At 44.7% G+C, this 263514-nt stretch overlaps 2 protein-coding genes across 11 annotated transcripts in view; one reads left to right on the top strand and one right to left on the bottom strand.

Moving 5' to 3' along the window:
- Nucleotides 1–16530, top strand: part of setd6 (SET domain containing 6, protein lysine methyltransferase) — a 70218-nt gene extending 53688 nt beyond the window's left edge. Inside the window, exons 7-9 of the mRNA XM_084317794.1 lie at nt 1–5; nt 6038–6174; nt 13199–16530. The exon at nt 1–5 is cut by the window's left edge and continues 176 nt beyond it. Of these exons, the coding sequence (XP_084173920.1) occupies nt 1–5; nt 6038–6174; nt 13199–13540 (484 nt within the window). The 3' untranslated portion in view covers nt 13541–16530. The remainder of the gene's footprint in view (nt 6–6037; nt 6175–13198) is intronic.
- Nucleotides 16531–20086: 3556 nt separating this feature from the next.
- On the bottom strand, nt 20087–180791 carry cnot1 (CCR4-NOT transcription complex, subunit 1; the record flags this gene model as incomplete). Of its 10 annotated transcripts, none has more annotated exons than XM_084316060.1 (49): nt 180678–180791; nt 178006–178302; nt 176888–176995; nt 172284–172382; nt 169536–169604; nt 166392–166446; nt 163750–163953; nt 156401–156569; nt 156147–156273; nt 146487–146597; nt 141772–141942; nt 138467–138594; nt 136503–136743; nt 132284–132403; nt 131014–131136; nt 130245–130396; nt 119056–119206; nt 117874–118087; nt 117097–117222; nt 105863–105987; nt 105231–105517; nt 105024–105102; nt 104284–104538; nt 98083–98223; nt 95627–95806; nt 93598–93714; nt 91006–91116; nt 90789–90866; nt 90055–90232; nt 88646–88797; nt 85222–85518; nt 84888–85028; nt 82651–82755; nt 77562–77681; nt 65793–65987; nt 63654–63796; nt 59665–59773; nt 58001–58170; nt 53353–53584; nt 49309–49557; nt 45653–45816; nt 42807–42924; nt 40353–40454; nt 39098–39271; nt 37898–38047; nt 33652–33832; nt 31890–32022; nt 21371–21505; nt 20087–20689 (listed from the first exon to the last, which is right to left on the bottom strand). In XM_084316060.1, exons 2-49 carry the CDS (start codon nt 178105–178107, stop codon nt 20611–20613), a joined length of 7170 nt encoding a protein of 2389 aa, XP_084172186.1. In that variant the 5' UTR covers nt 178108–178302; nt 180678–180791. The 10 variants fall into 10 exon arrangements, with proteins under 10 accessions (XP_084172186.1, XP_084172189.1, XP_084172182.1 ...); XM_084316063.1 differs by having other exon boundaries at nt 104296–104538; XM_084316056.1 differs by having other exon boundaries at nt 104284–104548; nt 105025–105102.
- Between the last annotated feature and the right edge of the window lie 82723 nt (nt 180792–263514).

Genomic DNA, 263514 nt, shown 5'->3' with positions numbered 1-263514 from the left:
GCAAGGTAACCCACTAGATTAAAGATCCTCAAGGTCGCCACTCAAGGTAACCCACTAGATTAAAGATCTACAAGGTCACCACTCAAGGTAACCCACTAGATTAAAGATCTACAAGGTCGCCACTCAAGGTAACCCACTAGATTAAAGATCTACAAGGACCCCACTCGAGGTAACCCACTAGATTAAAGATCTACAAGGTCGCCACTCAAGGTAACCCACTAGATTAAAGATCTACAAGGTCGCCACTCAAGGTAACCCACTAGATTAAAGATCTACAAGGACGCCACTCGAGGTAACCCACTAGATTAAAGATCGACAAGGACCCCACTCAAGGTAACCCACTAGATTAAAGATCTACAAGGTGACCACTCAAGGTAACCCACTAGATTAAAGATCTACAAGGTCGCCACTCAAGGTAACCCACTAGATTAAAGATCTACAAGGACCCCACTCGAGGTAACCCACTAGATTAAAGATCTACAAGGACCCCACTCAAGGTATCCCACTAGATTAAAGATCTACAAGGTCGCCACTCAAGGTAACCCACTAGATTAAAGATCTACAAGGTCGCCACTCAAGGTAACCCACTAGATTAAAGATCTACAAGGTCGCCACTCAAGGTAACCCACTAGATGAACAGTAATGTTAAAGATCAAATTATGCTCCACACTCTTCCCGGTGTCTAGATCTTCCAGACAGGGTTGTCCTCTGAGCCCTGGACTATTTGCGCTTTCCCTCTAACCATTAGCCCAATTCATTAGACAATCAGAAGAAATCGCCCCTATAATAATCAATAACTTACTTACTTACTTACTTATCCTCTTCGTCCCGGTTGGGGCATAAGGCCGCAATCATACACTCCCACTGAATCCTGTCTCGTGCTTTGGCCTGCGCTTCGTCCCAGGAAAGACCCATCTCCTTCAGATCCATCATCACTGTCCTTCGCCAGGTGTTCTTTGGTCTACCCCTCTTTCTCTTCCCAACTGGGGTCCATCTCAAGGCAACTTTGGGTAACCTTTCATTGGGCATCCTCAATACATGACAGAGCCATCTTAACCTCTGTCTCCTTATCTCAAGGGACATATGCAAGCTGCCTGTCTTCTTATAAAGTTCCTCATTCGAGATTCTATTTGGCCAAAAGATGTTGCAGATCCTACGTAAGCAGCTATTGTGGAAGACGTCAACCTTTCTCATATCCTGTTTTGTTACTCTCCAGCACTCAGAGCCATATAGCAGGACATACTTAACATTGCTGTTGTAGAGCCTGAGTTTGGTTTTAAGGCTATATTGTTTAGACTTCCAGATGTTGCGAAGTTGGCTGAAAGCACCTCTTGCTTTGTTGAGACGCGTCTTGATGTCTTTTCGCGTTCCACTTTCACTGCTTATGAGGCTTCCGAGGTATGTAAAGTCTTCTACACATTCCAACGCCTCTCCATCGATGGTGATTGGAGGTGCTGTTGGGGCATTGATGCACATCACCTGGGTCTTTTTCTGGTTGATGTAGAGACCAGTTCGCTTTGCATAATTGCTTAGCCGGTCAGACTTCTCCTGGAGGTGGCTACGAGTGGATGACATGACTGCCAGATCATCTGCAAAGTCAAGGTCTTCCATAAAGGAGAACAGGGTCCATTGGATTCCACGGGACGGTCTGATGTAGTTTGAGGCATAACCCAGTCGATGGTAATCAGGAACAGAATAGGGGAGAGGATGCAGCCTTGTCTTACTCCAGATTTAATGGGAAATTACTCTGTCAAGGTGTTATCAAGGATGACACTGCATTCAAAGTGTTCATAGAATTTTCCAATGATGTTGACCATTTTGGAAGGTATTCCATATGCCCTTAGGATCTTCCATAGGCTCTTGCGATGAATACTGTCAAATGCCTTCTTAAAATCGATAAAGTTAATATACAAGGGGGGGCGTTCCACTCAATACACTGTTCGATGATGTTGCGTAAGGTAAAGATCTGATCGATACAACCTCGACCTTTGCGAAATCCTGCCTGTTCCTCTCTTAGCTTGACATCTATGGCACTATCAAATCTCTTAAGAAGGATTCTGCAAAAGACTTTACTAGGGATGGACAGAAGTGTTATGCCTCGCCAGTTGTCACAGTTTTTCAGGTCACCTTTCTTAGGAAGCTTGCATATGAGGCCCTTGCTCCATTCCCTTGGCATGGCATTGTGCTCCCATATCTTGGCGAAGAGGTCGGTCAGCACCCTGGAGGCTGTGGTGATATCTGCTATCAACATTTCTGCATGTAGCATGTCGATTCCAGGGGCTTTTCCCCGCTTCATATCCTTGATTGCCGTTTGTACTTCAGCTTGGGAGGGAGGATTGGTGTTAATAGCGATGTCATCCAAAGGTTCTGGATCTGCAGGTTCTGGTCCATTGAGCACTTCTTCAAAGTGTTGAGCCCATCTTTCAGCTTGTTCCCTTTCAGTTGTTATCAGTTTACCTTGTTTATCCTTAACTAGTTTAGTGTAAATGTTCCTTGGACCGCTTAGCTGTTTAATGATCCTATACACTATACTGAGTTGTCCTTTAGCTGCAGCCGTCTCTGCTTCACTTGCCAGGTTCTCCACAAAGGCTCTCTTATCCCTTCGGGCTCCTCTTGACCTCTAAGTCTTTCACCTTGTACTCTTTCTTTGCACGTTCAGTTAGCCTGGGTGACTTTGCACTCAGCAGTTTGTCTTTGGCTTTCTTCCTTTCATCGATTTTTGTCCATGTCTGAGGTGTTATCCATTGTTTGTCTCCTTTCTTTCTAAAGCCTATGACACTCTCTGCTGTTTCTTTGTACACGTTTGCGATAATCAATAAGACACCACACAAAATTGACTTGTGGATGACTTATTCATTTTCATGGAAGATCCCTCCCAATCAGACTCAAAGTTACTTAATATAATCGATGACTTCGGTAAATTAACGTGCTTCAAGATTAATTGGCCAAAATCTGCTTGTCTTCCTCTTAGTGAGTTGGCCAAAGCGGTTCACCTACCGGCTGACATCCCCATAGTTGAACATTTTAAGTACTTGGGCATAGAGATCTTTCCCACACTGAATCAGACAACTACATTTAACTCCACAGGCACATATAATAAAATACAACAGGACCTGGATATAGTCGAGCCTTCCTAATTCATTACAGGCCCGAGCATCCATAATTAAAATGAACATACTACCTAGGATACTCAGCTCAATGCTTCCCCTTCCTCCTCCAATAGACCACTGGCGTAAGACTCAAACTACAGTATGATATCCAAATTAATTTGGAATAATAAACGCCAGAGAATCAAAAGAACTACCACTCAACGTAGGAAACAGGATGGGGGCTTGGCTTGGCAATCCCCGATTTTAAGTTATATTTCTGGTCCTTCTCGCTGAGGCCCCTGATAAACTGGCTGGACCCTGAAATTGCGGTGTCATGGCGCTCCTTAGAAGCAGCAGCGGTCTCACCACAAAGACTACAGGATTTAGTATATACTCCACTATTCCTATATCAAAAGGCCAGCTAAGATATGGACCAATTAGTGATGCACGATATATCGGCCGCCGATATGGCAATTTTTTTACACATCGGTATCGGCCCGATATCAAGATAGGGCCGATATTAAAAAAAAATAAAAATAGATTTTTTTTTTTATCTTTTTTTTTTCTTTTTACATGTTTTGGCCTTAAATAGTTTCAAAATATCAGTCATTTCTGAAAATAAGTTACAAAAGTAAAAAAATTATGCGTTTTGGAAAATAGCTCTTTATTTGATTATCATAAAAAAGTGTTTTCTATACAGAGATATCGACATCGGTAAATATCGGTATCGGCCAGAACAGTAATATTAATATCGGTTATCGGTATCGGCCACAATTTTCACATCGGTGCATCACTAGGACCAATCATATCCCACAAACATGGCGTAATGTTGAGAGGTCCTGTGCGGTTAAATGCCTGTGGCACCTCGACTCCAATTTTTCATAACCAGCAACTACTTGTTGGGCACAAACCGGTTAATATTCCTCAATGGGAGAGGAGGGGAAGATATATACGGTATATGAAAACGGTCTTCGAGCATTTCAGGACCTAAAGGAGTTTTATGATATATCTGCCGAATCAATCTTCCTTTACCTACAACTAAGGTCGGTGCTCAGGCGTTGCACCCACACCCTTTTATCAGGCTTATCGGTGACAGGACAACCACAAGAGGGTTTGTCTCAGCTTTTTATACACGTTTAATCAAATCCACATCTGAACATTTTACATTAGATACAGTCTGGCGAGGGTACATCCCAGAGTTAGACCCTGAGTTTGACTGGAGCGACGTTTGGACAAATGCTATATTAGCCTCCCACAACCCTAATCACCAACAAATTGTCCAATGCAAATGAAATAATAATAATAATGCAGGACCTCTTTAGGGGGTCTTTATTCGGCATGCAACGAACTGGACATGCAATTGGAGCGGCACACATGCATTGTCTTTTTCTCAGTCGCCAATGTGATAGAGTCTCTGCGCCTAACCCATCCCGTCGTCCTTCCCCCCATGGGCAGCCAGGAGCAGATAGGGGGTCGACGTGAGCCGCGCCCCGGGGACCAATCCAAGTGCTCCTGTCCGTCTTCGTCAAGGAGCCCCCAGCGTTAGCGATCTGTTGTTGTGTATGTTTTTTCCATTGGGTTTATCTTGGGGGGGGGACCCTTGCGAGCACGGGGAGAACATGCAAACTCCACACAGAAAGGTCTGGGAGATACCCCACCTGGGTACCTGGCATCATGGAAACCTGGTCCCCAAGCGGGAATCGAACCCTGGACCTTCTTGCTGTGAGGCGACCACTACACCACCGTGCCGCTATGTCCAATGTCCAAATGTCCAATGTCTAATGTCTTTTGTGTTGTTTGTGATGTCTTTATTATTTTTACTTGGTATTTTTATTTTGTATTTTGTATTATTAGTTAAGTCTTGATCTATAAGTATTTCTTATTGTCTTATCATTATTATTGTTATTGTTGTGTTATTATTATTATTGATGTTGATGTTGTGTTGTTGTTTGTTGAAATAGAAAATAAAAAAAATTGATAAAGAAAAGTAATGTCAATTTAAAGATCCTCCAGATGTATTTTAAATCCTTGGAAGAATTTTCTATATTGGGGCAGTCAGGTGGCGTAGCGGAGATTGCGCTCGTCACCAATGCAAGAGACTGCGGTCTCGACTCCCGGAGTCAGCATTGCTTGGGGCTTGGGCTGATCGCTATACTAACCCGTTTGGCTGGGTTAGGGGGAGGGCAAGTCATGGGTGGGAAACTGGCGTTGCTCAGCGGAGGCAGAACTTGATGAAGGCAGCGTGACCTCCCACGCGTTACACTTCACCAATGAGAGTCCTCGCTGCCAGCTGAAAAAAGAGTCACTGGCTGTCGCCGCGCGTGTCGGAGGAAGCGTGCGGATGACTTCAGGGTTCCCTTGTACCGACTGGTAGGAGAACATGCGCACAACAAACAGGTAGGGGAGGGGGGGAATTGGCACAACGACCAAATTGGGACGGGGAGAAAACAGAAAAAAACGGAGAAAGAGAGGATACAAAAATATATAAAAATAAAATTCTATATTGAAGAACAGTTTCTATAAATGTTTTATATAACAAGTTCAACAGACTGCAGCTCTGTCTGCAACTACAACTAGTTTGAAATGAGGAACAATGTGGGCAATATTCATCTCCCCTCCTTGTCTCTGTACACCTCTCCTCTCTCTCCTCTCCCCTCCTCTTGTCTCTGTACACCTCTCCTCTCTTTTCTTCTCTCCCCTCCATCCCTCCTCTCCTCCCCATGCCTCCTCCTCTCCTCCCCACCCTCCTTTCCCCTCTCCTCCCCCATCCTCCTCTCCCCTGCTCCACCCCTCCTTCTCTCCTCCTCCTCTTCCCTCCTCCTTTCCCCTCTTCCTCTCCTCTTCCCCTCCTCTCTCCTCCTCCTCTCCCCTCCTCCTCTCTCCCCTCCTCTCTCCTCCTCCTTTCCTCTCCTCTCCTCCTCTCTCCTCCTCCTCTCTCCTGACCCCAGGGATCCGGTCTGACTTGGACGGTCAGCTGAAGGCAGATATGTGGAAGACATTGTGTCAAACAGTTGGAGAGAAAGGAGTCTTCATCTTCAGTACGAAGGGCTGCTTGACAGAGACTGAGCTTCACACTTCACTGAAGGTAAACACTGATATACACCTCACTGAAGGTAAACACTAATATACACCTCACTGAAGGTAAACACTAATATACACCTCACTGAAGGTAAACACTAATATACACCTCACTGAAGGTAAACACTAATATACACCTCACTGAAGGTAAACACTAATATACACCTCACTGAAGGTAAACACTAATATACACCTCACTGAAGATAAACACTGATATACACCTCACTGAAGGTAAACACTGATATACACCTCACTGAAGGTAAACACTAATATACACCTCACTGAAGGTAAACACTGATATACACCTCACTGAAGGTAAACACTAATATACACCTCAGTGAAGATAAACACTAATATACACCTCACTGAAGGTAAACACTAATATACACCTCACTGAAGGTAAACACTTAAATACACCTCACTGAAGGTAACTAATATACACCTCACTGAAGGTAAACACTAATATACACCTCACTGAAGGTAAACACTAATATACACCTCACTGAAGGTAAACACTGATATACACCTCACTGAAGGTAAACACTAATATACACCTCACTGAAGGTAAATACTAATATACACCTCACTGAAGGTAAACACTGATATACACCTCACTGAAGGTAAACACTGATATACACCTCACTGAAGGTAAACACTGATATACACCTCACTGAAGATAAACACTAATATACACCTCACTGAAGGTAAACACTAATATACACCTCACTGAAGATAAACACTAATATACACCTCACTGAAGGAAACACTGATATACACCTCACTGAAGATAAACACTAATATACACCTCACTGAAGATAAACACTAATATACACCTCACTGAAGGTAAACACTGATATACACCTCACTGAAGGTAAACACTAATATACACCTCACTGAAGGTAAACACTAATATACACCTCACTGAAGGTAAACACTAATATACACCTCACTGAAGGTAAACACTAATATACACCTCACTGAAGATAAACACTAATATACACCTCACTGAAGGTAAACACTGATATACACCTCACTGAAGGTAAACACTGATATACACCTCACTGAAGGTAAACACTGATATACACCTCACTGAAGGTAAACACTAATATACACCTCACTGAAGGTAAACACTAATATACACCTCACTGAAGGTAAACACTGATATACACCTCACTGAAGGTAAACACTGATATACACCTCACTGAAGGTAAACACTGATATACACCTCACTGAAGGTAAACACTAATATACACCTCACTGAAGGTAAACACTGATATACACCTCACTGAAGGTAAACACTAATATACACCTCACTGAAGGTAAACACTAATATACACCTCACTGAAGGTAAACACTAATATACACCTCACTGAAGGTAACTAATATACACCTCACTGAAGGTAAACACTTATATACACCTCACTGAAGGTAACTAATATACACCTCACTGAAGGTAAACACTAATATACACCTCACTGAAGGTAAACACTAATATACACCTCACTGAAGGTAAACACTAATATACACCTCACTGAAGGTAAACACTGATATACACCTCACTGAAGGTAAACACTAATATACACCTCACTGAAGGTAAACACTGATATACACCTCACTGAAGGTAAACACTAATATACACCTCACTGAAGGTAAACACTAATATAATAATAATAATAATAATAATTCATTTAATTTATATAGCGCTTCTCAATAACCCGAAGTCGCTGACAGTAGTCGGGAGCAGGGGTACAAACAAAGAGACGAAAGCAAAGAAACAAAACAAAACAACAAAGAAACAAAAACAAAGGAACATGAGACCATGGGGGGAACGGGGGAGACAGCCTGATGGCACAAAAAAAAAGACTAGAGACATATCGATCAGGTTGGAGGGGAGGGGGGGGTTTAGGGGTGGGGGGGGTTGAAGGCAAGGGAGAACAGGTGGGTTTTGAGGCGAGCTTTGAAGGTGGAGAGTGTAGGGGAGTCTCTGATGGACTGGGGGAGGGAGTTCCAGAGTCGGGGTGCAGTGCGAGAGAAGGCCCGATCTCCGAAGTTTTTAAGCTTGGATGTCGGGACAGTGAGGGAGGCAGTGGAGGAGGACCGGAGGGAACGGGTTGGGCGGTAGGGGAGAAGGAGATCAGTCAGGTAGGGGGGGGCCAGGCTGTGGAGGGCTTTGAAGGTGAGGAGTAGTGTTTTGAAGTTAATGCGGTGTTTGATCGGGAGCCAGTGGAGGGAGTGGAGGACAGGAGTGATGTGTTCGCGGGACCGGGTGTTAGTGAGGAGGCGGGCGGCTGAATTTTGGACCATTTGCAATTTATGGAGGGAGCGGGAGGTGATACCAGTGAGGAGGGAGTTGCAGTAGTCCAGGCGGGAGGAGATGAAGGCGTGAATGAGGGATTCAGCAGCGGGGGGGGAGAGGCAGTGACGGATTTTTGCGATGTTGCGGAGGTGAAAGTAGGATGTTTTCACGATGGAGCGGACGTGGGGGTCAAGTGAGAGGGTGGGGTCAAGGAGGACACCAAGGTTGCGGACTAGGGGGGAGGGGGTGATGGTGGAGTCGTTGATGGTGAGTGTGATGGGTCCGGATCTGGTGAGGGTGGTTTTGGTGCCGATGATGAGGAGTTCAGTCTTGTCACTGTTGAGTTTGAGGAGGTTGTGGGTCATCCAAGTTTGGAGTTCGGTGATGCATGATTCGATGTGACTGAGGGGTGGGCTGTGGGGGGATTGTGTACTGATGTATATTTGGGTGTCGTCGGCGTAACAGTGGAAGTTGAGGTGGTATTTGCGAATGATGTGACCAAGGGGGAGAATGTAGCAGATGAAGAGCAGGGGGCCGAGGACTGAGCCTTGGGGGACCCCCTGTGTGACTGGGGAGGGGGGGGAGGTGTGGCCGGAGAGGGAGATGAATTGGTGTCTGTCAGTGAGGTAGGAGGAGAACCAGTCAAGTGCTGTGCCCTCAACACCCAGTTGGTGCAGCCTTTGGAGGAGGATGGAGTGACACACTGTGTCAAAGGCTGCACTGAGATCGAGTAGGATCAGGATGTTGAGGGCACCGGAGTCAGCGGAGATGAGGAGGTCATTGATGACCTTTACCAGTGCAGTTTCGGTGCTGTGAGCGGGACGGAAGCCAGACTGAAGGGGTTCATATAGGGTGTTGGACTGGAGATGGGAGTGGAGTTGGGAGGCAGCAATACGTTCCAGTGTTTTTGAGAAAAAAGGAAGATTGGATATGGGGCGGTAGTTGGAGAGGCTGGATGGGTCAAGAGTGGGTTTTTTGAGGACAGGGGTGACAGCGGCGAGTTTGTAGGGGGAGGGGACGTGGCCTAGGGATAGTGACTGGTTGAAAAGGGCGGTGAGGTGGGGGATGAGAGCAGGGAGGCAGGCTTTGGTGAGAGTAGTGGGTAGGGGGTCAAGGGAGCAGGTAGTGGTCTTGGAGGTAGTCATGAGGTCCATGATGAAGGAGGAGTCAACTGGGGCGAAGGCAGTAAAAGGGGTGGGAGGGATGGAGTCAGGTGGGGGAAAAATGTTGGTGGGGGGGGCAAGGGTGGGGGAATTGGCGATGCGGGCAGTCAGTGAGCTGTTGATTAAAGATACTTTGTTGTTGAAGAAGAGGAGAAACGAGTTGCAGAGGTCAGGGGAGGAGAGTGAGTTATTGTCCGGGGGTTGTAAGAGTTTCTTGACAGTGGAGAAGAGGGTCCGGGGGTTGCGGTTGCTGCTGTTGATGATGGTGGAGTAGTGGGCAGATTTGGCAGCTTGGAGTGCATCACGGTAGGAGGAGACGTGCTGTTTGTGGAGGTCGGCGTGGATGGTGAGGCGGGTTTTTTTATAGAGGCGTTCTAGTTGACGGCCGGTTTGCTTCATGGAGCGGAGTTCCGGAGTGTACCAGGGGGAGGAGGTGGTGAATGAGACAGTGATGGTTTTCAGGGGTGCCAGTGAGTCGAGGGAGTCAGAGAGAGTAGAGTTGAGGAGGAGGGCATAGTCGTCGGGGTTAGAGGGGGCGGAGTCAGGGGGAAAGGCAGAGGATATGGATTGAGACAGTGTGAGAGGGTCGATGGATTTTATGTTACGGAAAGAGATGGTGCGTTTGATGGAGTGGTGGGGTGGGGGAAGGGGAGCAGAGAAAAGGATGCAGTAGTGGTCAGAGAGTGGGAATGGGATGGGGTGAGGATTGGATATGGGTAGGGAGGCAGAGCAAACAAGGTCAAGTGTGTGGCCTTTGTTGTGGGTGGGGAAGTTGATGTGCTGGGTGAGGCTAAAACAGTCAAGGAGGGAGAGGAAGTCAGGAGTGAGGTTTGAGTTTGGTTGGTCAACATGGATGTTGAGGTCACCGGTAAGTAGGAGGCGGGTGGAGAGAGTGGAGGCTATGGTCAGGAGATCAGAAAGTTCAGTTAAGAAAGAGGGATGAGGCTTTGGAGGGCGGTAGAGGAGTAGTGCAGTGATAGAGTTGGGGAGGGAGAGGGCAAGGTATTCGAAGGATAGCATGGGAGGGAGGTTTAGGTGCAGTTCAGTGATGGATAGGGAGAGTTTGTGAAAAACGGCAAGACCCCCCCCTCGGCCAGAGAGGCGGGGCTTGGCGATGAAGCTGTAATTTGGGGGGGTAGCTTGGTTGAGGGAGTAGAAGTCCAAGGGCTGTTGCCAGGTTTCAGTGAGGAGGAGTAGGTCCAGGTTGTTGTCCAGTAGTAGTTCATAGATCAGAGGTGATTTGTTAGAGAGAGAACGGGTGTTGAGGAGAGCAAGGGAGATGGATGGGGGAGCAGGGAGGAAGGAGCGAAGGTTATCGAGGTTAGCGGTGCGGCGGGTGGGGGTGGCAGGGGGGCGAGAGGTAGTCCAGGAAGAGGGGATGTATGAGCCGTCAGGGAGGTGGAGAGACCGGTTTCGATTTAGGCGGGGGCCTCTGTGGAAGTTGCGACGGCGACAGTGAATGCCAGCGTTTCTGGCAGCAGTGGCAGTGGCAGCGGGGAGGCGGTAGTTGTTGTTGAGCGAGTGAAGATCAGCAGGAGTATATGAGAGGCGGCAGGGGGGTGGGGGGGGGCAGTGAAAAATGGGGGGAGGGGGGGTTGTGAGAATCCAAGGGGAAAACGGTAGGAGAAGCAGGAGTCCAAGTTGGGTATAGAATAGGAGCAGGAGTGGGTTAAAAGTTGGTAGTAGCTGGAGGGCGGAGAGTTGGAGTAGAATGTTGAGCGGATCACTCCGGGGCTGCAGCTGGACAAAGGGAGCACTTCAGAGTTGCAGCTGGATACTGGGAGAGAGAGTGTTATTGTTTTGGAGCAGCGTGTAGTAGCCGGCTCCAGACCAAGCCCGCGTAGCGGGCCGACCTGACCGCGCCATACCAGCAGCCAAGACCGAGAGGAGAGTGAGGGCAGTAGTATAGTATCGCCGACACTCACCCGAGGAGATGGGGAACCCGCAAACCAGCGCGAGGGAGTGGTGTCGCCCTCGCGGGAAGGGAGTAGTAGGATAGCACGGCCAGGCAGGCAGTGCCAGCAGCGGGTGGCTGGTTTAGCCGACAGCAGACAGCCAGCAGCAGATGGAGGGACACGCACAGGACCGGTCCGGAGGACAGGTAAGGTTTTGTCTGGGAGAAAAATGTGTCGATCCGGGAGTTTGTTTTCCAGTGGCAAGGTTTGTAGTCCAGTTTGAGATCCAGTGATGGTGGGAACGGTGAGAGTACAGTCGGCAGGTCCAGAGAGCAGGGGGGAAAGAGAGGACGTGAAATGTTTGTAGAGAGTCAGGACGGGCGCAGGAGAGGACGGGAGAGACAAGCAGCGTCGATGGTAGAAAACAAAATAACAAATAGAGTACAAGGAATGACGGGTAACAGGGCTGGGATACAGTTTAAACGGGTAAATAGAGATACGGACAGAAGCGGCAGTCACAGGTTAACGCCAGCAATGCTCTGGATCCGAGAAAAAACAAGAAAAACAGCTGAGTGACGCGGGACAGAAAATTGCGACTGATATATACACCTCACTGAAGGTAAACACTAATATACACCTCACTGAAGGTAAACACTGATATACACCTCACTGAAGGTAAACACTGATATACACCTCACTGAAGGTAAACACTGATATACACCTCACTGAAGGTAAACACTAATATACACCTCACTGAAGGTAAACACTGATATACACCTCACTGAAGGTAAACACTGATATACACCTCACTGAAGATAAACACTAATATACACCTCACTGAAGGTAAACACTAATATACACCTCACTGAAGGTAAACACTGATATACACCTCACTGAAGGTAAACACTGATATACACCTCACTGAAGGTAAACACTGATATACACCTCTCTCTCTCTGTCTTGCTCTCGCTCTCTCTCTCTGTCTCTCTCTCTCTGTCTCTCTCTGTCTCTCTCTCTCTGTCTGTCTCTCTCACTCTCTCTGTCTGTGTCTCTCTCGCTCTCACTCGCTCTCTCTGTCTGTGTCTCTCGCTCTCTGTCTTGCTCTCGCTCTCTCTCTGTCTCTCTGTCTGTGTCTCTCTCACTCTCTCGCTCTCACTCGCTCTCTCTCTCGCTCTCTCTCTCTGCGTCTCTCGCTCTCTGTCTTGCTCTCGCTCTCTCTCTGTATCTCTCTCTCTCTCTGTCTGTGTCTCTCTCGCTCTCACTCGCTCTCTCTCTCGCTCTCTCTGTGTCTCTCGCTCTCTGTCTTGCTCTCGCTCTCTCTCTGTCTCTCTCTGTCTGTGTCTCTCTCGCTCTCACTCGCTCTCTCTCTCGCTCTCTCTCTACGTCTCTCGCTCTCTGTCTTGCTCTCGCTCTCTCTCTGTCTCTCTCTCTCTGTCTGTGTCTCTCTCGCTCTCACTCGCTCTCTCTCTCGCTCTCTCTCTCTACGTCTCTCGCTCTCTGTCTTGCTCTCGCTCTCTCTCTGTCTCTCTCTCTCTGTCTGTCTCTCTCACTCTCTCTCTCTGTCTGTGTCTCTCTCTCTCTCGCTCTCTCTCTCTACGTCACTCGCTCTCTGTCTTGCTCTCGCTCTCTCTCTGTCTCTCTCTGTCTGTGTCTCTCTCGCTCTCACTCTCTCTGCAGATCCTTTGCATGTCCGCGGATGAGTTCCGTGACTTCAAAGAGAACGACGGCTGGGAGGAGGATGAGGAAGAGGAGGATGAGGAGGAGAGGATGTCCCAGGCCTTCTCCAGCGAGGGTCTCCCCAGCCTCCAGGCTCCGTGGCGTGGGCTGGTCCACGCGGCCGCACGCCTCACCCTGGCCTCCTACAGAGAGGGGGAGGGGACAACAGAGGACTGTGACCAGGCTTTGATGGAGAGCAAGGATGTAGTTGCAGGACTGAGCAGGCGCCAGCAGAGGGCGCTGCAGGTGCGCTACGGACAGAAGAGGATTCTATCCAGGCTGATGGCGCTCACCAAACCATAGGGTCTCTTCTGAACTCACGCACACTCTCCTTTAGGGGCAGAAATAAGTATCTAGGAATTATATGTTGACGAAACGTGGAATAAATATGATTTAAAGCAGACTTAACTTAATTAGAGACAGGTGGGTAGTTCTGTACTGAATGTGTCGTTTGGGAAGTGAAGTAGAATGATTTCTCAGCACGGAGAGGTTTGAGACCTGAGTTCATTCATGTTTTTTAATCTATAGTTCCTCATTAGTTTCTTGGTAGTTCATCTTTGTTGTGTTTGTGTTGTTGCTCCTTCCTCATTAGTTGTGTTTGTGTTGTTGTTCCTGGTGGAGCCACAACAGCATAGACCCATTCATGTAAAAATACACAACAGATATTAACTGTATCTCAATTACAAGCAATCTAGACAACATATCTCTGCTAAATCACATTTATCAATAAATAGAAATTAATAGATATAATCAAAACATGAATGGAATAAATCATGTTTGTCTTGAAAAATATAAATGAAACAAGGTGGAAGCAGACAGTGAAGGAACACAGTGAACCTTTTTGTAAAAAATTACCATATTTACCCGTTTTCACCTACAATTTACACACTTTGGGTCAATGATTGTTTGTTTGTTTTTGGTTTTTATAAATTTTCTGTTACCACTTCCAATTGGACAGCACCTTGCTTCCTTTTTTTGTATATGTTTTTTCCCCTGTTGTTACTATACACATATTCATTTATTCATCTACCCTTTTTATACAGCTTCTCTCCTTGTACAGTGTCCTTGAGTCTGAGAAAGACGCTTCTCTCTTCAAATCCAATTCATTATTATTATTATTAGGGATGTTCGATATTGGCTTTTTTACTGATATCCGATATACCGATATTGTCCAACTCTTAATTTCCGATACCGATATCAACCCGATATATGCGGGGTCCCCCCCCCCCCCCCCAAAACTGAATAATTTCAGGTAATTAACATTACTTATTACATGGCGTTTTCACAATCGCCAAAATGCTTGCTTGTGATTGGTCAATAGCGCGCGTCAGAGGTCCGTTATCACACGATAACGGACCTCTGCCAAGCAATAATGGCCGCTGTGCGCAGCTGTTCGCAATCAAGCCCACTACAACACTGTATCAGTGCTGCTCAGCATATGCACAGTTGCACTCAGTCATCAGTGCAATCAGACCACAGACCTGCCGACTGCCGATAATAATAATCACTTTATTTGGGCTGACAGAGCCACAGAACAACTACGTTTGCATTTGATCTCGTCTTGTCTCGTCGATGGTGTAAAATGAATTAGGTATATTGTTAGTAAGTTAGCCATGTAATAAGCGGGATAATGTATAGCTATACTCGATCATTGTCGCAAAATAATTGACCTTCACTGACGTTTAAAACACCTCGGCGCTGCGCCTCGGTATTTTAAACTCTGTCGGTCAATTATTTTGCGACAATGACCTCGTAGCTATACATTATCCCTTACATATCTCTTGTCGTGGAATTAACACATTATGCATACTTTTGACAATAAATAAAATAAGAATTTGTTACTTGCTTGCCTGAGTAAATAAAGGTTAAATAAATGTAAAAAATTTGAAAACAGATACCGATATTACATTTGAATGCCAATATCAGTAGGCCGATAATATCGGACATCCCTAATTATTATAATGAAAATGTTATTTTATATGTTCACAGAAAATGTGCCAAGGCCAACGAGTCTCAGAAAGAAAACATTTTAGTAAACATTGAAAACGGTTCCCACAGACCCAACACCACCAGGGTTAATTATTATCCTGCATTATTATTATTAACCATTATAACAAGCTCATATAGTTCCTTGGTACTTAATCATTATTCTGCCTCCTAAAGTGTCACAACCACACTGGCTCCCATACAGCAGATTCAACACAAGTTCTAATATGTTTTTTTATACTTTGTTGTCTAATAATATCATGCAGTAGAGTAGCAGCACTTGTTTCTGCTCGTGTCATATGTGCTTTTCTAAATAAAATCGCAACATGCTCAGCTGACTTCTTAAAAAAACGCCCCTAAACTACAAGGAAATGTAAGTTCTCGTTTTTGAAGCTTTGTCTCACGAACAATATTGATGCAAAACTGGTACAATATAGATGTAGTTGTGACTCGTCAACACAGTACCACAAATCACGTTGTCTGAATGTACCAAGCCATGCATCACATGTTGTCCGAATGTACCAAGCCATGCATCACATGTTGTCTGAATGTACCAAGCCATGCATCACATGTTGTCTGAATGTACCAAGCCATGCATCACAGGTTGTCTGAATGTACCAAGCCATGCATCACATGTTGTCTGAATGTACCAAGCCATGCATCACATGTTGTCTGAATGTACCAAGCCATGCATCACATGTTGTCTGAATGTACCAAGCCATGCATCACAGGTTGTCTGAATGTACCAAGCCATGCATCACAGGTTGTCTGAATGTACCAAGCCATGCATCACAGGTTGTCTGAATGTACCAAGCCATGCATCACATGTTGTCTGAATGTACCAAGCCATGCATCACATGTTGTCTGAATGTACCAAGCCATGCATCACATGTTGTCTGAATGTACCAAGCCATGCATCACAGGTTGTCTGAATGTACCAAGCCATGCATCACAGGTTGTCTGAATGTACCAAGCCATGCATCACATGTTGTCTGAATGTACCAAGCCATGCATCACATGTTGTCTGAATGTACCAAGCCATGCATCACATGTTGTCTGAATGGACACACTGCTTACTATTTTGTATACATTTCGATTTTACTGGTGATTCATGTTTTTAAATGTATTGATAAATGTCAGTAGAATGAACATTCTGAAGCCATGGAATGGTGTGAATACTTTGAACAGTAATGATGTTGTATTATTAATGATGTATTGGTTAATTGAGCCCTAGCCCTATTTTCTGAAAATCTGCCTAAAAATACATACCTAAGTAAATGGAAGATTGCTCCACTTCTATTCGCATGTTCTTGGTATCTAGGGACATCTATGGATCTCAGGGAATTGTGTCCGTTACTAGGCTTGAGTAAATTGTGATGAAACAAAAAATTATATAAATTATGATTTTTGCTTTGCATCTTTGACGGTGAATAACACCACCATGCTAGAAATGACCAGACATGAATGACTGCCACTGAGCTCGTTCAGCACCTCCTTGAGATCATGTGTACAAAAAACCTAAGCAAATTAATAAAAGGGAAGATGATTAAACTGAAGGTTTTGTAGATACAGTACTGAATTCTGCCATCCGGACACATGCAATTTGAAATATTATTATAGAATATCAGGCCTATAAATTACCTGAGAACAGTTAAAGGAACAGACCTGAGAACAGTTAAAGGAACAAACCTGAGAACAGTTAAAGGAACACGCCAACAACCATCTGCTCCAGTCAGATAAGAACATGGACACATATTTCCTCTGTGTATCCAGGCCAATTACCCTAATGTTAGTGTTTTTCTCTCGTCATCCTCTCTCCCACTGCTCCATTGTCACATCCATTGAGCCGTTCAGCCACTGTAGTGTGATGTGTGCCTGGTGCCAGTGTATGGCAGCCATTGAGCCTGCGTAGCCCAAGGCTGGGTGCTACCAGTGGTGGTGAAGGAGGCCATTTCCACCCTACATTGTGGGAAGCGCTTTGAGTGTCTAGAAAAGCTTTATATAAATGTAATGAATTTTTATTATTACATCTCCTGTTGTGTTTCATAACATATTTCAGATCAGATTTGCACTGGTAGTGTCTCAGCAGTCATGTGGTGGTGTGAGTCGCCACATCCCCGTTCAGAGAGAGAACCTACATCTGGCTCAACAGTCTGCAGACTCATCCAGCCGTGAGCAGAGATCTAGGCTGGTAAAGATATGCCTCCTAAAATGTCTAAACTAAAGTACAGATTACAGGCTTTCCGGTTTCGACAAAACAATTATAGAAACGTGTGAAGTGCAGGCGGTTAGGTGGTCGAGCGGAGATTGCGTTCGTCACCAGCCCCGGAGCTGTGAGCTTGGTTCGCCTGTTCGAATCCAGCTCACAGCTCCGGGGTTGTCACCAGCTTGGCTGGCCGTCTGCACTGATACAATTGGCTGTTATCAGAGGGTGGGAGAAGCTGGCGGGGTGGGTCCGGGTCGTTGTAAACAGCGACTCCTACAGTTCGGTCGGGGCGCCTGCTAAGCGCGGATTGGACGTGAGGGGGATAGTGTGGTCCTCCGACACGCTACGCCCTCTCAATGAGAATCCGCGCTGCCAGGTGAAAAGAAGCGGTGATTGGCTGGACGTGTGTCGGAGGAGGCACGTGGTAGCCTCCACTCTCCCAGATGATCTGACTGTGGGGGGTAAGTGCGCAGCGACCAGGAAGGGACTGGGAATTGGCATACGACTAACATTGGGATGGGAGAAAATCGGAGGAAAATGGAGGGGGAAAAAGACCAATAATAAAAAAAAAAAAAAAAAAACGTGTGAAGTGCACAATATTTCCTCGTTTAAGCCACTGCAACGCCTTTGCCTGAAGGATTTACTACATGACCAGGACGTTCTAGCTTGTTTGCCGACAGGATTCGGGAAAAGTTTGGTCCGTTCGGAGGCAGCTTCCAGGGGAACTGGAAGTACATACACCGGAAATTCAACCAGTGACACTTTCGGCAGTAGTTCTTAACCAGGCTTTATCTCACGGAGATACAACTGGGAACGAGGTTAGCAGAGATCTGAGCAGAGGAAGGTGTCCTTCATGTTCTAATGACACTGGAACGTCTGAGAGGAAGGTGTCCTTCATGTTCTAATGACACTGGAACGTCTGAGAGGAAGGTGTCCTTCATGTTCTAATGACACTGGAACGTCTGAGAGGAAGGTGTCCTTCATGTTCTAATGACACTGGAACGTCTGAGAGGAAGGTGTCCTTCATGTTCTAATGACACTGGAACGTCTGAGAGGAAGGTGTCCTTCATGTTCTAATGACACTGGAACGTCTGAGAGGAAGGTGTCCTTCATATTCTAATGACACTGGAACGTCTGAGAGGAAGGTGTCCTTCATGTTCTAATGACACTGGAACGTCTGAGAGGAAGGTGTCCTTCATGTTCTAATGACACTGGAACGTCTGAGAGGAAGGTGTCCTTCATGTTCTAATGACACTGGAACGTCTGAGAGGAAGGTGTCCTTCATGTTCTAATGACACTGGAACGTCTGAGAGGAAGGTGTCCTTCATGTTCTAATGACACTGGAACGTCTGAGAGGAAGGTGTCCTTCATGTTCTAATGACACTGGAACGTCTGAGAGGAAGGTGTCCTTCATGTTCTAATGACACTGGAACGTCTGAGAGGAAGGTGTCCTTCATGTTCTAATGACACTGGAACGTCTGAGAGGAAGGTGTCCTTCATATTCTAATGACACTGGAACGTCTGAGAGGAAGGTGTCCTTCATGTTCTAATGACACTGGAACGTCTGAGAGGAAGGTGTCCTTCATGTTCTAATGACACTGGAACGTCTGAGAGGAAGGTGTCCTTCATGTTCTAATGACACTGGAACGTCTGAGAGGAAGGTGTCCTTCATGTTCTAATGACACTGGAACGTCTGAGAGGAAGGTGTCCTTCATGTTCTAATGACACTGGAACGTCTGAGAGGAAGGTGTCCTTCATGTTCTAATGACACTGGAACGTCTGAGAGGAAGGTGTCCTTCATGTTCTAATGACACTGGAACGTCTGAGAGGAAGGTGTCCTTCATGTTCTAATGACACTGGAACGTCTGAGAGGAAGGTGTCCTTCATGTTCTAATGACACTGGAACGTCTGAGAGGAAGGTGTCCTTCATGTTCTAAGTGTAGCAAGTGCTTTGTGACGACCTTTACAGTTTAACTACTTCCAAGACATTAAGACACAGATTAAGCCTAGACTAAATACACCTCTGTGGTTTTAAGTTAGGCTAGCTGGTCCGTATCCGCTTCCATTTATTTGCAGCCTGATAGCTTCCTACGGATTGCAGAGGAAACTGGTATCATGTTCTTGTCCGACTCTGGAGAAGATGGTAAGCGCATTTCAGTTATTACTGAAATGTTTAAACACAACAATCTCCCTATATGCATTTTGAAGCCAAGACATTGTAAAAAAAAGATGGCGACGGGTGCAGTTCAACTTTTTAATGCGTTAACTACAGTATGCATACATACAGGAAATGAGTAGCAAGAACTAAAGGCAACTAGAAAGGACTACAAAATACAACACAGTGAACACACGGACCAATACATTTACAAAACATTCAAAATCCTTACAAAATGGTCTGTATTGGTCCTTCTGTTGTTGTTCCTGCAATTTGGATCTTTGTACAAATTTTCAAGATACGATTTGCCATCTTAAATTTTCCACAATTGTACAAGTGCCAGGGAGAGCCTCAGTTCGGAACGGACAGACCATCCAACTATTGTACCCCCCTCCCCCTCCTCTCGCGCCGCCGAACCCCACGCCAGAGGAGCAGACCCCCCCCTCCTCCTCCCACGCCGCCACCACACCCCCGAGGAGCAGACCCCCCCCCCCACCCTCTCTGCAAGACGAAGCTACATCTTTCCATTCAGAAAAAGAAAGAAAAAAGAATCAAAACAAAAAAACAGGCAGCTTTTCTTCAATCTTCTGCTTTTCTTCCATCCTCTAATTTAATTCGTCTTCTGAATGCAAAAAAAAATGTCAGTCATGAAAAATGCAAAAAAGCTGGGTCTTGTAGGAGGCGCCTGGGGCTTTGGTAGTGAAGGTGTCTCTCTTCTGGACAATGTTCACTCGTCTGCTCTGAATCTAACCCTCCCGTCTCGCTCCCTTTTTCTTTTGTCATTTTTTCAATATTTACATCGAAGCATCAAAAAAATTATATTAAACAGCATGTCCAAATAACATGGCTCTCCATATCCAGGCCCAAAACAAAACTCTTCAGATCCAGGAGCAGTAGTTCCTCATCTCAACATGGAGAACCAGATGTGTTGTCGCCAGTTCATCCAGTGCCAACAGAAAATCAGATGGTGGGGGCAGGAGGTGTGTGTGTATGGGGGGGGGGGCTCCAGGCTGACGGGGAGACAGACTAGCTGGCTCCAGTACCCTCCATCACCTGCTGGGCCTGCTTCTGACCCATGCAGCACTGAGCCACCGACTGGAACAGCCTGGGAGACGAGAGGGAGAGGGAGGAGAGAGGAGAGAGGGAGGAGAGATGAGGGAGGAGAGGAGAGGGAGGAGAGATGAGGGAGGAGAGAGATGAGAGAGATGAGGGAGGAGAGAGGGAGGAGAGATGAGGGAGGAGAGATGAGAGAGGGAGGAGAGAGAGATGAGGGAGAGAGAGATGAATCTTCTGAATCTCAGGGGCACAGTGCACAAAGTCATGGAGGACCTACTTCTCAATCTCAGGGGCACAGTGCACAAAGTCATGGAGGACCTACTTCTCAATCTCAGGGGCACAGTGCACAAAGTCATGGAGGACCTACTTCTCAATCTCAGGGGCACAGTGCACAAAGTCATGGAGGACCTACTTCTCAATCTCAGGGGGCACAGTGCACAAAGTCATGGAGGACCTACTTCTCAATCTCAGGGGGCACAGTGCACAAAGTCATGGAGGACCTACTTCTCAATCTCAGGGGCACAGTGCACAAAGTCATGGAGGACCTACTTCTCAATCTCAGGGGCACAGTGCACAAAGTCATGGAGGACCTACTTCTCAATCTCAGGGGCACAGTGCACAAAGTCATGGAGGACCTACTTCTCAATCTCGGGGGCACAGTGCACAAAGTCATGGAGGACCTACTTCTCAATCTCAGGGGGCACAGTGCACAAAGTCATGGAGGACCTACTTCTCAATCTCGGGGGCACAGTGCACAAAGTCATGGCTCCAGAACTTGAAGGCGGGGTTCTTGATGAGCTCGATGAAGGTGATGAGGAGTCCCCAGGGATGAGGCCGGTTCACGATCAGCCGCTCCAACAGAACCCTGGAAAACACAAACGCATCAGCCCACCTTCACTGTAGAGTCCCTCAATAGTTTAATTTCCGTTTTCTATAAATACAGATTGTTAATTTCAGAGGTAAAACGTCTCCCAACATGCATTTGAAGGCTACATACAGGAGAAAACAACATTAGAAATGTTGGACACCACTTCACCTGGCGATGAAGCAACATGTTACCATCCTGTACAGCAGGGCTTTGTCCTCGTGTGTGGACTACGAGCTCTACAGGTGTATCCAGTAATGACACACTGGACTACGAGCTCTACAGGTGTATCCAGTAATGACACGCTGGACTACGAGCTCTACAGGTGTATCCAGTAATGACACGCTGGACTACGAGCTCTACAGGTGTATCCAGTAATGACACGCTGGACTACGAGCTCTACAGGTGTATCCAGTAATGACACGCTGGACTACAAGCTCTACAGGTGTATCCAGTAATGACACGCTGGACTATGAGCTCTACAGGTGTATCCAGTAATAACACGCTGGACTATGAGCTCTACAGGTGTATCCAGTAATGACACGCTGGACTAGGAGCTCTACAGGTGTATCCAGTAATGACACGCTGGACTATGAGCTCTACAGGTGTATCCAGTAATGACACTGGACTACGAGCTCTACAGGTGTATCCAGTAATGACACTGGACTACGAGCTCTACAGGTGTATCCAGTAATGACACACTGGACTATGAGCTCTACAGGTGTATCCAGTAATGACACGCTGGACTACGAGCTCTACAGGTGTATCCAGTAATGACACACTGGACTACGAGCTCTACAGGTGTATCCAGTAATGACACGCTGGACTACGAGCTCTACAGGTGTATCCAGTAATGACACACTGGACTATGAGCTCTACAGGTGTATCCAGTAATGACACGCTGGACTATGAGCTCTACAGGTGTATCCAGTAATGACACACTGGACTATGAGCTCTACAGGTGTATCCAGTAATGACACGCTGGACTACGAGCTCTACAGGTGTATCCAGTAATGACACGCTGGACTATGAGCTCTACAGGCGTATCCAGTAATGACACGCTGGACTATGAGCTCTACAGGTGTATCCAGTAATGACACGCTGGACTATAAGCTCTACAGGTGTATCCAGTAATGACACGCTGGACTACGAGCTCTACAGATGTATCCAGTAATGACACACTGGACTATGAGCTCTACAGGTGTATCCAGTAATGACACACTGGACTATGAGCTCTACAGGTGTATCCAGTAATGACACTGGACTATGAGCTCTACAGGTGTATCCAGTAATGACACTGGACTACGAGCTCTACAGGTGTATCCAGTAATGACACACTGGATTACGAGCTCTACAGGTGTATCCAGTAATGACACGCTGGACTATGAGCTCTACAGGTGTATCCAGTAATGACACGCTGGACTACGAGCTCTACAGGTGTATCCAGTAATGACACTGGACTACGAGCTCTACAGGTGTATCCAGTAATGACACACTGGACTATGAGCTCTACAGGTGTATCCAGTAATGACACACTGGGCTATGAGCTCTACAGGTGTATCCAGTAATGACACGCTGGACTACGAGCTCTACAGGTGTATCCAGTAATGACACACTGGACTATGAGCTCTACAGGTGTATCCAGTAATGACACGCTGGACTATGAGCTCTACAGGTGTATCCAGTAATGACACACTGGGCTATGAGCTCTACAGGTGTATCCAGTAATGACACGCTGGACTACGAGCTCTACAGGTGTATCCAGTAATGACACGCTGGACTATGAGCTCTACAGGCGTATCCAGTAATGACACGCTGGACTATGAGCTCTACAGGTGTATCCAGTAATGACACGCTGGACTATAAGCTCTACAGGTGTATCCAGTAATGACACGCTGGACTACGAGCTCTACAGATGTATCCAGTAATGACACACTGGACTATGAGCTCTACAGGTGTATCCAGTAATGACACACTGGACTATGAGCTCTACAGGTGTATCCAGTAATGACACTGGACTATGAGCTCTACAGGTGTATCCAGTAATGACACTGGACTAAGAGCTCTACAGGTGTATCCAGTAATCACACTGGATTACGAGCTCTACAGGTGTATCCAGTAATGACACGCTGGACTATGAGCTCTACAGGTGTATCCAGTAATGACACGCTGGACTACGAGCTCTACAGGTGTATCCAGTAATGACACTGGACTATGAGCTCTACAGGTGTATCCAGTAATGACACGCTGGACTATGAGCTCTACAGGTGTATCCAGTAATGACACGCTGGACTACGAGCTCTACAGGTGTACCCAGTAATGACACGCTGGACTACGAGCTCTACAGGTGTATCCAGTAATGACACACTGGACTATGAGCTCTACAGGTGTATCCAGTAATGACACGCTGGACTATGAGCTCTACAGGTGTATCCAGTAATGACACGCTGGACCAGCGTTTCCGTTAGAACATATCGCTGCTGTCGGGACAAAACCTCATAACTCCAAAAACCCAACTTTTCAGCAGATGAAAAAAACTAACACAGATTTGAGGGTGAATAGAGTTAGGAGGTTTAGACAGATGATCGGTTTAATGCTTTCCCATTGTTTAAACTTTGTAAAACCCACACACACATATGGAGGATGATCTACTGAGTTGATTTATATAATAATAAAAAAATTCAAAAAATGGAGTTATGAGGTTTTGTCCCGACAGCAGCGATATGTGACTGGGCATGGGGGCGCGGGACTTGTTGAGGTAAGGTCCAATTTTTTTTTTTACATATTGTGAAAGTACAGATTCATACCTTAAAAATAAGCCATCACTTGAACATTTTGGTGGGATATTTTTCAAGCTACATCCTATGAATCATGGAGATATCAGTAAACGCATTCAGAGATGAATGGTCTTCGAACTTGTGGAGAGGTTCACACCTGTGATTTAATCAACTACAACCATACCCAGAATGCATTGTATTCCATGGCCCCCCTCTCTCTGGGGACATTAACACCTTGCATCAGGCTCTTTTGTTATGGCAATGACTCTGTCTTGTGGCAAGTTGTTGTGGCAGTTGAAGTATTTGCCTTGTAAGTCTAAAAGCTAAATTACTAAATGTAAATGTATTATAAGGAAAGGTTAACCTTCTGTAGTGTGGTAGTGAAAGGGTTAACCGTCTGTAGTGTGGTAGTGAAAGGTTTGTTGGAAGCCTCACATAAGCCATGTAATGTTGGGGGTCAAGGTATTGGCTGAAGGAAAGGCTACATCAATAAGCATTTAGATGTTTAGATTTAAAGGTTAACCTTCTGTAGTGTGGCAGTGAAAGGGTTAACCTTCTGTAGCTGTGAGAGAATTGTTGAATAGATACACAAATGTTCTAGAATGTTTGATTATGACATCATACTGTGACATCACAAATGTTTTCGGGCATTCATAACATTATTTTCTATGATGAATTGAAAATGGGGGATCCTGATGTAAACAAGATGAAAGTCTTTCTCTGGTCTGCATCCCCTTAACAATTGTGTGTATTGAGCTGTACTGTACCCATTCTGCAATCTGTTAATAAAGTTTTCAATCAATCAATCAAGTTAACCTTCTGTAGTGTGGCAGTGAAAGGGTTAACCTTCTGTAGTGTGGTAGTGAAAGGTTAACCTTCTGTAGTGTGGCAGTGAAAGGGTTAACCTTCTGTAGTGTGGCAGTGAAAGGGTTAACCTTCTGTAGTGTGGTAGTGAAAGGTTAACCTTCTGTTAACTCACTAAACCTCACAAACACCAGCAAGGAAAGGCTGCATCAAAATAACTGTTTTGTTTCGTAGCTGCGTTTCTGCCACTCTTCACAAGCAAAGAGACTGTTTCCATTCCGTGAAAACCCGCCCTACTCTGCTCTGATTCGCAGACTGTGGGTGGGGGGGGGGGAGAAACGCTGAATGTGATTGGATCAGAGTAGCCAGACAGACAGGCAGAGCAGCCAGCCGGACAGTGGAGCACTGAGAGAGAGGAAACAGCGGAGGATTTAACGAGGCGCGTTAATACAAATTTGTTTATCTGGCTTATTGCTGCGGATTCAAGCCAAGTTGCAATAATACAGTACAGCTCAATACACACAATTGTTAAGGGGATGCAGACCCAGAAAGACGTTTGTCTTGTCATCAAATGAATTGCCAGCGCGCGTTCGTCTACAACAACAACCAACGCGTCCTATAATAATAATAACTTGTTTGTTATTTTCTTTGAGTTTCCCTATTGAATGAATTTACTTCTTATACCATTAGGTTGCAATAAATTCACTCGAATTAAATTCGTTCGCTCATCAAATTCGTGACATTCTAAATGTGTTTTAATGTTGTTTAATTTAATGACAATACACCCGCGCGGACTCGCGTTTTTTTTTAATCTTTTTTATATGGACAGGACACTGCGTTTGTTGCGTTGCTATAACTTATAACATTAAGATAAAGTGTATAAACATTGTTCTTCTCCCTGCTAAGAAAGGAGAGCGTTTGGCTGTGTGTGTTTCAACACCTCTTAAGTACCTGTTAAGCTGACAGACCCACACCGTAAATCCCCTCACCTGTAGTTTTTCCACAGTATTGAGAGACAATACTGTCGAACTATATAACAATAATTACCTCATTTACAAGTTGTATTTAAGTTTGCAAATAAGAGCAAATAAGAGAACACATTATTGACATTTCAAAGATGTAAAAAAAAACAGATTTCGATTTTTTGAAGAGCAAGACAATTGTTCCTTTTCTGGCACTTGTTTCTCACCGGATCAAATCGGGTTTGGTCACGTCGAGTCACATATTCGTGCCGGTCTGGGTGTCCTGCAAGATTTCTATCCCCGGACATATTCAAGAAATTCCGGTCAGCCTGGTTTTCCTTTTTACCGGCTGAATGCCACCATCGGCGCCAATGTTAACGTTAATATAGCCTAATCTATGTTTTAAATTATGGCTATGTGTCTGTTTCAGAGCATTTAGAAAAGCCCCCGTTTTCAGATAAAAAACAGCTCATTCTGGAGCATTCTATGAAAATCGTCTTTTAGTGGAATATTCCACAACGTTGATATTCGTCGGCCTTTTTATGAATCGTTTTCAAATAAACACTAGATGATGAATATTATACGTGCACGCAAGCACATTCGGGCCGCGCACGGATAATCGCTCCGTTGATTTCCTCAGACTTTTACAGTGAAACCGAAAGAAGACATTTCACAAAACAGCTTATAACTTCATCAAACTTACTCTGATTATCCTAACACTGATAACATAGAGCATAGAGTCCTTACCTGACATCAGATGGTATCCAACTGGTATATTCCAATTCCTGATCACCATTAGAAAAAATCGATACGTGTATGGATCCAACGTGATACTGTAGAACTCCATGATCAGCGGGGATCTGAGGTTCCAGAATGAACTGTGGTAACCCCGGCTGGATCAGTGAACTGGAAAATGTGGATATAATGTCGCACCTCAGCCAGGAGAATTAAACTTTCCACTCGGGCCTGAACGCTCGACATTTCTGTTTCCGTTTTCTTTCACCATGGCATCAGCGGTCTCTGTGACTTCAAGTTCAGAAGACTCATCTTCGTTGTCATTATTATTAGACCTGCTTGTGCTTGGTTTCATGAAATATTTGTTAAGCTTAGCTTGTTTGGCCATCTCTCTCTCTCGCTCGTATACCTGTTTGTCGTTATGGTGGCCAGGCAGGCTCAAAAAAAGAAAGAAAAAAAGATTCACATCCGAGCGGCGCCATCCGCGCTTTATCAGAGTGAAGCAAATGTAATGATTGTTTCGTTCATCGCATAGGCTATTTAATTTTAGCCTATTTTAATACAATTCAAATAATAAAATTGTGCTTAGAGAAATTATTTTCACCGGACATTATGACCGGAGAGATTTAAATATTCGGACTTCAACATATTTTGCCGGTCAAATACCGGTAATTACCGGCTAACGGAAATGCTGCGCTGGACTACGAGCTCTACAGGTGTATCCAGTAATGACACTGGACTACGAGCTCTACAGGTGTATCCAGTAATGACACGCTGGACTATGAGCTCTACAGGTGTATCCAGTAATGACACTGGACTACGAGCTCTACAGGTGTATCCAGTAATGACACGCTGGACTATGAGCTCTACAGGTGTATCCAGTAATGACACACTGGACTATGAGCTCTACAGGTGTATCCAGTAATGACACGCTGGACTACGAGCTCTACAGGTGTATCCAGTAATGACACGCTGGACTATGAGCTCTACAGGTGTATCCAGTAATGACACGCTGGACTATGAGCTCTACAGGTGTATCCAGTAATGACACGCTGGACTATGAGCTCTACAGGTGTATCCAGTAATGACAGTAGAGCTCTGCCAACGACGAAAGGGCCTACCTGGAAGAGGTAGAGAACCTGTCACAGTGGTGTCAGGAGAACTGCCTCTCCCTGAACGTCAGCAAAACAAAAGAGATGATTGTGGACTTCAGGAGGTCGGGGGTCAAGGACTACAGCCCCCTCAGCATCGACGGGGCACCGGTTGAGAGAGTGAACAGTTTCAAGTACCTCGGAGCCCACATATCCGAGGATTTGACATGGACCACACACATTGACAGTGTTGTAACTTGTGAAGAAGGCACGACAACGCCTCTACTTCCTCAGGCGCCTAAGGAAGTTCCAAGTCAGTCAGAAGATCCTTAGGAACTTCTACTCATGTACAATAGAGAGCATCCTGACTGGCAACATCACCTCCTGGTTTGGGAATAGCACTGCACAAGACCGTAGCAGACTACAAAGAGTGACACGTTCAGCCGAACGCACAATTGGAGGGGGGCTTCCCACCCTCCAGAACATTTACAACAAGCGGTGCAAGGGGAAGGCTAAGAATTATTAAGGATTCGAGCCACCCGAACAACTGCCTCTTTGAACTGCTGCGGTCAGGCAAGCGATACCGGAGTCTTAAGGCGAGCACAGAAAGACTCAGAAGAAGCTTCTATCCCCAGGCCATCAGGCTGCTAAACGAACAATAAACACTATGCAACAACCATCAAATGCACACAGCACACACACCCACACACTCACTTAAACAAACAACACACTGCAGCACCCACTCTCCACACTTTAGATCACACAAACACACTTTATATTTATTGATAAAGGATTTGCACTACAACTCGTACACCTACTGTAAATTGTACCTAAATTGCACCTCATCCCATTTCTGCCTTGCACTATATAGTATTGTATATTAGTACACTGCACAGTATTGTATATTATATGGTAACTCAGTTACGTCTATTCTGCATCGAACATTGTACATATGTCTAAACTGAACACTGACCTCATTTTTTTTTTTACTTCTAATTTACATGCTATACTATGTTATTTTATTTCATACTTATCTTGTCTTGCACAGTCTCTGGAGCGTAACTGTAAGAAGCATTTTGTATAAAAGTATTCTGTACTTCTGTATGACAACTATTAAAGAAACTTGAACTTGAAACTACGAACTCTACAGGTGTATCCAGTAATGACACGCTGGACTACGAGCTCTACAGGTGTATCCAGTAATGACACGCTGGACTACGAGCTCTACAGGTGTATCCAGTAATGACGCTGGACTATGAGCTCTACAGGTGTATCCAGTAATGACACTGGACTACGAGCTCTACAGGTGTATCCAGTAATGACACTGGACTACGAGCTCTACAGGTGTATCCAGTAATGACACGCTGGACTACGAGCTCTACAGATGTATCCAGTAATGACACACTGGACTACGAGCTCTACAGGTGTATCCAGTAATGACACGCTGGACTACGAGCTCTACAGATGTATCCAGTAATTTCACACTGGACTACAAGCTCTACAGGTGTATCCAGTAATGACACGCTGGACTACGAGCTCTACAGGTGTATCCAGTAATGACACGCTGGACTACGATCTCTACAGGTGTATCCAGTAATGACACACTGGACTACAAGCTCTACAGGTGTATCCAGTAATGACACTGGACTACGAGCTCTACAGGTGTATCCAGTAATGACACACTGGACTACGAGCTCTACAGGTGTATCCAGTAATGACACGCTGGACTATGAGCTCTACAGGTGTATCCAGTAATGACACGCTGGACTACGAGCTCTACAGGTGTATCCAGTAATGACACTGGACTATGAGCTCTACAGGTGTATCCAGTAATGACACGCTGGACTACGAGCTCTACAGGCTTCGGTTAGCTGGCTAGCAGTAATAACTGGACTTTGGAGAAGTCTTTATTCGGCATGCAGTGACACACATGCGATGGGCGGCACACACAGGAACACACACGCATGCAATTTCTGTTGGGTCGCCGATGCGATCGAGTCTCTGCACTTGACCCATCCCGTCGTCCTTCCCCCCAAGCGCAGCCGGGAGCAGATGGGGGCTGCGGCGTGGGGCCGAGCCCAGGGACCAATCCAAGGGCTCCTGTCCGTCTTCGTCACGGACGCGACAGCGTTAGCGATCTGTTGTGCATGTTTTTCCATTGGGTTTATTTTATCGGAAGGGAAAACCCTTGCGAGCACGGGGAGAACATGCAAACTCCACACAGAAAGACCCGGGAGATACCCCACCTGGGAATCGAACCCTGGACCTTCTAGCTGTGAGGCGGCAGTGTTAACCACTACACCACCGTGCATGCATCAAGATCATATGATAACCAACAACATAGGGCTGGGCGATATGACGATATTATATAAATATCGGGTACAGTTCATTAACGATACACTTTAACGTATTGTGGATATCGTGATGTTTTGCCCAAGAGGATTGTGTCGCGTCAATCTGGTCCACACCCGTTCAAACTTTTGAACAACGCCGCCCCCACACAGACTACTGCATCAAAGTTACTAATTATTATTAACAAAGGCATTCGTTTTGTGGCATTAACGTTATATAGTTACACGTTCAATAACATTAGCGTATTTACCCAAACATAGCAACGTCCGATGACGACATAGATAGCAAGCGTTACTGTTCATATCTCAGCCCGTGCGGAGTTGTGCATGCCCATTCTGCGGTCTGTTAATAAAGTTTTCAATCAGACAGATGTATGGAAAGGCTTTTATTATAACATTCGTTGCAATAAAATCATTATGGCTTGTTTAGTCATGCTGCGGTGCGCTGGTAATCACTCGTCTGCCGCAGGGAGCTGTTGTTGTCGTTGAGCTGAGCTCAGCTCTCGTCAAAATCAATTGCGGAAGTAAAAAACGCATAGAGCTTGCCGATTGGTGCTAAGAACAGCAGGGCGGGTTCAATCGGTGTGACGTAATTGGCAGACTCGACTGTCAATCAAAATTATTCTGTTGCCGGCTGAATGATCGAATGAATGAAAACGTTATTAACGATTGCAGAATGGGTACAATACAGTACAGCTCAATACAACAACAGTGGACTGGGGGATGAAGACCAGAAAAAGACTTTCGGCTTTTTTACATAAGCGTCCTCCATTTTCAATTCATCAAAACATTTAGAGACATACAAATATACAGTAGTTTCATAAAAATGCTAAAATGCTGGGGAGCTCCGGTAGCTCACCACGTACCGCGAGTGCTATTTCAGCGCCGTGGACAACCGTGCTCGTCACGGATCTGGGGCTGAGCGCGTTCGAATCCCGGACGGCAGCCGTGCCTTTCCCAGAGTGTCTTCCCCCCCATCTGAACCCTTTCAGCCTGCTTCTGTCGGTCGAACTTGACCAAGTATGAATGCGATGAAAAAGCGATAAACGCTAAAAAGAACCAGCTGACTGGTCAAAGTTTAAAAAAAAAAAAAAAATGCTAAAATGCTATTTATTGATTGATTGATTGATTTAAAACTTTATTAACATATTGCAGAATGGGTACAGTACAGCTCAATACATACAATTGTTAAGGGGATGCAGACCAGAGAAAGTCTTTCGTCTTGTTTACATCAGGGTCCCCCATTTTCAATTAATCATATTTCATATCTAAATCATATAATATCTCGTTGCTAAATATATGCAATATATAATCTAATAATCCAATAATCTAAATCTAATATATAATATAAAAATGCTAAATGCATGGGTATTTTATTTAGTCTTTAATGTTAGCTTGCAAACTCAAATACTGTCTTGGTAAGCCTCATAATGAATTGTTTGGGGAAAAAAAGAAAAACATCGTGATGTGTATCGTGTATCGCCGAAAGGTCAGAAAATATCGTGATATCATATTTAGGCCATATCGCCCAGCCCTACAACAACATATCCTTTTTACCATATTGACCAGCAGTAAGTAGATGACTTACTTACTTGTTATCCATTCCATCCCCTAAAGACTCAAAGCAAAAAGTAGCACTGAGGTGCTCTTGAGCAAGGCGTTACCTGGTGATCTGCTCCTGTATAGCCTCAGTGTTGGCCTCGGCGAACAGGTAGAGCATGGTGCAGCTGAAGTAGTGGGTGTGGCTGTTGGGGTAGCGGAGCTGATTGGCTATTGCATTCAGGAACAGGTAGCGCCCTATAAAACAAACAAACAAAAACATGCACTGATGAATTTACTAGTTTCCAACTCGATATTTTTATTAGTATTAAAAACAGATATTTTATTTATTATTATTTAAACAACAAATGTATGTTTATTTTGCAGCAATTCTTTGTCGTTGCCGCCATCTTTAGTGTTACAGCCCCTCACACTCCAGTTCTCAGGCTGCAGCTGGTTTGAAAGCGAAAGTAAACAGGCTTCTCTGCTGGCTGTGGCTCCAGGGGAATTGAACAGTTCTGGCTCTGCTAGTTTCTTTTCTATCTTTTTGGCGCTTTTTTGGTGGACAAACTCGCACCGTGACTCGCGATTGGAGACTAGCTCTGCTAGCACACATAGCCTACTGTATAAATTAGAAAGCAAACAAAATAAATGAAAAATAAATCTCAATTTGGTCAGTATCGTCATTTGGACAAGCAAAGCCATAACTTTTTTTTGAGCATTTGTATTGCTTTATTGGACAGACAGAGGGGAAGGATGGGAGGAGATATTCTGCAAATGTGGCCGGGTCCGGGAGTGGAACCCGGGACGGCCGCGTTGCACTGAAGTCCACCCTGGCGCCCTGCAGAGCCATTACTTTAAGTTGCAAGAAAGACAAGTGTGTCCACTGTCTCTGGGTTTAAAGCCGCCCTGCTGCAGGTCACAATACAAATAATATATATATATAATAATAATAATAATAATTTAATTTGATTTATTATTTTAAATTATTATCGATTATTAAAATATATCACGATAATTATCGTTATATCGCCCAGCCCTAGTGTGATATGTAGCTAACCTAATCAAGTTAGTGTGATGTAGCTAACGGGGTACCGCTAGAAAATATTGTTGCATCTTCTGACATGACAATGGAGCCAAGTAAACACCTACAAGGATGGGACTTATAATTGACCAAACTAATTTCACCACACAGCACAAACGCCCACTAGCTGTGGGGCTTGCAGTGATATGCTCGTTGCAATCATCCTTATTGATCATCAACACTACTCCGAGAATGGCAATAAAAAGCATAATTTAGTTAATTTGTCTGAAACAGTCATGGAGCCATCGGCTTCATAACATGGGCAGTATTTTCTGTCCTCCGATAACCCATGATGCCCAGACAGTTGTTTGATAATAGCCAACCTGTTGGTTCTCCTGTTGATGGCTTTGGCTCACAAAGGGTCTGACTCGTTTGAAAAGCTCAACAAATATGATTTTTTTTTAAATATATATATAAATGTCACCAGTTTTCCAGTGTTGCCTACTTCACGCAACTAGTTAGTATTTTTTTATGGCAGCGCACAGTTTCGCTAGCTTTGTGTTACATTTGTCAATGTGAAAAAGTATTTTTACATTCAAAGAGCCTAAAAGTAGCCTTCTGTTATTTTGAGTCATCATCATCATCATCATCCTACAGACAGGAGTCAGTGGAGAAGTGAGACAGGTTGGTGTCCAGGTCTCACCCTCCGTGCCCAGGTCTCGCCCTCCGTGCCCAGGTCTCGCCCTCCGTGCCCAGGTCTTACCCTCTGTGTCCAGGTCTTACCCTCTGTGCCCAGGTCTTACCCTCTGTGCCCAGGTCTTACCCTCTGTGTCCAGATCTTACCCTCTGTGTCCAGGTCTTACCCTCTGTGTCCAGGTCCACCGCCAGGTTCTGGAAGATGTCCATGTGTGCGGAGTGCGTGATGGTGCTCATGGAAGGGGTGCTGCCCTTGTTGTGGATGTGAGCGATGGCCTGCGTTCCCACATACAGCACCAGAGCGTTGATCAGCTGGATGTTGTAGCGGTTACCCGGCTCGTTGGATACCTGCATGGACGGCAGAGAGGCAGGCATTAACCCTTGAGAGTCCAAACAGCTTTTTGCACCCGGGGGCGGAGAACAAAGGGATTTAGAATGTCTCCCAAATGCTCAGGAAGTCGCGCTTTTCAGAAATCTGTGCTTTGAGATGTTATATATACGTCTCCTTACTTGCTAAACTTAATACGACTTGTAAATATGTTTAATTCTTGCTAAATTGTATAGTTCTAATTATCCCTGTATTCATGGGAACTACAACGCGTCACGTACATGCACGCGTGCACACACAAACAGCGGCGTGTGCGGTTGATAGGTGTTAAATCACTGAGTGATACCAATACATTCCATACAAATCATTCAGAGCGAGAGGGGGGAGGGATAGTTTCTCACATTGTCGCCGTCTGTGAACTCACTGCTCTCTGAAAAGCTATCTCGGCATGGGGCTGCATATTAGTCCAACAAATCATATACCGTCTATAAGATCTATTTTCTGGTATTCCAAGTTTAGTCAGGATAATATAACCTGCATTATCATTCTTGAGAATACACTTTTCATTGACTGAACGTTATGAATTAAAAGTTTATTCTGGAGCATATGAGCAAATTCAGTAACTTTCTGAACTTGTAAGTTGCTTTGGATAAAAGAGTCAGCTAAATGACTAAATGTAAATGTACATATCCCTTATTAAAACAAATAACAGCCTGAAAAAACAATTCTACAATCGTTGTAGAATGGCTATAGCCAATTTTACGCATCGCTTAGCCTATATTTTACGCACTTTGTTTGCCACAAACAACGAGCTCCCATTGGCTGGTGCAGATTTCTGACAACGTGATTGGTTCAGATGCATCAAACCCAGGCGAAATGACAATATCCTCTGCTCGGCGGAGACAATACCGCTTGGTCCAAATTTGAAAAGGGGAAAACAATCCCAAACAATTTAGATTGAAAACTAATAATAAAAAAGATGCAATCGCTGCAATTCAAAGGTGAATGGACTGAAAAATATGCGTACATCCTCCCAGCACCAAACCAATGTGCCTAATATGCCAAGAAACGGTAGCTCGTGAGTGAGGTAATCACCATCCATTTTAAACCGGTTATTACCTAATGCCAACGTTAGCAGATAGACGCGAGACTGGTAACATTACAGCTTGGCGTTAGCCTAATGCTAACGTTAATGTTGTTATTGATTGATTGATGAGTCTGCATTTAATACAGAGGTGCTTCAGAGCGCTCACGGCGCGGCGTTTCCAATATTATACGGAAACAGCTGTTCTGCGAGGAAGTCACAGAAAGAGCTGTAGAGCGTCGCATAACTGGCGTCGATAAGGGGGGCGTAATAGGGTAGGGTCACGTGGGGTCAGTGGCCAATCAGAGCGCAAAACTCGAACGCAGAAACGAAGTTCTGTTGTAGAAGGCATTCACGCGGCCCAGCCTCACCCAGACTACCTCCAGCGGCCCCCAGGTAAATTGAGTTTGAGACCCCTGGTCCAGACCTATAATCATAAGTGATTGTTAGTCTGGGTGGTAATTTTATCTATTTTGAGTACTTAACACCCATTAGAGACAAAAGGAAAAAAAAAATAAGGGCAAAACATATTAGGCTTGTGGTCATTTTAATGTCAGATCAAATCGAAGGAGAACCTCATATTTTTCGAGGTTGCAAACTTTTCCCTCCCCCCTTGTAAGTCGCTTTGGATAAAAGCGTCAGCTAAATGACTAAATGTAATTGTACATATCCCTTACCTACTCTAGTTACAGTTCATTCAAGCAGGCTACAAGCCTATAATGTATTGATCACACTAACTACCCCCATTCACCCCTAATTGTTCCCTGATGTACATATTTATAGGGTACTTCAGTCTGTTATATTTGCCTTACAATAAATATACCGGTAGTTACAATATGGAATACCAACAATACTTCAGTCTGTGTGTGTGTGTGTCCAGTCATTGGAATAACAAAAGAACAACAGACTATAAACTGGGCCTTTGTTCCAGGTGTGAATTGGTCTAGTGACATTACATTGCATTCTGGGAAGGATTATTCGGTTTATCACCCCCCGGGTTGAATGCCCACTCACGAGAATATTCGTTTGTTCTCTTTTTTTTTTTTTTTTTTAGCAATCTGAAATCATATTTCATCAACCGAGTCTACCGTTGGAAATTCAGCTACCTCAGGCGCTCCGATGTGAAAAAAGCGCCCCCTATCGTCTCCCAGGTGGTAATTCACCCTTTTGGATTGAACTCAATGAAAATGGAGGAAAAAAAACCTGCACTCCACATTTTACTTCTCACTCACGCAGCCGGCGCCTACCAGATTCATGCTGGACTCTCAGAGCAGCGGGAATATGTGTTTTACAGTATACACGGTCGATCAATAAAAAGATAGATTTTTTCTAATGGCGATCAGGAATTGGAATAAACCATTTGGATACCATCTGATCTCAGGTAAGGAATCCATGTTACAAGTATTAGGATAATCACTCGTTTTCACAGAGATATAAGCTTTTATGTGATATAGCTGATTGACTGTGAGCGGTCAGTAACTAGGAGATTCGATTTTCAACTCACGGCACGAGCGTGCATGCGCACACATACTATCGATAATCTAGCGTTTATTTGAAAACGATTCATAAATAGGCCGAACAATGACAACGTTTTGGAATATTCCAGTAAAAGGCGATTATCATGGAATGTCTTATTTTCCCCGTGAAAACGAGTGATTTTCAAAATGCTAGAAAATGGAAAAAAGCGATAAAAAAACAATCTGCTACGACAATGTTGACTGGAAAATGAGTCTTTGATAAGCGACGGGCAGATTAGACACATAGCCATAATTTAAAACATAGATTAGGCGATATTAACGTTAACATTGAAGTGGCCTTGGGCATTCAAGGGGCTAAAAAGGAATTAAGCTTGGGCAGTCAAAGTGTTAAGGAGGAGGAGCATAACCGGCTTCAGAGGGTTAAACACTCAGTCTCTCCTACATTCACTCAGTTTGGATACCTGGATGCCTGAATACTTTCGGCAACAAATGTTTGTTTCCGCGTCTCTGATTGGCCCGCGTGTTTCTGGTCATGTGACATGTGCGCCAATCGTGGGACCGCAAGTTTCTACACTGGTTAAGCTTAGGCGCTCGGTCGAAGTTGGTTAAGGTTAGAGTTTGTCTTAGAGCAGGGCGATAGAACGCCTGCCCTTCTTTCGACGGTTAAGCTTAGGCACTCTTTTGAAGTTGGTTAAGGTTAGAGTTTGTCTTAGAGCAGGACGATAGAACGCCAGGTAGTTTGCAGGCTGTTAGACCCGGAAATAGGCGCAGAACTTGCTGTCCCATGATTGGCGCACATGTCACATGACCTGGCCAATCAGAGCGCAAAACTCGAATGCGGAAACAAACATTTGTTGTCGAAAGTATTCACGCTACCTGGACGGCAGAGAGGCCAGCATCAAACACTTATTTTGGCTGCACTGCTGTGGATATATTGTCCTCCATTATTACATGGCGTTTTAACATTTGCCGAAATGCTTGATTGTGATTGGTCAATAGCGCTCATCAGAGGTCCGTTATTACTCGATAACGGACCTCTGCCGAGCAATAATGACCGCTGTTAGCAGCTGTAGCAATCAAGCCCACTGACAAACTGCATCAGTGCAGCCAATCAGACACACCTGCCGGCGATGACAGCACGGAGCGACAGAACAGAACTGCGTCTGCATTTGATCTTGTCTCGTCGATGGTGTAAAATGAATTAGGTATATTGTTATTAAGTTAGCCATGTAATAAGCGGGATAATGTATAGCCTATACTCGGTCATTGTCGCAAAATAATTGACCTTCACTGACGTTTAGAATACCTCGGCGAGGCGCCTCGGTATTCTAAACTCTGTCGGTCAATTATTTTGCGACAATGACCTCGTAGCTAAACATTATCCCTTACATAGTTAATAGTTGATAATACCCAGTTATTGATAATACTCATGGTACTTCCAGCATCTTCTAAGCATCTTTATTGTACTTTATTGTCCCTGAAGCATCAGTTCCACAGCATCAGCTGTACAGACAGGAGACTACCTGCAGGTTGCTGCGCAGCTCGGAGAGGAAGGTGACAGGCGAGCGCGTCTTCAGGTACGAGTCCAGGTCCTTCTTGAACTGGGAGGGCATGACGCCAGTGAAGTTGGTGAGGATCCGAGGAGCGATGTTGATCTCACTCAGCATGTCCACCTGCAGAGAGACAAACAAACTAAACCTTTAAGCTATTTTCTCAGGCTGGTTTGAAACTTGAATGACAGAATGTTAAAGTACATACCAGGTGCAGAACAGAATCACAGTGCAGATAGTTGTCAGCTAACTTTGTGTTACTGCCTCCAACAGAACACTTTCTGTGGGCTTTTCCCTAACATACTAAACATATAAAAACATCAGTTATTAACGGGTCCGTGGAGGTGGGCTGCGTGGCCCTACCTTGAGGTTGGGTGTGAAGGGGTCGGGGAGCCTCATGTTGCTGCGTGGCCCTACCTTGAGGTTGGGTGTGAAGGGGTCGGGGAGCCTCATGTTGCTGCGTGGCCCTACCTTGAGGTTGGGTGTGAAGGGGTCGGGGAGCCTCATGCTGCTGCGTGGCCCTACCTTGAGGTTGGGTGTGAAGGGGTCGGGGAGCCTCATGCTGCTGCGTGGCCCTACCTTGAGGTTGGGTGTGAAGGGGTCGGGGAGCCTCATGTTGCTGCGTGGCCCTACCTTGAGGTTGGGTGTGAAGGGGTCGGGGAGCCTCATGCTGCTGCGTGGCCCTACCTTGAGGTTGGGTGTGAAGGGGTCGGGGAGCCTCATGCTGCTGCGTGGCCCTACCTTGAGGTTGGGTGTGAAGGGGTCGGGGAGCCTCATGTTGCTGCGTGGCCCTACCTTGAGGTTGGGTGTGAAGGGGTCGGGGAGCCTCATGTTGCTGCGTGGCCCTACCTTGAGGTTGGGTGTGAAGGGGTCGGGGAGCCTCATGCTGCTGCGTGGCCCTACCTTGAGGTTGGGTGTGAAGGGGTCGGGGAGCCTCATGTTGCTGCGTGGCCCTACCTTGAGGTTGGGTGTGAAGGGGTCGGGGAGCCTCATGTTGCTGCGTGGCCCTACCTTGAGGTTGGGTGTGAAGGGGTCGGGGAGCCTCATGTTGCTGCGTGGACCTACCTTGAGGTTGGGTGTGAAGGGGTCGGGGAGCCTCATGTTGCTGCGTGGCCCTACCTTGAGGTTGGGTGTGAAGGGGTCGGGGAGCCTCATGCTGCTGCGTGGCCCTACCTTGAGGTTGGGTGTGAAGGGGTCGGGGAGCCTCATGTTGCGTGGGAAGGCACTGAGGATGAGGTTGCGGAGCTGGATACAGTTGGGCGGGATGACGTCGCAGAAGCCATAGTGGTAGTCACACAGGAACTCTGGGAAGTCGTGCAGCAGGACCAGGAGCACACGCAGGGTGCCCTGCAGGGAACACAGAGACGGTTACAGCAGGACCAGGAGCACACGCAGGGTGCCCTGCAGGGAACACAGAGACGGTTACAGCAGGACCAGGAGCACACGCAGGGTGCCCTGCAGGGAACACAGAGACGGTTACAGCAGGACCAGGAGCACACGCAGGGTGCCCTGCAGGGAACACACAGACGGTTACAACAGGACCAGGAGCACACGCAGGGTGCCCTGCAGGGAACACAGAGACGGTTACAACAGGACCAGGAGCACACGCAGGGTGCCCTGCAGGGAACACAGACGGTTACAACAGGACCAGGAGCACACGCAGGGTGCCCTGCAGGGAACACAGAGACGGTTACAACAGGACCAGGAGCACACGCAGGGTGCCCTGCAGGGAACACAGAGACGGTTACAACAGGACCAGGAGCACACGCAGGGTGCCCTGCAGGGAACACAGAGACGGTTACAACAGGACCAGGAGCACACGCAGGGTGCCCTGCAGGGAACACAGAGACGGTTACAACAGGACCAGGAGCACACGCAGGGTGCCCTGCAGGGAACACAGAGACGGTTACAACAGGACCAGGAGCACACGCAGGGTGCCCTGCAGGGAACACAGAGACGGTTACAACTCTCCAAGAGGCACGTGGACAAAGTGAAGACAGGGGAGACATAAGAGACAGCCCTGCCAGCGGGGGGGGGGGGACATGTGGCCCCTGAGAGAGGGCCCTTCATGTATCAACGGGCTAGCTTAAAACCCTTTCACTGCCACACGACAGCGGGTTAACCCTTTCACTGTGACAATACAGAAGGTTAGCCCTTCACTATCACACAACCGACGGCGATGCTCCATCATTAGCATCATTAGCCCCGCATCTGCGGGGCTAATGATGCTAATGATGGAGCATCGCCGTTGGTTGTGTGATAGTCGAGGGTTAACCTTCTGTTGTGTGGCAGTGAAAGGGTTAAAGAAATTAGCATGCAGGAAAATACATTTGTTTGGCATCATTACTCATTATCCACAAATGCGTGATGTTAAGAGTGGAACGATATCTCCAGTGGAAAGTGTGCAGCATCCTAGTTAGAACGGTACCTTGTAGAGGATTTGCATAGGTTTGTTGAGCTCTACATTCCGCAAGAAGGGGGCCAGGTACTTGAAGAGGTCAATCAGCAGCTGGGCGTACATGGGCCAACCCTATTCACAAACACAAATAATTCACATCACAAATACATTTCTATAGTGCTTTTCTAGTACCAAGCAGTGTTTCCCATTAATTACCTAGACTGTGGCGTGCCGCAGGAAAATGTACAGCTAGTTTCCATGACGGTGGGTGCCAGGGTGTCACCCCCGTCATTAATATGCAATCTAAGTACACTTATTCTAACTTGTACTTAATTAAAATTGTAAGTGTACTATATATAAATGCGAGGCTAGTTGGGCGTTCCCTGGTTCTCCAGTTTTCAAAAAGAAATAAGGGGCTTGTAAACCTGCTCTTTTTCTACCTAAAACTGAAATATGTTTGACAACATTTTAAGCGGGAAATAAAACATGCAATGGCTGGATCTTGATGTTTGATCTGCACTGCCTAGTTTGACAGTTTGATCTGAACTTAGTTTGATTCCTATGCAATCCTATACGAGCACCCAGTAGTGCGACATCAAGTGGCTAAAATAAAACACACATGTCATTGAAGTACAACTTAACCGTTTAAGCCCTAGCCCTATTTTCTGAAAATCAGCCTAAAATACATACCTAAGTAAATGAGATTGCTCCACTTCTACAAGGGCCATTTGCATGTTCTTGGTATCTAGGGACATCTATGGACCTCAGGGAATGTATTCCCAGTATCAGTAATATTGTGTCCGTTACTATGCTTGAGTAAATTGTAATGAACCAAAAGGAGAATAAAATATATATAAAATATATATATATATCTTTTGCATCTTTGACGGTAAATAACCATGCTAACATTGACCAGACATGAAAAATGACCACCGAGCTCATTCAGCACGGTTTTGTAGATACAGTACTGAATTTTGCCATACGGACACATGCAATTTGAAATATGAATATAATAGAATATCTGGCCTATAAATGACATTATGGCCAAGTCATACATCCATGGATCGGGCCAAATCTCCTCTTTCCAATAGAGTTCAATCTGGATTTAGTATCACCAGGGGCCCATAACAGGGCAGCAAAGACTGAATGAAATCTACTGTAAGTACAGTTACTTTTTTGTAATGAAAAATGCTCTGCCATTTTTCATCAGATTGAGCCACGTTTTTCTAGACGTTCACAGAAAGGTAAAGAAACAAACTACGTTCTATTTTATGGCAATAACGTTCAGGTTTGTTTGACCCCGTGAGACAATCATGAAAAATAAATGAAATTATTGTCGGTCCGGAGCGGACCGCTGGGGCTTAACACTTTGCCGCCCGACCACGAGTTAATACGGGTTTCGAATCCATGCGTTGTGGACAGAATCACGTATATAAAGCCGTGGCAAGTTGTTATTGCTTTTATATCATTTTAATAACCGGGTCAAGGTCGCGGAGCGGCACTGCATATATTCCCTAGTCTGTGAATTCGAGGATGTGCAATAACGGCCAGATACTCTTATCACTCCACTGCAATGTGCCCTGTGGGCGAATGGATGACTTATTTTTTTTCCCTTTCAATGGAGATTTTCAGTACCCGGATTCTGAATCAGCATCTTGTACCGTGGATTACGTTTCGAATTGCAGATTTCACCATGGAATAAGGGGATTTATCATCAGCCAATGGACATATCGATCTACCAGATGCCGATCGATAACAGGGAAATGCTCGGGGGTATCTCACCGGCTCATGGTAAGATCTTTTTCACATAAATTACAGCCGGATCAGAGCTTGCTATGATACGCAACCAGCCGAGCAGCGTATGTGGCTAGTTACATGACCACTGTTATTGGTAATCAATAATAATAAACAACATCCCCCGCCCCCCCCCTTTGATGCATACATGCTTTGGGACAGTCCCGATGATATGCAGTTTGAGTTATTTCTTTAGCATATGTAAAACGGAAATGCAGTTGAATATAACGTTAGCAGCTATTAGCCCTATAACTAGCCTTCCAGAAAAGATACGAGACAAAATGCTTATATTCACGGCGCTATAAAATGACAACCTATTGATGCATTTTTTTCTTCTTTGAAGGGACGGTTTATGAACTCAATTGACAATGAGAATGGACAGATAGCAATACTATAAAGTATAGATTTAGCTGTACAAAAAGACACCGGTCTGTTTACAAAAGCTGGTCCTCAACCACTATATTAGACGCATCCCAGCGGTCGCCAATGTGTTAAGGGGTTAAGTGGTTTCAATTAACACAACTTTAGTATACTTCCAGAAAATATACTAAAGGTGCTATAGATCGGATTCAGCCACTAGATGTCACACTAGAGCACCAGCATGTCCTTGATCCAATCAGGTGCATTCCACATGGGGAAATAGGAGGTAGGGAGGAGACCATTATATTTTAAACTGTATGAGTGTCTTGCCTTCTGCTGCGGGGTGTGTGCCAGCATCCTGGCGATGAAGATGCGATGTGATATGAGCTCCAGCCAGGCGTAGACGAAGCCGGGGGCTTTGGTCGGCCGCAGGATGTGGAAGGTGTTGCTGAGGAAGAAACACTCAGTTCAACATGTATCCATGGAAACAACACTCATTCAACATGTATCCATGGAAACAACACTCATTCAACATGTATCCATGGAAACAACACTCATTCAACATGTATCCATGGAAACAACACTCATTCAACATGTATCCATGGAAACAACACTCATTCAACATGTATCCATGGAAACACTCATTCAACATGTATCCATGGAAACACTCATTCAACATGTATCCATGGAAACACTCATTCAACATGTATCCATGGAAACACTCATTCAACATGTATCCATGGAAACACTCATTCAACATGTATCCATGGAAACAAGACTCATTCAACATGTATCCATGGAAACAACTCATTCAACATGTATCCATGGAAACAACTCATTCAACATGTATCCATGGAAACAACTCATTCAACATGTATCCATGGAAACAACTCATTCAACATGTATCCATGGAAACAACTCATTCAACATGTATCCATGGAAACAAGACTCATTCAACATGTATCCATGGAAACAACTCATTCAACATGTATCCATGGAAACAACTCATTCAACATGTATCCATGGAAACAAGACTCATTCAACATGTATCCATGGAAACAACACTCATTCAACATGTATCCATGGAAACAACACTCATTCAACATGTATCCATGGAAACAACACTCATTCAACATGTATCCATGGAAACAAGACTCATTCAACATGTTTCTACAACACATTCAACTGCGGAGTAATGTGATGTCCATGAAACACACTGAGGGGTAATGTGATGTCCATGAAACACACTGAGGGGTAATGTGATGTCCATGAAACACGGAGGGGTAATGTGATGTCCATGAAACACTGAGGTAATGTGATGTCCATGAAACACTGAGGTAATGTGATGTCCATGAAACACTGAGGGGTAATGTGATGTCCATGAAACACTGAGGGGTAATGTGATGTCCATGAAACACTGAGGTAATGTGATGTCCATGAAACACTGAGGGGTAATGTGATGTCCATGAAACACTGAGGGAATGTGATGTCCATGAAACACTGAGGTAATGTGATGTCCATGAAACACTGAGGGAATGTGATGTCCATGAAACACACTGAGGGGTAATGTGATGTCCATGAAACACTGAGGGGTAATGTGATGTCCATGAAACACTGAGGGGTAATGTGATGTCCATGAAACACACTGAGGGGTAATGTGATGTCCATGAAACACTGAGGGTAGCGATGTCCCGATCGCCTTTTTTTGCTTCCGATCCGATCCCGATCATGCGATTTTAAATATCCATCGATCCGATCGTTTCCGATCCGATCTTTCACATTAATCAATTTTGACGCATTTTTGTCAGAAACTGGCAGAGCGAGACAAGCCCATCTGTTGCCTATAGTCCGGGGCGCTAGCGCGGAGGCTTTTGTTATTACATTCACCCTGAGAAATGTGCTTCTGCTTCATATGAGAAATATTAAAAGTTTCAATATATGTTTGCACATTAGTATACATTCAGTGTTCGACTTACGTAATGGTCCATTCTGGTCTGAAACGCAGACGATAATCCTCAGTCAAGTTATCCTCCAGGTGAAAAGTTAGTCTGAAAACTTCGCCTCCAGCCTGTCCTCCTTGCAAACATTGCAACTGGCTTGACTTTCTATTTTAAAATGCTTAGTTCCAACCCTCTGACATTAAGTCTAGCTGCTCAAGTCAGTGGATATTAACCGTGTTTCGGGAGCGACGTTTTGTACTGTTGTTGTGATGTGGAGCGTGTAGCGTGTAGCCGGTCTAAATTAAAGGGAATGTGTTTGTTGCAACGGTGTAAATTAAAGGGGAATGTGTTTGTTGTGGACAATTATTCTGCTCTGTGTGACAATAAATACATTAATGATGATATATTATATGTAATTTAAAACCAAAACTAAGGCCTCCGTATGAGTTTAAGACGTGGACATGGTCATGTTTGTTGAATAAAATTTTTCTTTTTTTGACTGCCGATTTTTATAATTAATTTTTCCCGATCCCCGATCCTCTGAAAAGCACGTGATCGACGCCGATCCCGATCACGTGATCGGATCGGGACATCCCTAACTGAGGGGTAATGTGATGTCCATGAAACACTGAGGTAATGTGATGTCCATGAAACACTGAGGTAATGTGATGTCCATGAAACACACTGAGGGGTAATGTGATGTCCATGAAACACACTGAGGGGTAATGTGATGTCCATGAAACACTGAGGTAATGTGATGTCCATGAAACACACTGAGGGGTAATGTGATGTCCATGAAACACTGAGGGAATGTGATGTCCATGAAACACTGAGGGAATGTGATGTCCATGAAACACTGAGGGGTAATGTGATGTCCATGAAACACACTGAGGGGTAATGTGATGTCCATGAAACACACTGAGGGGTAATGTGATGTCCATGAAACACACTGAGGGGTAATGTGATGTCCATGAAACACACTGAGGGGTAATGTGATGTCCATGAAACACACTGAGGGGTAATGTGATGTCCATGAAACACACCGAGGGGTAATGTGATGTCCATGAAACACACTGAGGGGTAATGTGATGTCCATGAAACACACTGAGGGGTAATGTGATGTCCATGAAACACACTGAGGGGTAATGTGATGTCCATGAAACACACTGAGGGGTAATGCCCATGGCCTGGAGGATGATCAACCTGTGTGTGTGTGTGTTCTCTCTCTATCCCTACCAGAAGGCTGTTAGCGTCTGGAAGTTGATGGTCTCCAGGACATGTTCTGGGGCGTTGAGCTCCAGTAGCAGCATGATGAAGATGCGGTGGTAGGGCAGCTGCTGGAACTCAGTCTGACGCACGTCATGGTCCTGGATCAGCACGCCTACTACAATACCCAGCACCTACACACACACAGACAGGTCTGAGGTCAGTCCTACTACAATACCCAGCACCTACACACAGACAGACAGGTCTGAGGTCAGTCCTACTACAATACCCAGCACCTACACACAGACAGGTCTGAGGTCAGTCCTACTACAATACCCAGCACCTACACACAGACAGTCAGGTCAGTCCTACTACAATACCCAGCACCTACACACAGACAGACAGGTCCAGGGATTAAAGCAAAAAAAAATCTCCTGACTGAACTTTTTTTCTGGCCAAGTCATATTCTTATTTTAACCTCTACTGTATTTTTTTTTTAATAGTGTTAGCGTTTTAAGGGAGCCTACTTGTAGAGCGAGCCTACTGTCTTGACTGTGACTATAGACCCTACTGTTGTGTGCTGGAGAGCGTGAATGCAAGTCTTGTGGCTAGCTTCTGATTGATGGCGAGCTAGCACCCCTCCCCACTTTGAACCATGAACTAAACGGCTTGTTATCATACAAACAAGGGACTAAACACGTTTCGCAATTATGCCACAACAACAATGGACAGTCTCCTCCCCACCGTTTGTATATATTTATTTACCACCCACTCACTCACCCCCTCCTAATGTACAGTCTCCTCCTCATCATATGTATATATTTACTGTTAGGATCTCTGGGTAACAGTACTGTATATTTGCATATCGTATATGTGACAAAATGTAACAGTACTATTACTATATACCTGTAAGGCATGTATGTCCCTATGTCATAAATGTCATGTATGTTGTGTATGTCATAAATGTCACTATGAATTGAAAATGGGGGACCCTGATGATGTAAACAAGACAAACGCCTTTCTCTGGTCTACATCCCCTTAACAATTGTGTGTATTGCTACTGGATTTACAAGATCCAGAGTGAATGAATGAATGAAAACTTTATTTAATACACAAGACCCTCTTATTGGGACCAAGTAAGGTTGTCGATAATCCAATGTATAGTTACAACCCCCCCCCCATCCCACCCAACCACATCCAATGTACAGTTTCTTCGTCAAATGTATATACTCTTTTTAGACTATTTTTGTATCACAAACAATAGGCTACTGTATTTGTAAATCTGGTATGTCATAAATGTATAGATGTAGCAGTATTGTCTATCTGTATGTCATGTGTGTCATATATGTTATGATGAACTGAAAATGGGGGACCCTGATGTAAACAAGACGAAAGTCTTTCTCTGGTCTGCATCCCCTTAACAATTGTGTGTATTGAGCTGTACTGTACCCATTCTGCAATCTGTTAATAACAATCAATCAATATTTAACAGATTGCAGAATGGGTACAATACAGTACAGCTCAATACACACAATTGTTAAGGGGATGCAGACCAGAGAAAGACGTTCGTCTTGTTTACATCAGGGTCCCCCGTTTTCAATTCATAGTGACATACATGACATACAGGTATATAGTAATGTTACATTTGTGACATATATGATATGCAAATATACAGTACTGTTACCCAGAGATCTCCCGGACAAATGGGAGAAAGACGTTTATTGAGCTTAAAAACAATTGATAACGCAAATAACGTTCTGATTAACAAAGTCATTCGTTTTGTGGCATTAACGTTATCTAGATTTATCAACATTCATACATTTATCAGAAAGCGAGCGGCGCAAGCACACACACGAAACACCACCAACAACAACAACAACAACGACAACAACACACTGCTTGTCGCGTAAATAACGTTCTGATTAACAAAAGGCATTCGTTTTGTGGCATTCACGTTACCTAGATGTATCAATAGCAATAGTAATATATATGTTTCTTTAGACTAGAATAAGTCAAATGAACTTACGGTCTCGTAAAAGTTGCCGCATGTTGTTGATGAGTCAAGTTTACTCGCGAGTAGAGCTAGACGCTAGAGAGTCTCAAAATGGGCGCTTCCCATTGGTGCTGAGCACAGCGGAGGCGGGTGAAAGGGCTGTAAACTCAGAACAATCTCGCCTTCTGGTTGGTTGCATTTGCCTGAGAATTTGCCGATTGCTCGCAAATGACTGTTTGGTGCGGCCGCGGTAGGGGAAAAAAGGATATTTGACGCCTCTGATTGGCTCAGGTTAAAATCCGTCACGACTCCGAATCAAATGACGGAATCTCCAAATCAAATGGACGGATATCCGTCCCAAGACGGAACGCTTTAATGCCTGCAGGTCAGTCCTACTACAATACCCAGCACCTACACACAGACAGACAGGTCAGTCCTACTACAATACCCAGCACCTACACACAGACAGACAGGTAAGTCCTACTACAATACCCAGCACCTACACACAGACAGACAGGTCAGTCCTACTACAATACCCAGCACCTACACACAGACAGACAGGTCAGTCCTACTACAATACCCAGCACCTACACACAGACAGGTCAGTCCTACTACAATACCCAGCACCTACACACAGACAGACAGGTCAGTCCTACTACAATACCCAGCACCTACACACACACAGGTCTGAGGTCAGTCCTACTACAATACCCAGCACCTACACACAGACAGACAGGTCAGTCCTACTACAATACCCAGCACCTACACACAGACAGGTCTGAGGTCAGTCCTACTACAATACCCAGCACCTACACACAGACAGACAGGTCAGTCCTACTACAATACCCAGCACCTACACACAGACAGACGGGTCAGTCCTACTACAATACCCAGCACCTACACACAGACAGTCAGGTCAGTCCTACTACAATACCCAGCACCTACACACAGACAGACAGGTCAGTCCTACTACAATACCCAGCACCTACACACAGACAGACAGGTCAGTCCTACTACAATACCCAGCACCTACACACAGACAGACAGGTCAGTCCTGCTACAATACCCAGCACCTACACACAGACAGACGGGTCAGTCCTACTACAATACCCAGCACCTACACACAGACAGACGGGTCAGTCCTACTACAATACCCAGCACCTACACACAGACAGACGGGTCAGTCCTACTACAATACCCAGCACCTACACACAGACAGTCAGGTCAGTCCTGCTACAATACCCAGCACCTACACACAGACAGACGGGTCAGTCCTACTACAATACCCAGCACCTACACACAGACAGACAGGTCAGTCCTGCTACAATACCCAGCACCTACACACAGACAGTCAGGTCAGTCCTACTACAATACCCAGCACCTAGTATATGGGAACATGTTCTGTGTCTGAACTGAGTATTCTACTGTAGAATAAAGCTAATTTGGGTATAAAAACTAAAAACAGTCTGTGGCTGCATAAAACCAGTCTCCCGTTCATTGTCAATGGAGCAACTCCAGACTTTATACCCGATGACATCGCAAGTTTGAGCCTCTGGTTTCTGGCTTTAGGAAAGAGTAGCTCATGTTCACATGTATTGACTGAACTTTCCTAGGAAATAATATATTGGACGTTGCCCTTTAATATCCCATTGTATCCATGTGTGGTCCACCGTGGCTGAGCTAATGGAGGCACCTTGTTGAGCAGGTTGATCTTGGTGACCGTGTTGGTGGCCTCCCCGGAGTGCTTCACCAGCAGGGCGATGAGCCGCACGAAGGCGTCCAGGTTGTGGTAGCACTTGGCCCTGATGATGGCGGCGCTGGCGGCCGGGTTGTGCTGCTGCTCAGCCTGGGCTCGGTAGCTGATCTCCACACACATCTCTGTGCACAGCCGGAAGAACCGCGTGATCAGGTCGTCCGTCTTCAGGATGCCCTGCTGGTGCATCTGGGGGAGAGGGGCGGACCGGAGGGTTAAACCAAGACCTTCTAGAGAACTAACAAGCACATATATGTATATTAATATAGGAGTTAGTATCACCTAGATCCAGGAGTTAGTATCACCTAGATCCAGGAGTTAGCATCACCTACAGGGCTGTACGCTAAGCTTTTTCACTAGGGGCACACTTGCCCCTAAATTAGGAAAATTTAGGGGCAAAAAATATGTTTTAGGGGCAAATTTTTAAATAACAATTTTACCATTATAGTGCAAAAAAATATGTTCCTCCTGCCTCATTACTGTGGTCCTTTTATTTAACATTTAAGTGCTTTTGTTGTCAGGTTTGTATCTTTTATAATGAACCAACTAGGGCTGGGCGATATGGCCTAAATATGATATCACGATATTTTCTGACCTTTCGGCGATACACGATACACATCACAATGTTTTTCTTTTTTACCCCAAACAATTCATTATGAGGCTTACCAAGACAGTATGAGTTTGCAAGCTAACATTAAAGACAAAATAAAATACCCATGCATTTAGCATTTTTATATTATATATTAGATTTAGATTATTGGATTATTAGATTATATATTGCATATATTTAGCAATGAGATATTATATGATTTAGATATGAAATATGATGAATTGAAAATGGGGGACCCTGATGTAAACAAGACAAGTCTTTCTCTGGTCTGCATCCCCTTAACAATTGTATGTATTGAGCTGTACTGTACCCATTCTGCAATATGTTAATAAAGTTTTAAACCAATCAATCAATAAATAAATAAATAGCATTTTAGCATTTTTATGAAACTACTGTATATTTGTATGTCTCTAAATGTTTTGATGAATTGAAAATAGAGGACCCTTATGTAAAAAAGCCGAAAGTCTTTCTCTGGTCTTCATCCTCCTGTACTGTATTGTACCCATTATGCAATCTGTTAATAAAGTTCTCATTCATTCATTCTGACGGACAACAGAATAATTTTGATTGACAGTAGAGTCTGCCAATTACGTCACAACGCGTGCACCCGCCCTGCTGTTCTTAGCACCAATCGGCAAGCGCATTCGTTTTTGACTTCCTGAATGCCCCGTGTGCTGATATCTATGCGTGTGCTGACATCAACAAAGCTACTTACATTAGCTCTCCGCGGCCCACGAGTAGGAGACCAGTGCTCTGCAGGATGACTAAATGAGGCATAATGATTTTACCTCAACGAATGTTATAATAAAAGCCTTTCCATACATCTGTCTGATTGAAAACTTTATTAACAGACCGCAGAATGGGCATATCTCAGCACAGGCTGAGATATGAACGAGTAACGTGTGGACCAGATTGACGCGACACAAGGTTTACACAACAGCCCCCACCCCTTGTTTTATTGTATTTGTACCTGTACTACCTGCTGTCAGCTGTTTATCTCTCTGTGAGCTTGATTAGCTCACGTTAGCTAGCGTTAGCTCCGCGGCTAACCCTGAACTAAATCAATGACATCATTTCGAGTAGTTTTCACTGCACATAGAAGCAGCCAAACAGCGGGAGAATTTCGGGAGCATATGGCCAAAACCCAGTTAGGAACCATCGATTCCCATCCCTACTACTAACTTTACTTTTCTTCATAGCTAAATCAGACAGTCAGCCAGTCTATCAGAGTGAGTGCTCAGTTGATTTTCCCCGCTGATCATACCTGAGTGCTCAGCGTCATCACACGCCTTGGATCATTTAGGAGTGAAATGCGAATGCAAGGCTTGAAATCCCTACTCGCAAGCCCGCCCCCAAATATTATTTACCAATCGCAACGGCCAATTAAAGGGGCAATTTGCGATGAGATCATCGCAGCGTACAGCCCTGACCTAGATCCAGGAGTTAGCATCACCTAGATCCAGGAGTTAGTATCACCTAGATCCAGGAGTTAGCATCACCTAGATCCAGGAGTTAGCATCACCTAGATCCAGGAGTTAGCATCACCTAGATCCAGGAGTTAGCATCACCTAGATCCAGGAGTTAGCATCACCTAGATCCAGGAGTTAGCATCACCTAGATCCAGGAGTTAGCATCACCTAGATCCAGGAGTTAGTATCACCTAGATCCAGGAGTTAGCATCACCTAGATCCAGGAGTTAGCATCACCTAGATCCAGGAGTTAGCATCACCTAGATCCAGGAGTTAGCATCACCTAGATCCAGGAGTTAGCATCACCTAGATCCAGGAGTTAGCATCACCTAGATCCAGGAGTTAGCATCACCTAGATCCAGGAGTTAGCATCACCTAGATCCAGGAGTTAGTATCACCTAGATCCAGGAGTTAGCATCACCTAGATCCAGGAGTTAGCATCACCTAGATCCAGGAGTTAGCATCACCTAGATCCAGGAGTTAGCATCACCTAGATCCAGGAGTTAGCATCACCTAGATCCAGGAGTTAGCATCACCTAGATCCAGGAGTTAGCATCACCTAGATCCAGGAGTTAGCATCACCTAGATCCAGGAGTTAGTATCACCTAGATCCAGGAGTTAGTATCACCTAGATCCAGGAGTTAGTATCACCTAGATCCAGGAGTTAGTATCACCTAGATCCAGGAGTTAGTATCACCTAGATCCAGGAGTTAGTATCACCTAGATCCAGGAGTTAGTATCACCTAGATCCAGGAGTTAGTATCACCTAGATCCAGGAGTTAGTATCACCTAGATCCAGGAGTTAGCATCACCTAGATCCAGGAGTTAGCATCACCTAGATCCAGGAGTTAGTATCACCTAGATCCAGGAGTTAGTATCACCTAGATCCAGGAGTTAGCATCACCTAGATCCAGGAGTTAGCATCACCTAGATCCAGGAGTTAGCATCACCTAGATCCAGGAGTTAGCATCACCTAGATCCAGGAGTTAGTATCACCTAGATCCAGGAGTTAGTATCACCTAGATCCAGGAGTTAGTATCACCTAGATCCAGGAGTTAGCATCACCTAGATCCAGGAGTTAGCATCACCTAGATCCAGGAGTTAGCATCACCTAGATCCAGGAGTTAGCATCACCTAGATCCAGGAGTTAGTATCACCTAGATCCAGGAGTTAGTATCACCTAGATCCAGGAGTTAGCATCACCTAGATCCAGGAGTTAGTATCACCTAGATCCAGGAGTTAGTATCACCTAGATCCAGGAGTTAGTATCACCTAGATCCAGGAGTTAGCATCACCTAGATCCAGGAGTTAGCATCACCTAGATCCAGGAGTTAGTATTAGCTAGCTCCATTTTTACTATTTGTCAGGGGACATCAAAATATGTTACCGCAGATGCAGCTACACCCATTCTACAGAATGTGATTAGGATGCTGCTTGACGAGCCGGGTGGGGGTTGGGTTATGTGATTAGGAGGCTGCTTGAGGAGCCGGGTGGGGGTTGGGTTATGTGATTAGGAGGCCGCTTGACGAGCCAGGTGGGGGTTGGGTTATGTGATTAGGAGGCCGCTTGACGAGCCGGGTGGGGGTTGGGTTATGTGATTAGGAGGCCGCTTGACGAGCCGGGTGGGGGTTGGGTTATGTGATTAGGAGGCCGCTTGACGAGCCGGGTGGGGGTTGGGTTATGTGATTAGGAGGCCGCTTGACGAGCCGGGTGGGGGTTGGGTTATGTGATTAGGAGGCCGCTTGACGAGCCAGGTGGGGGTTGGGTTATGTGATTAGGAGGCCGCTTGACGAGCCGGGTGGGGGTTGGGTTATGTGATTAGGATGGCGCTTGACGAGCCGGGTGGGGGTTGGGTTATGTGATTAGGAGGCCGCTTGACGAGCCGGGTGGCGGTTGGGGTGTTACCTGTCCAACGAAGGCGGAGAAGGCCTTGGTGCTGTCCCGGCCAGCGGCGGCAGAGTGGTACAGGTTGACCCACTCCCTCAGCAGGTACTCTGCCTTCTCCCTCAGGCCTGGAGGGTCGTCGTACTCCGACGCCTGGGAGATCCCAGAGTGCATCATGAAGTTAGGCCCGCCGTGGGCCCTGTCGATCATGGCCTCGTAGTTGGAGCGGACCACGTCCATGAGCTGGGGAAGACTGGGGGACAGAGGACATGGATAAGAGAGTGAGCGGTAGAACAGACAGCATGTAGAGTGAGGTAGAACAGACAGCATGTAGAGTGAGGTAGAACAGACAGCATGTAGAGTGAGGTAGAACAGAGACAGCATGTAGAGTGAGGTAGAACAGACAGCATGTAGAGTGAGCGGTAGAACAGACAGCATGTAGAGTGAGGTAGAACAGACAGCATGTAGAGTGAGGTAGAACAGAGACAGCATGTAGAGTGAGGTAGAACAGAGACAGCATGTAGAGTGAGGTAGAACAGACAGCATATAGAGTGAGGTAGAACAGACAGCATGTAGAGTGAGGTAGAACAGACAGCATGTAGAGTGAGGTAGAACAGAGACAGCATGTAGAGTGAGGTAAAACAGAGACAGCATGTAGAGTGAGGTAGAACAGACAGCATGTAGAGTGAGGTAGAACAGACAGCATGTAGAGTGAGGTAGAACAGAGACAGCATGTAGAGTGAGGTAGAACAGAGACAGCATGTAGAGTGAGGTAGAACAGAGACAGCATGTAGAGTGAGGTAGAACAGACAGCATGTAGAGTGAGGTAGAACAGACAGCATGTAGAGTGAGGTAGAACAGAGACAGCATGTAGAGTGAGGTAGAACAGACAGCATGTAGAGTGAGCGGTAGAACAGAGACAGCATGTAGAGTGAGGTAGAACAGACAGCATGTAGAGTGAGGTAGAACAGACGGCATGTAGAGTGAGGTAGAACAGAGACAGCATGTAGAGTGAGGTAGAACAGAGACAGCATATAGAGTGAGGTAGAACAGACAGCATGTAGAGTGAGGTAGAACAGAGACAGCATGTAGAGTGAGGTAGAACAGAGACAGCATATAGAGTGAGGTAGAACAGACGGCATGTAGAGTGAGGTAGAACAGAGACAGCATGTAGAGTGAGGTAGAACAGACAGCATGTAGAGTGAGGTAGAACAGACAGCATGTAGAGTGAGGTAGAACAGACAGCATGTAGAGTGAGGTAGAACAGAGACAGCATGTAGAGTGAGGTAGAACAGAGACAGCATGTAGAGTGAGGTAGAACAGACAGCATGTAGAGTGAGGTAGAACAGAGACAGCATGTAGAGTGAGGTAGAACAGACAGCATGTAGAGTGAGGTAGAACAGACAGCATGTAGAGTGAGGTAGAACAGACAGCATGTAGAGTGAGGTAGAACAGACGGCATTTAGAGCGAGAGGTAGAACAGAGACAGCATGTAGAGTGAGGTAGAACAGAGACAGCATGTAGAGTGAGGTAGAACAGAGACAGAGAAGTCAGAAACCCGCTTCTCAAACCTTTAGAAGACAGCTTCATACAAAACATTAAAAGGGAACATGCCAACATTGTGGAAAATGTGCTTACAGTCTTCTCCAGAGTCAGACAAGCAGACTGATAACAATTTCCTCTCTGCGTTCAGTAGAAAGCTATCTGGATGCAAGCTAGCCTAGTCCGTATCCACTTCCATTAATTTGTGCTAAGCTAGGCTAGCTTGCAGCAAGACAGCTTTCTATGAACTCAGAGGAAATCGGCATCCATCTTCTTGTGGCATAATGTTGGTGTTCGTTTCAACATGTCCCCAGATGAACCATGGACATCAGTCTGACCCTTCAGGTGCGTTGGCTCTGGAGTGTGCTCTGGAGTGTGCTTCAGGTTAGGGCTGGGCGATAAGTAGATTAAAGGAGACATGTCTTGCTATTCCTTTCACTATTTGGGCAACTTTACACAATTCCTGTGAGTCTATGGAACACATCTGTAAAGTTTTTTTTCAAAAAAATTCATTGTTTTGTATTTCTAATAATAATAATAACTTTATTTGTATAGCACTTTTCATACAGAGGTTGCAGTTCAAAGTGCTTCACAACAGTAAAAAATACAGGCATGAGTGAGCATGGCAAGGTATGGTAAATCAGTGTTTCACATTAGGATCTAGCATCCTAATAGGCTCTCTATTCAGTAATAAAATAGTTAAAAATGATTAAGTTTAAAAATAGTCTAAAACTAATAAAATAGAACGGACATACAGCAGTAAAAAATACAGGTATATCAAGTACTCTAAAGCAGCATTTTTCCACTTCCAAGATTTCAAGCTGTTTTGGGCGCATGAATACTTTCCCCAAGGCAGTTGTCCTTCCGCGTTCGGTTTACGCGGCCTGATTGGCCACTGACGCTTCTCTCAACGCCCAATCGCGTTACTCCTAACGCTCACTCCTAACTTTCAGAACTTCTCAGTTCCACAAGTCCATCACATCAGCTACCTACCTGCATCAATATACTACTAACTATCAACTAACTCGCTACCGCCGTGCATCAATATACTAACTAACTAGCACATCAATGCACTAACTACTACCGCTGTGCATCGCTATACTGCTACCGCCGTGCATCAATATACTAACTATCACATCAATGCACTAACTACTACCGCCGTGCATCGCTATACCGCCGTGCATCAATATACTAACTAGCACATCAATGCACTAACTACTACCGCCGTGCATCGCTATCCTGCTACCGCCGTGCATCAATATACTAACTAGCACATCAATGCACTAACTACTACCGCCGTGCATCGCTATACTGCTACCGCCGTGCATCAATATACTAACTATTGATGTGATGTCGATTGATATGAATAGCTAGTTACGTTAATATAGAGATGAAAACAATACGTTATTTATATTGATGTGATGTCGATTGATATGGTAGCAGCAGTATAGCGATGCACGGCGGTAGCAAGTTAGTTGATAGTTAGTAGTATATTGATGCAGGTAGGTAGCTGATGTGATGGACTTGTGGAACTGAGAGAAGTTCTGAAACGCGGAAGGACAACTGCCTTGGGGAAAGTATTCACGCGTTTTGGGCTGGGCTCTGCCCATAAGCGCTTTGAGTGACAGTCACCCACAGTCTGCACTGGCAGACAGAGAGAGATAGAGAGAGATTGAGGGGGATTAGGGCTGTACCGAATGCTTCGAACATAATGTTGACATTCGAATTCTAAATCAACATTTGAATATTTTTTTTTATCTTTTATTTTTTTGTCTATTCAATCTGTTTAAACCAATGGGGTTTTTCTTCACAGTTGCAGTTAAAGATTAGGCTACAATAATATTATACTATAAGATGTCACCATCACTTTCATACCAACCGTGCCCTTATTGGATTTATGTTGACGAAACTGATAAGTTATTCATTAACCCTTTAATCGCCAAGGACAACTTTAGACGCCATGCGTGCCAATGACGTCGTACATATCAATATCAATCAATATTTCAAAAATCTGTCATGGCAATCATATTTCACCCACGGAGACTTGAGATCTCCTGTAGATCTCCTCTCAACTCTCCAACGGTTCAAGACCGCCATCTGGTGGCCGATCGGCGAATCGCCAAAACCGGAAGTGAGCGGCAGGAAGTGGTGCTCACCCATATTTCGTCCGGCCACTCGCTATCGCTCCCGGGGCTCCATCTCGACACACTGGATAATCGATCGGTTGCCCTAACTCAATAAACAACATGATTTGGACGTATATAGTATTATACAACCTGGAACTGGACCAACTAGATCGACATCCCATAATAGCAAACTTTCTGCTCCACGCTGATCGCCCAACGCTACGAGGAAGCTGCGGTGAGTTTCAGCGTGTTTGATTATTATTATACATACAAACTGCTCTGATCAACATATCACCCATTCTACATAAATGATTTAACGTCGGCCACGGACTTATAAACACCCCCCCCCCCTCCGGTCACCAGCAGATGATGAGGCATGACGTTTAGGACCTTGTACAATTGAAATTTTTTATCTGACGTCAATCGGTATCAAACTACATTTGATGATCTAATATATGTATTTATGTCTATAAATCACGTTCTATGGAATGCTGCAGAAAACGATAAAAACATATTTATACTTTAGACCATATTTTATTATGAATGTGTGAATGAAAAAGTAGAACGTTGCTACATCCTAAACGATAGATACTTGATGTTGAATGGGCCATAGTAATGTCAATTTAGCAATACAATTTAAAAAGTTATAGCCCTGCAAAGAAGGGGAACATCTCCATAGACAAATAGAGCTGGCAGAGGATGGTATAAGGATAGATATAAGCGTGGCAGAGAAAAGGTTAAAGAAAGTGTATTTAATAAAAGAAAAATACTCATTTAATCAGATTAATCACTTTATTCAAATTGAGGATTTAGTAAAAAATTATAAATTATATATATATATATATATATATATATTATTTTTTTTAAATTATTATTATGATTTTTTTATTTTTTTTAGTTAGGTTAGCACTTCAATCTCAATAGGGAAATTTATCTTAGTTTGATTTGTGTCAAATAAAAACGCCCAGCCCTACTTCAGGTGCGTTGGCTCTGGATCTTACCCTTCAGGTGCGTTGGCTCTGGAGTGTGCGCTGGTCCTCATCAGGGTCTCGATGGTGTGGAAGAGGTCGGCCTCGGTGATGTGGCTCACGCTGCGCTCGTCCACCAGCAGCAGCTTCACCAGCTGCATGGCAAACGCTACCGCCATGTAGTGCAACCCGTTCTCCATCGACTGGAACACAGAGACACATGCAGTGTTGTTCCCATGGTCTACAACAGTCCAGGATTGCTACAACTCAAATTGGTGATGTGCTCAGGAATAAGCTGGGAAGCTGCTACATCAACAATGAATTGGGAGAGATGGTCAAGTTGACAGAGCAGCCAGAGGAATGTTCTGAGTAAACAGGTACATTTCCTGACAATAAAGCTCATTTTCTATGGAGCAGCTCCAGACTTTATACCTGATGACATCACAAGTCTGAGTCTGAACATCACAAGAGTCTTACTTTGGGAGAGAGTAGCTTATGTTCACTTGATGACATCACAAGAGTCTTACTTTGGGAGAGAGAAGCTTATGTTCACTTGATGACATCACAAGAGTCTTACTTTGGGAGAGAGTAGCTTATGTTCACTTGATGACATCACAAGTCTTACTAAGTAGCTTATGATCACTTGATGACATCACAAGTCTTACTTTGGGAGAGTAGTTATCTTCACTTGATGACATCACAAGAGTCTTACTTTGGGAGAGTAGCTTATGTTCACTTGATGACATCACAAGAGTCTTACTTTGGGAGAGAGTGGCTTATGTTCACTTGATGACATCACAAGTCTTACTTTGGGAGAGTAGTTATGTTCACTTGATGACATCACAAGAGTCTTACTTTGGGAGAGAGTAGCTTATGTTCACTTGATGACATCACAAGTCTTACTAAGTAGCTTATGATCACTTGATGACATCACAAGAGTCTTACTTTGGGAGAGTAGTTATGTTCACTTGATGACATCACAAGAGTCTTACTTTGGGAGAGTAGCTTATGTTCACTTGATGACATCACAAGAGTCTTACTTTGAGAGTAGCTTATGTTCACTTGATGACATCACAAGTCTTACTTTGGGAGAGAGTAGCTTATGTTCACTTGACATCACAAGTCTTACTTTGGGAGAGTAGCTTATGTTCACTTGACATCACAAGTCTTACTTTGGGAGAGTAGCTTATGTTCACTTGACATCACAAGTCTTACTTTGGGAGAGTAGCTTATGTTCACTTGATGACATCACAAGAGTCTTACTTTGGGAGAGAGTAGCTATGTTCACTTGACATCACAAGTCTTACTTTGGGAGAGAGTAGCTTATGTTCACAACTTGTATTATTTGGGTGGCGTTCCCCTTTAAGTAAGCACATTAAGAGCGGGATTATTGGGGGTATTCCGTTTTAGCTGCTCTTGTAAACCCCCATTTACAACAGCTGGAATAAACTCATATCATATCAGAAGACCTGGAATATGCAGGTATTTGCTGGGATACGGAGTAATTTCATAATTATAATTGACTGCTCATGTTGTGTAGTATCCCAGTGGTAATATATTTGACTGCTGATGTTGGGTATTATCTGGTCTGTACTTGTGCAAGGTGTAGGTCATACTGCTGATGTTGGTATTATCTGGTCTGTACCTGTGCAAGGTGTAGGTCATACTGCTGCATGTTGGTATTATCTGGTCTGTACCTGTGCAAGGTGGAGGTCATACTGCTGCATGTTGACCAGGTGGTTCCTGATCAGCAGCTCCACTGCCTCCACGTTATACTTGTACTCATCACGACACTCGATGAGACACCTGGACACAAAACACACAGCAGGTTAAGAGTTGTGTTTATTGAACTTGTAGACGGCTCACTAAAGACTCTCTCACCACCTTAAAATGTGGTGTAATTCTTATTTGTTAAAACGAGGTCTACAATAATAGCTCTACATTCCGACAGCCTTCATTCATATAGAAAATACATTTGCTGGTATCCTGTTCTCACTTTATCCAATCACTGCTAAAATAGTCTGACAAATAAGAAATAAAAACTAGTTTTAAGCAAATATGTGCTTGAAACAAGTTAAATAATCTTGCTAGCAAATTTGGCTTGGCAAGATTTCTTGAAATAAGTAAAAAAAAAAAAAGATCTAGGATTTTCTCTCCTGATTGGTTGGAAGTTGAAACGGGATACCAGAAATTGTATTTTATTTTTACTGCAGAGTGGAGGGACTGGGAGACCCATGTTATTGACCAAACACGCTTTATACAGGTGCAGCTCAATAAATTAGAATATCGTGGAAAAGTCTATACATTTAGCTGTATTGATGCAAAAGGAGCCCCAACCAAGTACTGAGTGAACATACTTTTCAGAAGGCCGACATTTCTATATACAACAGAAAAATACATCTATTTTTTATTGGTGATACAGAAGTTTGGGCTTTCATGAGCTGTAAGACATACCGGTAATCATCCAAATTAAAACAAATAAAGGCTTGAAATATTTCACTTTGTGTGTAATGAATCTATAATCTACAAGATTTTCGCTTTTTGAATTGAATTACTGAAATAAAATAACTTTTCCACAATATTCTAATTTATCGAGCTGCACCTGTATGTGATGGCCGTCGGAATGTAGAGCTATTTCGACACTTATCGGTATTTAAAAAATAAAAAAAATAAAATACCACTTACAGCACCTTTAACACTTTGTATGCCACTCACGGCTATTCTCTGGTTTACGCCCCGACCGTTTAATGCCACGGCCCGAGTATTCTCTTTTTTTTTTCTTTTTCTTAGCCATCTGAAATCATATTGCATCACGCGAGCCTACCGTTCGAGATCCAGGGACTGCCGACGCTCAGATCTGAAAAAAGCGCCCCCTATCGTCTCCCAGATGGTAAATCACCCTTTTGGAATAGACTCAATGAAAGTGAATGGGAGAACGGATTTCTGACTCCACATTTTACTTCTCACTGATGCAGCCGGGGTCTACCAGAGTTCATTCTGGAGCCTCTGAGCCGCGCGGATCATGTGTTTTACTGTATACACCAGGGTTTCCGTTAGAAAAAATTGTTGGCGGTCTCCGTGACCTGCAAGATTTCAATCTACCGGACAAATGAGATTAATTCCGGTCATAGTTTATTGAGCTTTAAAACAATTGAATAAAAAATGTCATCCTCAAGGCATGTAGATTTATAATATTATTACTTAAAACTATAGGCTACTTTTGCGTATACAGTCATTAATATATTCCAAATAAAATAAGTCCCTCGATACTCCGTGCTGCTGCTGACTGACTTGAAATAAAATAGACCGCGTATGTGGGCAGTCGGTCCGACACTAAACAGCAGTCTGTTATAATCACATTTTTATGAGCTAACGAATTCCGTTATATTGGACATTTGTATTAATTATATCAAGCGAAGAACTGAGAAATTTTGCAGAGAGAGACGGCAACATTATCGTGGGTTTGCGTGATGTATATCTCCACCTCCCAACGACTTGGTGCTGGTCATAATGTCCGGTGAAAACAACTCCCTCCAAGCACAACTTGACCACCCGAACCGTACCAAAACAGGCCAAAATTAAATAGCCCATGCGACGAACGATTCATTACATTCGTTTCATCGTTGCTCCACCAAGCAGCCGGTCCAACAATGAAAGCTGTTATCAGCGCGAGCCGGCCGCAGTTAGTTTGCAAGAAGCATCCAGCTGCAGACCCGCAGAGCAGCTTTCCAGGTCTGGGGACCGCACTGTGCCAGCAAAGCTGGTGGGTTCTGTGGGTCTGCAGCTGCATGCCTTCCGCAAATCCAGCAGCAAGCTCTCGCTGAGCGAAGCAACGACAACAAACGCAATGATTGTTTCGTTCATCGCATAGGCCACCCAACTCCAGCCCATCCAAATACAATTCAAATAATCAAACTGTGCCCAGAGGGAACTATTTTCACCGGACACTATGACCGGAGAGATTAAATATGTCGGACTTCAACAGATTTTGCCGGTCAAATACCGGTAATTACCGGCTAACGGAAACGCTGGTATACACGTTGGATCAATACACTTATCGATTTTTTCGAATGGTGATCAGGAATTGGAATATACCATTTGGATACCATCTGATGTCAGGTAAGGAATCTATGTTATCAGTGTTAGGATAATCAGACTTGTTTTCACAGAGATATAAGCGTTTATGTGATATGTGATATGGGTGTTTTGACTGTAAAAGCCATGAGGAAATAAGACCAGCGATTATCAGCGCGTGGCATGAGCGTGCGTGCGCACACATATACTATCGATCATCTAGCGTTTATTTGAAAACGATTCATAAATATGCCGACAAATGACAACGTTCTGGAATATTCCAGTAAAAGGCGATTATCATAGGCATGTGTGGTTTTTTCTGTGAAAAAAACAGGTGATTTTCAGAATGCTATCAAACGGAAATGAAGCGATAAAAAACCAATCTGCCTTGCCAATGTTGACTGGAAAATGATTCTTTGATAAGCGACGGGCAGATTAGACATAGCCATAATTTAAAACATAGATTAGATATTAACACTTTGAGTGCCGGGACACGTCTTCTCACGTCTTTGCTGGCCATGCTAAAGTTGCCGGGGGACGCTGTACAGCGTCCTTATATCAATATTTCAAAAATCTGCGATCGGATTCATAATGTCCCTCCGCTGGCCTGAGATCCACCAGCAGGACCCACTGAGCTCTCTGGCGGTTCAGGAGCGCCATCTGGTGGCCGATCGGCGCAACCGCTTAACAGGAAGCGCAGTAGAGGTTTTACTGGTCGGCCATATTACTTCTGGGCACTCGGTATAGGTTCCGGCACTCTAGCTCGTCACACTACATAGCGATCGATTGCCAATAACTCGATAAACAACATGATTTGGACGTATATACCATTATACAAGCTGGAGATGGACCGGGTAATAATATATCCCATAATGATAAAATTTCTACTCGACGATGATCGCCCAACGGCGCGCGGAGACTGGGGTGAGTTTCAGCGTGTAACGTTACCGTCTTCGATAATAACTGATATTATCAACATTTGACCCACATTAGATGATTGGTATAACGCTGCCCACGGAATTATAAACGCCCCCTCGCCCATCCGGTCAACATCAGATGACGTGTAGTAACTTCTAGAAGTACGTCTAGTTGGAATTTTTTATATCGCGCTGATTGCCATCAAACTGTATTTCATCATCAATATAATGCATTTGGGGCTATATATCACGTTCTGGAGAAAGCTGCAGAAAGAGATGAAAACATACTTATACATTAGACCATACTTTACTATGAATATGTGAATGAAAAAGTTTAACGTTGCTACACAATGAACAATACATATATGACTTATTAATGGCAATGTAGCAATAGAATTTAAAAAGTTATAGCCCTGCAAAGAAGGGGACTTTCTCCATAGACAAATAGCGCTGGCAATCTATGGTATATCATTAATTTAACCTTAGGCAACCAAAGTGTTAACGTTAACATTGGCGTGGATGGTGGCAGCAAGGGGGTAAAAAGGAAAACACGGCGTGGCTCTCAAAGTGTTAAGAAAAGCCCTAAAAATAACATCTTACCATTGCTAGCCTTCATCACCAACACTAACTAGCTAGCTTGAGACATGCCAAGTAAGGGGTCACTCTAAAGGACACATGTGGTGAAGCTGTGGCACCTTGTGATCTGCTTGTTGCACCACTGAGGCCCGTAGGCGCGTCCGTCCTGCAGGGCCTTGAGCACCAGCAGGTGGCACTCTCTGTAGCGGAGCAGCAGGTCAGCATCCGCCCCACTGGTGGCATCCAAGAGGCCCTCCACCGCCTGGAGGGGGCAGAGAGCAGAGGGGTTAGCAACACTACCCGGTGTGACCATTGTCAAACCCATAGAACAGCTATACAAGAGTGCACTCAAAGTGTTCGATTAGAAACCTCACCCATATCACCACTGTCACATTCTTCAGAGGTAAATCCTTTTGCCAATTTTTAAGTTTTTAAACAGGCTATCGTCATATACAAGACCCTGCATGGTCTGTGGCCTGCCCCCTCTGAGGGAATTCATAGAAAGGAAGCCTGATAGAGGAATCAGCACTAGAGCAACCACTAGAGGGGATTGCCAAGTCCCTGGCCGGCAAACCGCCTTCGGTAAAAACACCCTGTTTTGTCTGAAAAATCTAACTTAACACACACACATACATTAACTATGGTCGATGTACTTTTAACACATACATTAACTATGGTAGATGTACTTTTTTCCATAATTTAAGATATAGTTTATAAAAACAAGAAACAAGTTACATAAACTAAATCAGATAACAAATTATCACAGTTCTGGTTTGCCTTAAGATGCAGTTTAAGATGGGTCTTGAACATGGAGTATGTGGGGCACTCTCTAATCACAACTGGTAGGCTATTCCAGTAGTTACCACCTTTAACAGAGAACACAGTTTTAGCAAAGGTAGTATACCGAAAAGGCACCTTACAGTCCCCTCTACTGATGGCCCTGGTGGTAATGCCAGTGTCTCCTTTTTGTTCAATGTCACTGCCTTTTTTATTAGGCATAGTTGTTGGCTACAACTTTGCCACAGTAGGCATTAATCACTTAATAGTTCAAATGTCTGATTGCTGACCATACACATATTTTCTTTACATGTAAAAAAATTCAAATCTACTGGTCAGATATTCTAGACATAATGGAACAGATGTTTAAGGAAGTGGGTATAGAAAAACATGATATACTCTTAGGAACACGCCCCAAAAACCTACAAAAAGAAGAACTATACATTTTTTTTATTTTGAGAGCTGCAGCACTTAAACAAATTACAAGAGCTTGGAAAAAACTTGAACCCCCGAAAGTAAACAAATGGTTAGAAACTGTAGAGGACATATATAGTATGGAAAAGGTAACCTACAAAATCAATAAGAATGAAAATATGCTGGGAAAAAGATGGGGTCTCTTTAAACTATGGAGGGGTACTAGTTGACAGACAGATCAGTCTTTAAGGAAGATTTTAAGTAACATGAAACAGTGATGATCTACTGATCAATTGTTGGGGAACACCCCTTAGGCCTACAGCTACTGTATACCTACAATGAAAATTCAAGCCTTTTTACTTATTATTATTATTTTATTTAAATTTTTAGTTTTTTGGTTTGTTTCTTTTTTCTATTAATTTCTTATTTGTTTGCTGTTATTATTGTTGTTGTTGTTTGTTGTTTTTCTTGTGTGTGTGTGGGGACGGGTAGGGATGGATGTTGGATGTGTGCCGGTCCGGGATCTATGCTGGTGCTCGCCCCTTTGTTTGTGTTTTCGTCTCCTGTTTTTTGTATGGGTGATGGGTTAAAAAAAAAAAAAAAAAAAAAAAAAATGTCAAGATTTGGAATATGCGTATGTACATTTGTGTGGGTATGTACGTATGTAGGTATGGACAGGTGCAGTTGTGTATGTGTATGTGGGTACACTTACTATACCTAAATGTAAAATGTTTTTGTTTGACACAATAAAGTATAAAACAAAAAAAAAATTCAAATGTCTGTGTCCCATTCCCGTTTGCACACGCAGATACACACACACAGTGGGCCAGTGACTTTGGTGGTATGTGCTATTGCACAGATGTGTGTCCTGTTCCCGTTTGCACATGCACGCACAATACAAATATACATTTATTTTTGAAAAGAAAACTTGAAATATTTTCACTGTGCTCCTAAAGATTTTTGTGTGCTCCTAAATTTTTTCATTTAAAAAAGGTTAGCGTAGAGCCCTGCTATGGTAGATGTACTTTTAACACATAACTCAGATGTAACGTGAAGGTTCTTCTCACCTTCTGAAGGAGGCCCAGTGCCGCGATGCCGTCCCTGGAGTTCCTGGCCAGGGCCACAGCCTCCAGCAGGCTGCGCAGGGCCTGGGTCTGGGGGTTCATGGCCAGCGCTGGGGGGATGGCATGCAAGTGCTGCTCCAGGTCTGCCATGCACTTGTCATAGATCTGAGCCACGTCATCTGTGGCCCAGGCCTGCTGCTGTTGAACGCAAGAGAAATAGAATCAGCATCAACAATGTAAGATGTTGTTGAAGAGACAGGAAGGACAGAGGTCAGAGGTCATGGTTGTTGACACGTTTAGTATGAGAGTAAAATTCTGAATTACCGGAACGCAAGAAGTGGGGAAAACAGGCCAGGACTGCATCGTTTGAGGACATACAACAAACTACCACAAGAGGGAGCCTGTTACACAAAGATCTACATGTATATTACAGTCTCCATCTCTTGGGTCTTTGAAAAGACCAGATGAGGTCAGAGCAGTTTGATAGTATTTAGAGGATGGCCAAAAAAGTTATACATGATCCCTTTCTACATGATTATGTAATCTGCTGGCTCTCACTGCCCGTCTACACGTCTGGTTGTGGTGGCCATCACCGGTGTCGAGCTGGAGCGAACATCAAAGGAGAGATGTTGAAGTTGGCCATGCTGTTTGGGGGCCGTTATGGGCCATGATGTAATTAGGGCTGCAACGATTAGTAGACATAATCGACAACGTCGATCATAAAAACTTGTCGACGCGGAATCTTTGTGTCGATGCGTCGGTAGAGGCGGGTAACGTTCATTCAAAACTGCGCAAATGTTCATTTGTAACTGCAATGCACTACAGGAAGTGCTGGGGCAGTATCATTTCCCTCGTCTGCCATGACTGCATTCTGTGTACTAACGACGAAGAAGAAAGCAGCAGCGAGCACTCTGGAACCGTAATGACAGCTACTCGGATCATGGGTACGTTTAGTGCTAGTTAGCCATAGTATTGTAAGCTTACATGTTGGAAACCAGAATGTCTCATGGATTGCTAAGCGAACGCTATTAGTTATTATGTTGAGGCTGCGTGTCCACCAACAAGCTCTAAGTAATGTTAGGTTTACAGCTCCGTGAATTAGCACAAAGTGTCGTATTTTTGCAGACTGGAGTATTAATTAGGTAAATTAAGATAGCTAGTGCTAACGTCCACCGTCTGTATAGCGCCATGGTCTCTACCCAGGCTGCTTTTTTTCTCAGTTGAATTTTTTTAACTTTTTGGGCTAAAGCGCAGGCAAGACTGCAGAGACAGGGAACATTAGTGCTAGCTATCTTATATCTGATGATTTATAAGTTTGCTATTAGGGATGGAATGATACGCATTCAAACCGTACACCGTTCGGCACGACCTCCGCGGTTCGGGGCGTCTGTGTATTGTACGGTTCAGGGGATGCGCAAATAAAAAATAAAAAATTAATTTGGCACGGAGCCGGGAGAGGTGAGCGCTGGCTGCAGGCAGCAGCAGCAATGCAGGTGCTAGTCAGTTTGTGTAAATGGCAAGCGCAATATAAATCAATCTTCATTACAACTTTTAAAACATTAATATTACATGGGCCTACACACATCTTGCCATAACGTTAGCAGTTTGTACAACACAACGCACGTTTCAACTATAGCCCGCCAGCTAATACAGCCAATGAAATGTTACCGTAGCTACTAGCTAGCAGAGGAGAAAATGGGAGTCTGAGAGGCGGGGTGTTTAGGCGTTTATTCAACATCCAAGAAGGCTAACATAGAACTGTGTTTACTAACTCCAACCGGGACTATTGCCGCTTTTCCACTGCATGTTATCAACTCCGGTAACATTAACACATTGAGTGCCACGCCCCTTTGACCAGATAACCCCTTCCGTGCCAGCGCTTTAGACAATGGGAGGTTGGGATATTTGCGAACGCCGAACGCTTAAACTATATCTTAAATTATGGCTATGGGTCTAAAACACCCCTCGCTTATCAATGACTTGCTTGCAGTCAACATGTACGAAACTGATTGTTTTTTTCCATTGGTACATTTCAGTTTTATACCGTTTTGAATACAAGTATAGTTTCTGAGAGTTCTAGTAATTTCAGAGAAATTCTGCGATAATAGCCCTTTAGTGGAATACACAAAACACTAGGGCTGACCTTCAAAGCTTTTTTTTGGCAATCGAAGCTTCGGGGCCGAGCTTCGATTTTAATTCGAAGCTTCGGAGAAGAAAAAATAAAGAAAATAAATATATTTTTTTTTATTCTTATGTTGTGGGACTTGTACAGCACTTTGGTAAACTTTGTTGTTTTTAAATGTGCTCTATAAATAAAGTGGATTGGATTAATTAATCAAGTAGCCCCTTTCGTGACTGACGCAGCCAACAAGGTTTCACTCGGCTGCGCTGCCTGGGTGAAGTGGGGCTGCTCTCACAGCCAACGACATGACATTACATAATTATGTTGCAACCTTCGTCTATCAAGCAAACGATTATATTATATTTAATTTATAATTTATAATTATATCAGACAATGCACCTACAAAAGCAGATGATTACAATTAAATTAGCCAACTTGGTAACACATTCGTCATAGCAGCATAGGCATAGCCTTATTAATGTTGTGTGGCGTCGCCATCGTGTACTACGATACTTACGTTTTTTTTAGGTGATTTGACAAAGTTGTTGCAGAGTTGTGATATGCCATTTTCTTCTGGCATATCTGGCACTCGGCTTTTTGGGCATTGTCTTTGCATATTTTAAAGTGTAACCACACGTCTGATGACTTCTTCGTCAACATGTCTGCTGCACATGTCCTTGTTTTCGACATAGATAATCTCCACGTGCTTGTTGTAGAGAGGTGGAGTCGAGGCGCCGCTTACTTTCGTTTCATTGGAATGGCGGCGCAAGATTTGAGGTAAAAAAAAAATTATAAAAATGTACACTTCGATATTTTTTTTTACGTTCGAAGCTTGTGCCTTCGAAGTATTTAAGACAGCCCTACAAAACACGTAATTTTTTGGCTGATTGATGAATCATTTTCAAATCAACGCTAGATTATCGATAGTATATGTGTACTTATGCACGCTAGAGAAGCGGGCTGAAAAATCTATTATCCATGACTTGGTCAGCGCTAACGTCATACACGCGCACACACACACGTTGTGATTGCTATGAAAAAAAACATCTGATTAACCCAATACTGGTAAAATAGAGTCCTTACCTCACATCAGATGTTCTGCAAAAAGATTAATCCAATTCCTGATCGCCATTCCAAATATTGATCGCGTTTATTGATCCAACGTTATAGTCCGAAACACATAATCGACGCTGCTCTGAGGGTCCTCAGTCAATCTGGTAACACGATACTGCTTGCCAGAGATGGGAAAACCCCCGGACCGGACTTTTTTTCTGATGCACATGGCCACCCAATCCAATCCAATGATGTGCATTACCATCCGGGAGACGATAGGCGACGGTATTTGCCCTTTGAGCTCAGACCCATTCACAATGATAACGTCAGGCTGGCTGGATGAAAAATTTATGGATCGCTAATAAAAGAAAAAACGAGAAAAAAACGAGAAAACTCATCATTGGCACTCAACACATGGCGAGTTAGCACGAATAATCTCGTTGTTGGCACTCAAAGTGTTAAGAGTCGAGAAGGTCTGTGACGCTAAAATGTCCGTGCAGTCCCCCAACCAATAGATAGTTCCAACTAGTGGTCTGCAAGGGCCTTGAAATAAAGCCCGAGCCCTGCCCGAGCCTGTGAACTTCAGGCCCTGCCCGAAAATAAGCCAGACTGTAAATAATATTTTAAGCCCTAGCCCGCGTGAAAACCCGAAAGAAATTATTATTAAAATATAATTTTTTTTTGTATTGGTTTTAAATATTCAAAACACTGTTTTATATGAACGTAATAAATAAACAAAACTAAGAAGCATTTACATAGCCTGTTTCGGTCTTATTAGAATGCCGTCTCTCCCAGTGCTCGCTTATAGACTGACTCACATCAGCCTCGTAAAACGTATTGAAGGCTATAGAATCTTCTTTGACACACACACGACACACAATAGCCTACTCAGAAATCAGATTTCGAGCAGAGCAACATTATGAAAAGCACAACAAAACAGGTAGCGACCCAGCAAATAATAAACATCACTCACCACGACGTCAGCAACGAGTTGAACACCGTTAACAAAACTTCGCCAACCAGCTACATACATCCCAAGAACAAATTAAAACGTTCGCCAACTGGCTATATTCCAACACAACCAATCGAGTTGAACTTGTCCCCTGAGTTCTCCCTGCGCGCTGCGGTAATTACATCCAAATGTTTCTCTGGCGCAAAAGAGAAAACTAATCTTAAAAACGAAGGTTATCCTATAACCCTAGTTATATGAAGAAAAAAAACCGCAATAAAAAAAAAAAAAAAACGGCGGTGCCCGGGCCCGGCCGAGCCCGAATTATTTATTAAAAAAAAGCCCTACTCAGCCCGAACACGACGGGCCGGGCCCCATCGGGCCTGGGCAAGGTTGCAGTGCACTAGTTCCAACTCACCGAATTACGTTAATCCACCACAGTTGCACTCAATATTTAAATGTTAGTCTAAATAAATGTAGACAGATAATGTACGTATTTAAAAAAAATAGAATGAACAGAGCAGTGTTGTTTTGAAACAGTACAGTGTGTGTGTTAGTTTGATGTATGCTGCAATTTATGTTGATGGCCTTCTAATTTGTTTATTTATTTATTTTAAATAACTGACACTTTTCCCTTTGATAAGAAATCCAGCCTTATTCCTTTCATTGTATTTAAAATACTGCACTTTAATTTCAAGCGGAAAACTAATCTTTCCATTAAGAACTGACAGTCAGGGAATTTAAACATTGTTTTTTTGTGTTTATATTAACACATTCCCGGCCAACCACGGACATGTCCGTGTTTCGGATCCAACGGTTGAGGGCCAACCACGGACATGTCCGTGGCAAGGTTGTTTTGGCTTTTATTCCATTTTAATAACCTACTGAATGTCACCGAGCGGCACTGCAGATTTACCCTACTCTTGGAATTCGGAAAAGTGCATTACTGGCCAGATCCTCGTAGGGGCGCTGTCTCGATAATGCAGTGTTCCCTGTGGCAGAACGGTGTTTTATTTTTTTGGATCTCGAATGGACTTTCCTGTTAGGGTGAATCTATGCGTGTAGCATGGAATACGTTTTGGGTAGTGATGCACCGATGTGAAAATTGTGGCCGATGCCGATAACCGATATTATTAATATTGCTGTTCTGGCCGATACCGATATTTACCGATGCCGATATCTCTGTATAAAAAACACTGATAATCAAATGAAGAGCTATTTTCCAAAATGCATTTTTTTTTTTTACTTTTGTAACTTATTTTCAGAAATATTTTTAAACTATTTAAGGCCAAAACATGTAAAAAGATTTTTTTTTTTTTACGGTCATATCGGTTGATATTATATCATCGTGCATCACTCGTTTTGGGAGCTGAATTCAGTGTGCAGTAAAGGAATATAGCATCAGCCAATGGACATATGGATCTACCAGATGGCGATCGATAACTGGGAAATCCTTTTTGCAGTCCAACCGGCCACAGGTAAGATCTTTTTCAAGTAAATTACACGCTGATCAGGCCTTGTTATCATACCCAAACAGGCGATCAGCGAATGTGGCTAACGCCGTTATTAGTAATCAGAAACGACGTCCCCCACCCCCCCCCCCCCTTCATGCATTCATGGTGGAACATGATATCGATCATATGCATTTTGATTTTTAGCTCTAGCTTCTCTAAGGCCGAAACGCCATTCGATTTAACATTATTAGCTTGGCAGCCTGTATCTCGTTTTGCAGGAAATATACCAGACCAATCCCATATAACGCTTATATTCAAGACGCTATAAAATGGAAACTTATTGATGAATTTTTTTTTTCTTTAAGCCATTTTGAAGGGACGGTTTATAGTGTCAATTATAGAGAATGGACAGATAGCAATAATATAAAGTATAGATTTAGCTCTACAAACAGCCTGACGCACAATGAAACCGTATTATGATATGCTGGCCTTATAGAGTGGGGCCGTCTAATACCTGTGGCCGTCAATGTGTTAAAGAAAGCAAAGTCTAGTGCTGGCTGAGCATATTGTTTGTACTAAGTAAATACTTTGACAAATGTAGCCTATATTTTTCAGTCAGTTCGGTGTGCTAAAAAAATTAAATAAAATATAAAATAAAAAAATAAAACAGTTAGCCCAAAACCGTGATACGAACCGAACAGTCGATTTTGTGAACCGTTCCACCCCTATTTGCTATAGCAATGCAATTACGGGTTCCTTTATGGACACTGTCATTTGTAAATTGTGTGTTCCTCTGCAGGAGATCAGAGTAAGACACACACAGCCCCTCTCACTCACACACAGACACGGCAAACAAAAGACCTAGAAGTCTGTCTGATCTGACTCATCCTCCTCTCCTCTCCCCCTACAGCCGTTGGAGATGGTGGAGCCTAGTGAGTGGATCCACGTCACCCTCCTGGACCAGGATAACAGCCCCATCAGAACCACAGTGCTGGGGCAGAGGCTGCTACTTTTAAAACATTATTTGCACATTATCTTTACATTTAAACTTGCACTTTAATTTGTATTATTTAATTTGTTTATTATGATTGATTATTGTATTTGTTATTAAATACATTTGATTAAGCAAGTAGTTAACACATTGGCGGCCATTTGGATGAGTCTAAAATCACTGTAGACGGCCAGCATATGTAAACAGACTTGCACAGTCCGTGGGGCTGTTTGTAGAGCTAAATCTATACTTTATAGTATTGCTATCTGTCCATTCTCATTGAGTATCATAACAAGTCCTGATCAGCATGTAATTTACGTGAAAAAGATCTTACCATGAGCCGGTTGGATCCCCCAGACCATTTCCCAGTTATCGATCGCCATCTGGTAGATCGATATGTCCATTGGCTGATGATATATTCCCTTACTGCATAGTGAAATCCGCGATCCAAAACGTATTCCGTGCAACAGGATATAGGGATCACTTTAGGTGAGTAGAAAACTACATTGGAAATCCAGAAAAAAATACAACTTCTGCCACAGGGAACACTGCATTATAGATACAGCGCCCCTAAGAGGATCTGGCCGGTAATGCACTTTTTCTAATTCAAAGAGTAGGGTACATCTGCAGTGCAGCTCGGCGACCTTGAATAGGTTATTAAAATGGAATAAAAGCCAAAACAACCTTGCCACAGAGATATCCGTGGTTGGTCCTTTAACCCTTGTGGCTTCCTAAGGATTTTGACTAGAGCTGGGCCGTTTAACAGCGTTAACGCTATACTAGTGTCGCGCGATAATATAATTAACGCATTAATCTAAAAAAATTATTAAATTAAATACGTTTTTTTTTTTTTACATTTTTTTTTACATTTTTTTTTTTTACCTTTATTTACCCAGGGTAGGTTCGCTGAGCACAGATGCTCTTTTTCAGGAACGCCCTGCTTCACATTCACACAGTTCCATTCACACCTGGGAGCTGCCCAGTACAACCACAGTTGACACCATTGGCCACTGAGCAACTCCACTGGAGCAGTTGATTCAAGCCATGTCACATAGTTCAAGTTTGAAATGATTCTTTCTGTTTTGCTCCTGAGAGTGTGCTAGATACTGTACTGTACTGGTAATATTATTTATTTGTGTTAACTTCTGAATAAAACAACTTATTAAACATTATTTTGATATTTCATTACCAATTATCATAGCAAAACAGCTTTTTCAAACAGTCTGTAATGCATTTTGGAAACGGGAGATGGGCTCATGGTGTAATGGGCCACCTGGCCTGAGAAACATAAGGAGGAAAGAAAAAGTAAGGACTTACTTCTGGTCATTATTTGGGTAGAACACACATATTTTTTTTTTGAGCCATTTTAATCTAGATTAATCTAGATTAAATCCAGGATTGCAGATAGATTAATCTAGATTAAAAAAATTAATCTATGCCCACCTCTAATTTTGACACTCACTGGGCTTAAGAGATGAAATGATACATCATGTTTAAAGCCATATAATTTTAACTGTTTACTATTTAAAAAAAAAAAATCCCCCATGATTAATATTAATAGCCCAATCTCAAGATATCTGTAACAAATTACAAATATTTCCGAATTTTAACCACTTATATTTGTGTTAGTTTGATACCAAGTCTGTTTTTATTGAAAAAATTCATATTCATATCCATATTCATCATATTTCTATAAATTTTAGACACCAAAATGGGTGAAAAATGGGCAATTCCTGTGAATAAGAATCTGCCATTATAAAAAAGGTTGACTATTTCGGTCAGAAATAGCGGTCAGAAATAGCCGCAGCAGCTAAATTTAATGATGTGTACATATATAAGCCGCACTGGACTATAAGCCGCAGGTGTTTTAATGTTTAATTACCATACGTAAGGGTTCGTGCACAGAGGGGATTATCGGGAAAGAGATGGCTGTTTGAGGAAGCTCCCATTTATTAACATTTGTTTAAACCGTAACGGTAGCCAGGTACCAACGCCAGCTCACAGAACGATAGCCATGCTAGTTAGCCAGCCAGGTACCAACGCCAGCTCACAGAACGATAGCCACGCTAGTTAGCCAGCCAGGTACCAACGCTAGCTCACAGAACGATAGCCACGCTAGTTAGCCAGCCAGGTAGCAACGCTAGCTCACAGAACGATAGCCACGCTAGTTAGCCAGCCAGGTACCAACACCAGCGCACAGAACGATAGCCACGCTAGTTAGCCAGCCAGGTACCAACGCTAGCTCACAGAACGTTAGCCAGCACCAGCCAGGTACTAACGTCAGCTCACAGAACGATAGCCACGCTAGTTAGCCAGCCAGGTACCAACGCTAGCTCACAGAACGATAGCCAGTTAGCCAGCACCTGCGAAATCGAATACTGATGCTATCAGGAGCCATCAGTAGCTAGATAACATTAGACAACGCCTCATGCATTAATAAACTAAAGTGAATAGTTCGTTGACTGGGTCATTTTGTTTAATGCTTCAGTTATGTTGAAAGAGGAGCTCTGAGCTGCTCATACACTAGACTCAGTCTTGCCGTAATGGTTTGTTGATGTGGGTCTGTGAGGGGGAGGAGGGACAAGGCATGCACTGCTGCAGCAGATTTAAGAGTATTATCTGATGGTCACAGAGCTGAGGGAGCACGCCCAGTTAGTATAGTCAGAAAATTACGGTAATCGAAAAAACAATCGACAGATTAGTCGACTACCAAAATAATCATTAGTTGCAGCCCTAGATGTAATACATAAATGGCTGCTTTAATGCTTTTTATATAAGAGCTTTTATCCAAAGCGCTTTACAATTTGTTTCTCACATTTTACCCGTTCACTCACATTCACAGACGGCGGAGGCGACCATGCAAGGTGCCAACCTGCTCATCGGGAGCAATTAGGGGTTAAGGCTGCGGTTACACTAACGGCCAGTTTTCGTTTCGTTTTCAGGGTCAGTTTCGCTTTTCAGAACGCAACATAATGGCAGGCAAGTTAGACATAGTTTTTGCCTCCCGAGCACAGTGATGTATATACATGTAGTACAATGCCAAAGCAGTAGGTGGCAGTAGGTGGCGATGTAGTTCAAACATGAAGGCAATTTTCAACCAATCAGAAAAGTTGAATGTGCCAATACACTTCCTACTAAAAATCAACAATCCACCATCTTTAAATGCCTCGCGTGAGCCATTTAGCCAACGTAGCATTTATTTTTCAGCAAAGAAAGTGCAATAAACAAAACGGATACATTCACTGTGTGTTCTGCCTCTCATTTGTTGATGAAACAAAACTAACATCAACACAATTGACCACCAAGAGCGGAGTTTAGTCTCACAAAAAGATCGTCGCCGATTTTGTTAGCTTACGTGCTAGGGATATGCCAGTATAACAGTATAGCATTGTGGCTAGCAGCGAAGTTTGTTAGCTTACGTGCTAACGTGATTGGTATATGCCATTATAACAGTATAGCATTGTGGCTAGCAGCTTGGTAACGTTAATGCTAGCAGAATGAATGGATGTAAACTTTATTTAACAGATTGCAGAATGGGTACAATACAATACGGCTCAATACAAACAATTGTTAAGGGAATGCAGACTGTTGTAGCTTGGACTGGGCTCCTTATAACAATAACTTGACAACACATGGTAGCCGCAGCTACTTGGGACAGCTCTGCTGTAAACACTGGACATAACCGTGCGGGTCTCTACTGCGCATGGGCGTTGAGCAACAACGGCTCCGTATCCGGCTTGCGCAGATTACATGGCACCATTGTCTGCGAGTTTTGGCGAGTATGCAAAACGGAAACACCTTTTCAGGGTTGCCAGTAGGACAACGCGTTTTCCTGCCAAAACGGCGTTTCTTTTTTACTTTGACAGCAAACGAAATCATTCAGCAACAAAAACGTTGCTGTATCCCCCAGTGTAACCATGGCCTAAGTGTCTTGCTCAAGGACACTTTGCCCGGGAAATCGAACCAGGAACCTCTGGATTACCAGACTGCTCTACCTCCCAAGCCACTGTCGCCCCTAATACATGCTTGTAGTTCCAGGGTCTAACTGTCTAACCGAATGGTACTGTAGGAGTCAGAATGGTACTGTAGATGCTGTGGGAGTCAGAATGGTACTGTAGATGCTGTGAGAGTCAGAATGGTATTGTAGATGCTGTGGGAGTCAGAATGGTACTGTAGATGCTGTGGGAGTCAGAATGGTACTGTCAATGCTGTGAGTCAGAATGGTACTGTAGATGCTGTGGGAGTCAGAATGGTACTGTAGATGCTGTGGGAGTCAGAATGGTACTGTAGATGCTGTGGGAGTCGGAATGGTACTGTAGATGCTGTAGGAGTCAGAATGGTACTATGGGAGTCAGAATGGTACTGTAGATGCGGTGGGAGTCCAAATGGTACTGTAGATGCTGTGGGAGTCAGAATGGTACTGTAAATGCTGTGAGAGTCAGAATGGTACTGTAGATGCTGTGGGAGTCAGAATGGTACTGTAGATGCTGTGGGAGTCAGAATGGTACTGTAGATGCTGTGGGAGTCAGAATGGTACTGTAGATGGTGTGGGAGTCAGAATGGTACTGTAGATGGTGTGGGAGTCAGAATGGTACTGTAGATGCTGTAGGAGTCAGAATGGTACTATGGGAGTCCGAATGGTACTGTAGACACTGTCGGAGTCCGAATGGTACTGTAGATGCTGTGGGAGTCCGAATGGTACTGTAGATGCTGTAGGAGTCAGAATGGTACTATGGGAGTCAGAATGGTACTGTAGATGCGGTGGGAGTCCAAATGGTACTGTAGATGCTGTGGGAGACAGAATGGTATTGTAGATGCGGTGGGAGTCAGAATGGTACTGTAGACACTATAGGAGTCAGAATGGTACTGTGGGAGTCAGAATGGTACTGTAGATGCTGTGGGAGACAATGGTACTGTAGATGCGGTGGGAGTCAGAATGGTACTGTAGACACTATACGAGTCAGAATGGTACTGTAGATGCTGTGGGAGTCAGAATGGTACTGTGGGAGTCAGAATGGTACTGTAGATGCTGTGGGAGTCAGAATGGTGCTGTAGATGCTGTGGGAGTCAGAATGGAACTGTGGGAGTCAGAATGGTACTGTGGATGCTGTGGGAGTCAGAATGGTACTGTGGGAGTCAGAATGGTGCTGTGGGAGTCAGAATGGTGCTGTGGATGCTGTGGGGGTCAGAAGGTGACGCCTACCTTCATGGGCTGTGCCAGGAAGCCGGTGGGTTGAGACAGGTCGTTGCTCGGCAGGAAGCCTGGAACGTTTCTGGCAAACTCCTCATAGACAGCCAGCTGCTTGGGGTCGACACCCCCCACCTGCACAACCACAGACACGTGATGACCCTTCACTCCTCGCATTGTGATTGGATGCACTACAACACACTGGCTGCACTACAACACACTGATAGACCACTGCACTTCCGCGTTACATTGAAATCGGGGAGGAGATTGCGGGGGGAGCATATGAATGAATGTGGATGAGAGCCTTGATGTACCGGTAAGTGGTTGCAGCTACGGCTGTGGGGGCGCTAGAGACTAGGGCTGCACGATTAATCGATTTTTAATCGAAATCACGATTTGGAATGATGCAATTATCAAACCGCAAAAAAATAAAATATCGCATTTATAATTTTTTTTTTAATTTAAACAATTTAAACAAATTTAACCAGGAAGTGCCATTGAGATACAAGATAGATCGGTTTGGGAGAGGGAGGTAAGGGGTTTTAGATTGTGTGTTGTGAAGAGGGAGAGTAAAGTACAGAAAAAAAGGTACCGTTGGGTACCGTACCGGTATCGATTCCCAGGTAAAAATAAACATTTTCAGGCTCGGTGTCCCGAAAAGACCCACCGCGTAGGCCAGATGCAAGCCGCATTTTACAATAAACCTTTGTGGGGCTGCTTATTCTTTTTATAATTATAATCGCAAATGTAATCGCAATTGCAATATCTGTCAGAAAAATCGCAATTAGATTATTTCCCAAAATCATGCAGCCCTACTAGAGACATGATGCAATAGACTTGTATGCGCCTGAATCTCCTGAACACGGCGCGACCCATTCCTAATCGATCAGAACTAAATTGGCCGAGATCAAGCCCATTTTCCAGCACCTATTCCCCATACAGATGCGCAGATTGTCAACGGAGTCTGAACGGCGCGAGACGACGTGCAAATGAATGTTGAATGTTCCATCAGAGGGGGGAGCTTCGGTGGCCAGTGTCCTTTCAGCCGAACAGGATAATGAAAAAATGATCCCACTAAATGGCCAGACGCGTCTTATGGCGACATCTACAACTACCTCATTGAGTCTCCAGGTAGACTAATGTTTATATTTAAGTGCAGTGGTCTGTAGCCGCTCACACTACCACCGAAGCTCCGCCCTCTGATGGAACAGTCCACATTCATTTGCGCGTCGTCTCGCGCCGTTCATGGGGGAGTAGGTGCTGGAAAAGGGACTTAAAAGCTCTGCCAATTTAGTTCTGATCGATTAGGAATGGGTCGCGCCGTGTTCAGGAGACTCGGGCGCATAAAAGTCTATTAGATCATGTCTCTATCGCCCCCACAGCCGTAGCTGCAACCACTTACATCAAGGCTCTCTTCCACATTCATTAATTTGCTCCCCCCGCAATCTCCTCCCCGATTTCAGAATCCCGGAAGTGTTGCGGTGGTCTATTGGCTGCACTACACCACTGATTGGCTGCACTACAACACTGATTGGCTGCACTACAACACTGATTGGCTGCACTACAACACTGATTGGCTGCACTACACCACCTGATTGGCTGCACTACACCACTGTGATTGGCTGCACTACACCACACTGTGATTGGCTGCACTACACCACTGTGATTGGCTGCACTACACCACTGTGATTGGCTGCACTACACCACTGTGATTGGCTGCACTACAACACTGTGATTGGCTGCACTACAACACTGTGATTGGCTGCACTACAACACTGTGATTGGCTGCACTACAACACTGTGATTGGCTGCACTACAACACTCAACACTGATTGGCTGCACTACACCACTGATTGGCTGCACTACAACACACTGATTGGCTGCACTACAACACTGTGATTGGCTGCACTACAACACTGTGATTGGCTGCACTACAACACTGTGATTGGCTGCACTACAACACTGTGATTGGCTGCACTACACCACTGTGATTGGCTGCACTACAACACTGTGATTGGCTGCACTACAACACTGTGATTGGCTGCACTACAACACACTGTGATTGGCTGCACTACACCACTGTGATTGGCTGCACTACAAGGTATTTTGTTTACTGCTTCACTCTTCCATCATACCTACACACCAACTAAATGGCATAAAATGTTTGTCATAAATAGAATTGTTGATATATTTGTTGTATAATAAGCAAAAACACTATACATGTGGTGATATACCATGGTTTTGAGACCACTGCGAGTACATTATAGCTCTGTCATGATGCAGTGATGCAGCTCTACCTCTAGCCTGCAGAGACCCTGTCATGGTGCAGTGATGCTGGCTCTGCCTCTAGCCTGCAGAGACCCTGTCATGGTGCAGTGATGCAGCTCTACCTCTAGCCTGCAGAGACCCTGTCATGGTGCAGTGATGCAGCTCTACCTCTAGCCTGCAGAGACCCTGTCATGGTGCAGTGATGCAGCTCTACCTCTAGCCTGCAGAGACCCTGTCATGGTGCAGTGATGCAGCTCTACCTCTAGCCTGCAGAGACCCTGTCATGGTGCAGTGATGCAGCTCTGCCTCTAGCCTGCAGAGACCCTGTCATGGTGCAGTGATGCAGCTCTACCTCTAGCCTGCAGAGACCCTGTCATGGTGCAGTGATGCAGCTCTACCTCTAGCCTGCAGAGACCCTGTCATGGTGCAGTGATGCAGCTCTGCCTCTAGCCTGCAGAGACCCTGTCATGGTGCAGTGATGCAGCTCTGCCTCTAGCCTGCAGAGACCCTGTCATGGTGCAGTGATGCAGCTCTGCCTCTAGCCTGCAGAGACCCTGTCATGGTGCAGTGATGCAGCTCTACCTCTAGCCTGCAGATACCCTGTCATGGTGCAGTGATGCAGCTCTACCTCTAGCCTGCAGAGACCCTGTCATGGTGCAGTGATGCAGCTCTACCTCTAGCCTGCAGAGACCCTGTCATGGTGCAGTGATGCAGCTCTACCTCTAGCCTGCAGAGACCCTGTCATGGTGCAGTGATGCAGCTCTACCTCTAGCCTGCAGAGACCCTGTCATGGTGCAGTGATGCAGCTCTACCTCTAGCCTGCAGAGACCCTGTCATGGTGCAGTGATGCAGCTCTGCCTCTAGCCTGCAGAGACCCTGTCATGGTGCAGTGATGCAGCTCTACCTCTAACCTGCAGAGACCCTGTCATGGTGCAGTGATGCAGCTCTGCCTCTAGCCTGCAGAGACCCTGTCATGGTGCAGTGATGCAGCTCTACCTCTAGCCTGCAGAGACCCTGTCATGGTGCAGTGATGCAGCTCTACCTCTAGCCTGCAGAGACCCTGTCATGGTGCAGTGATGCAGCTCTGCCTCTAGCCTGCAGAGACCCTGTCATGGTGCAGTGATGCAGCTCTACCTCTAGCCTGCAGAGACCCTGTCATGGTGCAGTGATGCAGCTCTACCTCTAGCCTGCAGAGACCCTGTCATGGTGCAGTGATGCAGCTCTACCTCTAGCCTGCAGAGACCCTGTCATGGTGCAGTGATGCAGCTCTACCTCTAGCCTGCAGAGACCCTGTCATGGTGCAGTGATGCAGCTCTGCCTCTAGCCTGCAGAGACCCTGTCATGGTGCAGTGATGCAGCTCTACCTCTAGCCTGCAGAGACCCTGTCATGGTGCAGTGATGCAGCTCTACCTCTAGCCTGCAGAGACCCTGTCATGGTGCAGTGATGCAGCTCTGCCTCTAGCCTGCAGAGACCCTGTCATGGTGCAGTGATGCAGCTCTGCCTCTAGCCTGCAGAGACCCTGTCATGGTGCAGTGATGCAGCTCTACCTCTAGCCTGCAGAGACCCTGTCATGGTGCAGTGATGCAGCTCTGCCTCTAGCCTGCAGAGACCCTGTCATGGTGCAGTGATGCAGCTCTGCCTCTAGCCTGCAGAGACCCTGTCATGGTGCAGTGATGCAGCTCTGCCTCTAGCCTGCAGAGACCCTGTCATGGTGCAGTGATGCAGCTCTACCTCTAGCCTGCAGAGACCCTGTCATGGTGCAGTGATGCAGCTCTGCCTCTAGCCTGCAGAGACCCTGTCATGGTGCAGTGATGCAGCTCTGCCTCTAGCCTGCAGAGACCCTGTCATGGTGCAGTGATGCAGCTCTACCTCTAGCCTGCAGAGACCCTGTCATGGTGCAGTGATGCAGCTCTGCCTCTAGCCTGCAGAGACCCTGTCATGGTGCAGTGATGCAGCTCTACCTCTAACCTGCAGAGACCCTGTCATGGTGCAGTGATGCAGCTCTGCCTCTAGCCTGCAGAGACCCTGTCATGGTGCAGTGATGCAGCTCTACCTCTAGCCTGCAGAGACCCTGTCATGGTGCAGTGATGCAGCTCTACCTCTAGCCTGCAGAGACCCTGTCATGGTGCAGTGATGCAGCTCTGCCTCTAGCCTGCAGAGACCCTGTCATGGTGCAGTGATGCAGCTCTACCTCTAGCCTGCAGAGACCCTGTCATGGTGCAGTGATGCAGCTCTACCTCTAGCCTGCAGAGACCCTGTCATGGTGCAGTGATGCAGCTCTACCTCTAGCCTGCAGAGACCCTGTCATGGTGCAGTGATGCAGCTCTACCTCTAGCCTGCAGAGACCCTGTCATGGTGCAGTGATGCAGCTCTGCCTCTAGCCTGCAGAGACCCTGTCATGGTGCAGTGATGCAGCTCTACCTCTAGCCTGCAGAGACCCTGTCATGGTGCAGTGATGCAGCTCTACCTCTAGCCTGCAGAGACCCTGTCATGGTGCAGTGATGCAGCTCTGCCTCTAGCCTGCAGAGACCCTGTCATGGTGCAGTGATGCAGCTCTGCCTCTAGCCTGCAGAGACCCTGTCATGGTGCAGTGATGCAGCTCTACCTCTAGCCTGCAGAGACCCTGTCATGGTGCAGTGATGCAGCTCTGCCTCTAGCCTGCAGAGACCCTGTCATGGTGCAGTGATGCAGCTCTACCTCTAGCCTGCAGAGACCCTGTCATGGTGCAGTGATGCAGCTCTACCTCTAGCCTGCAGAGACCCTGTCATGGTGCAGTGATGCAGCTCTACCTCTAGCCTGCAGAGACCCTGTCATGGTGCAGAGATGCTGGCCTACCTTGAGTCTGATCTGCTCAGGCATGCGTTCAGCCTGGTAGGTCAGCACCACAGGGTCACAGTAGCGACGGCCCTCCTGCCGTGCGTGTTTCCTCAGCTCAAACTCCTAGGAGAGGACAGAGATGTCGAGTCAGAACACATACTACTACTACAGGTATCTTATCAGTCAGGAGAGGACAGAGATGTCAAGTCAAAAGACATACTAGGGCTGTCACTTTAACAAAAAATCTAATTCGAAATTCGTTGCAGAATTGTAAACAAGTTCGAATTCTAATTTCAGTATTAAAAAAATATAAATAAGCTATTTTCAACATTTTGGCAACTTTTTTTTACCAAGGTATGTTTGGTATCACTTTTCAGCACAGTCTCACCTATATGACCTGAGAGTTTGTTTTCATACTGTACATACTAGGGATGCTCGATATTGGCTTTTTTACCGATACCGATATTGTCCAACTCATAATTTCCGATACCAATATCAACCGATACCGATATATGCAGGGTTCCCCCCCCCCCCCCCCAAAAAAATGAATAATTTCAGATAATTAAAGGGGAACTATTTGACTATTTCTTTCACTATTTGGGCACTTTTACACAATTCCTGTGAGTTTATGGAACACCTCTGTAATTAAAATTTTTTGCATTTCTAATTAAGTACTCAAAAACAGCATTTTTCTACCTCAAGATCTTAAGCCGTTTTGAGCTGATGTGGCATGGGGTGCATGGGCCTGATGCTACACAGCCACATTATTATGCAGCCGAGTCTCTCTGACATCACAGATCAGCACATTTTCAGATGACTCAGTTCAGTGAGGGTGAATATTGTGAGAGGAGAATTGGAAGAATGCGCCAATATGAGAATTAGAGACATAGATCATATTAAGATAAGTCCACATAGCTAGGAAACAATGCTAAACACTGAAAAAGGCCATTTATAAGATAGTTCCCCTTTAACATTACATACCGGTATCTCTTGTTGTGGAATTAACACAACATTATGCATACTTTTGACAATAAATAAAATCAGAATTTGTTCTTACTTGCCTGGGTAAATAAAGTATTTTTTTTTAACCGATGGCGATATTTTCCGATATCACATTTTTATGCCAATATCGGCCGATAATATCGGACATCCCTAGTACATACTATACTGCATACTGTACAACACAAAAACGATTTTATGTTTTTCTACTGAGGCTGAGCAAATGTAAACATGCTCCTGAAGCATTAGAAACAATGAAAATGTGCCCTCAGGTTGCCTATGTAGAAACAATTATATGTATAAACAATTATAAATTGGTATTTAATTTGTATTACTTATTTTTTAAAGTTATTATTAATTTTATTTTATTATTTTATTTTTTTGAATTTCTCCCTTCAAGTTCGAATCTCGTGTTTTTATGTAAATTCGAAATTAAATTCAAAAATAATGCGACAGCCCTAATACATACTACTACTACATGTATCTCATCAGTCAGGAGAGGACAGAGATGTAGAGTCAAAACACATACAACCTAGAAATTACACAAAAAAGATTATCCAAGCAAAACACATATCCCCAAATCACTCATCTGTCAGGTCAGAGTTCACCGTGGCCAGTCTACTACAGGTCAGATCAGAGTTCACCGTGGCCAGTCTACTACAGGTCAGGTCGAGTTCACCGTGGCCAGTCTACTACAGGTCAGGTCGAGTTCACCGTGGCCAGTCTACTACAGGTCAGGTCGAGTTCACCGTGGCCAGTCTACTACAGGTCAGGTCAGAGTTCACCGTGGCCAGTCTACTACAGGTCAGGTCAGAGCTCACCGTGGCCAGTCTACTACAGGTCAGAGGTCAGAGCTCACCGTGGCCAGTCTACTACAGGTCAGGTCAGAGTTCACCGTGGCCAGTCTACTACAGGTCAGGTCGAGTTCACCGTGGCCAGTCTACTACAGGTCAGGTCGAGTTCACCGTGGCCAGTCTACTACAGGTCAGATCAGAGTTCACCGTGGCCAGTCTACTACAGGTCAGATCAGAGTTCACCGTGGCCAGTCTACTACAGGTCAGGTCGAGTTCACCGTGGCCAGTCTACTACAGGTCAGGGGTCAGAGCTCACCGTGGCCAGTCTACTACAGGTCAGGTCAGAGTTCACCGTGGCCAGTCTACTACAGGTCAGGTCAGAGCTCACCGTGGCCAGTCTACTACAGGTCAGGTCAGAGCTCACCGTGGCCAGTCTACTACAGGTCAGAGGTCAGAGCTCACCGTGGCCAGTCTCTTGTCCATCTCAGGACCGGCTTTCTCCACCGCCGTCTTCTGGATGAAGCAGCAGGCCAGCTCACAGTTGTCCTGAGCAATCCTGGCTGCAGCCTCCTCCATCATCTCCCTCTGCTGGGGGGTGGGCGCCTGGGGAGGGGGGGCACGGCAGTAGAGGTAAGGAGGGAGAAAGGAGGATAGGAGATGAAGAGAATGGGAAGCAGCAAGGGAGGAGAGGAAGGGGAGGGAGATTTGATAAGTTACTAATGCAGGACGGATAGTTTGTGTATTTGAATTAAAAAGAGACTTTAATTGAACATTAAGGACAACAAGCAGCCGGTACCCGCAGCGCGGCGGCGAAGCTGTTCTTGAGGTTGGTGGCGATGCTCATGAGCAGCGGCTCCCGGCAGGTGATCATGGCCATGCCGGCCGTCAGGTTCCTCATCATGTGGTGCGCTGCCACGCGCATGCGTGACTCCTCCGAGTCCAGGGCGAAGTCCTTCCTGACTATCTGCTCGCACGTCGTCATGGCGATCTTGATGGAGCGGTCCACCACGGGGTGCACGAGCTCCTGGACGGCCCGCTCCACGGACTGCCGCACGCACTGCTTGAGCTGGGGATGGGCCTGCAGCAGGGGGATCTAGGACAGAACCACATCATATCAACACTCACACTGACACACTGCTTCAGCTGGGGCTGGGTCTGCAGCAGGACCACATCATATCAACACTCACACTGACACTGCTTCAGCTGGGGCTGGGTCTGCAGCAGGACCACATCATATCAACACTCACACTGACACACTGCTTCAGCTGGGGCTGGGTCTGCAGCAGGACCACATCATATCAACACTCACACTGACACACTGCTTCAGCTGGGGCTGGGTCTGCAGCAGGACCACATCATATCAACACTCACACTGACACACTGCTTCAGCTGGGGCTGGGTCTGCAGCACTCCCACTGACACACTGCTTCAGCTGGGTCTGCAGCAGGACCACATCATATCAACACTGTTCCTTTATTAATCCCCTTGGTGTCATAGCAGCATGGGGGGTGTACAGATAGGATAGGTAATAATAATAAGAGCGCCACATAGAACAAAGTAATAATGATAATAGTAATAGTGAACAGTAGTGAGTGGCATGATTCAATCAGACAGTAGTAATAGTGATGTGTACATGGTCCAAACCATATTAACACTGCACAGTCCTAACAGTTAGGGATGCAGCGAATGGGAAATTCTTGGCCGAAACAGATACCGAAAATAGGAAAATTGGCCGAAAACCGAAAGGCCAAAAATGATTAATATAATATATATATATAATGAATTTCTTTTTCTTTTTTTCAGCTACCTGATTATGGCAAAAGACATGATTATGGCTAAACTTAACTTAAATAATATTAATAATCACTATTATGGGCCCATAAAACATTTATTCCGCACTTTTGAATGCATACATTAATTCCAGACTGACTGCTAAAAGATTGTACAATTTAAACATTTTCTCTTTGCATACAACAAAAGTCAAGTGCATTTTCTTTTCTCTGTAGGATAACTACAACAAAGTGCATTCAGAACAAAGCCAAGGTGCTTTAAAACTGCATAAAGATCTGCATAAAGACACACGAGAGGGAGAATAGCTTATAGCAGACTTAATGATGTTACTGTAGTGGCTACTGTCATAATTCGTGGAATTATGGAAGGACTGTTGTATTTACTACACCACCATGACTCTTAGTGGGGGATGACGTAGCTTACGAGACGGGTCAAAGAGGAATGGAAGCGTTAGCTAGCTTAACGCTAGCGTTAGTTCAAAAGGTTTTAACCGCGACGGGCATATAGTAATGGCGAGGATATAAAGCATGTTTTTTTTTTTTTTTTATCTTTCTTCCCCTCCTTTTTCCCCGATTTTTCTCCCATCCCACCCTTCCTGGTTGTTGCGTACTTTCCCCTACTGTTGGTCCGGGAGACCGGAGACTGTCACATGCTTTCCTCCGACGCATGTGCAGCCTGGGGCAGGCCAACCTGGCCGCGCAGGTTCTCACCGGGGAGAGTGTAGCGTGTGGGAGGCCACACTATCTCTCCTTAGTTCCAACCCTCGCTGAGCAGGCGCCCCGACCGAACTGTAGGGGTCGCTGTCCACAACGCCCAGGACCCACCCTTCAGCTTCCCACCCCCTGATACAGCCAATTGTATCAGCGTGAGAGGACAGCCAAGCTGATAGCAACGCCGGGAGCTGGATTCGAACAGGCGAATCCTAGTGTCTCCCGGTGTTGGTGACGAACGTAATCTCCGTGCGCCACCTGCCCCCCCTATATAAAGCATGTTAAAGACTCATTTATTGGATGCGTTGCTCGCGGAGTTTATAGAAACAGCGCGACTCCCAAGAGGAGTTAGTTATCACAGGCTGCAGAACGCAGGAATAGCTGCCAAGCTGCTCATGTTACACGTTGCGCATTTTGATTACGTCATCACAACAACACTTTAGGTTACGAACGTTACGCAACCCTGTTCCTGCCATTCGGTGATATATTTTCGGTGCTAAACCCCTTTCGGCCGAGAGCCGAAAGAGCCTTTTTAACCATTTTCGGCCGATAATTTTCGGTGCATCCCTAAAAAATATACGTTGTATTTTATGGCACTAACGTTCAGGTTTGTTCGATTTGTGCGATATAATCACGAAATGATCATGGTAATATATTATTTTTCCAGCTGGTGTGAGCTGGGTAGTGTATTTTTATGAAATTTCGACATCCATGGAAAGCCCTGAGTCTCCTCTTTCTTAGGACTACAACGATTTCATGACAGAGTCATGCCCTCGTCTCTAAATTATCCAGTTTCCGGTGCAATGCACTGACATTTTTATAAACTCATATTTCGCTAATAACACTTAAAATGTACAATAGGAGTACAGGCACAACCGTCCCCTTGTACAATAGTACAGGCACAACCCACCCCTTGTACAATAGTACAGGCACAACCCACCCCTTGTACAATAGGAGTACAGGCACAACCCACCCCTTGTACAATAGGAGTACAGGCACAACCCTCCCCTTGTACAATAGGAGTACAGGCACAACCCTCCCCTTGTACAATAGGAGTACAGGCACAACCCTCCCCTTGTACAATAGGAGTACAGGCACAACCCACCCCTTGTACAATAGTACAGGCACAACCCACCCCTTGTACAATAGGAGTACAGGCACAACCCTCCCCTTGTACAATAGGAGTACAGGCACAACCCTCCCCTTGTACAATAGGAGTACAGGCACAACCCTCCCCTTGTACAATAGGAGTACAGGCACAACCCTCCCCTTGTACAATAGGAGTACAGGCACAACCCTCTCCTTGTACAATAGGAGTACAGGCACAACCCTCCCCTTGTACAATAGGAGTACAGGCACAACCCTACCCTTGTACAATAGGAGTACAGGCACAACCCTCCCCTTGTACAATAGTACAGACACAACCCTCCCCTTGTACAATAGTACAGGCACAACCCTCCCCTTGTACAATAGGAGTACAGACACAACCCTCCCCTTGTACAATAGTACAGGCACAACCCTCCCCTTGTACAATAGTACAAGCACAACCCTCCCCTTGTACAATAGGAGTACAGGCACAACCCTCCCCTTGTACAATAGGAGTACAGGCACAACCCTCCCCTTGTACAATAGGAGTACAGGCACAACCCTCCCCTTGTACAATAGGAGTACAGGCCTGGTATACAGAAGCTCAGCTGTTGGTCTTGCGAGGACACTCACGTTGACGTTGATGTTGATGTGTGGGGCGAGGCCTGCCAGGGCGTAAACGTTGATGTCATGGTAACTGAACTGTGGGGTGGGGGGGCCCGTGGCCGTGCAGGGGGCGGTGGTGGCCGGGGCGGAGGGCGCAGCTGCAAATGGAAGAAAGTCTCCTGTTGATCACAAAACACCATCAGGGTTAAAGGAGGGGGGAGCCGAGCATGCCGGCTCAATGAGCAGCAGGCACGAAAGCAAAGAGAGGAAATATCATTAGAAAGCAAAAGTGAACAATGGGTTTCATTCAAAAAGGATATAACTAAATTCTAGAGTTAGGGCGGCTACGTGGCGTAGTGGGCAAGGCGCTCGCCATGAAATCTGGAGACGCTGGGCTCGGCTGTTCGAGCCCAGCGCTCCACATGTGCTTTCAGTTTAGCTGGTCGTTCATACTAATACACATTGGCCGTATTAGGGGGTGGGAAACTGATGGGTGTGGATCGGGCGTTGTGGACAGCGACTACTACAGGTCGGTTGGTGCGCCTGCGCAGTGGAATCAGGAAGTGTCGGGGGCAGCGTGAGCCTCCCACGCGTTACTCCTCGCCACTGAGAGATCGAGCTGCGCAGGTGAAAAGATGCGACTGCTGTTACCTCAAGTACCGGAGGGGACTTGTGCTATGTATGACTTAGTCCACATTGCAGCCGGCTTGTGGGAGGCAAGAAACAGCGTTCGTGACAGGGGAGGGTTGAATTGGATGATACGAAATTGGGATGGGAGAAAATAGAAAATGGGAGAAAAAGTGGATAAAAAAATAAACTAAATTCTAGAGTTCAAAAATACAAACTCAGCTTTTAAGCAGTGGTCTAAAGATAGCCAGAAACGTTGAATCAGCAAAGATTTAGTATGTTTTACTGTGATGCCAGAAATAAATTAGTCACCAACATAGAAGTGAGATTTTAAGGAATGCAAACCCGTGCACAGTTAAACGTAATGTGAATTACAATACATTCTAATAATCAAAACTTGTAATGGTAAAATTATGAGATATACATTAGACGATTAATAAGTATTAGGGCAAGGGGGGGGGAGAAATCGATATTGAATAATTTTATTTGAATCTAATCATAAGATCCTAATATCGATCTTTTAATCTATGCCTTTTTTTTTTCAATAGACAATGTAATTTTATGCGCGACCGTCAAAGTGGTGCTGACGCTTGGCCAAGGGGAGCGCTGAAGGAGATCAGGAAATTATACCTAACCCTGATACGTATCACTTTCTCGTATTCATTGGAAGTAAATGTTGGATCTAGATGGCCACATACAGAAGCAGCGTTACGCTGCATCTTTGTGAAGGATCAGGCCGCTCCCTAAAGCACTGCTCCTTCATAGACTTGAAAAGGTGTTGGTGGAGCTCTGATCTGGAGTGACGGTACCTGTGGTGACTATAGGGAGCATCTCTTCCGGGGGCTTGGTCTCCTTCTTTGGTGCCGATAGCTGCTCCTCCAGGCTCTTCAGCTTGTCCTTGTCCTTCAGCAGAGTGGCCGGCTTCAGGTCGTTGATGTCCAGGGACAAGTTCTTACACAGAACCTCAATCTCAAACTTCAAGTTCAACTACAGTGAACAGAGCGAGAGGAGATGGATCAGCATGAGGAACCACTTTGACGTCAAGTGGTGATATATATATTCACTTATTTTGGTTTGCCCATCTTACAAAATGTTCTAAGTCACTTGAGACAATGTGCTTGAGTACTTAAGTAATGTCCCTGGTTCTAGATAATTAAGTACAGCTAATGATAAAGGATGAAGGTAGGAAGCCCCTGGCTGTAGATAATTAAGTACAGTAATGTAGTGATAAAGGATGAAGGTAGGAAGCCCCTGGTTCTAGATAATTAAGTACAGTAATGTAGTGATAAAGGATGAAGGTAGGAAGCCCCTGGTTCTAGATAATTAAGTACAGTAATGTAGTGATAAAGGGTGAAGGTAGGAAGCCCCTGGTTCTAGATAATTAAGTACAGTAATGTAGTGATAAAGGGTGAAGGTAGGAAGCCCCTGGTTCTAGATAATTAAGTACAGTAATGTAATTATAAAGGGTGAAGGTAGGAAGCCCCTGGCTGTAGATAATTAAGTACAGTAATGTAGTGATAAAGGATGATGAAGCCACTCTGACCTTGAGGTCGTGTTCCTGGTGAAGCTCAGCCAGAACATTCATGATGGCCATGGTCCAGGGATTCTGCGGCCTGAAGATCTACAGAGAAGTGCATCATCATTAGCTTTATCTTTGTCAAAACAACTTGTAATAAATCCCCAAAACAATGCTCCCACTCTGGAAACATTTGGAGCCCAAAGGCTTTTGGCCCTGAGCTAGACTCTGGTCAGACACTCACCATGCTACGTAAACTGGACTCCAAAACTTTGGCCACAAAGGGAACCACATACAGCAGCTCCTGTTGGCCCTTCACATAGGCCTCCAGCAGCAGAGACTTGACCTCCAAGTCCTGAGAGTGAAGGGGAAAGAACCTCGTCAGACAACTCAACATCAACGAGCAGGAAATAAAAATGGTCCGTGAATGACAATAGACAATAGACGAGCTAAGGGGTCTCTGGAGTATACGTGATGCCAAAATAATTATTCAAATGCTTTGGGCCATTATTTTGTTGTCATTTTTACAACGTAAAAAGATTTGCATATATCAGAAGATATAGAACCAGTTCTTCAGACATTTAGTCATGAGATCTTCAGAAACCCATCTACCTCACCGTTCATTTAGTCATGAGAACTTCAGAAACACATCTACCTCACCGTTCATTTAGTCATGAGATCTTCAGAAACCCATCTACCTCACCGTTCATTTAGTCATGAGAACTTCAGAAACCCATCTACCTCACCGTTCATTTAGTCATGAGAATTATACAACGGCATGCAAATTTCTCGATTCTGATTGGCCATTCACACGTCTTTATTGGCAACAATCCACGGTCCTGGGCTCAGGACCCGCCCACAACCGAATCACATAACCCTCCCCGGCTCACTCCGGGAGAAAACAAGATCGCGGACAACAAATGGTTATGTTGAAAGCACCATAACGACTAAATATGAAGCGATTCTGTCAAGGGGAATGTGTTAGTCCTTTAAACAATGTTGGATGATGTAATTGATGGGTCTTGACTCAATCTAGAACAAAAGAAAAATCGCGGATTGATTGATAGATTAATTGATTGATTTAAATTTCTTCCTTCCTACTTTCTACTGACTGCAGCGTTCTCTCTCACACACTGTCCGACGCTGGCGTCCCCACAAACACACACACACACATACACACACACACCTGTCTGCAACAGCGGGGGAGTCAGACAGAGAGAAGCAGCGCTGTTTTAAGTGAGCATGGTCTATTGAATTGATTGATTGGTTGATTGCTAATTTTATTACTGTACCCCTGGTTTCCAACTGGTTAAGTTTAGGCTAAAAGAAATAAATAAAAAAATAGGGTGAAGAAAACGTTTTTTTCCTATAGGGCAAAGAAAACGTTTTAATTTGTTTTACCTACTTTATATTCTGCATCTGGTAATAAAATTTTCAATCAATCATTCCAATAATACACAGTTGGATGTGTTAGTTGGTTGGATGCACTTCAAGCTGCTTCCACATGAGGCAACTTCTCTCAATCATTCCAATAATACACAGTTGGATGTGTTAGTTTGGTTGGATGCACTTCAAGCTGCTTCCACATGGAGTTGTGGGAACTACTTTTTCTGGCGGATGGTTTTTTCAATAAATCTTCGATTAATGTGTGTTTATTGTATAGAAATAAGGTTGGATGAATCTGGCAGTTGTATAAAAGCTTTACACCACGTGCAGTCGTGATTTGTGACCAATAAACCATGCCTAGGGGGGTCTAACGACCCTCGGCTGCGCCTCGGGCCTAACAACCACCCCTAGGCATGGTTTATTGGTCACAAACCACTCCTGCGTGTGATGTAATGCTTAACTACAGAAACCCATCTCCCTCACCGTTCATTTAGTCTTAACTTCAGAAACCCATCTACCTCACCGTTCATTTAGTCTTAACTTCAGAAACCCATCTACCTCACCGTTCATTTAGTCTTAACTTCAGAAACCCATCTACCTCACCGTTCATTTAGTCTTAACTTCAGAAACCCATCTACCTCACCGTTCATTTAGTCACGAGAACTTCAGAAACCCATCTCCCTCACCGTTCATTTAGTCTTAACTTCAGAAACCCATCTCCCTCACCGTTCATTTAGTCATGAGATCTTCAGAAACCCATCTACCTCACCGTTCATTTAGTCACGAGATCTTCAGAAACCCATCTCCCTCACCGTTCATTTAGTCTTAACTTCAGAAACCCATCTACCTCACCGTTCATTTAGTCATGAGAACTTCAGAAACCCATCTCCCTCACCGTTCATTTAGTCTTAACTTCAGAAACCCATCTACCTCACCGTTCATTTAGTCTTAACTTCAGAAACCCATCTCCCTCACCGTTCATTTAGTCTTAACTTCAGAAACCCATCTCCCTCACCGTTCATTTAGTCATGAGAACTTCAGAAACCCATCTCCCTCACCGTTCATTTAGTCTTAACTTCAGAAACCCATCTCCCTCACCGTTCATTTAGTCATGAGAACTTCAGAAACCCATCTACCTCACCGTTCATTTAGTCTTAACTTCAGAAACCCATGTCCCTCACCGTTCATTTAGTCTTAACTTCAGAAACCCATCTACCTCACCGTTCATTTAGTCATGAGAACTTCAGAAACCCATCTCCCTCACCGTTCATTTAGTCATGAGAACTTCAGAAACCCATCTCCCTCACCGTTCATTTAGTCATGAGAACTTCAGAAACCCATCTCCCTCACCGTTCATTTAGTCATGAGAACTTCAGAAACCCATCTACCTCACCGCTCTAATGCGCCGGGCGGATTGAAACGTTGTGTTGGATCCTGTGGAGCTGCTTACCGTGTAGAGGATGGGCTTGTTCTTGGCCAGGGTGATCATGCCCAGCCAGTGGCCCAGGTTCTTCAGCAGAGAGCGGTCTGAGAAGTTGGCAGCTGCCTTGTCGGAGGTAAGGAGAACCTGAGGGAGGCACATGTGTTTAGGGAGGCACAACCTGAGGGAGGCACATGTGTTTAGGGAGGCACAACCTGAGCGAGGCACACGTGTTTAGGGAGGCACAACCTGAGGGAGGCACATGTGTTTAGGGAGGCACAACCTGAGGGAGGCACATGTGTTTAGGAAGGAGAACCTGAGGGAGGTAATGTGTTTAGGAACGTTGCACCAAAAGATCAGATGTTCAGGAAGTGAGAAGACCTGAAGTGTTTGGTTGGTTTGCGTGTTATGGGCCTGGATCAAAGGACCATGTACATGTGGGCTACATTCACATATATTCTGTAAGAGGTTGATCTGTAGATGGTAACGCATTGTAAATCAGAATATAGGTCTGTTCTACTTCAGTGTTTACAGACATGTTTTATTGCACTGTAAAAAACTGATTTTATATGTCTGCACTTTGTGCTCATTTTATTCTTTATTCTTTCTGTTGTGAAGCACTTTGAGCGGCAGTTTCTGTATGAAAGGTGCTATACAAATAAAGATTATTATTACTGCTACTGGTGCTGCTTTTTACTTGAACTTGAGGACTGCATACTTTTTTTGCAAAGCTTAGCGTTATACTTTATACGTATAGCACATGCATGAGGAAAATCACTTTTAGTGCTAATGAAATAGAGTAACAGAGGTCTGAACTTGAGTTGAACTTGTGTAATAATTCTTCTTATTTTTTTATCCACTTTTTCTCCTATTTTTCAGTATTTTCCTCCCATCCCAATTTAGTCGTTATGCCAATTCCCCCCTCCCCTTCCTGGTCGTTGCACGCATGTGCCCCCCACTTGGGAGCCCTGAAGTCCATCAGATGCTTCTTCCGATACATAGGAGACAGCCAGCAGCCTCTTTTCACCTGGCAGCGAGGACTCTCATTGGTGAAGTGTAACGTGTGGGAGGTCACACTACCTTCACCATCTCCCTCCCTCGCTGTGCAGGAGCCCTGACCGACCTGTAGGAGTTGCTGTTTACAACGACCAGAATACCACCCACCGGCTTCCCTCCCGCACCGCTAACAGCCGGATTCGATACCAGTGTCTCTGTGGTGGTAGACAGACGCTTAGTCCGCTGCGCTACCCGGCCGCGCTATGTAATAATTTTTCTGTAGTGGTTGCAAGATTCCATATTCCAGCAGAGGTATGAGCTGGAAAACACTGCGGTTCCATAGCCTGAAGTCTTATGTAGTACAGGTACATTTCTTTTATAAAAATACGTTCAGAAATTTGTTAATTAATTATTTTTTATTTCTTCTGGGCAGGTTCAGTGTGTTTTCCAGGCATAAAGCTACTGGATGGGTGGCTAAATAACCTTGTGATGGGCATCTCTCTTTAAGAGTCTCTTGAAGAGTCTTCCTCATGGGTCGCCCCGTTTAAAGCCAGTAAAAAGCCAAGCCAACCTTGATGTTCCTGTAGGTCTCGTGGAGGAGTGAACGCTCACCTTGATGTTCCTGTAGGTCTCGTGGAGGAGTGAACGCTCACCTTGATGTTCCTGTAGGTCTCGTGGAGGAGTGAACGCTCACCTTGATGTTCCTGTAGGTCTCGTGGAGGAGTGAACGCTCACCTTGATGTTCCTGTAGGTCTCGTGGAGGAGTGAACGCTCACCTTGATGTTCCTGTAGGTCTCGTGGAGGAGTGAACGCTCACCTTGATGTTCCTGTAGGTCTCGTGGAGGAGTGAACGCTCACCTTGATGTTCCTGTAGGTCTCGTGGAGGAGTGAACGCTCACCTTGATGTTCCTGTAGGTCTCGTGGAGGAGTGAACGCTCACCTTGATGTTCCTGTAGGTCTCGTGGAGGAGTGAACGCTCACCTTGATGTTCCTGTAGGTCTCGTGGAGGAGTGAACGCTCACCTTGATGTTCCTGTAGGTCTCGTGGAGGAGTGAACGCTCACCTTGATGTTCCTGTAGGTCTCGCCGAGGACCATCTTGACGAACTCTGGGTTTTTGAGCGTGTCGAGGAAGTTGGAGTAAAGGCTGTGGAAGTTGGGCTCGATGCTGACGCGCTTCATCACCAGGTACTGAGAAACCCAAGGCATGAACTCGTCCTTCACAGTCTCCTTCAACTCCTCCACCTAGAGGGACGGAGAGACAGAGTCAGAGAGACGGAGAGACAGAGTCAGGACAACAGAGAGACAGTCAGGACAACAGAGAGACAGTCAGGACAACAGAGAGACAGTCAGGACAACAGAGAGACAGTCAGGACAACAGAGAGACAGACAGGACAACAGAGAGACAGACAGGACAACATAGAGACAGACAGGACAACAGACAGACAGACAGGACAACAGAGAGACAGTCAGGACAACAGAGAGACAGTCAGGACAACAGAGAGACAGACAGGACAACAGAGAGACAGACAGGACAACAGAGAGACAGACAGGACAACAGAGAGACAGACAGGACAAAAGAGACAGTCAGGACAACAGACAGACAGACAGGACAACAGAGAGACAGACAGGACAACAGAGAGACAGTCAGGACAACAGAGAGACAGACAGGACAACAGAGAGACAGACAGGACAACAGACAGACAGACAGGACAACAGAGAGACAGACAGGACAACAGAGAGACAGACAGGACAACAGAGAGACAGTCAGGACAACAGAGAGACAGACAGGACAACAGACAGACAGACAGGACAACAGAGAGACAGACAGGACAACAGAGAGACAGTCAGGACAACAGACAGACAGGACAACAGAGAGACAGTCAGGACAACAGAGAGACAGACAGGACAACAGAGAGACAGACAGGACAACAGAGAGACAGTCAGGACAACAGAGAGACAGACAGGACAACAGAGAGACAGACAGGGCAACAGAGAGACAGACAGGACAACAGAGAGACAGGCAGGACAACAGAGAGACAGTCAGGACAACAGAGAGACAGACAGGACAACAGTCAGGACAACAGAGAGACAGACAGGACAACAGAGAGACAGACAGGACAACAGAGAGACAGACAGGACAACAGAGACACAGGACAACAGAGAGACAGGACAACAGAGAGACAGGACAACAGAGAGACAGACAGGACAACAGAGACAGTCAGGACAACAGAGAGACAGACAGGACAACAGAGAGACAGTCAGGACAACAGAGAGACAGTCAGGACAACAGAGAGACAAACAGAGAGACAGACAGGACAACAGAGAGACAGTCAGGACAACAGAGAGACAGACAGGACAACAGAGAGACAGACAGGACAACAGAGAGACAGACAGGACAACAGAGAGACAGACAGGACAACAGAGAGACAGTCAGGACAACAGAGAGACAGACAGGACAACAGAGAGACAGACAGGACAACAGAGAGACAGTCAGGACAACAGAGAGACAGACAGGACAACAGAGAGACAGTCAGGACAACAGAGAGACAGTCAGGACAACAGAGAGACAGACAGGACAACAGAGAGACAGACAGGACAACAGAGAGACAGACAGGACAACAGAGAGACAGTCAGGACAACAGAGAGACAGTCAGGACAACAGAGAGAGACCGGACAACAGAGAGACAGACAGGACAACAGAGAGACAGACAGGACAACAGAGAGACAGACAGGACAACAGAGAGGACAACAGAGAGACAGACAGGACAACAGAGAGACAGTCAGGACAACAGAGAGACAGTCAGGACAACAGAGAGACAGACAGGACAACATAGAGACAGACAGGACAACAGAGAGACAGACAGGACAACAGAGAGACAGTCAGGACAACAGAGAGACAGTCAGGACAACAGAGAGACAGTCAGGACAACAGAGAGACAGTCAGGACAACAGAGAGACAGTCAGGACAACAGAGAGACAGACAGGACAACAGACAGACAGACAGGACAACAGAGAGACAGACAGGACAACAGAGAGACAGACAGGACAACAGAGAGACAGACAGGACAACAGAGAGACAGTCAGGACAACAGAGACAGACAGGACAACAGAGAGACAGACAGGACAACAGAGAGACAGGACAACAGAGAGACAGTCAGGACAACAGAGAGACAGACAGGACAACAGAGAGACAGACAGGACAACAGAGAGACAGACAGGACAACAGAGAGACAGGACAACAGAGAGACAGTCAGGACAACAGAGAGACAGACAGGACAACAGAGACAGTCAGGACAACAGACAGACAGACAGGACAACAGAGAGACAGACAGGACAACAGAAAGACAGACAGGACAACAGAGAGACAGACAGGACAACAGAGAGACAGTCAGGACAACAGACAGACAGACAGAACAACAGAGAGACAGACAGGACAACAGAGAGACAGACAGGACAACACAGGACAACAGAGAGACAGACAGGACAACAGACAGACATGTAGGAAGTGATCAACACACCTTCTGCGTCATGTTGGACTGGGACAGGTTGTTAAAGATGAAAGCGATCTTCTCCTGGACGCTCTCCGGAGGCTCTACGATCCTCTCATTCTGGTCGGTGGCCACCAGCAAGGTGTCGATGTTGGTGGTGTTGATGGAGGGCTGGAAGCACAGGAGAGTTGAGACACGACACACACCTTCTGGAACACGACAGTTCTGAGGTCAGCTTGTACTTACAGTGCGAGTCTACTTTAAAATGACTAAGCCAGAATGTCTAGACATCAACGAGACCGCCCCGTCTGATACCTTGTACAAATGGGACGTGAAATCAATTAAGACCATCACCAAGAACCCCTTCATGATCCATTCAGTCCAAACCTGGTTAAAATTACAAAAAATGTTCGGACACAATAGCCCTCTATCACCTAAAACCCCCCTATGGGGAAATAGGCTTATACCTATCTTATACCAGAATAGAGACTTTGAGTCCTGGCCTTTACAAGGTATCACTCGACTGGAACATTGTTATGAAAATGATGTTTTTATGTCCTTCCAGCAAATGAAAGAGAAATATCAACTTCCTGGAAGAGATTTCTTTAAATACCTGCAACTGAGAGATTTTGTGAGGGTTAACACTCAAGGTCAATGGAAACTACCAGGAAAATCTCCCATTGAAAGTCTTTTTCATAATGACCAAAGGATGGTGAGAACCATCTCTCAAGTCTATAACACCTTACTACCCTCTCTGCCGACCACTGAACCCGATAGGTCCAGGACTAGATGGGAGAGAGATTTAGACACAGAAATTGATCCAGGCCTCTGGGAGGACCTATGTAAAGATGGGGTCACATGCACACTAAATTCAAGATATAGACTGATTCAATTCAATTTCCTGCATCAGGTCTATTTTACCCCCTCCAAATTACATGGGTTCAACTCTAGTATCTCGTCCCTCTGTTTTAGGTGTGGCCAGGAGGAGGGCACGTTCCTTCACTCCACTTGGCATTGCATCAAACTGCAAAGTTTCTGGGAGCGGGTCTGTGAGGCCATATCACAAATTCATAATATAACATTTGCGACTGATCCCGAATTATGCCTCCTTGTAGGGCTGGGCGATATGGCCTAAATATGATATCACGATATTTTCTGACCTTTCGGTGATACACGATACACATCACGATGTTTTTCTTTTTTACCCCAAACAATTCATTATGAGGCTTACCAAGACAGTATTTGAGTTTGCAAGCTAACATTAAAGACAAAATAAAATACCCATGCATTTAGCATTTTTATATTAGATTTAGATTATTAGATTATATATTGCATATGAGATATTATATGATTTAGATATGAAATATGATGAATTGAAAATGGGGGACCCTGATGTAAACAAGACTAAAGTCTTTCTCTGGTCTGCATCCCCTTAACAATTGTATGTATTGAGCTGTACTGTACCCATTCTGCAATATGTTAAAGTTTTAAATCAATCAATCAATAAATAGCATTTTAATGAAACTACTGTATATATGTATGTCTCTAAATGTTTTGATGAATTGAAAATGGAGGACCCTTATGTAAAAAAGCCGAAAGTCTTTTTCTGGTCTTCATCCTCCTGTACTGTACCCATTCTGCAACCTTTTAATACAGTTTTCATTCATTCATTCTGACTGAAACATAATCATTTTGATTGACAGTCGAGTCTGCCAATGACGTCACACCGCTTGCACCCGCCCTGCTGTTCTTAGCACCAATCGGCAAGCGTTATTAGTTTTTGACTTCCTGAATGTCCCGTGTGCTGAACATCAACAAAGCTACTAACGTTAGCTCCCCGCGGCCGTCGAGTAGGAGACCAGTGCTCCACAGGATGACTAAATGAGGCATAATGATTTTACTACAACGAATGTTATAATAAAAGCCTTTCCATACATCTGTCTGATTGAAAACTTTATTAACAGACCGCGGAATGGGCATATCTCAGCACAGGCTGAGATATGAACGAGTAACGTGTGGACAGATTGACGCGACACAATCCTCTTGGGCAAAACATCACGATATCCACGATACGTTGAAAAAGTGTATCGTTAATGAACTGTACCCGATATTTATATAATATAGTCATATCGCCCAGCCCTACCTCCTTGGTAACTTTACAAACTCAAACCTTACACGCAGTCATTCCATCAAGCTTACAGAACTCCTCCTGGTTATTGCCAAAAAATGTATTGCAACAAAATGGAAGTCAGATCTCCCTTTGCCATTTGGGATGTGGCTTTCAGAGGTGAAGAGCTGTATCCCTCTAGAAAAGGTGACTTATTCACTAAGGAACAGGGTTGATCAGTTCAATAAAATTTGGCAGCCTTTTCTGGTCTATCTTGGAGTTCTCCCACCCGACTTGACTGACCGACCTCATTGATCTCTCTAGTAGCTCCATTCTGGTAAAGATGTGTTAAAGATGTGTTGAGGACATCCTGTATCTCTCAATGTCTCTGAAAATATTGTTCTTTTTTGTTCCTTTTTTTTTTTTGTCGTTTGTTTCTGTTTTCCTGATGTGTTTGTTTACATATGTAGGGACCTTATCACTTTATCCTACACATTTACCATGGCGTATATAGGCACCCACATGTAGTTGTTGTTATTGTTGCTGTTATTACTGTCCTGTAATTGTCTCAGTATTGTCATTTGTGTATGTTTTGAATAATGGAAAATCTAAATAAAATATAAAAAAAAAAAAAATACTAAGCCAGAGTCACGCCCCTCATAAAAAAACCAACCCTGAACTCTACCGTCATAGGCAACTACCGTCCTGTCTCTCTTCTCTCCTTCCTTTTCTAAAACACTTGAACGTGCTGTATCCAAACAACTTACTGCTTATCTCTTACAGAATGACCTCCTAGACCCTAATCAGTCAGGCTTCAGGACTGGTCACTCCACAGAGACAGCCCTCATTGCTGTCACAGAGGCACTTCACTTAGCAAAAGCGAAACGCCTCTCCTCCGTCCTGATTCTCCTAGATCTATCTGCAGCCTTCGACACAGTCAACCACCAGATCCTCCTCGCGGCCCTCGCAGGAATGGGAGTGGCTGGCTCTGCGCTGACATGGCTGTCATCATACCTCAATGACCGCTCCTACCAAGTGTCATGGAGAGGGACCCTGTCGGCCACCCGCCCCCTGCGGACGGGTGTCCCCCAGGGCTCGATTTTAGGACCCCTTCTCTTCTCCATCTACACTAAATCACTGGGTAACATTATCACGTCTCATTGCTTCTCCTAACATTGTTATGCCGACGATACTCTACTCTTCCTCTCCTTCCCTCCCTCAGATATCCTCGTCTCTGAGCGGATCTTGGCCTGTCTGTCCGACATCTCCGCCTGGATGACGACCAACCACCTCAAACTGAACCTAAGCAAAACAGAATTGCTCCACCTGCCGGCCAAATCCTCCCCCCTGACCGACCTTTCCATCACAGTCGAGAATGCAGCTGTGACAGCGTCCCCGACCGCCAATAACCTTGGTGTTGTCGTCGTCGACGACCAGTTGAACTTCTCTGCTCACATCGCAGCGACAACCAGAACCTGCCGATTCCTCCTGAGCAACGTCGGAAGGATCCGCCCCTTCCTGACAAAAGAAGCCACCCAACTCCTCGTCCAATCAACAGTCATCTCCCGCCTCGACTACTGCAACGCACTGCTCGCTGGCCTCCCGGCCACTGCCACTAAGCCTCTTCAACTCATTCAGAATGCAGCGGCCCGCCTGATCTCAAACCTACCGAAGCCGGCCCATGTCACCCCACTTCTTAGGGACCTGCACTGGCTCCCCATTGCTGCACGAATCCGCTTCAAGGCCCTCGACCTGGCATACCGTGCGGCAAAGGGAACCGCTCCCGCCTACCTCCGGTCAATGGTCTCTAACTACACACCCTCAAGACCCCTACGCTCTGCATCTTCTGGCCGCCTCAGACCCACTCCTATCCAAGCTCCGGGAGGGTCATCAAAGAGAAGTCGCCTATTCTCAGTCCTTGCCCCACAATGGTGGAATGAACTACCCACCCCAATTAGGACAGCCGAAACACGTCCAATCTTTCGCCGTCGACTAAAGACGCACTTCAACCATTATCAGAATAAAAAAATAAAAAATAAAAATCTAACCCTAACTAACCGTACTGTCATGCACTTGTCCTAATAAACTAACCTACGCTGTAGCACTGAACATTGTTGCTCAGCTGATAAAGTTGTGCCCTTCCTGATGGCTTGTCGTACAGAACTTGTAAGTCGCTTTGGATAAAAGCGTCAGCTAAATGACTAAATGTAAATGTAATGTAACCAAATATAGGCCATGGTAACATTGGTCAGGTGAGCATCAATAGTAGCAGGTTTCTTCCTGTAGAAAGGCTTACTTCATGCATCGTCGTCACCAATTTGTTGCGTCATGGACATTACATTGAGCTTTTCTTCCAAGACGATTCAAAATCAAATCATGTACCCGTTATGTTCAAGAAGGCATGCCGGCCCACTCTCTCATCCACACTCTCCATACTCACAGGCACGTCCTTCTTGAAGGTGGGCGTGGCATCCATACTCACAGCTAGGGTTGGGCATCGTTTGGATTTGAACGATTCCGGTTCAGATTCTCCATTTCGATTCCTGTTCTAAACGATTCTCGATTCCGATTCTTTGAGGTGCAGGTCAAAACAGGTCACAGCTTATTTCGCAGGAGATATATATATATATATTTATTTAGAAAAATCTTTTATTTTTTTCATACTATTTAGATTGTCAGTTGACTTGATACAGTTTAATTTGGTTGCTGTACTGTAACTAGGGTATTAATTAACAAAGTAAGTATTAAATTTTTTTTAAAAATAAATAAATAATTAAGAATCGAAATTAAGAATCGAAATGCAAATATCGCTGCTGTCGGGTCAAAACCTCATAACTCCATTTTTTATTTTTTTATATAAATCAACTCCGTAGATCAGTGGTCACCAACCCGTCGATCTTGATCGACTGGTCGATCTTTGAGACTGTCCCTGTAGATCTTTCCATGAAAATTATTTTTTTTTTTTTATCTTACCCTGAGAGTCCACATTACAGTTCTACTTTTGTTTTGATGTGAAAAGTGATGCTGCACTTAGCACTGACTGAGAAAGTACACATACAGTTCTACTTTTGTTTTGATGTGAAAATGATGCTGCACTTAGCACTGACTGCACTTAGCACTGACTGAGAAAGTACACATTACAGTTCTACTTTTGTTTTGATGTGAAAATGATGCTGCACTTAGCACTGACTGCACTTAGCACTGACTGAGAAAGTACACATTACAGTTCTACTTTTGTTTTGATGTGAAAAGTGATGCTGCACTTAGCACTGACTGAGAAAGTACACATTACAGTTCTACTTTATAAAATGCTAATTGTAAATATGTTTGTCAATGTTAATAATATGAGAAAGTCCACATTACAGTTCTACTTTTGTTCTGATGTGAAAAGTGATGCTGCACTTAGCACTGACTGCACTTAGCACTGACTGAGAAAGTACACATTACAGTTCTACTTTATAAAATGCTAATTGTAAATATGTTTGTCAATGTTAATAATATGAGAAAGTCCACATTACAGTTCTACTTTTGTTTTGATGTGAAAAGTGATGCTGCATAAGATGACTGCACTTAGCACTGACTGAGAAAGTACATAATAGTTCTACTTTGACGTTTTAATGTTGGACCAAAGCATTGTTTCTACTTTGACGTTTTAATGTTGGACCAAAGCATTGCATGTGATTAGAATACAGGCAAATAAAAGTAATTTAGTTTAAAGTACAATCTTGGCTGTCTTTTTCTCTCAACGCTTCAATAGGTAGATCTTGCCTTCACCAAAAAAAAAAAAAAAAAAAGTGATCTTGGGCTTAAAAAGGTTGGTGACCACTGCCGTAGATCATCCTCCATATGTGTGTGTGGGTTTTACAAAGTTTAAACAATGGGAAAGCATTAAACCGATCATCTGTCTAAACCTCCTAACTCTATTCACCCTCAAATCTGTGTTCGTTTTTTTCATCTGCTGAAAAGTTGGGTTTTTGGAGTTATGAGGTTTTGTCCCGACAGCAGCGATATGTTACTTCCAGAACCGGAAGTTAGGAACCGGTTCCTATTAGAACCGGTTCTCGGTGCCCAACCCTACTCACAGGTACGTCCTTCTTGAAGGTGGGTGTGGCATCCATACTCACAATCATACTCACAGGCGCGTCCTTCTTGAAGGTGGGTGTGGGCCTGGTGATGGTGGTGGTCTTGGCGACGGTGGTGGTCGTGGTGGCCGTGGTCACCAGGGTGCTGGGCTGGCCCGGCTGGGGTGCTTTGGGCCCTCCGGGCTGCTGGGTCTGTGTCTGGGCCTGGACCTGGGCCAGCGCCAGGCTGCCTGGGGTGGTGATGGACCCCTGCATCTTCACCGGGGGGTCCCGTGACTGTTGGCCATACTCGATATACTGCACACACAGGATATGGGAAGTGCAGAGCGAGAGACTTATTTATCTAGGAGTTGGAAGCGTCCGCTCCGTGGGACAGGAACCCAGTTAAAACGTCACAGCTTTGACACTCATGTTCTACTTTGGACTAAAGCTCAGAAGTTTCTCCTGAATTTCACATTGCTGAATGAATGAATGACTTTATTTGACAATATATTAAACAACATGTGACAGAAAGCAGTCAGGAGATACTGCCAAGGATGTACACAAGAAAGCTCAGAGCGTATTTCCATTGTGGTCCTTGTAGGGGGGGGGGGGGGGGGGGGGGGGTGAGATGCTTAGACATGCATCATACAGACATGACATGAGAGCACCGGAACGGCCTGCGTTTCCTTTTGATGTGGTTTGGTTGAAGCGCATGCAACTTCCAGTTAAAAACATTGAACAGAGGGAGGAACAATATAAGGGGGGGGGGTCCTGGATTTGGATTAAGGAAACCTGTTTACCTCTTGTAAATGGTGCGGGAACTGCAGGAAGTGGGCAATGGAGGCCAAGTGCTGACAGTATTGGGGATAGTCCTTCAATCTGGAGGGAGAGAGAAGAGTCATAATAATACAGGCTTAAAAGCATTTGAAGACGCACAGTATTGGAATTCGACCAAACATGAAATTAGACTAAATCTAAAAAAGGTAAATTCTGAGAAAGTTCCATACCTGTTTTTGAACCTATCTAGAGCAGCGATACCAAAGTAATACATTTTGGATCCGAAGGGCTTCCTTAAGGCTTCCAGGACGTATCGCAGGGCCAGGCCCAGGGCCATGTAGGTGACCAGGCCCTTCTCGATGATGCCCCCGAACAGGCAGGCGGTGATGTGCAGCTCCTTGTCCGGGTACTGCGGGAAGAAGCGGTACTCCTCGAACAGGTTGCGCAGCATGCAGTTGAACACCTCCCGCTCGCGCTTGATGGTCGAGTCCTTAAACCTCTGTAGCATCTCCAGCACCTGGGAGGAGAAGGTGATCCAGTTCAATACAGAGCTGTTGTGAAGAGAATACTTTTATCTGTTCCGTAGGTTAAAGCGCGTCTCGTACGCCTTTTTTTTTTTAACATGCTATGCTTGTTGTTGGGATGTTTGAAACCACTTTAACATCAGAGAATAAATTAGGCATAAAGAATGCAGAGGTTCCCGCCACCTCCCTCAGATCCCTGACCGACCAGTAGGAGTCACTGTTGCAACGACCAGGACTCATACTGCCATACTGTCTGCAGAGCACTTAGGCCTCTACACCACCCAGCCTACCCCTCTAGGAAGGTTTCGGGCCATGTTAGAATTCATGCAACTACATACCTCGTCCACAGACATGGTGGGGTGCGGCGGGTGGTTGTAGATACGCTGGAAGTAGCTGTTGGCTTCGTCGTCTATCTCTTTACTAAAGTGCTGGTTTGCCTCAGGCCACACCTGAGAGAGGTCAGCTAGGAGAGGAGAGAGGAGAGACCAGGAGATCATCAGTCAGGAGTTAATGAACCGGCCTATGGGCTGCACTGGGGAGCCATAGCCAGCTATTACTCCAAACAAAGCAAAGTAGATATTTCACTGTGTCCAGGGTCACACTTTGACATGACATCCTTTAGGTTCTTCTGCGCTCAGAGGCAGCCGGCTGTAATGTGGATGCCTTCTAGCCATCAGCGTCCTCCTAACCAACTAATGTTAGCTCAGCCAGTTAGCTAGCAACATGCCAGCGATGTGGCAGTCCTTTACATCAGCACTTTAACCCTTTCACTGCCGCACTACCAAACGGTTAACCCTTTCACTGCGACAATACACAGCAATTTAACCCTTTCACTGCCGCACTACCAAACGGTTAACCCTTTCACTGCGACAATACACAGAAGGTTAACCCTTTACTATCACACAACCGACGGCAGTGAAAGGGTTAAACGTCGTTTAGCCGCTCTACAATATTGGTATGCTTCCCTGGGGTTCTTGCACCAATATGAGCGGTCGATGTTCAATGCAGAGGTTTGGTTTGACCAGAGACGGGAGAGTAGTGGCTAGGAGACAACAGAAGGGCCATGCCCGGTGAACACCGCTCTGTGGAAAGCTTTATGAACGCCTGCCATTAGGTAAGAATGGTGAGCTACGGTGGTGTCAGACTCACAAGCTAAAACTGATGGTTAAAGGTGCTATAGATGAAATATGTATGTAATAATAAAAAATACACACAATCCCCAGAACTTGTAGAAAAGTGTGGAATAAAAGTATTTCTTTCCCCCCTCAAACTATTGATGCGATAGAAATGTGTGTGGGTCGAAAATGAATGTTCTTGTTTACATGTTGCGTGCATGTATCCACATTTAATCACTGCAGACTGAACCAGACCTCACTCCAAGTGGAGGATTGCATAATGTCAATGGCTAAATGTTCCAAGTGAAATATGTTAAAACAAACACTGATGTACATGAATACAAAAATATATATATTTATTTTTAAAACATGAACAATGTCAAAGCAACAGGCAACAGAAGGAGTGTATCTCAACTCATCTTGGACCTTGTACACACTTTACAATAAAAATAATTAAAATTAGGGGTAGGGCTGGGCGATATAACGATAAATATCGCGATATATTTTAATAATCAATATCGAATATCGAAATTTTTTTTTTTATTTTTTTTTTGTGACCTGCAACAGGGCAGTTTTAAAACCAGAGTCAGTGGACGTACTTGTCTTTCTTGCCTGCAACTTAAAGTAATGGCTTTGCTTGTCCAAATGACAATACTGACCAAAATTGAGATTTATTTTTCTCTTTGTCCATTTATTTTGTTTGCTTTCTAATTTAAAATACAGTTTGAAACAGTCTGTACACAGCAGAACTAGACTCCAGTTTTTTTGTCCACCAAAAAAGCACCAAAAGATCGAAAATAAACTAGCAGAGCCAGAACTGTTCCAACTCCCCTGGAGCCACAGCCAGCAGAGAAGCCGGTTTACTTTCGCTTTTAAACCAGCTGCAGCCTGAGAACTGGAGTGTGAGGGGATGTAACACTAAAGATGGCGGCAATGACAAAGAATTGCTGCAAAATCAACATGCATCTGTTGTTTTTCTTATACTTATCATATTTCTCGATATCGATAATTATCGAAATTGTTATAACATTATCATATCGTTATTGCGATATGATTTTTTTCCATATCGCCCAGCCCTAATTAGGGGCGTGTAAGGATATTCCCTTTTATATATATATATATATATATATAGATATAAACTTTAAATTTTTACATTTCTATAACCTTTATTTACCCAGGCAAGCAAGTAAGAACAAATTCTGATTTTATGATTTTATTTATTGTCAAAAGTATGCATAATGTTGTGTTAATTGCACAACAAGAGATATGTAATGTTAGTTACCTGAAATTATTCCGTTTTTTGGGGGGGGGGGGGACCCTGCATATATCGGTATCGGTTGATATCGGTATCGAAATTAAGAGTTGGACAATATCGGTATATCGGTATCCAGGGGAGGAAACAAACTTTTTGGCTTACCAGCCAACTGGCGAGTATCTGATTTTTTTTACCAGCCAAACAGATTTTTTACCAGACAAAAAAATCGCTAATTGTGATAATTACTTCTTTGTACGTCTTCGTCTAAATTGATTTTCAATCATAGTAAATTAATCACACTGTCTCTACTCTTCAAAATATTACATCATTAAATCACATATTAACATGAAAGAGGGAACTATTCTGGACTGGGTTGGGCTGAACTGGGCAGTGAAAGATGCTGGGTTGGGCTGGTCTAGGTTATACTGAATGATGAATTGAAAATGAATTGAAAATGGGGGACCCTGATGTAAACAAGACGAAAGTCTCTCTCTGGTCTGCATCCCCTTAACAATTGCATGTATTGAGCCGTACTGTACTGTACCCATTCTGCAATCTGTTAAATAAAGTTTTCATTCATTCATTCATTCATCACAGCTCAACTACTAGGAATGTGTGTCTGACTCTTAAGTGCAGGAAATATTCATCAGAAAGGGGGGACATGATGGAGGGAATGGAAAGAGCAGGTTTGACAGGAGCAGGGTTGAAGGGCATATTGGAGTGTGGAGGAAGTGGACAAGGCATTAAGCAAACAGGACTGAAATGGGGGACCCTGATGTAAACAAGACGAAAGTCCTTCTCTGGTCTGCATCCCCTTAACAATTGTGTGTATTGAGCTGTACTGTATTGTACCCATTCTGCAATCTGTTAATAAAGTTTTCAATCAATCAATCAATCAATACTGGGTTGGGCTGGTTTAGGTTGGACTGAGTTGGGCAGTGAAAGAACCAAGCATTTCATTGTAATGTAATAGCTAAATAAAACAACTTGAACTTGACTTGTTACATTTGCACTCTGGTTGTATGCCAAATGTATTCTGGTTGTACTGTACTTGTGCTGTAAGATGACAATACATTGGAACCGAATCGACAACGCTAGGGGTTCAGCAGGTGTATTCTGAATGCCAAGTATGACAACATCACCGTTGTGAAGGGCATATGGTGATATGGGGGGAACCCCGGTAATAATAAAATGTCACTCGGCTGCATTTAAGCAAAGCCGCTCAGTATAGTCGTCCACTATGTTGAATGCGCGTTATGGTAGCTTGTTACATGCTAGGTAGCTAGCCGGCTAATGCTGGTTGACTCGTCATTCTCATCCGACTCGAAGGAGACGCGTCGCGTGCTGTTGTTCGCCCCCATGTCAGACCGCACTGATATCCGAAAGAGACGACTCTACATGCAATTATTTTCATCCACTGATGTGTTTTTGTAAGTTTGTCTACGTTGTCAAGCCGGCTGCCGGTGGCAGGAGTTTGTAGGTCTGCGCGCAGTGGTCTGTCCACTTCCCCTAGATGGGCGGCATCTTCTAGAAAATGAGTGTTCATTGGAGGAGCTTAGAGCGCATCTGTACAACGATGATGTTCATTGGTTATGGTCTGATTATTATGTGGCGCAAATGGGAGGAATCAAGGGGGGAGTCAGAGTTCGGTTTGTGCCAGTGAGCGAATCAGCAGATTGCAGAATGATTTTTTTGTTTTGTTTTGTAATTACTAATACTCGCCAGACTGGCGAGTGCTCTTCATGAATTACTCGCCAAACGTAAAAAATACTCGCAATTGGCGAGTAAAGTGGCCTAATTTCCTCCCCTGTCGGTATCATAAAAAAGCCAACATCGAGCATCCCTAGTGTTTACCCTTTCCCCTAAACAGTAAACCCCCGCTCTTAACAGTTTGAGTGCCAAGAACGAGAAATCTCATTATTTACCATAAATCCTCTAATAGTGGAGGGTACTCGATTAAAGGACAGGCCTCTTATATTGGCAGAGGGTTTGATGCATGCAGACAAATACAGGCCGGTCTCCAATATAAGGTCGAAAAAAATAGGTATTTTATTTTATTTTTCGTGCCGTGATATAGAATGAGATAAACTCTTGCCAATGCAAATCAAGTGGCTGCCTCCCGCTACACTGACTACCGTACATTAACGTTTCCCTCTGGTTGGCGTTAGCTTTAGCGCTAGCTAACGTTGTCATAATATCTAGATCTGTGGTGTCAGCTGGATGACGTTGACTTCGTTTGCAAACGGTAACATTCGCTATCTATATGGCGTTGGCCGGCGAGGCTGGCGTTGTCCAGTTGACACATTACAGATCATGATGCTATGATAGCGTTAGTAGCTAAAGCTACTGCATGTTATCATCAACTCGATTTGACTGAGGAAGTCGAGAAGGTAGGTACCACACGCTAAATCGTCCCGGGACCCCGCAACCTAATATAGACAGTTCCAACTTCAGTGTGTGAATTACGTTAATCCCACAATTACTCAACTGCACTCAATATTTAAATACCAATGCTAGTCTAAATAAATTTAGACAGACAATGTACGTATTAAAAAATAATAATAATGCAATAAAAGTCTGAAAATGAAGGGATTATGTCCATGAGTGTCATTTAGAAATTAAGGCCTGCCTCTTATATAAGCCTCTCTCTAATAAAGGCCTGGTGCTCTTTGCAGCTGAGGTAAATAGAAGACCAGTCATATATTTGAGGATTTACGGTAATCGTAATTTTTTTTTATTATTGATTTCCATAAATTTTTCATCAATCTAGCCTCACGTTACCAGTGGGGATCTGTCTGAGATCGAACAGGGAAAATACCGCCCCCTATCGTCTCTCGGGATGGTATTGCACCCATTGGATTGGACTGAATGAAATGGGGGAAAAAAAGAGTCCGGAATCCACATTTTACTTGCCAGGCATGTAACCGGAGACGATCCCAGTCATTGCCCACCCTCAGAACAGCGTGGAATATGTGTTACCAGTACCCAGCGTTGGATCAATAAACGGGATAGATATTTGGAATGGCGATCAGGAATTGGAATAATCTTTTTGGAGAACATCTGATCTGAGGTAAGGAATCTATTTGACCAGTCTTGAGATAATCAGAGCTCTTTTCACCTATATCTCAACTAGGGATGCACGATATTGATTTTTTTGACACCGATAACTTTATGCTCCTCAAGCCGATACCGATTTTAAATGTATATATATATATATATTTTTTTTTTTATCAATTTTTTTTTTTTAGTATTTATAAGCTCCGACGTCATCGGTACTGCCATCGGTACTCGAGAAATTATGGAGTTTTTTTTTTAGGAATTTAAACGTCGCAAACTACCGTACTTTTCGCACTATAAGCCGCACCTGACTATAAGCCGCAGCAGCTAAATTGAATGATGTGTACATATATAAGCCGCACTGGACTATAAGCCGCATGTGTTTTAATGTTTAATTACCATATGTAAGGAGTGGAGACTGCGGCTTAATTTGACTCAACACGGGAAACGTCACCCGGCCCGGACACGGAAAGGATTGACAGATTGATTGCTCTTTCTCGATTCTGTGGGTGGTGGTGCATGGCCGTTCTTATATTGAGCTTTAAGTTCCCACCTCTACAGAGAATGACTCCCACCTCTACAGAGAATGACTCCCATTGGGACACAATACTGTCGGACAAATAACAAGAATTAACTCATTTGTATTAAGTTTAGCAAATAAGGGAACAGATAAATAACATTTCACTGCAGTAAAAAAAGCAATATTTCGATTTTCGTCCACATATAAGCCGCACCGTTATATAAGCCGCAGGGTCGAAAAATGGGGGAAAAAGCCGCGGCTTATAGTCCGAAAAGTACGGTAATCTTGTTGGCCGTTGTCTATATCTCTCCTGCCTCGGTGTCTCTGCCTGCGCGGGGAGCGGGCTGTGCTGTGCTCTCTCCTCTCTTCCCCTCCCACACACACACACACACACACACACACACGGGTGCTGCGCTGCCGAGTACAGACAGCTCTGCTCTCATAATGGCGGACAGAACGAAACGTTCAAAAGTCTGGGTCTATTTTACTAAAGTCGATGCGGACAACGCTCGTTGCCACAAGTGCAACAAGACATTTGCCAGTAATGTATAAGCGCTGGTACTTGTCAATGTGGCTGGCGGGGAGATAACGTTAGCTCCGAGTAGAGTAATGGCTGACAATCCGGAGGTAAATAAACGAACGAGAGCTTCTGATTGGTGGTAAGAAGAAGAGGTGGGTGCAAGCGGTGGGACGTAATTGGCAGATCGACTGTCTGCCTCCGAATGTAACGTGACTACGTCACAGCCAAGAAAGGGAGCGCTGGATTTGAGAAAAACTCCCTGTTCCTAAACCACACGCTATCAGTTTTACCAAAGTACTGGCAAAACGGGAGGAGGCTATAATAAAAACAAGCGCCCTTCATCCAAATCCACCCACACCGGATTTCTTTTAACCAAAAAATGTATTATATATTATCGGAGCTATCAATAACGTTATCGGGTTTATCGGGATGACGTCATAATTGCCGATATCGGCCCGATAATTATCGTGCATCCCTAATCTCAACGTGTCCCATATGTGTGTGTGTGGCTGTGAGTGTGTGTGTGCTGATCAGGAAATAAGATTTTTCAGCCCGCTTCTCTAGCGTGCATAAGTACACATATACCATCGATAATCTAGCGTTTATTTGAAAACGATTCCTATATAGGCCAAAACATTTCGTGTTTTGTGTATTCCAGTAAAGCGCGATTCCTGCTGATTTTTTTTCTCTCCTGGAAGTTTAAAAAAACAAGCGTTTTTCAAAATAGTATAAAACGGAAATGAACAGATTAAAAAACAATCCGTTTTTTCGACAATGTTGACTGGAAACAAGTCATTGATAAGCGACGGCCGTATTAGACACATAGCCATCATTTTTTTTTATCCACTTTTTCTCCAATTTTTCTCCCATCCCAATTTCGTATCATCCAATTCAACCCTCCCCTGTCTTGAACGCTGTTTCTTGCCTCCCACAAGGCGGCTGCAATGTGGACTAAGTCATACATAGCACGAGTCCCCTCCGATACTCGAGGTAACAGCAGTCGCATCTTTTCACCTGCGCGGCGCGATCTTTCAGCGTCAGGGGTCTGGGCTTTGGAGGGGCGCCGCCCCCATCGCTTCCTGATTCTACTGCGCAGGCGCACCAACCGACCTGTAGGAGTCGCTGTCCACAACGCCCGATCCCCACCCATCAGTTTCCCACCCCCTAATACTGCCAATGTGTATTAGTACGGACGACCAGCTAAACTGAAAGCAATGTGGAGCGCTGGGCTCGAACAGGCGAACCCAGCGTCTCCTGTATTCGTGGTGAGCGCCTTGCCCACTGCACCACGTAGCCGCCCTAACACAGCCATAATTTAAGATAGTTTATGCGTTCGCAAATGTGATCGCCCTCCCATTGACTACAGCGCTGGCACTCAAGCGCTATTTCTGGCGGCCCCTGCTGGCACTCGAAGTGTTAAAGGCACAAGCCCACCTTAGTGAATGTCTCTTAACACAATGGCGCCCGACCACGGAGATGTCCGTGTTTCGATTCCACCCGTTGTGGACAGAAGCACGGATATATCCGTGGCAAGTTGTTATTGCTTTTATTCCATTTTAATAACCTATTCAAGGTCGCCGAGCGGCACTGCAGATTAATAATAATAATGGATTGGATTTATATAGCGCTCTTCTCTGACTGACTGTTGCTCTGACTCAGAGCGCTTCACAGAGTCCATTATTCGCTCATACACAGTCATACCGGTGGTGGTAAGCTACAATTGCAGCCAGAGCTGCCCTGAGGCAGACTCACGGAAGCGTGGCGAATAATCAACGCCTACGGCCCCTCCGACCACCACCAACATTCATTCACATGCATACGAGGCAAGTAGGTTAAGTGTCTTGCCCAAGGACACAACGGCAATGGGATGGACATGGGCTTGAGCGGGATTCGAACCACCAACCCTTCGATCATTGGACGCCCCGCTCTACCCCTGAGCCACGCCGCCCCACAGATTTACCCTTTCATGCATACATGCTTGAGGATCGTGCCGATCATATGCAGTTTGAGTTTTAAATGTAGCATCTGTATAACGGAAATGTCATTGGATATAACGTTAGCAGCTATTAGCCCTTTATCTAGCCTTCCAGAAAATAAAGACCAAATCCTGTATAACGCTTATATTCACGGCGCTATAAAATGAGAACGTATTGATGATTTTTTTTTCTTTAAGCCATTTTGAAGGGACGGTTTATGGACTCAATTGACAATGAGAATGGACAGATAGCAATACTATAAAGTATAGATTTAGCTCTACAAACAGCCCCACGTCTGTTTACATTTGCCGGTCCTCTAGAGATTTATTAGACGCATCCCAATGGCCCTGAATGTGTTAATATGAGTCACCACTAGAGATGGGAATCGAAAACCGGTTCCGGTTGGGAACCGGTTCCTAATTGGCCGATGCCTGGAACCGTGTGGCTCCCGTGACTTTCGATTCCCTTATCGCTGCCAGGTTTTTCCTAGTTGCGCAATAATGTTAGCGTTAGCATGTAGCCATGGCAGACTCTATTTGATTCATTAAGGGCTCGAAATTGCCTGGGTTTTGGTAATATGCTCCCGAAATGCTCCCGCTGTTTGGCTACTTCTATGTGCAGTGAAAACTACTTGAATGCTTTAGAACCTAGTCATTGATTTAGTTTAGGGTGAGCTAAAATTAGCCGCGGAGATATCGCTAGCTAACGTGAGCTAACACTATTTAATCAAGCTCACAAAGAGAGATAAACAGCTGACAGTACAGGTACAAATACAATAAAACAGCGGGTGGGGACTGTTGTGTAAACCTTGTACTCTTTAGTTCACATATAATAAGAGCCGGAGTGTTTGTTTACTAAGTCTCTACTCTGAGTCTGTCAGACAGGAAGTACCATGGTGCAACATACAAATGTGTCCGTGTAGCAACACAAGCCAATACCTTACAGGACAGGGGCCCGGGGAGGGAGCTCTGTGTCTGTGTCTGTGTCTGTGTGTGTGTGTGTGTGTGTGTGTGTGTGTGTGTGTGTGTGTGTGTGTGTGTGTGTGTGTGTGTGTGTGTGTGAGACAGAAGTCAGAGGAATAACGACCTGTTATTCAATAGATTAAATTAGTTTAAGAATAAAAAAATAAATACATTTTAAGAGAATCTCAATACATTATTTTATTTAAGTGTAGGCTATAGTTAATGTTTTATTTTTTACAGTTTTTGTATTTTTCTGACATGGTAAATGGCTGCTTTTTTATATAGCGGTTTTATCCAAAGCGCTTTACAATTTGTTCCTTACATTTTACCCAATCACTCACACAACGACGGCAGAGGCAACCATGCAAGGTGCCAACCTGCTCATCGGGAGCAGTTAGGGGTTAAGTGTCTTGCTCAAGGACACATCGACACGCTGCCCGGGAGGAGCGGGAATCGAACCGGGAACCTCCGGATTGCCAGACGACTGCTCTACCTCCCGAGCCACTGTCGCCCCTGACATGGGGGCTCAACAATAAATGACAATCAGAAATGTCAAGTTGCATGTTGTTATTCTAACCAGCTTAGTTCTGTTGCATTTCCAATTTATTTATTTAAATTAATCAGGTATCGATAAAGAATCGAATCGATAATTGAATCGTATCGATAAAATCCTATCAATTCCCATCCCTAGTCACCACAATATATTATTTTGTATACATTTTATATGGTGAATGTGTAAAAGCTCTTTTAACACTTTAAGTGCCGAAAACGTGTTTAGGCGTCTTTCCTAGCCATGCTAAAGTTGCCGAGGACGCCCTAACTAGTCTTTAATATCAATATTTCAAAAATCTGTGATCGAAATCATATTTTTCCTCCGCAGCCCTGAGACAGTGCTGGCCTCCTCTCAACCCTCTAGCGGTTCAAGAGCGCCATCTGGTGGCCGATCGGCAGAAGCGCCAAACAGGAAGTCATGTGGATGAAGTGGTGATCACCCATATTACTTCCGGCCACTCTCTATAGCTCCCGCGACTCCATCTTGAAACACTCTATAATAGATCGCTCGCCCTAACTCAATAAACAACGTTATTTGGACGTATATACTATTATACAACCTGGAAATGGACCGGGTATTTCGACATCCCATAATGGAAAACTGTCTACCCCACGCTGATCGCCCAACGGCCCGCGGAGACTGGGGTGAGTTTTAGCGTGTAGTATTACCGTGTTCGACACTAACTGCTATGATGAACATTTGACCCACATTAGATGAATGGTATAACGTTGCCCACGGAATTATAAACGATCCCCCGCCCATCCGGTCATCATCAGATGATACGTAGAAACTTCTAGAAGCACGTCCATTTGAAATTTTTCATCTGGCACCGATCGCTACCAAACTGTATTTGATCATCAATATAATGCATTTGGGGCTATAAATCACATTCTGGAGAAAGCTGCAGAAAGAGATGAAAACATACTTATACTTTAGATCATATTTTAGTATGAATATGTGAATGAAAATGTTTAACGTTCATACACCCTGAACAATACATATAGGACATTGAATGGGCCCTAATAATGGCAATCTAGCAATAGAATTTAAAAAGTTATAGCCCTGCAAAGAAGGGGAACTTCTCCATAGACAAATAGAGCTGGCAAGGGATATTATATCATGAATTTAACCTTCGGCAGTTAAAGTGTTAAAGTGTACAGATGAGTTGGTAATAAGTGAATGAGCACCAGAAAGAAGCAGCTGAGGCTCAATGAAGAGAAGGAGAAGCTTCATTTGATCTCGCTCAGAGAAAAGGTGAATTCTCACTCTAGCACCAACCTCACTCAAGAGAAGGAGTGCGCCATTATGGAGTTCCGTGTGTAAAAGGCCTTAGATTTCTTATAGTGATTTTTTAAGTGGCTGTCACAGCTGACAGAATGAAAGACTGACCTGGATTTCCTCGCTTTCATTTTTATATTTAATTTTGTAAATCAATTTGGGGTGAAAATGGTGAAACACCCAATTTAATAGAATTTGGTTCTTGTGCAGATTCTAAAAGAACAAACTAACACAAGTAAATAAAGCCATGGGTTTGGCTGGTAGAGGAAATGCAGTGTAGAGCAGCGCAGGCTCTGAGTCACACCACCAACACCACCACCACGGCCTGCATCTTACTCTGCTGAAAGGTGGGTGGGTTCAGGCCCGGCGTGCTCATCTTCCTCGCGCCGAATGGGTCACTGCTCACCGCTGGCATCCCCAGACCAGAACCGATACCAGAACCAATTCCTGAGCCCAGGGGACCTGGAAAACACACCACGGCTAGTGTTAAGCATCATTCTACCCACCATGACATCACAATGGAATGATGGACTGTGTACTCGATTGTGTCAATCACGTATAATCCATTCAACAAAAGATCAAGTTAGATACTATACTATGATTTACCGATGGGGCTGCACCAATACAATACTTTCTTATCTGCTGCTATTTATTCAGAATATTAAACCCATACTTCCTTTAGTTCCTTACTGTTGACAGTCATTCAGAATATTAAACCCATACTTCCTTACCGTTGATATGGATTCATTCAGAATATTAAACCCATACTTCCTTACTGCAGATATTAATTCAGAATACTAAACCCATACTTCCTTTAGTTCCTTACTGTTGACATTCATTCAGAATACTAACCCCATACTTCCTTACTACGGATATTCAGAATACTAGTAAATACACACCAATTACTCCGTAGTATAGATTCCCACCATTTGGTGTCACTGGACACAAACTTGGAACATTGTATGTGTGAAAATGCAGAAAATGACTTGCTTTCCATTCCTAACATGATACACATGGCTCTGGGCTCTTTTAGCATTAGAGAAATTATGCTGAATCAGCGCTGTGTTTTGTTGGGCAAAAGAAAATAAAAAATTAAGAAAGTAGTTTTAGTACCAGAGTCCATACCAGGAAGCTGCGAGGAGAGGCTGCCAATGCCCCCGAACGGGGTGCTGGGGATGGGGTTGGAGAGCGGGGGGAAGGCCTTGGCCGGGGACTGGGGGTTGCTGAAGGCCGAGCCCAGCGAGGAAGGGAAGCCCTGCATGCTCTGGGTGTGGGAGGTGGCCGGGTTCCCCAGGTTCAGAGAGCCCATAGCTGTCAGGGGGTCCATCTGGGGAGGGGGACGGGGACGGAGAGAAGCAGAGACAGAGAGAGAGAGAAGCAGAGAGCCAGAGAGCGAAGCAGAGAGAGAAGCAGAAAGAGTGAGAGAAGCAGAGAGAAGCAGAGAGAGACAGAGAAGCAGAGAGAGAAGTAGAGAGAGAGAAGCAGAGAGAGAAGCAGGGAGAGAAGCAAAGAGAGAAGCAGAGAGAGACAGAGAGAAGCAGAGAGAGACAGAGAGAGAAGCAGAGAGAGACAGAGAGAAGCAGAGAGAGAGAAGCAGAGAGAGAAGCAGAGAGAGAAGCAGAGAGAGACAAGCAGAGAGAAGCAGAGAGAGACAGAGAGAAGCAGAGAGAGAAGCAGAGAGAGAAGCAGAGAGAGAAGCAGAGAGAGACAGAGAGAGAAGCAGAGAGAGAAGCAGAGAGAGAAGCAGAGAGAGAAGCAGAGAGAGACAAGCAGAGAGAGACAAGCAGAGAGAGAAGCAGAGAGAGACAGAGAGAAGCAGAGAGAGAAGCAGAGAGAGAGAAGCAGAGAGAGAGAAGCAGAGAGAGAAGCAGAGAGAGAAGCAGAGAGAGAAGCAGAGAGAGAGAAGCAGAGAGAGAGAAGCAGAGAGAGAGACAAGCAGAGAGACAAGCAGAGAGAGAGAAGCAGAGAGAGAAGCAGAGAGACAAGCAGAGAGAGAAGCAGAGAGAGAAGCAGAGAGAGAAGCAGAGAGAGACAGAGAGAAGCAGAGAGAGACAAGCAGAGAGACAAGCAGAGAGAGAAGCAGAGAGAGAGAAGCAGAGAGAGAAGCAGAGAGAGAGAAGCAGAGAGAGAAGCAGAGAGAGAGAAGCAGAGAGAGACAGAGATAAGCAGAGAGAGACAGAGAAGCAGAGAGAGACAGAGAGAAGCAGAGAGAGAAGCAGAGACGGAGTTAGAAAGCGTGAGAGACAAATGGTCTACTTTATTTGTCTGGAACCAGTTGTTTTGGGAGACAGGTACCTGCACAGGGGAGATGGCGTCCAGGCTGCTGGTGCTGGGAGCGCGTCCCTTTGGCATCACCCCTGGCGGCGGCTGGCGGGCTTTGTTCATCACGTTGCTGCAGTTGGCTACCATGGTCAGGATGGTCTCCGACAGCTCCTGGGACACACTGCTGCAAACAGACATCCAGCTTCAGAGAAATATATACATCCAGCTTCAGAGAAATATATACAGCCAGCTTCAGAGAAATATATACATCGAGCTTCAGAGAAATATATACATCGAGCTTCAGAGAAATATACATCCAGCTTCAGAGAAATATATACATCGAGCTTCAGAGAAATATATACATCGAGCTTCAGAGAAATATACATCCAGCTTCAGAGAAATATATACAGCCAGCTTCAGAGAAATATACATCCAGCTTCAGAGAAATATATACATCGAGCTTCAGAGAAATATACATCCAGCTTCAGAGAAATATATACAGCCAGCTTCAGAGAAATATACATCCAGCTTCAGAGAAATATATACATCCCCAGCATCAGAGAAATATACTAACAATATCCTTTTTTTTTTGATCAAATTTTTTTATTGACATTCTCACGAGACAAGACAACACATTAACCACAATCACAATACATAGAACTTCACAAGAAAATAACAAAAACAATAATAATAATGACTAACAATTATACAGACAAAAGAAAAGAAACCAGAGTTCAACCTACTAAATTAATTCCAAGGGGTACTATCTAATAAATGGTCTTTCCCAGTGTTCAGTCCCGATTCCCGGCCGTGTGACCCCATATTAATAAAACGTACATCTCCAACCCACCACAAGGACCATTTTTTGGGGGAACACGACCTGAAACCAGAGCAATGAACCTTCATGAAAAAACAAAAACCTGTAGGTGTTCCATAGACTCACAGAGACCGTGTAAAAGTGGCCAAACAGTGAAGAACTAGTTAAATAGCTGCCCCCCCATAATATCCCCAGCTAAACTCAAGATGACAAGACAAGGGACAAGACAGACAAAAACACTTCCTCCTCCCCCTCCCAAGAGACCGCCGGACTCACCCGAACACGCACCCCAACCCCGCTCAGCCGCACACTGCGGTCTTTACCTTCTCAGCTGCTGCGAACCACAGGTCAATTCCAGCCTGTCCCACCCCAATCACCCGGGCTGTGGATATCTCAAGATAAATCACATCCAATAGAGTTAGGGACCAGTTAATCATTGTAAGCTTCTCAGGCTCCTTCCATCTCATTGCTATTAGCTTCTTCGCTGCTGTGACGCCCGCTAGGACAACCCTTTTCAGTTGTACGGACGCGGGTAGTGTCGTTATATCGTTCAGGAGTAGCGTAACAGCTGAGAATGGGATAGTTAAGCCACACAGATCTGAAAGTTTGTCCGTTATTGACCTCCAGAAGCGGGCCACTGGTGGGCAATCCCAATACATATGCATATAAGTGCCAGTGGCCTTTTGAGAGCACAAAGTGCACCGAGAGTCGGTTATCAGTCCCATAGCAAATAGCTTCCTAGGTGTAAGATAGGTCCTATGAATATAATTAAAATTAATTTGCTGGTGATTGGGGTTGCGGGAAGATAATGCCACATTTGCCCAAACATCATCCCAGTCAAACTCGGGGTCCAACTCCGGAATATCCACACGCCAGATTGTATCCAATGATAAATTTTTATACGTGGATTGAATTAAGAGCGTATAAAAGTCGGAGACAAACCCTCTGGATGTCGTCCTGTCCACTATGAGCCTGAGGAAGGGGTGTGGGTGCAAGGCTTGAGCCCACGGTACGCCATGCGCCCTCAGTGCTGACCTTAGTTGAAGGTAAAGAAAGAAGGACTCGCCGGGAAGATCATAAAATTCTCTTAAGTCCTGAAACGCACGTAGGCCGTTCTTATCATAAATATCCTCCAGAGTATGCACTCCCCTCCTTTGCCATTGAGGAATATTAACCGGCTTGTGTCCAACAAGTAATTGCTGGTTATTAAAAATTGGAGAGTCCAGGTGCCAAGGGCATTTAACCCCACACGACCTCTGTACATTACGCCACGTTTGGATCACGTGAGTTATGATCGGTCCATACCTCAGCCGGCATTTCGCAATAGAGACAGTGGAGTACACTACATCCTGCAATCTTAGCGGAGACACCGCCGCCGCTTCTAAGGAGCGCCACGATACAGCCTCTACAGGGTCTAGCCAGCACATCAGAGGTCTCAGTGAAAAGGACCAGAAATAAAGTTTAAAATCAGGGATTGCGAGGCCCCCATCTTGTTTCCTACGTTGAGTAGTAGCCCTTTTGATTCTCGGGCGTTTGTTATTCCAGACAAACTTAGATACCATCGATTGTACCTTGCGCCAGTGGTCTATTGGAGGGGGCAGGGGGAGCATTGAGCTAATAAAATTTATCCTAGGCAGGATGTTCATTTTGATTATGGAAGCCCGGGCTTGTAAGGAGTTAGGAAGGGACGACCACCTGTCTAGATCCTGGCGTATTTTATCATAAGTACCCGTGAAGTTGTACTTAGTAGTTTGGTTCAGCGTGGGGAATATCTCTATGCCCAGGTATTTAAAATGTTCTACTATGGGGATATCAGCTGGTAGTCGTACCGCCTTGGCCAGTTCATTAAGAGGTAGGCAGGCTGATTTGTTCCAGTTAATCTTAAAACCTGACAATTTACCAAAGTCGTCGATTATCCTCAATAATTTTGTGGCCGACCGGGAGGGGTCGTCCATGAAAATCAGCAGGTCATCCGCATAGAGAGCAATTTTGTGTGGAGTATTGTTGACCATTATGGGGACGATGTCCTCCGATTGCCTAATAAATTGGGCCAAAGGTTCGAGGGAAAGCGCGAACAGTCCCGGGCTCAGAGGGCAACCCTGTCTAGAAGATCTGGAGACTGGAAAGAGTGTGGAACAGTTTTTGCCTGTCAGTATCATCGCAGACGGCGAGGCATACAGGACTTTAATCATATGAATAAAACTCTTTCCAAGACCCATGACCTCAAGTACCTTCCACAGGTATGACCACTCAAGTCTGTCAAACGCCTTCATGGCATCCAAAGACAGAACTGTGGATGGAGTTGTATTGTCTTTACTGTTATCGATTACATGCAACAGCCTCCTAAGATTATCTGCAGCCAGACGCCCCGGGATAAAACCAGTTTGATCGCAGTGTACCAATACAGGCATAAATCTCTGCAGGCGACGGGCCAGCACCTTGGCAAACACCTTTAAATCGGCCCCGAGAAGACTCAAGGGTCTATAGCTACCACAATCATTGGGATCTTTGTCCTTTTTGAGAAGTAAAGAAATCAACGCCATATTGACATCTCTTGAGAACTCCCCTTGTTCGATAGCGTAATTGATCATATCGAGCATCAATGGACCCAGTTGGTCCCAGAAAGCTAAATACACTTCGGGTGGAATACCATCCCAGCCTGGCGCCTTACCCCTCTGCATTTCAACAATAGTCTCCCTCAATTCTACGAGAGTAATCGGTCTCCCCAGTTCCTTGGCCTCTTCCTCAGAAATGTGGGGTATCTCAAGCCCGCCGATGAACGATTCAAATCTAGAGTCATCCAGATTACCCTCTGAGCTATATAACTGTGAGTAAAACTCTTTAAAAGTGTCATTGATCTTTTTCGAATCAGTAGTGACTGCACCCTGGCTCGTCCTAATCGAGGGGATATCTGAGAAATGATCATTTGAGCGTATTTTCATTGCCAATAGATGGCTAGGTCTGGAGCCGTGAAAATAGTAATTTTGTCTTGTCCTATGTATCAAAAACTCAGACTGTTGTTTAAGTATGGAGTTTATTTCTTTTTTGACTATCTTACGTTGTGTGTTTAGTCGTTCATTATAGTCAGTTTGCAAGGATGCGTATAGGTCCGCATATAATGATTCCAGTCCTTCTAGCTTTTTTGACCGGGATTTTCGCAAATTGGAGGCAAATAGTGTGACATGACCCCTGATGAATCCTTTCAATGCGTTCCACAGGACCCTAGGGTCTTCTACTGTGCCAACGTTGATCTGCAAAAATTCTGCTAGTTTACTCCTGAACTCAGAACAGAAGTCATCGTTCTTTAGCAAGGTCGAATTAAAACGCCATCTGGGAGCTCTTGCGGAGAGCCTGCCAAAGGTTGCCGTAAGGAAAATCCCCTTGTGGTCTGAGAGAGCCAAGGGAACCAATGAGACATCGAAACTATCAAACATATTAGGGGACGCGAATGCATAGTCAATTCGAGAAAAGCTTTTGTGTCTGGCTGACAGGTGAGAGTAATCTCTGAGGGTGGGGTTGCATAAGCGCCAGAGGTCTGAGAGCCCCGTGTCTTTGGCCCACATCCTGAGGGCCTTAGAGGCCCGTTTCTGGTCGCTCGTTTCAGAGGGCCCAGACCTATCCATCTCCGCATCCCAGCACGCATTAAAATCGCCACCCACAATGAGAGCGTATCCATTAAGTTCCAACATATTCTTCGTGATTGTATTATAGAACGCTGAATCAAATGTGTTAGGAGCATACAATGCTATTATAGCCATCTTCCTATGCAAGAATTCAACTTTTGCTATAGTAATCCTTCCCTCCGTGTCCGACCATACATCCAAGATTTTGATATCAAGGTTACGTCTTGTAACTATGACTACTCCTTTCGTCTTATCATCGGCTGAGGATGCGGAGATAACGTGATATTGCCGATTTGCCAGTCTTGACACGTCACCTACCATTAAATGCGTCTCACTAAGGAGAGCAAGGTCAATATTTCTCCTCTTCAATAGCCAAAGGACACTGGCACGCTTGTGTGGGGCGTTAAGCCCTCCTGCGTTCCAAATTAAAATATTCAATTTAGCCATGGTCGAGCTTGTATAAGTGCGTAGAGAACATACCCGTGCAGCCAGGCTGAGTACAGAGGTGCCGATCCCGGCGGGCCCGGACGGTCAATCCCAGGAGTTCAGAGGAGGAACACTTACACATATATAAGACAACAGTACATAGAACACATAAAAATACCACCCCAGCTACAGCCCCCCCCCCTTCTACTCTAAACCCTAACCCACCCGTCCTACTATAAGTTCCTCTATACCCACTCTCCAATCCCCACCCTATGCCCCACCCACTGAGGATGGTCATCTTCCTATCACTTCCCACTAGAGACATGGATCAATAAGACGCTTCCCACTCCCACCCCCCTCTAGTTAAACCCCTGAGTAAACCCCCACTAGTCCAATAAACACAAATAATAATAAAAATTAAATTCAATAAAGATATCGGTCGAAAACCACCTGAGCACTGGCCCTAACATAAGACAACCATAATGGTAAAAATAGCCATTATTAAATAATAACTCCACATCAACCTGCAACCATCTATTTCCGAATCTGCGCTTCAACGTCGCAATGTTATGGCCCAAATGGGTACAGGAAAATTCAAAACAAAATTAAATTAAAGCATCCCAGCCGATAGTCTAAGGCAGGATCGGGTCACAGGTTAATTGTGCAAAATTGTGTGAACAATGTCAATTAAACAATGACAAAAATAAGAAAGGGAAAAAAGGGGTTATGGTTAAAGTGCACCCCTGAAGCAGTCCCTCTGATCAGGCACAACGGCTGACATGACATAACCTATGTAAGAATCGACAATAATAGGAAAAGGAAAAAGAGGGTTATGGCTAAAGTGCAAGCAAAGTTAAACTTGACCCAGCCTGTTATCACATATTTATGTATATTCGTTCGAGAGCCAACATGAACCTTGGCCCTAACATGACAGCTATAATGGAAAAATTAGCCATTATTATATAATTACTCAGCATCAACCCTGTGACCAACTACCTCGTAGTCTGCATATTAATGTTGCAACATTATAGTATAAATGGAAAAAGGAAAATTCAAAACAAAATCAAAGCATATCAGCAGTTAGTCTAAGGTAGGATCGAATCACAGATAAATTGCTCATTCAAATGCCATTAAAACAGCGACAATAATAGAAAAAGGAAAAAGAGGGTTATGGCTAAAGTGCAAGCAAAGCTAAACCTAAGCCAGCCTGTTATCACATATTTTATGTATATTCGGTCGAGAGCCAACGTGAGCCTTGGCCCTAACATGACAGCTATAATGGAAAAATTAGCCATTAATATATAATTACTCAGCATCAACCTGTAACCATCTACCCTGGAGTCTGCATATTAATGTATCAACGTTATAGCATAAGTGCCTCACGGAAAATTCAAAACAAAATTAAGGCGAGTCAGTAGTTAGTCCAAGGTAGAACCGGATCACATTTAAATTGCTCATTCAAATGCCATTAAAACATATAGGAAAATTCAATACAAAATTAAATTAAAGCATCCCAGCCGATAGTCCAAGGCAGGTTCGGGTCACAGGTTAATTGCTCATTCAATTGCCCTTAAAACAGCGACACTAATTATTATATAATTACTCAGCATCAACCTGTAACCATCTACCCTGGAGTCTGCATATTAATGTATCAACGTTATAGCATAAGTGCCTCACGGAAAATTCAAAACAAAATTAAGGCGAGTCAGTAGTTAGTCCAAGGTAGAACCGGATCACATTTAAATCGCGCATATAGATGACATAAAAACAGCGACAATAGGAAAGAAAAAAAAAAAGGAAGAGAGGGTAATGGCTAGAGTGCAAGCCATATAACCATATAGCCATTAAGTGCAAGCCATACCCGACCCAACCTGTTATCAAATATTGTTTATGCATATTCAACCGACCTTGGCATCTACTTTGGATCACCAAAGCTCAAAACAACCTGGATATAAAAATAAAAAGCATACCAGAAGTTAGTTAGGGACTCGGTCACTCTTGAACTGTGCAAACCAATGTCCCTTTGAACAGCAACAGCAACCAAAATACGTAACCATTAACGAATGTCTCAGCGCAGACCATAGTCGAAGCCCGCTGGCTAGCCCGAGGCTAGCGCGTAAGCTAGTGACGAATCCGGATAGCACGTTAGCCTACTATGTACATTGTTCAGCTAGCTCGTTAGCTTCCAAAGGGGCGATACACAAGTACGACCATGAGGTCAGCTTTAGCAAGTAACAGAAGTCATTGGGAAGCCCCGCTAGTTGGATGGGCAGAGGACAGTTAGCATGTCTGGGCATGACAGCAAGTGTTTGTGAATAGTCGACCTAATCAATGTATATAGGCCCAAACCGCCAAGTCACTCACCCTCCATAGATATCAAGCAACAGACTCGGGTGTCTTCGCGAGATATTCCTTCGCTTTAGCCAACGACCAAAACAAACGCTGACCACCGACCTTCTCCAACACAGATAGTTTCGCGGGAGCGAATAACGTGGGCCTCAGGCCTAGTCTCCATAGCTTAGTCAGGACCACCTTGTACTCGGCTCTCTGAGCTTGAACCTCCGGTGTAAAGTCCTCGAAAATGGCCACTTTGTGATCGCCAAACCTCAGAGTACCCCTTCTGGTACGAGCCGACCGCATGATGATTTCTCTCTGTTGGAGTCTGTTCAGCTTGACTATGATGGGCCTCGGTTCTTTGTTCACGCCGGGAGAAAACCTGCCCGCTCTATAGGCCGACTCACAGATAGGAGGCGAGGGGAGGACGTCCGTCCCTAGTATCTTCTGCAGCAGTTCGGGCATGGTCTCAGAGAGACGGCCTTCACCGCTGGTCTCCGGTACTCCAACAATCCTGACGTTGTGGCGTCTATCCCGGGACTGCATCTCCTCCATCGCCGACTGTAGTTTGTTGACTTCAGCCTGCCTAGCCAGCAGGGCGGATTCAAGACCCGCCATCTTCTCACACTGTGATGATACCTCCGTCGTTAGCATGGCTAGTTCGTTAGCATTAGCCGATGAGGCAGCGTGAATCGTCTCCATCTTGTCTGTCAGCGGGACTACCGCCAGCCGTATTTCTTCTGATATCTCACGACGGAGGCTGATACAGAAATCCGCCAGCACTTGCTTCTGTGCTTCAGCGATGCGTGCCTCAGAGTCTGCGTGTACTTTCTTCTGTGCTTCAGCGATGCGTGTCTCAAGAGTCTGCGTGTAGCTTGGTCATGACCAAGAGCACAGCTTCGCTTAACTCCCCGACAGCGGGAGACGGTACGGCCATGCTCGGCGGTGTCGGTGTCGTGCCTAATTCTTTCATGGCTCTGGTTTCCACCCCCGCCATCGTAGAAAGTCGAAAAAAGTTGATGAATGTATACTAAACACGACGACCTAGCAAACAGATAAAAAACAAATAAAAATAAAATAAAGACTAATGGGGAGAAACGTATATTCAGCACGGTAGAAGGGAGCTCATGTGAAAACACGTCTACTCCATGATCGCTCAGCTCCGCCCCCCTTACTAACAATATCCTAATCTCATAAGAACTCGTCATATAATCATGTCACAACATTTGCATATCAATAGCAAAATGTACAAGTAGAAGAATGATATATTTCCACGATATCACAGATGTTCAAGTCTCCCAATGAACAACCAGAGGTAAAGCCATTCAGAGTATCTGCGGTTTCAACAAGCTCAATTAAAGAGCAATATTTAATATTTGGTGTTTGCCAAACAGTGATGTTATGTTTAACATAACTCTCCTGGAGTTTTAAGCTAGGCTAAATGACAGCCGGATAGCTTTCTACTGAAAGCAGAGAGAAAATAGATCCATCTTCTTTAAAAACATGACCTAAGGGGGAGCTCCAGTAGCTCACCGCATATCTCGGCGCTATTTCTGCGTCGGGGAAAACCGTGCTGCGTCACGGATCTGGTGGACACGAGTTCAATTCCCGGACCCGCCGTCATTTATCAGAATGTCTTCCCCTGCTCTATATCCCGTTTCAACCTGTTTCTGTCGGTCATGCTTGACCAGAAAAGCGATAAACACTAAAAAATAAAGTTAAAAAAAAAATAAAAACATGACCTAAACCTGGATCACTACAGAAAACTTGCAAATAGTTCTTGACAGACTTCTTAATCGCTTACCATATAGGAGAGAATGCGGTGACCAATATGATGGAATCCCTCAGTAAGCCTTCTTTCACATTTTTCACTATGTTAGAGAGTTATCTTAACCTTTAACACATGTTTACACAAGGCTCGTCTGAGGCTCATTTCTCACAAGTTCAGTATTACAAATTATCTCAACTCTCAGTAATTGGCTATAGAGTAACACCCTCTTCACAAACAAAGCAGCAAGGACAGAAGAACTACAGATTATAGGTAGGGATGCACGATATTGCTTTTTTGACACCGATACCGATAACTTTATGCTCCTCAGGCCGATATCGATATTTATTGTATTATAATTTTTTTTTAATGTATATATTTTTTTTGATCAAATTTTTTTTTTCTCAACATGAAACAAAACATATCACAATACAATAATAATACATAAAAAGACTTCCCAGGACAATAACTTAACACCAACTTAAATGTGACCTAACCAGACAACAGAAACAAAAGCCAAGACAACAGTTTTGACTGATGGTGACCATATTTATTTTTCCAAATGAAAATTCACAATCCGTCAACAGCTTGTGGTGCATCCAACCTAAGACGCTCGAAGCTTTTTGTTCTTTTTTCAAAGCGGAGCCTTGAAAAAGAGGCTTTGAGTGGACACATCACCACCTCACATCACCACCACAACAACGGGTCACCTGCGGCATCACCACCGCCACGGTGTTGGGGGCCCGCGACGACGGCGTGAGCACGCTTGTACCTATTGATGAGTCGTTTGCTAAATTAAAGAAGTTTGACAGAAATGACCCAAGGGCTCAAGCCGCTAGCTTTTAAGCAGTCCTTGGTGGTGCAAATTAACCTGGCTACTACGGAGCAATAAGTGACTGCGTATTCAACCAAGGGTTGCATCACAGCCACGAAAGGGGCTAGCTTTGCTTAGCTCCTCGCGTCATCGTGGGCTTCTAAGTTAACACAATAACACACCGTCGTGGCGGTGGTGATGCCGCAGATGACCCGTCGGGCTGGATGTATTGCAAGTTGTTGCCCTTTTCCCTCCTTGTGGAACTTCTGCATTGCATTTATTACAAATAGCAAGCAATCTTTTTCCTCTGAAACTCTGAGTACCGACGCGGCCATCTTTGTTGTTAACGTTAACTTGCGTGGCTACGTCACAGCCAAGAAAGGGAGCGCTGGATTTCTGTAAAACGCCCTGTTCCTAAACAACACGCCAGTCGTAGCACAGTACTGACAAAACGGGAGGAGCCTACAGTCAAAACAAACGCACTTCATTCCAATTCACCCATACCGCATTTTTTTTTCAAAAAATATATTATAGTATCGGAGCTATTAATAACGTTATCGGGTTTATCGGGATGACGTCATAATTGCTGATATCGGCCCGATAATTATCGTGCATCCCTAATTATAGGATGTGTACACAGTCTAGAATGTATTATATATATATATATATGTAATTATATTCTTTTTTTAATCATTCCATTTGGGCTGTGGGGGGTGCTTAATGTCTGAAGGAGTCGACTGAAGGGTTCTTGTCCTCTGCCAGGGAACAAAATAAGCACCAGCCAAACGCCAATGACGTGTAGATTTCCTCTTTGGCTGGTAAATTACAGAGGCTACTCAGCCACTCTGGCGTGTAAAAAAAATTGGGAGCCATATGAGCATATTAGAGTATTCTATCAGGGCTATACAGTGCGCAAGCATTTCACTCGCATTTACCCCTAAAAATTGATTCCTGCGAACCGGAAAAATCATTTAGGAGCACAGTGTGCAAGTAATAGTCTTGCGTAATGGGCGTGTCAACTGCACAATTGTCATTTCATAATAGACACGGAGCAGCGTGGATCAGCTCTTTAACAACTCATCTCGAGTCTGCTTCTATGTGCAACAAAAACTCTGCGAGCAGCGGTTCCAATTGTCTAACATCCTCGCCAGTCCTGTATACCCACATTGCGCTAAAAACATGAACTACTATAATGTTATCTGCTAACTGAGTACTCCAACTAAGCTAACCTGCTAACGCTAACTACTACTGCTCCTTTCGATCGATTAGTCGAGGTCAGCCCTAGTACAGTCCCATACATTATTTGGTTCAAGAAATGATTGTCCTCCATAAAGATTTCCTTCAGTTATCCAAGATGATGGAATTGGATTGAATGCCTTTACCGTGGGATGTTTCAGTAGAACAGCAGTAATTCCTGTGTAACGGACAGAGGAGTCTCACCCAGCACAGGACTGCAGGCAGCCCAGCATGGTGGCCAGGGTCTCTGGGGGCAGCTGGGCGCTCTTGGGCTGGTCCTTGTCTGGAGCGAGGCCCCCCATGATGGACGGACAGCGCCTCTTCAAGAACGTCACGCACGCCTGGATGAAGGGCTCCTGACACAGAACCAACACATGTAATAATAAGACAAGGGGCCTCGTGTGTCAATATTTACATAAAAGGTTGAACGTTGATTAAATACTGTGCCACAATACATTCTTAAGGGGCACCTCTCCAAAAACAATGCAACATCTTTCCACATTATTTTGCACACGTCACATCCTAAACTCTTTTGCACAAATGCAATTAGTTTGACAATTATTGAGAGTAAATGAGTTTGAATATGACCATCAGTGATGTCGTTGGGGACACAGCTCAATAAAATAAGGTAGCCGTCGCAAAAAGACACGGTATTGCTATTTTTCAATGTCCCCGATGACATCACCGTTGGCTACATAAACTAATTTACTCTCAACAACCGTCTAATGAAGCGAAATGAAAGTGTGCAAACGATTAAAGTTCTTGGATGTGTGTGAGATTATATGCAAAATAAATCAGCATTGTTTTCTGGTGAAGTGCATTCAAGAGATGTCCTATTGTGAAAATGGTATAACAGTGAAAGAGGCTGGTGAAATTCAAGCTAGATGTTCTGCTGTGATAAATCAACAGATTATGGACACTTTCAGTTCTTTCGGAAAAAACCCTCGCACCAAATGTTGAATGAAAAACTCACCCCATGCTCTCTCATTTTGTCGGTCAACCATTTGTCGAGTTTGAGGTATTCACGGCGAGAGGCAAGTGCAGCAAGGTCAATAACAAAGGCAAAGGGAGTACCATTCAGCAGCATTGAGAGAGACTGGAGGAGAAACAAGAAGCAATGGTTTAGACCAGGCGTTCCAAAACCCTCTCACATTAGTGACCACACCCGAGGAGACTAGTGGATTAGTCTACATTGTAGGTGGGGAGCAAGCAGTGGGGAGAGTGGACGTCCTTATACGATATTCTCTCATTACACCATCTTCTAGTGAATATTATAGACTTCAAACAACTGGTTCTATTCCAAATCGTCAACATCCAGAAGTAATTCGCAGAGGGGAGGTGACATTTGATTGTTGACTTTCTGCTTTCCTTGCAGCTTCATCTCCCTCAGGCGTTTGCAGGAGAAGTTAACAACTTCCAAGGAGGGATTGGAGACAATTCAAATCCTCACTCCTGCAAACAACTTCTGTCTCTTAAGAATTAATATGCTGGTAAAGTTTACATCTGTGTGCATCAGTGCGTTCACACAACACATCTCCTCTTTGGCCTAGTGACTCTGCACTGCACTGAACTTCATTCCAGTTTAAATCCCTTCACTAACTATTTTCATAGATTTCAAAAGAAGATAACGGTTTAGCAACGGCTTGGACAAAACGTTCAAGCGGAAGGAACAGTTGTCTTGTGCCACAACGGGACATCCCAATGATGCACCTCGAAAAACTTTATATTTAACCAACTGCTGAGTTTGAATTCATTTTAAATGTATTTATTCATAGTTGCAAAATTATCTGACTGCTACATAAGCGATCTGTGCAGCCAGCCATTATAACCACTGATACCATTATATTGCTACAGTGAAGCTAATATGGGGCTCAGTCTGATGGCAGTAGACGCCAACAACTGGACACAAGACGGTGGTGCAAGGGGAACAATTTCAGACTTTCCCAGCGCATTTCAAAGAACTAAGGAAACGCAGTGGTTCTCATTTCATGCCAGAAAAGGCAAAAAGCGTTGGGACATTTTACTGGGTCACTGTCCATGTGTTTAGTTGAAAGCAGCAGGATAACAAGGGCAGCCAGAGGGCAAAGCGCTTCCAATCATTTGTCAAATTAAACTTGGACGACGACACCTACGGATGTCTTGAGACTTCTAACGTTGACATAGGTTTTTTTACATTCTGTTTTGGGTGGTTACACGAGTAATTCGGCTTCTTGGATGAAATACCTGCCTGGCCTGCTGCTTACCTTCAAGTCCTGGGCCACGTCCAGGATGCGGGATAGCTTGGCCTGGTCGTACTGCTCTCCTCTCATGTACCACTCGGCCATCGAGTGCATAATCAACTGGCGGATGGATGGGGACTGGCCCTGCGAATGCAGCAACACAAACAATAGGGTTGTTCAGGTTATGTATGGTGGTTATTCAGGTTATGTATGGGGGTTATGTATGGTGGTTGTTCAGGTTATGTATGGAGGTTATTCAGGTTATGCATGGTGGTTATTCAGGTTATGTATGGTGGTTATTCAGGTTATGTATGGGGGTTATTCAGGTTATGTATGTATGGTGGTTATTCAGGTTATGTATGGTGGTTATTCAGGTTATGTATGGAGGTTATGTATGGTGGTTGTTCAGGTTATGTATGGGGGTTATTCAGGTTATGTAGTCAAGTCAAGAGTTTTATTTGTCACGGCATACAAGTATACAATGAAATGCGGGTGGTCTTGCCCGCAACGATGTGCAATACAGTGGTACAACATATAATAGAATCCAATAAAAACAACATCGTGCAATAAACAGGTAACAGGTAACATGGTGTGACATCTCGGTATCTGTACATACAAATATTTACAGATCATATAGGACATGCTGGGTAGCTTTGGTAGTGCAATGTATGGTGGTTATTCAGGTTATGTATGGTGGTTATTCAGGTTATGTATGGTGGTTATTCAGGTTATGTATGGTGGTTATTCAGGTTATGTATGGGGGTTATTCAGGTTATGTATGGGGGTTATTCAGGTTATGTATGGGGGTTATTCAGGTTATGTATGGTGGTTATTCAGGTTATGTATGGAGGTTATTCAGGTTATGTATGGTGGTTGTTCAGGTTATGTATGGAGGTTATTCAGGTTATGTATGGTGGTTATTCAGGTTATGTATGGGGGTTATTCAGGTTATGTATGGTGGTTATTCAGGTTATGTATGGTGGTTATTCAGGTTATGTATGGAGGTTATTCAGGTTATGTATGGTGGTTATTCAGGTTATGTATGGCGGTGGCAGATGCACATTAGGGATGGGCATCGTTTTACTAGATGTTTTATTAGTGAATTATATACAAATCTAATAGTTTGTGTTTAACCTCTTAAGCCTGATGGGTCCGGTACCGTCATAAATCAATCTCTCTAGACTGTATGACATAATGTTGCTTTTTTTTTTTCAAACGTAAAGACCATAATCCTGTCAAAACAGCAGTCGTAGTGTATCTTTTCAACAATAGGTTTGTTTACCAATAGGGTAAAGTGTTATTAGTGAGATTTAAATAACGTTGGTAAACAAACGTAGTGCTTAAAATATACACTTCGACTGCTGTTTTGATAGGGTTAGGGTATTTACTCTTGGCTATATTTGAAAAACAAACATTAATTAATAGTCTGTATTGATCGATTTGAACAGCAGGGTCCCCCCAACAGGTTAAGTAAAAGCAAAATAATATGTTTAATGTGGTAGCTCACCGATGTTTGAATAGTATTCAAATAATTTCCAGTGACTATCGAACCTCAATTCTGTGGGTTTTGCCCATCCCTAATACACATGGCTGGTAGGGGTGGGAATCACCAGTTTCATCACGATACGATATAGATTATTTGGACAATGATACGATATTTGCTGATATCACAAAGTCTGCCACAATAAGATTCGATTCAGGTGCCTGCGATCGATATGAGACGATATTATATGCCCATTTAACACAATTGGTAACATTTAGATCAACTAAAGAAATGCAACGGAAATATCATTTGACATTTTAATTTTTTAGCTCTTCCAGACATTTAAATGAAAAACAATATTGTTTTTAATACAAATAGACCTCCTGTTCACTGTAAAGTGCCACGTTTTGATATATTGAGCTTTAAACTTTAAGTAATTTTTTTTGGAACAGACAACACGCAACCTAAAGAGCCCACGGGGCTCTTCTGTGCTTACACACATTCCCGACCGAGGCGCACACACATGCTCACACGCATCTCCCCTTAATCCGCATGCAAACCCAGACAAAAAAAAGAAACATGATACATATATCTCTTATATGTCCTGGCTAGAAGTGTTTATTAAAACACCGGGAGTTATTATTAACACTTTGATCGCCATGGTTCAAATTCATAATTTACCATCCCTAGCCAGCTCTATTTGTCTATGGAGAAGTTCCCCTTCTTTGCAGGGCTATAACTTTTTAAATTCTATTGCTAAATTGCCATTATCATGGCCCATTCAAGGTCCTATATGTATTGTTCAGGGTGTATCAATGTTATACTTTTTCATTCACATATTCATACTAAAATACGGTCTAAAATATAAGTATGTTTTTATCGTTTTCTGCAGCTTTCTTCAGAACGTGATTTATAGCCCCAAATGCATTATATGCATGATGAAATACAGTTTGATAGCGATCTGTGCCAGATAATAAATTTCAACTGGAGGTACTTCTAGAAGTTACTACGTATCATCTGATGATGACCGGATGGGCGGGGGGTCGTTTATAATTCCGTGGGCAGCGTTAGATGATTCATCCAGTGTGGGTCATATGATCATCATAGCAGTTTATATGGAACACGTTAGAATATAACGCTGCAACTCACCGTGGCTTCCTCACGCCGCTGGCAGATGAGCGTGGAACAGAATTTGTTCTATTATGGGATGGAGAAATGCCCGATCCATTTCCAGGTTGTATAATAGTATATACGTCCAAATCATGTTGTTTTTTCGAGTTATTTGCACCAATCGATGTTCACTGTGTCAAGACGGAGTCTCTAACGATAGCGAGTGCCCGGACGACATATGGATGAGCACTTCCGGTTCGACGAGTAATTTCCTGTTTGCGATCTGCCGATCGGCCACCAGATGGCGCTCTTGAACCGCTAGAGTTGAGTGGAGCTTTGCAGTATATCTCAGGGCCCCGGAGGGGAAATATGATTTCGATCACAGATTTTTGAAATATTGATATCAAAGACAAGTTACGGCGTCTTCGGCAGAATGAGCATGGCTAGGAATTACGTCTAAACACGTCATCGGCGATTAAAGTGTTAAAAGTTGCATTAGTGTCCATAGAAGCTAACGGGAGGCTACTGTGATGCAATACATGATACTAACTAGAGATTAGCGTCACAGAGATGGCCTTTGTCTGAAAACCCAAGCACATATTGTTCCATAGCATACGCCTTCAGTTAATCATGAAAAATCCTCTTACCTTGAGGATTAAAAAGCCTCCATAATTTAGTAAATAAAGCTGTAGCCAGCCAGCTAGCATTGGTGGTATTCAAAATACTATCCACATTAGCTAAATAGCTAACCAACTAAATACAATACAGTGGTATCCTGTGGTAACGTTAAATACAACGTTTGCTAGTCGAAATGACTGGACACACACAGGGACAAGTTAAACATCAATCAATTAATTTATTCCAAAAGGTAGTTTGAGCTGCATGTGAGCCGCGGTCTTTCGCTCCTCTCCTTTGGAAACTAATGACGTTACGTTAGCTCGAAAAGCACAGGACCGGCAGACACAAGTTAATCTGCTAGCAACAGACACTAACACTTCTGGTCGGGGGTTTTCAAAATAAAAGAAACGGGAGACATTTATTTTGTAAATTTGTGGCATGCACTTATTATCTTGAGACATTTTCGTTTTTACAGAAACCTTAAAACGAAAAACGAAACCGATCAAAATAGTTTTAGTCTGGACAAGGCCTAAGGCTCAGCTTCTTCCCCCAGGCCATCAGAACATTGAACTCTCCACACACAAGTACACATGAGCACACACATACATACAACACACATTCTGCATTCGCTCACACAAACGGTCACTTTAAATACAATGGAAAGGACACTTTAAAGGAACGAGGAAAATAAAGTTCACTTTAAGGAAAGAACTGTTGTGGTTCTTGTATAGTATAGTTTAGAAATAGCAAGTATAGCATACGGATATAGAGTAAAAACTGTATATTGTATAGTAGTGTACATAGGACCCAGTGCCTTAATTCGTAGCTAATATTGTATTGCATTATCTCAGGACTTTAACATGTCTATTTTAACATGTCTATTTTATCATGTCTATTTTATCATGTCCATTTTATTATTTAGTATTATTGCACAATCAAAGCGGGCATGGCCACCCGCATTTCACTGTATGCCCTGGTATGTATGTGAAACAATAAACCTTTTGAATCTTGAATACATAAAGCGGTAGTTACCTGTCCATGCCAGGCATAGTGCAGGATGATGGCAGAGTTGGGGTGGTTCCCCAGGAAGATGGGCATGAGGGTGGAGATGAGCTCGTGGCGCAGCGTGTGCCAGGACGTGGAGATCTGCAGCAGTGCCAGCACCAGCATGTCGGGGCAGTGCTTGATGGGGAAGCTGAACAGCTGCTTCACCTGCTCGTACTGACCCACCTCCGACAGCCGCAGCAGACTCTCCACCAGGTCCAGACTCTTCCTGTGGAGGCAACAGAACAGCATCAACAAGCTGGCGAGGAAGGCTAGTAGTGAGAGAAGAACTGGACGATCTAGAGGTGGTTGTGGAGCGGATGAGAAAGAAACCCTCCCATCCCCTCTACGAGGAGCTAGCCAAGATGAAGCACGTTCGATCTGGAGAAACCATCCCTTCTACGAGGAGCTAGCCAAGATGAAGCATGTTCCATCTGGAGAAACCATCCCTTCTACGAGGAGCTAGCCAAGATGAAGCATGTTCCATCTGGAGAAACCATCCCCTCTACGAGGAGCTAGACAAGATGAAGCACGTTCCATCTGGAGAAAGCATCCCCTCTACGAGGAGCTAGCCAAGATGAAGCATGTTCCATCTGGAGAAACCATCCCCTCTACGAGGAGCTAGACAAGATGAAGCACGTTCCATCTGGAGAAACCATCCCCTCTACGAGGAGCTAGCCAAGATGAAGCACGTTCGATCTGGAGAAACCATCCCCTCTACGAGGAGCTAGCCAAGATGAAGCATGTTCCATCTGGAGAAACCATCCCCTCTACGAGGAGCTAGCCAAGCAGAAGCATGTTCCATCTGGAGAAACCATCCCCTCTACAAGGAGCTAGACAAGATGAAGCATGTTCCATCTGGAGAAACCATCCCCTCTACAAGGAGCTAGACAAGATGAAGCATGTTCCATCTGGAGAAACCATCCCCTCTACGAGGAGCTAGCCAAGATGAAGCATGTTCCATCTGGAGAAACCATCCCCTCTACGAGGAGCTAGACAAGATGAAGCATGTTCCATCTGGAGAAACCATCCCCTCTACGAGGAGCTAGACAAGATGAAGCATGTTCCATCTGGAGAAACCATCCCCTCTACGAGGAGCTAGACAAGATGAAGCATGTTCCATCTGGAGAAACCATCCCCTCTACGAGGAGCTAGACAAGATGAAGCATGTTCCATCTGGAGAAACCATCCCCTCTACAAGGAGCTAGACAAGATGAAGCATGTTCCATCTGGAGAAACCATCCCCTCTACGAGGAGCTAGCCAAGATGAAGCATGTTCCATCTGGAGAAACCATCCCCTCTACAAGGAGCTAGACAAGATGAAGCATGTTCCATCTGGAGAAACCATCCCATCTACGAGGAGCTAGACAAGATGAAGCATGTTCCATCTGGAGAAACCATCCCCTCTACGAGGAGCTAGCCAAGATGAAGCATGTTCCATCTGGAGAAACCATCCCCTCTACAAGGAGCTAGACAAGATGAAGCATGTTCCATCTGGAGAAACCATCCCCTCTACGAGGAGCTAGCCAAGATGAGAAGCACGTTCAGCCAGAGACTTATCTCCCCCGACACCACAAATTGCCTCAATCAGTCCTTTATGCGAAGTAGCTATCAAGCTCCACAACTGTGGGCAAGAACTGACTTGGCTAAAGACTGGAGAACTGTTAGAATTAATTTACTCTTAACTACGGAACCCTGCACACACTGGCACTTTACACAAGGATTCACACATCACTCTTTCATTTGAGTCTTAAATCTTATTTGTACATGCACATGTATTGATAATTTTAAATGTTTGCTTATACCAAGGTAGACTAAGATTTAAAAAAAAATTAAATACTAAACACTGTTATGACCTCTAACTGCACTTATTTAAGTGTGTAGGCCATCAATCACTGCAGGAAGATGCAATTAAGTAGAACCCCAGTAGCCATGTGTGGTGTGGTACGTACCAGGTGGCGATCTCCCTGTTGTCGTCCTCTGGCGGGGCCTTGAGGATGTCGATGGCCACCGTGTGGCAGGGGTAGTCGGCAAAGCAGAAGGCCTCTGGGCTCATCAGAGAGTGTTGGATGAACGAGAGCTGTAGCAGAGACAGTTTAGGTTAGGGTAACAATCTACTTGTTTCTGCAGGTCTGTAAGAACAAAACTATTCATTTGTGGAGAATACGAGGCTCCACATTGGCTTTGACCACCATAGTGTGCGCCGCTTGCTAGTTGAACTAGTCAGATTATCCACCATATTGTACACAGCTTGCTAGCTGAACTAGTCAGATTATCCACCATAGTGTACAGCTTGCTAACTGAACTAGTCAAATTCAGTCCAACTTTCCTTCCTAATGTGTTCCAAGTCCAACTGTCCGTGCTAACGTGTTCCAAGTCCAACTGTCCTTGCTAACGTGTTCCAAGTCAAACTGTTAACGTGTTCCAAGTCCAACTGTCCTTGCTAACGTGTTCCAAGTCCAACTGTCCTTGCTAACGTGTTCCAAGTCCAACTGTCCTTGCTAACGTGCTAACGTGTTCCAAGTCCAACTGTCCTTGTTAACGTGCTAACGTGTTCCAAGTCCAACTGTCCTTGCTAACGTGTTCCAAGTCCAACTGTCCTTGCTAACGTGTTCCAAGTCCAACTGTCCTTGCTAACGTGTTCCAAGTCCAACTGTCCTTGCTAACGTGTTCCAAGTCCAACTGTCCTTGCTAACGTGTTCCAAGTCCAACTGTCCTTGCTAACGTGTTCCAAGTCCAACTGTCCTTGCTAACGTGTTCCAAGTCCAACTGTCCTTGCTAACGTGTTCCAAGTCCAACTGTCCTTGTTAACATGTTCCAAGTACAACTGTCCTTACTAACGTGTTCCAAGTCAAACTGTTAACGTGTTCCAAGTACAACTGTCCTTGCTAACGTGTTCCAAGTCAAACTGCTAACGTGTTCCAAGTCCAACTTTCCTGCCTAATGTGTTCCAAGTCCAACTGTCCTTGCTAATGTGTTCCAAGTCAAACTGTTAACGTGTTCCAAGTCCAACTTTCCTGCCTAACGTGTTCCAAGTACAACTGTTAACGTGTTCCAAGTACAACTGTCCTTGCTAATGTGTTCCAAGTCAAACTGTTAACGTGTTCCAAGTCCAACTGTCCTTGCTAACGTGTTCCAAGTCCAACTGTCCTTGCTAACGTGTTCCAAGTCCAACTGTCCTTGCTAACGTGTTCCAAGTCCAACTGTCCTTGTTAACGTGTTCCAAGTCCAACTTTCCTGCCTAACGTGTTCCAAGTACAACTGTCCTTGTTAACGTGTTCCAAGTCCAACTGTTAACGTGTTCCAAGTCCAACTGTCCTTGTTAACGTGTTCCAAGTCCAACTTTCCTGCCTAATGTGTTCCAAGTACAACTGTCCTTGTTAACGTGTTCCAAGTCCAACTTTCCTGCCTAATGTGTTCCAAGTACAACTGTCCTTACTAACGTGTTCCAAGTCAAACTGTTAACGTGTTCCAAGTACAACTGTCCTTGCTAACGTGTTCCAAGTCAAACTGTTAACGTGTTCCAAGTACAACTGTCCTTGCTAACGTGTTCCAAGTCAAACTGTTAACGTGTTCCAAGTACAACCGTCCTTGCTAACGTGTTCCAAGTCAAACTGTTAACGTGTTCCAAGTCCAACTGTCCTTGCTAACGTGTTCCAAGTCCAACTGTCCTTGCTAACGTGTTCCAAGTCCAACTGTCCTTGCTAACGTGCTAACGTGTTCCAAGTCCAACTGTCCTTGTTAACGTGCTAACGTGTTCCAAGTCCAACTGTCCTTGCTAACGTGTTCCAAGTCCAACTGTCCTTGCTAACGTGTTCCAAGTCCAACTGTCCTTGCTAACGTGTTCCAAGTCCAACTGTCCTTGCTAACGTGTTCCAAGTCCAACTGTCCTTGCTAACGTGTTCCAAGTCCAACTGTCCTTGCTAACGTGTTCCAAGTCCAACTGTCCTTGCTAACGTGTTCCAAGTCCAACTGTCCTTGCTAACGTGTTCCAAGTCCAACTGTCCTTGTTAACATGTTCCAAGTACAACTGTCCTTACTAACGTGTTCCAAGTCAAACTGTTAACGTGTTCCAAGTACAACTGTCCTTGCTAACGTGTTCCAAGTCAAACTGCTAACGTGTTCCAAGTCCAACTTTCCTGCCTAATGTGTTCCAAGTCCAACTGTCCTTGCTAATGTGTTCCAAGTCAAACTGTTAACGTGTTCCAAGTCCAACTTTCCTGCCTAACGTGTTCCAAGTACAACTGTTAACGTGTTCCAAGTACAACTGTCCTTGCTAATGTGTTCCAAGTCAAACTGTTAACGTGTTCCAAGTCCAACTGTCCTTGCTAACGTGTTCCAAGTCCAACTGTCCTTGCTAACGTGTTCCAAGTCCAACTGTCCTTGCTAACGTGTTCCAAGTCCAACTGTCCTTGTTAACGTGTTCCAAGTCCAACTTTCCTGCCTAACGTGTTCCAAGTACAACTGTCCTTGTTAACGTGTTCCAAGTCCAACTGTTAACGTGTTCCAAGTCCAACTGTCCTTGTTAACGTGTTCCAAGTCCAACTTTCCTGCCTAATGTGTTCCAAGTACAACTGTCCTTGTTAACGTGTTCCAAGTCCAACTTTCCTGCCTAATGTGTTCCAAGTACAACTGTCCTTACTAACGTGTTCCAAGTCAAACTGTTAACGTGTTCCAAGTACAACTGTCCTTGCTAACGTGTTCCAAGTCAAACTGTTAACGTGTTCCAAGTACAACTGTCCTTGCTAACGTGTTCCAAGTCAAACTGTTAACGTGTTCCAAGTACAACTGTCCTTGCTAACGTGTTCCAAGTCAAACTGTTAACGTGTTCCAAGTACAACTGTCCTTGCTAACGTGTTCCAAGTCAAACTGTTAACGTGTTCCAAGTCCAACTGTCCTTGCTAACGTGTTCCAAGTCAAACTGTTAACGTGTTCCAAGTCCAACTGTCCTTGCTAACGTGTTCCAAGTCCAACTGTCCTTGCTAACGTGTTCCAAGTCCAACTGTCCTTGCTAACGTGCTAACGTGTTCCAAGTCCAACTGTCCTTGCTAACGTGTTCCAAGTCCAACTGTCCTTGCTAACATGTTCCAAGTCCAACTGTCCTTGCTAACATGTTCCAAGTCCAACTGTCCTTGCTAACGTGTTCCAAGTGAATCACATCCTACATTTCTGCCATCTCTTCTGGAACATTTCCCAGCAATGAGGTTACTTGGTCTGTATGCGTCTCATTAGCTGCAGTGTGTAGATGGATGATTACCTGTCCCTCAGCGTGTTTCCAGGGCCGGTAGATGAGGTCGACGGGGAACACCTCCATGCCCAGCCCCCTCTGGATGCCACACACCACCATATGGAGACCCTTACTGTCCCGTATCATGAAGCCGGGGTGGTCCAGCTCATACGTCACCTCCTTGAAGTTCAGGTTGGGGTTCTGGAGAGAGACACGTGATGACCAGTTCCATTAAAGGTGCTATGGCACTACTGGGTTAACAGCACAGGGAGTGTAGGATGTAGTGGCATATGGGAGTGAGGCGGCAGACTGCGACCAACGGAATATCCCTTTCTTTCTCGTTGGGTCTTTGTTTTCCTTTAAGCCATGAGTAAAAATGTCCCAAACAGGAGATCTACAGAGTTGAAAAACGATCTTAGTCTGGTATCCGTGAGTCTATAATTCCAATAGTGTGTTCCGTCTGTTGTTTTGACATGGAAACATGGTGGAGCAACATGGCGGCTCTGTGGAAGAGGACCTGCTCTGCAGATATGAAACATGGTGGAGCAACATGGCGGCTCTGTGGAAGAGGACCTGCTCTGCAGATATGAAACATGGTGGAGCAACATGGCGGCTCTGTGGAAAAGGACCTGCTCTGCAGATATGAAACATGGAGCAACATGGCGGCTCTGTGGAAGAGGACCTGCTCTGCAGATATGAAACATGGTGGAGCAACATGGCGGCTCTGTGAAAGAGGACCTGCTCTGCAGATATGAAACATGGTGGAGCAACATGGCGGCTCTGTGAAAGAGGACCTGCTCTGCAGATATGAAACATGGAGCAACATGGCGGCTCTGTGGAAGAGGACCTGCTCTGCAGATATGAAACATGGAGCAACATGGCGGCTCTGTGGAAGAGGACCTGCTCTGCAGATATGAAACATGGTGGAGCAACATGGCGGCTCTGTGGAAGAGGACCTGCTCTGCAGATATGAAACATGGTGGAGCAACATGGCGGCTCTGTGAAAGAGGACCTGCTCTGCAGATATGAAACATGGTGGAGCAACATGGCGGCTCTGTGAAAGAGGACCTGCTCTGCAGATATGAAGGGCTCATTTTAACAATGATTTAGTTTCAGGTGATTATATACTAATAAAAACAAGTTTTCCCTCCATTTGAGCCCTTTTGTCTGCACTGATACATGGATGAAAACTATGTGCCCAAACATACAATGACGGGAAAAAAAGAGGAAATGCATTGTTTTCTCTTCCTAGAAAAAGGAAGTATCCATCTACGAGTGATGTCACTCGAGTTAATCTATGAGTGATGTCACTACACTTAAATCTACGAGTGATGTCACTCGACACCTAATCTATGAGTGATGTCACTCGACACCTATTCTATGAGTGATGTCACTCGACACCTAATCTATTAGTGATGTCACTACACCTAATCTATTAGTGATGTCACTACACCTAATCTATTAGTGATGTCACTACACTTAAATCTACGAGTGATGTCACTCGACACCTAATCTATGAGTGATGTCACTACACTTAAATCTACGAGTGATGTCACTCGACACCTAATCTATGAGTGATGTCACTACACTTAAATCTACGAGTGATGTCACTCGACACCTAATCTATTAGTGATGTCACTCGACACCTAATCTATTAGTGATGTCACTACACCCAATCTATAAGTGACGTCACTATACACCTAATCTATTAGTGATGTCACTACACCTAATCTATTAGTGATGTCACTATACACCTAATCTATTAGTGATGTCACTATACACCTAATCTATTAGTGATGTCACTCTACACCTAAAATCGATCGGTATCGGCCGATATGGCTCATAGACGATCGGTGACAACTTGATCGGGGCATCCCTAATTCAGATAATAGCCCGTTATGTAGCCACTGCACAGGAGACATGTCATATTCAGATAATAACCCATGTTTCCCATTAATTACCTAGACTGTCCCGCCAGTTTTATAATGAACGGATTTTTTTTTTTTTATATATATATTTTTTTAATATATAAAGTTTGCCAATAGGGATGTATCAGTAGTATTGGCAGTTAGGCGGAGTGCGTTGCGGTGGAGATTGAACTGAACTCTGACACAGTTCCATCTTTAGCCTCGTGTAGGCATATTTATTAATCAGGCGAGAGGGATGCGGTTATGCTGCCGCTCTTTACATCAATAACAAATAATAAACCGGAACAGGTACCGGCGTACAGGTAATGCAATGGTAACGTCAGTGACATCACGTACTGGACATACATCGCCCTCTGTAGGACACAATGAGTAAGGGCGCACATAATAATAATACATTTAACAGTAGCCCGTAATAGTAATCCAGTATATTCTTTTATTTTCTAAAAAATAAACCAGTTCAACACAGGTAATAACTTTTGCTTAATTTCTTTGATGGCTCAAATGTATGCTGTAGTCAAACTCAAACCTCTCCTCGAGACACGCCAGCCGTTCCATGTATTTGTTGAATTCCACCACCAGCACACCTTGATTCAACCAATAAAGGGCTAGTTAAGTTCAGGTGTGCTGGTGATGGAATTTAACAAATACATGAAATGGCTGAGGTGCTTCGAGGAGAGGATTGGGAAGCACTGCTCTAGTGGATTTTGTGTTTTGAGCACAAAGTTAATTATAGATCTGGCCTCTTTATTTTGCGCTCAAAGTGCACCAGATTGATGCATTTAACTTTAAAATGTAAAAAAAAAAACAATTCCGGGGGAGCATGCCCTAGAGCAGAGGTCTCAAACTCGCGGCCGGCTGGATGATATATTGCGGCCCCCTACTTGACAGAGTTTAGTGTTAGTGCGGCCCGCACGCAGCTTTTTCCTGAGTCGTTGCACGAGTTGGAAGTTTTATTTATTTGATCACTTGTAGGCTACCATAGCGCAGGCTCATGACAGCAACGTTACGTTAGTGACTTGGTTGAAACGGGATTCCGGAGTGATACCAAGTAAAGTGGAAGGAAAATGCATCCTCAAAATTCTCCGCTATCTCCTCTGCAAGCAGAGCTCTGCCTGTCCGGCTGCACTGTCTGTGTCTGTGTACTCTGCTCTGGTCCAATCACATTCAGCGTCCCGTCAGCATGTTTCCCCCCCACCCACAGTCTGCGAATCGGAGGCAGAGTAGGGTGGGTCTTCACAGAATGCGTGTCGTCTCTTTCAACGGGTCCGAGTCAGAGCGAGTTGACAGCGCATCTACAGGTAGTTTCATCTGCAGGTACTAGGGATGGGTATCGTTAGGATTTTATCGATACTACTACCCTTATCGATACTGCTTAACGGTTCGGTACTTTATCGATACATCGGTTCTTTTTGATTATTTTGATTATAAAAAAAAAATTATTAAGAACAGAATCGACATTGCTTTATTATTCTTTTATATAACTATAAATATAAATAAATATTATTTCTTCAGCAACAGCAGCAGCAATGTTTTAAATGTGTCTGAATTATAGACTTTTTATAATTAACAACAAATGTAATGCTGTTTTACAGCAAAAGTTCAAACAAACAGTTGCACGGCAAGGCAACAAATAAAATAATAATAAAATGAATAAATAAAATATTAAATAAATAGGCTACACATCTCTCTTTTTGTGTTACAAATTGTGCTCACTGATATGAACATAGGCCTCTTTACTTAAAAAAAGGAAACATCAAGAAATATGTTTATGGTATTCCACCATGCCATGTGTGTTTTTATTTTATGCTGAAGTCGGAGTCATACAATACTATTTTGATTGACAGTCGATTCTGCCAATTATGTCACACCGCTTGCACCCACCTCTGCTGTTCTTACCACCAATCGTAAGCTCTCATTCGTTTTTTTTACTTCCGGAATGTCGGCCATTACTCTACTACCAGAGCTCAGGCTAATAACGTTAGCTCCCCGCCAGCCACATTGACGAGTACCAGCGCTTATACATTACTGGCAAATGTCTTGTTGCACTTGTGGCAACGAGCGTTGTCAGCATCGACTTTAATAAAATAGAAAATGGAAAAGAGGCATTAGTGGCTAACATGAGTTAGCGGCTAACGTTAGCCCCGTTGCTGTGCTTAAAGCAAGTCTCCTCTCAGCCTCCTTAGCCAAATTGAAATGCCAAAACTATTATGGCAAGTTCCGTGAACACGGAGAAAAGCTCTGTACAATTAAACACTATGCAACGACCACTGCAAACATTGAGTGAATCGTCAAGTAACGTTAACAATGCATGTGTGTGTGTTCCGGTGTGTGTGTGTGCTAACCGTGTGTGCTAACCGCTAACATTGAGGATAATTGCATGCCAATTAAAGACCTCTGAACAGGTCCTGCATTATTATATTGCTACTGCTGTGACTAGCTGCTCTAGTCTACCGGTCACAAGGTATACCGGTAGTCAAAATCCATACCGTAGCACAAAATCCATACCGTATACCGTTTATACGGTCCACCGCTACTCTATAGATTAATATCCACTAACAGCAGAACAGTGAGGATGGTCCTACTCTATAGATTAATATCCACTAACAGAACAGTGAGGATGGTCCTACTCTATAGATTAATATCCACTAACAGAACAGTGAGGATGGTCCTACTCTATAGATTAATATCCACTAACAGCAGAACAGTGAGGATGGTCCTACTCTATAGATTAATATCCACTAACAGAACAGTGAGGATGGTCCTACTCTATAGATAAATATCCACTAACAGCAGAACAGTGAGGATGGTCCTACTCACCACTTCTTTGACCACGTCGATGAACACGTCCACGTTCCAGCTGTGCGCCTGGGAGCCATCGCTCTTGTCCTTCCCATCGCTCCAGATCCCGCTCCCCGGAGCAGAGATGGACTGAACAAACAAGAAATGTCATTAGTTTCCCCATAAATAAACAACTTCTCTAACAAAAACACATTAGATATTACTTTTAGGGCTGAGACTTTATCACGTTAATTTAGATTAAGTACAGGAACAATTTTACGTAAAAAGAATTGCGCATTTTATCGCACATCGCGGCACTTTGCTCTCGTCTCTCGGCTACGGGCTGCGTTTACGCCGATCAACAGATACATTGTTGGAAAGTTGCATTTGCCACCTTTCGATCGTCAGCTCACTCAACCTATTGCATGCTTCGAGTCTCGAGTTAGAAAAAACATCCGGCAAGGGCGGTCAGGTGGTGTAGCGGAGATTGCGTTCGTCACCAACACCGGAGACGCTGGATTCGCCTGTTCGAATCCAGCTCACAGCTCCGGCGTTGTCACCAGCTTGGCTGGCCGTTCACACTAATACAATTGGCTGTATTAGAGGGTGGGAAAGCTGGCGGGGTGGGTCCGGGTCGTTGTAAACAGCGACTCCTACAGTTCGGTCGGGGCGCCTGCTCAGGGCGGATAGGATCTAAGGGGGGTAGTGGGATCCTTCCACACGTTACACCCTCTCAGTGAGAGTCCGCGCTGCCAGGTGAAAAGAAGCGGTTGATTGGCTAGACGTGTGTCGGAGGAAGCACATGATAGCCTCCACTCTCCCAGACCGACTGCGCAGCGACCAGGAAGGGGGATTGGGAATTGGCATAACGACTAACATTGGGATGGGAGAAAATCGGAGGAAAAAGGAGGGGGGGAAAAGATGATAAAAGTCGGCAAGCGTCATTTGACAAGCCGCTCTGACGAGTGACGTCCGTCCGGTTGTGAACAGTCACCGCTGATGGCGAAAATGATTGACCACCGTTGTAGCCAAGGAGCGTCTGCTCCAAAAGCAATCCCAGACGGGCGCTCAGAGTGGGGGAAGGTGATACAAGAAGTGGAAGATGTCCTTTGTTTTGACTCGTGAGGCCAAAAAAAAAACAAAAAAAAACAGGGCTTTTGAGGTGATGACTGCGCCCGCCGCCCAGGCAGCAGTGGTTCGGCAAAAAAAATATCTAAGTATATATCTGCTTAGAAAAGGAAAATGTCAAAAAAAAATATATTTTCCAGGTCACAACATGTTTACAGGAAGGTTTTAGAGTTGTATTTGTAGGGTATACACTGGCACACCTACTTCCAGTGAATAACGCCAAGCTAGGCTAATGGTGCGGCTGTTCCCTAAGCCTAATTCACAAACTGAATGAACTCGGCTGTAAGTACAGTTACTTGTTTATTATGTCGATTTCTCCGCCATTTTTCATCAGATTGCAATGCAGTTTTTTGCTAGACGTTCACAGAAAAGTAGAGAAACTAACTGCGTTCTCATTTATGCCAATAACGTTCAGGTTTGTGGTAGATAATAGAAAAGCGCCAAAAGATAGAAGAGAAACTAGCAGAGCCAGAACTGTTAAAAAAAAGTACCAATTTCATAAAGTTTTTGCTGCACGACTGGAGATACTAAATCCAGATTGAACTTTGCCATTGGAAAGAGATTTGGCCCGATCCATAGACGTGTAATTCAGAATTCAGTACTGCATCTACAAAACCTTCCTTTTAACCCATTCCCTGCCACCACTTTGATCATCTTATACCATTCTCTGCCAGTACTATAAGTCTATCGAGATGTTCACCTTCTTTGCAGGGCTATAACTTTTTAAATTGTATTGCTAAATTGACATTACTATGGCCCATTCAACATCGATTATCTATCGTTCAGGATGTAGGAACGTTTTACTTTTTCATTCACACATTCATACGAAAATACCGTCTAGACGTATAAATATGTTTTTATCGTTTTCTGCAGTATTTCATAGAACATAAATGCATATATTAGATTATCAAATGCCGTTTGATACCGATTTCAACTGTACATGGTCCTAAACGTTATGACTGACCATGCACGGGTGAACGGAGAGGGGGGGGTCGTTTCTAATTCCGTGACCGACGTTAAATGATTTATGTAGTATGGGTGATATATTGATCAGAGCAGTTTGTATAGAAGATGATAAACAAAAACGCTGAAACTCACGGCAGCTTCCTCGTAGCGTTGGGCGATGACAGTGGAGGAAACAGATCCCAGTTATGTGATGTGGATCGAGGCGATCCAGTTCCGGTTTGTATAATACTAATATACGCCCAAATCATGTGGATTATTGAGTTATGGCAACGATCTATATCCACAGTGTGTGTCTTGAGTCCCGGGATGATAAACGAGTGGCCGGACGGAATTAGGGGACGGACCGAGCTGCAACGGGCATGTCCGGTTTGGCAACTCGCCGATCAGCCACCAGGTGGCAGTATTGAAGCGTTGCAGAGTTGTGCTGAGTCCGGCAGAATCTGACAAGGCTCCGTGAATGAAATATGAATACCATGGCGAAAAATATGAAATATGATCAGAATAACGGCGTACGCCGTTATTGGCAGAATTCGCATGACCTTGAAACACGTCGTACGCAGTTATTGGCAAAAAAAAGTTAATCATCTGCCCTTTATTCATTTGCTTAAGATTTTTTTCGTTTTTCATGTCTGGGCAATTTTAGCATAGTGTTATTCACTGTCAAAGATGAAATAAAAATAAAATGTATATTCTCCTTTGGTTCATTACAATTTACTCAAGCCTAGTAACAGACACAATATTACTGACACTGGGAATACATTCCCTGAGATCCATAGATGTCCCTAGATACCAAGAAAATGCAAGTGGCATTGTAGAAGTGGAGCAATCTTCCCATTTACTTTAGGCGGATTTTCTGAAAATATGGCTAGGGCTTAACACTTTGAGTGCCAATGACGAGAAACTCGCTTTTTAATCGTTATTGCTTTTATTAGCGATACCCATTCATTTATCAATCTAGCCTCACGCTACCATTGGGACTGGCTCTGAGCTCGAACAGGGAAAATACCACCCCCTATCGTCTCCCGGATGGTAATGAATCCATTGGATTGGACTCAATGGAAATGGATGAGAAAAGAAAAATCCGGAATCCACATTTTACTTATCAGGCATGTAACCCGAGCTGATTGCAGTCATCCCCGACCCTCAGAACAGCGTGGAATATGCGTTTCAAGTACCCAGCGTTGGATCAATAAACGCAATCGATATTTGGAATGGCGATCAGGAATTGGAATAATCTTTTTGCAGAACATCTGATGTGAGGTAAGGAATCTATTTGACCAGTCTTGGGGTAATCAGAGTTTTTTTTCCACATATATCTCAACGTGTCCCCTATCCGTGTATGCGTGTGCTGACCAGGAAATATATAATCGATTTTTCAGCCCGCTTCTCTAGCGTGCATAAATCAGGGATGTGATTGCGCCTTAAGAAAAAAACCTGAAGATTTTATTTTTTTGTATTTTATTTTTTTATTATTTTTTAAACAAACACAAACAAACATGACAACACACAATAGGATATACAAATACACATATGCTCCAGCTCGTACCCCCCTAACCAGACACTACCATTATATGCTGGCTTTTATTCTCTCCACCACTTCTAACCACATTGCCATTTTGGATTCATTGAGACCCAAAATTCTAGCTGTTGATATTTCTTGATAAATCACATCGAGATATGTAAGAATCCAGACCTTACGGCACATTTTTTCCGGTTGAAACCATCGTGATGCTATCAGCTTTTTAGCCACTGTGATACCGGATAAAACCAATCTCTTTAGCTGTGGAGGTACTGCATGCTCAAAGACATCATTCAGCAGTAATACAGAGGGGTGTACAGGTATATCCAGAGTTAAGAGATTTGACAATTGCTGGGTCACTTCTTTCCAAAATATCTTAACTGGTGGGCAGTCCCAGTACATGTGCATAAATGTCCCTTCGTCCCCATTTGTACATAAGGAGCATTTGGAGTCTTGTTTAAGACCCATTTTGTTCAGTCTTATAGGAGTTAAGTATGTCCTGTGAATATAGTTAAGATTGATTTGTTGATGGTCCGGGTTCCTTGATGCAAGGCGTACATTTGCCCAGGCTTCTTGCCAGTCAAAGTCTATCTCCAGGTCTGGTATATCCCTCCTCCAGACTGAGTCTAGATGTAGGGTTTCATACGAGGCCGTTAGTAATTGATGATAAAAATCTGAAACAAAACCTCTCGATGTCTCTCTTTCATAGAAGAATTTGTGGTATCTGTGGTGTACAATTGGTATCCTTAATGGAACACCGTGAGCCTTCAAACATGCCAATAACTGTGCGTATAAATAATATGAGGACTTGGTGAGATTAAATTTTTTGCATATCTCATCAAAACTACAAAAACCCTGTTTGTTGAAAACGTCTCCTAATGTGTGTATGCCTTGCTTTTCCCATCTAGGGAATCTTATAGGTTGTTTTCCAATCAAGAGTGCATTGTTATTGAATAAGGGAGTATGATTATGCCATTTATGTGGGATAGAGTCTTTTTTTTGTGTTTCACGCCATATCCGGATTGCATGAGTGATTATGGGGCCAAATTTTCGTTCGCATTGCTTAATTGATAATTTGGTGTACACTATGTCCTTCAGCCTATGTGGAGCTACTATATTTTCTTCTAAATTTCTCCAGGATACTGATGCTTGGGGATCAAACCATGTTGTCAGTGGTCTTAAAGTGTATGCCTTAAAATAGTGGTGGAAATCTGGAAATGCCATACCACCGTCTGCTTTGTTTCTCTGTGCGGTGGATCTTTTTATACGTGGTGGTTTGTTATTCCAAATAAATGTGTATGTGGAGGAGTGTAATTCTTTCCAGTAACCCTTTGGAGGGGGTAACGGTAGCATTGAGCTGAAGAAGTTGATTCTAGGTAGGACGTCCATCTTAATTATTGATATCCGTGCTTGTACTGAGTTTTTAAGTTTTGACCACCTGAAGGTCGTATTTGATTTTGTTTTGGATTTTTATGTAATTGTGCTTCACCGTTTGGCTTATGGTAGGGAATATTTCAACTCCCAAACATCTAAAGTGTTTTACCATCGGTATCTCTTCTGGGAGGGTTATATTTCTTTTTGCAGGGGCGTTAAGTGGGAGGAAGGCCGACTTCGGCCAATTTATCCTAAATCCCGATAAATCTCCAAAGTCCTCAATCAACTTGAGAAGATGAGGCAATGCGGTGTTGGGGTTTTGCATGAACAGTATTACGTCGTCCGCATATAAACTAATTTTGTGTTGTGTGCCCTTGATTACGATTGGTTCTATGGATTGGGATTGTCTTATATATTGTGCTAAAGGCTCTAATGATAGATCGAATAGTCCGGGACTAAGGGGGCAACCCTGTCTGGAAGACCGTGATACTGGAAAGATTTCGGAGGTGATTGTACCTGTTGTAATCATGGCCGATGGGTCTTTGTATAATACTTTAATCATATCAATGAATCCTTTTCCTAACCCCATCCTTTCTAACACTGCCCATAGATACGACCATTCCAACCTGTCAAAAGCTTTCATTGCATCCAGGGACAGCATCGCCTTAGGTGTGTTGTCTTCCTTGTTAGCATCTAGTACGTGTAGTAATCGTCTTATGTTATCAGTGATCAGGCGGCCTCTTATGAAGCCTGTTTGGTCCGGATGAATTAAAGACGTCATATGCTTTTGTAGTCTGATGGCTAATACCTTAGAGTACAGTTTGATATCGGTTCCGAGGAGGCTTAAAGGTCTGTAACTACCGCACTCGGTGGGGTCTTTGTCTTTTTTGAGGAGGACTGTTATGAGTGCAATATTGTCATTCTTATGGAAGTTCCCCTCCTTGACTGAGTATAAAATCATATTTAGTAATAAGGGTCCAATTATGTCCCAACAAGAGAGGTACATTTCTGGTGGGATACCGTCTCTTCCAGGGGCCCTTCCACTTTGCATTTCAGATATGGCCTCCCTAAGTTCATCTAGTGTGATCGGTGTTTCTAACTGTTTAGCGTCATCCTCTGAAAGTTTAGGGAGGTTAATTTGATTAAGATATGTGTCCATCTTGTTTTGATCGAAGGTCGTTTCTGATTTGTATAAGTTGGAGTAGAATTCTTTGAATGTCGTGTTTATTTCTTTGGGTTCTGTAACAAGTCCTTGTTGTGCTCTAATGGTAGTTATATCTGCAAATTTTGCGTTGACTCTTAGTCGCATAGCTAATAGGCGACTTGGTTTGGAACCTTGGGAGTACTGCTGTTGTCTTGTGCTACGTATTTGCAATTCAGATTGTTGTCTGTATATGGCGTTAATCTCTTTTTTTAGTATATTGACTTGATTTTCCAGTTGAACCGAGTTGTTGTATTGCAAAGAATTAAATAACGTTGAGTAAAGTGTTTCCAGTTCAGCCAGTTTTGAGCATCGATTCTTGCGTATTTGGGAGGAAAAGCTATCAGTGAAATCCTTGATCATTCCCTTTGTCGACATCCATAATATTCTGGGGTCATGCACCGAATTCACATTTATCCGTAGGAATACCGTAAGAGCTTCTTTGATTTGTGTAATGAATTCCTTGTTATTAAGCAGCATCGTGTTAAATCGCCATCTTGGGGCTCGGGATGATAGTATACCAAATGTTCCTTTTAAGAGTAAATAACAGTGATCAGACAATGCATTGGGTATCATTTCCACATCGTAGTTATCAAATAGTCTCGGGGTTGTGAAAACGTAATCTATTCTGGATAATGTATTATGTCTCGCAGATCGACAAGAGTACTTCCGGGTCATGGGGTTGAGTGAACGCCATAAGTCATTTACACCTGTAATCTTCGACCAATCCTTTAATGCATTAGATGCATTTTTTTGTTCATTGGAAAAGGAGGGGTTTGATTTGTCCATCCTTGGGTTCCAAATGGCATTAAAATCCGCACCGATTATAAATGAGTATTCGGGAAGGTCTAACATTGCTCTGGTAAGTGTAGTGAAGAAACTAACTTCGTATAAATTTGGGGCGTATACCGCTACCAACGCTATTTTTCTGTTCTTATGTAAAATCTTAGCTATAGTTATCCGACCATCTGCATCAGACCATACTCCCTTCAATTCAATATTCAACTTCCGTCTAACGACTATGGCTACTCCCCGAGTTCTCGTTCCAAAGGAAGAGTGACTGATGTTATGATATGTGTTGTCCGCTAACATATCTATGTCTTTCTCTAAAATGTGCGTTTCGCTTAGCAGAGCTATGTCCACCTGTTCTTTTTTCATCAGTGTGAGCACGCTTTTTCGTTTGTGTTGTTTATTTATTCCACCAGTGTTCCATATCATTATGTTCAAACTAGCCATAATCTATACATGTTGTTGTATGGTTGTTGGTAATGCAATATTTTTTTTGACGCTTCTATTGAGGCTAATGTGGGCAGGTCTCTAAATGGCTGGAATAAGGGGGGGGTGAACGGAGGGGGGAGGGGGTGAAGTACATAAAACAAAATAACCCTAACATCTTGCACAGACGGGTTACACATAAAACACATATGGCCCATCCCTAATGGATGGGCTAAAATGATTAACGGAGCATACAAACAATAACCCAAGGCCACTCCATTCAAACCCATTAGCCCAAGGGTCTGGGTGAGTAGCCCAACGTTAACCTGAAGATTTTCTAACATATCCCCTTTTTTTTTTAATATATAAACACTCCATTTGAATGAATGAACAAATTGTATTTGTATATATTGAACTGTTCACAGGGAAGAGGAAGGTGGGAGAGGAAAGGGACAAAGAAAATGAATCAAATATATCAGTGACCCCCTAAAAAATGTAAAGAGAGTCATCTTGACCCCTCCCAAGTCATCCTGGCTCAAACACTAACGTTAGGACCTTATCTTTTCTTCTTTGTAGGGCTGTCCCCGACTAAGGATTTGGATGGTCGACTATGATAGGCCAAAATTTGCCGTTAGTCGACAACATTTTTTTACAAAGTATAATATATATATATATTTTTTTATCATTCCATTTGGGCTGTGCTTAATGTCTGAAGGAGTCGACTGAAGGTTTCTTGTCCTCTGAAAAAGCATGCAATTGGTCCACTGATGGATACATCTTGATATTTGTCTAGTCTAGTGTGTTCATTAGATGGGTGAAATCCTCTTTCAGTGCCTCTGTGCCTGTTTTCGTAGGCAGTTAGCCTCTGGTATGCGTGCCATTAGCGTTAGCCACGCTTCTAGGCCTCTTTTCTTTTGGAAAGAATGATAAAATATATATATATATATATTTATTCGACTAAGAGGTTGGCAGTAGACTACGGCTCCTTTCGACCGATTAGTCGACTAATAGGGGTCAGCCCTACTTCTTTGCAACCAGATTGTGCAACACCTGTAACCGCCTCCTCTCGAAGTCTTGCCTACTGCGAAGGGCTGCAGTTGGACTAATGGACTCTTTTGCTTTTCTTTTGCTCTCAGGTCGATTTTGAGAATGAAGGTGGTGACATTTCTCCATCTCAGCTTCTTGGTTATGTCTAGGTTGGCTTCTGTACCTCATGCTTGAGAGTTTGATGTTTCTACAGAGCTTCACATTAACTGGACAATGCTTGCTCTGCCTTGAGTAGTGTTGAGTGGCAGACTGCGGCACTGCTTGCAAGTAACCTTCCCTGGTTGGTCAGTTTTACAAAAGCAATCCAGTGTTAGTGTGTTTCCTAGTGTGTTGATGTCTTTACAGCATCTCGCGCCACTCTGCTAACATTATCGATAGCCAATGAAAATCTGTTATGCAAGAATAGCAGGTCTGATAAATGTTGCTTTCGCGTTTCACTTAGACCAGGTGGAAAACATATATATATTTTTTTTTAATGGATATTTTTTATCATGATTTTAGGTCAGAAAAACCGGAAATCACATCCCTGATAAGTACACATATACTATCGATAATCTAGCGTTTATAAATAGGTCGAAAAATGACGTGTTTTGTGTATTCCACTAAAGGGCGTTTATCACAGAATCTTTTTTATTTTCTGGAAATGTCCAAAAACGAGCGTTTTTCAAAATGATATAAAAACAATCAGTTTCGTACATGTTGACTGCAAGCAATTCATTGATAAGCGACGGGCGTATTAGACACATAGCTATAATATAGAATATAGAAATAGCTCCACGAAAATCATGAAATATCGGAAAATCAGCCCAAAGGGGCCGGCATTCAAGCGCTAATTCTGGCGCCCCCTGCTGGCACTCAAAGTGTTAAGAGGTTAATGTTATTGCAATAAGAAGCACCCGATACATTACTCAACTAGGGATGGTCAAAACTCATAAAAATTACTTTGATAGTCACTGGGAACTATTCGAATACTAATAGAAACAAAGCGATATTCGTGTAAAACTATTACATTTTATTTGTATAATGTAATGACTATTGCCCATCCTTACTCAGAACCTCTGATCTACTCGGCTAGAAGCAGCAGATGTTTTTTCTCTGTGAGCAGAGACTTGGTGAGCAGCTTAGTAGAGGACTCCCAGATATACCTTGTATTTTCTGATTGCGATGAGGGAAAACTGGGTAAAGCCCTACTGATCAAACACAGAAACGCAGCCAAAAACTGAAGCAGACACACAGGAGCTCGTCTCACCTGTAGTGGGATGCCATCAGCCAGGCCTGAGTGGGTGCGAGCCATCATCCCCAGGACCCTGGCCACCTGGCTGGCTGTCACCTCCCTCACCCCATACTGCAGGATGATGTTCCTGCACTCGTCCAGACTGTGGACACACAGGTCAGTCAACATCCAGAGGAACTAATCACCAAGCTTTCTCCTCTAACAAGTTTATGTTTAGAAGTAAACTCTTGAGCCACACGGATTGTGTGCGAGTGTGTGAGGGGGGTCACCTTGAACAGAAGCCATAGCCAACTTCTTGCATAAACTCTGCAAGGGAACTCTCCATCATGGTCTTGGCTAACTCTCCCGAGTCTGGCAGGATCCTGTCCATCAGAATGTCCCGTTTTTCAGGGTACAGCAGTGGTGCGAGCACCACAGGGCAGCGCTCCTGGGGGAAATCTGAAACAAACCGTATGCTTACTACAAACGTGCATGAAAAGGGCTGTGCAGATATGAATCTTTATTTTGAATGTCATTTTAGCTACTGATATACTAATAGAGATGTTAGGTGTTCACAACAAGATCATCAACCTTTATTTATACTCGAAGACAATTGAGGTCACCCTCATTTTCAATGTCGAGACTTTCAATGCACACATTTCTACAATAATAAATATTAATAACTATATATAGTATAAAATGAACATAGGCATAAAATCAGCATACAGATTGACAGAATAAAAAAAACAATGCATAAATTGCAGACATAATAGGTATAAAAGACAATAAAAGTAGTGCAATGTAAATGTGCAGACTTAATAATGGCATAAAATAAGTACAAAAGTACAATGTCGCTCGAAGGCATGTGAACCCCCACAAAACACCCACACATCAATCCCTACCACATCCCCATCCAAGACGCACCCCCCGATAAAGCACGGCATGACCGAAGGAAAAGGCAAAACTCCCTACGCGCCACTCACAGCAGACTAGCAGAGCATGGGAGCGGAGCGGGTGGATTTTGAAGTGAGCGCGGAGTGGGCTTTAAAATAGGGATGCACGATATTGCTTTTTTGACACGATAACTTTATGCTCCTCAAGCCGATATCCGATATTTATTGTATTATAAAAAAAAATGTAATGTATATGTTTTTTTTGATTTTTTTTTCTCAACATGAAACAAAACATATCCCAATACAATAATAATACATAAAAAGACTTCCCAGGACAATAACTTAACACCAACTTAAATGTGACCTAACCAGACAACAGAAACAAAAGCCAAGACAAGTTTTGACTGATAGTGACCATATTTATTTTTCCAAATGAAAATTCACAATCCTTCAACAGCTTGTGGTGCATCCAACCTAAGACGCTCGAAGCTTTTTGTTCTTTTTTCAAAGCGGAGCCTTGAAAAAGAGGCTTTGAGTGGACACATCACCACCTCACATCACCACCACAACAACGGGTCACCTGCGGCATCACCACCGCCACGGTGTTGGGGGCCCGCGACGACGGCACGCTTGTACCTAGGGCTGGGCGATAAAACGATAACGATAACTATCGCAATAAATTATTTCCTCGAAATAAACATGAAACGTGGTCGCAAAGTTTCGATATATCGATTTTCCAAACTTGGCTCCGTTCAGCCTCGGCTCAGCACACTCACTAACAACAACCAACGTTACGTGATGACGTGCTTACGCACAACAGCTAACAACCAATCAGTGAAGGAGATGGCCGAGAGCGAAGTAGACCCGGAAGGAGACCCAGAGGTAGGAATCACTCAACAACAAGGCTTGCTAGGCTAATTAGCTTGCACGGCGATGTTTTATATATTTACGTGCAGAGTATGTGTGTGGCGTGAATTCTGAGGCCACGTTTATAGTAGTGGGGGTATACAGTGGACGTCGTTTCAATATATTGTGGCGGAAGAGAGTATTTTAGTGTCATATTTAGCACATTGTCATGGAATACACCGCTTAGATACAACAGGCTGGCTAGGATAACTAGCTTGCACGGCACTGTTTTATATATTTACGTGCAGAGTATGTGTGTTTTGAATTCTGAGGCCACGTTTATAGTAGTGTGGGGTATACAGTTCGTTTCAATATATTGTGGCGGAAGAGAGTATTTTAGTGTCATATTTATTGTCATGAGATACTCCGCTTGTCGGCTAACTGCTAACGTGCGCGGACTGATGACGACATCAACTCGACTTGAGACATTCGCAGCAGCATAAGAAGTTAATTAAACTTGACAGGCATTATATCGACGATAATTATCGATATCGAATTATATGAAAATAATTTTATAATTTTATCGCGATAACGTTTTTGGTCATATCGCCCAGCCCTACTTGTACCTATTGACGAGTCGTTTGCTAAATTAAAGAAGTTTGACAAATGACCCAAGGGCTCAAGCCGCTAGCTTTTAAGCAGTCCTTGGTGGTGCAAATTAACCTGGCTACTACGGAGCAATAAGTGACTGCGTATTCAACCAAGGGTTGCATCACAGCCACGAAAGGGGCTAGCTTTGCTTAGCTCCTCGCGTCGTCGTGGGCTTCCAAGTTAACACAATAACACACCGTCGTGGCGGTGGTGATGCCGCAGATGACCCGTCGGGCTGGATGTATTGCAAGTTGTTGCCCTTTTCCCTCCTTGTGGAACTTCTGCATTGCATTTATTACAAATAGCAAGCGATCTTTTTCCTCTGAAACTCCGAGTACCGACGTGGCCATCTTTGTTGTTAACGTTAACTTGCGTGGCTACGTCACAGCCAAGAAAGGGAGCGCTGGATTTCTGTAAAACGCCCTGTTCCTAAACCACACGCCAGTCGTAGCACAGTACTGACAAAACGGGAGGAGCCTACAGTCAAAACAAACGCACTTCATTCCAATTCACCCACACAGCATTTTTTTTTAACAAAAAATATATTATATTATCGGAGCTATTAATAACGTTATCGGGTTTATCGGGATCACGTCATAATTGCTGATATCGGCCCGATAATTATCGTGCATCCCTACTTTAAAATGGGTCAGAGTGACTCCGGAGCGAGAGCTCTCCTCCGCTCCGAGCCGCTCAGTGCAGGGCAGTACAGTGCGATATATATGTCGCACGTGCGACACTGACGTCAGTCTGTGCGATGAAAGGATTGACTTCAATAGCACTGGTGCGATGGCCCGCTATCCACTTGGTACTTGTAGTCTTGTGCGATTAAATACAATGTCCCTTCTGCGTAAAACTCCATATATCAAACACCAAATCCCATAATCCCTAGCGAACAATATCCCCGCGAGTTGCGAGCAGTGACTCATATCCGCTCGGCTCAGCTCACAACACAGCAGGTGACTGCAGGACTCGTCTCAGCAGCGTTTGGAACGCGGACATTGAAACAGAGCTAGTAGATAGTGTTGTCGCGACCCAAAACAAATCCCTGCTGTTTTATTCGGCAACGGGTCAAATGCATATAACATGCTTTGCAATCCTCACGTCATAAAGTCCGAAATGAACGTTACGTTAGCATGAGCTAACAACAAGCTGTTCATAGCCATATAGAGAGAACAGCAGACGGGCAGAGTGAGGAGGAGGGGGCAGACATTCTCCCTTCTCTGTGTGTGTGTGTGCGTTTGGAAAGATCACATGAAGTCAGACGAGTATATTATATTGATAGTAAATGTACTGAGGGTGGACAGACAGATAATGTTGATATTTAAACATAAAAAATACAATACAAAATAAATGTATTCATGATCATGCAACATAAAACGGTTGCGTGTTGCGAGTTCCAAAACATTTAACTTAAAGTTTAAAGCTCAATATATCAAAACGTGGCACTTTACAGTGAACAGGAGGTCTATGTGTATTAAAAACAATAGATTGTTTTTCCTTTAAAAGTCTGGAAGAGGTCAAAAATAAAAATGTCAAATGATATTTCCATTGTCTTTTTTGAGTTGATCTAAATGTTACTGATTGTGTTAAATGGGCTTATGTTATGATATCGTCTCATATCGATTGCAGGCACCTGCATCGTATCATATCGTGGCATATATCAGCAAATATCGTATTGTTGTCCAAAGAATCTATATCGTATCGTATCGTGATGAAACTGGTGATTCCCACCCCTAGTAGAGTCCATACACCCAACACCAAATCCCATAATTCCTTACACGTAGCGTGTCTGGCTGTGTGACGTCAACTTGTCAGCATAAAATGACAGCCAAACATGGCACTGCAACTAAATAACACAAATACAATAGGCACATTTGTGACTGTTACAAATATAACACATTTTATACTTGTGCTACAAGATTTTGGCCTGTGCTACAAAACGATCAACCTCTGTAGCACCAGTGCTATGTGCAAAAAAAGTTAACGTACAGCCCTGGCTCAGTGCACACGATCACAGTGGTTTAAACGGATGTAATATGCATGTAGTACAATGCCAAAGCAATAGGTGGCGATGAAGTTCAAACATGAAGGCCATTTTCAACCAATCAGAAGGGTGAAAGCGTCACTAGTCACTACACATCCTGCTAAGTCAAAACAGAAATCTGCCATCTTTAAATCACCTCGGGAACTATTTAGCAACATTTATTTTCAGCAAGAAACAAACAAAGTGCAATAAAAAAAAGGATACATTCACTGTGTTCTGCCTCATTTATTGATGAAACAAAACCAACATCAACACAATGTACCACCAAGAGCGAACAACGGCGTAAATAGTTTTTGTGATCAATATTTCATTTTTTCGCCATGGCATTCATAATTCATCCAGCCTCCCTCCGGACTGCAGCGGCACCCTGTCTGAGATTGCAACACCTCAATACCGCCGCCTGGTGGATGGTCGGGCGAGTTACACTCACGTCAAACCGGAAGTGGCGATCGGTGCGTCGAGGAAATCCCTCCGGCAATCATATCTTGTTACGTGGGTCCAGACAAACACTCAAGTGCATTTGGATCGCTTTCGAAACGCAATAATCAATATGATTTCGGCGTTTATTGCGCCATACAAACCGGAAATGGATCTAGGAGATCGGCGTCAAATAATTGGTATCTTTTTCCTCCAGTCTCATCGGCGAACGGTAAGAGGACACTAACGTTATTTTCAGCCCGATTGTCCATTTCCTTGTTTGCAAATCAATATATCAACCCATACTAAATAACCGTTACTGACGATCAAGGAATTATAAACAACCCCCCCCCCCCCTTTTCCTTCACGCATGATGAAGCATAATGTATACCGATCATATACATTTGAATTTTTTAATATAGCGTGTATAGGAAAGAAACGCCAATCGATAATCTATCATATGCGTCAGGGCCTATAACTAGCGTTTTTCGAATTACAGCAGAAAAGCTTAAAAACACTTATATTCTCGAAGATATTAACACAACAATGTATGAATGAAAAAATATAATGTTCCCACATCCGGAACGATAGATAATCGATGTTGAATGGGCCATAGTAATGTCAATATAGCTATAATATTTAAAACGTTATAGCCCTGCAAACTTAAAAGTTACAGTGCTGGCAGACGGGGTATAATGATGGGCACAATATCCGGCGCCCAATGTGTTAAGGGGCCCAGGGGGTGCAGACTGTTGTAGTTTGGTCAAATCAAGCTAATTTACATCATGCTCCAAAAAAAATCTGCTGAGCGGCCTGTATTCTTAACCCAAACGGTGCATGCTTCCGCGTTCCCGTTTTGCGCTCTGATTGGCCACTGATGTTTCTGGTCGTACCAATCGTGTGACGGCAAGTTCTTTCCCCGGTTAAGCTTAGGCACTCTTTCGAAGTTGGTTATGGTTAGAGTTTGTCTTAGAGCATGGCGATAGAACGGTTAGGGTTTGCTGCTGGTGGAGGCGGAAATGGGCGCGTCACGCGATTGGGCGCACATGTCACATGACCAGAAACGTCAGTGGCCAATCAGATTCGCAAAACGCATAAACCGTTTGGGTTAAGAATAGACGCAAGCGGGCTGGAGCGCGGAGCGCTTGATGCGCAAATGAAGGTGAGTGCTGAGCGAGCGTAGAGCGGCTTGGGGGGGCCAACATGAGCGAATTAGTGAGAAACTAAGCCGTCCAGAGCTGTATTGTTAATTTTTTTAATGAAACTACTGTATATTTGTATGTGCATGTTTGTATTTGTAGGCCTCTTTACTTACTTAAAAAAAGGAAACATCAAGAAATATGTTTATGGTATTAATTCCACCATGCCATGTAGCACTATCCCTCTCCCAGTATCGTCTGGCGGCCTGCAGATGGATACTATTCTCTCAACCAGAGCTCTCAGCCAATGCAATAGAACCATTTTGATTGACAGTCGATTCAGCCAATTACGCCACACCGCTAGCACCCACCCCCTGCTGTTCTTACCACCAATCGGCAAGCGTTTATTCATTTTCTACTTCCGGGCATGCCGCCATTGATCTGCTTGCGAGAACCACAACAAGCTAATACGTTAGCTCCCCGGCCCCGCCGACCAGCGCTCCACAGCATGACCAAACGAGACAATGATTTTACTGCAACAAATGTTATAATAAAACAAAGCCTTTCTATACATTTGTCTGGTTGAAAACTTTATTAACAGATTGCAGAATGGGTAGTTGGGTACGGAATGAGCAACGGAATGGAACTGAGCTATGAACGGAGTAATGCCTTGCTTACTTGCCATGTCCGGGTAAATAATATGCTGATGTTATTGAACGTGTAACACTAACTATATAACGTTAATGCCACAAAACGAATGTTTGTGTCATTTTAACAGCAGATACTTTCTTAAATGCCATCTTCCCGAGAGAGGGGTGTTGACGGGGAGCTGTGATGGGTTCGCTTGGTTGTGTTATTAATAGCATTGAACAGCTAACTGAAAGCTAGCGTTAACTAACGTTAAAGGTTTAGCCATAACGTTACCATGGCTAAAGTTGGGGCTATTCATAATCCAGCAATAATGGCTGCAGACCTGCACGCAAAGTACAGCAAGTTGGCAAAGGAGTATTCCAACGTAAATCACATTTTCACCAGTAACGTTAGTCTTCCATCTGCCGGTAGCTCATGCTAGCTAACCTAGCTCATGTTAGCGTCGTCACTGAGCGACCACCTCGCGTACACAATTAATGACATAATGCAGACAGCCATATCGGTGACAATGTTTAGCTTTTAGTGCCAAATGATAAGAGTCTGAAGCGGAGTCTCAAAAGAGAATGTTGAATATTTAGTAGTAACTTTGATGCAGTAGCTTGTGTGTGTGTGTGTGGGGGACTGGGGCCGGCGTTGTGCAGGATGCGACTGAACTTATCGGCTACTGCCATCGGCACATTCGAGCTTATGGGCCGATACCGATACCCGACCGATACATCGGTGCACCCCTAGCTCTGACTCAGTCATGCACGGCGACGGGAATGCCACCCAGGGACTCCCCGCATGAAGAACCCAGCACAACCCCCACAGCACCCCAGAATGTCCCAGCGCCATCCCAGACCACCCACAACACCAGACACGCCCCGGGCCCCCCCCAATCCAACCACCACCATGTCCATCCACCCGAACATCCAGGTCACCTCTGCACAGTGTCTTCAGGAAGGGTTAGGGTACATCCAGGTCACCTGTGTATGTGTGTGCGCGTGTGTGTGTACCTCTGCACAGTGTCTTCAGGAAGGCGTCTGTCTGCTCTTGTCCGACCCCGCTGGCTCCCTTTTGGCCAAACAGCAGATGGGACAGGAGCAGGTGCAGGACCTCGATGGCGATGTCCTGGAAGCCACCTTCCTGGTTGCCACCTAGATCAGCGTCCACGTAGGAGCGCAGGAGGTCGGGGAGCTTCTGCTTTACCAACTGCGCCGCTGATGAACAAGGGAAGAGAGGAGAATTATGTAAATAACACTTTAATATAGGGATGCACCGAAAATTCGGCTACCGAAAATTATCGGCCGAAAATGGTTAAAACGGCTCTTTCGGCCGAAAGGGTTTTAGCACCGAAAATATATGACCGAAAGTCAAATAACGTGTTGTTGTGATGACGTCATCAAACCGCGACTACAGACATACCGGTAGCATGCGCAACATGTAACGTGAGCAGCTTGGCAGCTCTTCCTGCATTCTACAGCCTGTGATAACTAACTCCTCTTGGGAGTAGGGATGCCCCCGAAACCCGGTTCTAAACTAAATTAGAAAAAACCGGAGTATTGATCAGCTCCGACGTTAACGGTAGCCTACTGCCATCAGTAGTCTAGGAGCGGATTAGCTACGGAGCTAACAGTGTACCATCCATCTGCGACGCAAGGGTGGCAGCAACAGTGGACACCGAGTAATGTTAACGTTATGACGAGTTCATACTACACTACACGTATGAACTCGACATAACGTTAACGTTACTCCGTTTAAATGAAGTGTTTAATTAGCAGCAATCTATTGTTGAAAATGTATCGTTAAACCGGAAATGGAAATGCGAGGACAGGAAGTCGTCATCAATCGTTGTAGTCTTTTAGTCTTAACAGTCTGGAATTAATGTATGCATTCAAAAGTTCTGAATAAATGTTTTATGGGCCCATAATAGTGATTATTAATATTATTTAAGTTAAGTTTAGCCATAATCATGTCTTTTGCCATAATCAGGTAGCTAAAAAAAAATATATATATATATATTTATATTACCGTAATTCCTCTAATAGTAACCGGGTCTCAAATACAAGCCGGGTCTCTATTAATGGCCGGGTGCGCTCTTGAGCTAAGCAATTATAAGCCGGCCTCCTAATACAAGCCGGGTTACTAATATACTGAGCTGCATACTGAGCTAGTTACTTGATTTCACTTTGAAAACGTTGAAATGACCAGTGACCACCTGTAATTGCACTGTTTACTATTTCATACAGTACTTGGTTTCAATAAATGAACCCAGTACATTTTACTGGGTTCAAACTGACAAAATGTTGATTTATTCATTATGATCCGTTTGAAAATTTGAAATATAGGCCTCCCTCTTATACAGGCCTCCTCCCTAATACAAGCCTGGTACCCGCTACAGTTGAAACAAATACAAGCCGGGGTTACTATTAGAGGAATTACGGTAATCATTTTCGGCCTTTCGGCATTCGGTTTTCGGCCAACTGTTTCCTATTTTCGGTATCGGTTTCGGCCAAGAATTTCCCATTCGGTGCATCCCTACTTTAATATCATCTCGGGTTTAAAGAGGAGAATCATGTAAATAACACTTAATATCATCTCCGGTTTAAAGAGGAGAATCATGTAAATAACACTTTCATATCATCTCAGGTTTAGAGGAGAATCATGTAAATAACACTTAATATCATCTCAGGTTTAAAGAGGAGAATCATGTAAATAACACTTAATATCATCTCAGGTTTAAAGAGGAGAATCATGTAAATAACACTTTCATGTCATCTCAGGTTTAGAGGAGAATCATGTAAATAACTAGGGATGTACCGAATGTCATTTTTTAACATTCGAAGCTTCGATTGAAGTATTCGAACAAAGCTTCGAATGTCTATAAAAAAAATATATACTAAAAAGAAAAAAAAATTAACCTTTTTTTTACTGAATCCTCAATTTGAATAAAGTGATTAATCAGATTAAATTAGTATTTTTCTTTTATTAAATCACTTTCTTTAATGAATATAACTCATCAGTTTCATCAACATAAATAATCCAATAAGGGCACGGTTGGTATGAAAGTGATGGTGACGTCTTATAGTATAATATTATATTATTAGTGTAGCCTAATCTTTAACTGCAACTGTGAATAAAACCCCCATTGGTTTAAACAGATTGAATAGACAAAAAAAAGATAAAATATATATACAGTATACTTTTTTTTTTAATAAAAAATAAAAAATTCGAATGTTGATTTAGAATTCGAATGTCAACATTATGATCGAAGCTTCGAAGCATTCGGTACAGCCCTATAAATAACACTTTCATATCATCTCAGGTTTAGAGGACTAGGCTGAAAGTCCCCCATGTCAGTTTTCTTTGGGGAATCCCAATTTTGAAGATTTGGCAGAGACAAAATAGCAACAATATGAAATAGTCTGGATTTTGCAGTATTAGCACATTTCCTTTTAATTAAGTGTATTGTTTTTTGGAATGTAATCTCTTGCAGTGTTTTAATTGTAATTGATGAGAACAAATGAGATGCAACCATCTGTCTCTGATAAAACTATCTGTCCCTGATAAAAGATTATCACAGCACAAAAACAAACGAGTAACTGCCTCCCGGAACTTTCCAGACTCCGTACAAAAAGGTTCAATCAGATTTACTTACCAAAACCTCGGAGGTCTGCGTTGCAGGAATTGAGCAAAGCAAGGCCAAATATCACCTGGAGAAAGAGAATGAAAAAGTACCATTTTGACAATATCACTACACACATGAGTGCATGCTAACCAACTGTCCGTATGCAACACTACTATCACCGACATCTAAGAGAAGGGAGATCCCCCCCTTGAATAGCCCTTCTAATGTTTTTTCCTATTGCTAGGTTTTAGTGAGTTTTTCCTTACCTTCGCGTGGGGTATGTCTGGGAGTGTTTGCATTCATTCATTTATTTTGCATTTATTTTAAATTTGTTGGACCTTATGGTGTTCTTGTTTTGTTCTTGACTTGTTTAAAGAAGACATGTCCGGCCCATGGGGACATTAACGTGTGTCGTCGGGCCTTACAAATAAATTTGATTTGATTTTTTACAAGTCAGCCAGACATTCTTTTTCTTTTTTATTAAAGAGTCAGAACAATGGTGTTAATTCAGTTTAAAAAAGGTTATTGTGGAATGTTAATGTCAAAAGAATAGTTTTAAACTGAGTCAATATTTGTATCGTTATTATCTGCATTGGTTTTACCATTTTTCTTACTCTCTCCATTGCCTTTATTCTGTCTATTTTATGTATATTTTAATGCTGTGAAGCACTTTGGGATGCAATTCTGGTATGAAAGGTGCTATACAAATAAGTTTTATTTATTTTATTTCAGCTTCAGATGGATCACCGTTAGAACTGCTTTAGGTCAACCTGGTCTTCTGTTCACTGAAAGCAGATGTCAAGTTGTTATCATTATACACTAAGCTTATATATGTAAACAAGTTGTTATCATTATACACTAAGCTTATATATGTAAACAAGTTGTTATCATAATACACTAAGCTTATAGATGTAAACAAGTTGGTATCATAATACAGTAAGCTTATATATGTAAACAAAAACAAGTTGGTATCATAATACACTAAGCTTATATATGTAAACAAGTTGGTATCATAATACACTAAGCTTATGTAAACAAGTTGGTATCATAATACACTAAGCTTATGTAAACAAGTTGGTATCATAATACACTAAGCTTATGTAAACAAGTTGGTATCATAATACACTAAGCTTATGTAAACAAGTTGGTATCATAATACACTAAGCTTATGTAAACAAGTTGGTATCATAATACACTAAGCTTATGTAAACAAGTTGGTATCATAATACACTAAGCTTATGTAAACAAGTTGGTATCATAATACACTAAGCTTATGTAAACAAGTTGGTATCATAATACACTAAGCTTATGTAAACAAGTTGGTATCATAATACACAAAGCTTATGTAAACAAGTTGGTATCATAATACACTAAGCTTATGTAAACAAGTTGGTATCATAATACACTAAGCTTATGTAAACAAGTTGGTATAATAATACACTAAGCTTATGTAAACAAGTTGGTATCATAATACACTAAGCTTATGTAAATAAGTTGGTATCATAATACACAAAGCTTATGTAAACAAGTTGGTATCATAATACACTAAGCTTATGTAAACAAGTTGGTATCATAATACACTAAGCTTATGTAAATAAGTTGGTATCATAATACAGTAAGCTTATGTAAATAAGTTGGTATCATAATACACTAAGCTTATATATGTAAACAAGTTGGTATCATAATACACTAAGCTTATATATGTAAACAAGTTGGTATCATAATACACTAAGCTTATATATGTAAACAAGTTGGTATCATAATACACTAAGCTTATATATGTAAACAAGTTGGTATCATAATACACTAAGCTTATATATGTAAACAAGTTGGTATCATAATACACTAAGCTTATATATGTAAACAAGTTGGTATCATAATACACTAAGCTTATATATGTAAACAAGTTGGTATCATAATACACTAAGCTTATATATGTAAACAAGTTGGTATCATAATACACTAAGCTTATGTAAATAAGTTGGTATCATAATACACTAAGCTTATGTAAATAAGTTGGTATCATAATACACAAAGCTTATATGTAAACAAATTCATGGGACCAGTGTGAGCGGTTGCTATGAGAAGTTAATATTGGCAAACTGCTAACAGGTGATTGTCAGATGTTTTTGAACCATTCAATTTAATGAAATTGGAGCAAACTTGTCTCATTACTCGTTTGTAGACTAGCAAAATGATCCTTTACAACTACTGACAACTGACAGACTAACTGATGGGCCAATCAGGGTAACCAGAGTATGTTTTCAGGGAAGCAGATTGGATATCTGGAATGGTTTGATTCTGTTGATATCCAGGGGAATAGGGAGGTGTAGTGGTTATTACGTCATTGCCGTTTTTCATGTTCCACCCTCTGTCCAACCCAATGCATTTCCCCATTGCCCATTTCTAAATCGTCTCGTTTAAAATAAAGCATTAACATTGGCATGGTGTACCTTTCTGTGCTTATGCCGAATTTTATTTCAATAAAAAAATGCTTAAACAATAATGTTGGTGATAGAAGGGAACTCCTTTTGTGCAAAAGTGGAAAGTTTTTCAAATTCCATGCGGCAGAATTGTTACAATAGCCGATCATCCATTTTCCCAATGATAAATCCCTATACGGGTGGAACAACCAGTGACGTCAGACTACACCTCCCTATAGAGATCAACAACAGTTCTAACATTCTAGGCATTTTACATCAACATACCAGACGTTAAAAAAATTCAACAAGATTTAAAAACAAACAACAATTTTCATTGTACCAAATCTATAAATGATTCCACTGCCTGGATTATAGTGTATAAATTACATGTTAACAATCAGTAAGAGGGATGTGCCAATGAGAACACATACTGAGGGCCAATGAGAACACATACTGAGGGCCAATGAGAACACATACTGAGGGCCAATGAGAACACATACTGAGGGCCAATGAGAACACATACTGAGGGCCAATGAGAGAACATACTGAGGGCCAATGAGAGAACATACTGAAGGCCAATGAGAGAACATACTGAGGGCCAATGAGAGCTGCCTGCCACTAAATAATTAATAAATTATATACGTATATATCCATCCGAAATCCTGAAACTATCTGAAGACAAAAGTAATAAAGAATCACATGTCTGTCTGATAATCTGATCTGAGGTATATGAAGTGTTTGACTGGCTTACCTCTTGGACCTTGCTAAGCTTAAGAACTTTACTCAGCTGAGTAAACAAGTGGGCCGACGGCTTCAAACTCTGAAAGAGACATTTAGGTTGATCAACATGCTGTCAACATGGAATATATTCAATTACACACAATACTGTCTAACAAATACTGAAAGGGGCAGTCACAGTCGGCTAGTACTGAAAGGGGCAGAGTTAGTCAGTTAGTACTGAAATGGACAGTGTTACAGTCAGTTAGTACTGTAAGAGACAGTTAGTCAGTTAGTACTGAAAGAGACAGAGTTACAGTCAGTTAGTACTGAAAGAGACAGTTACAGTCAGTTAGTACTGAAAGACAGAGTTACAGTCAGTTAGTACTGAAAGACAGAGTTACAGTCAGTTAGTACTGAAAGACAGAGTTACAGTCAGCTAGTACTGAAAGAGACAGAGTTACAGTCAGTTAGTACTGAAAGAGACAGTTACGGTCAGTTAGTACTGAAAGAGACAGAGTTACAGTCAGTTAGTACTGAAAGAGACAGAGTTACAGTCAGTTAGTACTGAAAGAGACAGAGTTACAGTCAGTTAGTACTGAAAGACAGAGTTACAGTCAGTTAGTACTGAAAGACAGAGTTACAGTCAGTTAGTACTGAAAGACTGTCAGTTAGTACTGAAAGAGACAGAGTTACAGTCAGTTAGTACTGAAAGAGACAGTTACAGTCAGTTAGTACTGAAAGAGACAGAGTTACAGTCAGTTAGTACTGAAAGGGATAGAGTTACAGTCAGCTAGTACTGAAAGGGGCAGAGTTACAGTCAGTTAGTACTGAAAGACAGAGTTACAGTCAGTTAGTACTGAAAGACAGAGTTACAGTCAGCTAATACTGAAAGAGACAGTTACAGTCAGTTAGTACTGAAAGAGACAGTTACGGTCAGCTAGTACTGAAAGAGACAGAGTTACAGTCAGTTAGTACTGAAAGAGACAGTTACAGTCAGTTAGTACTGAAAGAGACAGTTACAGTCAGCTAGTACTGAAAGAGACAGTTAGTCAGTTAGTACTGAAAGAGACAGAGTTACAGTCAGATAGTACTGAAAGAGACAGAGTTACAGTCAGTTAGTACTGAAAGAGACAGTTACAGTCAGTTAGTACTGAAAGAGACAGAGTTACAGTCAGTTAGTACTGAAAGAGACAGAGTTACAGTCAGTTAGTACTGACAGAGTTACAGTCAGTTAGTACTGAGAGACAGAGTTACAGTCAGTTAGTACTGAAAGACAGAGTTACAGTCAGTTAGTACTGAAAGACAGAGTTACAGTCAGTTAGTACTGAAAGAGACAGTTACAATAAGCTAGTACTGAAAGAGACAGAGTTACAGTCAGTTAGTACTGAAAGAGACAGTTACTGTCAGCTAGTACTGAAAGAGACAGTTACAGTCAGTTAGTACTGAAAGGGGCAGAGTTACAGTCAGCTAGTACTGAAAGAGACAGTTACAATAAGCTAGTACTGAAAGAGACCGTTACAGTCAGTTAGTACTGAAAGAGACAGTTACAGTCAGTTAGTACTGAAAGAGACAGAGTTACAGTCAGTTAGTACTGAAAGAGACAGAGTTACAGTCAGCTAGTACTGAAAGAGGCAGTTAGTCAGTTAGTACTGAAAGAGACAGAGTTACAGTCAGTTAGTACTGAAAGAGACAGAGTTACAGTCAGCTAGTACTGAAAGGGGCAGAGTTACAGTCAGTTAGTACTGAAAGGGGCAGAGTTACAGTCAGCTAGTACTGAAAGGGGCAGAGTTACAGTCAGCTAGTACTGAAAGAGACAGAGTTACAGTCAGTTAGTACTGAAAGAGACAGAGTTACAGTCAGTTAGTACTGAAAGAGACAGTTACAGTCAGTTAGTACTGAAAGAGACAGTTACAGTCAGTTAGTACTGAAAGAGACAGTTAGTCAGTTAGTACTGAAAGAGACAGTTAGTCAGTTAGTACTGAAAGAGACAGTTAGTCAGTTAGTACTGAAAGAGACAGAGTTACAGTCAGTTAGTACTGAAAGAGACAGTTACAGTCAGTTAGTACTGAAAGAGACAGTTAGTCAGTTAGTACTGAAAGAGACAGTTACAGTCAGCAGCTAGTACTGAAAGAGACAGTTAGTCAGTTAGTACTGAAAGAGACAGTTAGTCAGTTAGTACTGAAAGAGACAGTTAGTCAGTTAGTACTGAAAAGGGCAGACGTGAGTCTTTTCTAGTTCAAATCACAAATATAAAACATTCTATGACAATTTAAACATGAAAAAGTTACATTTCCATGTACACATTGATCAGACAATCCATGACTGTTTGCATGCATTAAAGTCCAGAAGTCGGCGTGAAAATCGCCACCGAAAAAGTATTTTCTATATCAATCATAACACCAATCGAAAGCTCCAGTTGTCTAGATGTCATGCGTTTACTAAATCGATGCAGATTGGTCCAAACCGCATAAATGGAGTTACATAGAGGCAAGCATAGATTTTCAAAGCTAGATAGGAGTCAGAACAACGCTAGCAGCGGGTCTCAATGAAGTAATGTTTTAATTTACATCATTAATCAAGTTAAAAAGGAGGACACCAAGGTAACAACCAGTTTGACACTGTTTGTTTATTTCAGACTCACGTCACTTGAAAATAACCTTTTAACACTCATCAAGTAGCGCCACCTGCTCATCTCAGGTTCTCCTCACTCTACGAGCGCCGAGTAAACCGTCTCTAGCCGGGGGGTGGGGGGGGCGGGGGGATAGGGGCTGCTGCTTACCTTCTGATAGTGCAGGGGATTGTCGATGGCGTAACACAGTGTAGAGATAAAGTTTGGCTTCGATATCAGAGACACACACTCCTGGATCAGAAACTGTGTCTTGGGCAAGTGGACAAACAAAGCGGTGGAGGGGGGGGGGGGGGGGCAGAAGAGGACAGGACAGACGGGTGCAGAGAGAAGACAGGGGGGGCAGAAGAGAGGACAGGACAGACAGGTGCAGAGAGAAGACAGGGGGGGCAGAAGAGAGGACAGGACAGACAGGTGCAGAGAGAAGACAGGGGGGGCAGAAGAGAGGACAGGACAGACAGGTGCAGAGAGAAGACAGGGGGGCAGAAGAGAGGACAGGACAGACAGGTGCAGAGAGAAGACAGGGGGGGCAGAAGAGAGGACAGGACAGACGGGTGCAGAGAGAAGAGGAGGGGGGGACAGAAGAGAGGACAGGACAGACAGGTGCAGAGAGGAGAGGAGGGGGGGACAGAAGAGAGGACAGGACAGACAGGTGCAGAGAGAAGAGGAGGGGGGGACAGAAGAGAGGACAGGACAGACAGGTGCAGAGAGGAGAGGAGGGGGGGCAGAAGAGAGGACAGGACAGACAGGTGCAGAGAGAAGAGGAGGGGGGGACAGAAGAGAGGACAGGACAGACCGGTGCAGAGAGAAGAGGAGGGGGGGACAGAAGAGAGGACGGGACAGACAGGTGCAGAGAGAAGAGGAGGGGGACAGAAGAGAGGACGGGACAGACAGGTGCAGAGAGAAGAGGAGGGGGACAGAAGAGAGGACAGGACAGACAGGTGCAGAGAGAAGAGGAGGGGGGGGCAGAAGAGAGGATAGGACAGACAGGTGCAGAGAGGAGGGGGACAGAAGAGAGGACAGGACAGACAGGTGCAGAGAGGAGACAGGACAGTACGTTACTAACGAGCAGCTTCAGGCCACAAAGTGCTCATAACATCAGCAAATATCCTACACCTCATAACACATTCTTAATTAACATGGCTTCTCAATGGCCTGGGAGGGGGGGGGGGGTGAGGGTATTTTAAGGATAATACAGAATCTATTAATGAACTAAATGTCTCAGATTTTACTTTCCAAAGAGGCGTTACCCTCAAACGGTACACACTGTAGTTGGGAAGACTCAGGTGAAAAGCATTAGTTAACCAATTAAAACTAACCTTACTGGCATGCAGTTGTCCTAATATACTAACCTACACTGTAGCACTCAACATGAACATTGATACTCAACTGATAGAATTGTACCCTTCCTGCTGATTTTGGATAAAGAAGTTGCCTTTGAGAACCAATGGTTCTCGAGTCGTAACGGCACATGGGGCAGGAGCCTGAGGCATGAGGCAGCTTGATGTACAAGTACACCCCTTGGACATGACGCTAGTATGTCGCAAGGACTTCCCCCCAAACCAACCCTTGATGCTGAGTGTCAAGCAGGGAGGCTATGGGTACCATTTTTAAATAGTCTGTGGTATGACTCGGCCGGGGCTTGAACTCCTAGCCTCCCGAACTCAGGGCGGACACTCTACCCACGAGGCCACTGAGACGGCTGACTTTGGATAAAAGCGTCAGCTAAATGACAAAATGTAAATGTAAACAAAGTAACATTTTCATATTTGTGTATAACTACCACAGCCTTGAACCACACAGGGTGTGATTTAGATTTTTTCAACTTCCTTTTCCCGTTTAGCGTTTACAAATTCACACACGTCTGAAGTGTAACTTCAGGCCAATCGTTGACCTCAATTATATTTTGGTTCCGCCCTCTGACCTATCAATCACAACAGAGCAAAGGAAAAATAGCTCACTACAAGTGCTGCATTTCTAGTTTCAAGTTCAAGTTTCAAGTTTCTTTAACTAATTTATTTCTAAAAAATAAAAAATAAAGCAAGTTGGGGGAAATGGTGGATATTTGTAAACTATGTGGTCAATGTTGACAATGAACACCAACAGTGACATGTATTTTTTACATTTAGTCATTTAGCTGACGCTTTTCTCCAAAGCAACTTACAAGTAGGGATGCACGATATTGCTTTTTTGACACCGATACCGATAACTTTATGCTCCTCAAGCCGATATTTATTGTATTATAAAACATTTTTAATGTATATATTTTTTTTGATCAAAAACATTTTTTTTTAACATGAAACAAAACATATCACAATACAATAATAATACATAAAAAGACTTCCCAGGACAATAACTTAACACCAACTTAAATGTGACCTAACCAGACAGAAACAAAAGCCAAGACAACAGTTTTGACTGATAAAGTGACCATATTTATTTTTCCAAATGAAAATTCACAATCCGTCAACAGCTTGTGGTGCATCCAACCTAAGACGCTCGAAGTAGGGGTGGACGGTATGGTCTAAAATGTATATCAAGGTATAATTTGAAGCATAGACGGTAACGGTATATATCACGGTATCATCGTTTTTGATAAAAAAAAAAAATTATTTTATATAATTTTTTTTTATTTTTATAAAATATATATATTATATAATTAGACTTGTACTTGTATTATCTGCGAGACATCGCCACCACGCAACAAGCTCCACTGTCTGTGTGTACTCTAGTAGCCTCCAGCTACGGCCAGGATCCCCCGGAGCTGCACCTGGACCTATACTCGAGTAGCCTCGAGCAGAGCTACGGCCAGGATTCTCCGGCGCTGCACCTGGACCCTATTATAACGTTAGCAAGCCCTCAGCTCGAATACGCATCGAATCAGTGTTATAAGACATTGATATCAGGAGCTATCCGGCTAAGCCGGATATATAACGTTAATACAACGCCTCAGTGAATTATTTAGTTCAATGGGACATTTCGTTTTGAACGGTGAACTAACTTGCGTTAACGTGAGCTAATGGCTAACAGGTAGCACACACACGTCTCTCTCTACTAGACTTTGTGGAGCGTTTGTTGATGTCAGGAGCTATCGGTAGCTGGCCGACTAGATACCGTTCGGTTAGACAATGCCTCATCATGTATTAAACTAAAAGTGAATAGTTGACTGGGTCATTTTGTAACGGTAGCTAAGCTAACGTTAGCTCAGGGAGACGCCGCCGACAGCTGAGCTCCCGTGTCCCGTCCCACTAGACTACTAGATCCGTGTTTACATGCGTGCGGTAGGGGCTGGCACGCCCACTGCGCGAAGCCTCCTAAATAACTTTTTCCAGTTCGCACATATCTATTATCTATGACTAATTCTATCTATTTTTAGGGGCAAATGCGAGTGAAATAGTCACGTTGTGGTTACATGACGTCATTGGTATTTTAGAGCTGCACTACCGGTTTAGACGGTATAGTAAAAATCCATACCGTAGAGCAAATTCATACCGTTTATACCGTATACCGTTTATACCGTCCACCCCTAGCTCGAAGCTTTGTTCTTTTTTCAAAGCGGAGCCTTGATAAAGAGGCTTTGAGTGGACACATCACCACCACAACAACGGGTCACCTGCGGCATCACCATCATTAGCATCGTTTGCTAAATTAAAGAAGTTTGACAGAAGGGCAACCAGCCAGGCAGCGCCGTTATCTCACGGGACGAGTAGCTACATTAGTTAGCCAACAACCAGCCAGGCAACGCCGTTATCTCCCGGGACGAGTAGCTTCATTAGGTAGCCAGCAACCAGTCAAGCTAATGTTAGCATTCGGGAGATCCAGCAGCTTGTCGATGTGCTAATAGCCTCAGCAACCTAACGTTAGCTGGCTCCAGCAGATCGACAAGCTGCTGGAGGCAGCGTAGTAGCTTGCTGAGGCTATTAGCACATCGACAAGCTGCTGGATCTCCCGATGCTGGTTGAAGTGGAGCTAGGTAGCCAGCAGGCTAAATGCTCCGCGACGCTGAACTGCATGCGCCGGTCTGTCTGTCCGTCGTGGCGGTGGTGATGCCGCAGATGACCCGTCGGGCTGGATGTATTGCAAGTTGTTGCCCTTTTCCCTCCTTCTGGAACGTCTGCATTGCATTTATTACAAATAGCAAGCGATCTTTTTACTCTGAAACTCCGAGTACCGACGCGGCCATCTTTGTTGTTAACTTGCGTGGCTACGTCACAGGCAAGTAAGGGAGCGCTGGATTTGTGTAAAACGCCCTGTTCCTAAACCACACGCTGTCAGTCGTAGCACAGTACTGACAAAACGGGAGGAGCCTTTAGTCAAAACAAACGCACTTCATTCCAATTCACCCACACCGCATTTTTTTTTACCAAAAAATATATTATGTTATCGGAGCTATTAATAACGTTAGAGTTTATCGGGATGACGTCATAATGGCCGATAATTATCGTGCATCCCTACTTACAAGTTCTGTACGACAAGCCATCAGGAAGGTGTATGGTGACTGGTACTGTATGGTCCTTTAAGTGGATCCAGTTCCCCATTTTTGGTGCAACCAAACTCAATGCATCTTTTACATCAAAGTATTCACCAATTATTTGATACCCATTGCCAACACCCTCTTTTACTGGCTTTAACAAAATAGTACTACAATGGTGTCCAACACTATTTAAAACAGTCAAGCCCAGTGAGGTTAATGACTCTTAACATTACATTAAAAGGACCAAGAAAAGCCCCTCAAAGAGTTCCTGATCAAAAATTACCTGATGGAAGTCTTTGCCACTGCTTTTACCATCGCCACTGAAATCGACATGGGAGAAGAGACAGCGTAGTAGATGCCTGTCTGCCTCAGGGCCGTGACGATTCACAATCTGGAGACAGAGACAACGGAATAATTCACAATTCGTTTCATATTTTCATGAATTAAAATGGGATTGTGCTGTTCAACAGCAACCGAAACCATTTTCTCTTCACACTAAAGTATCAGCAGAGGATGAAATTAAAGAGTAAAATTAAATGTCTACGAAGACACCCATTTGATGTTTGTAAAATGGGGCCCTGTGTCATTTCCCTTCTGCCAGATCGATTATCAATGAATAAACAGTCATGTTCTTGATCCATAAGAATAATTTGCTTCTAGGGCAGCTACGTGGCGTAGTGGGCAAGGCGCTCGCCACGAATGCGGAGACGCTGGGCTTGCCTGTTCGAGCCCAGCGCTCCACATTGCTTTCAGTTTAGCTGGTCGTTCATACTAATACACATTGGCCGTATTAGGGGGTGGGAAACTGATGGGTGGGGATCGGGCGTTGTGGACAGCGACTCCTACAGGTCGGTTGGTGCGCCTGCGCAGTAGAATCAGGAAGTGTCGGGGGCAGCGTGAGCCTCCCACGCGTTACTCCTCGCCACTGAGAGATCGAGCTGCGCAGGTGAAAAGATGCGACTGCTGTTACATCAAGTACCGGAGGGGACTTGTGCTATGTATGACTTAGTCCACATTGCAGCCGGCTTGTGGGAGGCAAGAAACAGCGTTCGTGACAGGGGAGGGTTGAATTGGATGATACGAAATTGGGATGGGAGAAAATATAGAAAAATGGGAGAAAAAGTAAAAAAAAAAAAAATGCTTCTTGTTGCCTGCTCCGTCTTCACTAGAAACACAAAGGCAGTTCAATAAGCCACACATGCATCATTTTAAATAGTGGGATTAAATAGCAGTAGGTTCTTTGAAAGGATCACCGCACTCACGATTGAATGAATATGCCAAGGTGCCAGAAGACCAAAGAGCAGTATTAGGCAAAAAGGTTCGATGCACGTTTCTATATAAAAAAAAGGGGGTGCAGAACTTTTTTTCCAAATAGTGGGATTAAAACAATGTTTAACTCACATGCTGTATTTCCTGCTGGCTGGCTCTGTAGTTTTTCTTAGTTAAATTGTCCACCAGGTAGCTGATTTGAGACAAAGCCAGCGAGAGCGAGTCAAGATTCATTGCTGGTTGGGGCGGAAGCAGGCGGCCGAGCCCGGCGCAAAATCACCATTATTCCCCTTTTGTCACTTCAGTGATAGGTTACTTCTGCTTCCCCCAATGTGTAAAAAATAAAAAAGTTGTCTTCCAATTGAGTGGTGGGTATAGGTGGGTCCTGGAGGAAGCTCAAGTCCCTCAGTGCAGCATCAAGTCCAGGGTCTGTACATGAAAACAAATACAGGAGACAGTGGTGAGCAGCTGGGATGCATTTATATATATATATAGAGAGAGAGAGAGAGAGAGAGAGAGAGAGAGAGAGAGAGAGAGAGAGAGAGAGATATAATGCAGTTACATAATAGAAAGGGAGTATTTTCAATCAAAGGGATAGATATTTAGTAATGGAGCCAAAATAAAATATACTATTTACAGTTCAAACATAATGAACACAGTGGTGACGAAGATGAAGCCCTCGACCAAACCAAACACTGTTTCAAAGGCTTTCAGGCCTACTGGCATGACTGGCCACCGAAGCGCTCTGCAACAACATGCATAGCAAACGGCCATTATTCGTTCATTCCGTTGCAAACGTACCTCCAAATAACATCCCGTAACAATGGTTTCTATTTCATGGCTTCATTCAAAACACACACTGCAGAGTAAAACACTATTTGTCGGCGTTAATGACCAACTAGGCCTCGGCGTCGCCGCACCACCAGGCGCCTGTTAGCACACCTAGCTAACAACTGGCCAGCCAATAACCTCACGCTACTATTCACATGGTCAACTGTTAAAGTGGTTAGTTAGTTAGTTATCGTTGTAGCTTGTAGGTAACTTCACAACAATCACGACATTAGAAGGGACGTACAAGTGTCCTACCTGGTTATTAGCAGACGCTAAATCACAGTGAAACAAAGAACAAGCTACGTGAGCTAGCGTCAACTTGCGACGTATTATTAGCTGCTGGACGTAACGTAGTAACTTAGCGTAACTGTTACCAGTGAATCCACCGTTAGCTGCTGTCTGTGCTTCTAGAGTTAACGCTCGAAATGCTAATAACACTGCAACGCTACGGTGACTAGCTACCATTAACTAACGTTACATTATCTTAATGGACATTCAATAGGATATAGCTTAACGCTCGACCACGGTGTAAAGTGACGGTGCGTCCTATAACGTTAACCGCAAGCTTCCCATCAGGTACTATAACGTTATCGATCACACGTCAATAATCATATAAACAAGGTCAATACCGCGTCGTCGGCTAGAGCTATAGGTTAACGTCTACATTAACATCGGCAGGCGGTAGGAAGGCAAGCTAATAACAATCGAATGGGTCGCTATTCATTGAGTTGGTCTGGCCAGGGGCAGCTATAGCTGGTAGTAACCCCCACGTTAGCTCGCTAGAGTTAGAGCTAGTTAGTTACCGAGCTGAGCGAGGTGCCGAGTGACGCGCTGTGTGCGCGCTGCCAGGCCGCGAGCGCTGCGGCCACCGTGCGTGTTAACCTGTTAGCTTGTGTGTTAGCCTGTGTGTTCGCCTGTTAGCTTGTGTGTTAGCTTGTGTGTTAGCCTGTTAGCTTGTGTGTTAGCCTGTTAGCTTGTGTGTTAGCCTGTTAGCTTGTGTGTTAGCCTGTTAGCTTGTGTGTTAGCCTGTTAGCTTGTGTGTTAGCCTGTGTGCTGCAGTTAGCCTGTGTGCTGCAGTTAGCTTGCTGTTAGCCCGTGTGCTGCAGTTAGCCTGTGTGCTGCAGCTGTTAGCCTGTGTGCTGCAGCTGTTAGCCTGTGTGCTGCAGCTGTTAGCCTGTGTGCTGCAGCTGTTAGCCTGTGTGCTGCAGCTGTTAGCCTGTGTGCTGCAGCTGTTAGCCTGTGTGCTGCAGCTGTTAGCCTGTGTGCTGCAGCTGTTAGCCTGTGTGCTGCAGCTGTTAGCCTGTGTGCTGCAGCTGTTAGCCTGTGCTGCAGCTGTTAGCCTGTGTGCTGCTGCTGTTAGCCTGTGTGCTGCTGCTGTTAGCCTGTGTGCTGCTGCTGTTAGCCTGTGTGCTGCTGCTGTTAGCCTGTGTGCTGCTGCTGTTAGCCTGTGTGCTGCTGCTGTTAGCCTGTGTGCTGCTGCTGTTAGCCTGTGTGCTGCTGCTGTTAGCCTGTGTGCTGCTGTTAGCTCGCCTGCTAACTCAGCCTAGCAGAGCGGGCTCAGACTATGCCCTGAACAGTTGATGTCACGGTTGCTAGCTTGCTAAACTAACCAACCTACGCTACCATAGATTCGATTCAAAATTAGCTAGCTACAGAGGCTAACTATCGCGGACTACAATGCGAAATAATTTAATATTAAGGTCAACGTTTGTCTAATGTAACTAGCTACCGTTAAATTAGAAACACTACCCAGTGACGTTACAGATACAACTTAATTGCCCGGTTGTTATATTTAGACACAGTATATTGGGAGGAAAGTGCCCGTCGGCTGCCAGCAGATAGACGGCGCCCTGCGCGCTAGCGGCTAACTAACGTTACGAACCCCCCGACGGCCGTCCAACCTCACCGCCGCCGCGTCTCCGGCCGCGTTTCCGATTATAATCCAACTCCGAATCTTTTCAAGGATTATTTACCATGCTTCCTAGAAAGTAAACCAGATGTTCGTTCCTTTTCCGTTGCTTCCCCCAAACTTGACGAGATCAAAAAGGACTGCTATGCTTCCAGTTCGGTTTGATTTTCAAAATAAAATGGCGACTGTCACCACCGCCGCGCGCTCCTGGTGCTTATGCACGAGCTCACTCACGCTCGCGACACACACGAGAGGTGCACGCGTGCCTCCACAACAACACCCACCTGTGTGACTGACTGCTCCAGAGGAACCAAAACAGAGACTAGAGACAGAGCTGTCTACATAAAGACTATATCTGTCAACATGAAGACAGGACCTTTCTACATAAAGACCATACCTGTCAACATAAAGACAGGACCTTTCTACATAAAGACCATACCTGTCAACATGAAGACTAGACCTTTCTACATAAAGACTAGAGCTGTCTACCTAAAGACTATAGGCTACAGCTGTCTACATAAAGACCATACCTGTCAACATAAAGACTAGACCTTTCTACATAAAGACTAGAGCTGTCTACCTAAAGACTATAGGCTACAGCTGTCTCCATAAAGACCATACCTGTCAACATAAAGACCTTTCTACATAAAGACTAGAGCTGTCTACCTAGACTATAGGCTACAGCTGTCTACATAAAGACCATACCTGTCAACATGAAGACAGGACCTTTCTACATAAAGACCATACCTGTCAACATAAAGACAGGACCTTTCTACATAAAGACCATACCTGTCAACATAAAGACTAGACCACAGCTGTCTCCATAAAGACCATACCTGTCAACATAAAGACTAGACCTTTCTCCATAAAGACCATACCTGTCAACATAAAGACTAGACCTTTCTACATAAAGACTAGAGCTGTCTACCTAAAGACTATAGGCTACAGCTGTCTCCATAAAGACCATACCTGTCAACATAAAGACTAGACCTTTCTACATAAAGACCATACCTGTCAACATAAAGACAGGACCTTTCTACATAAAGACCATACCTGTCAACATAAAGACTAGACCTTTCTACATAAAGACTAGAGCTGTCTACCTAAAGACTATAGGCTACAGCTGTCTCCATAAAGACCATACCTGTCAACATAAAGACTAGACCTTTCTACATAAAGACTAGAGCTGTCTACCTAAAGACTATAGGCTACAGCTGTCTACATAAAGACCATACCTGTCAACATAAAGACTAGACCTTTCTACATAAAGACTAGAGCTGTCTACCTAGACTATAGGCTACAGCTGTCTCCATAAAGACCATACCTGTCAACATGAAGACAGGACCTTTCTACATAAAGACCATACCTGTCAACATGAAGACAGGACCTTTCTACATAAAGACCATACCTGTCAACATGAAGACAGGACCTTTCTACATAAAGACCATACCTGTCAACATGAAGACTAGACCTTTCTACATAAAGACTAGAGCTGTCTACCTAGACTATAGGCTACAGCTGTCTACATAAAGACCATACCTGTCAACATAAAGACTAGACCTTTCTACATAAAGACCATACCTGTCAACATAAAGACTAGACCTTTCTACATAAAGACCATACCTGTCAACATAAAGACTAGACCTTTCTACATAAAGACCATACCTGTCAACATGAAGACAGGACCTTTCTACATAAAGACCATACCTGTCAACATAAAGACAGGACCTTTCTACATAAAGACCATACCTGTCAACATAAAGACTAGACCTTTCTACATAAAGAACAGACCTGTCTACATAAAGACTAGACCACAGCTGTCTCCATAAAGACCATACCTGTCAACATAAAGACTAGACCTTTCTACATAAAGACTAGAGCTGTCTACCTAGACTATAGGCTACAGCTGTCTCCATAAAGACCAGACCTGTCAACATAAAGACAGGACCTGTCTACATAAAGACCATACCTGTCAACATAAAGACTAGACCTTTCTACATAAAGACCATACCTGTCAACATAAAGACAGGACCTTTCTACATAAAGACCATACCTGTCAACATAAAGACTAGACCTTTGTACATAAAGACCATACCTGTCAACATAAAGACTAGACCTTTCTACATAAAGACCATACCTGTCAACATAAAGACAGGACCTTTCTACATAAAGACCATACCTGTCAACATAAAGACAGGACCTTTCTACATAAAGACCATACCTGTCAACATAAAGACTAGACCTTTCTACATAAAGACCATACCTCAACATAAAGACAGGACCTTTCTACATAAAGACCATACCTGTCAACATAAAGACTAGACCTTTCTACATAAAGACCATACCTGTCAACATAAAGACTAGACCTTTCTCCATAAAGACCATACCTGTCAACATGAAGACTAGACCTTTCTACATAAAGACTAGAGCTGTCTACCTAAAGACTATAGGCTACAGCTGTCTACATAAAGACCATACCTGTCAACATAAAGACAGGACCTTTCTACATAAAGACCATACCTGTCAACATAAAGACTAGACCTTTCTACATAAAGACCATACCTGTCAACATGAAGACAGGACCTTTCTACATAAAGACTAGAGCTGTCTACCTAGACTATAGGCTACAGCTGTCTACATAAAGACCATACCTGTCAACATAAAGACAGGACCTTTCTACATAAAGACCATACCTGTCAACATAAAGACTAGACCTTTCTACATAAAGAACAGACCTGTCTACATAAAGACTAGACCACAGCTGTCTACATAAAGACCATACCTGTCAACATAAAGACTAGACCTTTCTACATAAAGACTAGAGCTGTCTACCTAAAGACTATAGGCTACAGCTGTCTCCATAAAGACCATACCTGTCAACATAAAGACAGGACCTTTCTACATAAAGACCATACCTGTCAACATGAAGACTAGACCTTTCTACATAAAGACTAGAGCTGTCTACCTAAAGACTATAGGCTACAGCTGTCTACATAAAGACCATACCTGTCAACATGAAGACTAGACCTTTCTACATAAAGACTAGAGCTGTCTACCTAAAGACTATAGGCTACAGCTGTCTCCATAAAGACCATACCTGTCAACATAAAGACTAGACCTTTCTACATAAAGACTAGAGCTGTCTACCTAGACTATAGGCTACAGCTGTCTACATAAATACCATACCTGTCAACATGAAGACTAGACCTTTCTACATAAAGACTATACACTACAGCTGTCTACATAAAGACCAGACCTGTCAACATAAAGACTAGACCTTTCTACATAAAGACTATACACTACAGCTGTCTACATAAAGACTATAGGCTACAGCTGTCTCCATAAAGACCAGACCTGTCAACATAAAGACTAGACCTTTCTACATAAAGACTACACTACAGCTGTCTACACAAGACTATCGGCTACAGCTGTCTCCATAAAGACCATACCTGTCAACATAAAGACTATACACTACAGCTGTCAACATAAAGACTATATACTACAGCTGTCTACATAAAGACCATACCTGTCAACATAAAGACTAGACCTTTCTACATAAAGACTAGAGCTGTCTACCCAAAGACTATAGGCTACAGCTGTCTCCATAAAGACCAGACCTGTCAACATAAAGACTATACACTACAGCTGTCTACATAAAGACTATCGGCTACAGCTGTCTCCATAAAGACCATACCTGTCAACATAAAGACTATACACTACAGCTGTCAACATAAAGACTATATACTACAGCTGTCTACATAAAGACCATACCTGTCTCCATAAAGACTATACCTTTCTACATAAAGACTAGAGCTGTTTACAATACATAACGACTATAGACTACAGCTGTCTACCTAAAGACTAGAGCTGTCTACATAAAGACTATAGGCTACACCTGTCTCCATAAAGACTATACCTTTCTACATAAAGACTATGAGGGCCGATGGTCCACTCTACTGGTTAAAGTTGCTTACTGGAGTTGTGAGTAGTACGTTCATTGATAAAGAAAAAGAAAGTCCACAGCCGCTCTGGTGTAAAACAAAGATATCCAAATGGTTTATTTCTCTTCCACAGCAAAGTCTTTCTTTACAGAAGTGATCCTAAAGCTATTTTCCTAAACTAACGAAATATTCACATCACTACTACAAGGTAAGAAAACTGTATTTTCCCAGTCTCCAAAATCACTCGACACATGACAAAATTCCTCCACACCTGAAAGCCATAAATCAACTTGCCGGCTCTTTCCACAGCAAAACGGTAGGCAAGGCACCTTGGTCTAGAAATGCAGGCTTCAATCCACGTTGTCCAGTCTATCTGTTCAGTACTGTTCAGTACTGTTTCAAGATGCACAATGAACTCTTCTGAGAGAATTGTTGAATATAGATACACAAATGTTCTAGAATGTTTGATTATGACATCATACTTTGACATCACAAATGTACTACAATGTTTGATTATGACATCATACTGTGACATCACAAATGGTCTACAATGTTCTATTATGACAAGACGGTTCAATGACTTTATGTAATCCAATCAATATTCCTAATGCCGTTTCAATGTGTAAGGTTATAAAAATAAACATATAAACATTCATGTAATACAATAACCTAAATATACAGCTAAGCCCCATTGTATTCTGAAACGTAGACTTTAACAGTGTAGGCAACTAAGCCAATAGAAATAAGGTATAACTCATGAGTTCTTTGGCTCCTATAAAGACTAGAGCTGTCTACATAAAGACTATAGGCTACACCGCTGTCTCCATAAAGACTATACCTTTCTACATAAAGACTAGAGCTGTCTACATAAAGACTAGAGCTGTTTACAATACATAACGACTATAGACTACAGCTGTCTACCTAAAGACTAGAGCTGTCTACATAAAGACTACAGCTGTCTACTTAAAGACTAGACCTGTCTACATAAAGACTAGAGCTGTCTACATAAAGACTAGAGCTGTCTCCATAGACTACCTTTCTACATAAAGACTAAAGCTGTTTACAATACATAACAACTATAGACTACAGCTGTCTACCTAAAGACTAGACCTGTCTACATAAAGACTACAACTCAAACTCAAACTCTCAACTCTCAAACTCAAACCAGATGCTCAAACATAAACATAAAGACACACAACACGCTCATCACAGACAAGCTGGATGTAGCCAATTACTTAAACATCTTCTTCACAAACATAGCCACAACACTGGTAAACAAACTACCCTCCCACTCAGGGCATTATGGGGTAGAACACATAGTAGCATACTACAAAAACCTAGGGGTCCGCAAAGACGGCTTCAAACTAAAAATGGTAACAACCGATGAGGTACTCAAAAAACTGAGCGCCCTCCAACCTAACAAGGCCACTGGCCATGACAACATCCCCTCCAAATTCCTCAGAGACTCAGCAGCCGCCATCACCCCAGTCATCACACACATAATAAACCTCTCCATAAAACAGGGACACGTCCCCAAGGACTTCAAAATTGCGAGAGTGACCCCTCTGCACAAAAAGGGCAGCAAATTAGACCCAGGCAACTACCGCCCTGTTTCTATTCTTACCTCCATCTCGAAAGTCATGGACAAAATAGTCTATGAACAGGTCGAAAAGTACCTGCTATATGAATTGAAAATGGGGGACCCTGATGGAAACAAGACAAACGTCTTTCTCAGGTCTGCATCCCCTTAACAATTGTATGTATTGAGCCGTACTGTATTGTACCCATTCTGCAATCTGTTAAATAAAGTTTTCATTCATTCATTCATTCATTCACCTGGCGGAAAAAAATGTAATCTACGAATTCCAATCTGGCTTCAGAACATCCCACTCCACTGACACATGCCTTCTCTATTTGAATGACCACATCAAACAAGAGGTGGACGCGGGCAAATACTGCGGCATGGTCATGCTGGACCTCCAAAAGGCCTTCGACACTGTCAATCACTCCATTCTGATTGACAAGCTAAAAGCAATTGGTTTTGATAGTTTATCAGTGAGCTGGATGCAATCCTACCTGGAGGGGAGAGAACAGATGGTGGAGGTAAACGGTACTCTACCCCCCACCCCCCATCACAGTGAGCTGTGGTGTTCCACAAGGAAGCATACTAGGACCGCTACTGTTCCTAATTTATGCAAATTACATGTCGTCAGCTTGTGACTGCAACTTGTTCCTGTTTGCGGACGACTCAGCCCTGCTTGTCTCTGACAAGAACAAGTTGCAGGTTGAAAAAACCCTCAGCTCGGAACTAGGCAAAATCTGCATATGGCTCGCTGATAACAAACTATCATTACACATGTGCAAAACAGAGTCCATTCTCTTTGGTTCAAATAACAAACTCAGCAAGGCCGACGGCTTCTCAAAATATCACATCACTCACTGGGGCTGGGAGAATAGGGGAATAGTATGAAAATAGTGACTGCTTTTATTTCATACACAGTGTATTATTACATTGAGCTGTTTTTGGTCTAAATGTACTATAAATCAGGCTATGAATGATATATCAACAAACCCCTCTGTAAAAAGATGCAGGGTATATATAGGAAGAAATGTGGAAAGTATGGTGTGTGTGTAGGTGCTATGGAATGGTACATGTCTACCCTTGCGTGTAAGAAAAACACATAAAAACAAATTTTTGGGAAAACGGCTTCAAAGTTCTGTATTGTAAAATGCCATATATTTTTTTTGAAACAGCTATTTACGATGGCTTCCGGTATGAGAGCGGAAGAGTAGCACGCATGCGGTGAGGCTCCTGGTCAAAAGAGCGAAAAACTGAGAAATAAGGACCCGAAAAGTGACGAAAAGTGAAAATGAAGATGCAAACGAGAAGGAAGGAGGAGAAAATGAATATGAAGGAAAGAGAAATGGAGAACTCACAGGAAGAGGAGAGTTCGATGGAGCAGAACCCCCGAGGCGAGACCGAGAAGGAGCAGGCGGAGGAAGGGGGAGTCTCGGCTGAGACAGACAAGGAAATGCCAGGATGGGCCGTGCTCATGCAGGCCGGGATATTGGCGACCATGAAATTGAACTCGGACACGATGCAGGCGAACATGAAACTGAACTCGGACACGATAAGCAATGATATTTGGAAGTTACGGGAGGAATTGAGGAAGGAACAGGAGGACTTCAGAGGTGAAATGAATACAGAAATCAAAAGGGTGGATGAGAAGATGGCGGAACAGGACAGTAACGTAACGGAGGTACAGACTAGAACGGCGCAGATGGAGGAATGGAGCACAGAGATACACGAGGTGTTAACGTGTGCGATTCAAAAACAAGAACAGATGGAGACAAAGATATCGGACATGGAGGGGAGGTCACAGAGAAATAACATCAGAATATGGGGATTGAAAGAAGGAGTCGAAGGAGAATCGGTGATCCAGTATGTGGAAGAGCTTATCAAGGAACAACTGAAGGAGACGGGACTGGAAAAAATGGAGATACAGAGGGCCCACAGGGCGTTGGCTCCGAGACCGAAACCGGACAGACCTCCGAGGGCGGTGATTATTAACTTTCTGAGGTTTGAGATTAAGGAGTTGATACTCAGAACCGCGTGGACCAAAAAGATAGAAATCGAGGGGAAAAGACTGTCGTTTGATCAAGATTACTCGACAGCGGTGGCAATAACATGCAGGTCCTACGCGGGACTGAAGAGAATTCTGAAAGAAAACGGAATGAAATTCCAGTCACCCATGACCTCGCTAAGGATCCACTGGCGGGAGGCGGCGGAGGAGATGAGGCGACGGGGGATGCAGATGGCGGAGGACGGAGAGGGAAGGAGACAGGAGGGCCAGACGCGGAGCCTGCAGCAGAGATTGGAGGGGGCACGCAGATGGACCAGAGTGGGAGATCGAGGCCCGGGAGAGGAGGGAGGAGAGAGGAGAAGGCCGAGGTGAGACGTGACAGACCGAAGGCGGAGACGGACGAGGAGGCCAGAGACGGAGAAGGAGGGGAGAGGAGGCGGGAGGATACGAACGGATGAGTACACGCACAAGAGATTGAAAAACTATCCAAATAGAGACAAAATATAGAAACTGAAATAACACACACATTACCAGGTAGAGGCAGAATATAGGAACGAACATAACGTATACATGAACACATAATACACAGGCCGACGGAGGAAATAAATGGAAATATAATTAGGTATGATAGACGGAACACAGAACATATTGAAACAAGTACATAGACACACGCTGAGAGTAACACAGTTGGAACGGATTAAGGGGATAAATGGACATCACATAGAAAATAGAGAGGAGGAAAATAAAATAAAAAGGGGTACACAGAAGACACCACACACGGGTTTGGGAGGAAAGAGGGACATTGGAACATACGAGCCGCATTGAGGGGGACCTAGGAAATGGGGGTCTTTCAGAATGAAGGACAGAGCGCTTTTGACCAGGAGCACGACAGCAGTAAAAACAGTAAGAATGCTGGACAAATATGACGAGTGGTTGGGGGCAAAGGTTTCAAACCCCCAAGCCGTCAGGAGGAGGCCTCTCACTAGGAGAGCAATTACTCCTCACCCACCAGCAGGGGACAGGGGGGGACACAGGGACCCCCCGAACGCCTTGGGAGCACTTTATGTAAAGTTTATGTTTTTTATTTATGTTAATCATTATATGTATTCGGTCCTGAGAGCAGCTGAAAGGAAGTATAGAAAGTCACGCCTCACTGCTGACATCGACACATATCACAACCTCTTGTTAACATTCTTCAAAACCATCACTAATGCCAAAGCTTCTTTCTTCCACCATAGGATCGAGGCCTCTGCCAAGAATCTTCGCAAACTGCATGCTACCATGTCCTCCCTCCTCACTCCCCCCCCACCCCCCCCTCCCTCATCTTTCTCTGCCGAAGACTTTGCGATCTTCTTTGAGGAAAAAGTGGAGAACATCCGCAGCTCCTTCTCCCAACCCCCACCCATTCCAAATGCTGAATCGAGAACCTCATCCTTCACTCTGTCATCTTTCTCTCCCATTACAGAAGCAGAGACCCTGACACTGGTAACGTCGAACCGTCCGACTACTTGCCAGCTGGACCAGCTACCCTCCCCACTCCTCCAGACCATAGCACCAGACATCCTCCCATTCCTAACTGCAACCATCAACTCCTCACTCAACTCGGGGGTGGTCCCCACCTCCCTAAAACAAGCCAGAGTCACGCCGCTCATAAAAAAACCAACCCTGAACCCTACCGTCATAGGCAACTACCGTCCTGTCTCTCTTCTCTCCTTCCTTTCTAAAACACTTGAACGTGCTGTATCCAACCAACTTACTGCTTATCTCTTACAGAATGACCTCCTAGACCCTAATCAGTCAGGCTTCAGGACTGGTCACTCCACAGAGACAGCCCTCATTGCGGTCACAGAGGCACTTCACTTAGCAAAAGCGAAAGGCCTCTCCTCTGTCCTGATTCTCCTAGATCTATCTGCAGCCTTCGACACAGTCAACCACCAGATCCTCCTTGCGGCCCTCGCAGGAATGGGAGTGGCTGGCTCTGCGCTGACATGGCTGTCATCATACCTCAATGACCGCTCCTACCAAGTGTCATGGAGAGGGACCCTGTCGGCCACCCGCCCCCTGCAGACGGGTGTCCCCCAGGGCTCGGTTTTAGGACCCCTTCTCTTCTCCCTCTACACTAAATCACTGGGTAACATTATCACGTCTCATGGCTTCTCCTACCATTGTTATGCCGACGATACTCAACTCTTCCTCTCCTTCCCTCCCTCAGATATCCACGTCTCTGAGCGGATCTCGGCCTGTCTGTCCGACATCTCAGCCTGGATGACGTCCAACCACCTCAAACTGAACCTAAGCAAAACAGAATTGCTCCACCTGCCGGCCAAATCCTCCCCCCTAACCGACCTTTCAATCACAGTCGAGAATGCAGCTGTGACTGCGTCCCCGACCGCCAAGAACCTTGGTGTTGTCCTCGACGACCAGTTGAACTTCTCTGCTCACATCGCAGCGACGACCAGAACCTGCCGATTCCTCCTGAGCAACGTCAGAAGGATCCGCCCCTTCCTGACAAAAGAAGCCACCCAACTCCTCGTCCAATCAACAGTCATCTCCCGCCTCGACTACTGCAATGCACTGCTCGCTGGCCTCCCGGCCACTGCCACTAAGCCTCTTCAACTCATTCAGAACGCAGCGGCCCGCCTGATCTCAAACCTACCGAAGTCGGCCCATGTCACCCCACTTCTTAGGGACCTGCACTGGCTCCCCATTGCTGCACGAATCCGCTTCAAGGCCCTCGACCTAGCATACCGTGCGGCAAAGGGAACCGCTCCCGCCTACCTCCGGTCAATGGTCTCTAACTACACACCCTCAAGACCCCTACGCTCTGCATCTTCTGGCCGCCTCAAGTTTCAAGTTCAAGTTTCAAGTTTCTTTAATAGTTGTCATACAGAAGTACAGAATACTTTTGTACAAAATGCTTCTTACTGTGCATGACAAGATAAGTATGAAATAAAAACATAGTAAAAATTAGAAGTAAAAAAAGAGGTCACAGTGTTCAGTTTAGACATATGTACAATGTTCGTAGACGTAGTTACCATACAATATACAATACTGTGCAGTGTACTAATATACAATACTATATAGTGCAAGGCATAAATGGACGAGGTGCAGTTTAGGTACAATTCACAGTAGGTGTACGAGTTGTAGTGCAAATCCTTTATCAATAAATATAAAGTGTAAGTGTGTTTGTGTGATCTAAAGTGTGGAGAGTGGGTGCTGCAGTGTGTTGTTTGTTTGAGTGAGTGTGTGCGTGTGGGTGTGTGTGCTGTGTGCATTTGATGGTTGTTGCATAGTGATTATTGTTCGTTTAGCGATTATTGTTCGTTTAGCAGCCTGATGGCCTGGGGATAGAAGCTCCTTCTGAGTCTTTCTGTGCTCGCCATAAGACTCCGGTATCGCTTGCCTGACGGCAGCAGTTCAAAGAGGCAGTTGTTCGGGTGGCTCGAGTCCTTAATAATTCTCTTAGCCTTCCCCTTGCACCGCTTGTTGTAAATGTTCTGGAGGGTGGGAAGCCCCCCTCTAATTGTGCGTTCGGCTGAACGTGTCACTCTTTGTAGTCTGCTACGGTCTTGTGCAGTGCTATTCCCAAACCAGGAGGTGATGTTGCCGGTCAGGATGCTCTCTATTGTACATGAGTAGAAGTTCCTAAGGATCTTCTGACTGACTTGGAACTTCCTTAGGCGCCTGAGGAAGTAGAGGCGTTGTCGTGCCTTCTTCACAACACTGTCAATGTGTGTGGTCCATGTCAAGTCCTCGGATATGTGGGCTCCGAGGTACTTGAAACTGTTCACTCTCTCAACTGGTGCCCCGTCGATGCTGAGGGGGCTGTAGTCCTTGACCCCCGACCTCCTGAAGTCCACAATCATCTCTTTTGTTTTGCTGACGTTCAGGGAGAGGCAGTTCTCCTGACACCACTGTGACAGGTTCTCTACCTCTTCCAGGTAGGCCCTTTCGTCGTTGGCAGAGATCAGGCCCACCACTACTGTGTCATCAGCAAATTTGATGATGGTGTTGTTGTTCCGCTGTGCTACGCAGTCATGTGTGTACAGGGAGTAGAGGAGGGGGCTCAGAACACAGCCCTGGGGGGCCCCTATGTTGAGCGTGATGGATGAGGAGGTGCAGTTGCCGGCTCTTACCACCTGGGGTCTGCCCGTCAGGAAGTCCAGGACCCACTGGCACAGGTCATAGTTCAAGCCCAGGTCCCTGAGCTTGGCTATGAGTTTGGAGGGGACTATGGTATTGAATGCTGAGCTGTAGTCGATGAACAGCATTCTCACATAGTTCCCCTGCCTCTTGTCCAGATGTGATGCTGCTGTGTGCAGCACATGGGCTATGGCGTCCTCCGTGGACCTGTTGGGGCGATATGCAAATTGCAGAGGGTCCAGGTTGATGGGGAGGGAGGAACAGATGTAGCCCTTCACTAGCTTCTCAAAGCACTTCATGGCTATGGAGGTGAGGGCTACAGGGCGGTAGTCGTTGAGGCAAGCGGGCGTAGATTTTTTGGGTACAGGGATGATGGTGGACTTCTTCAGACAGGTGGGGATGACGGCCTGTTCCAAGGACAGGTTGAAGATGTCAGTGAATACCGGGGCCAGTTGGTCGGCACAGACTTTTAGGACGCGGCCGGGGATGCCGTCCGGTCCTGCTGCCTTCCTGATATCCACTTTTTTAAAGATCCGTCTCACCTCATGCTCTGTTACCCTGAACACTGAGTCTCCATCAGCAGACCCCCCCCCCCCCCATTGCCGTGGTTTGTAGGCTGGTGTTGTTATTCACAGCCTCAAACCTCGCATAGAAGGAGTTGAGATCATTTGCTAAGGAGATGTCACTGTTCAGTTTGAGGGGGGTTCCTTTGTAGTCTGTCATTGTTCTGAGGCCCTGCCACATGCCTCTAGAGTCAGCCTGTTCAAACTGAAGTTCAACTTTATCCCTGTAACGCCGTTTTGCCTCTATTACTGCTCTCCTGACGTTGTATCTTGCCATCTTGTGTTCTTCCATGTTGCCTGTCACCAGCCCGGTGTTGTATGCTGATGTGCGCACTTTCAGAGCCTCACGGACGGATTTGTCTACCCAGGGCTTTTGATTTGGGTAGATATTAATTTTGGTGGTGGGGATTATTACTTCTACCTGAGTACAGACATAGTCAATCACCGTTTCGGTGTATTCGTTAATATTGGCTGTGTTATCACGGAATACACTCCATTCTGTGCTTCCCAGCACTGCTTGGAGTGACTCCACTGACGTCACGGCCCAACGCTTAACCTCTCGCGAGACCACCGGCGTTCGCTTGAGACTCTGTTTGTACTTAGGCAAAAGAAAAATTGCGGCGTGATCGCTTTTACCGAATGGACTAAGAGCCTGTGACTTGTACCCATTCTTGAATTGCGAGTATACATGGTCTAATATGTTCTCGCCTCTGGTGGGACAGGTCACATGCTGATAGAAATTCGGCAGCACCTTTTTAAGACGCGCGCTGTTGAAATCCCCCAAGACCAAAATGGCCGCGTCAACGTTAGCTGCCTGGAGTTTGTTTACCTCGTCGTGAAGTTTTGAAAGTGCGACCTCAGTGTTCGCGTGTGGTGGAATGCCTCAGACCTACTCCTATCCAAGCTCCGGGAGGGTCATCAAAGAGAAGTCGCCTATTCTCAGTCCTTGCCCCACAATGGTGGAATGAACTACCCACCCCAGTTAGGACAGCCGAATCACGTCCAATCTTTCGCCGTCGACTAAAGACGCACTTCTTCAACCATTATCTGAATTAAAAAAACAAAACAATAAAAAAAAAAAATCTAACCCTAACTAACCGTACTGTCATGCACTTGTCCTAATAAACTAACCTACACTGTAGCACTCAACACTTTGATGAACATTGTTGCTCAGCTGATAGAGTTGTGCCCTTCCTGATGGCTTGTCATACAGAACTTGTAAGTCGCTTTGGATAAAAGCGTCAGCTAAATGACTAAATGTAAATGTAAATGTAAATGTGAAGAGAGCGGAGGCTACAACCGGAGGGGGGAATGAATGTGACATGGGGGGGACTGACAGACAAAAGAAGAAGAAAGATGACAATGGTTAAAGGTATAAAAATGATGTCGTTAAACGTTAATGGAATGAATAATGCGATAAAGAGGGGCAAAGTGATGTTGAAATATAAAAAAAGTGAGATGGAAGTGATTTTTCTGCAGGAGACACATTTGGTAGCACAGGATCATGAGAAACTGAAGAGATTTGGATATGAAAATGCATACTATAGTTCCTTTAAACGGAACCTGAGGAGAGGAGTAATCACGTTAATCAAAAACACAGTCAAATTTGAATTGATCAAGGAAGTAAGAGACAAGGAGGGACGGTTTGTTCTGGTGAAGGGGAAAATGGAGGGCCAAATGGTTACGTTAGTGAATGTTTATGCACCCCCAGAGAGTGAGAGGGATTTATATGAGACCATTTTTGATATGATAGTGATGGAACTAGAAGGGATATTGATATGCGCGGGCGATTTTAATGTAGTACTGAATCACGACCTAGACACCACGAGTACTAGAAAAGGACGGGCACCAATCAGTAGATATATGAATATTCAGATGACGGAAATGGGAATTACAGATGTTTGGAGGGGGATGCACGCCATGGACAGGGAATACACACATTACTCACACCCGCATGTGACATATGCGAGAATAGACTACTTTTTGATGACGACGGGGGACAGTTACAGGGTACGGGAGAGCAGAATAGGAGTAGCGGACATATCGGATCACAGTGCCATATATCTGACAGTAGATCTAGAAGGGAGACGGAGGAACACGATCTGGAGACTAAATGTAGGAATATTAAATAACAAGGGGGTGGTGAGTCAGATCAAGGAGGAGATAGCCAGATATAAGGAAGAAAATGACAACGGGCGGTAGATCCGAACATTCTATGGGACACACTGAAGGTGGTGATAAGGGGGAAATTGATGGAGAAGACAGCAATGCTGAAGAAGGCCAGAACGGAGACATATCACAATCTGATAGGGAAGCTGAAGAAGCTAGAGGGGAGACACCAGATATCAAAAGAACAGGAAACGCTCGGAGAAATCAAAGAAGTAAAGGCCAGGATAAATAGGGAATTATTGACGGAAATAGAAAAGAAAGCGAGGTTCATGAAACAAACGTACTATGAAGGGGGACCAAAAGCGACCAGACTGTTGGCTAGGAGAATTAGGACGCAACAGAAGTTGAACACGATACACACAATAAGAGATACAAAGACTAATGAAATATTGAGAGACCCAGCTGAAATAGAGAGGACATTTAGAGAATACTATGAGAAACTATACACACAGCCAAAAGCAGCGGGAGAAGAGGAAATAGAAGCATATCTGGAGAAGCTAGAGTTACCATCGATAGGGAAAGAACAGAATGAAGAATTAAATAAAATAATTACGGAACGAGAACTGGAAGAGGCAATTAGTAGAGCTAAAAACAACAAGTCTCCGGGGAGCGACGGATTCCCATCGGAATTCTACAAGACATTTAGAACTGAATTAGCACCCATGTTAGGGGCGGCGTTCAGACACACGATGGAAGAGGGAAAAATGCCCCCCTCGTGGAAGGAAGCCATAATCACCACGATACCGAAGGAAGGGAAGGATAGTGAATTATGTAGTAGTTTCAGACCTGTGTCCATACTCAACGTGGATTACAAGATGTATACATCGATAATATCAAAGAGATTTGAGACGTTTATGCCAGACATTATAGATGAAGATCAAACTGGATTTATTAAAGGGAGACAGACACAGGACAACGTGAGAAAGACATTACACATAGTAGAGGAGATACAAAAACAAGGGGGTAGCGCGGTACTGATTAGCCTAGATGCAGAAAAAGCATTCAACAGTGTGAGCTGGACATTTTTATATAAAACATTGATGAGGTTCGGACTGAACGGGAGGGCGATGAAGATGATCAAGGCGCTATATCAAGAACCGATAGCGAGGGTTAAGGTGAATGGCAGCTTGACGGATAGAATCAGATTAGAGAGGGCTACCAGACAGGGATGTTGTCTCTCACCGACGCTCTTCGCCGTTTTCATAGAACCACTGGCACAACTGATCAGACAGACCGAGGACATTAAGGGAGTAAGGATAAAGGGAACGGAATATAAACTAGGCCTATTTGCGGACGACGTGATAGTATACATGAGGCAACCAGGCAAGAGCTTCCCGGCACTGATGGATCTACTGAAGGAATATGGCCACTACTCAGGATACAAACTAAACGTGACAAAGACACAGACCTTAGCATGGAACTATACCCCAACGACGGAAATTAGAGAACAGTACGGGATAAGATGGGACATGGACAAGATTAAATACTTAGGGGTGAACATCACGAGAGGGGTGGAGAAACTGTTTGAGGCGAACTATACACCGATAAATCAGAACATCAAGAGAGACTTAGAGAGATGGACAGTAATGCCCTTGGACTTCAATTCAAGAATAGAGGTCATTAAAATGAACATACTATCAAGGTTACTGTACCTATTCCAGTCACTACCGATACAAATACCACAGAATCAATTCAGGGAGTGGGACAGACTGATATCGAGGTTCATATGGGCGGGGAGAAGACCACGGGTCAGATATAAAACACTACAACTACCAAAGGAAGAGGGAGGGATGGCAGTACCCAGCCTACAAGATTATTACTATGCAGCACAACTGAGAGCAGTGACGTGCTGGTGTAACGACAGATATGAGGCAAGATGGAAAGACATTGAAAAAGAAGGGGAAGGATACAAGGTACAAGCTCTGGTGGGAGATAGGGAACTATTTAAAGAAAAAGAGGGACTATTAGATCCAATCACCAAATGCACCTTGACCATATGGAACAGAGTAGTAAAAACACACAAATTGGAGAAGCAGTCAGGGGTCCTGAGATGGGTAACACATGACAAGAGATTCAAACCAGGGAGGTTAGACCATGGATTCAGAAGGTGGGAGAGGGGGGGGGGGGGGGGCAACAGCGATATGCAAAATGATAGAGAAGGGGGAAATGCAGACACTACAAAAATTAAAGGAGAAATTTGGACTAGAAAACAGGGACCACTTCAGATATCTACAGGTTAGAGACTACTACAACAAAGAAATAAGGGGGGCCAAAGACGAAGAACAGAATGGAATAATAAAGATGATAGTATGAGCATACAAAGGGGGGCAAGGAAGAGTAATATCAGCAATATACCGGGCTATAATGAACAGCAAGGGACACACGACCGATTACATAAGGGAGAAATGGGAGAGAGAGCTAGAGATAGAAATAACAGGGAAGGAATGGGGGAACATATGCGAGGTGCAACATTCAACAACAGGATCGAGGATATGGAAAGAGTTTGGATGGAAAAACATAATCAGATTCTTTATAACCCCAGAACTGAAGGGAAAATATGCACCAACACAAAGAGCTTGCTGGAGGATGTGTGGGAAGGAGGGGGCAAATCACACGCACATATTCTGGGGATGTCAGAAGCTGAAGGGGTATTGGGAGGAGATAGGGGAGGCAATGATCAGAATATTAGGATACGGATTACCACAAACAGGACTGGTGCTTTACTTAGGAGACCTGACACACGAGGGAATACAAGGGGGGGACAAATATTTAATAAAGATAATGTTGATAGCAGCCAGAAAAGCAATAACGAGACTGTGGTACAAGGAAGACCCACCGACAATAGCACAATGGGTAGGAATAGTGGAAGAGATACAGGATATGGAGAGGATAACACACATGCTGAGGTTACAGGAAGAGAAATTTGGGGAAAGATGGGGAAAGTGGGAGGACTATAAGGGGAATGAAAACGACATCACAGAGGAAGAAACAAATGCAACACAAGAGGGAGAAGGGTAAAGGAGGAAAGATGTTCAAGGAGGGTCTCTGAACCCATGTCGCACATTTTTGCTTTAGTTAGTATTTTCTATCTCTATCATTGGGGTAGGACAATTGTTTTATGTTTTTTCAATTTATTATTTATGTCTGTGGAACTTTTGCTTAAGTCGGTATTTTTTATTTTTGTTTTTGGGAATTAAAATCTTTTCTTTATTGTTTATGTCTGTTTAACGGTGTTGTACATTATGTCTATGTATTATGTACCTGGAAGACCGACTGAGATGATAATAATATTCAAAGATGATGTTGTTTGTATGCTTGTAATCCAAAAATACAAAAAAAAATTTAGTTTAAAAAAAAGAAACAGCTATTTACAAACACAATACCTAATCAAACCATTAATTCTCGCGAGAGGTGCAGAAATGGGATGTGGAGTCGGGGGAGACGCTCCAAGCTGCGCTTGAGTGCACAGACTGGAGCGTGTTCCGCGACACAGATAACATTAATGTCTACACGGAGACAGTGCTGGACTTTCTTCGTACTTTGGTGGAAGAAACAATCCCCACTACCACATTTAGAGTTTACCCAAATCAAAAACCCTGGGTAGACAAATCCGTCCGTGAAGCTCTGAAAGCGTGCACCAAAGCATACAACGACGGCCTGGTGGCAGGCAACATGAATGACCACAAGGTGGCGCGATACAACGTAAGGAGGACAGGGACAGAGGCAAAACGGCGCTACAGGGATAAAATTGAACTCCAGTTTGAACAGGCTGACTCCAGAGCTATGTGGCAGGGGCTCAAAACGATGACAGACTACAAAGGCACCTCCCTCAAACTGAACAGTGACATCTCCTTAGCAAATTACCTCAATACCTTCTATGCGAGGTTTGATGCTGGTAATAACAACACCAGCCCACAAGCCACGGCAATGGGGGGGGGGGGGGGGGTCTGCTGCTGATGGAGACTCAGTGTTCAGGGTAACAGAGCATGAGGTGAGGCGGACCTTTAAAAAAGTGAATATCAGGAAGGCAGCAGGACCGGACGGCATCCCCGGCCGCGTCCTAAAAGTCTGTGCCGACCAACTGGCCCCAGTATTCACTGACATATTTAACCTGTCCTTAGAACAGGCTGTCATCCCCACCTGCCTGAAGAAGTCCACTATTATCCCTGTACCCAAAAAATCCAAGCCTGCTTGCCTCAACGACTACCGCCCTGTAGCTCTCACCTCCATAGCCATGAAGTGCTTTGAGAAGCTAGTAAAGGGCTACATCTGCTCCTCCCTCCCCATCAACATGGACCCCCTGCAATTTGCATACCGCCCCAACAGGTCCACGGAGGACGCCATAGCCCATGTGCTGCACACAGCAGCATCACACCTGGACAAGAGGCAGGGGAACTATGTGAGAATGCTATTCATCGACTACAGCTCGGCATTCAATACCATAGTCCCCTCCATACTCATAGCCAAGCTCAGGGACCTGGGCTTGGGCTATGACCTCTGCCAGTGGGTCTTGGACTTCCTGACTGGCAGACCCCAGGTGGTGAGAGCAGGCAACTGCACCTCCTCATCCATCACCCTCAACATAGGGGCCCCCCAGGGCTGTGTTCTGAGTCCCCTCCTCTACTCCCTGTACACACACGACTGTGTGGCTCAGCGGAGTAGCAATACAATCATCAAATTTGCTGACGACACAGTGGTGGTGGGCCTGATCTCTGCCAACGACGAGAGGGCCTACCTGGAAGAGGTCAAGGTCCTGGCGGGATGGTGCCAGGAAAACAGCCTCTCCCTGAACGTCAGCAAAACAAAGGAGATGATTGTGGACTTCAGGAGGTCGGGGGTCAAGGACTACAGCCCCCTCAGCATCGACGGGGCACCGGTTGAGAGAGTCAACAGCTTTAAGTACCTCGGAGCCTACATATCCGAGGACTTGACATGGACCACACACATTGACAGTGTTGTGAAGAAGGCACGACAACGCCTCTACTTCCTCAGGCGCCTAAGGAAGTTCCAAGTCAGTCAGAAGATCCTTAAGAACTTCTACTCATGTACAATAGAGAGCATCTTGACCGGCAACATCACCTCCTGGTTTGGGAATAGCACTGCACAAGACCGAAGCAGACTACAAAGAGTGACACGTTCAGCCGAACGCACAATTGGAGGGGGGCTCCCCACCCTCCAGAACATTTACAACAAGCGTTGCAAGGGCAAGGCTAAGAGAATCATTAAAGACTCCAGTCACCCGAACAACTGCCTCTTTGAACTGCTGCGGTCAGGCAAGCGATACCGGAGTCTCAAGGCGAGCACAGAAAGACTTCTATCCCCAGGCCATCAGGCTGCTAAACGAACAATGAATGAACACTACACAACAACAACCACCAAACGCACATAGCACACACATCCACACGCACACACTCACTTTAAACAAACACACTGTAGCACCCACTCCACACACTTTATAGCACACACCCACTTTAAACAAACACACTGTAGCACCCACTCCCCACACTTTATATTTATTGATGAAGGATTGCACTACAACTCGTACACCTTACTGTAAATTGTACCTAAAATTGTACCTCATCCCATTTCTGCTTTGCACTAGATAGTACTGTACATTAGTACACTGCATAGTATTGTATATTATATGGTAACTCAGAACATTGTACATATGTCTATACCGAACACTGTGACCTCATTTTTCTTCTTCTAAATTACATGCTATAGTATGTTATTTGATACTATCTTGTCTAGCACAGTCTCTGGAGCGTAACAGTAAGAAGCATTTTGTATGAAAGTATTCTGTACTTCTGTATGACAACTATTAAAGAACTTGAACTTGAACTTGAACTTACTGGGAGGTACTGCAGACTGTTCGCACTCCTCCCCTCTGGGAGGCACTGCAGACTGTTCCCACTCCTCCCCTCTGGGAAGGCACTGCAGACATCTCAGTTCCAGGACCATCAGGCTAAGGAACAGCTTCTTTCTGTCACCTTGCTGAACTCTGCACCATGGTGATACCCCCCCCCCCACTTATGACACTGTCTACACTGGCTATATCTTCTATAATGTGCTCAGATGTATTACCACTGTCTATAGTGTTTATACTCACTGTTCATACTGAACAATACTGTTTATGTTACAGGTACCAGGATATGGCACCTGATAGCAGAGATATATTTAACCTATGAAACAGGTTGTAGTTAGTCATTTGACAAAGGAAGGCGCAGACATGGTGTTATTGGTTCTGGGTCCTCCCGGTTGTGATTTCAACAACGTTTATTTATTCAACAGAATAATCAATCAATCAATCATCATCATTGTATCATCATTCAGTTCAATTAGTTACATTACTTTAATACATTCAATTATAATTCCATTCTTGTTATTAATTCAAAAGCATATTCATCATTGCAACACACATTCTACCCTTTTAGGATACCCTGGTTCACTTCAATAGCATTTTCCTTTTAAATGTAGTTATCCAGTATTATATACTGTACATTGTAATTACTTATGTCTTTATACATATTTGGCGTCTTAAATATAAGCACGTGAGAAGGGAAACATTCTCCTGTTAACCTCTGTCTAGGCATGTCTAGGCATGTTGGAAGAGACCATCGTATGTCTTCTTTTAACAACACTGTCATTCTCATTGTCTGTCAAACGTAAGGTTATGTATATAACCAAGTTCTATGAATTCTGGTGACGCTCAGCGTCAGTCTGCACTGACTTCACTTCGTGCACGTGCACTGAATAAAAAATTCCACAATGTACCTTCACATACCAACATTCGTCTGGCCACACCCCTATCCGCTTACCTTCATAAGCAGGTGTGTGGTCACCTACTCGCCTCCTTCCCAAACTTTCACCACAAGGCGAGATCAAGGGCCGCAGCGCCGTCCTGACGCTGAGCGTCACCAGAATTCATAGAACTTGGTTATATACATAACCTTACGTTCTATTTCATTCTGGCCTCTGCTCAGCGTCAGTCTGCACAAGAGGAGCTGAGCGGAAGCCAGAAGCTCGACAAATGTACCCCGCTGAGGCCCCCCACAACCATCAGACCGGGGAGGACCGAGCCCCCCGACCCTCCCTAATGGAGGGATACCCTCCCTATTGGAGGACGGGAGGGAGACGGATCCGACCGTGCGAAGAGGAACTCGAGCAACTCAACGCACAGGGTGAGCAGATCGTGGCTTGACCCCACGACTACGCACACGCACAACCCGCATGCCACCAGGGAAGGAACGGAAGGAACAACCCTCGTTACTGCCCCCAAAATCACGGGGTCAAGAGCAAACTCAACCCTGTGGCAAGGCCGTAGCAGCGGAGCACGAAGGAAGACCCAGACCCACTGAAGGGACTGGATCCCCTGGAAAAAGGGGGCCCGGAGAGGTCAATGACGCCAGGCATCAAGACCCCACCAGGCGGTCACTTAGTGACACCGCCCCCCACATCGCCAGCGTATTCGGACAGGGCCCCTCCAAGAGCGGGCCCTTTCCCCCCATTAGTACGCCGCCTGGCACACTGACCCTGCAACACAGGCAGTCAGCATGGCCGTAAAGCACTCAAAAGGTTAACCAACGGAAGCAGGCAGCGCACCGGGGAAAACCAGGCAGCAGGCTGTAGACCCGAGCCTGGAGCACTGCAGACGAGACAGGCGCCAAAGGGGTCAACTGAAAACAGCACCCCGGCGGAAGGGGCGTATGCTGGCATTGTTGCGCACCATGACAAAGCCTCCATCAACAAACCCCCACCCAGAGGGGTCGAGGCAGAGAAGGCTGACACGATTGGCAGACGTCATGAACGTGCAGGGGCACACTCAACCGGGTAACCCGGGAGTTGACTCTGCTCCAACACACCAGGGAATCAACCACCCTCTCGGTACACAGACGTGGTTGTTCCTATAACCCCTCAAGAAAAAACTCCAAAACACACCTGTGGGTATACACCAGCTATACCGCAGTACAAGTGTTTCAGTTTCCAAAAAGGGTTATCCCAGGCCTACGGTTTCAACAAAACATTACTTCGGACCGGGCCCGGCGGCTCAGGAAGCACACAGGGTTACCAGAGGAGGTCCAGAAGACCACCCCAACAGCCCCCTCTTTGCCATGCGTGAGAGAGGAGCGAAAGAAGTGTTATGATAGTGTTAGGTACAACGTGTACCCAACAAAGGGTCTCCATAACGCCTAACCCTGTGACACCCGGGCCGACCCGGCATTTTTCCCCCCGAAAAAAGCACAAGTCCCTCAGGGTACCAGAACAGCAGATCTGCGTCCCCGGCGGACAACGGGTTAACTGACCTGGACCAGCGTGACCAGAACCAGTCCCGTGCCCTAACCACGCCGACATGCCCACTCCAGAAGAGGGGGTAGGTATGTGTGTCGATCTAAAACATGAAAAGAGGGCGCCACCCAGACGGTCCCATTTGTACCGCGCTCAGTGGCCCACCCCAAGGGTGTGAGACCCCTCTACCTATGTTCTGATCTATTCCGTTAACATCCCCCAGATATGAACGAGAATTCATCGAGACAACCTAGTAAACTGGCGCTCGGAAGAGACAAAACTCCATCCCAGTTGCCCTATAAAAACGCTGTTTTAATAACGAGCAACCTGTGAGGATTGGTTCTTTCCCCACCACAGGCTTCCTAAAGTACTGTGATGATTGGTCCGCTCACCCACTCGCTCCGTTCCTTTAAGGTATTTTGTTAATTAATTGCATTCCCCGCCACACGCTTCTTTCCTGTAAGATGCTGTGTTGATTGGTGCTCTTCCCACCACACGCTTCTGGAGCAATGATCAATTTCATCCCGCAGCTGTCACAGCTTGTCATCAGCGCCCTGTGGCTTTATATACCCTGATTCCCCTAGTATCGATGTTGGATCGTTTTGAATATTCTGCTGCATTTGCCTGTCCTTCCCGTCGTTGTTCCCTGTCTGTTGCTCCCCAGGACTTTCGTGAAGTTATCCCTGTGGAGAACCTGATTCCCCGTACGAAGCTGCGCCTCGTTTATCTGCCCGCTTTACGCGTTGCGCTCTGGTGAGTTTTTGGAAACAGTTATTTTTGGATCACCAGTTTTTTGTGTGTTTGTGAAACACCGAAGAGATCCCGTTTTTGTTATACTGTTCTCACCTATTTTTGTTGTTGGATTTACACTTTGGATTACCGTATTGTTTTTTCTCTGGACTCTGCTAACTGTGTGTATCACACCGAAGATCAAGTCACTTGGATTTTTATTTGGATCAGTCACCTCTCTGTTTCTGTTGTGCGCTGGGCTAACTGGGATTTCTCTCTCTCCCTCCGTTTCCACCTGGAGTGTATGCTGGGAGGATCTGCAGAGCGGCTCAGACGTCACAAGCTAATTCCTCACCACCACCTACTGGGAGAATCTGCAGAGCCGCAAACATTCTTCACATGCCAGATTCCCCGTTTGTTCTGTTGCTCAACCTAATTCTATCTTGTGACTCTGAGAATAAATACGCCCTTGCTTTGGCTAACTCTGAAACAACTCTCTCTGTGCCGTTGCGCTTGGGGTCGGTTACAAACCCTAACATTACGATCCAACCATGACGACCCCAGCCAACACAGAGAGAGTCAGAACAGCATTGGCAGTCCAGATAGAGTCAACCAAGGAACACAGCCTACAGCTAGATGCGGCTGCGGCTGCTGTACAGGAACTCCGAGAGCAGGTCCTGCTTATTCAGGGGTCCCTGGGGGCTCTGGCTAGCCAGCAGTCTAGTATTCTCCTCCACTTACAAGCGCTGAGTGAAACCGTTAACACCTTGCTTGTAACCCCACTTCCTTCAGGAGCCTCGGCCGGAGCATCACCCGCAGCCCTGGCAGGTCCCGCGCCTCCCGATCCCACACCTCGGGAGCCCCGTCTCTCCGAACCACGGTTGTTCGACGGTAACTTCGAGGATTGTGCCACATTCATCATGCAATGTGAGTTGGTTTTTCGTCATCAACCCAGTCGTTTCACTTCAAGGGGAGCCCGAGTGGCTTACATGACTAATTTGCTCTCAGGCCGGGCAGCCCAGTGGGTCACTGCCTCCTGGGCAATGGGGGCAGACTTCTGTTTCTCCTACCCAGACTTCGTGGCTGAGCTCCGCAGGGTTTTTCACCACCCAGCCCGTGGCCAGGACCCAGGAGCTCGGTTGGGCACCTTCCGGCAGGACAGTGGCAGTGTCAGAGACTACTCGCTGGAGTTCAGACTGGCCGCAACGGAGAGCAGTTGGAACGATCTAGCGCTTCGTCTCACCTTCCTGAGGGGGCTCAACGACGCAGTAAGGGACCAGCTCGCGACCCAAGAGGAGCTCGATTCTCTCGAGGGCCTGATCAGCCTCGCTATCCGCATCGACGGACGCCTCCGGGAGAGAAGGCGTGAGCGAGCACGACGGGGACCCCCAGACGTACCCCCCGAGTACCACGACCTCGAGGAGGTCTTCAATACCCCAGACGTACCCCCGAGGACCACGACCTCGAGGAGGTTTTTAGTACTCCAGACGTACCCCCCGAGGACCACGACCTCGAGGAGGTTTTCAGTACCCCAGACGTACCCCCCGAGTACCACGACCTCGAGGAGGTTTTCAGTGAGTCCAGGGCTCAGGTCTTTCCGCCTCACCGGCCTTACGACTGTGCCATCGACCTCCGGTCAGGGGCTCCCTTTCCCGGCGGCCGCCTCTACGGTGTTGACCGTCCTGCCCCCTCCGTGACTGGTGGGTTTGTTCCCTCCCGAGCCGTGACTGAGGAGGAACCCATGCAGCTGGGACGCAACCGCCTTAGCCCGGCCGAACGGGAGTCCAGGCTCAGGTCCGGCCGTTGCCTCTACTGTGGCCAGGATGGACACCGTGTCTCCAATTGCCCTACCCGGCCAAGAAGACCAGGCTCGCCGGGACCCCGGGAGATCCTGGTGAGCTGTTTTTCCTGTTCCCCCACCCGTGCACCACCTAACCGTCTGGCGGACGTCACCCTAGCCTGGGCGGACCAGCGGGCGACGGTGGGTGCACTCATGGACTCTGGTGCTGATGGGAGTTTCATGGACGTTGGGTTTGCCACCCGGGCCAACATTCCACTTGAGGACCTCGAGAGGCCCTTGGAGGTCTTCGCGCTGGATCATCGCCGCCTGGCTGACGTCACTCAACGCACCTGTCCAGTCCTTCTCACCGTTGCTGGTAACCACGTTGAGAGACTCCAGTTTTTCGTCACCAGCTCTCCTCTTGTCCCTGTGGTCCTGGGCAGGCCCTGGCTCGCGCTGCACGAGCCCCACATCGCCTGGTCCTCCGGTACCATCAAGGGGTGGAGCTCCTCCTGTCGTGCCCAGTGTCTGCAGGTGCCGTCCAGCCCCCTCACCGGGTCCCAGTCCCCGTCTCCGGCCTCCCTCGCCGGTCCTCTGTCCCCGTGCCCGGCCTCCGCTGTCGGGCCCCTGTCCCCGTCTCCGGCCTCCCTCGCCGGTCCTCTGTCCCCGTCTCCGGTCCCCCTCTCCGGGCCTCTGTCTTTGTCCCCCTCTCCAGTGCCCCTGATCGCCGGCTTCCTTCGGTCCCGTCCGGGCAGGCCGGGGCCGAGTGGGTCGCCGGGTGGCTCCCGTGGAGGGGGGGGTACTGTGAGGATTGGTTCTTTCCCCACCACAGGCTTCCTAAAGTACTGTGATGATTGGTCCGCTCCTCACCCACTCGCTCCGTTCCTTTAAGGTATTTTGTTAATTAATTGCATTCCCCGCCACACGCTTCTTTCCTGTAAGATGCCGTGTTGATTGGTGCTCTTCCCACCACACGCTTCTGGAGCAATGATCAATTTCATCCCGCAGCTGTCACAGCTTGTCATCAGCGCCCTGTGGCTTTATATACCCTGATTCACCTAGTATCGTTGTTGGATCGTTTTGAATATTCTGCTGCATTTGCCTGTCCTTCCCGTCGTTGTTCCCTGTCTGTTGCTCCCCAGGACTTTCGTGAAGTTATCCCTGTGGAGAACCTGATTCCCCGTACGAAGCTGCGCCTCGTTTATCTGCCCGCTTTACGCGTTGCGCTCTGGTGAGTTTTTGGAAACAGTTATTTTTGGATCACCAGTTTTTTGTGTGTTTGTGAAACACCGAAGAGATCCCGTTTTTGTTATACTGTTCTCACCTATTTTTGTTGTTGGATTTACACTTTGGATTACCGTATTGTTTTTTCTCTGGACTCTGCTAACTGTGTGTATCACACCGAAGATCAAGTCACTTGGATTTTTATTTGGATCAGTCACCTCTCTGTTTCTGTTGTGCGCTGGGCTAACTGGGATTTCTCTCTCTCCCTCCGTTTCCACCTGGAGTGTATGCTGGGAGGATCTGCAGAGCGGCTCAGACGTCACAAGCTAATTCCTCACCACCACCTACTGGGAGAATCTGCAGAGCCGCAAACATTCTTCACATGCCAGATTCCCCGTTTGTTCTGTTGCTCAACCTAATTATATCTTGTGACTCTGAGAATAAATACGCCCTTGCTTTGGCTAACTCTGAAACAACTCTCTCTGTGCCGTTGCGCTTGGGGTCGGTTACAAACCCTAACATTACCAAGGCGTACTTAGCCCCCTGCGTGATTCTTAACAGAAACACCCCGAGCCAGCACTATGTACGCGTCGAGACCCAAACACATCAATGGATAGTCTAGCAAGACACCAGACATTGTTCCTCCAAGTCGCCTGGGAGAACGACACGGAGCCGTCGTGCTTAATGTTCTTTCCTCTTTTTATTTAAAAAATAAAGAAACAGGGGCGGCTACGTGGCGTAGTGGGCAAGGCGCTCGCCACGAATGCGGAGACGCTGGGCTCGCCTGTTCGAGCCCAGCGCTCCACATTGCTTTCAGTTTAGCTGGTCGTTCATACTAATACACATTGGCCGTATTAGGGGGTCGGAAACTGATGGGTGGGGAACGGGCGTTGTGGACAGCGACTCCTACAGGTCGGTTGGTGCGCCTGCGCAGTAGAAAAAAATATAGAAAATGGGAGAAAAAGTGGATTAAAAAAAAAAATTAAACACAGACTGACATGAATCCCACGTGACGCAGCTGAGGGTAAAAATTGTTTACATTTTTACATCCCGCCACCCTCGCCACAGGGAGGAGACGGAAATCCCCAGAGAGACTTCCCATGCGAGCTGTATAGATTGAAAAGAATATATTGCAACATTGAGCTATGTAACACTTGGGTTAGAGCTCTCCGAGGAGGAGGCACTGAACCAATACACACTCAATAATCGAATTGAATCGAATACACACTCCTTTTTTGAAGTTCTACTAACCTTGACAATCTGAGGAGGAGGCTCTGAACTCTGAGGAGGCTCCCTCACTGGGAAGGAGAGTCCGAACTCACAGAAGGCACTTCTCCCTGAGGAGGAGCTACGTGAGGAGGAGCTCTGACAACTCCCTGAAACAGATCCATAACATGGACCTGAACAACCCACGGAAGTCTTACCAATAGAGACGCGCTCAGTGACGTACTCTATGGCGGGGGAATTTCCGCGGTGCACACGCCCAATCTTCCAGGGCGTGGGACCAGGAAACCCCCCCCCCCCTTACCCTGTAACGTGCCGAACAGCAACGTGACAGGAACCTTGAAGGACAGGTGGTTTTAACCCCTGACCAATCAGAAAAGGGGAGGAAAGGATTACCAGTTCATCCCTTTACGACCCCTCACCCATGATACGATGTAATGACAAATAGAGCATGACACAGTCATAGCATGCTACATGAAGCATCTAACAGCCTCACATAGCTCATGTACTAACCTGCTACCTGAGTTTTACTAAGGAAAAAACACAGAACAGAGAGGGCCCCTTTAAGAGCCCCGGTCCAGACTTACACATGTGCTTCTGTGGGCCAAACCTAACCCAGTTGTAGATCACAAAGACACACACAACCCTTTATCTCAACAAAAAATGGCAAAAGTACACTCTTACTACAGAGGAACGCCGTTTTTCATAACGAGAGAAGACAGAAGTCCTCCATTATGTAATGGCCACAGACCTTGCTAAGCACACATGATAAGTGACCAAACAACCTTTTCTTTAGGAAAAAATTGTTTCTCAAGCGGAAAGCACAACCCCAGCAATTAAGCTGAGGGTTACATCGTATCCCCACAAACACAGTGACACAATATATTGTAACCAAACATGTCTGAGAGGAGGGGGGGGAAGCCCCAGGGAAACCGGGGGGTCACCCCTCCTATCTTACCCTTGATACGACCAAGGCGAACAGGCACCTCTGTTAATGTGTGAACATGCTGATCATTGTCATCACAGGCTGAGAAAAAAGATTCATTCCTCAATCACATGTCACTAAGCATAGCTTTACAGGTTAATTAACCCTCTTAGTTGTGAGTTCACCCACGGTACAACGTTACATGAACACACATGTTCTCATCACAACCAAACCAGTTAATCTTTACACATGTAAAAAACAACGCCGATTTACTACAGAGAAAAAGCTATACCAGTGACAAGACAATTCACACACAACACGCGTCGTATCCTCAATGTATTGCAGCAACACATTTTGGAAACATCGTTATTACAAAACATTTAGAAGGGAAGAAAAGAAGAAGTGTTTAAAGTCCGGTCAGGACTCCTACCTTCACCCTGAGCGCAGGCCGTGAGAACAGCAACACTGGTTAACGGGACACCGAGTTGAACCCAGCATCTCCTGCGTTGGTGACGAGGGTATGTCCGCTACGCCACCCAGCCGCCGTTCTCCATGTTGACGAAGTCCTCGCTGGCACTGGCACCCGGGTGTAGGGTCGACTAACATCCTCTGTCAAAGATGACGTCGTAGTCAGAGTGTTAAAGGCATGTTATAGTCACAGTAACGTTTCAACAGTGTAGCATTAAACTAACAGCCGTCCGACTGATAGCAACAAGCTAACGTTTCCTAGCCTAGTGACACAACGGGCTAGCGCCGTAGCTAACAGCTGACTGGCTAACAACAGTAGGCCACAAACTAGCACGCCAGCTAAGCAGCTATCACCTGAACTGTACACAACGACATAACAAGCCACACTTCAGACAGGCCGCTGTCCAAGTCCCTCCCCATCCTAAGAGGGAAGAGAAAAAGAAATGTCAAACACAGTTTTCAACTGTGATTTACCAGACATACAGCGGAGCCGGCACAATTCCCATCTGGGCTGCAGCCGACTTGAGCATGGAACTCCCAATAATGAAGATCCTATGCCCACATTTCCTCGTTAGGGTGTACTTCCACATTTATGTGAAAGATGGGGCCTGCACGGGACAGAGAAGCATCCGCTCATCCAGAGAATCCCGGGTTTTAACCAGGTCTTGGTCGCGGCCCACTAGGTTGACCATCATGGGCGTCAGACCAAGATCCTTTGTCCGTCGCTTAAGAAGCCGAGCAGAGGACCCCAGCCCGGGATCGGCGTTCGTAAAATTGTCAGCTAACCCCCATAGCATAAACAGACAACCAGTGCTCGCAACCAAAACAATACTCACCCCACCCGGAAACAACCGATTTCTCACAACAGCCGGTGCTTCCCACAGTCCAGCTGTATGACCGGAGGGCCAATACCCATCCAGCCGCAGCAAGGAGGACTGCAGTCGGGGAGTATATCAGCGGCGCGAGCCCCTAATACGAAAATGCCGGTGGAGGTCAGAATGATCATCATCTTCCAGACACTCCAGTGACGAAGACAATATCGCCGTATTTTCTCGAAAATAGTGAGAGAGAAAATAAAGATATGATGTCAACGTATCTTCCCGTTCTTTTGTTTTCCAACTTTCTTCAACTAAGCAACCTCGTCAAGTGTGGGTATCTACCGAGGCACTTCCTTGTGGTGAAAGTGAAGAAGGAGGCGAGTAGGTGACCACACACCTGCTTATGAAGGTAAGCGGATAGGGGTGTGGCCAGACAAATGTTGGTATGTAAAGGTACATTGTGGAATTTTTTATTCAGTGCATGTGCACGAAGTGAAGTCAGTGCAGACTGACGCTGAGCGGAGGCCAGAATGAAATAGAACAATTCCTTATATCACCAATAACTGTTACCTTTATCATCATTTGTTTATCATCAGTCATATCCACTATTCTCTAGTGTACAGAAATACCTCAACACCTCAGTGTTACTCATATTTGTGTTCCAGCTCAAGTCCTATTGCAACTCAAATGTACAATGAAAGTGCATTTATATATATATATGTATCTGGCCGTTCTCAACCTTACTAGGAATTTGCTAAACCGTGACCATGGTGTAACTCAAGGGAATAGATTTATATTTACATTTAAAGGAGAGCGGGATAGAGAGAGAGAGAGAGAGAGAGAGAGAGAGAGAGAGAGAGAGAGAGAGAGAGAGAGAGAGAGCATGTGGGACAGCTCCGGTGTTGAGCTAAAGTAATTTCCCTCTAACCGTCTTCAATACTTGTACACCATATACACATTTACTAAACAGCAGTTCAACCCAAACAGTATGTACTTCAAAACATAAACCTTTATAATCCCCTTGGAGATACTTAACTCCGACACGTTAGTGATTAAATGGGCAATTGTATTTCAACACTATATTTCAATGTACCACGAGACACGGCGCCATCAATAGACGGTCAACTTCTAAACCACGTTACTTGTCATCTTAAACTTCTTAAACTTGACTCAAACATCGACAATAGTCACTTCATTGGACCCTCGACATTGCATGTATCCTTGTTAACCTTTATGTGTGTTTTGTAGTATATTACCCACCTATGAAACAGGTTTTAGTTAGTCATTTGACAAAGGAAGGCGCAGACATGGTGTTATTGGTTCTGGGTCCTCCCGGTTGTGAGACTAAGCTTGCCTCGTGTGTCCCTAAACGACAAGGTACGGTTCCCTGGAAGGCGAAGCCACTAAACACCAGTCCTATACTGCCACCTATTGACCAAATTATGTTAATGTCTCCCATTAAATATAAATGACTGTTCTACCTTGTTTCTGATGGAGGTAATCATGTACCAGTATGTTCACACTGTTTTGACACATAATCTAAAGATATTAACGTGATACCACTTCTAGTGGGCATCATACACTCCCTGACCTTAAAAAGATGGCTCCTGACATTTCCGAAAATCACCAAACACAACCATTCAATTTCACCCTCAGGCTTGAACCCCTAACAAACTCCCAATGGGTGGACCGTGGGTGTCGGTTGGACGGTAAGCATACTGGGCATGTTGTGGAAGGCTGTAAAAAATTGGATGCAACCATGGCATTACGAAGGGTATCAATGGATGTGGTAGTGGACTGTGGTGTGGTGCGGGCACTATCAGTGGCCACTGTACTACTGAATTCATGGTCACCTTGTTCTGCACTGACGGTTCACCTAGCATATCATATGTGAGACATTGTCTAGGCCTTCTGTCACGGGCAGACCTCCTAACCTCTAACTGGACCTGCTCTACCGGTGAGAGTGGAGGGGTTCGGAGATTGAGCTGGGCTACGGGGGAGTGAGCTTGGGGATGGGGTTGGGTTATTGGAGAGTGAGCTTGGGGGTGGGGTTGGGTTATTGGAGAGTGAGCTTGGGGGTGGGGTTGGGTTATTGGAGAGTGAGCTTGGGGGTGGGATTGGGTTATTGGAGAGTGAGCTTGGGGGGCCTCCCTTTCCTCTTCTTCCTCCGATTCGCTAACATCTTCATCCGGTCTGGCCAAGACAGGTAAGTTTCCATCCGTGTTTCCTCCCCTGTCATCTTCACTCTCAGGGCACAGGCCTGGCATGACTTCAGGTCGTCGTTCACGGTGTCCAAGTGATCTTTCCTCTGTCCTTTCAACAGGTATCCTTAGCCAGTATCCTCTGTCACTGTCATCATCCGAATCACTGTCAGTGCTGTCCCTTGTCTCTACTTGTCTTTGTGTGTCTGACATTCTTCCTTGTCTTGGTCATTCGTTTTCTTCGCAGGGACAGTTCTGGCTGGCGGTGGAGTCATTTCCACGGGCAAATCATTTACCAGCAGTAAGAGATTTCGGTGTAGTGTTCTGGTATTTTTCTGGTCTCCATGTTCAGGGCAGACAATGTATACTGGACTCTCAGCGAGCTGGCTTTTGACAACGTAGATCGCCTTCTCCCAGTACGATCTCAACTTGCCTGGTCCTCCACGCTGACTGAGGTTTCTTACCAGAACTCTGTCTCCTGACTGCAGTACTACTCCTTTTGTTTTCTTGTCATAAGCTACTTTTCCTTTTGCACTGGACTTTTTGCTATGTTCACAAGCAATCCGATAGGCTTCAGACATCTTCTCAGCCCATTGCTCCGCGTATCCTCTGGGTGAGTACGGTTCCTCTTTCTTCGTTAACCCAAACAACAGGTCAACGGGGAGGTGTGGATGACGACCGTAGAGGAGGAAAAAGGGTGAGTAACCCGTCGATTCATGTTTGGTACAGTTGTACGCGTGTAACACATGCAGGAGGTGGTCCTTCCACCACAATTTCTCATTTTTAGTCAATGTCCTCAACATCTGTAGTATGGTCCGATTGAGCCGCTCCGCTGGGTTGCTCTGTGAGGGTGATGTTCTAGAGTGGCCGACCCCAGACAGCCGTTGCAGTGCTTGGAACAGTTTATTCTCAAATTCTTGACCCTGGTCATGATGTAGTTTCGAGGGATAACCGAATTTGGGTATAAAGTCATTAAAGATACGCTGTTTTCCCACTCTTGTTCTTGGTGGGGTACGCCTGGGCGAACCTAGTGAAATGGTCGATCACCACTAGGATATATTCATACCCTTCACGACTGGTTTCCAGATGTAGATAGTCGATACACACAAGTTCTAATGGGAAGTTGGAGGTAATGCTGCCCATGGGAGCTCGGACATGTGTGACCGGCTTCTTAGACTTGATACAAGGACATCTTCGGGTCACATATTCTTCAATCTCTCTGGACATGAAAGGCCAGTAGAATCTTTTTCTTGCGAGGTGGATCACTCTTTCCATTCCAACATGACCCATCTCATTATGTAGATGTTTCAGGGCAAGTGTTCTGTACTTTACAGGGAGGACCAACTGTTGGTATTGATTGGTCTTTCTGTAAAGGAGATCATTTTCAATATGTAATCTGCTCCATTCATGAAGTAGCTTTCGGGTTGCTGCGCTTACGGTTCTTCGTACGTCATCTGACAATTTCGTGTTCGACTCTTTCAACTCCCTGATCGTGTTGATGGCTTGGTCCTCTTTTTGGGCCTTCACCAGTTCATCGTGACTGATTGTTTGTAGGTGTGGGTGAGACTGCTGGTTTGAGTCTGGGGACGCGATGTTAAGCGCCGCAACCCATGCCACGTCTTTCCTTTCAGCCACTTGGCTTCCTTCCCACATCGCTCGTACTGCTTCATTGGAGAGCTCTTCTGTGCAGGTTCTTTCATATCTCTCCATATCCAGGGGAAGGCGGGAAAGAGTGTCTGCATCTATGTTGGACTTTCCGGGTCTGTATTTGACGTCAAACCGGAAGTCTGCCAGTTCTCCAACCCACCGATGACCGACTGCATTGACCTTGGCAGTACTCATTACATAGGTCAACGGGTTGTTGTCGGTGTAGATAGTGAAGTGTGGGGCATAATACAGGTAGTCACGGAATTTCACACACACAGCCCATTTCAATGCAAGGAACTCCAGTTTTCCACTGTGCATATGGTAATTGCGTTCGGCTGGTGACAATGTTCTTGACCCGTACCCGATGACTCTCAGTTTTCCATCTTGATGTTGATACAGAACAGCTCCCAGGCCTTGGTCGGAGGCATCAGTGTGCAGCCTGAAGGGTAGGTTGAAATCGGGATATGCCAAGACAGGGGGGTTTGTGAGAAGGTCAATCAGTTGTTCAAGTGCTCTCTGCTGTTCTGTGGTCCACTCTATGGGCTCTCTGGAGGGCAACTGGGGGCGTCTGATGTTCTTACTCCGTGCTGGGGCTGGGGGCTGGGGGCTTTCCTGGCTTGATTTGGAGTAGCTCGTAGATGGGTCTGGCAATTCGGGAAAAATCCTGAATGTATGAATGGAAATATCCCAGGAATCCTGTTATTTTCCTCACTTCGCAGACAGTTCTGGGTGTCTTACTCGACAGGGCTTTCATGGCTTCAATATCTCGTGGGTCTATCTTGACCCCTTCTGCTGACACAAGGCGACCCACGTATCTGACTTCTTGCTTGAAGAGGTCACACTTCTCAGGTCTCAATTTCACTCCGTGACGTTGAAGGGCTTGGAGAACCTTGCGGAGGGTCTCTACATGTTCTTCAAATGTCTTTGCGTAACAGAGTACGTCGTCAAGATACGGGATACAGCATTCATCCCTGAGGGGACCTAGCATCTCCTCCATGCTCCGTTGGAACGTTGCAGGGGCATTTGAGAGTCCAAATGGGATGCGAACCCACTCGTAAAGACCCCACGGAGTGATGAAGGCGGTGAAGGGTTGTGAACCCTCGGCGACGAAGCCCTGGTGGTAAGCTTTCCCTTGGTCTAGGATACTAAACCAGGTATAACCTCCAAGCGTGTCAGTCAGATCTTGTATTCTAGGTAATGGATGACGATCGGGCACAGTCTTTTTGTTCAGGAGGCGGTAGTCGATGCATAGCCGTAGGCTGCCGTCCTTCTTTCTGACGCAGACTACTGGGGCAGAATATGGAGACTTTGACTTGACTATCCAACCTTTCATTAACAGTTCCTGTATGTACTCTTTTACTTCTTTAAACAGTGGCTTTGGTACTGATGAGTACGTCTTCTGGACCGGGACAGTATCATGGAGAGCGATTGTCATCTGCAGGCTCGGGATGCACCCAATGTCACTACTGTCTTGTGCAAAGGACCCAGCCTCTTCACAAAGCATCCTGTTGACTATTGTCTGTTGTTCGTCGTCGAGGTGACTGAGATCGACGGGGGGTTTGAACAGGATGGAGCTGGGAACAGCTGACATTGTAGCAGCACGGTTGGGGGGTACCGAGGGCTGGGAGATTTCAGGTGAGTAGGTTGGGATGGGGGTTTGCCGTGGGGAGTCTGTCGTGATGACTTTCCCAACACAATGGATGCTGCCCAGAGCTGTCTTCCTGGGGAGAGTGACGGTATGCTTTGTGTTGTTTCCCACAGGCATGGTGACATACGGCTTACTGGGGTTTTGTGCTTGCAGCAGGCCTTCTCCAACATCCAGTTCTGCCAGCGCTAAACTGCTGTCATCTGGTTCGAACAGGAAGGTGGGGTCAGACAGTTCCACGTGGGGTGGGATTTGGCACTTGACCCAGGCCACTTGACCGGCGGGGATGACAGTGGCTTGTTTACCTGTTCGTAGGCGACCAACCTGCACAGGGGGTCTGTCAGTCTGGATATAATTCACCAGGAGTTCTGCCTTCTCGGCTGGTATCACCATGGCGTTACAGAGCAGGCTGGTGAGAGTTGGGATCAGTCTTCCAGGTTGTTCCTGTATCATCACTTACAGCACATTAAAACCCAGTAGGGGTCTCTCAAGAACAAGGCTGCTTACAAGGAAAGGCACAGTGATTGACAGGTTAGGATCTTCATTCCCCTTTAAGTTCACTGTAAGGGCCACCCAGCCATCAAATGGGAGGACCTCACCGTTTACCGCATAGACTTTCAACTCCTCTTCTTCTTCGATGATTTCGCTAAGGGGTCTGACTGGCATGTCAGGTAAGTATCTATTCTTCCAAGTTCTGTCAATCATGCTTACTTGGGCCCCTGTATCAAGCAGGGCTTGGACTGCTAAACCGTTTAGGTTACAATGGGTGAGAGCTCTTCTCCCTACGAGCTTGGCGAGGCATTCACTCTTGGTGTTTGGTAAATCAGGGGGGTCTGTGTGCTTCTGTATCTGGTTTGCCATCTTGGTTCCTGTTCTAGGTGCGGTCTTCTCCTCTCTTACTCTTTCCTTCTCAGGCTCACTAGTACGACGGTTGTCAGTTTGGGACAGTAAAGGGGAACCGGTCAATGGTTGTCCTCTTGCAGGGACCGGCCCCAGTTTCCCTGACGTGGTGGTCTCTTTTGGCAGCCTAACGCTCTATGGCCTTCTTCACCACAATGGAAACAGTGGGGGCAGTTAGGTAAATTCTGTTCTACACATCTGCTACAGCCATATGGCCTGTCCCTCAGCCTATTTATCCTCCCTGTTCTGACCTGGGGCTGTTGTTGCAGGAGCTCCACTAGATTGGTAAGTTTCTCTACTTTCTCTGCTAACTGCTGGATCGGGTCTACTTTAAGTTTCTTTCCTGTATTTTCTTCCCTAATGGGGGGGGGGGGGACACTGTGCTCCCTTCACCTCAGCACCTGCACTATGTACATGGGGGGGTCTATTGCGATTGGTAGGCCCTAACCGTCGCTGTCTTTCACTCTCATCGCTCATTACCTTTTTCATCTGTCTGAGAATGGCCTCATCAGGTACTCTGTCTTCAAGTAAGGGTTTGAGTTCCCTACGAATGTCATCATGTTTGTGTCCTAAACCTTGGTACACAGTGTGGAGAAAGACATCCTGAACGGTGCGTTCGTTGTACTTAACGTCAGTAGCAGCATATTTTGATGCTAGTAAAATCTTCTGCTTGAGTCCTATGACTCTATATAAAAACTGCTGCGGTGTTTCACTATCCTTTTGCTTCGTACACATAAGTTCTTGAAACAACTCTGTGTTACTTTGTTCACCGAGGTGAGAATGGAGAAAACCCTTCAGCTTATCGATAGTTAAATCGTCTTTTACCATTAACATATCCTTAAAGCTGCCAGCTTTGATCACTCTCAAGACTGCTCTAACAACCTCTGCATCGCTGAATTGTTCCTTCAGACCTTCGTCGATCTGTTTGCAGACACTGTTGTAACTAATTGAATTTCCCCAAGGGGATCAATAAAGGAATATCTTATCTTATCTTATCTTAATGTCTGTTCCCTGGTCTCCTATCTGACCTCCCTGGAGCTTAAACTCCCTGCGGTGAAGGTACGACAGTTCTCTTAAAGATACTAGTTTATCTGGCGACACACCAGGGGTTTCCTGTTTACTTTTGGTGTCTGGTACACTCTCATTCAATGGCACAGCCTGAGCTGTGGGTGGTGGCACACTTGGCAGGCACTGTAAAACCTGGTTGCTTACTTTTGAAGTGGGCACACTCTCAATTGTTTCACTTACATCATAAAAGACGCTAATGGGGTCGACTGGTACTGCATCACTTTGACTGGTGGACCGTAGGCCCTCGGTTATACCCTCTTCTGGACCCACCACCTTATTCTGCATATGCCCATCAGTCACATCTTTTATCTGTAATAAATAAGACAACCCCACGTATCCTCTAACTCCAGTAAAACCTTTTGTACAGGTAGTCGTTGATAAAGTTGAAGCACCCCTCCGCGTCATCTACGGTAAGGTGGGTTCGGTCAGACGCCTCCAGTCCTGTTACCAGTTCCAATGCCTCGGCAATGCGAAACAGTTCATCCGCAGGTAGAGTGAGCAGGCTCTTCTTGATGTCCCACACCAAGCTTTTCCTCTCGCTGTCTTCCATGGCTGCTTCCCGATTCCTCGCACTTGGCTCTCAGTTCAGGATCACTGTGGCGACTTTCCGTGGTGGGTGGATCTCCTCTACACGACACCGGTCTCCCTTCTCGTCAGGTGGAGTAGTGGACACAGCTCTCGTTGTCGTCTGGCATCAGATGAGGCACTTCACTGCTGTCGATACTGCGCAGATCAATCCCTCATTCGGCGGACCTTTACACCGGGCGTTGGTTCCTGGTTCATCGGGTCGCGGTTGGTCCAGGTGTCAAGATCTCTGGATCAGCTCCCATCCAGCAGGTGGCGCTGATCCCGGACGAGCCCCCAATAAACTGTTACAGATACCAGGATATGGCACCTGATAGCAGAGATATATTTAACATAAGAAACAGGTTGTAGTTAGTCATTTGACAAAGGAAGGCGCAGACATGGTGTTATTGGTTCTGGGTCCTCCCGGTTGTGATTTCAACAACGTTTATTTATTCAACAGAATAATCAATCAATCAATCATCATCATTGTATCATCATTCAGTTCAATTAGTTACATTACTTTAATACATTCAATTATAATTCCATTCTTGTTATTAATTCAAAAGCATATTCATCATTGCAACACACATTCTACCCTTTTAGGATACCCTGGTTCACTTCAATAGCATTTTCCTTTTAAATGTAGTTATCCAGTATTATATACTGTACATTGTAATTACTTATGTCTTTATACATATTTGGTGTCTTAAGTATAAGCACGTGAGAAGGGAAACATTCTCCTGTTAACCTCTGTCTAGGCATGTCTAGGCATGTTGGAAGAGACCATCGTATGTCTTCTTTTCTTTTTTTTTCTTTTTCTTTTTTTTCCCCTTCCCCTCCCTCATACCCACCCCATCCCCCCCACACCAAAGTTGTTGAGAACACATCTGCAAAACATCCAAACATACAGCATAGATGCTACTGAAAAAAAAAAAAACAATAATAATATCAATCAGACCCATCTGTAGTATGTACACATATTTAGATAAAAAGAAGTAAAGAAAGAACTAAAAACACAGAAAGAAAACTCTCTAGCACGGCTGTGGCTGTGGAAGAAAGTCATCAATGAGATTATTTCACTCTTTCCCCCACCCCTGTCTATAGTATTGTGGTAATTCTTGAGTAGTTTGACCTTCTGCAGCTGCGTCTCCCATTCCCCTCTCCCTCCCCCAGTTACCCACCCAGCCCCGGGGGTCTCATTCACACCCATACATACCAGGACAGGGAAGGGGGGGGGGGGGATTAGAAAATAGGAATAAAATAATAATAAAAGATAAGGAAGTGCAGTTAGAGGTGTAAAGCTCTATCCTTTCTAAGTCTCTTCATTGATAGTCAGGGTATCGATGTGTTGCAGAAATGGTTGCCAGGTCACATAGAATGTTTCAAGGGAGCCCTTTAGGGAGAATCTGATTTGCTCAAGCTTAACGCAATGTAGTATCTCATGTATCCATCTGTTGTGAGTGGGTGGGGAAGGGTGTATCCATTTAAAGAGAATAAGTCTCCTAGCGAGGAGGGTAGTGAACGCCACAACTCGTTTTGCAGCCCTAGATGCGATCGAAGGGGTATTCGGGATACCGAAAAAGGCAGTGAGTGGATCAGGGTCTAACGTCACACCCAAGACCCTACTCAGTGTATCAAATATTGCAGTCCAAAACTCTGTGAGTTTGGGGCACGTCCAAAACATGTGCATATAATCGTCTGGAGATTGTTTACATCTATTACACGCATCCGTTCTATCCGGGTATATCTTTGCTAACCTTGCATTGGTGTAGTGAACCCTATGCAGGATCCTACACTGCAGCAAACTGTGTCTTGCACATATAGAGGAAGTGTGTACAAGGTCTAATATATGATCCCATTGTTCATCTGTAATGATAATTCCCAGATCTTCGTCCCATTTGGCTTTTAGGGAGTCTAAGCAAGTTGGGTTCATCCAAAATATTTTATCATATAAAATTGAGATGAGCCCTTTCCGCCCGGTACCGAGCGATAGGAGAGGGTCAGTCCTAGAGTCTGGAGGACGGCCAGGGAATTGTGGGAATTGGTTCTGAACAAAATGTCTGATCTGAAAAAAACGGAAAAGGTGGGAATTTGGGAGACCAAATTTTTTTGATAGTTCTGCAAACGATGAGAACACACCTCCGGAGTAGAGGTCATTAATGGTTAGCAAACCTTTGTTCGCCCAGCTTCTGAATACAGGATCAGAACAGGACGGTAAGAATAGGTGATTGCGAGAGATTGGAGCTAGCCCCGACGGAGCGTGTAGGCCAAATTGTTTCCTAAACTGATTCCAGATTTTCAAAGTATCCGTCACAATTTGGTTCCGAGCCACCTGTTTAATAGGGATCGAAATGGGTAGTTGGGATGTTGCCACAGACCAGAGTGAGTACTTTGAAGAGGAGACTTCCATCCGAGCCCATTGGGGTTGGTCTTCTTCCTCCCTCCCGGTCCTCCAGTAAAGGAGTTTGTTTATATTACATGCCCAGTAGTAATAGCGAAGATTGGGCAAAGCCAAACCCCCTTCCGATTTGGGAAGTTGCATGATCGTCCTCTTAATACATGCTCTTTTGTTACCCCACAGGAATGAACCTATAAGTTGATCAATTGAAGTGAAAAAGGCTTTATTAATAAATATTGGTATATGCTGAAAAGCGTATAGAAATCGGGGTAAGACCACCATCTTTATCAGGTTAACCCTTCCCAGAAGCGAGAGGGGGAGAGAGGACCATCTCGTCAGATCTAGCTTAAAGCGATCCAGCAGAGGACGGACATTTTTTGCGAAGAGCTCTGTCGGTGATTTGGCCATAAAAATCCCTAGATATGTGAATCCTTCCGTGGCCCTTTTAAAGGGGAAAAGCGATTGAGGAAGCCGTTCCACAGATACATTAACAGGTAAATATTCACTTTTCTGGAGATTAAGTTTGTATCCAGAGAGCTGCCTATGTTGTTCTAGAATATCCAGGATAACAGGGATGGACGATGACGGATTGGAGACATAAAGTAGGAGATCGTCGGCATACAATGAGAGTTTATGAACCAGGCCGAACCTCTCAATCCCCTCAAATCTGTCCTCACTGCGAAGCCATATGGCTAAAGGTTCTGCGGCGAGCACGTAGAGCAAGGGAGAAAGCGGGCATCCTTGACGAGTGCCGCGATAAAGCGCAAACTGGCCCGACTTGGTACCATTCACATTAACCGAGGCCACCGGGGACGAGTATAGGAGTTTTATCCATGAAATAAATCCCGGTCCCAAACCAAATTTCTCAAGTGTATGGAACAGGTACCTCCATTCCACTCTGTCAAACGCTTTCTCAGCATCCAGGGAGAGTACCATTTCCGGCGCGCCAGTCGTGGTTGTGAAAAGGATATTTAACAGCCTCCTGGTGTTAAAGAAGGATTGTCTATCCATGATGAAACCCGTCTGATCCGGGTCTATCAGGAACGGGACCACCTTCTGAAGACGGTATGAGAGGACCTTAGCCAATATTTTACAATCCACATTAAGGAGGGAGATTGGTCTGTAACTGCTACAAAGGAGAGGGTCTTTACCTTTTTTGAGCAGCAGGGACAGCTGATAGCGTGGGCGGCATTTGGCCCTTTAGAAGGGAGTCATTATATACTCTCAGTAGAAAAGGAGCAACCAACGCAGAGTAGGTTTTATAAAATTCTGTAGTATAGCCATCTGGCCCGGGTGATTTGCTACTTTGTAAAGATTTGATTGCCTCAGTCACTTCAGAGATGGTTATAGGCGTGCCTAACTCTTCAGCTTCTGCTTTATTCGCCTGAGGGTACTTGAGAGACTTGAGGGGGTTTGGGCGATCCCAGTCCTGCTGGGAGGACTCCGACATGTAAAGTTTGGAATAGTAGTCAGAGAAAATTTCAGACATTTCCGTAGGGTCTGTTGTAATGACACCTAATTGGGATTTTATCCTGGGAATCAGTCTAGAGGCACTCACCACTCGTGCTTGGTACGCAAGTAATTTTCCGGCCTTATCCCCCTGCTCGAAAAAACGTTGCTTGGTGTGCAGGAGTAGTCTCTCGATCTTACTAGTTGAGAGCAAATCATATTGTGATTGGAGTTGGAGTCGTTTCTTGTATAGAGCAGGAGTTGGTTTAGATGAATACTGGATGTCCAATCGTTTAATCTCATCTGATATACCCGTTAATTTGGATTGTTCCTGCTTCCCAAAATGAGAGGTAAAGGAGATGGCCTGTCCGCGGAGATATGCCTTAAAGGCCTCCCAGAGCATATCACTGCTAACTTCAGGTGTGTCGTTTATCTCAAAGAAGATTTTTATTTGTGCATGAATAAAATCATTAAATTCAGGTTCAGATAATAAGTGGGAATTGAATCTCCAAAATTTAGAGGGTGTTCTACCCTGGGGAAGTTAATTTCAACGGATGTCGGGGCATGATCGGAAATGACTATACTATGGTACTTAGTAGAGACTACATTATGTAGTAGTTTTTCATCTAGTAAAAATAAGTCTATCCTCGAATACGTGTGGTGGACATGGGAGAAGAAGGAGAAAAGTTTATCGGTATGAAATTTTGCTCTCCAAGGGTCTATAAGGCCAAGCTGTATGAAATTTTAGGATGCTCGCCGCTTTGGAGATGGTAGTTCGTCTATCCGAAGACCTATCCAGTTCTATGTTTTGGACCTGGTTAAAGTCTCCTCCGATAATTATGTGATGATCATTAAGGTTAGGTATCGAGGAAAATAAATTAGATACAAATTTATCACTGTCCCAATTTGGTGCATATATTGAGGCCAAAACCACCGGAATGTTCTGCAGTCTGCCCGACACTATAACATATCGTCCGTCAAGATCAGTTAAAATGGTGGCAGGCTCGAAGGGTACATCCCTATGTATAATAATTGCAGCTCCCCTGGCTTTTGCTGAGAATTTAGAATGAAAAACGTGTCCCATCCATGCTCTCTTAATGCGGGGGATATCTGAGGTGCAGATGTGTGTCTCTTGTAAAAAACAAAGGTCACCCTTGAGGTGCTGTAGATGGTTAAGTACCTTGTTAGCCTTGATAGAGTTATTCATCCCTTTGACATTCCATGAGACGAAGCGGATGTTCCTGCCCGTCACTGCCATGTTCTGTTAAGTATAGGCCTGCCGCGATAAGCAATAAATCGATTAATTGCTGCGATAATTAAAATGAATGCAATGATTTTGACGGGCGCGATTAATTGCTATTTGCGCGTTTGTTTTAATGAGGCGGACCCAGTGCCCCTTGTCAGTCACTGTCCGTGTTGGGAGGCGGGCCGCTGGCTTTACTACAGAGCACAGCACAGGAGCTCCGTGGGGCTAACGTTACCCCTCATTGTGTCTATTCTACTAGCATTAACGTTACTCATACAAACAGAGTAAACACAGTTTTCAATCAATCAATCAATAACAACATTAACGAGACCCTCGTTGTGTCTATTCTGCTAACGCTAACGTTACCTCTCATTGTGTCTATTCTACAAGCGTTAACGTTAGCTAGGCTGTCTATGCTAACGTTAACGAGCATTAGGCTAACAAGCTGTAACGTTACCAGTCGCGTCTATTTGCTAACGTTAGCATTAGGTAATAACCGGTTTAAAATGGATGGTGATTACCTCACGTTGTGTCTATTCTACTAGCATTAACGTTACTCATACAAACAATCAATAGCGAGTTATATTGATCACGCTATGTACGATAGCCATGCTAAAACGCTAGCACAACATTAGCACCTAACCTAACAACAAGCCTTAACAAGTCAGCGATCTTTTTGCGAGACTAAACTCTCCGCTCGGTGGCAAATTGTGTTGATGTCGGTTTTGTTTAATCAATAAATGAGGCAGAATACACAGTGACTGTATCCTTTGTTTATTGCACTTGTGCCTGCTGCAAACATAATGATTATGAAATCCTAGAGACGCGTCTCTATTCAGTGGTCTGCAGTGTTTCACGTGACTTTTCTGGTACCCAAAAAGTACCTGAAATAATCACAACAATACTTCCGGTCCGGTCGGTGGGCTTCAAAATAAAAGTCTTAAACACCGGAAAAGACGGAGCGGTGGGCTTCAAAATAAAAGTTTTGGGAAATAAATTTCTCCAAAAAAAAAATTCTCTAACCGGTCGCAATAATATCGCTTATCGCGATATTTTCGGGGGCAATTAATCGCCCAGCAAAATGTGTTATCGTGGCAGGCCTAGTTAAGTATATACATACCTGAGTTGAAAAGATAAAACATTGGAAGAGAGGAGAAAGGTAGAGGGGGATAGAGAAAAGGGGGGGGGTTGACGCACACACATACACCCACACAACCATACACAAACATACTCACCCGGGGGTACATCCCTTGGTCCCTAAGGGAACAGCAACAGCCTCTGTACCTCTCCGGATACATTCCTTCCGGTGGAGACTTCATCCTCACTCCCCTTTTCCCCCTCTCTCCCGTCAATTTTCGAACAGCTTCCAATATGGTTATGGATAAACTTTGAAATTTGTGTTAAAAGAACATTCGAACAGCCAAAGAAATAAGAAATAAAAACAAAAACAAAAAAAGGGATGCTTAAATTCAAAAATTAAAGATTGGGATAGAAATGAAAGATATTTGCAACACAACTCGGGGCTCATCCATTAGAGCATAGACATAAAAGCGCTACCAATGACTACCAATAAGGAGTGCAACCCATAGAAAGTTGAGAGTGAACAAGTAAACCGAGGCGTTCCAGTGTGTGTAGGTCCACCTATAATTCAGTGGACCTGGGCAAAGCCCGCCTCCAGCCTATAACAGCTCGGGGAGAGTGTCTTTAGCCCCTGCTACCAAGCCCACTAGGGATATAAAGATTGCAAAATCAAAACAGAGTTGAAACAGAGGTGCCACTCTCTTCTATTCTTTTTCCCCCCTTTCTCCTTCTGTCTATTTAAAAAAATATATATACATACATTTAAAGAGTAACATAGTAATAAACATGAGGTATATGCAGTTACAGGGGTTACACGATTCAGGGACCTCACAATGTACATAAAATATGTATAGAGAGGTAATGTGGTTAGTTACATTCAGCAGTGTTAGAGACCTGTACTTTAAGACAGTAAAAAGAAGCGTGTGCAAATTGAATTGGTTCAGTCAGTACCTTGAGTGCTTCCTGAAACATGCATACAAAACCCCCACTACCCAATAGATACTATCCGGTTTGTTTGTATTGAGACCCCCAAATATTAAGAGGAGCATGTGCACCCTGAATATGCTCACCCTGCATAGAGAGTCATATGTATATAAATCCATACAAAAGAAAAGACAAGAGGACTTCCGGTTTTGATGTATCAGTGAGCAGACATGCAAACGAGAGGCTCCGTCTAAAACTTCATTTAAACCTTTAAAATCGAACAAACCTAAACGTTTGGGACCACCTTGCATTTAAAATTATTTTCCCGGATGCCTTTAAAACAGCAGTTGTAAAGCCATTACTAAAAAAACCTAACTTGGATAGTAATGAAATGGCAAATTATCGTCCAATATCCAACCTACCATTCATTAGTAAAGTACTTGAAAAGATAGTTTCAGTTCAAATAAATTCCTTTCTTGAAGAAAACAACATCTTAGAAGAATTTCAGTCAGGATTCAGAAAATATCACAGCACTGAAACTGCCCTCACCAAAATAATCAGTGACCTCAGACTAAACTCTGACGAGAATAAGATCTCCATCCTTATCCTGTTAGATCTCAGTGCAGCATTTGATACAATCGATCACGATATTCTAATCGATCGTCTTGAAAACCATGTCGGTTTCTCAGACCATGTGCTGGGCTGGTTTAAAACATACATCAGAGGGAGGAAATTCTATGTTAAACTAGGAGATCACATGTCTGATATATACGACAACAACTATGGAGTTGCACAAGGGAGTTGCTTAGGTCCTTTACTCTTCTCCCTTTACATGTTACCGCTGGGTGATATCATCAGAGAACATAATGTAGATTTCCATAGCTATGCGGATGATACACAACTGTACATATCTGCTGAACCAAATGATACAGCGATTAGCTCCATTACAGACTGCTTACTGGCAATAAATAAATGGATGAGTAAGAACTTCCTGAAACTAAACGAGAACAAAACTGAAATTCTAATTATCGGCTCCAAAACTAAAAAAGAAACATTAATAAAGAACCTGGGGGGACTAACCCCTTGGATCAAATCTGAGGTCACTAGTCTTGGGGTTATCATAGATTCAGAACTGAACTTCAATTCTCATATTAGCAAAGTGACGAAAACATCGTTCTTCCATCTCAGAAATATAGCAAAAGTACGACCATTTATTAATCAGAACGATGCTGAGAAGCTAATTCATGCATTCATATCTAGCCGGTTAGACTACTGTAATGCACTTTTCACAGGTCTCCCTAAGAAAACCACAGAGAGGCTTCAGCTAATCCAAAACTCTGCAGCCCGACTGCTAACTAGAACCAAAAGGAGAGAGCACATTAGTCCAGTCCTAGCCGCTTTACACTGGCTTCCTGTAACATTTAGAATTGACTTTAAGGTCCTTCTCCTTACATACAAAGCTCTAAATGGACAGGGACCTAGCTACATCGCCAACACTCTAATAAATTACACACCAGCAAGAACACTGCGATCATCAGCTGCTGGACTACTAGAGGCTCCCAGAAGCAGTCAAAAGAGGATCGGTAATGCAGCCTTTATCAACTATGCCCCAAAACTATGGAACAAACTACCCCAAAACATCAGGGAAGCCAACTCGCTAGACATCTTTAAAAGACAGCTTAAAACCTATCTCTTTGCTCAGGCATTTCACTGATAGATATCTGCTACCACCTAGTGGCAAGAGGAAACATCAGGGATATCCTGACACAACTTGTATTTATTCTTACCCTGCCTACTCTTTTACACTGCCTATCAAATTCATGTGTCGGTTATTGCACTTTTTACTTCTTACTGATGACTATTTTTAAACTGAATCATTTTAAACTATTCTTATTATTTGCTAGATCCAAATGTGAAACACTGATTATTTATGACTATTTTTAAACTGAATCATTTTATTCTTATTATTTGCTAGATCCAAATGTGAAACACTGTGATTATTTGTTCATGAACTACAGGAGTATTACTGAATAGAGAGCCTATTAGGATGCTAGATCCTAATGTGAAACACTGTGATTTGCCATATCTTGCTATGCTCGCTCATGCCTGTATTTTTTATGTCCGTTCTATTTTATAATTTTTTGACTATTTTTAAACTGAATCATTTTAAACTATTTTTACTATTTGTGTTACTGAAAACTGTAAGCGGAGAGCCTATTGGGATGCTAGATCCTAATGTGAAACACTGTGATTCTACCCGTCTATCTTTTTATGCTCGCTTATGCCTGTATTTTTTACTGTTGTGAAGCACTTTGAACTGCAACCTCTGTATGAAAAGTGCTATACAAATAAAGTTATTATTATTATTATTATTATTATTATTATTAAACACTATTTGTACAAAAGTGCTGTGGTACAATGAGCGATACAAAGCAGAAACAACCGACTACTTCAACTCGTGCAATGAGCACAGCTGCTAAGCTTGCAGAGGGCAACATTGATGATGCCGGGGAACTCCCAATCAATAAAAACGACCTGGAGGAACTACTCAGTAGACAACGTGATAGCTTCAAATCCGACATAGCAAGCTTGATACAACAATCAACAAAAACTCTGAAAAAGTCGGTGGACTCACTGGGACAACAGATGTCAACGTTCAAAATCAGGCTCGACAACACCGACGTGCTGGTGGGAGACAACTTCGCAAAACTCACCGAGATGGAAACCACTGTTGAAGGGCTGCGGTCCACAACCGCAATGCTCCAGGACCAAGTGGATGATCTTGAGAACAGATCCAGGCGTTCCAATTTGAGAATCATCAACGTACCCGAAGGAAGCGAGAGGGGCAAAGACCCGGCGGTGTTTATATCCGAAATGCTGACGGCGTTGACTGGACCTGGCGTCTTCAGCAGTCCTCCGGAGATAGAACAGGCCCACCGTTCTATCGGACCAAGGTCGGGTGAGAGCCGTGAGGGGAAACCCCGAGTTTTCATAGTTAAATTCCTCCGTTTCCAAGATAAAGAAAAAATGCTAAGATGGGCAAGGCAAAATAAACTGGAATACGGCGGCCACGAGTTAAGAATGTACCCGGATATCAGCGCCGTTCTGGCCAAAAAGAGAGCCGCGTTCAACGCCGTGAAGAGCTCCCTTTACCACAAGGGAATAAAGTTCCGCCTGTTACACCCAGCTCGTCTTCAGGTCTCGTTCCAAAACGATACCCTCTACTTCGAGTCCCCAGAAAAGGCAAAAGACTTTTACGACCAACACATCAGTGGTAACTAATGACTTTCCGACTTTATAAATGGATAGCCTAGTCTTAATTTCCCTTATTATTCTTTTTTTTTGTGTACTTTTCTACCTTCACTATGCGCTGGTGACAGGACCCTCCTACCTGAGCGTCTGCAGGAGGAGGGATCTCGCGTTTCAGCCAACTGAGATGTGTGTGTGGGTGTGTGTGTGTGGGTGTGAGTGTGTGTACGCGCGCGCATACACCATGCGCGGACCCATGTGTGTGGGTACCTTCATATATATAGATATTTAAATATGGTATTTGAGTACTATTGTTTTGTATTAGAACAGGCGTATGTGTATGAATATACATGTAGATATAGGGATATATATACAAATTAGATTTGGATATGGTGATAATAATTTATTTATAAATAAATCTTGATTTTGTTGTTACTTACTCTATTTTGACTTTTCCATTCTTTTGCATATAATACCCCCTTTTTTGTACTATTATTTATGTTTTCACTCCTATTTTATATTTTTTGTTAATCATATTATTATATATACTTTTTTCTTTTCCAATAGATTTTTTTTTTTTTTTTTTAATTTTTTTTATTATTGCAAAACAAAACTTATTAAAAGTCAGTACTCAACACACAATGTATAATGAAACTTTCAGTAAAGGTGGTTAAAATATATGCAAGTACAGAAACAGGATAAAACAAAAATAGTCAATAATAACATTTTAACCGTATACCGTGTATATCCAGCGAAGTTACAATTATATAAATGTTAGTATATAATATACCCCTAATACCTATTTTCTAAAACCCTACACACATATGCTCCAGCTCAAATCCCCCCCTCCCGGACCCCCTCTTGGATAGTACCTCCATTATCCCTCACTCCTAACCAGACATCACCATTATAGGCTAGCTTTTATTCTCTCCACCACTTCTAACCACATTAACATTTTGGATTCATTGAGCCCCAGAATTCTTGCTGTTGATATTTCTTGATATATCACATCAAGATATGTAAGAAACCACACTTTCCGGCACATTTTTTCCGGTTGAAACCAACGTGATGCAATCAGTTTTTTAGCTACTGTGATACCCGATAAAACCAATCTTTTTAGTTGTGGGTTCACTGCAAACTCAAAAACATCATTCAATAGCAATACCGCGGGGTGTACAGGTATATTCCAAAATACGAGTATTGATAATTGTTGGGACACATCTTTCCAGAATGCCTTAACTGGTGGGCAGTCCCAATACATGTGCATAAATGTTCCTTCGTCCCCATTTGTACATTGGGAGCATTTGGAGTCTTGTATAAGCCCCATTTTGCACAGCCTTATAGGAGTCAAGTATGTCCTGTGAATATAGTTCAGATTGATTTGTTGATGATCCGGGTTCCTTGATGTAAGTCGGACATTTGCCCAGGCTCCTTGCCAATCAAAGTCATTTTCCAGGTCTGGTATATCCCTCCTCCAGACATTGTCTAGTTGAAGGGTTTCGTACGAGGACGTTAGTAATTGATAATAAAAACCTGATACAAAACCTCCCAATGTATCTCTTTCATAGAAAAATTTGTGGTATCTGTGGTGTTCAATTGGTATGTGTAATGGAACACCGTGAGATCTCATACAAAGTCGTAACTGTATGTAAAAAAGCCATGTGGACTCGGTGAGGTTAAACTTTATGCATATTTCGACATAACTACAGAGGCCCTTGTTATTAAAAATATCCCCTAATGAGTGTATGCCTCTTTCTTCCCATACAGGGAATCTTATAGGTCGTTTTCCCATTAAGAGAGCATTGTTATTGAATATGGGAGTGTGATTATGCCATACTTGATTGTTAGGAAATTTCCTTTGTGTTTCCCGCCATGTCCTGATTGCATGGGTTATTATTGGGCCAAATTCTTGCTCACAATGCTTGATTGAAAGTTTAGTGTATGCTATGTCTTTCAATCTCTGTGGGGCTACTATGTTTTCTTCTAATTTTCTCCAAGATACCAAAGCCTCGGGGTCAAACCATATCTTCTTCAATGGTCTTAATGTGAAGGCATTAAAATATTGTAAAAAATCTGGGACTGCCATGCCACCGTCTGCTTTACTTCTCTGTGCGGTGGATCTTTTTATGCGAGGTGGTTTGTTATTCCAAATAAATTTGTATGTGGAGGTTTGTAATCTTTTCCAGTAGCCCTCTGGAGGAGGTAACGGAAGCATTGAGCTGAAGAAATTGATTCTTGGTAATACATCCATCTTAACTATTGATACCCTTGCCTGTACTGAGTTTTTAAGTTTTGCCCACCTGTCCAGGTCGTCCTTGATTTTGTTCTGTATTTTTGTGTAATTGTGCTTCACCGTTTGTCTTATGGTGGGGAATATTTCCACTCCCAAGCATCTGAAATGTTTTACCATCGGTATCGCACCTGGGAGGGTTATATCTTTTTTTGCAGGGGTGTTAAGTGGAAGGAAAGCCGACTTCGGCCAATTTATCTTAAATCCCGATAAATCACCAAAGTTCTCAATCAACTTGAGCAGATGAGGCAGTGTGGTGTTGGGGTTTTGCATGAACAATATTACGTCGTCCGCATATAAACAAATTTTTTGTTGTGTGCCCTTGATTACGATTGGTTCTATGGATTGGGATTGTCTTATATATTGTGCTAAAGGCTCTAATGATAAATTGAATAGTCCGGGACTAAGAGGGCAACCCTGTCTGGCAGAGCGTGATACCGGAAAGATTTTGGAGATGATTGTGCCTGTTGTAATCATGGCCGATGGGCCATTGTATAGTACTTTAATCATATCAATGAAACCTTTTCCTAACCCCATCCTTTCCAATACTGCCCATAGAAACGACCATTCCAACCTGTCAAATGCTTTCATAGCATCCAGGGATAGTATCGCCTTAGGTGTGATGTCCTCTTTGTCTGTATCTAGTACGTGCAGTATTCGCCTTATGTTATCATTGATCAGGCGACCTTTTATGAAGCCTGTTTGGTCCGTATGAACTAAAGACGTCATATGCTTTTGCAATCTGATGGCTAATATCTTAGAGTACAGTTTGACATCGGTTCCGAGGAGGCTTAAAGGACGGTAACTACCGCATTCAGTGGGGTCTTTGTCTTTTTTGTGAAGAACTGAAATGAGTGCGGTATTTTGGTGTTCAATGAAGCTTCCCTCTTTGACTGAGTATAAGATCATATTTAGTAATAAGGGTCCAAATATGTCCCAGCAAGAAATGTACATTTCTGATGGGATACCGTCAATTCCCGGAGCTTTGCCGTTTTTCATTCCGGATATGGCCTTCTTGAGTTCTTCTAATGTGATCGGTACTTCTAACTGTTTAGCTTCTTCATCCGTAAGTTTAGGGAGAGTAATTTGATTAAGATATGTGTCTAATTTGTCTTGATCAAAGGTCGTTTCTGAGTTATATAAATCGGAGTAGAATTCTTTGAATGTATCGTTTATTATTTTGGGTTCTGTTACTAGAGCTTGTTGTTTCCTAATGGCAGTTATATCTGCAAATTTTGCATTAATTCTTAGTCGCATGGCTAATAGGTGACTAGGTTTAGAACCTTGGAAGTACTGCTGTTGTCTAGTGCTGCGTATTTGCAATTCCGATTTTTGTCTGTACATTGCTTTGATCTCGGTCTTTAGAATGTTAACTTGGTTATCTAGTCTAGTAGAGTTGTTGTATTTTAAAGAATTAAAAAGCGTTGAGTAAAGCGTTTCCATTTCAGACAGTTTTGTGTTTTGATTTTTGCGCAATATGGAGGTAAATCTATCCGAGAAATCCTTGATCATATTCTTTACCGACATCCATAATATTCTGGGATCTTGCACCGAGTTAGCATTATCTTGTAGGAATACTGTGAGAGCTTCTTTAATTTGTGTAATGAATTCCTTGTTGTTAAGCAGCATCGAATTAAAACGCCATCTTGGGGCCCGGGTAGATAGTGTACCAAATGTTGCTTTCAGGATTAAGTAGCAGTGATCTGATAGCGCATTGGGTGTCATTTCCACTTCGTATTTATCAAATATTCTCGGGGATGCAAAGACGTAATCAATTCTGGATAGTGTGTTGTGTCTCGCCGAACGACAGGAGTACTTGCGGGTCATGGGGTTAAGTGAACGCCATAAATCAGTTACTCCTGTTGATTTCGACCAATCTTTTAATGCTTTAGATGAATTCTTTTGTTCGCTGGAGAAGGAAAGGTAAGTTTTGTCCATCCTTGGGTTCCAAATGGCATTAAAATCCGCACCTATTATATATGAGTACTCGGGATGGTTTAACATTTCTCCTGTTAGTGAAGTGAAGAAACCCACTTCGTACAAATTCGGGGCATATACCGCTACCAATGCAATTTTCCTGTTATTGTGTATAATCCTAGCTATAGTTATGCGCCCCTCAGCATCCGACCATACCCCTTTCAATTCGATATTTAATTTGCGTCTGACGACTATGGCTACCCCTCTAGTTCTCGTAGCAAAAGAAGAGTGACCAATATTATGGTATATGTTATCCGCTAACGTATTTATGTCTCCCTCTAAAATGTGCGTTTCGCTTAATAGTGCCACGTCCACATGTTCTTTTTTCATCAGTGTAAGCACGCTTTTGCGCTTGTGTTGTTTGTTTATCCCACCGGTGTTCCATACCATTATATTCAAACTAGCCATAGTCTATGCATGTTTTCGTGTAGTTTTTGGTAATGTTTCTGGAGTATGAAGCTACAATAGATGCACATCCAATTAATGAGGTCCCGTTGAGAGCTGAGCTTAAAAACATATATATATACAAATAAAAATCCCCTATTTTCCCCTCTCCCAGAAAGTCGAACATGCCTGTGTTCCAAGAACACATCCTCCGCGATTGACTTTCTCCCATGGTCCACCGGATTGCCCAACCTGAGCATTGTAATCCTAATTTTCCTATGCTCATTGCCATAGGATCTAACATTTCCATTCTATTGCAATAGAATGTCGCTTTTGGTCTTGCACCTTCCCTTACTGTAATGAAGTATTGTGATAAATAACCTAAAGATAAAAATAAAAAATAAAATAAAAAGAGAATAAACCTTTATCGACATATTCCTTTGAACCCTCCACCAACGTGTGGGGGGAAAAAAAAGGAAAAGATTGTAGATCAATATTGACACCTTAATGTGAAGAACATTGGAAAAGAATAATGTAAGTTACAATATATTTAAAAAATATATAGTAATATTGACACCTTAATGTGAAGAACATTGGAAAAGAACAATGTAAGTTAAATTATATTTAAAAAATATAGAGTAATGAGAAGAAAAAATTTAATAAAATAAAAATCAATGGAAAGATATAGATAAGGAATAAGAGATAAATAATTATCAACGTGGAGAAGCCACTAGAACCGATTTAACTGATTAGATAAGATAGAAAAGCAGCGCCTTTTAGCGCTTCAATGTGCCTTTAATGGAGTGATTACTTAAATTGTTAGAATAACCTTGCTGTGCTCATACGTTTATGTGTGGATAATTTTAAAGTATTATTAAGGGCTGATTGCACTTCATTTAATTTATTATCTGCTATGTGTATGCACATCGAATGTTATTGTTAGAGTTGTATGCTTCGTTGTCATGGTGCCTTATATTCTAGAAGGTTGTAGAATATACTAGTGCCTAGACTATTTTACATTCCAGAATGATCTAAGAGACCCAGGGCATTTGAGCGATAAACCCAGAATATTCCAGATAGATCTTTTTGCATTGATATTTATTTGTCCCCTCAGAGACCAGAGACTGAAATTATAATGTATTATGAATCGTATTATACACAGTACCCTTTGTTATAGACGACTTGCATATCGTTTGCTACTTTGATAAACACAACAATGTCATTCCAACACTGGTGGAATGACCTCATTGATGAACACAATAAAGTCATTCCAACACTGGTATATATTTAGAGAGAGGCTTAACTGATTCCGGCATTTCCGTCATGCTTTGGGTTATTTGCTGCATTTTGAATCAGGAAATCCTCAGCATCAAAGGGTGTAAATGGACCTGACCTGCGTCCGTTATTGTCCAAGAATGATAACAGCGCCGGATATGCTAGCCTTGGCTTGTGGCCGGCTATGTACAGCTTTTGCATCACAACTTTGTATGGTTGACGTCGGATGATGGCCTCTCTGCTCAAATCTTCGTAGATAAATATTGGTTTATCACCATACTTCAGCTTCCCACGTTGGTTGCGAGCATATTTGATGATTTCATCCCTTGTTGTAGTTTTCCGCAGAGTGACAATGATGACTCTCGGCCCGTTGATATTTTGCCCCTGGGAACCAATTCTGTAAACTTGTTCCACTTCTGGCACTTTGTTTGGATCGGAGTTTTCCAAAATCGTTGATAACTCTTTTGGAAAGTTGATGTCATCGCAGTTCACTGATTCATCAAGCCCCACAATGCGGATGTTATTCCGCCTGTGGTAACGATGGGTTTCTAGTTGCCTCTCCATCACTTCGTTTTTAAGCAATTTTATTTCCCTCCGGTATTCATCTTTCACTTTTTCCATCTCTTCTCCCATCTCTGTCATGATACCTTCGTTCGCCTTGACTGCTTTTGTGTTTTCTGTCACCGAAATCTCCACTGTCGTGATTCGCTTTGACTGTGCATCGATCGCTTTCTTGACTTCTTCTAATTTCTCATCGATGCGATCGAATTTAGCCTCGATGCGATCGAATTTAGCCTCGACGTTTGCCTCGAGCGCCTTGATGTGTGTAATCTGCAGGTTAGACTGTTCTACCATCTGTTCTTTCATCAGGTTAGACTGTTCTAACTGTTCTTTCATCAGGTTAGACTGTTCTACCATCAGGTTAGACAGTGTGTTGAAATCGGGTGGATTTCTGCTTTCTTCAGTTGACGGCATATGGTAGATAGATGCAGTGACGTTGGAATCCATAAATCTGGCTGCTCTCCCTCTCACGGAGCTTGAATCTGTACCTTCTTTTATGTTGGTCTCTATTGACTCTCTTTCGGGGACCGTAATCGATGATCCCGGTAAGTTGTCCTCTTCCTTCTCCTCCTCGGAGCTTGTCGCCGTCGGCTCAGAACCAGCGACGGTTAGGACGCGTCTTTCTCGTTTTTTTACGTCCTGCGCCGTTGAAGTTGCCGTAGTTATTTTCTCTGCCTTCTTTCCACCTTTAACCATATTGTCTTTTGATATGGTTAGTAGAGGGTCTTAACAATACATACGATGTGGTCTATTCTCTTTCTTTACTGTCCAAATAATGATTTTTTAATTGTATTATTATTCTTTATTATTATTATTATAATTTTTTTTTTTTTTATATATAAATTTATTTGTATCTCTATTTTGTCTATCTGATATAGTCCAATAGGGCTGCCATATGCTATTCATTTGACTTTATCCTGCTTGACCTGGTTCCCTACCCAGGGGGGTTGATATTGTTGGCTTTCATACAGTCTATTCTAATATACTTAAATGGACATAACTGTGAATAAGACAGGAACCTCGTATGCTCAAGAACAGTAAGAAGCATTTTGTATGAAAGTATTCTGTACTTCTGTATGACAACTATTAAAGAACTTGAGAACTTGAACTTGAGTTAGTGATTATATCATACGGAAATGACACAGGAGCCCTGCTGCTATAGTTCTAGTTCTTAGGACCTTATTTTCACTGCTATTGTGAGGTTTGGTCCGCTCCCCACCCACTCGCTCCGTTCCTTTAAGGTATTTTGTTAATTAATTGCATTCCCCGCCACACGCTTCTTTCCTGTAAGATGCCGTGTTGATTGGTGCTCTTCCCACCACACGCTTCTGGAGCAATGATCAATTTCATCCCGCAGCTGTCACAGCTTGTCATCAGCGCCCTGTGGCTTTATATACCCTGATTCCCCTAGTATCGATGTTGGATCGTTTTGAATATTCCCTGCATCTGCCTGTCTTTCCCGTTCGCTGTTCCCTGTCTGTTGCTCCCCAGGACTTTCGTTGAAGTATCCCTGTGGAGAACCTGATTCCCCGTACGAAGCTGCGCCTCGTTTATCTTCCCGCTTTACGCGTTGCGCTCTGGTGAGTTTTTGGAAACAGTTCTTTTTGGATCACCCGTTTTTTGTGTGTTTGTGAAACACCGAAGAGATCCCGTTTTTGTTATACTGTTCTCACCTAATTTTTGTTGTTGGATTTACACTTTGGATTACCGTATTGTTTTTTCTCTGGACTCTGCTAACTGTGTGTATCACACCGAAGATCAAGTCACTTGGATATTTATTTGGATCAGTCACCTCTCTGTTTCTGTTGTGCGCTGGGCTAACTGGGATTTCTCTCTCTCCCTCCGTTTCCACCTGGAGTGTATGCTGGGAGGATCTGCAGAGCGGCTCAGACGTCACAAGCTAATTCCTCACCACCACCTACTGGGAGAATCTGCAGAGCCGCAACATTCTTCACATGCCAGATTCCCCGTTTGTTCTGTTGCTCAACCTAATTCTATCTTGTGACTCTGAGAATAAATACGCCCTTGCTTTGGCTAACTCTGAAACAACTCTCTCTGTGCCGTTGCGCTTGGGGTCGGTTACAAACCCTAACATTACGATCCAACCATGACGACCCCAGCCGACACAGAGAGAGTCAGAACAGCATTGGCAGGCCAGATAGAGTTAACCAAGGGCCACAGCCTACTGCTAGATGCGGCTGCGGCTGCTGTACAGGAACTCCGAGAGCAGGTCCTGCCTATTCAGGGGTCCCTGGGCTCTCTGGCTAGCCAGCAGTCTAGTATTCTCCTCCACTTACACACGCTGAGTGAAACCGTTAACACCTTGCTTGTAACCCCACTTCCTTCAGGAGCCTTGGCCGGAGCATCACCCGCAGCCCTGGCAGGGCCCGCGCCTCCCGATCCCGCACCTCGGGAGCCCCGTCTCTCCGAACCACGGCTGTTCGACGGTAACTTCGAGGATTGTGCCACATTCATCATGCAATGTGAGTTGGTTTTTCGTCATCAACCCAGTCGTTTCACTTCAAGGGGAGCCCGAGTGGCCTACATGACTAACTTGCTCTCAGGCCGGGCAGCCCAGTGGGTCACTGCCTCCTGGGCAATGGAGGCAGACTTCTGTTTCTCCTACCCAAACTTCGTGGCTGAGCTCCGCAGGGTTTTCCACCATCCAGCCCGTGGTCAGGTCCCTGGAGCCCGGTTGGGTACCTTCCGGCAGGGCAGCGGCGGGGTTACCGACTACGTGCTGGAGTTCAGACTGGCGGCTACGGAGAGCTGTTGGAACGATCAAGCACTTCGTCTTACCTTCATGAGGGGGCTCAACGACGCAGTCAGGGACCAGCTCGCGACCCGTGAGGAACCTGAGTCCCTCGAGGACCTGTTCAGCCTCGCCATTCGCATCGACGGACGCCTCCAGGAGAGAAGACGTGAGAGAACCCGACAGGGACCTCCAGAGGTACTCTGGACCCCCCGTACTCGTGACGGTACTGCTGGTCGCCCTGCTCCCAACACGACTAGTGGCTTTTTTCCCTCCCGTTCGGTACCCGAGGAGGAACCCATGCAGCTGGGACGTTCTCATCTTAGCCAAGCTGAACGGGAGGCGAGGTTCAGGTCCGGCCTTTGCCTCTACTGCGGTCGGGAGGGACACCGTATCGCCAACTGCCCCACCCGGCCAAAAGACCAGGCTCGCCGGGACCCCGGGAGATCCTGGTGAGCCGTTTTTCTCGTTCCCACAGCCGTGCACCACCTGGCCATCTGATGAGCGTCACCCTGGCCTGGGCGGACCAACGGGCCACGGTGGAGGCACTCATTGACTCGGGGGCTGACGAGAGTTTCCTAGACTTCGAGTTTGCTACCCGGGCCAACATTCCACTTGAGGACCTAGTGAGGCCATTGGAGGTATTCGCATTGGACCAACACCGCCTGGCTGACATCACTCAACGCACCTGCCCTGTCCTGCTCGCCATTGCTGGTAACCATGTTGAGAGACTCCAGTTCCTTATCACCAGATCCCCTCTTGTCCCAGTAGTCCTGGGCCGGCCCTGGCTCGCGCTGCACGAGCCCCACATCGCCTGGTCCTCCGGTACCATCAAGGGTTGGAGCTCCTCCTGTCATGCCCAGTGTCTTCAGGCGGTGTCCTGTCCCCCACCCCGGAGATCCGTTGGTGAGCCGCCTCCGGACCTCTCGACCATACCCCCCGAGTACCACGACCTCATGGAGGTTTTCAGTAAGTCCAGGGCTCAGGCCCTTCCGCCTCACCGGCCTTACGACTGTGCCATCGACCTCCGCTCAGGGGCTCCCCTTCCCGGCAGCCGCCTCTACAGTCTGACCATCCCGGAGAAGGCAGCGATGGATCAATACATCTCTGAGTCCTTGGAAGCAGGACTCATTCGGCCTTCCTCCTCTCCTGTGGCGGCCGGTTTCTTCTTTGTTGGGAAGAAGGACGGAGACCTTCGACCCTGCATCGACTATCGCCAGCTCAACGAGATCACCATTAAGAACAAGTATCCTCTACCTCTCATGAACTCCACCTTCGAGCCTCTCACCCAGGCTACCGTCTTTACCAAGCTGGACCTCCGGAGTGCCTACCATCTAGTCCGTATCCGAGAGGGCGATGAATGGAAGACCGCCTTCAAGACTCCCAGGGGCCACTACGAGTACCTGGTGATGCCGTTCGGCCTCACCAACGCTCCGGCGGTATTCCAGGCGCTCATGAACGACGTCCTTCGTGACATGCTGGAGGAGTTTGTGGTAGTATACCTAGACGACATCCTCATCTTCTCCAAGACCCTCGAGGAACACATCCAGCATGTCCGCCGTGTGCTGGAGCGCCTCCTCCACAATCGGCTCTTCGTCAAGGCGGAAAAGTGCCGATTCCACTCCGACTCCGTCGATTACCTGGGCTTCATCGTGGAGAAAGGCTTGACCCGAGCTGATCCTCGCAAGATCCAGGCCGTGGAGGAATGGCCGGAACCCACCTCTCGGAAGGAGTTACAGAGCTTCCTCGGGTTCGCCAACTTCTACCGAAGGTTCATCCGGAACTACAGTCAAGTGGCGGAACCGCTTACCAGACTGACCTCTCCCGCCCTGCCGTTCGACTGGTCCCCAGCGGCGTGTGCTGCGTTCCGCTCCCTCAAGAAGAGGTTCACTTCCGCCCCGATCTTGCTCCATCCAGACCCCAAGAGACAGTTCATTGTTGAGGTGGACGCCTCGGATACTGGACTGGGAGCTATCTTATCCCAGCGGTCGGCAACGGACCAGAAGGTACATCCGTGCGCCTTCTACTCGCGTCGGTTCCTCCCTGTCGAGAGGAACTATGACATCGGTAATCGGGAGCTGCTGGCGGTTGTGGCTGCCTTGGAGGAGTGGCGTCATTGGCTAGAGGGGGCCAAGGAGCCGTTTACCATTTGGACGGACCACAAGAACCTGACGTACATCCGTGCTTCCAAGCGCCTCAATGGCCGGCAGGCAAGATGGGCCAGCTTCCTCAGTCGGTTCGACTTCTCGCTGACGTTTCGCCCTGGTTCCCGCAACACGAAGGCCGACTCCCTGTCCCGGTTACACTCCAAGGGGGCTCCCACCACTGAGGACCCGACTCCCATCCTCCCAGAGGCCAGGGTGGTAGGAGTCGTCACCTTGGGCATCGAGGGGGTGGTAAGGCGTGCCCTACGCTTCCATCGCGCTCCAGGCAATGTACCGGTTCATCGTCTCTTTGTCCCCGACTCGGTCCGGTCCCGGGTCCTCCAGTGGGGCCATACCAGCCGGTTCGCCTGCCACCCGGGCGTTCATCGCACGTTCTCCTTCCTGGCTCGTCGATTCTGGTGGCCCACCATGAGGAACGACGTCAAGGAGTTCGTACTGGCCTGCGCAGTCTGCGCCCGCAGCAAGGCCTCCCACCAGGCACCCTCCGGGCTATTACAGCCTCTTCCCATTCCGAGCCGTCCTTGGTCACATGTGGCACTGGACTTCATCACGGGTCTTCCCTCCTCCCAGGGGAACACGTGCCTTCTGACCGTGGTGGATCGGTTCAGCAAGGGGGTTCACCTCGTGGCCCTTCCCAAACTTCCCTCGGCGGCCGAGACGGCGGACCTCCTGACACACCACGTGTTTCGCCTCCATGGTTTTCCCCAGGACGTCGTCTCGGACCGGGGGCCCCAGTTCACTTCCCAGGTATGGCGGGCTTTTTGCAAGGGATTGGGGGCAACGGTCAGTCTTTCCTCTGGTTATCATCCCCAGACTAACGGACAAACGAAGAGGATGAACCAGAGCGTGGAGTCTGCTCTTCGGTGTGTGGCTGCCGAGAGACCAGCTTCTTGGAGCCGTTTCCTTCCCTGGGTCGAGTACTCCATCAACTCCATGGTCAGTTCCGCCACCGGCCTCTCACCCTTTGAGGTATCCCTGGGCTACCAACCCTCTCTTTTCCCTGCACAGGAGACGGAGGTGGCAGTTCCCTCCGTACAGGACCACCTCGACCGGTGCCGTCGGGTCTGGGAGATCGCCAGGACCGCGCTGCTCCGGTCATCAGAGCGCGCCTGTCGTGGGGCTGACCGGCGCCGGGTTCCTGCGCCGACGTACCACCCTGGGCAGAGGGTGTGGCTTTCCGCGAGGGACCTCCCACTTCGGTCCTCGGCCAAGAAACTTAACCCCCGGTTCGTCGGACCTTTCGAGGTTCTGAAGGTACTCAGTCCGGCGGCGGTGCGTCTTAAGCTTCCTGCGTCCATGCACATTCACCCCGTTTTCCATGTGTCCCGGGTTAAGCCTGTCTCTCTCAGTCCCCTGATGCCTCCTGCTCCGGAACCACCTCCTCCCAAGATGGTGGACGGTCACCCCCAGTGGCAGGTCCGCCGGTTGATGGGCGTTCGCCGGCGGGGTCGGGGGTTCCAGTACCTGGTGGACTGGGAGGGGTACGGTCCGGAGGAACGGAGCTGGGTCTCCCGCCGGCTCATCGTAGATCCCGGCCTGATCACCGACTTCCATCGTGCCCATCCAGGCGAGCCGGGTCGGCCTGGTCGTGGAGGGGGGGGTACTGTGAGGTTTGGTCCGCTCCCCACCCACTCGCTCCGTTCCTTTAAGGTATTTTGTTAATTAATTGCATTCCCCGCCACACGCTTCTTTCCTGTAAGATGCCGTGTTGATTGGTGCTCTTCCCACCACACGCTTCTGGAGCAATGATCAATTTCATCCCGCAGCTGTCACAGCTTGTCATCAGCGCCCTGTGGCTTTATATACCCTGATTCCCCTAGTATCGATGTTGGATCGTTTTGAATATTCCCTGCATCTGCCTGTCTTTCCCGTTCGCTGTTCCCTGTCTGTTGCTCCCCAGGACTTTCGTTGAAGTATCCCTGTGGAGAACCTGATTCCCCGTACGAAGCTGCGCCTCGTTTATCTGCCCGCTTTACGCGTTGCGCTCTGGTGAGTTTTTGGAAACAGTTCTTTTTGGATCACCCGTTTTTTGTGTGTTTGTGAAACACCGAAGAGATCCCGTTTTTGTTATACTGTTCTCACCTAATTTTTGTTGTTGGATTTACACTTTGGATTACCGTATTGTTTTTTCTCTGGACTCTGCTAACTGTGTGTATCACACCGAAGATCAAGTCACTTATAAGATATTTATTTGGATCAGTCACCTCTCTGTTTCTGTTGTGCGCTGGGCTAACTGGGATTTCTCTCTCTCCCTCCGTTTCCACCTGGAGTGTATGCTGGGAGGATCTGCAGAGCGGCTCAGACGTCACAAGCTAATTCCTCACCACCACCTACTGGGAGAATCTGCAGAGCCGCAACATTCTTCACATGCCAGATTCCCCGTTTGTTCTGTTGCTCAATCTTGTGACTCTGAGAATAAATACGCCCTTGCTTTGGCTAACTCTGAAACAACTCTCTCTGTGCCGTTGCGCTTGGGGTCGGTTAGGGCTGCCATAGGCTATTCATTTGACCCTGTTTGACCTGTTTCCCTACCCAGGGGTGCTGATATTGTTGGCTTTCATATGGTCTATTCTGTGAATAAGACAGGAGCCTAGTTTGCTCAAGAATGTTAGTGATTATGTCATACGGAAGTGACACAGTAATTGGAGCCCTGCTGCTAGTTCTAGTCCTTAAGACAAGCTTAGGGAGGTGTATGTTCTCCGCAAGGAGTGGTTGGGTGTCAGGGAAATTGGGTGTTAGATCCTACAAGTTTGTTTGTGTTAGTTTTGTCTGTGTTAGTTTTGTCCTCTCTCCTCGCCTCCTTTCAACAAGATCCTATGCTACCTCATCACATACCCTGATATCTGAATATGGCTAATGCAACGAATAAGAGAGGAGCAAGTCTAAGATTTGTCTCTTGGAACGTCAAAGGCACCAATGGCCAAGTCAAGAGAGGCAGAATATTCTCCCACCTAAAACAACTTAAAACCGAAATAGCTTTCCTGCAAGAATCCCATCTGACCACAAAGGATCATCATAGGTTGAAAGCCTCTTGGGTTGGACAAACCTTCCATTCCAATTTCAGTAGTAAAGCAAGGGGTACAGCTATTTTAATACATAAAACAGTACAGTTCAGACCAACTAAGGTTACAGCAGACCCCCAGGGCAGGTTTATTATAGTTTCAGGATCCCTTAATAATGTCATGGTAGTGCTAGTTAATCTATATGCACCCAATTGGGATGATGCAGCATTCATGGGAAAAGTAATAGCATGTTTACCTGATTTGAACTCTCACCATTTGATTTTGGGGGGCGACCTCAACTGTGCAATAGACCCACGGCTAGACAAATCTAATCCAAAGAATGTCTCTCCCTCTAAAATGGCAAAATCAATTACATCATTTGTGACCCAAATAGGATGTGTGGACCCATGGCGTTTTTTTAATCCGAGTAAAAAACACTTTTCTTTCTACTCTCAGGTCCATAAAACATTCTCTAGAATTGATTACTTCTATATTGATAAATATTTCATTCCGGCTGTCAATAATACAGAATACTCAACTATAGTGATATCGGATCACGCCCCATTACTACTTGACATCGCATTCTCACTCCTACAAAAATCACGCCCCCCTTGGAGGTTGGACTGCACATTGTTAAGTGATGATGGATTCTGCCAAACAATATCCAAGGTGATTGACGAATTCCTTATAACCAATAACCATGACAGCATATCCCCATCCCTACTCTGGGAGACCTTAAAGGCGGTAGTTAGAGGAGAGATTATATCCTACTCTGCAAGACAAAACAAACTGAGAAAACAAAAACAGGAACAGCTCATGGAAAGTATTGCAAAACTAGACAGAAAATTATCAGTATCCCCAACCCTTGAATTAGACAAGGAAAGACAAAATCTCCAAATGGAATATAACTTACTTTCAACTCGTGGGACTGAAAAACTACTTTTAAGATTACCTGGGTCTTTCTACGAACATGGGGAAAAGGCAGGACGCCTTTTGGCACACCAAATTAAGAGTAGATCGACATCCCAACAAATTGAACAAATAAGGACTCCCTCCGGAAAACTCACAGTCATCCTATCTCTTATTAATGAGACTTTTAAAACATTCTACTCCGAGCTTTATACCTCACAAACCCCTGCGGATGATACAGACATGACAAGGTTTCTTGACAACCTGGAATTCCCATCCATAACCCACACGCAAGCGAGCGAAATAGACCAACCTCTAGAACTTGGTCATATAGCAGACTCGATTGGACTGATACAAAGTGGCAAGGCCCCTGGCCCAGATGGCTATCCAATAGAGTTCTATAAAAAATACATAGATAAATTAACCCCCCTCCTGTTAAAAATGTTCAATCACTCTCTGGACCAAGGGGCTCTGCCTCCAACTCTCACTGAGGCCTCAATAACCTTGCTATTAAAACCGGGTAAAGAACAATCTGACTGCAGCTCCTACCGCCCTATCTCCCTTTTAAATGCAGACTATAAAATCCTAGCAAAAACACTAGCCATGCGGCTAGATTCGGTTATGCCAGGTATCATATCATTAGACCAAACAGGGTTTATGAAAAACCGCAACTCCTTCTCTAATATCCGGCGCCTTTTAAATATTCTGCATTCTCCTGCATCCGGTGAGACACCAGAGGTGGTGGTCTCCTTGGATGCGGAGAGAGCATTTGATAGGGTGGAGTGGGGGTATCTGCTAGAGGTCCTTAATAGGTTTCGTATTGGCCCCAAATTTATTTCTTGGATAACACTTTTATACTCGGCACCTAAAGCATCTGTGAGTACTAATGGGATGATATCCCAGTACTTCACTCTTGGTAGAGGTACCCGCCAGGGATGTCCTCTGAGTCCTTTGCTATTTGCCATAGCAATCGAACCTTTATCTATTGCGCTCTAATCCGCCAACTCCAATCAAGGAATCTTTAGATATGGTTCGGAACACATACTCTCCTTGTATGCAGACGACTTATTATTATTCATTTCTGATCCACTGTCTACCATCCCTCAGACTATCGGACTGCTGAATAGATTCGGAACCTTTTCAGGTTACAAACTTAACTTTTCAAAAAGTGAATGCTTCCCAGTGAATAATCTAGCCTTACAGATCCCTGAAAAGCAATTCCCCTTTAAGATATCTAAAGACAGTTTTAAGTATTTGGGAGTGAACATATGTCGTACATTTTCAGACCTTATCGAGAATAATTTCTCACCCCTAATAGCCAAGCTTAAATTAGACCTGGAGAGATGGAATAGCTTACATATAACTATTGCGGGGAGGGTAAACTGCATAAAAATGAATGTGCTTCCACGTTTTCTATACCTTTTTCAATCCCTTCCAGTCTTCTTACCCAAATCCTTTTTTACTAAAGTAAATGCACTGATTTCCCATTTTATATGGGGAGGCAAGCCCCCCAGAATCAAAAGAGAGTTCTTACAGAGGCCTAGAGAGGGTGGGGGATTGGCACTCCCTGATATAAGAAACTATTATTGGGCAGCCAACATCCACAAGATGATTTTATGGACCCAAGAACTGGCACTGAGCTGGTGTGAATCTGAAGCAGGATCCTGCCAGTCTACCTCACTATTGGCTCTGCTCTCATCTGAATTGCCAATCCGGCCGACCAAATTTTCAAGAAACCCAATTGTTGTATCGACTTTAAAAATATGGCTTCAATTCAGGCACGCCTCTGGACTCCTTGGGTTCTCCAGCCACAGCCCCATTTGCAACAACCACCTCTTTATCCCTCCCCACACTGATGCAGCCTTTTTGACCTGGCAAAGGTCAGGCCTAGTTAGAGTGAGGGACCTTCAATAAGGTTTTCTGTAGTTTTAGCGATCTGTGTGAAAAATTTGGCCTCCCGAGATCTCATTTATTTCGATACTTTCAAGTTCGAAACTGTGTTAAACAACACAATACCTCCTTCCCTATTATCTCCAACTCAGTAATTGACACAATTCTGGACATCCCCACAAATCAAAAAGGTCTTATATCAAGGATTTACACCCTGATCTCCCGTAACACAGAAACATGTCTTGATAAAATCAAAGAGGACTGGGAAAAGGAATGGGGTGAGGCTATAGATGAGAATATTTGGAATGGAGTATTGGCCAGAGTAAATGACAGTACATCCTGCTCCAGGCTCAATCTGATGCAATTTAAGGTGGTCCATCGCATCTACTTCACAAACTCTAAACTCGCCAAAATATATCCCAATATTACAGACTCTTGTAATAGATGCCACATGTCCCCAGCAAATATGACGCACATGTTTTGGTCTTGTCCCCGCCTACACAGCTTCTGGACAACTATTTTCAAACACCTCGCCGAGGCTTTCGACATGCAGCTAACTCCCAGTGCAGAAATAGCCATCTTTGGAGTCTTACCAAGACCGGATCACCAAGGGGTTAGGAGAAGAACAATAGATAGAATTGCCTTTGCATCCCTACTAGCACGCAGAAGGATCTTGCTAGAGTGGAAATCACCAGCAGCCCCCAAAGCATCCCTATGGCTTAAAGATCTCATGTTCTTTCTAAATCTGGAGAAAATCAAACACAACCTAAGGGGGTCTAGTGAAAAGTTTGAAATAGTATGGGGCCCTTTTATTGGTTACATAGCCAAGCTAAAGACATTAGGATAATGAGAAGGAAGGATGAGTGAGAGAGATATGTGTTTGTATGTTCTATGTTTCCTGTTGTGTATTTGTAGGATTGGGCAAGATAGGGGAGGGAAAATGGGAGGGAGGGGGGAGGGTTCGTACAAGGTCCTTGAAATGCTAAATACTTGTATTTTGACACAAGGTAGCGCTAACTGTCGGAGATTGGCTTTGAGCCATAAAATATTGGATCCGACTAAAGGTGTATTCTTTACTCTTTATTAATTATTATTAGAAATGTTTGCTATAGAAAACAGCACTTAAAAGTGAACTGTATCACTTTTATTTTTTAATTCTCTTTTTTGAGAAAGTCCTTGAATCTAATTTTGCAATGTATGTGGGAACCCAGGAGGGAGGGGGGGAAGGGCGAAAATACAAAATATGCCATTCAATGTGTAATGTATCCAACTGTACCTTTGATGACTACTAAATAAATGTAAAAAAAAAAAAAAAAAAAATTAAGTTAAGAAAAAAGGGAAGATTATATACACAAAAAAAAGGGGGGGGGGGGCAAAAACAAAAAATACAAAATATGGAGCAGAAGAAAACGGCATGCAATCATTCACAAGGTCATGGCTATAGCAACCTGGTTGGCATAGGGTTCCTTTTGAAGGAGTCACTCCGATTGAAATAACAATATTCCCCTTCTGAGGCATAGGTGGCCAATCTATAGTGACTGGGCACTATAATATAACCGAGGTCCACAAGTTCAGCCGAACACTCAATACGTCGTAATCATGTCTATTGCTGTTGGTGTTGGTTTCAGCTGGCCCGAAGTGTCCGTTAGACCTAGGTAAATGGCCTAGTAAATTCAGGCCCAGTCTCTGCGCATTGAGTACTCCTAAAGCATACAAATAGAACCTTCATTATCCTGTCAAACCGGTCCATTCTATTTATCTAGCAGCCTCTAAACAGAGGGAACGTCTACAGTTTGAATGAGAGAGAGACATGTAAAATAAGGGCTATTAAAGAATAATAAAAAAAAACAAAAAGGAGTTAGAAATACGGGCAAATATAATCCACGTCGGCTATTTGGGAAGCATAGAGTTCAGTTTCAGAAGCCAGTCCGCTTAATGTCAATAGCATCTCCCCATGAGGTCTAAGTGTCAGGTCTAACGCAGTCGACCAGTTTAGCCCAACCAATGTCTATAAATTCAGTCTCGCATTTTACATTCATTGTTCATTGCGTCAGATTAGCTTACCACTGGGTACTCGTTGGGTAGCCGTCCACGCTAGGCTAGCTTGGCCTTGAGGTACGCTTCGGCATCTCCAACAGACATGAAGCATAGTCTATCCCCGCTCTCTTCCGTAATCATCAGTTTAGCCGGGTAGTGAAGACTAGGCCTCAGCCCCCGCTTGTAAAGTAGTGCCATCACATCGCGGTACGGTGCTCGCTGTTCCAACACAGCCGGGGTATAATCCTCGTAGAAAGCAATTTGTTGACCGTCGTACTGCATCTCCGCCCTTCTCTTTCTGGCCTCCTGGATCACCCGTTCTTTGGTTTGATAGTTATGGAACCTGATGATAACAGGCCTAGGCTTTTCACCCTGCTTTGGTTTAGCTGCCAGAGACCTGTGTGCGCGGTCCAATTCTGGAGGGTTAGGGAGGGTCTCTGCCCCAAGAATTTGGGATAAAAGGGTGGCGAAGAAGGATGTTGGTCTCGGGCCCTCAATCTGTTCTGGTAGTCCAATGATCCGAAGGTTGTTACGTCGCCCTCGAGCCTCGAGGTCCTCCGCCTTAGCCTTTAGCATAGCATGGCTAGCCCTCAGATCCGCACATGTAGCCTCTAGCGACGCAATTCTTTCGCTTACAGATTCCGCATTCTCCTCCAGGGACTTGACCCGCTGTCCGTTGTCGGCCACATCCGTTTTCATTTGGTCAAGTTTATTTTCCAGAGTGGTAATGGCTTTTCTGAACTCGGTGGTCATAGCCTCTTTGTGGCTTTCAAGTAGGGTGGCCAGCCAGGCCTTGCTAAAAGCGTCGTCAGCCTCCTCCTCATTCTGAACATCGCCCCGTTTTGGTCTTGGAGTCTTGGATGTCATCTTTGCGAAGATAAATACTTAGTTAGCTATATCGATATTAGCATATAAACAAGAATTGTGAGGGTTTGGAGTCTTAAAACGTAGAATTTAAAAAAAACATGAGGGAGAGAGGGAAAACGCGTCCTACTCCCTGCTCACCATACCGGAAGTCCCCGTATGTCTTCTTTTAACAACAGTGTCATTCTCATTGTCTGTCAAACAATTCCTTATATCACCAATAACTTACCTTTATCATCATTAGTTTATCATCAGTCATATCCACTATTCTCTAGTGTACAGAAATTACTCAACACCTCAGTGTTACTCATATTTGTGTTCCAGCTCAAGTCCTATTGCAACTCAAATGTACAATGAAAGTGCATTTATATATATATGTATCTGGCTGTTCTCAACCTTACTAGGAATTTGCTAAACCGTGACCATGGTGTAACTCAAGGGAATAGATTTATATTTACATTTAACGGAGAGCGGGATAGAGAGAGAGAGAGAGAGAGAGAGAGAGAGAGAGAGAGAGAGAGAGAGAGAGAGAGAGAGAGAGAGAGAGAGAGAGAGAGAGAGAGAGAGAGAGAGAGCATGTGGGACAGTTCCGGTGTTGAGCTAAAGTAATTTCCCTCTAATCGTCACAATATACACATTTACTAAACAGCAGTTCAACCCAAACAGTATGTACTTCAAAACATAAACCTTTATAATCCCCTTGGAGATACTTAACTCCGACACGTTAGTGATTAAATGGGCAATTGTATTTCAACACTATATTTCAATGTACCACGAGACACGGCGCCATCAATAGACGGTCAACTTCTAAACCACGTTACTTGTTGTCTTAAACTTCTTAAACTTGACTCAAACATCGACAATAGTCACTTCATTGGACCCTCGACATTGCATGTATCCTTGTTAACCTTTATGTGTGTTTTGTAGTATATTAACCACATATGAAACAGGTTGTAGTTAGTCATTTGAGAAAGGAAGGCGCAGACATGGTGTTATTGGTTCTGGGTCCTCCCGGTTGTGAGACTAAGCTTGCCTCGTGTGTCCCTAAACGACAAGGTACGGTTCCCTGGAAGGCGAAGCCACTAAACATAAGTCCTATACTGCCACCTATTGACCAAATTATGTTAATGTCTCCCATTAAATATAAATGACTGTTCTACCTTGTTTCTGATGGAGGTAATCCTGGCTGTACCAGTATGTTCACACTGTTTTGACACATAATCTAAAGATATTAACGTGATACCACTTCTAGTGGGCATCACATTTAGACAGTTCATACCTTGGGTTTTCTTATCTTCCATATTATATATACAAATATGTATTTCATATCTACTCATATATACTCAAGGGACAGAGCAGGCTGTTCTTCTCTACGACGAGCTAGTCAAGATGAGAAGCACGTTCAGTCACAGACTCATACCCCCCCGGACGCGTGAATATTAAAGGCAACCAACTTGTGTTCAGCTTTTCGTTCAGCGTTTCTCTGATTGGCCACACGGCCACGTGACCGCCCTAGCACACGCCCTTATCCGCGCTGTGTGTTGTCAGTAGTGTGTACTGTATTTGATTATGGTGAAATTATGTACATGCATGCCTCTCCCTCTGAAAGCCCATCCACGCTGTGTATCATAGAGCACTGGGTTTTATCACTGGAGATACATTTCTCACTCACCATTGTATTTTTTATGAAAATAATTGTAAGTAGGTGAATTCTACACATCTGACAATGCCATCTGACAATATCATAATGATGTGTTTTCTATATTATATCCACAATCATTCATCTAAAAAATTGTATGGGCGTAAATACATGTTAACACTATGATCGCCGCAGACGAGTTTTCACGTCATTCCGAGCCATGCTCAATCTGCCGAAGACGCCGTAACTCGTCTTTGATGTCAATATTTCAAAAATCTGTCATCGAAATCATATTTCCTTTCCGGAGCCCTGAGACACACTGCTGATCTCCTCTCAACTCTCTAGCGGTTCAAGAGCGCCATCTGGTGGCCGATCGGCAGATCGCCAACCGGATATTAACCTTTGAACCGGTAGTGCTCACTCCATATGTGGTCCGACCACTCGCTATAGCTCCCGCGACTCCATCTTGAAACACTGGATAATAGATCGCTCGCCCTAACTCAATAAACAACGTTATTTGGACGTATATACTATTATACAACCTGGAAATGGATCGGGCATTTCTACATCCCATAATAGAAAAAAAATCTGTTCCACGCTCATCTGCCAGCGGCGCGAGTAAGCCACGGTAAGATTCAGCGTTATTTTCTAACGTTTTCTATACTAACTGATCTGATGAACATATGACCCACTCTGGATGAATCATCTAACGCTGCCCACGGAATTATAAACGATCCCCCGCCCATCCGGTCAACATCAGATGATGCGTAGAAACTTCTAGAAGTACGTGCAGTTGAAATTTTTTATCTCGCACAGATTCCTACCAAACTGTATTTGATCATCAATATAATGCATTTGGGGCTATAAATCACGTTCTGAAGAAAGCTGCAGAAAACGATAAAAACATACTTATACTTTAGACCATATTTTAGTATGAATATGTGAATGAAAAATTTAACGTTGCTACACCCTGAACAATACATATAGGACATTGAATGGGTCATAATAATGGCAGTTTAGCAATAGAATTTAAAAAGTTATAGCCCTGCAAAGAAGGGGAACTTCTCCATAGACAAATAATAATAATAATAATAATAATAATAATAAATAATAATAATAATAATAATAATAATAATAATAATAATAATAATAATAATAATAATAATAATAATAATAATAATAATAATAATAATAATAATAATAATAATAATAATAATAATTAAATAGAGCTGGCGAGGGATGGTAAATTATGAATTTAACCAATGGCGATTAAAGTGTTAAGATATTCAAAATCGTCACAGCAGTATAGTTTGTTTATACTTCAGAAGTGATGTACAGTGACGAGTGAATCTGGTAGTTGGTTGTTAAAAACGCGAAATATAATAACGTTACAGCGTACAGTTCTAGTTCAGTCAGCAGCCTCCACTGATGTTATGACGTTACGAAATAACATTATACATTATGCTCCGCGCTTCAATTATACATTATGCTCCGCGCTTCTTTCATTCATTTCATAATCAGTCAGCAGCCTGCGTCCTCCACTGATGTTATGACGTTACGAAATAACATTATACATTATGCTCCGCGCTTCAATTATACATTATGCTCCGTGCTTCATTCATTCATTTCATAATCAGTCAGCAGCCTGCGTCCTCCACTGATGTTATGCCGTTACGAAATAACATTATACATTATGCTCCGCGCTTCAATTATACATTATGCTCCGCGCTTCATTCATTCATTTCATAATCAGTCAGCAGCCTGCGTCCTCCACTGATGTTATGACGTTACAAACGCCGTGAAATAACATTATACATTATGCTCCGTGCTTCATTCATTAATTTCATAATCAGTCAGCAGCGTGCGTCCTCCACTGATGCAGCCTCCACTGATGGATTTCATTTGGGACAGCTGCCGCTTCCTCCACTGATGGATTTCATTTGGGACGGCTGAACACAAGTTGGTTGCCTTTAATATTCACGCCCCCGGACACTCAACTAACCTGTGCTGAAGGGTCTGCAATTAGGTAAAATTAGACCTAAGATTATCCCCCTTTAAGTTTACCAACCGGTTTAATATGTGGGAGCTAAGTTATTTATTTACCACATAATGTTTACTGTCTGCCTACTAATGGCATCTCAGGTTATATGACAGTGCTGCCATCTAGTGGGCCAGAGGTGGTAGTGTTTAGCGCAAGTGCGTCACTTCCTGTAGGAGACGTTGAACTGACGTTGAACTTGCCCAGACTTGTTAGAGAACAGATGGGAGAAATGCATCCAGCATTGGTCACGTAACGTTATAGTTTGACGGTGACCAAGGATGTAAAGTTGCTTACCAAGCGGACATTATACCACCAAGAGAGAGTGATTTTTAGTAACCAGCTAATTCGATGTTTAGTAAACGTCTGGGATTAGCACATTACAGCAGACTATAGTATTCCCCATTTATCGTTAGCAGTTAGCCGAAGCTAGCTAGCTCGGAGCTAATACCTAACGTAGCTCCAGCTCATGCGTTGATGGACATATACTGGACATATCAGACGATATATAGCACAGAGGACATTTAGATAGGGTCTGTGTCGAAGGGACTCTGTAAAAGGACACAACCAGTCCTATGTAGTAGCCACTAGCAGTAGCCTGTTGTACAGAGGGACCAGCGTGTCTTCAGTAGCTGTCGGCGTGCAGCACTACGGAGCGGAGCGAGACACTCGGATCCACCACAGCGGAGCATCTGGTCTGCAGGAGCAGACTGGTGGCGCCAATCGGACCGGGCAGCGTCTTTCCGCCTTCATCACCACGCAGCGGTCGACTACTCCTCGTTACAGAACCCATCCGGGTTCTTTCTCACCACCAGGATTACTAACTCTCTCCACCTCTCTCGTACTGCAGAGGGAATTGTTTCTCTGCTGCAGTGGTAACCGCGGCAACGTTTGGCCAGAACACTTTAATAGAACCATTTGGGCGCCCATCTAAATTTAGTTATAGTATTTAATTAGGCATTGTGTAAAGTGATAATAATATTTGTATGTATGTTTTTTCCCCCTTTTGCTTATATAAAAATGGCATTATGATTCAAACAGTTTCCTCGCTCTTTCTAGTTTAGGTGACTCCTTTTTAAGTTATTCACTCAGTTGTGTAATTGGTACAATTAGTTCAGCAGTTAAGGCATCCTACCAAACCCCCTAAGGTGAAATTTATATACAGTCCTCTAAGCTCCCGCACAATTTGGTCCTTCGAGCCGGAGCAAACCAGATAGGATGTCACGAAAGAGCGAGGCAGGTTCAAAGGGTTCCCCCCCCCCTTCCCTGAAGGGAAGACACGTGCTCCTAGGGAGCGTAGATTACCCTCCCGACTAGATGACTGTGTCCTGGGTACACCCAGTAGCCCTAGTTCGGAGAGCAATCAGCATGTGCTAAACACATCAGCTGACCGGACAGTAGGGGACTTTACAACCCAGACGGCAGGCACACCCCAGCTAGTAGAGGGTGCTGCTGCCACACCGCAGTTAGATCAGACTCTGAGAACAGAGTCAGACCCGACTGACACCCCCCAGCGGCCTGAAGAGAAGAAGAGACACCAGGTGGCAGTCCCGTGTAGTAAAGACATAACTACCTTCTCGCCACTGAATACCGCCAACCAAGATGAGTCTGATCAAGATGAGCCTGATGAAGAAGAGGAGCGTGACTCCGCTGAAAACGACTCGCAACCTGGAGAGGATATCAATCCCCCAGACAGAGTGGAGCCACGCGGCGGGCAGGACTTCAATCACTTCCAACCGGGAGAGTTCTTCCTAGACACTTGCAGAACTGGTAGGCCCCCCAGCAGATCACAGAGCAGAGGGAGCGTTACAAGCCAAACAGAACTCATGTTCCAATGCATGCAACAACAACGCGAAGATGCACTCGCAAGAGAGGCTCAACGACGCCAAGATGCACTCGCAAGAGAGGAGTGGCTCCAACGAGATGCGCTCGACAGAGAGAGAAGAGCCGCGGAAGCACTGTAGCGGGAGCACGATAGAGCGGCAGCCCAGGCCTTGGAGTACACCCGGCTCGCTACCGCCCAACTGCAATCGGCCTCTGCCTCCAGGCAATCATCAAGAGCATCGACCAGGAATAACTCACCCCAGGGCCGCCAACCTGAAAGGGAGGAGCACCCGGCTACGTATCCCTGATTCCGAAGAAGGGACAAGGCCGACTCCGAAGACCTGGAAAGGCGACTGGCTCGTCTGCAGGAGGAATATATGGCACCAGGAGAGGTGCCACCCCCCTCTCAATGTGAGCGGCTACCCGCCACACACAGAGCAACCTCCAGATCCCATCAACATTGGCCCGCAACTACACTGGCCCCTAGGTACGACCCGCTCCCACAGCGCCCACCAGGGAGCGCCATCCCATTCTTCAAAGACAATTCTAGAAGCCAGTACCATGACATGAGGATGTGTCTGGAGTTCCTCCTGGGCGCCGCCAACCACAGCGAGCAACAGAAGTTCCTCGAGCTGTCTATGCACTGTACACTGCCTGCGGCCAAGCTCATATGCACTGCCAACGCATACTCCCCCACCCCCTATACTTCGTCTATCCAGGCCCTGGACGAGTGCTGGGGACGCCCGTGGGACCACATATTAGATGAGATCCACGAGCTGGGAGAAATGGCAGACATAAAGGACGACCAGGCCCTGGACGCATACTCCTTGAAGGTACAGGCTCTGGTGAGCCTGCTGACGTTTCAAGGAGCCGCCGGCCGCACTGAGCTCTATGCAGGCTCCAACGTAGAACGCTTCGTCAGGAAGCTTCCAAAGGAAAGGGAAGAGAGGTTCCGACGGGAACACGAGCGTCTCCACCCCCAATAGCCACTGTCTACCCTGATGGAGCTCTCAGAGTTCCTGAAGTCGGAGATGAGGCACATCCGCCTCCCCAAGCGGGAAGAGCCGAGAGGCAATGGACGCAGTGGACGAGACAAGTCCGACCGAACGGGGCGGCCCGTTAGGGTGCTGACCACCGTACATGAAACCACATCAAAGGAGCACCAAGGGCCCCCGAAAGGCCAACGAGGCTTCTGCTCCCAGAAGAAAGGAGAGAAGAACACTCCGCCGCCATGCCAGTGCTGCACAGAGGTCCACTGGCTAGACAACTGAAGTGCGCCCGTGAGCACAGAGCAAAGGACTGCACCCTCAAGGGACCCTGCAGACAGAGCGGGTGTGGGAAGATCCACCTCACGGCCCTCCACGACCTCAACAATAGAGACGACAAGGCTAAGCCTAAGTCCGTGATGAGCCCTCTAGAGAGCTACGCAACTACTATGTGGGCCCCGTGAGGGGCAGCACTCCCCGCGTGCTGTTGAAGATTGTGCCGGTGGTCCTGCGGAACCGCGACAAGACTCTGGAGACCTACGCGGTTATTGACGATGGCTCGGAGCGCACGCTGCTGATGCGTGAGGCCGCCATCGCCCTTGGACTCGTGGGCGACGCAGAGGAGCTGGATCTCCTCACCATCCAACCAGGGCGCACCACTATTCAAGGAGAAAGTGTGGCCCTCACCCTCACACCGGCCGGACGGCCGAAGGAAGTCTTCAAGGTGAGCCGCGTATTCACAGCTGCCGGGTTGTGCCTCTCCAGTTACGGCTCCAGTTACGGCTCATGAAGAGGTACCCACATCTCTGTAATCTGGGGATAAACGCTGCAATGGAGGTGAAGCCCACCCTCCTGCTCAGCTCCGATAATGTGAACCTCACTTTACCCAAGCACATCATCCAGGGTCCACCCGGATGTCTCGTCGCCCTGGAGACTCCGCTGGGCTGGACCCTGCAGGGCCCAATCAGTCTAAGAAATCTGAACGCCCGTCAGACCCACTGCCTCTTCATTGGAGCGGGGCACGAAGACGAGGCACTGCTGGAGAATGTTCAGAGGTTATGGCAGCTGGACATTGCTCCATACAAAAACGAGAAGATACACACTCGCTCCAAGGAAGATAAGGCGGCGATGGATCTTCTCCAAGCCAAGACCAAGCGTGTCTGCGTGCACTGTGTCCTCAGATACGCCACACCGCTCTTGAGAAGAGAGCCCATGCCGACCTTCAAGGTTCCCCCAGGTGTAGCGAAGCCGTGTCTGCTTAGCACTGAAAGAAGACTCAGCAGAGACCCCGAGACGGCTGCCGCCTACGCCACAGAATGAGCAAGCTCATAGAGTCTGGACTCGTCAGGAGGCTGAAGCCTAAGGAGGCGGAAAGGAGTACCGAGTCATGGTACCTTCCCCACCATAACGTTAAGCACAACGGAAAGAACAGAGTGGTGTTTAATTGCAGCTTTCAAGTGCGCCAGCAGAACCTCAACCGCTATCTCCTGCCCGGTCCGACTCTGACCCCTCCTCTCATCGGAGTCATGGTGCGCTTCCGACGACAGAAGACCGCCATCAGTGGCGACATCAAACGCATGTTCCACCAGGTGTGTTTGCTCGACGAAGATAAGCCACTCATGAGGTTCTTGTGGAGAGAAAACCCAGACAACCCGGAACCATCCATATATCAGTGGGAGGTGCTGCCCTTCGGGACGACCTGCAGCCCGTGTTGCGCCACCTACGCCCTGCAGCTTCATGTCGACGACGGCGCCGCACCCCCCGGAGTCTCCGATGCTGTCCACCACAGTTTCTATGTTTTACAACTGCCTCCACAGCGTGGAGACCGCGGAAGAGGCCTACAAGCTGGTGCATGACATACGCACCTTCCTGGCCACCGCTGGCTTTGAGGTCCGCCAGTAGGCCACCAACGACCCTGAGGTCGTCCGAGACCTCCCAGATGAAGCAAAGGCTGACAGCAGCGAGACCTGGCTCTCCCAGTCAAGTGAGGAAGCCCAGGAAATGACTCTGGGTCTCCTCTGGCGTTTTAAGTCTCACACCCTGTGTTACCGGCAAAAGAAGATCGAAACTTGCCATTATGTAACCAGGAGGTCGATCTACAGTACTCTGGCGAGTCAATATGACCCGTTGGGTTACATCAACCCCTACACGACTCGCGCCAAGGCTCTGGTCAGCGAGCTGTGGACTGAGGCGAAGGGATGGGATGACCCCCTACCAGAGACACTCGGGCGAAGTGGAAGAAGTGGGAAGAAGAGCTCCCCACCCTCCAACAGATCGAGTTCCCCAGGAGCTACCTTCCCTCGAGCGTCAGTCTGAACGGCAGCCAGCTCTCCCTTCATGTATTCTGTGACGCGTCTGAGAAGGCATATGGTGCAGTAGCGTACCTGCGCGCGGTAGAGCCCGACGACACAGTCCACGTGTCCTTCATTCTTGCACGCTCAAGAGTTGCACCCAAGAAGCAGCAATCCATTCCCCGGCTGGAGCTCTGCGCTGCTCTAAGTGGAGCCCAGTTGGGAAAGATGCTGAAGGAAGAGCTGCACCTCCCCCTTCACGCGGTGTCGTTATATCGTTAGCACAGGTAGCTTAGCTTACTAGCTTCGTTAGCTTAGCAGTATTAGCACCGTTAGCTTAGCATCGCTAGCTTAGCTTCGCTAGCTCAATTAGCTTAGCCCAACCATATCATAGCCCGATAGCCTAGCGTAGCTAGTTAGCTTTAGCTTAGCTTCAACAACGCCACCCAATAACGTCCCCTAAACGGCCTATCGTCCCGTTGTTTCGAGTGGCACAACATACCGCGACGTTAGCGCAACACAGTTCCACCCCGCAACATAACTTTAATCCCATTCGAAAATTCCAACGTATACTACACCAGCGGTTCTCAACAGGGGTTCCGCGGCACACAGGGGTGCCGCGGAGAGCTGCCAGGGGTGCCGCGAGATGCCTGATGGGAATGTTTCTTTAAGAATATAGAATGACAACTATTAACTAAACAAATAGTCTATCTAGTGCTTCATGTGTATACAATAATTGCCTAATCTAATAACATGAACTAAAAAAGAAATCGATCAAAATGTCTTCACACGTTTCGTAAAGTTATTATAGCTTTTACCAACAGATTTTCTAACGCATTTCCAGAGCAGTCGCATTCGTGTGACGTCACATCACGGGTCCTATCTCCGTTACAGAGCCGGCTCGGATCCGTTATCAATGAATTGCAAAGCGGCTGTCGTGATAATAATCACTAAATGCATTCAGTGCTGGATCTAATCAAATGGATTTATCGAGACACGTTATGGAAAGTTCAAGACCGGATCACACAGCAGTGCTAATTACACGCTTGGGCTACGGTGATGGGCTACTCGCCAAGTACAGACCAAGTGAGTGTATCCGCTGCTGTGTTATTATTATGATACAAAATGTGAATGAATGAATGAATGAATGAATGAAAACTGTATTTAACAGATAAACAGTAAAAGGCACTCTGCAGATTACATTTATATATAGCTGTTTTATAAGTCAATATTGTATTGCTGACCATCAACAAAGAATGGCAGGATGTGACGTCATAATCAATCGTCACCTCGCTAGAATAATATTTCCAACGTGAAACGCAAAGCTGAATTTTCACACAAAATGGACAAGTTTTTGACTCGTCCATCGAAACAGGTTACAGTTACCAATACCAATTCAGTACCTTCTATTACCAATTCGACCGCTGAGATTGACCCAGTCTTGGACACAGAAGATGATGACACAGAAGCTGTTAATAATAAAAAGCTAAAATGTTCGGCTAAACCAAAACTGGCAAAATGTCGGAAATATGAAGATGGTTACCTTAATTATGGCTTTGTTGTATTCCCTGGGAGCAAAAGCTCACCACAACCACAATGTGTCATTTGTTCTCAAGTGCTATCCAACAAGTCTTTGGCACCCTCCAAGTTAATCAGACATTTACAGACAAAACATGGCCATTACAAGGACAAGACCAGGGAATTTTTGGAGCGAAAGGCAAAAGAGCTGTGTGGTACACAAGCAGGGATTAAAGAGAGTACCGCTGTGGATAAGAAACTGCTTAAAATATCATATGTCGTGGCCCAGAAGATAGCTCAAGATAAAAAGCCTCATACTATCGGGGAAACCTTGGTTATGCCTTGTGCAACTGAGATAGTCAGAGAATTGTTTGGAGAGGAAAAGGCCAAGCAGTTATCAAAAATACCGATGTCAAATGACACCGTTAAACGCTGCATCTCGTCAATGTCGGAGGATATAATGGTACAGTGCGCTGCACGCCTTCATGGAAATGATTTTGCCATCCAATTAGACGAGTCGACAGACGTGTCTAAAATGTCCCATCTACTCTCATACGTTCGCTATGAATGGGAAAAGGAGATAAGGGAAGACTTTTTGTTTTGTAAAGAGCTCAAGACGACTACAACAGCAAAAGATGTTTTTGAAGCACTGGATGATTTCATGAGGTCAAATGGAATAAGCTGGAGCAACTGCATTGGAGTGTGCACAGATGGAGCCGCGGCAATGACAGGCAGACACACCGGAGTAGTTCAAAGAATAAAAGCTGTCGCTCCCCGTGCCGTCTCAATGCATTGTGTTCTGCACAGAGACGCGCTTGCCGCAAAGGACATTGATCCCAGGCTCCACAAAGTTTTGAACAATGCTGTGACCATTGTGAACTTTGTTAAAGCAAGAGCCACAAACTCCAGGGCCCTCATTCATCAACGTGGCGTAGAAAATGTTCTATTTCCACACGTAAGCACAGAATTTAGAATCAGTGCACGCACAAAAAAAACGGGATTTACCACACGTGCGTACGCAGGTTCTACGCACACCTGTCATGATAAATATCACCTTGGCCCTGCGCCGAGGCTCGTGCACACTTTCACGTATTTGCATACCAAAACCGCCCCGATTAACCATATACGGTAATGGACACCCCCATGAAATGTGGAAGAATGGACTAAACCGAGGGAAGCGTGTTATGAGACAGGCTGACAGACGTGTACACGTACGGTGATGTCGGATATGATATCTATTAACCATTGCTGCCTGGGCAGCGCAAACACTAATAAAGACCGTGCTGGAATATGACTGCCTTTTTCCGTTTTGTTTGATTAATACCCAGGGATTAAAGTTCTCCTCAATTTTATTCCAAATCGCGACGGATTTTCCGTCAATCTTCTACCTGCTGCATATGATTTCTAGAGGCATACAATCTATTTTGATGTCAGTATTGGGTAGCTTATATAAACAATAATACGAGAGCATATACAAGAACAATGAATCTTCCTGCCATGTTGTAGCCTATACGCCATGTGTAGCCTGCCTATATGTGATCAATACAAACTTGAACTTGAATTCCATCATGTCTGTGTGCGGGTCACTGCGGGAACTCACAAGGCTGTTGTCACAATGTAAATAAGAACGTGCACTGAAAAGTTACAGTATGTAGTTGGTTGATTATTTGTATGACAGTCAGTAAACCCTTGCAAAAAGTATCCGTTTTATTTAATGAATTGAAAACATGCAGCATGCCTTTCCTCCCGGCATGCAGCAACAACATGTATCAGGCAAATGCGCATCGCAACATTGACTGAGTGGAATCCCTTTCTATTCACATAACTGCATTTGTGATGGAGCTTTGACAGCTACAGTAACAGTCTATTGCTCGATCCATCTCCAATATCACGATGGACCGTGCCGGTGGCAAAGACCCGAGGGTGGAGAGGACTTGAATGAATTCCATCATCATATTTATATGTTGTGTCTGTCCACTATGTTTGTTATTGCAAGGGTTTTGTAATACACATACACCCTGGTGTCATTGCAATGCGTTTTTTATTCTTTCTTATACAGTAAAAAGGGGGAAGAACACTATATCGTGGGTGTTCATATGACTTGTATTCTGCTTACAGCTTCGAAATTCCACTTGTTTCGTTTAACGTAAAGCCTTTTAAATATAATCAAAACGTTCCCGTGTTTCTGCGGTCTGTGCGCAAAATAATAACGAGTTGAGCTACGCGGAGCGCAGTCAGTCAGTACACCCCGTATATTCCGATAACGCTATATAAACCATGCTGCATTTATTCTGAGAGAAAGATCTATTATTCCAAATGCTATTTATAGGGTTTTGACGATAATTACACTACTGTTGCTATTTTACAATGAACTATAATGAATTACGGTTCATACAGAACATGCCAGTGTTGAAACTAATGCACAGAAGCTCATTTCCTTGTTGTAATAATATATTCTACCAACGGGCGCCAGGTACGCATGGTCCGAGCTGTGCGTAAATATAAGCACGAAGTCAAGTTCAAGTTGAAATTGATGAATCCCACACTCTGCTTAGAAATGGTCGTACGCACAGCTTAAGCACATATCTGTGCATAAGGCACGTTGATGAATGAGGGCCCAGGTTATTCACTGCCCTCTGTGAAGAGGTAGGTTCTGACTATCATTCCCTGCTCATGCATACTGAGGTAAGATGGCTGTCCCGGGGAAACATGTTGATGCGCCTGTTCAGCCTCAGGGAGGAACTGCATACCTTCCTTTCAGACAAGAAACCTGAACTGGCTGAGCTCCTCAAGGATGAGAAGTGGTTGGCTCAACTCAGCTACCTTGCAGACATCTTTAATGAAACAAACAAACTCAACAAAACAATGCAGGGTGGAAACACAAACATCATTACCCAGCATGAAAGAGTGGAGGCTTTCAAAAGAAAGTTACAAATGTGGAAAAATCGAGCCTCATCAGGAATCACTGATATGTTCAAACAGTTGCATGCCTTCCTTCAGGAGAAAAACATGGATTTCAGAACCATTAAGCGCCAGGTAACAGCACACTTGTCAGGGATGTTGGACAAGTTCAACAGTTATTTCCCTGAAGGAAGTAGCTACCTACCTGTGGTTAAAGAACCCCTTTACAGACGACATCGAGATGAAGCTTCCTGACACATATCCATCCAAACTCTTGGAAGAACTCATTGATATATCATCTGATGCCACCTGGAGAGCTCGTTTCGGTGAAGTGCCCCTGGAAACATTTTGGTCAGAGTGTGGTGCTGAGTACCAAGTAACTCACGATGCAGCACTTAAAGGGGAACTATTTTACTATTTCTTTCACTATTTGGGCACTTTTACACAATTCCTGTGAGTCTATGGAACACCTCTGTAATATATATATATTTTTTTATTCATTGTTTTGTATTTCTAATCAAGTCCTCAAAAACAGCATTTTTCTACCTCAAGATCTTAAGCCGTTTTGAGCCTGGGCTCCTAAACCACTGTGCACCGTCGTGTTCGCCTGAACATTAACATGCAGCAGTGACTATATGACATCACATATAGGCACATTTTCAAACGACTCAGTTCAGTGAGGGTGAATATTGTGAGAGGAGAATTGGAAGAATGCGCCAATATGAGAATTTTTAGACATAGATCATATTAATATAAGTTCACATAGCTAGGAAACAATGCTAAACACTCAAAAAGGCCATTTATAAGATAGTTCCCCTTTAAGGTGTTGATACCATTCAGCACCACATATTTGTGTGAAGCTGGATTTTCATCCATGACAGCTCTGAAAACCAAATATAGGGCCAAGTTGAGCCTTGAGGATGACATGCGTGTTGCCTTGTCATCGATCTCCCCACGTATTGACCGTATCATTAGCCAGAAGCAGCAGCAGACCTCACACTGAGCTAGAAATGTCCACAAGTACTTATTTTCTGTATTTATTTATAATTTGAGACATTTTGAGAAATGGTCACACTAGTTATTTTTTTTGGAAAACAGTGCAGCTGCAACAGATAGCACTTTATTGATATTTTTCTGTATTTTAAAAATAAATACATGATTTTCTGTTTGAGAAATGGTCACACTAGTTTTTTTTTGGAAGACAGTGCAGCTGCAACAGATAGCACTTTATTGATATTTGTCTGTATTTAAAAAAAATACATGATTTTCTGTTTGAGAAATGGTCACACTGTTATTTGTATAGAAAACAGTGCAGCTGCAACAGATAGCACTTTATTGATATTTTTCTGTATTTAAAAAAATAAATACAT

Source organism: Notolepis coatsorum (assembly GCF_963971535.1).
Source record: "Notolepis coatsorum genome assembly, chromosome: 6".
Classification (NCBI taxonomy): domain Eukaryota; kingdom Metazoa; phylum Chordata; class Actinopteri; order Aulopiformes; family Paralepididae; genus Notolepis; species Notolepis coatsorum.
Note: the sequence above shows the minus strand (reverse complement) of the source record. Positions and strands in the feature narration are given on the sequence as shown.